Source organism: Cupressus sempervirens, chromosome 5 (assembly GCF_028749045.1).
Source record: "Cupressus sempervirens isolate cs-2001-9-10 chromosome 5, ASM2874904v1, whole genome shotgun sequence".
In the NCBI taxonomy this organism is placed as follows: Eukaryota; Viridiplantae; Streptophyta; class Pinopsida; order Cupressales; family Cupressaceae; genus Cupressus; species Cupressus sempervirens.
Window position 1 is genome coordinate 439,237,791 of NC_143122.1, and position 288,358 is coordinate 439,526,148.

Here is a 288,358-nt window from a genome sequence, read left to right on the forward strand (position 1 = left end):
CTTGATAGCTTCATTAGGTTTGTTGAAGCTCTCTGAAATTTTCTTCTCTCTTCTCAAGTCATTTTGCATGTTCAGTGTAGAGATCTCAATGTCCTTGACATTCAACTCATGATGGGAATTCATCATCTGGCTTAGGGTGTCTAACTGTGTGTTGGAAACTCTTGCAAGCTCAATTGACTTTTCCTCTAGTCTATTGGCTAGATTTCTCTTATCATCTTCTATCATAGCTTTATCTTTAGCAGCTCTCTTCTTTTGTTTAGTCACTTCACAAAGCATCATGGCTTGTGATTCTTGTTCAACCTTGAGAGTTTTGATCACTTCTACTTGAGCTCTATTCTTCTCCATCAAGTCTACATTTGCTAAATCAAACTCCTTAGAATCATCATTGGAAAACACTTTTGAGGTGTCAATCTCCTTGTACTATGTATCATTCTTAGTTATGGCAATTTCTTTTCTTCTCTTTAGGGATTTCCTCAATTTTTCCCTAGCTTCTTCTAGAGAATGTAGAATGAGATGTATCTCAATCTCCTAATTATCTATAATCTTCCAAAGCTTGTAGACCTCTATTTTTGGATCTTTTCTTCAAGTTGTAAGGCTTTTCCTTGTAAGAACTTGGCTCTAATACCAATATTTGGAATTTACAAGTGGGAAGAATACTGAGAGGGGGGTGAATCAGAAGTACCAGTACCAAACTATAAGCTATAAAACTTTCAACTTAAATCAATAGATGCATGAAACATTTCTAATTAACATGGAAATAAAGGCATGCATGAAAATAGGCAACACAATATTTGATCACCTAGAAACCCTCCAGAATGAGAAGGTAAAATTGGGGTGGGGATGACACCCACAACTTCTCACTGCAGTAATATGTAACTTGTCAATGTTACAAAGTTTGACCATCATCAATGGTTTGCCATGTGAAAGGCCTGCCCTATTAAAGGCTCCAACACTCTATTGAAAGTGACTTGTCTAAGAGATTTACAAACATTCACTTGGAATGTCACCTTGTTAAAGGATTTACAATATGGCTATTAAACCAACCTATCTTCAAAGGATTTTCATTCTCCTAATACAATAGCTAGAAAGTATAGTAGAATGTGATGACTTGATAACTTACAATCCTCAACTTCTGATTTCAGATCCTTGTTTTGTCCATTTTGATATGATCCTCTCTAATCTGGTGTTATTCTATTCGAAGTACTAATACTCTATATGATAACTGATTCTACAATGTTGTCCTTCTTCTAAGTCTTTACACCCCTTTCTCTTCCTTCAAACTTGGCTAGTATTCTCTCCTTGCATGCATTCTCTTTTCACATACTCTCTTCTACATTCTTGTACATTCCTGAATTATGGGGTTTCAACCTCCTTAAAAAGGTTTCATGACTTAGGATTAGGTATGAATCTATGATTGAGATTCATCCATCTTTCTTGCTCAAATCTTTCCATTTTTTTGATTGGTTGCATGTAGATTTCATAGGAAATTAAAAAGATTCAATTTTATCTCTTAATCCTTTGAGATTCATCATATGTCTACTCAAAAATGGTTTACATTTGAGTTTGTGAGGGCACAAACTCTTATGTTGATTTTGTGTTACTCAGTACTTATTGATTACTAATGCTTAGCACATATAGGAATTTTGTCTTGCTCGGTACCTATAGAAATTTTGTCTTGCTCAGCACCTATAGAAATTTTGTCTTGCTCGGTACCTATAGTTCACTTGGCATATATACTAGCTTAGCATCAATTAGTCACTCAGCAGTTGAAACTTTCTCGGCATCTGAATGACTCGACACTCGCTAAATTTTTGGCTTGGCACATACTGTAACTCAACATCTATAGTATACTCAGCATCAACTAAGAAAATTTCTTAAGTGTGTTGACACTCAATTGTCAAAGCCAATCTGAGACCAACAATATACTTGTTAAAGCATGCTAGAATATCAATCCACAAACCTTAAGTACGATATCAATACATAAGAAATTCAATATCCACTATCATAGTAGGATCATAACACAATGTTGAAACCAGAGCTATAATACTAGATGTAATGCCTCACCTAGAGATATTTTGAAAAGGATAAACAAAGGTCTATACATATATACATATATATGCATATATATAATACATATATATATATGTATGTATGTATGTGTATATATACATATATATACATACATATATATACACATATATATATACATATATATATACATACATACATATATATACATACATATATATACATACATATATATATATATACATACATACATATATATACATACATACATATATATACATACATACATATATATACATACATTTATATATATATACATATATATATATGTATATACATATATATGTATATACATATATATATATATGTATATACATATATATATATATACATATATACATATATATATATATATATATACATATATACATATATATATATATATATACATATATGTATATATATATATATATATATATATATATATAAAGGTAAGATACAAAAAAAACAACTTACCCAAGAATGTAATGGAAGACTAACATAAACCAACTGCCAAAGATCCCTAAGCATCACTACTTACCAATGCATTCATTAACTTGCTACATGAGTTAAGAATACAATGCTCATACCCAACTACAACTAGCATTCATTTACGATTTTCATTTTATATCCAACATCCAAAATTCCTAGGTGTTTAATTCATACAAATCAATGCACAATTATAAGACAATGGAATTAGGGTCAAGAACAACACCCCAACCCCAAAATATCTTCTAATTGAATGGTCAAGATATTGGGAGAAACAAATCCAAAAGTGTATCCAAATCACATGTTGGAGTATACTAGACAAGTCAATAAGTACTCATTATTTGGTTGAATAGGTCTTCCAAAAGCTCCAATACAATATTTCCTAATACTATTAGGTGATAGACTATACTAAGGTGGTAAAAAACTTTACCACTATCATACAATAGATTGCACGAGGGTTGTACAATACTTATCTAGTATCATATGATAAACTATATAGTAGTAGTATGATACTTTACCAGTATCATATAATACTCTCTAGCACTACTATACAATACTTGTCTAGTATTGTATAGTGTTGTTCCATTGTCATCCAAGTTTAGAACATTAGGTTGATGAATCGATTCAAAAGAAAAGTAGGTTAAAAACCTCCACACTGGGGTGTACCAAAACCACCAAAGTTGAGGAGTAATCACTCAAACACATAAAAGAAGATAATATAACCCTAACAAGCTAGAAAGTAGAAACAATAACATATATCCATCAAAACCATAACATCATAAGAAAAACATGAGCACAAGAAACATCACAATGAAAATGAGTAAGGAACCATAAAATACCATCTCAAAACATGATATAAAAAGACCATAAATTACAAAGAAACATACTCCATAAACCATGGAGGATCCCAATGAAGCATCAAGCTCTAGACCTAACTAGAAGAAGGCCAACTATGTATGCCAGTCCCCAATAGTATATAGGTAAGTATGCCTCCACACCACATAAACCCATAGCCCCACTCATGCCATGCTAATGGAGATAGTGATCTGACCACAACTACAAAGAACAATCGTCCAAGGCTAATACTCATGCCAAGAAGAACAAGGGACTAAAACTAATATCATGAGACAATGCAATATAATAGGTCTTAGTCAAACACTCTATGGGATAACTATGTAGGGACTCTAATGGAGTCTAGATTTCTTAGAATCAGGAATCCCAAGCTATATCTTGTGTAGAAAAAAGCCCTTAAGAAACTATCACATCATGCCCTCGCAACAACTTCTGTAGAAGATTAAAAAATGTATAGACACCACACACCCTTGCATTGATGCATCTGGGAATGTTTAGGTGTACTCTTATCTTAATTAATTTTTACTACCCATTTGTTAATGTGGTTATCATTTATTTGAACCTCTTCACTAAGAGAAGATACTACATTTGTCTACCCTACATACCCATGCTCATCACAAGATTAGTACCCATAGGAAATGCATTTTCCCAACTCAATCTTAATGGAAAATCTCTCAACAACCATAAATCTAGAAGTTTAAATCTTGCAAGATCTTATAATATGAGCATGCATGTTCTCATGTGTGGGAATAACCATCTACAGTAAAATAATACTAAACAAGGGTTGGATGAGAAAATAAGAAGCACCAAGTATAAAACAACACTTAACTGAGCATATTGTTGGAAGTATGGATTTGGTAGGAATCCCAATGAAGACAAGCTAAAAATATGGTTGGCTTAGAAACCTATTATACATTGTGAATCCATGGCCAAAATTAGTACCAAGAAAAACTTGTAAATCTAAGCGATGTGAAAAATGAGGCAATGCAAAAATTTCTCAAAAATGAAGTTCTCAAAATTTGACAAAATTAAAACCCGTCATCCAAATGGGGGCCAAACCCCTTTAAAAAATTGAGTTCCAAGCTCATATGAAAAAGCGGCCAACATAATGGATCAAAACTTCCAAATCCCAAATTTGATAACCCCAAATTTCTTACACACACCCAACTGGACCAAATAAACATGTAAAAATAGAGGGGAACACTAGTTCCCAACCTTTGACCCTAAAGCAATAAAAGGCAGAAGCTTAAACAGGCCAAAACTATTAAGATGGTTAAGCCCTACCTCACAAGAAAAAGGTAAGAAATGGAAATAGATGCCAAAAAATAATGGAGATGCCAATATCGACAAAAAGCTTGGCAAATGAGGAATTTTCTACTCCAAATCCATTGAGCCTCTTCTCCCAACGATCCTATAAGCACAACTTGCCCAGTGATTAAAACATTCAAAAGCTCATAAGGGTTTTTTGGAGGTTTGCCCCAAAATCCATAATTTCATAAAGTGAGAAGTGAAAATAAAGTCACTTTTAGCCAATATACACACTTTTAAAAAGTAACATATAAATTATATTATTTAGATTAAATAATCTAATTAGCTTCCTTGACCCAAATAAATATGGCAACCTCAATTGCTTGGGATTTAACTATGACAAATTAGTTAGTAATAGAAACTAATTTAAATCAAATATAAAATTCTATTTGAATAATTAAATCACAGTAATTTAATAATTTTTGTGACCACTATAGATTCCTAAATGTATAGGTACAGTCACAGGTCTAATTAAAAATACATAATGAATCTAGATTTACCGATTAACTAGAGGGTTTATTGAGATAATTAACACAGATATGTCACCCATATAGGGATGACATTGGCCTAGTATGTTTAGTCAAATCACAATCTCCACGTGCCACTGTTGGGGATTTAAGTCATACACAATTAAAAAACTTAACCAAGTGTTGATGGATGATAATAATATAGCCAAGGAAACAATGTATGAAATCACATAAATAGTCATTTAATTAATTTCATTAAAATAATATATTTAAATTATTCATTATTATGATAATAAAAGTTTACTACAAGAACAATATAGATATCCATAGTACAAAAAATAACCATAACCCGATGAAGGCCATCATATATGTTGGATACAATTGTTCAATTATGTGTTGTCTTTGATGTCACACAAATATCATATCAATCATCAGACGGAGTCTACTAAGCTCAGATGGTCAGTAAGGCAAAAGACAAAGTCTACCTAGCTCAGATGGTCAGCAAGGCAAAGGACAGAGTCTACCGAGCCCAAAAGGTTAGTAAAGAAAATTTGTAGTGTCTACCAAGTAGACAATTGTTATCGAGCTTTCAAGGTAATCAAAGAAATTTAGTTCTTACCAAGCTCACTCAGTCATCAAAGGACATGTGGCAGAAGTAGTTCTTATTGAGCTCACTTGGTCATCGAAGGAAATGTGGCAGATGCAGTTCTTACTGAGCTCACTCAGTCATCAAAGGAAAAGTGGCAGAAGCAGTTCTTACCGAGCTCTCATGAAGGAATTTAGTTCTTATTAAGTAAACTCGATAGCCAAAGGATTTTATAGATATTGTAATGTTAATCAAGTCAAGAAGGTTAACTCAAAAAATTTCTGGAATCAATATTTACCGAGCAAGGTTGGCCAGTAAAGGATTTCATTGTTTTATGAAATAACATTTATTTGCTTAAAGTAATATTTGTAGCCAACTGATTGGTAAATGTAACATGTAAATGGGCTGACTTGACATTCTGAATGGTATAATTAAGAGGTCAAGTTGCAAATTCAAAGTGTGAGTGAGATGGAAGTCTGGAATTAATGTGATATGAGGACTAATTATTGTGGAAGCGAATTTGAAGGATGATCAGAGATCATTGAGGAGTAGTAAAGCCATATTTGATCAAGAAGGATCTAATGATGCAGAACAGAGACCTCTAATCAGAAAATTTAGTTATATCTTGTTCAGGTTAATTCATTATTGCTTTCTAACAATTGTAGTAGTGATTTCAAATCTCTTAACAGAGTTGGTTTAACAAGCATTTTGTAAATCCTCTGACAAGGTGACAGTTCAATTGAATTGTTCTAAAGACCTCTAGCAAGGCCACTCCTAACAGGGTGATCAAAATCCTCTAACAGGGTCACACCTAACAGTGTGTATTGTAACCTTTAACAGGGTTGGCTCCTAACAGGGCTCACTTTAGAAGAGCAAAAAATTGGTAAGTAGTTACTTGGTGGTTTTTCCCATATTGGGTTTCCATGTTAAATTGAGTGACTCTTGTGTTCATTTTGTTTTCAATTACATGCATGAATACTTGAAGATAAGTAACATTTTAATTTACCAAGTTACAACATTTTGTTTACCGAGTTTCAATAGTAACTAGATCTTTAAGACATCTAAGGGATCTGTGGATTAATTTTTGTTAGTAACTGATTCACCTCCCCTCTTAATTACTCTATCTTTAATCCCAACAATATATCCATAAACAAATTTTATATCTGAATACAAAATGACCATATATCATCATAAAGCATCATGTCACATTACTAGCATCATCATGCATATATCATCAAATTGAACAATGTAGAAACTAACCTCTACCAACTAGGATACTAGTAATCAAATTAGTGTGAAATCATCGAAGCATCTCAAATTCACATAAACATGAATATCATAAAGTGTCACTGAACAAAATAGACCATGGTACAAGATGCAAACACAAGAGGAACTACATGTGCTTCCCCCTTGTGAATAGTAGGACATGCATGAAAAATCACATTTAGTTGGATTTACTCTTGGATAACCCACTACTCCATAGGCTAAGAATGGATTTTCTAGATGGGTGAGAATACTTTATGGTTGTTTATGATGGCTTAGTCAGTGAGACTTCATGGATATGGGTCTGGTACATGATCTGTATCCCAATTATGAGTATCTGAACCACGAGTATCAAGATCTCTTTCATAGTCATAAGAATATGGACATAAAATAAAAACCATGGGGACCACCCTAGCTCTCTATCTTTGATGCCTCAACAGAATGATGACATTGGCCTAGGAGAATAGCACACCACCTTTTTCCATTATATACAAAATATTCTCCTGTTAGTTTTTGTAATTTTCTCTTTGAAGTTACAGATTGACAACAATAATTGGTTTGTTACCTACATTTCTAAGAGTTAATTAATGTAAGAATTTTGTGGTGCAAGTGCAATAGGTTCCATATCAATGTGTTTCAAATGTTGAGATTAAAGGTTTTGTATAAAATAAAAGTTGTATGTGATTATTCTACATATAGATAATATTTTTCTCTTTTCAATATCTAAACCCACACCTTCAAAATACTTTACTTTAAATCAGAAATCATAGCTATTTTTAAAGATATTTTTGAGGAGAAAGAGGTAGTAGAAGGAAAACTATTTTACTAGCTTAAATTTTGATATGCATTCAAGAAAAAAGACATTATAAGAGGAGCGGTCTGAATTATGTAAGAGAGAAGAAAAGTATTGGAGACAAAAGTCTAGAGAACTGTGGCTTCAATAAGGGGATTAGAATACTAATTTTTTTCACTCATTTTCTAAACAAAAGAAGGCTAAGAACATGGTTTTTATAATTCATGACCATCTAGGAAATTTTTTTTTTGATGCTAAGGGTATTCAAAATGAGGGTGTAAGGTTATTTTCTAATCTACTTTCCCCCCCACCTCAGGATCCCCCACCTTCCCAACTTATGGATGAGATCTTGGATTCCATTCCCTTATTGATTACACAACAATACAATTTGGTTCTAATGGACATATTTACTCTTTTTGAGATACATCTTATGCTTTTTTCTATGCTTCCTGATAAGGCATTAGGCCTTGATGGGTTCACTACATTATGCTTTTATAAATTTTGAGATGCCATTTATTTTGAATTTCTTGAGGTGCTTGAAGAATCCAGGAAAAATGTTTCCATTTTGAAGAACTTTAATACCAGAAACATTGCTCTTATCCCAAAGGTCAATGGTCTCTATTCTTTTGTTGATTTTTGTCCTAGTTCTTTGTGCAATACCATCTATAAGATTATCACAAAGGCTATTTATTCATGACTTAAGATTATTATTCCAAAAATTATATCAATTGAAAAAGGGGGTTTTTTTCTTGGTCAAGAAACAACTGAGGGAGCCATAATAGTCCACGAGACCCTTCATACCATCAAAGAACACAATATTGTGGCCTTTGTTGCCAAACTAGATATGATGAAGGCATAAAATAAATGGAATTGGTCTTTTTTTCTCCTAATCCTTCATCAATTTAGTTTCTCATCTCAGTGGTGTAAATGGATTAAAGCTTGCATTTCAACTGCACAATTTTCTATTCTAATTAATGGGGCACCATCACATTTTTTCCCTCTTCCCACAGAGTTCATCAAGGTAATTGTTTATCATTATGGCAAAATCCTTCAACAGACTTATTAACTCTTTTAATCAAAAGGGATTGTAGAAAGATATCCACATTGTAGGTACATCATTGTCCATAAATCATTCTCTTTTTGTTGATGATACTTTACTCTTTAAATCATCTACATATCAAGAAGCACAAAGTATGAAGAATGCCATTGATCTATATATGCAAGTTTCAAGACAATGTATCAATGCAACTAAATCTAAAATTGATGTTTTTAATACATCCCACTTGGTTACTCAAAGAATAATCCATCTTCTTGTTTTTTCCCTTGAGAATTTTCCTTCTACTTATCAAGTGGTGTTCCCTTTTTTATGGGATTAAAAAAATCTTTTATTGGAAATTTGTGGTCGATCATATCAAAAATAGAATTAATCCTTGGAAGGTTCATTTGTTATCACTCTCGAGTAGAATTTTTCTTATCAAAACTATTCTCTCTACCATTCCAAATTATTATTTCTCCAATTTACAACCCCCAAAGGTATCATCTCTCAAATTGAAACTTTAATATGTACCTTTCTTTGGTCAGAAAATATGAATGGATAGAAGAAAATAGCTCTAATTTCTATTAATGCTATGTCAACCCCTTTGAGATTAGGAGGTGTCAGACTTCCCAACATTACTAATAGGAATAATAATTTTGGTGCTAAGCTAGTTTGGAAAATGTATGACAAATCCTCTACCAAATGGTGTCCCCTTTTAAAAGAGAAATATTTGGATAACTTGCTTTTTGGGAAGTTCTTATTTCATTCATATCTTTTGGGAAGTGATCAATGGAGATAGTGTCAACTTTTGGTTTGATTCAAGGAATGGGTTGCCCCTACCTTGCCACTATTGATTCCTTAAAGTATTTCTCAAACATAGTGATTCAAACTTGGGGAATATCTTTCTCTAAATATTTTTTAGTTATACATAGATTCACAAGGCTATTCATTTGGAAAGACCCCTCAATTCTTCCTATATCCCACAATCAAGCTACTTCTTTCAAATAAGTATTAGGTAAAAGGAAATTTTTTTTATGTCTAATCAACTAGATTGCCTCTTTTGGGGTCTGGCTAAGGATGGTAAATACTCTGTTAAATAAGGATACGTATCTCTCCAACACAATTGGTTTAATCATACCACATATCATGCTTTTAAATTTTGTTGGAAAAATTCAATCCTACCAAAAGTAGGATGCTTTGCATGGCTTGCATTAAAGAACCAAAATTTAACTAGTGATCAACTTCATAGATTGAACATTTATGATCCCTTTAATTGTTTGGTCTATTAGCAAGTTGTGGAAACAATAGATCACCTCCTCTTAAACTGCCCTTTTGCCCAATATTGTTAGCATTTTGTTCTTAATAAGTGTAATTTCCATAAATTCCATTACCTAACTCTCTATGGGATTTATTTTAGGCATAGCCAATCTACATACTAAATCAGTATTTTCATGTCTTTGGAAGTGTATCCCTTTATCTATAGTATGGGCCATTTGGTGGGAGAGAAACAAGAGAATTTTTAGACAAGAATCATCTCCAATCCCTCAATTTATGGAAGGATTAGAGAGATCAATTATTGAGATTGGTAATGCTACAATAAGTAAATATAAGGGTAAACATGTTTTTTATCCTTGGAATGGCTAGTATGTTATTCAACAGTAGAAGTGTTTACTTTTTTCATATCTTCCTACTCCATTGTGTCCACCCAAGATTCCTCTTATCCGATCACAAACCAAGTGGATCCCCCCAACTAAGGGCTATTAAAAACCCAATTTGGATGGGGCCTCTAGGGGAAATCTAGGTAACTTTGGCTATCGCATAGTCATTAGAGACTTTAAAGGTCATGTGATGGTAACAAAATCATCTCCTCTACCTCCAAGTACTAATAAAAAAGCTGAGGCCCTAGCCTTTCTTTTTGGTTTTGAATTTGCAAAATCACTATCTATATCTATGTTACATGTTGAAGGGGATTTAGCCATTATTATTAATGTGTGTATTAAATATCATGTGTATAATTGGTCCACACAAAATATATTACATCGAGTATAGTCTCTTCTTGATTCACTCTCTGAATGTTACATTATGCATACTTATAGAGAAGGCAACCTATTAGTTAATTAAATGGCTAATTTGGGTATTGTTGGGGTTTATATTAACTCTTTTCTTTCTCCACTTAATCTCCTTGATTTCTCCAACTTGGTTAATATTATGACAAAATAATATGCTTAGAATAATATTGAGCCCTTCTCAAATATTATTTGATATTAAATCATATCTTCTCTACAATTTCAAGTGTTCTACTTTTATGGATTTCACTTGTTCTTTTGAGATATTGTATGCATTTCAAGGTACAAGATTAACTTGCATTGGATGGATTTTTACTAATGTCATAGTCTCAATTGGAATTTTGGATGAAGATCAACAATGGAAACTTCTATATTAGTTTTTGGCTTAGCTCTTGATGTTTTCTCCAACACCAAAAATGTTTGGATTAATAATTATCTTCATATGAGTTTTGGGCTCTTTTGTAATCACAATGTTCTATATTTGGGATCAACAATGTCATGATTTATTAATGTTGATAGATAATCTCTCTGGATGTATCCTTTCTTCTCCTGCATCATTTTTGTATCAAGTAATGACCAGAGCTTTTCTTTTCTAGTTATTTTCTCTAGGAGCCATTTTTGAACCAAATATCATTAATATTAATATTAATTTTTGCTAAAGGAAAAAATAATAGACAACAATAAAGAGATTCTTAAAAAGCTCCATTTCAAAGACTAGTAGTAAGAATTTTGGATCTTACCACATCAAGCTATTATTTCCCAAGGATTTCTAAGCTTAAGATTCATTTATAAATATATCAAGTGTTTATTTGAAATTTCAAATTATTATAACACTTAAGGAAGAATGAACTTTAAAACTAGAAACACATTCACCTCACACTAAGCCTCATAGAGTTAAAAATAAATCCACACAATATGCTATATAACAAGAAATGTCTTACATGAGTGGAATATAGAAAATCATATATTTCAATTATACAAGAAATAAACAAAGCTTAGTAAACAATTGAGTGTGTAAGTTGATGTAGGAGCATCTTGGCTCAATGAATAATCTTGCATTAACCAAAAATATTTCTTGGCTTTCTATACTAGTCTCTTTTTTGTAAAGTAGTCATTATTTCTTTTTGTTTCTATTTGAGTGTGGTTAGCATCATGTTGACAACCTATTTTTTATCCTTACTCTAAGAGAACATAAGATTTTGTGCATTTTTCTTTGAGTTTTGTGTCATTTTCTCTAGTCTCTATTTCCTATGATTTTACTCGGCATAATGTGCTATTTCCTTTGACATAGTGTCCTATTATGAATTGGTGTCTTATGTAGTTGTGAGATGACTCCTTTCTCATGTTTGGACCTATCGTTAAGTGTGTGTAAATAATTGATGTCAATTTATTGGGTATGGTTTATTCTTTTGAGGCAAGATCTATATCATAATTAAATGTTTGACTAATCAACCTATGGCCTAGCTATCTATATAAGAACTTGGATTTGATGTAGGAAGGTAGAATGATAGATAGATTAAGAGGAGGAAGATTATTAGTAGAATAAAGTCTCAATATTGTGAGCTCCAAGCTTTGATATTACAAATCATTTTATGGATGCAACCTGAAAGACCTTACAACCAGGCATGTTGGATACTTGTTATGGAATATCTTATCATCAATAAATATATGAATTATATTGTCTCTTTTCTACAATTCTATGTTTTTCTTCTATGTGTAATCTTGGAAAGCTATTAGGTGATTGGATCTAATATATGATTGACTTATTATCTCTACTATCCTTGTGTCACGTCGTATTAGAAAAAAATTCTTTCCTTGTGAGTTTGGGACCATGGAGAATCTTAATTTGAATTGGTTATAGCATGAAAAAATAGGATTTGAACTATAACATGCAGAAGGTTATGATATTGAAAAACTATTGGCAAAATGGTTTGAGTTATAGGACATGAAAATAATGCTATAATGGATATATTGAGGCTAATTGCAGTAAGACATGAAGTTGCTGAGATAACCCAAAGAAGAGGTCTACATATTGAGGATGTTAGTGATGATGAAGAAGCAATACCTAATCCTAATCCTAAACCTGTGGTAGAACAAGATGAGTAATGACTTCTAAGAGTTTTGTCTAGGGCTAAACCCAGATCTATTGTTGAATTTTCTTACTATGATGGAGAATTTTATACTAATTTTCAATTGGATTGCATCTCTGAGATGGATAAGTTCTTTGAGTATGAAAGCACTCCTAAGAATAAGGAGGTTAAGATAGAAGTCACCAAGTTGAAGGGTCATGCTTCACTTTGGTGGGATCATTTTTAAAATGAAAGGTAGAAGATAGAAAAATCAAAGATCAAGACTTGGGAGAAGATGATTGGAAAGATGAAGAAGATCATCCTTCCTACATATTACCAAGTTAATATATTGAGGATAATGCAAAATTTGAGACAAATGGATATTACTTTGAAAGAATACACCGAGGAACTCTACAAATTGGATATCAAATCTAGTCATGTGGATGATGAAGTGCAGAAGGTGGATAGATACATGAATGGTTTAAGAACACCAATTCAAAATGAGATTAGCTATGCTAAGATGAATAGAATGGAAGAAGCATATCAGTATGCCTTGAAGGTTGAAGAAAGATTGGAAAATAAACATGATCAAAGACAGAGAGGAAGAAGTGATAGATTTTAAAGAAGTAGAGATAGAACCTGTTGGCTCCTGATTTAATAGAGATTTCAAATACTAGATAGCCAAGAAAAGATTGCATCTAAGGGAAGCCAACTCCTATGATGGCAAAAATTTGTTTAGAACCTGAGCCAACTATAAGGCTAAACTCCTCCATTTTAGGCTCTACAAAACTTAGGTGGGTAAACCTCATATTCATCTATATGGTACCAGTTCCTAAAACATAAATCTATATCTATATTAAGCAGATAAAAACCCCAAAACCTTCTAAGCTCAAGCAATGAAAAAGACATGAAATAACTACTAACATGATCTATGAGATTCACAAGCTAAGTGCGGGTATCCTTGTCATCTCTACAACATGAAAAGGAAAATAATTTTGATTAATTGATTGATATCAACATAATCCACATATGAAACAATAGTATACTTGCAGATCCTATGACCGATCAATGCCATATCTATTGAGTGTTCCATAAACCACAACATACATCAAGTATTAGATCTATCCCTCCACTTTTTGAATCATACATCTATGCTCAAAATTGAATCCCATACTCATACTATCCTTCTCATGAAATCTGCAACCCTACCAAGATACATCAAGCATTTCCATAATTCATTTGAATCAAAGGAAAAACACATCAAGACATACAACCCAAAGTAAGATGCAACTAAATCTATGTTCTTTTTCCACAAACCAGTAAATATTACAAACATTAGAGATAAGAGATAAGAATCAGAATCAAACTAAGTAACTTTTCACTCTTTGTATTCATTCCTTTGAAATAGGTACATGCAAGATCTATGAAAAAGACTCATAAAAAATACAATAGAACAAACTTGTACACTAAGACTCCATTAATGTTGTTCATACAAGAGAGAATGATGAGGAGAATGGTGGAATCATAACTAGAGCTCTACTCAATAGATTGGAACAAATGACATCCAACCTTGTACAATCAAATGAGAAGAGAATAAGTAGGGGGAGCAAGAAGGGTTGAATCTAATCTAATCATGCCATTTGTCTTCTTGATTCTTCATCATCTATTGAATGGAAACCTCTATCCTCTCTACTCAACTAAAACCCAAATATGATCTTCATCATTGTTGTAACAAAATAAAAAATATCTCATCAAAATGATGAAAACCCCTTTCTAATTAACTATCAGATATGGTATCAAAAATTTTCCAAAACCTTCACAAAACTAATTTAGAGGTAAAATAATACTACTAATGTAATGTCCCCACTAATAGGGTTAGTTAGGGACAAGTAATACCTACAAAACTAACTATATTACTCTACCCTTTAATTTAACCCGAATCTTAAGGACATCTCCAAGTCAGGCTTCCTAGCTCATAGCTACCTTGTCATCTTCCTAGAAGCACACCCCTTAAGATTCTTCTTGGAAAAATATCCTCTATCCAAGGCTACTTAGATATGCATATGTTGACAACTTTAGAATATTTTGGTAGGTCAATTATCAACCTGGTAGACTATGGAGATCTTAAATATCTCACATGGTCCATGCTATGATATCGACACTCAGCCATGGTAGACAATGGAGATCTTAATTATCTTGCATGCTCCATGCTACGAGTAACATTGATTCTCGACCATGGCAGACAATAGAGATCTTAAATATCTTGCATGCTCCATACTACGAGTAACATTGATTCTTGGCTATGGTGAACAATGGAGATCTTAAATATCTCACATGCTCCATGCTTTGAGTCTCATTAATATCTGTGGTGTTAACCCCATGAGCTAACACAATATTATCCACAAGTATGGTTCATAAATAAATTTGTAAGCATAATTAAACAAATATAATTCATAAATATACCTTTCTTACCTTCTTCTTTTCCAAGAGTCTCATCCTTTCATAATACAAATCCTTTGAAAAGTTACAACACTTCATTGTTATAATCCTTCCAAAAAGTCACAACCCTTCATAACTAAAATCCTTTGGAAAAATTTCTATACTTTATAATCACAATATTTTTGAAGAGTCACAACTATTCATAATTATGACCCTTTCAAAAGGTATGCATCCTTTCAATATCATTTATACCTTTTTAGAAAGTCACTTCCTTATTTTCTTCATATTCCTTCCCACTTCCATTTTCCCTTTTTGAACTCCTCTCCTCTTCTCCTCCTTTTTTCTACTCTCTAAAATAAACTCTCCTCTCTTTTATATCTTAATCTTAAGGAGTCATGTCTATTTGTTAAATATCTCTTGAATTTTCATTAGATTTAGTTAATTTATATTGTTCTATCTTATATTATTTATTTACTTACTTATATGTGTTTATTTTATTTATTATTAAATTTTATTTAGAAAGTTAACATGCTTTCTACAATATTGTCTCTTGTATTTAATTTTCTTTTTTTTCTTTACTCATTAAAATTTTATTATTTTTAACTTATTTAAAATATCATACTAAATGTTATTATAATAATAATATAGATTAAATAATTATTATTATTTTGTTTTATATTTTAGTATTAGTTTTAATATAACTTTAGTATTTATTTAATAAAATTATATTGTCTAATTATTATTATTAAAATTCTATCTTAAAATGGGGATATAACAATCTAACCTTGCTCAAATTGCTTGTCCTCAAGCAATTTGATAATTTCTTCTATTGAGTTGAAATATATATATTTCTTTTAGTCCAAATTCTTAGGTTGCTATCATGGATATGTTTAAATCATTTCTAATAGCCATTAAATTTTTACATTAGTCTTTTATATAAATTATTTTTCTAAATCCCCTTTAACCCTACAGGATGGCAAGATCATGCTCTAGTACCACTATAATGTCCCCATTAATAGGGTTAGTTAGGGACAAGTAATACCTACAAAATAAATGTTAGAACAACAATAATAACAAAACTAACTATATTATTCTACCCTCTAATTTAACCTCAATCTTAAGGACATCTCCAAGTCGGGCTTCCTAGCTCATAACTACCTTGCCATCTTCTCAGGAGTGCACCCCTTAAGATTCTTCTTGGACGGGTATCCTCTATCCAAGGCTACTCACATATGCATATGTTGACAACTTCAAAATATTCTGGTAGGTTGATCATCGGTGATGGCAGACTATGGAGATCTTAAATATCTCACATGCTCCATGCTACGATATTGACACTCGGTCATGACAGACAATGGAGATCATAAATATCTCACATGCTCCATGCTACTAGTAACATTGATTCTCAGCCATGGTGAACAATCGAGATCTTAAATATCTCGCATTCTTCATGCTATGAGTAACATTATTCTCAGCCATGGTGGACAATGGAGATCTTAAATATCTCACATGCTCCATGCTTCAAGTCTCATTAATATCCATGGTGTTAACCCTATGAGCTAACACAATATTATCCACAAGTATGGTTCATAAATAAATTCATAAACATAATTAAACAAATATAATTCATAAACATACCTTTCTTACCTTCTTTTTTTCCAAGAGTCACACCCTTTCATAATACAAATTCTTTGAAAAGTCACAACACTTCATTGTTATAATCCTTCCAAAAAGTCACAACCCTTCATAACTAAAATCCTTTGGAAAAATCTATATACTTTATAATCACAATATTTTTGAAGAGTCACAATTGTTCATAATTATGACCCTTTCAAAAGGTACACATCCTTTCAATATCATTGATACCTTTTCAAAAAGTCGCTTCCTTATTTTCTTCATATTACTTTCCTCTTCCATTTTCCATTTTTGAACTCCTCTCCTCTTCTCCTCCTTTTTTCTACTCTCTAAAATAAACTATCCTCCCTTTTATATCTTAATTTTAAGGAGTCATGTCTATTTGTTAAATATATCTTGAATTTTCATTAGATTTAGTTAATTTATATTATTCTATCTTATATTATTTATTTACTTACTTATATGTGTTTATTTTATTTATTATTAAATTCTATTTAGAAAGTTAACATAGTTTCCACAATATTGTCTCTTGTATTTAATTTTCTTTCTTTCTTTACTAATTAAAATTTTATTATTTTTTAATTATTTAAAATATCATACTAAATATTATTTTAATAATAGTATAGATTAAATAATTATTATTTCCTTGTTTTATATTTTAGTATTAGTTTTAATAGAACTTTATTATTTATTTAATAACATTGTATTATCTAGTTATTATTAAAATTCCATCTTAAAATGGGGATATGACAATGATTAAGACTCTCTCCAAATTTGGTGGATACCCATTTCATCGTTTTGCCACAAACTAAATTTGAACTACCCATACCAGAAAGTAGTTGAATATGGAGCACCTCAAACAATATTGAGAATATCTACTACACACTAGTACCTATGCAAAACCTAATGGCAAATTTGGAAAGTAGACTCCAAGATCTTTTCGATGATATTTAATAGTCCCATATTTTCTTAAAAACTAGATCCATGGCATCCTTTTGAATTCTAGGTTCAAAAGTAATTTAGAGACACTTTTACTTTTGCACATATTTCCCATTTTACAAAGTTTGAACTATATTAAATAAAACCCAGTTTTATTTTAAAAGGTCTACACTTTCAAACTAAGAAAATGAATAAAAGTTTACTTTTTTACAACTTTGCATTTTTTCTCTCCATTTTTATTTCGAGTAGAACCTAGGTTGATCATCCTTGACATGTGGCAACATCCCACTTGTCTTCTTCAATCTAGTCATCACCCAGTCAACAACTCTAGCTGACCCACCATGTTAGCATCATGTGGCACTCACTGATAGGTACTCTGATCCTCATCACCTTTCCACGTCATCCAGCTCTACCTGGGCATTCCTGCCATGTGATAGCATCTCACTACATCTCATCTTTGACAATCCTAGCTTGCAAGTCAATGATATTTTTCTATGTGTTATTTTCTAACATCGTTGTCTCTACCTCTGAATGCCATGTGTAACATTGTGATGTGTCAATGTTTACAACTTAGTGCCATGTTAGTACCTCCCTATTAGGCACCTTAGGCATGTCATGCCATGTGTCACAATCTTACTTCTTCACAACTTTGACAACACCCTTTGGAAAGAACATGAGATTGCACCATGTGGCATAAACACTCTCCCACATAGTGAATGTGGGATAAACCATTTTGAGTTTCCCTCAAAAGATTTTACTCTGCTAGTAAACAATAATGACATCTCATGACATCTACTCATTTCCATCCAAATGGATTCCTTAATGATACACATCTTTCAAGTCGATACTCTCAGCTTGCATTCAATGGCTCAATTTGGTAAGCACATGTGTACATTGTGTGCCACCATTTTGATTGGGCATCTTGGTAAGATGTTCGTGCACTCCATCGGCAATATCAAGGATCTATTGTTCAATGTTCACTAGCACCTTGTAGTTGTTAGCATCCAAACCCACCTCACCAAAGATGAAATTAATTTCTTTGTAAGTCTTACATACAATCTACTCATGACCTACATTGGCCTTAATGGTGATTTTACCAAACACCATAACCATATTAGTTTTGTTTCAAGTTTCCCATGCTACGTTATTGTTAGTATTGTGCTCCAAACATGTGTCAAGGATTACATCAAAAAATTGATCATACCATTTGTCAAGGCACCCCTTGTTCATAGACTCAAATGTAAAATTCTCCATCATAGGTAGATACAATTGCTTGAAAATAATAGAGAAGCAACTCAGATAGAAAAAAATGTAGAATCTAGAAGAGATTTAAAGCTCAAGAATTCCCTCTTCTCTCCTAGGAATCAATGTGCTCACGCATGAGCTGCATATGTCTATACATAAACTTAGAAGGAACCAATTACAATCAGCATGAGTAGATTAAGAAATTAATTCAATAACACCAAGAAATGCTACTATAAGAAGTGCACATTTAAATCTATGTGGAGTTGTCATAGAATCACCTGCAAATGTGGAGATGTGACACAATAGATGTTAACACAAGAGAAAGTTCCACACAAAATAGTATTGAAGTTGCTAAAATGGTTTTTTAAGGGTATGATCAACCAACTTCAACACAACTCTCACAAATGCTTCTTTTTCTAGTTTTCCAAGGATGACATGATTCACTCTCGATTCAACCTCTATCATTTCTTGCTCTCGTGAGAGGCATTTTGGATGTAGTAGATTAGATCTAACAAAAAGTGTTCTAAAGATTAAGTCCATCTTTACCTCGAATGACAGACCACATCTTTTAACACTAACTATGCCCATAGTAGGTATTTTGGATTATAGTGTTGAAAAATAAAATTATGGCTTGAGGAATTGATTTGAGTGCATGAAAAGGTAAAACTTCTCATACATTTGCATAATTTATTTTCAAATATCTATAATAAACATTTTAAGCAATCCATGTTTTATTATGACTTTTCTCTTTGGGGTCCCACCTAGATCCATATGTTAAAAAATCAATTATAAGCATGTCAGTAATTGGAAGCTCTTTAATTTTAATCACAATATGACATGGCCTAGGCACAGATACCTCCTACTGATGAAGAACTTACAAAATTTTGTCACGAATAAATCAATTAGATAGCAATCCAATTGGTATGATCTATTCACTCCTTTGTAGTTTGTTTTGTGTATAATCCACTCATCCTTTGGATTTGCATTGATATGTACACACAGTGAAAAATTATAATAAATAGAATTGTTACAACATCCTTTGAAGATCTTCAATCATGTAGGGTCTTACCAATCTACTGAAGTCGATCGGGCCCCAATATGGGTCTAGCTAAAAAAAGTCAAACTCAAACACTTGATCCTTAAACATGATCCAATGGGTTCATTTCATTAACTAGAATCAAATTTAATTATTGATCAAACTTTTCAAAGTTCATGTCTTTTTACCCCTTTCCAAAAGTTTCCTATTTCCTATCAGAAGCTCTCTAAGTTGACCATGAAAATTGACAAAAAATAGCCAACTAAGCCCTAAAACTCTGCAATCATGTTATTTGGTGCAGACTCTTTTAGTTTTCAAAATTTCACCTTATGATGATCATTCAGTCAAAAGACATCAACTATCAAAGTTTCATTCTTCAAATTGTCTATAATAAAACATGTTAGAAACAAGAAATTGCATTTGATTTTGATTTTGAAAACTGGTCAAATGACCACTTAAGAACTCACAACTTTGGGCATTGGTATACTGTCATATAGAGAATACAAGTTTTCAACTTGGGCACATGATGAATAATTGGAAAATTTTGACAAGTGTTCAAATTTGGCTTGTAGGATTTGCAAAACTAAACAAATTGTCAAAACAAAGTTTTTTGTATATGGAAAGGACCTGGGAAAGTGTGCAAAGGGATTCATCAAGATTTGAAAATTTGCACACTAGTAGTATTTTCTTTCTAGAACACAACACTGAAATCAATTTAGTCCCATCTATCATGGTTTCAAAATTATAACATCCCTAACATGCCTATCAATGAATATGCATTGTTAGTTACTAGTAAAGCTTCAAAATTTGTATTTAGAATCACGTTTGCAAACTAGTCAAATAGATTCTTCATAGGCTTAAATTTAGAACTATCAAGACTTTGACCACTAGAATGAAATGGAAAAAGAAATTCTTACATTAGGTCAATTGGGTCAAAGTTATATGTAGTGAAAGTAGGCTATTGGTAAACTGATAGAAAGGGTAACTTGGTAATTTTAGGTTTTCGTGAATGGAATCAGCTTGGAAAACTCATCAAATGCATTCATAAAACCTTTAAAATTTAGATATGGGATGTCATTTATGATTGAATCATAGTAGGATGACCATTTCTTCAAGATTACTAATGGATCACTAGTTATTCACTATCAAACAAGGCTTTCCAGAATTCTGAGCAATGTGCATAATCATGATAACAATGAACAACCAACTTTGAGGGATTCAAAACTTGATCAAAACATATCAAAATGACTTGAAAATTGAAATATAAGTTCTCTCATGTGTATAATAAACCCTCCCAAAATGGAGAGCCATGAAACTTTACTAGATACAAGATTCTCAATTATAAACTAGGTTTCATGTCATTGTTTGACACTTACATAAAAAGGTAAATTTAACAAATGGTCAATATGAAACTTCACTGAATAACTCGTAATGGATATTTATCATTATGAAACACATGCATGTGATAAATGAAAGGTATTGAATACTTGAAATGCATCATAGGCCTCAAAATGACGATCAGGTACACATGCATGAAAAACTTTCATAGGGGCTTAATTAGACTTGGTTTTTTTAGAATGGTATTCAAAAGTAGTGATTCAATTTTGACAATTTTGAGTCCCAACAATGGCTCTATCTAGGGATACATGTCTCTTGTGGGCATGGAAAGGATTCAAATCTCTAGAAGAAGTAGACCACTCCAAAAATTCTCTCGAACAACTTTATTGAAAGCAATAAAACTACTTCAAAGTTGTACAAATGATGGCCTCAAGCCACCGAAACTTCAACAAAACTTCTTAACTCTATCATAGACCTGATTTTCATTTACATCTTCTTGAGGTAAGATGAAAATATCATTCATATTAGTTTCACCAAAAACATTAGCATTCTCAATTAGCTCACTTGGCAAAACAAACTCTACATCTTCATCTTCACAGTTGACATGCAAACTAGGAACCACTTCAACATATTGCTCACTATGAACATACATATTAGCATGCTCAAAGATATCATAATTAAATTGAAACTCTTCTTACTAAATTATTCATGCATACTGTGAAGCTTGATTATAAAAGTTTCATATTCAACTTGGTGAAGGAGGCCAAATATACCTTTAGCTTGTGACTCCTCTTGTGTAACTGACTAGTATTCCAATGAGTGATTAGACTTATTCTCATCAATGTCATCCATGTTAATGTATTAAACTAATCTAAGGTTCTCCAATGATTCTTCACAATCAAAAAATGGATTAGAAATCATATTAGAGTATTCACCATAAAACTCATTACAAAGTGTAGGTTGATCCTCAACAATAGCTTCATCTAACACCTCATTATCAAGTTCACAAGATGCAACATTATCATCATTATCACTATATCACCTAGAAGAAAAAAATCTAATCCCCTACAATAGTATGATAATGTATCATCATCAAGATGAGGATTAGTAAAATCTGAAAATTCTATTTGCTCTTCAAAAAGAAGGTTAATAATTCCATGCAATGTTCCTTTATAAACATTCTGACAAGTAATGGGCAATCAACATCAAACTCTTCATCATATAGAAGATTAGTAAAAACCTTGAAACCATTTCCAACAACACTGTCATGAACACTTTTAGCATGTGAGGAAGAAAAATTAGAATCATCTTTACATGAAAACACAATGTTCACTTCACCAATTAAGCATGTGGAATATAGATCAATATTACTTGCATTGTCTTCTTTAAAGTGACTTATAGGTAAAGACCACCCTTCATTTTTTAACTTATCAATATTGGAAAGACTTACATACTAATAATTATAATCATGTACAGCCTCATGGTATTTCTCTACATAACTATGTAACCCATCCTTGTAAATAGTGCATTCACCAATGATCTCCTTAGCTTCATATTGTAGACAATTCTTCCTCAATCTTTTCAAGTACAAAATAAACCATACAATACAGAGAAGGAATTTCATTCTTAGATTCTGAAGGAGATCTCAAACCTTTACTTGCATAAGAATCTTCACTTTTATCACTTCTCTCTTCTTCCCATGTTGCATTAGATTCATATGAAGATGAATGTGCACTTTCGTTGTCTTCAATCTCATCTAAATAACTACTTTCATCATCTTCTTCATATGATGCTTCTTCATGGCACGTTGGATTAGAACTTTTGTACATCACTTGAGTCACAAATTTCAGCCTCTTCATCCTTATGAAATTGAGATGAATATTCTACAACTTCATGAGTAAAACCATTCTTTACACAATGAAAAAAATCAATAGGAGGAGTAACTATTGAAACTATTTCATGACTTTGGAATTCACCAAGTGAATTAGCTTTATCATCCAATATTTTAGCACACAAAACACATGCATTCCTTTCAACAAGATTAGGATAATTTCTATTTTGTAACAAGAGAACTTCATCAACACATAGCTTGAAATCTAAATTTTCAACATGGTTAGTTACAATAGTAGGAATATCTACATACTAATCTGAATTTGATTAATTATCATGATATTGATTTGTACTCTCAAATTTATCTTGTTGAAAAATCTTTCTAGAGAAGTCACTCTTGGTTAGTCCATATTTTATATTGTTTTCAATTTCTATAGAAGTCATGGATACCTAATGCAATGTCTTAGGTTCTTTATCCCGCAACAAGTTATAGGTCATCTTCCCATCAAATGCATCAAAGTAAACAACTAAGCATAATTTATCATCAAGTCTACAATTCTCAAGGATCTCATTTAAAATCTTTCCAAATGTAATGTTAAAATTAGGAACCAATTCATCACTCCTAATTTGGATTTTCAAAAACCTACCAAAGGAATCAAATATGTATACTTGTTCTCCAAATTGCTCCATGAAGGCTAAATGTAACTCAGTCCAAGATGAAATAGAACATGTTGATAAAAAGGAAAACTAGTCTCTAGCATCACCTTCCAAAGATTGAACAAATAATTTCATCTGCACATCCTAATGAGAAATTTTGAAGTCACCCATTAAGTCACAAAATAATTGAATATGATGATTGGTTGAATTAATATGGTTCCCATTAAACTTCAAAAAAATGCTTTCTAATATCATATGGAATGGTACTTGGGATACCATGAATTCCATCAAAACATGATGGTAAATATCTCTTGGTAGAAATAGATCCACGCATTACATTAACAGGCTGCAAACTAGGTGACACAAAATTTGCCATTCTTTACAAATCAACAACTCATTCACAACAAATAACTCTTTGTTGGATACAATTGTTCAATTGTGTGTTGTCTTTGATGTCACAAAAATGTCATATCAGTCATTAGGACAGTTTCTACCGAGCTCAGAAGGTCAGCAAGGCAAAAGATAGTATCTACCAAGCTTAGAAGGTCAACAAGGCAAAGGATAGTGTCTACTGAGCTCAGAAGATTAGCAAGGCAAAGGACAGTATCTACCCAGCTCAAAAGGTTAGCAAGGAAAAAGATAGTGTCTACTGAGCTCAAAAGATCAGTAAAGATAGTTTTGTAGTGTCTACCAAGTAGACAGTTGATTACCGAGCTTTCAAGGTAATCAAAGAAGTTTAGTTCTTACCGAGCTTACTCAGTAATCAAAGAAAATGTGACAAGAACTGTTCTTACCAAGTTCACTCGGTCATCAAAGGTAATTTGGAAGAATTAGTTCTTACTGAGGGATTCAGTTCTTACCAAGCAAACTTGATAGCCAAAGGATTTTAAGGATATTGCAATGTTAATCAAGTCAAGATGGTTAACTCAAGAAATTTCCAGAAGCAGTATTTACCGAGCAAGGTCGGCCAGTAAAGGATTTCATTGTCCTATGAAATAACGTTTATTTGTTTAAAGTAATATCTATAGCCAATTGATGTATGATTTATTGGTAAATGTAACATGTAAATGAGTTGACTTGACAATTTGAATGGTATAAGTAAGAAGTCAAGTTGCAAATTTTAAAAGGTATGAAGTGGAAAAGAATTTGGAATAAATGCAATATGAAGATTGATTGTTGTGCAAGAATATTTGAAGGATGATCAGAGATCATTAAGGAGTGGTAGAGCCATATTTGATCAAGGAGGATCTAATGATGCTGAATAGAGATCTGTAACCAGCAAATTTGGTTGCATCTTGTTCAGGTCAATTCATTGTTGCTTTCTAACCATTGTAGCAGTGATTTCAAATCTCTTAACAAAGTTGGTTTAACAGCCATTTTGTAAATCCTCTAACAAGGTGATAGTTCAATTGAATTGTTCTAAAGACCTCTAGCAAGGCCACTCCTAACAGGGTGATTAAATCCTCTAACAGGGTCACACCTAATAGTGTGTATTGTAACCTTTAATAGGGTTGGCTCCTAACAAGGCTTACTTCAGAAGAGTGAAAAATTGGTGACTAGTTACTTGGTGGTTTTTCTCATATTGAGTTTCCACATTAAATCTGGTGTCTCTTGTGTTCACTTTATTTTTAGTTACATGCATGAATGTTTGAAAAAGTAATAGTTTAATCTTACCGAGCTACAACATTTGTTTACTAAGTAAAAGCAGTAACTAGATCTTTAAGACATCTAAGGGAATTGTTGAAATTAATTTTTGTGAGTAATTGATTCACCGCACCCCCCCCCCCCCACCTCTCAGTTACTCTATCTTTAATTCCAACAATTGGTATCAGAGCTATTGGTGCTTACAGGAAAAGATTTCAAGGATCTAAGCTAAAGATCAAGATGTCTTACAAAAGGGAAATTCCAAGACTTAACAGGGACAACTTCTCAGCATGACAAGGATTGATGAGGCTTCATCTCGCTTCTATTGGTGATACAGGGCTAAATTACCTTGATGAAAAATATGACCTTCTGGTACATTATCTGTCAATGATATTGTTGAAAAGAAGACTCACAATAACATGATGATAGATATAGCATCTATTCTAAGTTATGAAGAATTTGATGACATCAAGGATTGCAAAACTACCTTTGAAATGTGGAACAAGCTGAAAGAAATCTATGGAGGAGATGATAATGTGACAAGAGCTAAAGCAGAAAGTTTGAGAGGACAATTTGATCAAATGAGGATGAGAGAGGATGAAAATATTGCAAAGTATATTGAAAGAGTTAAAGCATGTGTTAGTGCAATCAAAGCATCTAGGGGAGATATCAGTGAAGAGATAGTTATAAGCAACGTTCTTAGAACTCTACTTCCCATTTATGCAATTAGAGTCTCTACAATTCAAGAAAGGAGATGTGAGGCAAATCATAAAATAAATTTAGAGGCCATAGTTGGAAGATTGATTGCATTTGAGCTAGACAACTATGACAATTATGTTCCAGCTGCCAAGAATGTTGAATCAGCATTTGAAGCCAAGCTTTTACTCAAAGAAAAAGGGAAAAAGATGAAGGATCCACAATCAAGCAGTGATGAAGAATCAGAACAAAGTTTAGACAGTGATCTTGAAGTGGTTGAAGCTCTACTAGCAAGAAAATATTCAAGAGGCAAAGGGAAATACAAAAGTAAGATTCCTCTAATCTATTTCTCTTGTGAAGAAATTGGACACATTGTTGCTAGGTGCCCAAATAAACAAAACAAAGATGAGAAGAAAGGTCACAAGTACAATGGCAAGAAAGACTTTAAATCATTCAGGGATAAGGGTAAGAAAACATATTTTATAGCAAAGGATTCTAATGATTCTGATGATGAAGAAGAAGATGAAATTGTCTACATTACTGTAAAAGATGAATCTGATAATGATGAAAAAATGGCACTAATTTATCATATGAGCAAAACTGATACATGGATCATATATAGTGGTTGTTCTCATCACTTGACTAGTGATAAAAAAAAGTTTGAATATTTTGAAGACTATGATGGTGGTAGTGTAAGATTTGGTAACAATGAACCTTATTTTATAAGAGGAAAAGGAAGAATCTCACTAACCAAGGAACTTGTATGTAATAATGCATATTGGGTAGAAGGACTAAAGCACAATTTGTTGAGTGTGGCATAGCTACTCAATAATGGATTCAAAGTAGAATTTATGCATGGAAAAGCAAGATTGTTGGATGGCAAAGGAAAGCTGATTGGATCAGGCACTCAAAGAAAAGGTAACTTGTTTTATCTTGAACTTGGTGAATGTTCTTGTTTCATTGCTCAAATTGAAGAAAGTTGTTTATGGCATAGGAGGTTGTATCATGTAAACTTTGACAATTTAATATAAATTAGTAAATTCAGGAAAGTAAGAGGTATTCCTAACATAAAGAAACCTGAGGTTGGTCTATGCAAGAATTGTCAAATTGGTAAAATGGAAAAGACTGGTTTTAAAAGCAAGAACTATCAGACTGAAAAAGTTCTAGAAATTGTGCATACTGATTTGTGTGGACCTACTGGCATTGAAAGTTATACTGGTGAAAAATTCTTCATTCTGTTTGTTGATGATTATTCAAGAATGATGACTGTCATGTGCCTTAGAGAGAAATTAGGAGCATTTGAAAAACTCAAATGGTATTTGGCCAGAGTAGAAAAGGAAACAGGCAAAAAAATGAAATGCTTAAGGTTTGACAGAGGTGGTGAATTTATTTCACACGAGTTCAATAACTTTTGCATTGAAAGGGGAATCAAAAGATAGGTTTCAGCACCTAGAACTCCAGAACAAAATGGAATAGTAGAAAAAAGGAATAGATCTATAATGGATTGTGCAAGAACCTTACTTATTGAGAAAGGCATTGCTATCAAATACTGGAAGGAAGCTATCAACACTACAGTTCATACCTTGAATCAAGTACAGCTGAAAAAGGACTCATTCAAAACACCCTATGAGTTGTGGTATGGCTACAAACCTAATGTAAGTTATCTAAACGTATTTGGAAGCAAATGTTACATTTTGGAAGAATCTAGAAAAGGTAAATTTGATGTAAAAAGTGATGAAGGAATATTTTTGGAATACTCTTGCAAAAGAAAAGCATATAGATGTTTGAACTTATCCACTCACAAAGTTATAGAAAGTGCACATGTGAAAGTTGATGAGTTTGTAGAAAGAACAGAAGAAGAACGCAAAAGGGAACTTGAAGACTATAGAAGATTTATTTACATTGAACCTGATATAATGCCAAGTATACCTATTATTCAAGAATCTTCAACTCCAGAGTCTTCAGTTACCGAGTCACAGGAAGTTCAAACTAAGCTAATGCCTCTCAAGCTGCAAGAACCCAAGTTGCAAATAGAAGCTACCGAGTTAGCATCTATTGAGCCTGAGCAACCAAAATCAGAACCAAAAGTTGAGACACAAAAGGATAAAAATTCAAGTCATTAAAAGGGAAAGGAGCCTGTATTAGCCAAGTATATCAGAAAGCATCATGCGCTAGATCATATCATTAGTGATAAATCAGAAGGAACAATGACAAGAAGTAAGTTGAAAGGCACTTGTTTACTTGCTGATTTTGAACCTAGATATGTCAAAGATGCACTAGACAATGAAAGTTAGATTGAAGCTATGAATGAAGAAATAGAACAAATAGAGAAAAATAAAACATGGACTCTTGTACCTAGACCCAAAGACAAGAATGTGATTGGAACAAAGTGGGTATTCAGAAACAAACTAAATGAAGATGGTAAGGGATCAAGGAACAAAGCTAGACTAGTATGCAAGTGATACTCTCAAGAAGAAGGTGTAGACTATGGAGAAACTTTTGCACCTGTTGCAAGATTGGAAGGTGTCAGAACCTTACTTGCATATGTTGCATTCAAAGGATGCAAAGTTTATCAGATGGATGTCAAGTCAACATTTCTCAATGGCATATTGGAGGAAGAGGATTACATTAAGCAACCTGAAGGTTTTTTTGATCAAGCAAGAAAGACATGGTCTACAAATTGCATAAAGCATTATATGGTCTGAAACAAGCCCCTAGAGCATGGTATGAAAGATTGCATAACTATCTTATTCAGATTGGTTTTCAAAGAACTAATGACAATAGTAGTTTGTACATAAAGGAAGGACCAGATAATAAGATTGTTTTGGTAGAAATATTTGTAGATGATACTTTGTTCACAGGAAATGATGATCTTTGCAAAGAATTTTCAGAACAAATGAACAAGGAATTTGAAATGTCAATGCTTGATGAGATAAAATTCTTTGTTGGACTTCAAATTCAATAGAATAAGAATGGCATTTACATCACTCAATCTAAATATATCAAGGAGATACTAAAAATTTTTGATATGGAAGATTGAAAACTAGTTGGGACTCCTGTGTGTATTGGATTAAAACTCACCAAGGATAATGAATCAAAGGAAGTGGATCAGACATTGTATAGATCTATGATTGGAAAGTTGCAATATGTAGTGCACACAAGACTAGACATTGCCCTTGCAGTAGGGATTGTAGCAAGATTCTCAGCAAGACCAAAAGAAAATCACTTGATGGCAATCAAAAGGATCATGAGATACTTAAAAGGAACTGAAGATTATGGATTATGGTATAAACTTGGAGGAAAACTAGATTTAAAGGTGTTCACTAATGTAGATTGGGTAGGAAATATTGATGACAGAAAGAGCACAAGTGGAGGAGCTTTCTTTCTTGAAAAAAGGTTGGTTTCTTGGACAAGCAAAAAGCAAAATTGTACATCTCAATCCACAGCAGAAGCTGAATATGTTGCAACAGCAGTAAATTGCTCAAACATTGTGTGGTTTAAACAATTATTGAAAGGTATGAAGCAAGAAATAAAAGAACTAGTTGTTATGTTTTGTGATAACAAAAGTGTAATTAACATCTCCAAGAATTCAGTGATGCATTCAAAAACCAAGCATATTGCCATAAATTATCACTTTGTTAGAGAATTGGTGCAAGAAAAGGAAATAAGATTGGAATATGTGCATACAAAGGAACAAATAGCTAACATATTCACAAAGCCTTTACCTAAGGATGCATTATTGTATCTAAGAGGCAAGTTAGGGTTCATTCCCCTATCTGAAGCTCACTAAAATATAGTTTTAGTGATGCATCAACAGGAACAGAATTGAAAATCTATCAGTTGATGCAACAAACCAATGAAGATATTGCATATGAATTAGTACATCAGGTACAATGTTATTTAGTTGTTTTGAGTTGTCTTTGGCATATGTTTTCAAAGAGGGGGAATATATTGTCATATCTTTCTAAAATTTGCAAAATAATCAGAGTACGTGTAAGAGGGAGAGATTATTATGAAAGAGGGAGTTTTGTTTTCTATCATTAAAAGACTTGGTTTCAAATTTCATTTTGCAATGGCATGTTGTGTTGCCATCAATGCCAAAGAGGGAGATTGTTGGATAAAATTGTTCAATTGTGTGTTGTCTTTAATGTCACACAAATGTCATATCAGTCATCAGGACAGTGTCTACTAAGCTCAGAAGGTCAACAGCTCAAAAGGTCAGCAAGGCAAAGGACAGTGTCTACCAAGCTTAGAAGGTCAGCAAGGCAAAATACATTATCTACTAAGCTCAAAAGGTCAGCAAGGCAAAGGATAGTGTCTAACAAGCACAAAAGGTTAGTAAAGATAGTTTTGTAGTGTCTACCGAGTAGACAGTTGATTACTGAGCTTTCAAGGTAATCAAAGAAGTTTAGTTCTTACCAAGCTCACTCGATAATCAAAGAAAATGTGGCAGGAATAGTTCTCACCGAGTTCACTTGATCATCAAAGGTAATTTGGAGAAGCAGTTCTTACCAATGGATTCAGTTCTTACTGAGCAAACTCGGTAGCCAAAGGATTTTAAGGATATTGCAATGTTAATCGAGTCAAGATGGTTAACTCAGGAAATTTCCAGAAGTAGTATTTACCAAGCAAGGTCGACCAGTAAAGGATTTCATTATCTTATGAAATAACGTTTATTTGTTTAGAGTAATATCTGTAGCTGACTGATGTACAGTTTATTGGTAAATGTAACATGTAAATGAGCCGACTTGACAATCTGAATGGTATAAGTAAGAAGTCAAGTTGCAAATTTTAAAAGGTATGAAGTGGAAAAGAATGTGGAATTAATGCAATATGAAGACTAATTGTTGTGGAAGCAGATTTGAAGGATGATCAGAGATCATTGAGGAGTAGGAGAGCCATATTTGATCAAGGAGGATCTAATGATGCTGAATAGAGACCTGTAACCAGCAAATTTGGTTGCATCTTGTTCAGGTCAATTCATTGTTGCTTTCTAACCATTGTAGCAGTGATTTCAAATCTCTTAACAGAGTTGGTTTAACAACCATTTTGTAAATCCTCTAACAAGGTGACAATTCAGTTGAATTGTTCTAAAGACCTCTAGCAAGGCCACTCCTAACAGGGTGATTAAATCCTCTAATAGGGTCAGACATAACAGTGTGTATTGTAACCTTTAACAGGGTTGGCTCCTAACAGGGCTCACTTCAGAAGAGTGAAAAATTGGTGACTAGTTATTTGGTGGTTTTTCCCATATTGGGTTTCCACATTAAATTTGGTGTCTCTTGTATTCACTTTATTTTCAGTTACATGCATGAATGCTTGAAAAAGTAATAGTGTAATCTTACCGAGTTACAACATTCGTTTACTAAGTAAAAGTAGTAACTAGACGTTTAAGACATCTAAGGGAACTATTGAAATTAATTTTTGTGAGTAATTGATTCACCACCCCCCCCCCTCAGTTACTCTATCTTTAATTCCAACACTCTTATATTGTAACTTGCAACAGATCTACACAACTCTCTACCAGTTTAGTCTTCAAACACAATTAGAATCTAATTTGACTTGCTAAAACTTATCTCAGTGAAGTATGTGAAAATATGTCAAACAATTCTCCTACTTAGTGTTGCAATTCACTTGATGGAGAACACTTTTGTTTAACTTTATTTCATGAAAAAGAAACATCTTGAAAGTGAAGATACCTAATTGTATGGTGGATGCAACTTCAGCAATACTGAAAACAATAGTAGATTCAAATCTCTTCAAAATTTAGCAACATTTGCAAGCACATCACATAGTCATGAGTTACTGAAAGTTCTCTTCAACCTCTTGCCAAGAACATTATCAAATTCCAATATGCCTTCTACATTCTGCTAGAACCTCATAAGTTCATTCATAAAACACATTGGTTCAAAGATTTAGGACTAGAGTCACCACTTTCTTCTAGTGTGAAAGAATTGAATCAACTTGAAGCAAAGACAAGCTGGTCCAATTGTTACAATAGGGAAAGAATAATGTCTCCTTTGATTTTCATGGAATTTAACACTCTTGACATGGCTGGAATATCATGAATCTTGATTCTAGAATAAGGCATAAAGCTGAGAAGCATACTTTTGACCAAATAATGAAAACATTTTACAAGCCTCACAATAGTAAGTAGTTTCTTCAAGCTATCCCCAATAGAGTCGTCATTTTGTTGGCTCCTGATTTAACGGAGATTTCAACTACCAGGTAGCCAAGAAAAGATTGCATATAAGGGCAGCTAACTCCTATGATGGACACAATATTTTTAGAACCCATACCAACTATAATCATGAACTCCTTCTTCACTCCAGGCTTTGCAAAACCTAAGTGGGTAGACCTCAGATTCATCTATATGGCACTAGTTCATAAAACAAAAATCTGAATCTGTATTAAGCAGATGAAAACCCCAAAACCTTGTATGCTTATGCAATGAAAAAGAAATAGAATAGCTAGTAACATGGTCTATGAAATTTACAAGCTAAGTGCAGGTATCCTTTTCATCTCTACAACATGAAAGGGAAAATGATCTTTGATTAATTGATTGATATCGACATAACCCACATATAAAACAATAATATACTTGCAGATCTTATAACTAGTCAATGTCCTATCCATTGGGTATTCCACAAATCACAACATACATTAGGTATTAGATCTATCCCTTCACTTTGTGAATTAAACATCTATGCTCAAAATTAAATCCCATACCCATACTATCCTTCTCGTGAAATCTGCAACCCTACCAAGATATTTCAAGCATTTACATGATTCTTTTGAATCAAAGGCAAAATACATCAAGACATACAACCCAAAGTGAGATACAATTCAATCTAAGTTCTTTGCCCACAAACCATGAAAGATTACAAACATTAGAGATAGGAGACAAGAATCAGAATCAAAATAAGTAGCTTGTTTCTCTTTGTATTCATTTCTTTGAAATAAATACAAGCAAGATGTATGAAAAAGACCCACAAAACATACAATAGACCATAACTGTACTCTAAGACTCCATTAATGTTGTTCATGCAAGAGAAAATGATGAGGAGAATGGTGGAATCATAGCTAGAGCTCTGTTGAATAGAATGGAACCAACGACATCCAACCTTCTACAATTAGATGAGAAGAAAATAAGGGAAGCAAAAAGGGTTGAATCTGATATGATCATGCCACTTGTCTTCTTGATTCTTCATCATCTGCTGAAGGAAAACCTCTCTCCTCGATTAAAACCCAAATCTAATCTTCATCATTGTTAAAACAAACTAGAAAATATCACATCAAAATAATGAAAACCCATTTCTAATAAATTATCAGATCTGGTATCAAAAAATTGCCAAAACCTTCACTAAACTAATTTGGAGCCAAAATAATACTACTAATAAGATTCTCCAAATTTGGTTGATACCCATTTCACCATTTTTCCACAAACAAAATCTGAACTACCCATACCAAAAAGTAATTAAATATGGAGCACCTTAGACAAAATTGAGAATATTTGCTACATATTAATACATGTACAATAGCTGATGGTAAATTCAAAAAGTATACTTTGAGAGCTTTCCAATGATATACAATAGTCCTATATTTTCTTAAAAGCTAGATCCATGGTATCTATTTGAAGTCTAGTTTCAAAACTGATTCAAAGTCCCATTTATTTTTGCAAATATTTCCCATTTTACACAGTTTGAACTATATATAATAAAACCCAATTTTATTGAAAAGGGTCTGCATGTTCAAACTAAAAAAATGAATAAAAATTAATTTTTTGCAACTTTACATTTTTTCCATCCATTTTCACTTTAGGTCAAACTTAGGTTGACCATCCTTGATACATGGTGCCATCCCATTAGTGTATGTCAATCCAGTCATCACTCAGTGAGAAAACTATCAGCAACTTTGGGTGACCCACCATGTAAGCTCCATGTGGCACCCACTGATTGGCACTCAGATCCTTGTCACCTTGCCACATCATTTGACTCCACCTGGGCAACCCTATCACGTGGCAACATTTTGTTGCTTCTAATCTCTGACAATCATGGCTTACAAGTCATTAAGATTTCTCCATATGTCATTTGATGATGTGATTATCACTACCTTTGAATGCCATGTGTCACATTGTGACTCATCTTTGTTGCCAAACCATCACCAACTCAATGCCATGTTAGCACCTCCCTATTGGGCAACTTAGACCCACCACAACACATGTTGGAATCTTGGTTCTTCACAAATCTAACAACACCCTTTGGTGAAAATGCAAGATTGTTCCATCTGGCACCTCCATCTCTATCATCTGTATGGGTCATGACACCATGTGGCGCCATATCGCTTATTCGCCATACTGACACTTCCTTTGGTGAAGAAACGTGGTCATGAAACTTGTCAATGTTGCCTAGTCAACTACCTTGAACTATGTACCACATGACACTCTACCACCTTGAATTGTGTACCATATGGCACTCTACCATTTTTAAATCTTGTTTAGTCATCATGCATTGGGACATGTGCCACATGTGAGATTCTTATTGTTGAACTCATTGTCAACTCATCTCCTATAACCTATGTGTTTGGTCAAAAATTTGCACTTGTTTGATGAGCTGGTTGGTTGGGTCCCACACATGAACTGGCTCCACTTTTTTCCTAAGCTGGAGAAACTTAGACACTTACCAAGTTTTCCTTTAGAAATTAAAAAGGCTAAAATCTCTCCCACATAGTGAATGTGGGATAACCATTTTGAGTTTCCCTCAAAAGATTTCACTTTGCCAGCAAACAATATTGACATCTCATGAGATAGGCTCATTTTCATCCCAATGGTTTCCTTAATGTTCATCACTATTCCAGTTGGTACTCTTAGATTACATTTGATGACTCAATTTGGTAAGTACATGTGTACATTGAATGACCCCATTCTAATTGGGCCTCTTAGTAAGATGTTTGTGCACACCCTAGGAAAAGTTAGGGCTCTATTGTTTAATGTTGACTAGCACCTTGTAGTTGTCAACATCTAAACTCACATCACCAAGGATGAATCTAATTTCTCTATAGATCTTGCATACAATCTTCTCATGACCTACATTGACCTTGATAGTAATTTCATCAAACACCATAACCATGTTAGTTTTGGTGCAAGTTTCACATGCTACCTTGTTCTCAGGATCTTTCTCCAAACATGCATCAAGGACTACATTGGAAACCTAATCATACAATTTGTTAGGTGCATCTCATTCATAGACTTCGATGTAAATAGAAAAGTCATTATCTTATGCAGATATAGCTTCTTGAAAATAATAAAGGAGCAACTTAGATAGAGAAAATGTAGAATCTAGATGAGATTCAAAGCTCAAGAATGCCCTCTTCTCTCCCAAGAGTCAATGTGCCCATGCATGAACTCCATATGTCTATATAAAAACTCAAAAGGACTCAGTTACAATCAATATAAGTAGATTAAGAAATTAATTTAGTAACATCAACAAGTTCTATTGCATAAAGTGGAAATTTAAATCTATGTGGGGTTGTCATAGAATCATATGAAAATGTGGAGATGTGACAAAAAGACATCAGCACAAGAGAAAGGTCCACATAAAATAATTTTGAAGCTACTAAAACAATTGTTTAAGGGTCTGATCAATCAATTTCAATGCAACTCTCACAAATCCTTCTTTTTCTAGTTTTCCAAGGATGATGTGGTTCACTCTTGACTAAACCTCTTCCATTTCTTGCTCTTGTGGGATGTATTTTGGAAGTAGTAGATTAGATCTCATAGAAAATGTTCTAAAGATTAAGTCCACATCTTTACTTCAGATGGCAGACCACATATTTTAAAACAAATTATGCCCATAGTGGGTATTTTGGATCATAGTGTTGAAAAATAAAAGTATGGAATTGATTTGAGTCCATGAAAAGGTAGAATTTCTCATACATTTGCATAAATTCTTTTCAAATATCTATAATAAATAGTTAAAACAATCCATGTTTTAATATGACTTTGCTTTTTGGGGTCCCACCTAGATCCATATGTAAAAAAAATCCATTATGAGCATGTCATTAATTGGATGCTCTTTAATTTTAATCACAATATGACAAGTCCAAGGCATAGATACCTCCTACTTATGAAGAACTTACAAAATAAAATAGCAATCCAATTTAACCTTAATAAGTTTTAGGACCCCTTTGGTATGACTACTTCCATTCTTTGTAGTTTTCTTTGTGTATAACAAACTAATCCATTGCATTTGCATTGATATGTGCACATGGTGAAAAATTATAATAACTAGAATTGTTACAACATCCTTTGAAGATCTTTAATCCTACAGGGTCTTACAATTCTACTGAAGTTTGTCGAGCCCCAACATGGTTCTGACTAAAAAAACTCAAACTAGAACACCTGATCCTTAAACTTGATCCAACGGGTTCATTTCACTAACCAAAATAAAATTTAATCATTGATTAAACTTTTCAAAGTTCACATTTTTTTAACCCCTTTCCTAAATTTTCTCATTTCCTATTTGAAGCTCTCTAAGCTGGCAATGAAAATTGACTAAAATAGTTGACTAAGCCCTGAAACTTCATAATCATTTTCTCTAGTGTGAACTCTTTCAAGCTACAAAATTTCACCTTATGATGGTCATTTAGTCAAAAGATATCAACTATCAAAGTTTCCTTCTTTAAACTGTCTACAATCAAACATGTTATAAACAAGAAATTGTATGTGGTTTTGACTATGAAAACTAGTCAAACAACCACTTAGGAACTCGCAAATGTGGGCATTAGTATATTGTCATATTAAGAGTACAAGTTTCCAATTTGGGCATATGATGAATAAGTGGAAAAATTTGAGAAGTGTTCCAAGTTGGCCTTTGGGATTTGCAGAACTGAACAAGTTGAAAAACATAGTTTTTTGCAAATGGAAAGGACCTAGGAAAGTGTGCGAATGGATTCATAAAGATTTGAAAATTTGTGCACTTTTCCTATTTTCAGTCTAGAACACAATGGTGAAATCAGTTTAGTCCCATCTATCATGGTTTTAGAATTATAACATCCTTAATATGCCTAACAATCAACCTGCACTATCAGTTACCAGTAAACCTTCAAAATTTGCATTTAGAATCATGTTTACAAACTAGTCAAGCAAATTCATCATAGGCTCAAATATGGAACATAGTAAGACTCCGACCCCTAGAATGCAGTGGTAAAAGAAATTATTCAATTAGGTCAACTAGTTCGAAGTTATAATTGGTTAAAGTAGGCTATTGGTAAACTGTCAGAAAGGGTAACTGGGTAATTTTAAGGTTTTGCAAATGGAATTAGCTCGAAAAACTCATCAAATGGATTTATCAGACATTAAAAATGCAGATATAAGATGTCATGATTGCATCATAGTAGTATTACCATTTCTTCAAGATTCTTAATGGGTCACTAGTTATTCACTGTCAAATAGGGCTTCCCAAAATTCTAAGCAATGTGCATCAACATTATAACAATGAACAACCAAATTTGAGGGATTCAAAACATTATCAAAACATATCGAAACGACTTGAAATTTGAAATCTAGGTCCTCTGATGTGCATACTAGACACTCTCAAAATTATGAGGCATGAAAATTTACTAAGTACAAGATATTCAATTACAAACTAGGCTTCCTGTCATTTGACACTTAGGCAAAAATGCAAATTTAACAAATGCTCAAAATGACACTACACATAATTACTTGTAATGGAAATTTATCATTATGGAACACATACATGTACTAAATGAAAGGTATTAAATACTTGAAATGCATAATAGGTCTCAAAATGACAGCCAGGTACACATGCATGAAAAACTCTTATAGGGGCTTAATTAAATTGGGTTTTTTAGAATGGTACTGAAAATCAGTGCTTCAATTTTGACTCCAAACAAAACCTTTGGAGAAAGTAGCATATATGAAATGCAATGCAAGATAAAGGGAAGACTAAATAGAAAGAGAAGCTCCTCTTGTTTTGAAAGTTAATTACACTAGAGGTAGCTATATTGGTTATTCTACGAATAACAATGGTGGAAAGAGAGAAGAGAGGTCTTGGTTTAAGGGCACTTGTTTTAAGTGTAGATCAGGACATAAGGCCTTTGAATGTACTAATTTTGGCAAGAAGATTGGTTTTAGTAGCAGAAATACTTTGGCTTGTGAAGGAGTTTTTGAATCACCTAATGTGCCTAAGCATGGTGATAACCTAATGTTGAGACAAATATTATGGAAGGAGGAAGTTGGAAAAGAACCTATTTTAAGAAAAGAATTATTCAAGATTATTGGAAACTACAATTGGAACAATTTTTTAATTGTCATTGATGTCAAACCATATTTGTAAGATATTTTCTAACAATGTAGAGTGCTATATTAATTGATTGATGAAGAGGATTTGAAAATAGAAAGATGAACTAGTAAACCAGTTGAGTAAAGAAAAGTAAGTATGATGGAACTGCAAAAGAAACTTGATCAATTAGTATTTGATAAGATAATGTGTTGTTTGGTCATTGTATTAAGTCAAGAAGAAAGATGAGTTAAAGTGTAGAAGAGATGATTAATAGAACTCAAGAAGTTGAGAAATCATGAGCTTAACCGAGTGATAGGTTACTAGGTCAATGAAGAGGTTAAGCACTATCAAGAAAAAGATTAAGGAACTTAAGAATCAACCAAGAAAAATAGTATTAGTTGAGTGTTGGTAATGACCAAGAGAAATGAAGGAAAACTAAAGTAATGATCGAGCATAGTAGTAGCTGAGCAAGCTAGTATGAGATGAGCAAGATAGATCATTACTACTTAATCACAATTTGAGAAAGAATCGATAGTAATGATCGAGCTTAGTAGTAGTTGAGCAAGCTAGTGTTACCAAGAAGATCAGAGATCAAAGATGGAGAATGTGATGAAGTCCAGTCAATGAACCAAGAATGAGTCGAATGGAGATTCAAACATGCAAAGCGAGTTGTATTTTATCATATCAACCTACATATTAATTTCCAACCATTGTGACAATAAAATCCTTTAATCAAGGTTGAGCTAACAGTCATATTGTAAATCCTTAAATCAAGGTGACATTCTACTAGAATGTTCTAAAGACCTCTAAAAAATCCACTCATAACAGGGTGATTAAATCATTTGATAGGGTCACACCTAATAGTGTATTTTATAACATTTAATAGGGTTGGATCTTAACCAAGCTCACTACATAAGAGTGAAAAAGTGGTAGCATTCTACTTGGTGGTTTTTTCCAAATTGGGTTTCCACATTAAATCCCTATGTCATACTTGTGTGGATGTTGTTTTCATGTTTCATGTTATTTACTATTATATGTTTCTGCAATTTGGCTAACACTAAATAGAGAGCTAAGTGTTGATATGAATAAGTTGGATTACTGATGATTTTATATATTGTTTGAGAGGATTTATGAGTTTGATTAAGTTATTTGAAGTTGTAAAAAGTTGTATTGGTACATCTAGAGCTAAGGATAACTGATTCACCCCCTCCTCCCCCACCCTCTTAGTTATTTTAATCATTCTAACAAAGACTAGGTATAAGGTTGCTAAAAATATTGCAAAGTAATCATTTAGTGGAAATTATAATAACTTGGCATCAAAGGAGCTAGTTAACAAGTTGTTATTATAAATATTGAGACATCCTATGCCTTATCATGTTTCTTGGATCCAAAAGGAGCATATGTTACTAGTAAGTAAACAATGCCTTGTTAAATTCAAAATTGGAAATTATTATGATAAAGTCTTGTGTAATATTATGCCTATGGTTTGTTGTCATATTCTATTGAGTAGACCTTGGAACTATAATAAACAAGATTTGCATGATGACAGATTGAATCAATATACTATTTGGGTTGATGGGAAGAAACAAGTATTTTTTCCTTTGGTACAAAAACCTAATGAGAATTATTGTACCATAGTAAGAGTATGTTTGGTTGAAGGAAATTAGTTTGTTAAAGATGTAAGGGAGTAGAATATTTGGTTTTCCTTGATTCACTTGGGACTCAATATTGAAGCCCTGATTTTGAGCACCATTCTAAAATTTGAGTCTAATTGAGCCCCTATAAGCATTTTTGGTAAATATTTACCCAGCTTTCATTTTGAGGCCTATGAAGTGTTTCATGTTTTCTACACCTTTCATTCAACATATGCTTACATCCAATGATGATAAGTTTCTTTTGGCCATTTTCCCCCTGATCAACCCATTATTGATAACCGATCTAAGAGATATTCAATGGGTTGTATTCTTTAATGTGGGTTAATGTGCCTTTTGGGTAGCGGTTAATATGTGTGTTATGCATTTTCACTATTTCAAAAAGGCACTTTCATGCCCATTCTAGAATAGCAAAATTCATTAGTTTAGAAGGTTTCTTTTCTTGCCTTCACAAAATAATAAAATCATTTATTGAAAAATGGGTTTGTGCCATGTAGCAGTGGGACAATTTGTGTGTTATCCCAATTCACCATTTCAAAAAGGCACTTTTTTGGTGGCTCACTAAATAGTGTAATTGTATGTTGTTCTTCCACCATGTATTGAAAATTGTGTCAACCGTCAGATTTCAGTGATTCCTTCAGCAATAGTTGTGTTTTAACTCTTCATTGGGAGGTTTTTTGCAGCATATATATATTCGACGATTCATCTTTTGGGGACAAATCAAAATTTTCTTGTGTAGGTCAATTGTACAGGTGTACACGGGTGGGTTAATGTTTGTGTTATCACAGCTCGCATTTTTTGGTAGGGATATTTTTTATCCCACAAGGAGATGAGGTGGTAAATTTACACCAATCATAGTTTTCCACATGACACCCACATGGAGTCAACTAGAGGTTTGACCAAGGTAGAGTTGAAGGTAAATGCAAAGTTTAAAATATTAAAATATTAAAATATCCTCAACATGTATGTGCATTTTGAGATCTAAAATTTATAAATAAATTTGGGATATATTGTATAGTTCAAACTATGTGAAATGATCAAATATTTTCAACATTAAAATGCTATGTTCATGGCCAAGAGCTAGAATTTTCAAACACATACCAGGGGCTTCAATTTTTGCTAAAATATGAATTATGATATATTAACGGAAAGGGGAGAAGATGAACTTTCAATTTTGTAGTTAGATTGTGTGCAAGTTTAACGAGGTAGAAGATATAAGCAAATTTGTAAAAATAGGGGCATTCTTAGTAGAACAATGTTTTTCATTATGGAGCTTCAGATTCAGTTGGAAAGCAAAAAAAGAAGTTTGTTGGCTCCGAACTTGGGGGAAATTGTTCCTGGGTGTATTAATATGCCTCTAAAACTATTTGACATGTGTTTTGACATGAATTTTAATAACATATTTGTCTTCCTACAATCAGTTGTGTTTTCCATTAATTTGAAGATATTTTGATTAGTTGGTAGAGGCAAAATGATGATATTTGATTTTTAGTTGAAGGAAGAGAGAAGAGAGACATTCTACAACAACAGGTGGAAGTTTTTCAAGTAGACAACTGGCATCATCATAGTAGATCTAAGATTTCTTCCATTCTATTTATTCTCTTCTCTTCTATTTCTTTGGTTGTCGATGGTTGGTTGTTTTCTAGACTATTGAGCAGAGCTCTAGCTATGATCCCACTATTCATGCCCAACATTTCTCTCTATATAGAAACAACATTAATGAAGTTTTGTAGATAGTTTTGGTCTATTTAGTTGTTTCATGAGTCATTTTGATGCATACTTTATGTATTTGTTTCAAGGAAATGAATAAAATGCAATAAGGAGTTTATCTTTAGTCTAATTTGTGTCTCATGTTTATGGTGTTTGCAATGTTTTGTGGTTTGTGAACAAAGAGCACAAACCCAATTGTAACCTATTTTAGGTTGTATGTTTTGGTATAGTTTTCTTGTGATTCAAGGAGTCATATAAATTCTTGATTTATCATAATGGGGTTGTAGATTTCATGAAGGGATAGGTCAAGTATGACATTTAGTCTTGATGCAAATGTTTGATTCACAAAGTGATAGGATAGATCTAGAGTCTTGATATATGAGATGTATCATTGATATCAAAGGTTTTATGTTTGTGGTTTGTGCAATTTCCCAATAGATAAGGCACTAATCAGCTATAGGATCTATATGGTTTGTTTTTCATGTCTTCAATATGTTGAAATTAAAATATTAATCAAAGTATTTTCCCTTTTATGTTGAAGAGCTCAAAGGATTTTCCCTCACTTAGCTTATAAAGTTCATAGGTCATGTTATTGGCTATTTCATGTCTTTGTTATTTGCATAAGAAATATAAGAATTGGGGTTACAATCAACTTTATCTAGATTCAGATATATGTTTTGGCAACTGGCACCATATGAACAAATCTAAGGTTCACCTACATAGGTTTTGCAGGGCCTGAAGAAGAAGAAGAAGTATAGCCTTATAGTTGGCCTTGATGTCTAAATAGGTATTTTGAACATGGGAATTAGCTACCCCTAGATTTATTTTTTCCTATCATTGGGTTATTCAAAGCTATTAATTTAGGAGCTAACAAATTCCTAGGAAGCCTGACAAACAAGATAAACTTGAGCATGCATCTAAGATTGAATCTTTGTTGGCTGAATTTCAACATATTATTTATGATAATGTACCTAATCATTTACCTTCTGTGAGAAGTATTGTTCAGTTTATGGATCTAATACCTAGAGCTAGTTTCCTAATAAAGCACCACATAGTATAACACGTGTTAAGAAAGCTAATTTGAATAGGCAAGTGCAAGAATTGCTTTAAAAAGCTCTAATTGGAGAAATTTTGTGTCCTTGTGATGTACCTATTGTATTAGCACCTAAAAAGAATGGAGAATGGAGAATATGCACTTATTCTAGATCTATAAACAAGATAAAAATAAAGTATAGGTTTCCTTTACCTAGGATGGATGACATAATGGACTATCTGAGTGAAGGAAATAATTTTATTGAGATTGATTCAAAAAAGTGTCTATCATCAGATCAAAATTAAAGAGGGAGATGAATAGAAAGCTACTTTTAAGACTACCGAGGTTTGTATGAGTGTTTGGTTATGCCTTTTGGTTTAACTAATGCACCTAGTACTTTCATGAGGCTGATGAATGATTTTTTGGAGATGTTCTTGGGTATGTTTGTGATTGTGTATCTTGATGACATCCTAATATTCAATAAGAACAAGGAAGAACACCTCGACCATATTAGTTAGTATTGCAGAGATTGAAAGAAGAAAAGTTGTTGATTAATTTGAAGAAGTGTTCATTCAGGAAAAAGGAAATTGCGTACCTTGGTTTTGTGATTTCAACTATTAGTTTGAAGATGAATTCTAAAATGTTAAAAGTTATTCTTGACTAGCCTAGATGCATAATAATGTTGGAAAAGTTAAACCATTTTATGGATTGACAAGTTTCTATATGAAGTTCATCAAAAGTTTTAGTTTAGTATGTAATTCATTGACTGATACTATGAGAGGAGATAAAAAGGATTTTAAGTGGACACATGAGCACATAAGAGTTTTGAAACATTGAAGCAAAGGATTACAGAATTATAAGTGCTTTCTTTTCTTGATTTTAATAAGGTTTTTCAAGTTGATTGTGATGCTAGTGGAAGTGCCATAGAAGTTATTTTGAGTCAATAAGGAAGACCTGTAACCTACTTTAGTGAGACATTGAGTGATGCTAAGAAAAAGTATTCAGTCTATGATCAATAATTCTATATTATTGTTCAAGCCTTGAAGAAATAGAGATATTACTTGATGTCTAAATATTTTGTGTTATACATTAGCCATAAATATTTTTAGTATTTTGGAAGTCAAAATAAGGTGAATCAGAGACACATGAAAGGGGTGGAGTATTTGCAGAATTTTACCTTTGTAATGAAAAATAAGAGTGGACTATCAAATAAAGTTGTTGATGCTTTGAGCAAGAGTAGGAATTTTCTAATAGAAATGAGAGTTGAGGTACTTGGTTTTAACAATTTGAAAATTTGTATAAAACTAATCCTAATTTTGCAAAACCATGGAAGGCTTGTAAGAATCAGATGATAAAAGAGAAAGATAGTGGACTAATTTTTTCATTCAAGAAGACATGTTGTTCAAGGGAATTCAATTATGCATACCTAGAGGATCTATGAGAGACAACATCATGAAGGAGAAACATAGTGGAGGTCTTGTTGGACACTTTGGCATTGACAAAATAGTGAAGTTGATTTTTGATAGGTATTATTATTCGAATTTATAAAGGTGTGCAAAAGATGGATAGAAGTTATTGTTATAAATGTTTATAATAACTCAGAGGGGGAGTGAATTAGTTACTCAATGTCTATATGTACCACTTGAACTATTAAACATTAAACACATCAATGTTATGTTGATCCTACTTAACTTGTTGTTACTCAGTTTATACTATAACACTATCATAAAATTAGCTTGTATTGCATAATGAAAAATATTATCACATGTAAAACATTCATAAGAAATTCATCATAGTTTGACACAAGGATTTTATGTGGAAAACCCATTTTGGGAAAACTACTAGCAACATGTCACTCTTTTTTACTTTGTCGAAGTGAGCTCTGTTAGGAGCTAATCCTATTAAAGGTTTACAATACACATTATTAAATGTAACCTTGTTAGAGGATTTAATCACCCTGTTACGAGTGACTTTGTAAGAGGACTTTGATTATTTCATTTAGAATGTCACCTAGTTAAAGGACTTACATAGACTATTAAGTCTTCCAATGACTGTTAGGTCAACCTCTGTTAAAAGTATTTCAATAAAAACTATTTACAATGAGAAGAAAGAAAATAGTAGGTTTCGATTTGTGTGATTAGAACTCACTTTTTCTAGTTTAGATCTATATTTAGTCCTTACGCTAGTTCACTAATAATCATTTCATTGTCATCTCTGATCTTGATCTTCTTGGACACCCTTCAAGAAATTAGTCTACACTTCTCATCAACACTCAAGCCTTTTTCTCAAAATTACTTATCAATAACAACATCACACCTTCAAGCTTACTTTAACTTCACATTCAAACTCTTATGTGCTTCTGATCCACCTTGCTTTGTATATGAACACACTAGCTAGGCTCGACTAGGATTGATTGGACACAGCACCAAAAATTTGATTTAGTCTCCCTTGAATTTAATGATCCAACTCATCAATCTAATCTTCAACATGTCTTATATCTCCCAATAAATCAACTAATTCAGCTTGATTTTACAATTCCTTTGAATTTGATCTTTTACTCACTTGGCAATCACTGAATTCTAACACTCAGTCAACACTGAAATATTTGGTTACTATTTATTGCTTTCTATCTTGACATCAACTAACTTGTTTGGTCGATGCTAATACTCAGTCAACACTAGATTTTCTTGACACTAATTGTGGCTTGATTGACACTAGAATTACTTGGTACTCTTTAGTGATTTACTCTTTTGCTCGGTTTGGCTTAGCTTCCTTGACATAAACAATTACTTTTCTTAATCAAATTCTATCTAATCAAATATCTATTGTAATTTCCTTTTCATAACTTCAACCTTTCCTCTAGGTGTTATAGTTATGAGTAACTCTTAAATCCTCTTCATCAATCAAATACATATGAAATTTAGATTAGGTAGCAATATGTCTCATCCATAGATTTGACATCAATGAAAAAACAACAATTGTTCCAATTGTAAGTTTCTAACAATCTCCCTCTTTGGCATTGATAGCAACATCTTACATATCCAAAATACGAATAACTTAGTTACCATACAATCTAAAAGTTTTCACTTCCATGAGTTACCACTATCCTTAGTTTGATTTGCATTCTCATCCTTTCAAATTGTCAAACTCCCTCTATCGGTTTGCTCTCTTTCATGATTCAATCTCTCCCTCTATCATCTTAAATACTTCCATCTTATTTCTTAGTAATATCTCCCTCTTTGACGATAATTCCAAACATGTGTAGCCATCTTAGCTTCAAATTCTTCATACATTTGAATTATGTATATTTTGCTTGTCTGGTTGATACTTGTCATGTGACTATGACTAATCTTTGTATGTTGTGCTAAAGTACTCTACCTTAGGCATGTCCCAAAGTAGAGTTTTATTGCATCACTCTATAAAATATTTTGTGTAGCACATGTGGTGTAGTGCACCTTGGCTTCTTAAGTAGCCTTAGTTAGGGGAATGACCCCTAATTTACCTCTAAGTTATTCATGAGCATCTTTAGGTAATGGTTTTGTGAATATGTTAATAATTTTTTCTTTTGCATACATATATTCTAGCTTCACTTCTTTTTCTTGAACTAGTTCTCTCAAGTAGTGATACTTGATAACAATATGCTTTGTCTTAGTATGAATCATTGGATTCTTTGAAATATTAATAGCACCTGTGTTATCACAATAGATAACTATTGGATCTATTATTTCTTTTTTCATGTCTTTTAACAGTTTCTTAATCCATATTATATTTGAATAGTTCATTGCAACTACCACATAATCAACTTTAGCAATTTATTAGGAAATACAATTATGTCCCTTGCTTGTCCATGACACCAATATCTTTCCTAGAAAGAATGCACCTCCACTAGTGCTTTTCTTGTCATCAATATTTCCTACCCAAATTGAGTTAGTGAAAATCTTCAACTCAAATTTATCACTTCTCTTGTAGTATAATCCATAATCTTTTGTACCTTTCAGATATATCATTATTCTTTTTACAGCCATCATGTGATTCTCTTTAGGATTTTATGAAAATCCTACAATAATCCCAACTACTAATGCAATATCTAGTCTATTGTGAACAACTATAGAGTCTAGTTCACGAAAGTAGAATTATTGGTCTTAGATAGCTTATGTCCTATAGACATAGGCATACTCACTAGTCTTGAATCTTACATACCAAAAGCCTCTAATATGTCCTTGATGTATTGGTTTGTGAAATGAAAATACCAAACTTCATTTGGAACACTTGTAAACCAACAAAGAATTTGATCTCACCAAACATAGACATTTCAAATTCCTTTTTCATTTCATCAACAAATGATTTACATAACACTTCAAAATCTTCCCTGTTTCTTTTTCAACTCTCACTAAATACCACTTGAATGACTAAAAAGCATCAGGTTTAACTTTAAGAAACATTGCAGTCATCATTCTATAGTAGTCATCAACAAATATAATGAAATATTGATCTTCAGAGTAATTTTTAACACCAATGGGTCCACATAGGTCAACCAATTCTAAAATATAACTGGCAGTATATGCTTTAATTTTAAAACTAGTCTTGGTCACCTTTCCTTATTGACATTGTATCTTGGCCTTCATGTTGTGAACTTCAACTCTACAACTTGATTTGTTTAATTGTTAAATGCTCAACAAATTATAGTTAAATCCTTCAATCGGTAAACATTTTTCCATGTTATTTTGTCAGTTAGTTGAATAGTGCCTTTACCTTTTATAGCACATGGAATATCATTACCAAATTTAACACATCCACCATTGTATGGACCAATATCTTAAAATTTGTCTTTATCACTAGTCATATGATTGGAACATCCACTATCAATTATCCATCTATCACTTTTGTTCACATAAGAAATTAATGTAATTTTCTCATCTTCATTAGACTCTTTTTTCATAGCAACATAGATATCATCATCATTACTCTTTGATTCATTATTAGTCTTTTCTTCAACAATATAACAAGATTTCTTACCTTTCATCCTTTCTTCTTGTGTAGTCTTTGTCATCTCTTCTTCCTTTGTATTGGCTTTCCTTCTGTTTATCTATATCTTCTCTGTTAGGACATCTAGCAGCAATATGACCAACTTTGTTGCATGAAAAAAAATGATAGGTAATTTACCTTTGTATTTACCTCTTCCTCTCCCAAAGCTTTTTGCAATGAGGGCTTCAAGTTTGTCAATCCCATCATCAAAATATTGTCACTTTCACTCTTCACATGTTTTCCTTTCTTCTTAGTAAGAGTCAATTGTGACTTAAAATCAGATTCAATGTTAGCAAGTGTGTAGTTATCAAAATTAGACATCTCAAAAGCAGTAAGTCTTCCAACTACACCTTCTAAGGTGAAGTTGTTACCTACTGTACACCTTAGTTTTTAAATTGTAGAGACTCTAATAGCATAGATAGGGAGTAGAGTCCTCAATACCTTGCTTATCACTATTTCATCTTTAATTGTTCTATTTTCTCCTCGAATTGCATTAACTACCTCTTTCAACCTTGTGTAGTATTGTACTATATTCTTACCTTCCATCATTCTCATATCATAAAATTTACCTCTCAAGCTTTCTACTTTGGCTCTTAGTACATTATCATCACCTCCATATATGGTTTCTAGTCTGTCCCACATCTTCTTTGCAGTATTGCAATATTTTAGGTCATCAAACTTGGCATAACTTAGGGTTGAGGCAATCTCCAACATTGCCTGGTTGTGATCTAACTTATGTATCAATTCTTTTGCAGTCAGAGGAGTAATCATTACCGCTATGTATTCATTACTCATAAAATTTATAGTAGCATCACTAATACTGGATATGTCCAGCTTCATCAGGGTTTGCCCTGTGGGAAAGTTCTCCTTATTCATAAGTACCTCCAAAATTTTCTTTGTAAGCACTTAGCTTTGATACCAATTATTATAAATGTTTTGAATAAATGAGAGGGGGTGAATCAGTTACTCAAGGTCTATATGTACCACTTGATTATTAAACATTAAATACATCAATATTTTGTTAATCTTGATTAACTTGTTGTTGCTCAATCTATACTATAAAATTGAAATAAACTTAACTTGTATTGCATATTGAAAAACATTATCACATGTAAAACATTCATAAGACATTCTTCATAGTTTGACACAAAGATTTTACGTGGAAACCCAATTTGGAAAAAACCACCAGCAACATGTCACTCTTTTTCACTCTTTCGAAATGAGCTCTATTAGGAGCCAACCCTATTAAAAGTTTACAATACACACTATTAAACGTGACCTAGTTAGAGGATTTAATCACTTTATTAGGAGTCCCTTGTAAGAGGACTTTGATCATTCCATTTAGATTGTCACTTAGTCAAAGGATTTACATAGACTATTAAGTCTTCCAATGACTATTAGGTCAACCTCTGTTAAAAAGATTTTGATACAAACTGTTTACAATGATAAGAAATAAAATAATATGTTTTGATCTATGTAATTATAACTCACTTTTTCTGGTTCAAATCTCTCTTTAGTCCTTATGCTGGTTCATTGATAAGCCTTTCATTGTCATCTCTGATCTTGATATGCTTGGACACCCTTCAAGCAATTAGTCTACACTTCTCATTAAAACTTAAGCCTTTTTCTCAAAATCACTTATTAATAACAACATCACATCTGTAAGCTTTCTCCATTAGCTTCACATTCACACTCTTTTATGCTTCTAATCAACCTTTCTTTGTATATGAACTCATAAGCACTAGTTGGGCTTGGTTGGGCTTGACTGGACATGGCACCAAAAATTTGATTCAGTGTCCCTTTAAATAGGAAATTTGTGCTTTACCATTTTCTACATCCACTGTAGATCTTAGGGTTTACAATCAGCTTCAACTTGATTCAATGTATCTGTACAATTTTTTTATCATCCTCTAGAAACTTCTCTAGAATCCTTCTGTTAGGTCTTTTCCTAATCATCACCTTGAATTTAACAATCCAATTCATCAATCTAATCTTTAACATGTTTTACATCTCCCAATAAATCAACTAGGTTGGCTTGATCTTACAATTCTTTTGAATTTGATCTTTTACTATCACTCAGTCAAAATTGAAATACTCAGTTTTTGTTTATTACTTTCTAGCTTGGCATCAACTAACTTGCTTGGTTGATGCTAATGCTCGGTCAACACTAGATTTTCTCAACATAAGCTATGGCTCAGTTGACACTAGCAATACTCGGCAATTTACTCATTTTCTCAACTTGTCTTAGCTTCCTTGACATCCAAGACCCCATAGGGGTGCTGCCTCTTGACCTCATAGAAATAATATGGATAGAAAACTACACTGAATAAACCTTCGAGTTTTTTTAGGCTCCACATCACAACATTACTTTTCTTAATCAAAGTCTATCTAATCAAATTTCCATTCTAACTTCCTTTTCATAACTTCAATCTTTCCTCTAGGTGTTATAGTTATGAGTAACTCTCAAATCCTCTTCATCAATCAAATAGATATGCAATTTAGGTTAGGTAGAAATATGTCTCATGCATAGATTCAACATCAATGACAAAACAAAAATTGTTCCAACTGTAAGCTTCCAATAGTTGTAGAATTCATCAAATAGAAAAAGGAAGTAGTTAGAATTTGGGATTGTAATCACCATTTCCTTTATGAAATAAGCCTAGGGAAGATATTACTATCAAATTTATTCTTGGTTTTCCTAGAAGTCAAAGATGTAATGATTCTATTCTAGTGGCGGTTGACAAATTTTTTTAAATGACTCATTTCATACCTTGTAAAAAGACATATGATGTAGTTCATGTGGCTTAATTATTCTTTAAGAAGGTGGTAAGATTGCATGGTTTGCCTACAACTATTATTTCAAATAGAGATACTAAGTTCACTTGTTATTTTTGGAGAATAGTCTGAAAGAAATTGGATATAGAGTTGAACTTTAGTTTTACATTTCATGTGTAGACAAATGGACAAACTAAAGTTGTGAATAGAGATTTAGGTAACTTGAAAAGATGTTTGAATGGAGATAAGCCCACTAATTGAAACTTGATTTTAGGACAATAAGAGTTAACATATAAAAAAAATTATGAATAGAAGTACTAAGAAAACACCTTTTGATATTTTTAATGGATTGAATCCTAAAAGGACTACCGAGCTGATAAATTTGAATGCTAAAATGAAGAGAAGTGTCGAAGCAGAGGAATTTGTGGATTTTATGAAAACTTTGCATGAGGAAGTAAATGATAATCTAGATAATAGTAACCTTGAGTAAAAGCATAAAAAAGACAAAGGAAGAAGGCATAAATCATTTGAGGTTGGAGATGAGGTTATGGTTCATTTGAAAAATTTCCAGTTGGTACCTACAATAAGCTGAAGACGAAGTTTGGTCCATGTAGTATCCTGAGGAAGTTTGACAATGAAAATTATTTTTTGATTGAATTGTCAGAAGATATGGATATTTCACCAATATTCAATATTATAGACATCTTTCAATATTTTGAATCAAATGAGGAATTAAAAGATAACCTACGTTATCCCAAGAGGAAGAAAGACAACATTGAGAATGTTTTGGATAGAAGAGTAAGTAAGAGCACTAGAGGAAAAGACTACACATAGTATCTAGTTTAGTGGAAGGATGAACATGTTGAGGATAGTTTATGGATAGCAAAAGATGAGTTGGATCTTTATGATTTGGGTCAAAATATTAGAGTTTCTTGATGTGGACATTATTCTTTACTTACCTTAGGTATTTGATGCAACAACATCTTGGGCCAATGAGCAATCTTGCATAAACCAAAAATATTTCTTGGTTTTTTGTACTAGTTCGATGTTCGTAAAGTAGCCCTTGTTGCTTTTGGTTTCTAGTTGAACATGGTTGGCATCGTGTTGAGAAACTATTTTGGATCCTCACTCTAAGAGCACATAATATGTCATGCACTATGATTTGAGTTTAGTGTTGTTCTCTCTAGTCTTTGTTTCCTATGATTTCATCTTGTGTCGGCCATTATTTCTTTTGGCATGGTATCCTATGATGAGTTGGTATCTTTTGTGGCTGGGAGTTGAATCTATTCTTTTGGTTGGACCTATCCTTAAGTGCGCATGAACAATTGATGCCCATTTTTCGAATATGATTTACTCTTCTAAGGTAGGACCTATATTATAATTAAAAGTCTGACTAGTCAACTTGTGGTCTAGCTAGCTATATGAGAACTTGAATTTAATGTAGGAAGGTAGCATGATAGATAGATTAGGAGGAGGAAGATGATCAATAGAAGAAAGCCTCAAGATTGTGAGCTCCAATCTCTGAGGTTGTAATTCATTTTATAGCCACAACCCAGAAGGCCTTACAGTCAGGTATGTTGGTTACTTATCATGACAATTTTTACCATCACTAAATCCATGAATTCTATTGTCTCCTTGTTGCAATTATGTGTTTTTATTTCATGTATACTCTTCTCAAGCTGTTAGGTGATTGGATATTATCTATGATTGACTTCCTATCCCTACCATCCTTGAGTCATAAGTGGTTATTAGAGTTACAAATAAAATGCAATTTTCTTTAGATATCAATTATTGAATTTTTAGCCTGCTATAACTAGTTTCTAGTTTTTGGGTGGAAATAGAGGGCTTGGTTGTTAGTGTGCTTTTTTTGACATGAAAAATCTTTGATCAGTAGGTGACCCTCATTTTGATGTACCTTTTCATGATATTAATACAAATACATTTTTAACCGATAATTTTTTTTATTAAATATTTTGATTAAGTAGTTGACATTTGCATGGACACCAAAAATGGCTTTAGAATATCATTGGCCTAGGAATACATAAAACACCACCTTTCCCCCTAGTATACAACAACATTCTCTTGTTAGTTTCTCTAATTTTCTCTTTCAAGTTACAAATTAGAAAAAATAATTGACTTGCTACCTACATTTCCTAGAGTTAAGGATTTTGATGATATGAATGCAACGAGTTCCATTTCAATGACAAGAATTTTCTAAAATTCATTTTTTTGTATAAGCAAAAGCTGTATATGATTAATTTGCATACACATAATATTTTTCTGTTTTCTATAACTAAAACCTACCCTTAAAAATATTTTCTTTAACATTAAAAATTGTAGAAACCTTTCTATATTTTCATTTATTATAAATTTGGTACTACTTAGTGTTTAAATTCTTGGACCCCCTTTAAAATTTGTTTAAAAAATATATTTTTAGAAGCCTTGACCATTAAGAGAGCTCCCTAAGTTCACAATACATATCATGGTTGCATCTAGAGTATCTGCAGACATCTCAAAAAAAATTTGAAATATTATGTTTTCCTAAAAATAACTTTCCTCCTTCAATTGATAAACCCCAAATTAGTAGCTTCTGAAATATCAACAATAGATCTTTTCCCACACCTATGTGCATTGTCTCAAACCTGCCAAGGGTTCTTCACATGTTCTAAGTGAATTTTGGATTCTATGTTGTAGCTTGAGATAAATAGAATTAAACTAAAGCTGAAACAAAAATAGCTTGCTATGTATTGTCTATATTAAATTTAATTTCAATCTTGAGATTAAAAATGTAACAATTTTTTCGCTTTCTTTGATATTATTTCCATTACATGAAAACATAACTTATTTTGAAATTAGGAGGAGGATAGTTTCATAATTGTGACTTTAGATCTAGTTGTGAATCAATTAGTTACTACTACCAAATGCATTAACAAAACCCTAACTCTACAATTAGGGCTTATACACATTTAATTATACCATGATGTATGTGAACTGAAATTGTGGCCACCTATTAGAATGGTAGATATCCAAATAAAATAAAACCCATGAAGATTTTAATTAAAGAGGTGTTGTATTGTAACACTGCATAGCCAATTAAATTGTGTGATTAACAAATAAAAAAGGAGGATTATGAGAAGCCGTGCTAAATAAACCTCATTTGAACCCTCTTCCAAGCCATGATGGTTAAAAAAGAGTGCTTCCTCTTGTTATCATTTAGCACTAACAAGAGGATATTGCTTGGTTGCACTAGTCAAATATGATTTGTCATTGATGGCAACTAAGTGATAGGAATGACCAGTGATACAAGGCATATGATTGCTGACACTTACTCATGACTAGTGTGTTAAGGAGAATTAATGAGGAAGTAAAAATCAAGAGAAGTGATCATAGGAGGATATTCTACAATATATATATATATATATATATAGACCAAGTTTGTGATAAAAATTTATAATGATGAGAGGTAAACAATAATCTATGTTAGAACATGAATGAGTATATGTTCATAGGTTACCTTTGATAGAAGGTTGATCAGTATGATCGATGCAATCAAAGAAAAAAATGTTATAATGAATTTTATTAGATGGAGTACTACTAACTTGAAAGTTAGTAGATAGAATCAAAACATGTGAAAAGATTTGAGATGAAATTTGTATAGGTCAAACATGTTTTTATTACTATAGAGAATTGCACAAGAAGACCTAATGACAACCAAGGTGGTGATGAAAAAAATTGTTAAGGACATATGGATATGTGAAGTGAATAATGCAAGAGAGTGGAAATTTCTAATTTGAATGAAGGGTAAAGATTAAGTGGAAAGAGAGTGAGTACATGTTAAGAAAGAAGAAGATGATTTAGGTGAATATGTAAGCTACAAAGAAACACAGACATCAAGAGGTCAATATAGAGAGTGGATTTGATTACAACAAGTGAAGGAAAAAAGATTGAGAAAAGAGAAGCTATAGTGTGAGCAAAGTAAAAAGGACCTATTAGGCAAGTAGTGTGATAGATAAATCAATTGACTTGGTATTGCCCAATAGTTACAATGATGGAAATCCCCTTAATAGGCAGATATTAATTGATCTTTCTTTTGTAAATCCTTCAATAGGGTGGACTCTTAGTAGAATTTATAAATCCTCTATCTGAGATAGATCGTAATAGATCTTCTTGTACCCCTAACTGTGTACAAAATCCTCATAGCATGATGAAATTCCAAAAAAGATATTTGTAAGCTCCTAATAGGGAAACCCTTTAACTTCATTGGAAGGATTTTGCCTATCATCCCTATTGTGGTTTTTACCTTCTAACAAGGGTTTTTCTAATACTAAAATTAATGTGTTATGTGTTGTGCTTATTTAAGTGATTGGTGAATTAATTTTGTTTGTGACATCAATCAATTGATTAATTTTTTTGGAAGTCAAATTAGATTGGTATTTCCTCCTACCCCTCTTAGTACCATTTCTTACCAACAATTAGTATTAGAGACTAGGCCCTCAAGGAGATAAGCCTACAAGCTAGAGGAAAATATTCTTGAAGATTGTCAAGTATATTTATCAAAAAGAGCTTGAGGAGAAAAGTAACATGATTCATGAACTATACCTGAGAAGATGAGGAAATCACTTGCAGTTAGAAGAGAGTTGATTAAAAGGTTGAATGCAATCCAAGACTACATAGAATAGTTATTTGAAGGATCCATGTTCAAAGAATCTGAGAAAGCTCCATTGAAGAACTAATGGAGAAAAATGAAAAGCTAAAAGAAAAGTCAAAATTTTGAAAATGGAACTTGAAGACAAGTTGTCAATGTGTGTGAAGGTGTTGAAGAAAAAAGAAGCAAGAAAACATGTTGAGGATGCAAAGAAAGTGGATAAAGATGTATTAAAGGAAAATGAGGAAGAATTCAACCATATCAAACAAGAATTAGCATTGTTATAGAGGCAAAAGTAAGACACTATTGATGAAAATAAAGAAGTTGTGAATGAAATGAAAATTTGAGGCAAAAAGTTGACAAGTTGAAAAAGGAAATAAAAATCAAAAAACAATAATAATGAAAGATTGAAGATGTAAAATAAAAGTTCAAATAAGCTTGATCAATAGATGAACAATCAAAGGAAACACATGGACACAACAAGTTTGGGTTACATAACTTGAGGACCATTTGAAGTTGGAGAATCATCAAAGCCAGAGAAGACTCAACATGATTGAAAGGTACAATAAAGCATGAATGGTAAGAGATGAGATAAGCCTACTTATTTCAATTGTGGAAAAGTTGTTCATACTGCTAATGTTTATAAAAGAAGACCGGTAATTATTAAGCCTCAAATATTTAATGGTCATTACTAGTACTAAGAAAAAATTGGCCAAATGACATATTAATGTAGTGTTGGAAATATAATGATCACCGCGTGACTAAGAGGGGGGAGTGAATCGAGAACCACTTAAAACATCTTTCTCTTAATCCCACGTTATTAGATTATATAATCTACTTGCATGCATGGAGCATACAGCAATAAAAGAAATAACACCATAACAATTTGACACAATATTTGGTAACCTAGAAGCCCTCCAAGGAGAAGGTAAAGGGGTGGGAATGACACCTATAATACTTCACTATTGTAGTAATAAAGTTGGCATGTTAAGGCTTACAATTGATCACTTGTGGTGATCTACTTGGTTAAGAGTAAGTGGGACTACTAGGTCCACCTTGTGAAAGGATTTTTACAGTACAATGAAGTATGTACTCGATTAAGAGATTCTAAAAGGATTGTTAGGTCCACTAAGTCAGAGAATTTGAGACTGATACACCTATTAGGATGAATTAGCAGGTTGCTCTCTTCTTTACAACTTTGTTTGTTGATAAAGATACTTTGAATTATATAATGATCACTTGACTGTGATACATGAGTCTCTCCTTTGCCTTTGTACTCCTTGGTAGCCTCCTAATCAATCTTCTCTTCTATTATCCATATTCACTTATGATAATGAATAATACATTTCCATGATTATTTGGATGCAACAAGATTTCTTCCATATATACTAATCCAAATAGTAACTTGCATTAGGTCGGCTACAATAGTTTCACAAATAATTACCAAGTTAGCTCAATGATGATACTTGGGTCCAATAGCTTAATCAAGTGATATGATGATACTTGAGCAACTCTATCTACTTGGTTGACACTAGATGCTCGCTTCACATTGATCACTCGACAAACATTGATGGCTCAATTCACACTACTTTTGACTACTCAATTCTCATTCTAAAATTGGGGGTTCTTGGCAACTCGGTTTACACTAGAGCTCAGTTGACACTAGAGCTCATTTAACATTCTTCTGCTTGGTAGTTTGAGCTATATGGGTGCTTGTTGCTTGAGGGAAAGCTTGATTGCAATACTAATTGACTTCCCATCATGACTAAGTGTTTTGGCACTAATTGACAATATGTCTTTCCGTAAGGTCAATAATATCCCCCTTTGGCATTAGTGACAAAAACACTTGTCATACATACAATATTCAATCAAAATATTTTAGTCAAACACCCCCTTTCCATATTTCCCCCTTATTTGTCCCCCTTGTTTTTGTTGCAAATGCCAAAATTTACAAGGTAATGCCAAAATGAGTGAGGAAATCATTATGTACCTTCAAAATTAAAGACATAGTCTTATCCCAATTAACTTGCAATACCTTTAAGATGAGTAGTTCTATCTAAAGCTTGACAGATAACTCCATCATATGCTCTGCTAATAAAAGGTTTGTGTCTTTGACTAGTGCCTTTGCATGTTCAATTCTCTTTTGCATAATATCCATGTGGGGAAGCATCATAATCTAAATATTTGTCAAGGTTGCCCTTATTTTGGCCTCTTCCCTTAATAGTTCTACATGTAGATCTATCAAAAATATGACTTTTTCAAAATGAGTTGAAATGGAACTCGATTTAAGTGCCAACTGACTAGCACTATATTTTAAGTCCATATCAATCTTAGCCAGTTTATAATTGATTTCCTTGGTAAAATTTGCCGTCTCACTCAATTTTACAATTAAGGATACAATATTATTTACAATAGTCTCCAATGTAGTTATAACAGTGGATAACCCTACCTGGTCAATGGCAATTTTTTGTGCTACATTTTCTAGAACTTTACTTTCAAAATTCATTTCTACCTTTACAAGAAATTTGTCCTCACCATAAATGTCTTCATTTAACTTATGTACAATTTCAACTAATTGTTCAATGATGTGGACTTTTTCATTTGCCTTGATAGATAATGCATCCAAAAAATATGTCTTTAATGTCTGCAAGGACTTTGCTTCTGTCCCTTTTTGCTCTTAGCTTCTGTTTCTTGTCTCTTTTCTTCCAAATTTCACCCATTATACCCATTTATTCAGCAGAAAGATTAGATTGGTCCCAATTTGGAATCACAATCTCTTCATCTAGGTCAATATCATCAATATTTATTTCTTTTTCTTTGACCTTGACAACTGATGAAGGTATGATTTCTTTCCCTTTGCCTTCAATACTCTTTTTTCATCATTTGGTTGAAGCTTGTCTTCTTTTTCAACTGTGTCCTCATCCTTGATAGGTAGTTTCTCGACTAGGTTTTCCCTGAGAGTAGTTAGAGCCTATTGCTTGGTGGATAAAGGATTTCATTTCTCCTCTTTTGCCTTATCTACACTCAGTGAAGGTTTAATTTCTTTTTCTTTTTGTTCCTTATCTTCACTACTCGGTTGAACTATGTTCACCTTAGTAGACTACAACTCAGGTGTTACCTTGATTAACTTGGAGCTTGATGAGACAAGTGCTTTGCTCGGAGAGATTGGAAGAGATGACCTGACTTCTGCTGCAATTGTCTTTGGATTAGACTCTTCAATGATCTAAACCTTCTGTAAAACTTCCTCTTCCTTATTATCATTCAAATAAAAAATGTTTGTCTACATCCTAGATGTGGACTATACAACATCCTCAACTTTATTTGACATAATCTAAAATGTTTTGAATCTAGGAGTCTTTTTTTCTTCATATTTTGACATTGCCTCCTTTATTTCCTTCGTAGAGAGGTTTTGCATTCGCTTCCTTAGAGTATGCTCTCTAATATCCTCTCTTTTTACTGCATTAGTCCAGTGTTGAGAAACAACCTTTAGTAGGGCTTCAGGAGCATGCCCTTTGAGTTCATTGGGGTCATATTTCCACTTTTCCATTTTCTCCACCAATGCATCTTCAATCTATTTCTGCTCCTTATTCCTAGATTCATATTTGAAATATTTGAAATCGCCCATGCCACTTCCTTCCCTTATTGATTTCAATTTATGTTCAAAAGATGGTAGGGGCTTCTTCAGTGATATGATTGGAGTGTTTTCTTCATTATCTTCAGCATCACTATCTTGAAGCTTCAATCTCATTCTAGACTTCTTTGGATTGGTGGAAATGATCACAGGTGTAGATGACTTGGTAGATTCTTGATGGTGTCTTTGCTTTCTTCTTTGGAGTTTCCTCTACCTCTTCTTCTTCATGTTCACTTTCATCTTCTTCTTCTTCTATATCATCACCTTTACCCTCGGTAAGCATGAGAGGGGCATCTATCTTCCCAAATTTATTCTCCAGGTTTCTATCATTTTCTTTCCTCTCTTCAAAATTTGAGGAATTTGTATCTGAAGTGATATTTTGGTTTTGGCTTCATCATAGATTCCAAAATAGGTAGCCTTAGGATCCATTGGTTCATCAATAAGAGCTTCAATGATATCTCTTGTGTCATCAATATTAACTTCATATTCTAATGGTTTTACACATGCAATCCTAGGCTCAACTACTTGAATGTGAATTTTGTCACAATAAACTAGGAAACATATGTATTGCTCATAATCATCAACCAAATTCTTGGGGATCCTAAACCTATTTTGCATCTTCTTCTTGAAGTTCTCAAAATGTGCATCCATGATGCCATCAAAATTCTCACCCATTTCACTAATGAAATCATTGATCTAGTATAACACAGGTTTTTCCTTGCTCCATACAATATTTCCCTTGGATGGAAAGAATTTATGCACATAGAAAAATAAACATATCAGGAGTGAGCCAAAAATACATGTATTGTTCTTGGATGCTCAGATGCTCTCCATGTTCTTAACTAAATATGTTGCAACTCAACAAGATCAAAGGATAACTTGTTCTTTACAACTTTGTATGCTAGGTCAACCACTTCACAAGGAACATTGTTAGGCTTATTGGAACTATAGATCTTGCGGGCTATGGCATGAATTCAAAATTTGATTTCCATACCAGTAACATTATTTAGCTTCATTCCTCTTTCATCCCATTCAGCTAGGGTTTTCTTGGCCAATTCTCCTCGAGCTAAGTTTTTGTCGTCTTAGACTTTTCCAACATTGGATAACTAGTAACTCAGTGGATCATCTTCTTGGTGATCTTGACTGGTTTCTCGAGCCAGAAGATCATGTCGTGGACTCCACTTAATATATACTTGATCCATTTTATTTGAAAGTTCCTTGGCATATGAAGGATGTGGATCAAACCCTTGACTTCCAAATTCTTGTGTTTAGGTTTCAAAGCTTTATTCTCACACAACACATTATATGCCTGATCTAGCTCAAAACTACCTAATCCTTGGATTGAACAATGATAAAAACTCCTTACATCATGAATTAGAAGTACCTTCAGAGGGATGACTGAGTGTGCTCCTTTAGGATCATTTTCTTCAACAATTGTAGGGAACAATTTGAATTCAGGTGCTTCGCAAATTGCATTCTTAACCAACATTTCAAAACCCTTCCTTATCTTTGTACTTGATGAAGCTTCCATAATTCTCGGTTAATGAAGAACTCTTGATAATCAATAGACTTTCCTACAACTTAACTTGACAACAAATTCGCTCTTAGATCGCTCGGGGGTTAGAAATTGTTCTCCATAGTTTTTGATTAAGTAAAACAGGTTTTGAAGGGGCCTGAAACCTTGTACAAGACTAAAGATTTTCAATGAGCACATTTACCAAAGGTGCAGACAAGCATAGAACTAGTAACCCCACAAACAAAGGGTAACCATGGTGAGAAAAAAGCCTATCACCGGCCAAAATAAAAGATCCAGCAAGGAGGTAGGGCCAGATACATCACAATTTGCCCTTTCATTTAGAGCCTTCCCTGCATGATCGGAAATTCATTTCTAAAGGGGGAGTAGATGGCCTAGTTTTCTTTCCTTTAACATTATCCAACCATCCTCCACCTTAGTTGTCTCAATAGACCAATCCCCTGAGGAAATAGAATGACCAAGGGAAGCTGAAAAAACTACAAGCTCCATAGTTTTCCATAGTATTCTCCAGTAAATTGTTCTCCATAGTTCTCTTTGAATTTGTGGTGAAAAAAATAAACCCTTGATTTTACCTTTTATAAAAATTTAACTTTTAGGGCCTCATAAATCCTTTCTACTATGGTAGGTGAAATAACTCGGTTAGATCTTCAACTCAAACTTGGCATGAACTATACATCGTGAAGCTTGGATAGAACTAGCTACCAACTTGACTTCACTTGGTTAAGTCATATGACTTGGTTGAGTCATAAAGCCCAACCTTACATGGTTATGCCTGACGAGTAACTTAGTAATATTTGACAGCTCAGTTAAAACATGATTCTTCCATTTGTCCTAGCATCTAATATGTTGATTTGGATTTGCTTGTTTACTTCTCTGAAACTGATGTATTATCTTATATTTTATTCACAACTCCAGTGGTCTCCTTGTATGCTTATTCAAATGTGGTTGTATCACCCAACTCATTGGCTTGGATGTCAACAATTTTAAAGTTTTGACTTGAGCTTTCTGGAGATTTCCTTACCCATTGTTGATTCCTTCGAGTCTTGATTTCATCAATCTTAGTCTTTCCTTTATTTTCTTCACTACCTTTTGTAGTAGCTTAATTCATGTAGTTTCTTTCCAAATGACTGAGTTATTTGTACACTTAGCATCTCTTGCTAGGATTCATTTTCCTAAAGTGAGTCCTCACACAGTTTTCTACAATGTGTCAATATTGTCCACATCGATAACATCTATACCATGTGTTGTAATCCCAACTGATAAATGCTCATGTTCTTGGTTCAATGTTCCATTACTTTGTTCTACACTCAAAGGATTTATGACCTTGCTTGTTGCATGTAAAGAACTTTCCTTCAAACTTTGGTTTATCTTTACATTCACTTGCTTCAAACTTTGGTTTATCTTTACATTCACTTGCTTTGTGTCTAGGCTTATTACAACTATAGCAATTTCCATTGAACTTTGAATTTCCATTACTCTGGTATTTGTTTGACGAGTGTCCTATCTTTCCATAGTGGTTGAATGTAGGCCTTTTGTGTTAGAATCTGAAAAGATTAATAACCCAGAAAACTAGTGCAAAGAGTAAATATCTAAACTATGAATGCAAATGATACAAAATCAAAATAGCATCATAGAGTTAGTCTCCAAGAGAGTAATGCAAATGCTGGAAGCAGAATAGCATTAAGAGGATGCAAAAACAAGTGATGCAAATACAAGCCAGGTAGCATGCTTATATAGGCTAGGAAGAGGGAGGAGGTGTCAACACCAACCAATGAGGAGCAACCATCTATCAGACTAAAGATAGCAAAGTATCTTCCCAAGATAGCTAATGGATGCTCACATGTAGGAAGGTGACACCTCACAACCATTCACCTAATAAGACATGCTTTATTAACCTAAGCGAGATTATTAAAAAATGTAGGAAAAACCTAGCAAAATAGGAAAAATAAAAAACTACACTAACACCCCCCCATAAGCGAAGCTTAGGTGGATGTAGAAATGGGTCCCAGCAAGTCAAGCCTGATGAGGTACCCATGTACATAAGATTTCTCAAAAGAGAGAGAAAAGAGACCCCCCCACAAAAAAGTCAGGACTCCGAGTGAGAGGAAGAGGCCCCCCCACAAGATGAAGCATCCCGCACCCCCAACAAAGCTCGCAAATGAAGGAACTTGCTCTCAGTGAAGGGTTTGGTGAAGATATCAGCAACTTGCTCGGAAGTTGGACAATAGCGAAGGTCAATGACATGACCATGGATGAGCTCCCGGATGTAGTGCATGTGGACCTCTATGTGTTTGGTCTGTTGATGATGAACTGGATTTCGTGAGATCTAAATGGCACTCTGGTTGTCACAAAATATGACTGAAGGCCGTCTGATCTGGATACCAAACTCAGTGAGAAGATGTTGAATCCAAATGGCCTCAGTGGCGGCATTTACAACCCCCCGATACTCAGCCTCAGTAGAAGACAAAGCAATAGCAGACTGCTTTTTTCTCGACCAACAAACAGGACCTAACCCAAGTGAGAAGCTATACCCTGAAGTAGACTTGCGATCCTCAGAATCACCTGCCCAATCTGAATCTATGTAGCCCACCAAATCAAGCTCAATACCTGCTGCGTAGTGAATCCCACAACTATGAGAACCCTGAATGTAGTGAAGGATCCGCTTGGCTGCTTTCTAGTGTAACTCATGGGGCTCCTGCATGAATCGAGAGACCATGCCTACAGCATAGGAGATGTCAGGTCTCGTATGAGTCAGATAAATGAGACTCCCAACAAGTTGGCGATATAAAGTGCCATCAACAAGTGGAGAAGAACATTGAGCCTCAAGTTTGACTCCAGAAAGGAAGGGAGTCGGAGCAGGCTTACAGTCAGCCATATGAAACCTCGAGAGTAAATCTAGAGCATACTTGGATTGTGTGATGGTGATCCCAGAAGGAGACTAAAGGATCTCAATCCCGAGAAAGTAATGTAACAAGCCCAAGTCAGTCATCAAAAAACTATCTTGAAGGGCCACTTTGACAGCCTTAATGGTTGGTGAAGAACTTCCTGTGATCAGCAAGTCATCAACATACAAAACCAAAAATAGAAGTGAGTCACCCTGTTGCAAAATGTACACATTAGGATCAGAATGGCACCGAGTGAACCCAACTGATAGAAGGAAGGAGTCCATCTTGGCATACCAGGCTCGAGGAGCCTGTTTGAGGCCATAGAGAGACTTTCGAAGACGACACACAAGTGAAGAATCCTGAAGGAAGCCCTGTGGCTGCTCCATGTAGATCTCCTCATGAAGGTCACCATGAAGAAAAGCACTCTTCACATCCATCTGATGTACTTCCCAACGATTAGCTGCAGCAATGGCTAGAACAATTCGAATGGAATTCATTCGAGCAACTGGCGCAAAAGTCTCAGAGTAGTCAATCCTAGGAACCTGGGAGAATCCTTTGGCGACCAAGCGAGCCTTGTGTTTGTCAACTGACCCATCTGCTGCAAATTTTGTCCGATAGATCCACTTACATCGAACAAGTTTTCTTCCTTTAGGAAGAGGGACAAGATCCCAAGTGTGGTTCCTCATCAAGGAACTATACTCTTCCTGCATAGCTATATCCCACTCAGAAATACCAGAAGCCTCATGAAAGGACTGTGGATCTGAGGCAGTAGCAATGAAGACATGTGGAGCATCCTGGAATTGTGAACAAGTTCGCCTGGTGTCTGATGGATCCCCAACCCAATCACCTGCAGACTGCAAGGTCTGTCTAGCCCAAAGTGGGCAAGAAGATGGAGAATCTGGAGGGGAATCATTAACCTCTGAATGATGACTAGGAGAGGAAGGAGGTGAGTTCTTTGAATCACTTTCTGCATCAGAAGTAGAGGTAGAAGACTGTTCAGGTGAATCTGACTCATCAAAAGATCTGTCATGTATTCCAAGTGACTCTAATGTCAAGGTAGAAGGAGTTGGAGAAGTGATAGAAAGTGAGCTTGAAGATCCCTCCTCAAACTGAACACTCCTCTCAATGAATAACTCATGTGTAGTAGGGTGGAGCAACCGATAACCCTTCACACCATCAGGATAACCTACAAATATGCAAGGTCTGCTTTGCGGATCCAAGGCCTTACGTTTCTCTGTAGGAATGTGGGCCCATGCAGGGGAGCCAAAAACTCGAAAGTGCTTAACTGATGGTTTTCGACCGCACCAAGCTTCAAAAGGAGTAACTCCCTTCAAGGCTCGGTGAGGAACACGGTTCTGGATATAACAAGCATAGTTAATGGCTTCTGCCCAATACTGTGGTGCAAGAGATCTAGAGTGAATCATACAATTTGCCATTTCCTTCAAGGATCTATTCTTCCATTCTGCAACACCATTTTGTTGAGGATTGTATGGAACTGAATGCTGTAAATCAATCCCCTCTGAAGTGCAAAATCTTTCAAACCGATGGTTGACATACTCACCACCATTGTCTGTGCGCAAAACCTTGATGGCTTTCCCAGATTGCTTTTCTACAAAATTTTTGAAGTCTTGAAAATGATCAAATACCTCTGACTTCTGTTTGAGAAAGTACACCCATGTATATCGAGAAAGGTCATCAATGAATGTGAGGACATATCGGGCCCTGCTGAAAGAAGGATGTTGAAATGGACCAGCCAAATCACTATGAACTAACTCTAGTATCTGTGAAGCTCTCCATGCCTTACTTTTGTCAAACTTTTCCTTAGGATGCTTACCAAGAATACAACCTTGGCAAACACCTCCTGAGAATTGAACTGAAGGCAACCCTGTGACCATGCTCTGCTGGTTGAGCTAATGCAAATAGCGGAAGTTAAGATGACCAAACTGCTCATGCCATTATTTACTCACATCATTAGAGTGAGTGAGCAAAACAGATGAAGGAGGATTAGGAACAAAGTGAGAAAACAGATAGAGCCGTGACTGATGATCTGCTCTCCCAACTGCAACTACAGAATCACTATGCAACTCACGTATCTCCACTGAATCAGGAATGAACTCAACCCGCTTGCCTGAACCTGTATGAGTGATTTGGTATATTGATAGGAGATTAGTTGATAATGACGGTACACAAAGAACATCATGGAATGTGCCATCGCCCACATCAATAGACCCTCTCCCACACACCTCAATAGGAGTTTCATCACCCATCAAAATAGAAGGCATAGTACATGGCTCCAAGGATGCAAGTTCTTCCTTAGATGAAGCCATGTGGTGCGAAGCACCCGAATCAAGAACTCAAGTGGATGGTGAGGAAGCAACTGCAACAAGAGCTTTGCCCTTTCCTTTCCCCTTGTTGTTTTCTTTTGCCTTGTTAGACTTTTCATTAGAACTTTGTTTGATAGACTCAGGAACACTAATATTATTCTTCTCAAGAATGTATGTCAAGTGATCAATTTGTTTCTTCAAACATTTATGTTCATCATGACCAGGTCTTTTACAATAGGCGCATTTAACCTTTTCTTTCTTAGGCTTATCGCCCTTAGAGGATGAGGTATCAATAGTTTCTTTTGAAGCAATTGGTATCTGATCCTTCTTTTCCTCACTATTATTTTGTTTCTCATCCTTACTAGTGTTGTTACTACTTTGTCCTTTTTGTTCTTTTGTGCCTTGGTTGGTTGCTAAGGCATGTGACTTAGAGGACTTAAGAGTGCCCATCTGGATTAGCTTGTCCTATTCTCGAGTAAGATTGACAGCAAAATCATCTAGAGATGGCATGGTGAATTGAGTACCAAGTGCACCCTTAGTAGCATAGAAGGTAGAGACAAACACAGAATATTCTGAACTTAACTTAGAGAGAATACTGAGAATCAGTTGTTCATCTTTCTTTTCAATTCCACATTGTTTTAACTACAGCCTTAGTGATTTCAATTTGGTGAAGAAATCTTGGATTGTGTTGAAATTTTCTGGACTCAAACTAATTAATTCATTTTCCAACATATGACCCCTCATTGAATCTTGTGTGCCAAATAATGTTTCTAGCTTTGTCCATACTTCATTTGGTGTATCCAAAGACTCAATGTGAAATAGCAAGTCAGGAGAAACAGACAAACACAATATTCCATATGCCTCATCACATTTGTTAAACCACTTAGGCTTGTCTTCATCTTTAGCAGGTTCAGTTTCAAGTCCCATAGTTATCCTATTTAATCCAGCTTTCCTTAAGTGAATTATCATGCGTGATTTCCACTCAAAGTAATTGTATGGAGTTAGGATGGGCATATTTGTTTGATCCATGATGAAGGAATGCAAAGAAATGCTAAAAAAAAAAGAACTCAGCCACGACAATGCCCCCCCTTTTTACTCAATCAAAGAACCCCCCCCAGAGAAATATGATTTGGCACTTTATTTTAGTGCATTTACAACTACCACTAGAAAGAGATACTTAGTGGTCTTGATTTCAATGCATTACAAACCCTCATGAAGAACATATGCTAAAAGTGAAACTTGGGCACAATAATCAAGGAAACAAATAGCACCACTGCGATCTACTCGAAAAATCATGCACTTTCAAAAAAAGAATCGCCTCGATACGAGGTCATATGAGAAAGTTATGATCCTCCGAAGTTTCCAAAATGAGAACTGTGCACAGTCACGACTGAGAATCTGCAATTTCTGAAGAATTCATGCATGAAAATCAAAAAATAACTCCACTAGTGGATAGAGCACAAAAAAATAGCCAAGTTCATAACAAGAATCATCAAAATCGGAGTCCGTATGAGCAAGAACGAGACATTTGAAAACTGCATTTAAATCTGCGGCTGCCAACGGAGAGGGGTATGGCTGTAGCTTTGCATGCTCGATTTTGAAAAATATACAGCTTGCATGCAAAATCTAAAAGATACCCAGATGGTTTTTCGGGGCTGCGAACAAAACCCAGAAAGCGTTTTTCTTGCTGATGAACAGAAGAAGATGATGTAGTGTAAATCAGACGCCTTTAACAGTAAAAAACGGCTCCAAAAATCAGAAAACGACCCCAACAACCAAAATTTGACATGCAAATGTTGGATTAGCTTCTTAAGTCCATCAATGGCATGCTGGAACCTACAAAACTGATTGAAAACTCCAAATATGCAAGTTGGTTGTCAGATTTGAGATTGAAACCCCAGAGAAAAACTGTTTTTGTCAAAACTTTTCTGATTCTCAGGATCATCCAAAGATGCAAGAGAAGAGCATACTTCGTTTTTCAAAAAACTACAATAAAGTTTATTTGCCCCCCCCCCCCCCCCCCCCGAATCTCTCAAATAAGGAAACTAAAATCTACTCTTGCACATAGAAAAGCTCTGATACCATGTTAGAATCTGAAAAGATTAATAACCCAGAAAACTAGTGCAAAGAGTAAATATCTAAACTATGAATGCAAATGATACAAAATCAAAATAGCATCATAGAGTTAGTCTCCAAGAGAGTAATGCAAATGCTGGAAGCAGAATAGCATTAAGAGGATGCAAAAACAAGCGATGCAAATACAAGCCAGGTAGCATGCTTATATAGGCTAGGAAGAGGGAGGAGGTGTCAACACTAACCAATGAGGAGCAACCATCTATCAGACTAAAGATAGCAAAGTATCTTCCCAAGATAGCTAATGGATGCTCACATGTAGGAAGGTGACACCTCACAACCATTCACCTAATAAGACATGCTTTATTAACCTAAGCGAGATTATTAAAAAATGTAGGAAAAACCTAGCAAAATAGGAAAAATAAAAAACTACACTAACATTTTGTTCTTTTGAGCTCCTTGTTGTGATGATTCTCCTTGTTTAGTAGTTTGTGTCTTTTCCGAGATAGTTCAGTCAACTGATTCATGCTTTCTTGTTATCTCATCATTCTTTCATGGGTTTCCTTTTCTGCTCTAAGATCATTCTTGAGGCTATCATTTTCTATCCTCATATTTATGACTTCTTGATTTGCACCATGGTAATCTTTGATCTTCATTTACCATGTGTTTATCATTTTTAGCTTTGTTATTTTGTTCCATGACTTCTCATATCCAGACTGAATGAATCTCCCATTCTCTTTTCAATTTCCTGACTTCTTGCAAATGAGGTTCCTTCCAAGTAGATCTTCTATAGTTGTGTTTTTCTTCTTCTGAACTTCTTTCTCTACAAATGTCTTATATTCTTTCTTTTGTGTATAGATTGTCATTCATCTATACTGCTAACTCTTTTCATCTTTTTAGGGATGAGAGAGTTGATCCTTCATTTTCTTGATTTGTTCCATGGCCACATGTACATCCAATTTTTCATTCTCAATGGCTTGCTTCTTGTGGTAGAAGCAAGGAGTAACGAGAAATGGGCAGTAATAAGGAATCTAAAGGCAGTTATTCGTGACTCACCTCCCAAGGGTTGGGATGAGAGACATACCCAAGCCAAATGACACTCTGAGCACCAACAATTTGGCAAGTCTAAGCCCTCCATTGGCTCTTTGCTTGTCAACTGTTGGAATGGCAATGGTTCCCTGTGGTCTTTGCCAAGCTTACTTCATGATGCAGTTGGGGATGCTGATTTGTTAGCTGTTACCGAGACTCATGAGAGTCCTGCTCGGCCCCTTCCAAGTTACACAGGGTATCAGTGGCTTTCAGTTTGCAGAGAGGAGGTTCGAGCTTCGGGTGGTGTGTATGGTTCTAGTGGAGTTGCTTGTTTGGTTAGAGATTATTTGTTCAGTACTACCAAATTGGTTCTTTCTGACACTTATGCCAGATTTATGTGGATCCGAGTTGGAGGTACTAGTCATCGTCAAAAAGATATCTTCATTGCTATTTGTTACTTCCCACCAACTACCTTACCTTACGCCATTCATAGTGTTGAGGATGGAAACCCTTTTTCAGACCTATTTGAGAGCATCTCCAAGTTTGGGGCTATGGGCGACATCATCATCTTAGGAGATTTTAATGCATGGACTAAAGATCTCCAGACCCTCCAATATGACCGTGGGTCTGATTTCATTTGTACTACTAAGAGGGATCTTACTAGTATGGGGCTTCAGCATTTATCCGAGGATCACAGTAGACCTCTAACTTGTTATGATCGCCACCTTCTCCAGCTCTGTGAGTCCTCCAACTTGGTGATTCTGAATGGCCTCTCTTGTTTTCCAAGTTATGAGCTTTTTATGTGTTGACCTCATAGTGGGGGTGTGAGCGTGGTGGATTACATCCTCGTTGTTACTTCCTTCCTCCCCTCCATCAAAAATTTTACTATCTCTCGTCTTCCCTTGGTTGATCATGCCCTTCTTAGCCTTTCGGTCTATGTTTCTTCCCACCCTTTACCACCCATCTCTACTCACCCTGCTCGGTTCCGCCTCCACACTTGTTTCTGTTTCGAGGATAGTGATCAAGACCTCTTCATTTTCCATTTGAGAAGATTTCTCTGCCAAGCTAGCTTCATAGATCACAGTCAGGTGTCCACCATGTTTCACTCACTTGCTACCGCGATTTGGGAGTCGGCTCTCCTCTCTATCCCTCACCGCTCCATTTCCAGCACTCACAAATCGGCTCGACAAAATACTTGTCCCATGAATCAGTGGTTTGATGATGACTGTAAAACTTTCCACCGCTCCTTGCGCTTGGCTTTTGATACTCATTCCCCCGCTTTCACCAATTTACGGCTCTCTTACAAACGCTTTCTTCGCCATAAGAAGCAATTATTTATTGCTTCACAGGGTAGATCCCTCCGAGACACGCTTATTCAATATCCCAAGTTGTTTTGGTGCATCATGTTCCCCAGGCGTAACCAACCCCAATCCACCCCCGACCTTCATCTCCTTGCTTCCCATATCTCCACGTTGTATGACATCCCGGGTCAGCTCACCCCCCTTCCCAGCCCGCTCCCCCATTGTCACTTATTCTCCACCTCCAACATTTACGAGGCCATCAGACTTATGAGATGTAGCAGGGCAGCTGATGAGGAGGGTTTTCAGGCAGAACTCTTCAAACTCGGTACCATGATCTTGGGCCCTTATCTCTCTATGCTCTTTAATAGAGTGGTTTGTTTTGGTTTTTCGGACTCTTGGTCGAGACACATTATTCACCCGATCCATAAGTCTGGGCTAACCTCTGATCCTGGAAACTACAGGACCATCATGATTGGACATACATTTGCAAAACTTTATGCTACAGCTTTGAATAATATTTTATCCAGTGAGCTTGATAGGAGGAATTGCAGGGCTAAGGGTCAAGTAGGATTCAGGACAGACTACCAGACCATAGATCATATCTTTACACTATGAGCTATTATAGAGGAGGCTCGATATCACTCGAAGAAAGTCTACTATTGTTTTGTGGATTTTCGTAAGGCTTTTGATTCCATCCCTAGAGCAGCCCTTTTTCAGAGACTGAGAGATATTGGTATTTCTGAGATCTTATTGACGACTATTATGACGTTATATGAGTCCGTGATTGGTAGACTCAAGACCACAAAGGGCCTCTATGATCCTATCCAGAGCACCATTGGGGTGAAGCAGGGCTACCCTCTCTCGCCCACCTTGTTTGGGATCTACATTGATGAACTTGAAGCTTTTCTTAGTGACTCCTCGCTTCCAAGTGATGGTTGTCATCTACACCAGGTATTGATCTCCATCCTTCTCTTTGTTGATGATGTGGTTCTTCTTGCTTCCTCTCCTGAGGGTCTTTAGAGGCTTTTAGATAGACTTTCGTCTTTTTGTGATATGAGACAGCTGGTTGTGAACCTTGAGAAGACTCGAGTTATGCTCTTCAACGGTCTGAAGACTTCACATCTCCATTTTCACTTCCAGGGTTGGGAAGTTGAGATTACATCATCTTACACATACCTTGGGGTTAAGTTTTCTGGATCTCGTTTCAGCTTGAGATCAGCTATTCAGCCTTAGATCAGTAAAGGGTTGGGTTCCCTTGCCATGCTTGAGAGGCAATGCTTCAGACACCACTTTCAGGATACATAGTCTAAGCTATCCCTCCTAGATTCCTTAGTAAGACCCACAGTGCTCTATGGTTCGATGGTTTGGGGTCCTCTTTTAGACTCGGATTGGGCCAAAATCGAGAGTACCCAGATTATGCTCCTCCGTTGGATTATCAGATGTCACGGTTCTACCCCTCACAACATTATTTTGGTCGAGTTCGGTGCTCACCCATTCAAACTTGCAGCCATTTTTGACTTGATCTGGTTTCTCCACCGTCTTTGTGGCTTTGATAACTCAAAGGAAGGCCAACACAGATACCCTCATTTAGCATATTGCTCTTCAGTTGCTACTGCTAACTTCGATCCTGCCACTAGAGCCTGCGATTGGTATGCTCAGGCTACTATCCTACTGAGTTTAGTGGGGATCGACATTGATCATCTTCCTCCCTACCAGTTCTTATTGGATGCCCCTGCTCATCTACTCCCTTCTCGGCAGGAGTTGAACGGGCATGTCAGACTTGACATTTATAGGAAGTATATCACACGGACCTGGGTGGATCCTCCAGGGGGACTACGTCCAAGGATGGCTTTCTACGCTAAGCACTTCTTAGTTAACCAAGATGGGATTATTGTACACCCTGAGTACTTACATAGATACTGGACTCATGCCATGCGTATCTCCCTTGGCTCCTTTAGGGTGGGCTCGCACAAACTCTGGATTCAAGTCGATCACCACATTGCTAGAGAGGATCGAGTGTGTACACTTTGTACCTTAGCAGAGGCAGAATTTGAGATTCATTTTCTTTTCAGATGCCTCATATACTACGAGATTAGAGGGAGATTTTACTGTCTGTTTAGAGATTGCAAATCCCTCTCGAATTTTTTCAGGCAGATAGATCAGCGTTGCATTGCACTCTATCTCCACGAGTCCTTACAGCTTCGTGACCATACTTTACAGCTTTCACTGCCTAGGAGTCAGACCTAGGCACAACTTATTACGACCTTCTTCTCGCCCTTAACTCCAGCTCAGGGTGTGAAGTGACCATACAGTTTCCCTAGCACAGGCGGTTCCAGATCAGTGAGACCCCGCAAGGGACCTTTTTGCTAGCAACACTCCTCTCGTAGCACTCAACTTCATCACAGGGCTTCTGGTAGCCACATAGATCAGTCACTATTGGACTTTTTCCCTATGAAGACGGATACCTAATCTTTTCCGTGATGTTTCCTGCTTTCTTCTTCTTTTGTTGTGCTTGTTCTTTCTTTTTTTGGACACCGTTTGGTGTTCCATTTGTCTGCTTTTTCCTTGTTGTAAGCTTCCAATCCCATAGACCCACGTTGTGGTCTTTTGTTGGACATTAATAAATTTATCTTATCTTGTCTTGTCTAATTTGTACACTTCTATAGCCTCAGATCTTTACTCTCAAGTTGCTAAACTTTAGACAAGAGAACCTTGCTCTGATACCAATTGTTGGAAATGTAATGATGGCTGAGTGACTAAGAGTGGGTGGGGGTGAATACAGAACCACTTAAAACTTCTTTCTTTTAATCCCACTTTATTAGATTATCGAATCTACTTGCATGCATGGAACATAAAGAAATAAAAGAAACAACACCATAACACTTTGACCAAATATTTGGTAACCCAAAAACCCTCCAAGGAGAAGGTAAAACTAGGGTAGGAATGACACCCACAATGCTTCACTACTACAGTAATAAAGTTGGCCTGTTAGGGCTTACAATTGATTACTTCTGGTGATCTACTCGATTAAGAGTAAGTAGGACTACTAGGGCCACCTTGTGAAAGGATTTATACAATACAATGAAGTATGTACTTGATTAAGAGATTCTACAAGGACTGTTAAGTCCACGTGGTCAAAGGATTTGAGACTGATACACCTGTTAGGATGAATCAGTGGGTCGATCTTTGCTTTGTAACTTTGTTTGCTAATGAAGATCCTTTGAATAATATAATGATCACCTGACTATGATAGATAAGTCTCTACTTTTCCTTTATACTACTCGGTAGCCTCCTAATCAATATGCTCTTCCATTATCCATATTTACTTATGACAATGAATAATATATTTTCATAATTATTTAGATGAAACAAGATATCTTCCATATATACCAATCCAAATAATAACTTGCATTGGGTTGGCTACAACAGTTTCACAAATAATTACCAAGTCAGCTCAATGTTGATACTCAGGTCCAATAGCTTACTTGGGTGATATATTGATACTCGGGTAACTTTGTCTACTCAATTGATAATGGATGCTCAGTTCACATTGATCACTCAACAAACATTGATGGCTTGGTTCACACTGCTTTTTCCTACTTGGTTCTCATTCTGAAATTGGGAGTTCTTGGCTACTTGGTTTACACTAGAGCTTGGTTGACACTAGAGCTCAATTAACATTCTTCTGCTTGGTAGCTTGGGCTATACTAGTGGTTGTTGCTTGAGGGAAAGCTTGGTTGTAGTACTAACTAACTTCTCATGATGACTAAGTGTTTTGGTACTATTTGACAATATGTTGTGCCATAAGGTCAACATATAGATCAAATATAAGTAGTAAATCTAGTGGTCGTAGAAATGATGATCATTTTCATGCATGCAAGAAGTATGGTCATAAAGATGAAGATTTAGATCAAGAGTACAGGTTCAACAATCTATTTAGGTCAAGAGTACAGGTTCAGCAGTCTTCACTCTAATCGATTATTACATTAGCAAGACAATGACAATTTGATGTCACTTGTTTAGTATGTGGACATTATGAACATATGAAAATAATTTCATAATGATAACAATGAGAGGTAATCCTAGACCTTGGAGATCAACTTGTATTATACAAGCGGTTCAACCTAGGACATTTTGGTTACCTTCAATTGGTTATGAAGCAAATCACGAGACACTAAGGACTCATTCTAATGAATTACTATCTAGACCTATAAATGTTATAAGTAAAAGATTTGGAACTTATGAGGAAGCATTTTCCACAGTTAAAATGGAGGTCAAGAAACTGGCGATTCAAAGAAAGTTACTGAGAATGATGAGTATGATAGCACAAAGGTTTGGGAGTGTAAAGCTAGCTACACCAACAATTTGAATTGAAGAGTCTAAACAAACAAACCCAATTAAGTTGATAGGTGAAGGAGAACAAAAAACACTTGGAAGCACCTATTAGAGAAAGGGTAAAAGAAAGACACATGGTCTCAAACCCAAGAACAGGGAAAGCCATAGAGGTGAAAGAGATAGAGGTCAATACAAAGGAGAATGAATAAGACAAATAGGGAGAGATATGTATAAAAGTTGTTGAAGAAATTTACCTAGAAAAAGCCAAGCAAGGTGGTAAGAAAACATATCCTGATGTAGATTTCATTGTCAATGACATAATGAAGATTGAAAGATTGAATGATATAGAAGGAAATTATCAAAATTTTGAGGGAAAAGAAGAGAGGAAGATATAGGAAACATTGTCAAGTATAAGCATAAGTTTCATAAGATACCATGTAAACTTTATGGGACAATACCCAAAGATCTTTACAAGATAGTTGGTGGAAGATGGAGAGCAACATGAAATCTAAACAAGGAGGTCATGGAATTAACTTTATAATTAAGTCATGAAGAAATTGAGATAATTATTGAAGCCACTAGACAAGACTTCATATCAAGAACATGGTTGCAAGGATTATGATTGGAGACACTCAAAGTGTACACAATAAAATTGTTGAAATATGGAAGAAAGTAATGACTACATGAGAAGAAATTGAAAGAGAAATAAAAGAGAAGGATATAACTCATGAAAGTAAGATGGACAGACCAACCTTAGAACAAGATTACATTCCATTTGAAATGGTTGGACAAGTCAAAGATAGACCAGAACATGTCAAGCATGGAGAAGAACAGAGAAGTGGTGATATAATAATTATGGAAGATATGCCCTCTGAAGAAATTGATCATACACCCAAAGTTCAACCTATTCAATTAGTGACATATCTGAAAGATGGAAGTGTTAAAGGATTGGTAATAATGAAAAAAATTGTGCTTTTGTAGTACTAGTGAAAGGAAAAGTAGAAGACCTAACACAAAGATCATCATAGATGAAAAAGAGGAAAATGAAGAAGATCAAGTACTTAAGAATGTTGACATTACAAAGATAAAACCCAAGGAGTCACTTGAGTATCTTGAGAAGACAAAGAGAAACAAAACAAGGGATAGTTTGGAGGCCAAGAAGAAGAAAACCAAAGTAATGGAAGCAACCTAAGACATTCTAGGATAATTAGATCTCGACATTGAATTTGATCCAAGTGAAATCTTGATTGCTTAGATGGATATCTTGATCTCGACAATGCAAAGAAAGTTCCAGAGTTGGAGACAACAACACTCAAGATCGTAGAGGATAACTATGAAATGAAGAAAATAGATCAACTTATGGAAACAATATACAAAGACATTATAATGTTGTCTAAACATGTCAATGAAGCAACTCGGACAATTTATCCTCAAAGTATTGAAATTGTCTAAATTTACATATGATTTAGAGAAGTGCAAGAGTATAGCACAAAAGTAAATAGATTCATTGATTGAACAATTTGATCCAATTTCAAGCTTAGTATAGAATAAAACTCTAGGTAAATATGATCACTCAAAAGATAAAGAAAATGAAATTTGAAGAAGGAAAGAGGATGACTACATTATTGAAGCTAGAATCCTATCTATCCCCTACAATGGAGAAAATGCAACAAAGTGTAAGGAATGTAGAAAGACTACCCAATCTACCTGATATGAGTACCTTAGACTCAATGGAAGGGTTGGCAAAAGATTTAAACATGAACAATTAGTCACATTGTCATACGTGAAGAAGTCATTGGAGGAATAAATGGAGAGAACCAAGAAAGATTTCAAGGAAGTATTTGACAATTTGTGAATTACCTTTGTCATTATTGACAAAAGGAGGAGAGATAATAAAATGAAAATGGTTAATAGATCAAACAAAAAAAAGTAAGTGTTGAAAATGAATCTATAGAGTCGGCAATGTTGAAAATGAAAGGTGAGCAACTAGAGAACCCACACAAGGAGAAAGTAGAAAATGATGTATCAGGTGAGAAAGAGAAAGATGCAAAGAGAAAGGGGGAGCAACTACAAGGTGAGCATTTTGACAAGCATCACATAAGGTTTTGAAATAAGCTTTTTCCATGAATGCCAAAAAGAGAGATTGTTGACATTTGCATTAACAAGAGAAGATTGATTGGCTACACCAACCAAATATGATCGATGAAAGGTTGTCATTGATGGAAACTAAGTGATAGGAATAATATATGAGACAAGGCATATGATCAGTGACAGTCATGACCAATGTGTTAAGGAGAAGTAATGAGGAAGTATGAATAAAGAGAAGTGGCCATAAAAGGATATTCTACAATGTCTATAAAGATCAAGTTGTGATAGAAACTCATAATGAAGAGAGGTAAACAATAATCTACTTGGTAGAACATGATTAGGTAATATGTTCATAAGTTACATGTGACAAAAAAAATGATCGATATTATTGATGCAATTGAAGACATTTACAATGAATTATAAATTTTCTTAGATGGAGTAATACTGACTTGACATTTAGTAGATGGAAGCAAGACAAGTGAGAAGATTTGAGATGAAGCTTGGAGATGTCAAATATGTTTTGACTATTATAGGAAATTGCACAGGAAGACTTAATGATGATCAAGACGATGATTAAAAACATGTTAAGAACATATGGATATGTGAAGAGAATGAGGTATGAGCATGGAAAGTTTGAAATTTGAATAAAAGGTGAAGATCAAGTGGAAAAAGAGTGATAACATGTTAAGAAAGAACAAGAAAGGTGAGTATTTAAAGTATAGAGACAAAGACATTGAGAGGTGAATACAAAGAATTTATATGATTATAACAAGTGAAAGAGAAAAGAGAAGTTATAGTGTGAGCATAGTAGAAAGGATCTAGCTGGCAAGCAATGTTAGAAACAAATCATTCAACTTGTTGTTATCTAACAATTATAGTGAGGGCAATCCCTTAAATAGGTGGACCTTAATCGATCTTTCTATTGTAAATGCTTTAACATGGTGGATTCTTAGAAGGAGTTCTAAATCCTCTAAGATAGATCCTAACATATCATCTTGTACTCCAAACATTGTACATAACGCTCCTAACAAGGTAAACCTTGAGAAAGCGTATTTGTAAGCTCCTAAATCATAACCTTTTAACTACAATGAAAGGCTTGTGGGTATCATCCCCACCACAACTTTTACCTTTTAAGAAGGGTTTCCATAACACCCAAATAATTGTGTTATGTATTGTGCTTTTGTGATTGATTGAATGATTAAGTTTTCTTGTTACAACAATCATTTAAGTAAATTAGATCATTAGTTTGAATTAGTTAGTTCCCCTCCCCTCTCAATACCATTTTATACCAACACCTTCTGCACCTGCCAATGCAAACACAAATGAACATTCCATGTTAGAAGATTAGATTTGTCATTTAATAGGGGTTGTAAACATTTCTTAGCATATTTGGGAGCGAAGTTTTTCAAAAGCATTAGAAATCTAACAATTATTTTTCTTGTATTTACTTTTCATTAGCTACAAAACATCTTTTTGAATATTTTAATAGAAAAAAATATTCATGAGCAAAAATAGCAAGAACCAATACAAAAAAGACATTTTTAAAAAATAATTAAAAATTAGAAATCAAAAAGGTTGTCAAACATTATAAATATTGTTTAATATTTTGAAATGCACCATTTTCAAGGCAAATAAATAGGAAAAGTCTCGTGCCAAAATATAAAAATGGACCTCACTAATAATGAAAGGAAATAATAATAAAATTATTTTACAATTAATTTAAATCTAAGTATCTTACGACATGACTAACAAGTCTCATATAATGGCTTGTATTTGTCATTTTTAATAGAAGAATAAAAAATTCGCTAGCAAAAATACCAAGAACCAATAGAGAAAAGACATATTTTAAAAATAATTAAAAATTAAAAATTAAAAAGGTTGTCAAACATTATAAATATTGTTTAATATTTTGAAATGCACCATTTTGGAGGCAAATAAACAAGAAAAGTCTCATGCCAAAATATAAAAATGGACCTCACTAATAATGAATGGAAATTATAATATAATTATTTTTACAATTAAATTAAATCGAAGTATCTTACGACATGACTAACAAGTGTACATAATGGCTTGTATTTGTCGCAAATTAGTTTAACTAAGTTAATTAGTACCTACCTACTATAGATAAAACAAAATTAATAATAAAGATTAAAAAATTATAGTTGTATTTTAAAAAACTATTTCATATTTAAATAGAGTAGTTTTTAAAATTAAATTTATCAGTAAAAATAATTTTATGGTATTTTGTTTGAAAATATATTTTATGAATAGTTTTTTAATATACAATATTTATCACTAAAATCATTATTAATTTATTAAATATGCTTTAGTCTGCATCCATTAAATTTTATAGGGAAGTTTTAAGGTGAACGGTCCTATGAATCTTGTAATGTGTTTCAATTTAAGACTTTCAGTTTCTATTATGCAAATTCTTTTAAAAAAATTGATAAAAGATTTTTTTTCAGTTTTAAAGTGTCAATTTTTGACAAATGGTTGAATTTTTTCTTTAGTTGGTGGGGCTATTTCCAACTCCACCCCATTTTCACTAGGCCTATAGCCTCCCCTCGTGAACAATGAGCTTAATAAAACAATACAATAAATATAAATAAATAATAATAAAGTTTGTAATTAATTTTGAACTAAGTTCCTTGCCTAACAATTTAATAAAATAAAACAATCAATATAAATAATAATAATAATGTTTTGTAATCAAGTTTAAACTAAGTCTCTTACAAATACTATATAACTAGAACCAAAGTCTATTGCAAATGCGATATAAATAGAATATTACAAATCCTATATAACTAGGACCAGTTAATTACTAATACAATTTTTTTTATTTTAATCACGAAGAGAGAATTAGGTTTCCATAGTTTCATCATGATTAGTGTTGTTGCCGCTGCTTTGTTTATGATTTCCACTTTATGTGTTTATTATTTTAAAATATAGAATGGGTAATTGAGATCACAGCCTTACATCAGCGGAATAAAATTACGATATAAGAATCGGGAAACAAAGCAAGAGTTTGACCATCTCCGTACATCAACTTACCAAAGTTAGACAATTCAACTCTGCAATTGAAAGCCCACACTTTCATGGAAACTTTCCTGCCCATTATTCTTCCCACTTGATTTTTTACGCACGAGGAGGGCCGTCCATGCGCGTCTTACAAAGCATCTTCTTTTCGTGAGACTACTATTATTGCCCACTCATTAATACGACTGGCCACATATAACACAGTTCATAATATTTACAGGACTTACATTTTGCTGGGGATAGTTGCAGGAAGCTCCATTCATGGCTTCATACATTCTGTTGATTATACCGTGCACCATACTAATGTGTTTTTCCTTTTTCAGTACTGAACACGCTGACGCTGCACTTTCACAGGATGAATGTACACAATTTCCATGCTTCTACAAGTAATTCGTTAAAATTTCTGGACTTGAAGTTTTTCAATCTATCTAATTCTTCCTTCGTTTTTCTGGGGTCTCCAATTGACAGCTGTAGCATTAAAGGCAGTTGCAAGCAAGCTGGGTATAGTAGATTGGGATTTTAGTGGTGATCCATGCACAAGTACTGGCTTTAAGGGACTCACCTGTGATTCCGTCAGCGGTTCTCATGTTACCAACATGTATGTTTTTATTCCTGCATAGGCCATGATCTCCTCCTTTTCCTTTTAATAGATGTAATATAAGGGCTTATTTAGTTTTTTGGTTGCAGAACACTTCCAAAACTCAACCTTGGGGGAGAGCTTTCACCGGAGTTAACCAAATTGACATACCTTATAGGACTGTGAGTAGAAGATGGACTCAAATAACGACTTTCTGACTTTGTTTCATTCCTTCGACTGATCTTTAAAAGGCTAATGCGATGAGAGAGAAAAGTGCTAATGTGATTAGTGAAAATGTGAACATACAGGGAATGTCTACGCATGAAAAATGGGTCTTTGAAGAAATGATTCCACTACCCTGTTAATCCATAATAATGATATTAAAATGAAATACTGCTTCTTATATCTATTAAAATCCTTAATTTGATTTAGCTTGTGACAACAGCAGCTTTAATATTTAATCTTCGGCCTTCATGGCTATACTTTTCCCCTATACTTATGTACAAATCTACTGTGGTTTTCCTGCCAGAGATCTGTCTGAGAACGGTGTAAGTGGTCCAATACCTCCACAATTGGGATCCATGCCTTCCTTGAGAAATTTGTATGCTCTCTTTCTCAGAGCTTCTTTGTTAACTGTTTCATTGCTTTTCATATTCCTGAAATCACGTTGCACAACGTGAGCTTTTGAATTCAGAAGTATTGAGGGAAGCATATATCATTGTAGCAGGGCTGTGAGAGCAACGGCCTTTTAGGGATACTTGTTTATCATATTTTTGATTGAATTTCTGGACTGCCTCAGGACGCTATCACTAAATCTTTTATCTGGTCCTATTCCTAAGGAGATGGGATATCTCACAAGCTTGGTTGTATTGTAATTCTTCTCTCTCTCCCACACACACACAGTGCACACTCATTTGTCTGCATATGAAACTTTTTAAAATAAGCAGATAATACTTATGCTTACTCCATCTCATTGAGGTGAAATTTTTTGATGATGACATTGTGTATGTTATTTAGGAACATTAACTCCAACCATCTTTCGGGTACACTCCCACAGGAGATTGGAAACTTGAAAAACCTGCAGCAGCTGTATGTATTTATCAACTTTTGGAAGGGTTCTTGCAATTTTCACAAATAGTCTATCCAGAGTCGAGACACACTCATTTGGTTGCACATGAAACTTTTTAAAATTAGCAGATAATAGTTCTGCTTTCTCCGTTTCTATTGGAGTTTGAAATTTTTTATGATCACATTTGTGTATGCTATTCAGGATCATTCACTCCAACCATCTTTCCGGTACACTCCCACCGAAGATTGGAGAACTGAGAAAATTAAATAGGCTGTATGTATTTATCAACATCTGCAAGGAGCCTTGCTATTCCCATAAATAGTCTGTCCAGACACACTAATTTTGTTGCATATGAAAATTCTTTAAATAAGCAGATAGTAGTAATGCTTACTCCATCTCCATTGAAGTGTGAATTGTTTATGATATTGTGTATGTTATTCAGGAGTATTTACTCTAATCATTTTTCTGGTACACTACCACCGGAGATTGGAGACTTGGAAAATCTGGAGAATCTGTATGTATTTATCAACTTTTGGAAGGATTCTAGCAATTCCCACGACTAGTCTATCCGCTTATGTTATTTGAGAATATCACTTTTGAGAGTTTGTTTGTTCTCTGTCAAGTTTGGAAGTACTGGCATAAGGAGTTGACAGAAACCCGTTTCAGACAACTATTGTTATCCTTTCTTACACAGGTATATATCTTCTAATCAGTTCATTGGAGAAATACCTCAAGCTTTCTCCAAATTAGCGAGACTGAAAGAATTGTAAGTAGATATTCTCTTCAAAATATATTTCTATATTGCAAGGGTATTATAAAATTAAAATATCATCAAACACGGAAATAGCTTAATTATATTAATAATTATATGCTTTTCATGGTCGATACAGTTTGGCGTCTGGCAACAATTTTACTGGTAAAATACCAGAATTTCTTGGAAACTTTGTCTTACTAGAAACACTGTGAGATAATCTATCTCCTCTATGAATTTTAAGCTAATGTCAGATATTAGATCCTATTCTCTTCCTTAATGTGAAGATAAATTCAATTACACAGCATAGTAAGATGAGTGTAATGTTCCTCCCATTTGTGCAAAATTTACAATTGTGGATAAGTCTGAGAAGGTTGGGGTGAAATGGTTTTGTTACAGGATGCTTCAAGGAACTTCCATGAATGGACCAATTCCTTCAAATATTTCAAACTTAGCACGATTAAAATACTTGTAAGAACGTGTGTTCTTTTTATGGTTTTGTTTCAAACAAAAGGACTACAAAACTGCCAGCATGGTCCCTAACTCTGTTAAGTTCTTTTATATTTAGAATTCATTAAAACTCTGGTTGCAACTATGAATTTAATCTTTTGTTTTCTTGTTCTTGAATGTCTGCACATATAGTGACTACTGATGCAATTTCAATCATATTTAATCTTATCTATTTTGAATTCATTAACTCTCTTTTTGAAGTTGAACTACAAATTTTAATTTTTAATTTTCTTGTTCTTGAATGTCCCTGCATATATGTTTATTAGCGAGGCACTTTCAATCATATTTACACTTCATACATTCACAGGAGGATAAGTGACATAACTCAAGGTGGTTCTTCATTGGACTTCATATCGCCTCTGCAGAATCTGAAAGAATTGTAAGGGGAAGAGCATTCTTTGAATCCTTATCTGTTTAGGAGTATATATGACATTTATATTTCAGATCTTTATGCAAGTATGTAGCTTATCATAAATGGGCTGGTTGCAGGGTTCTGAGAAACAACAACATCACTGCGGAAATTCCAGAAGACATTTTAAATGTGTTAAAAAAATTGGAATCTTTGTGAGTAGATCCTATAGATTTGAGTTAATTAGTATTAAAATTCTTCACCACATTAAAATGTCTCATTAGATCTATTGTATTGATTAATAATAAATATGTGAAAGATCAACTTACTGCAGAGGACTTTTTTGCTTAATTATTGTTAGTGTTAATTTTTATTCTTTTGATACATTTTATATCCAAACAGTACGTGAGGTAGAACCTTCCTCAATTCATAATTGGAAGCTCTATGAGATCTAAAACTACCAGACAGTGAGATATAGATAAAATTTACATTTCTGAGATTTCACACTATTCTCTTTATGGGTTTTAGCATAAAAGAAATAACTACCTGCCTATATTTTGGCCTCGAATATGAGCATAAGCTTGCTAGTAGTTGTTGCCTTCATAAGATTTTACAGATTCAATCAATGAAAGCACCTAACTCTATAAACATGGTCACTTGTAACCACTCCTCTGTATTGACTAAACCAGAGAACAACAATGGGGGATGCATACACAATTTGAAAGGAAAGACAACTATTGGATTGTTAACTAAATACAATCTTAGAAATCCGAAAGTTGCATTACATGCAAATCTACAATTTAGATAGAAAAGTATCACCAATACAAGATCTGACGCTATAATCTACTTTCAATTCAATTCATGAAATTCTAAACACAGTAAAATAGACACAAAGATAATGCATGGAATGATGTTTGCGGAGCATAAGCATGTGTTAACAATAATTACGAGATTTATGTGCTCAAAGCACTTATTTAAAAGGTTACAAGGTATTCACTTTTCAGGATTCAGGACAATCATTATTTAATCTATAAAATCACAATTTGAAGCACAAACACTCAAAACTCCGGAAAAATCAGGTAACAAAAAAATTGTAAAGAAAAACTCATCCTAAATAAATAAAAATGAAAACTAACAAAAGAGACCTAAAAATAGCTCTTTACAGTTTACCTTTATCCAATAAGACGATGACCTACAGTACCATTACTACAATCTACAATGACGGGATGGCTAGAGCTGGCCCATAACCCTGGGATTTCTCCTTCAATCTTACATCAGCAAATATGAACCTTGGCAAAAATAAAAATATGTTCAATCCTCTATTATTTTCTGAAAGACTTGGGATTTTACCTTAAATCAAACGATACATATGAAACACTAGTGGATACATAAATTGATGGGAAATCTGCTGATTGGACTGCCCACATAACTTGTTAACTAATTTATGGTTGAAATCAGGGATGCAAACTGCTGTAACGTATAGATACAGGATAAGCCACAACATTCGTCAAAATTCATTGATGAAATTCAACTTGCATAGTGAAATTCTGATTGTATAACTAAGAAAAAATTCATTGCTGAAATTCAGATTTTCTGATGCAGGTGGACTTTCATAAGAAGTGTCTTCAGGATGTTCTGACTGAGGTTCAGGAGTAGAACATATATTTTGGGTTATGGTAGGATTGTGATTTTCTAGCTCATCATAATTCTTTGCTCTTTTAAAAGCAATATCTTCCTCAAATATAATATCTCTACTAAGTTCTATTTGCCTTCGTCCAGGAATCAATATTCTATATGCTTCTGATGTTTTACTATATCCCACAAAGATTCATTTTCTTCTAGAGGGTTCTAGTTTAATTCTTTTCTCATTGGGTACATGAATGTACAATGGGCAGCCAAATATTCTTAAATGACTTATGTCAGGTTTCTGTCTTGTAAAAGTCTCTTCAGGAGTGTTATTGTCAAGATGGGAATGTGGACATCTATTTTGAATATAAACAGCTGCCCTAGATGCTTCTACCCAGAAAGAGGAATCTAGATTTTGATCAAGCATCATGGATTTTGTTGCCTCTACAATAGTTATGTTTTTCTTTTCAGCTACTCCATTTGGTTGTGGATTGTAGGGTACAGTGAACTCCCTCTTAATCCCTGAAGTAATACAATATTTTTTAAACAATTCTAAAGTGTACTTTGTTCCATTGTCAGTTCTCAAGGTCTTGATTTTCTTTTTGGAGTAATTTTCAGAATAATTTCCAATAAGTGCTTTGAACTCTTTGAATCTATTTAGGACTTTCTCAAATCTTTTGTATTTTAAGAAGTATATCTTTTTTTTTTCCTTGAGAAATCATCTATGAAGATTATATAGTATAGTGCTCCTCCTTTAGAAGGTGTTGACAAAGGTCCACAAAGATCTCAGTGGATTAGTTCCAATATATTCTTGGTTTTACAAGTGCTAGAGTGGAATGATCTTATGGGGTTTTCCTTGCAGCACATCCTTTGCATGTTCCACCATGTGAGGAGTTTAGTTTGGGTAGTCCAGTCACCAATTTATCCAAGGAATTTAAGGCTCGAAAGTGTAAGTGCCCTAGTCTTTTGTGCCAAATTTCATTTATGTCAGATGATTCAAGTATGAGAGCTTATGTAGGTTCAATACACAATTTATATAAATAACCTTGCCTTATACCTATAAGTTTGGATTTCTTAAATGTGGCAGATTTATGCCAAGCCAAAACTTTCCCATTCATGAATGTGATTTTGTATCCATTATCTTCAAGAGCTGAAATTGATATTGAATTTCTTTCGATTTCAGAGACAAAGAACATCCTTTAGTTGAATTTTCATGCCTGATTCTAATTTGATGGTACATGTCCTTACACCTTTTACAGGGTGTGCAGAATCATCTCCGATGGATACTTCTTCATCAATTTCATCTACCATAGTTTCCATATTTTCTCGAAATCCTGTTATGTGTCTTGATGATCCACTATTAATTGCCCAGGTGCAAGATTTGTTTGATACTTAATTTGATAGTGCGGAATAAAATAGAAACTTTTCAAATTCTTCTTGTGAGTTTACTTTTCCAACGTGCGCATAAGATGCTTGTTTCTTTGTCCTGTCAAGACAGTTTACAGCATAGTGTCCATATTGGTCACATCCAAAACATTGAACTTGAGAAGTATCGTTTCTATATTTTCCTTTTCCATGAAAATTCGTCTTTCTTTTGAAGTTCTTCTTTCCTTTCTTCTTCGTATTCGTATTAAGAACTTGAATGTCTTCATCTAAAGATTTTTGTTTGATTCCTTTAGGTGATAGTTAACTTCTTCTTGTAGACAATTAAATCTCAATCGATCTAGCTTAGGAAGTTTTGATCTTGCACTAATGCCTTGTTTGAATGGTTCTCATGAACTTGGAAGACCCCCTAGTGCTGTTAGAGATAATTCCTTACTATCTATTTCACATCCAACATTTGACAATTGATCTCTTAATTCTATAATTCTCATAAAATTAGCATTTACGGATTCACCTTTGTTCATGCTTATGTGATTTAGTTGTGTTTTCAGTGCAAGATTCCTTCCAGTGTTATTTATCTCAAATGTATTTCCTAAGGATTTGATCATGAGATATGTCATAGTTTGTTTTGCTAAAATAGGCACAATGTGACTCCTTACAGAATCCACTATTAATTTCATAGCCTTTTTCTTTTCTTCAATCCATTGTGATTTTTTAGGCTCATTTACACGTTCAGTACTTTTAACTTTAACCAATGAGTCTACTTTGTTTTCATCTAACACCATCATAATTTGTAGCTTCCATGCTGCGAAGTTATTTGCTCCCTCAAGGCAATCCTCGAGTCTTATTGCACTTGTCATTTTGAAATATGAATTTTATATGTTGAAAGTATCCAGTCTGAATACTCAAGTTTAATTTTGGTTTGTTATACCCGTGTGCTCCAATACCATGTAAATGAATTAAGCTTCTATCAGACTATAAGTTTCTTTTAATTTTAATCACAATTTATCAACCAGTTTGTACATTTACTTGCAAGTAAGAGAGAGCAGATGTACCTTTCTTAATGCTGAGTGATATGTTCAATATATAATACCTTTAGATTGATGATTTTCTTTGTATGTGAAAGCTCAGTCTGCAATACCGAGGATCTCTATGTATCGATCTACAATCTTGTAACTCGATCTGCAATATAATTATCCTTGTGACTCGATCTGCAATATGTTAGTTACTGTGTATTGCAAATGCAATATAGATATGATAATGTCAGATTGAATACAAACGATAATGAGCAATATGATGTAAGTTGATCTGCCGCTAAAGGTATTGAGCATTTATTTATTTTGATGTCAATATTTCAAGCATCAATGTACATATATATTGATTCCAATGGACGCTGTCCAAGAAAGGTCACGGTACTTCAATATCAAAGGTCACGGGATTTCAAATTGACTAGTTATTACTACCTAATTTGTGACTATTTATGTTAAACAAAAGAGATATATATTGGATCGATCATAAGAGCATTATGTAAGGAATAAAATGCAAATATACATGATAGATTTATCTTAGTTTGATATGAAGTGCTCGATCAGATTTCAAATGCATTATCAGATTGGGATTATATATGTATGTGAAAGTATGTAAGACATACACACACATACATGTATAATCTGCAGTCTTTGACTGATGCTATTTCAATAACAACTTTGTTAGCCCTATTTTTAAATAGACTAAAAAAAATTTGCTATATCCCTGGAAATAGTCATCCTTTTATCTTACGAAGGGTTTGTACTAGTTTTACAATTATTATCCCTTGCCCTAAGTTTTTTAACACTAGGTCGTTTGAATCTTTGGTTTTGTCCTTAAATGTTTTGGTTATCCCAGTTCATGCCTAAAACTTTTCTCTCTAGGGTTCACGACTTCACAAAAGATATAGGATTTTGATGTATTAAGTTGTGAAGTGGCGATGTCTATTAGGTCGTAGCATCTCTGGTCTTTTTTGAAGGCTTAAGGTTCTAGTTGTGATCTAGCGATGTAAAGAATAGCGTGACTTTGCATGATGTCTTGGTTTTATGAGATTTGAAGTCGCAAAATAGCAATTGACTAATTAGTCGTGACATCTATAGTCCTTGTGATGGTTACACATTCAGTTGCGAAGGTGCGACTAACAGAGTTTTAACTGCAAGCATTGTATCGTTGCAATCTTCATAACGATCATTTTCTAAGTGGCGAAGTTGTGATGTATAGAATTGTCATGACATCATGACTTCTCTACAGTTAGGCCAAACAGACATAAAATAGCTACAAGGTGGCGATGCAATTTAACAACAATTAAGCACAACATCTCATTTACTATTCCCTTAATGCAGTTTGAAACATTTAAGTTGCGATGGCTTTATACAATGCAATAAACGCTACATCTCAGCAGTTTGCCCGATGGTTATGATCAAGGTTCCGATGTTGCGATCCACTATGTTATTCTACTATCATGACCTCTCCACGGTCAAGCCTAACATTTGTAAGATAGCTGCGAAGTGGTGATGGTCTAAAAAAAATGTCAAGCTCAACATCTCTGCTGATTACTCCATGTTTTGTTTTTAAGTTGCAATGTGATGGTTATGAAATAGTTTGAGCGCTACATCTCTATAGTTTCTTCAAGTTAAAGAATTTAAGTCATGAGGTAGCAACAAGATAGTTATGCGTAGCTTCACTAGGATAGTGATGAACATATGTTTTTCCTCATGGATAAATTTGGTAAGCAAAAAATGAAGGATCAATGATCAAAATTGGTTTTTGCTGAATCATGTGGGTTAGTTTCCTCTACAACTGCGTATGTTCGCAACATTATATGCACAATTGAAGTTTGAAGTGGTGAAGTGGTGAGGAAGTTATCAAGTGTACTAAGGTGTAACATCGCCGGTTATGTATCATAGCCTAAAGAAAGGGTTACAATGTCATGATGAATAAGGTAAAGTGGTAAACACAACATCTTCTCTCTTAAGCAACTTAACTTCTTAACCTCTGCAATGTTACGATCAAAGTGTGGAGTCTGATTAAGCATGTCTTTGCAGATATAAAGTAGTAGTGAGATAGGGTCAGGACTTGGCAAAAAGAAGCTAAACGTGACTTCACAAGTTGATTTGCTCAGTCAAGGTAAAGGGTTGCTATGTTACGCAATAAGGAGAAATGGTTAAGTGCAGCATCTCAGCTTCATCTTGCGGTTTGCAGCTAACAGTGGCGAAGTAGAGATCAACTGCATGTCGTGACTTCACGAGGGTTTGAGAAACATTAACGTTTAAGAGTTTCGAGCAATTAAGGCTATTAAGGCAGGCAGTCTGGCATGACGTCACAACAATTTGAAGTCATAGTCAAAACCTAGTTGCGAAGTGGAGATGAACATGGAATGAAGCAAAGCTCAACTTTGCAAAGATTAAAGGGATGTTGAGATTAACAGTTATTCAGTAGTTGTAGGAACAAGTGGTCAGAATGTGGACAAGAAGAATACTATAGTTGTTGATAGAGATGAATTCATGACAGAGCAGTACAAATGCCGCAAAGGATAAGTTGAAGTGTTTTCTGACAATTTGAAAGATTTCATGCATGCGAAGTTTTAATGTAGTTAATTTCATTTCTAACTCATGGGAGCTTTTAAAACTGTTATAACAAAAAGCCATTGCCATAGTTCTTGAGTCACGAAATTGCAGAGAGGAGAGTTATAGGGATTTGCAAAGTTGATTGTCAATTCAGAAATGATAGAAGAAGACCGTGCATTGATTTCATAGGCAAAAAATGAATAGGCTTTGCCTAGCTCATCATAGGCCAAAGCTAAAAGTCAAAGCCCTTATGTAAATGAATGGGTGTATTTTCACCCTGACTCCTCAAATGCACAAGGCGCTAACTCACATGAGTTAAAGGACCCATACAACATTTGTAGAGATGCAACTATACCAGACACAAATGGAACTAAAATTTTCTGGTTCTTCTACGATAATAAGCTAAAGAACCCTCCAACTTCACATCCATGGTATAGAAACTTGGGTAAGCTAATTGTGCCTGAAGTATTCGTTGATGTAGATTTGATGAAGGCTTTGATTAAAGCTTACAACCCAACCACTCACTCATTTCACAAAAGAGATAGGAGTGTGCTTTGTTCATTAGAAAGAGAATCATTCATAGAAGCATTTGGTTTGGAGGGACCAATGGGTTTAGAAATTGAGTTGGAAAAGCTTGAAAATACCTTCCAATCACAAAAGAATTTCTTTACTGGACAAGTCATGAGGCAACATATTCCTTTGGGGTCCATTTGGTTCGTGGAATTAGACCGCAAGTGGTTTTTGCAAAAACCGGTTTTGAAAAATGGGGGCGTTTGTGTCAAAATAGAAAAATGGAATTAGAAAATTTGAATTCTAATTTTGCCTCAAAACTAGGTTTCTATACTTGCTCAAAATACCTGGAATTAATCAAAACCTAGTTACATGTCTCTGGCTGTTAAGCTTGCATTGTGGCAGATGAGGAGTGTGCACATCTTGTGGTCGCCATTGAAAGCAACATAATGTAGTGGAGTCTAGTTCGGTGCTTGACACCCCTTACCCCCCAGTCTATAGAATCATTCTCATCATTACTTGCTACAAAGGGCTGTTCGCCACTCTGCAGGAGCCATTTTACCACTTTTAAATCTTCGTTCTTTGTCGCCCAAAGAAGATGGATGCTTAAAACATCAAGCTTGTCTTTACAACTTAACACTGGGAATCAATGCTCATGTAAAATTTCATCAAACCGCTTGAAATCGCGATTTGCCTATTTTGTCGCTGCTCTAAGGCCCTCCAAAAATTCTTTTTGGGTTTCCCGTAAAACAAGGTAGGCATTGTGAAGCAGGAATGTCAAAGATGGATTGGAATGCATCACCACTTTATGATATAATTTGGAGCACAAAATGTAGAATGTTTGTCAAGCCATGTTTTCAACCACAACATACTAGACTGTTTCGGCAACGACTTCCTCTCCAAATTAGCGAAAAATCTCTAAATACTCTTTCACATCACTCTCGTGGGGGAGTTTTTTAACAATCTTAAGTATAATCTTTTCTTGATGTGAGTTTTCACCCTTGGTCTAATTTTTGGAGTCTCTCTGCAAATCTAAGCTTATGTATAAAAATGTGTCTTCACACTCATCTTCCAAGTGAAACAAATGGTTCAAGTAAAATCCCAAAAATAGGAATGAAGATTTGCAAAACCAGGATTTGTAGAAATCCTGATTTCTACAATTCCACGAAGCAAACAGACCCTTGGAGAATAAGAAATTGGTATAAATTCCAAAGAAAGTTGATGAATTCATGTCTCGTGAATTTTCAAGAGATTTTCCAAAACATCATCTTTGGTTTGGACTTAGTGTTAGGAGTTGATGGGACTATGAATGCTACTGGTGCAACATATGTAATGGTCATCAACATTTGGGATCAATACACAAATGTTGGATACGATCATGTCAAACACATAATCACAATCATACATAATGAGATTGTGGTCATGCAACAAGGAAAATTGAGAAATTTCAAGTTCCACCATTATTCATTGCTAATGCACTTGATTTTGTACAAAAATATTGGACATGTTTTCAGAGAAGGGGTTCGAATTTTTTAGAGAATGAATAATATTTTCATGTTTGAAGTTGGTCCAATACTATGTTGTAAAATTTTCTGATCTTGTTTATCTAATGGAAATATAGAGTTGCAATGTACTCAATTTGTCTTGAGTCAGCTTATTTGATATAATTTGATACTTTGGTTATATTACTTAAGTTAATTAATACAAATGGAGAAATACTTGGTTGCTCAATTCAAATCTTATCTCTTCATGTGTCGCCTTTTAACTTTCAGAGATTCAATGACAAATATATTGAGTTTTAGTTGTAATTCATTTCGAATAAATATCTTGTTTCATATTTTGTTGTTAATCAAATTGATTATGTAAATTCTTGATATGACTTGAGAGAATTGAGGGTATCATAGGGAGATTTTGATTAGTATAAGATTTGAAATTGAGTATTGATTTTCTTTTCACAAAGTGAGAGAATAGATATGGTTTGATGTGTCATATTCTATGAGTAAATAACCCAAATGGATAAAGCATTGATCATAAGTTGATGTTGGACAAGTTTTGTGAGGCTACATAGTGTCAAAATTCATAAACGAAATCTTTAATATGTTATGTCTTATTTGTAGATCTAGAAAGTTAGCCTGTGCTTGATTTAGAGAATTGTAGGGTATGGAGAACTAGTTGTTTTACATCCCTCTTATAGCCTCTAAATTAGAACAATCAAAGGCAAATGTCTGCTATAATAGAGTTTATGATAGTTATAGTTGTCAAGGAAAGTGATGATAAATTCCAAAGTATACCCGCCTGAATCTTGCAGAATTCAAAGGGAAGAAGACTATATAGTCTTATCAATTGGTCCTATTGGCTTGCGTGGGAATACCTGTCATGGTCTTTAGCTAATTTCTAGGTGTTTTCTACATTTTCAAAAATTATTGAGAATCCTATTAAATTGGGAGCCAACACACTCAAACCTTACCAAATTGGACGAACCTGCATTCTATTCCAGTCTGTATCATTTATAACTTCAACTCGGTAATCATGACTTTTCAATATGTGAATCACTGCCTTTATTCTCTAAATCTTGTAGCTATTTTTTTTAATGAAGCGTTATAGGTCTGATAAGGAACCTGGCTTTAATACCATGTTATTGTGATTATATTTCTTATTGGACTGCTACAGGTATAACAATTTGCAGATTTGAAAGTACTCATTTCTCTGTTGTTGCAGGTTATGATCAGACTTTATTCTTGAAGGAATTGGTTTAGTGGAATATATGAAATACTAATGAAAATCTGAGAATACAATTTATCTTCAGGTCTGCAAGTGCTGAACTTACCAATGAGAGAGTAATTATTGATTTCAATACCTCTCTTGGTTGTTCAGTTGGGTATAATTATTGTTTGAAAAGACACAAAGCCAAAAGGCGTGTCATGAGAGGACATGTCTCATGTCCGCTTATGACATGACTGTTGATATAAACAATTATTAATCTTATACTAATCAGCTTAGTTAATGCTTAACCAAACATGATTTATATTAAGTAGCTGATCTGTATAAACATAAATTAATTATCTGCTCAATCCTATTATGACTTAATGTGAATGCATCTGATCATTACCTGATCGATATTATGCAAGACATCTTTACTCAATCACCAAGAAACAATATAATCTGTAAGTACAGAGTTCTGCATACTTAGTTTGGTATGAATAATTTTGATTGAATGCAAGGATAATCAGTTGCGCGAATTCAAGACATGAATGATAATCCTAATTTAGAACAAGTACTATGTAAGTGTGTATGTATGCATGTATATCAGCTCACACAGTGAACTGATATACATATATACATGCACAGATGCATACAGTCACCATAATCAGTTATCCTTGTATCTGACTGAAGCTGTTATATATCAACACGGGTGGATTCTATAGCTTACCATAGTTCTACCCCAAGGAAATGCCAACATTTCTGAAAGAAAGATGCTTGGAAATCGTTCGGGCCAAAAGCTTTATTTGGTGTAACTGAAATAAAGCTTCCCTTGTCTCTATTAAGGAGAATTTACAATTGATCCATCGGTTATCATGATCATCTAAAAATCTGGGAATAGAAGAAAGGAGAATTTGCTGAGCCTTAAAATTGGATGAGTCAAAATTCTTTAAAGCATTTAAAAAAAAATTACAAATTCTTTTGCCAACTCTTTGGGGTCTTCAATAATATTTCCCATAGAATCCTTAATTTTAATAATTCTATTGATAGCTCTTTTATTTTTGGTGTTGTGAAATTATTTTGTGTTTCTATCACCCTCAGAAAGCTAATATTTCTTGAATTTTTGATTCCAAAAGGTTTCTTCTTTGTAAAAACCCTCAACAGGTTATATCCTTAACAAACATCAATTTGCTTTTGCTAATCAACAATTTGATATTTTGTCAAACATTTGGCGGGAAAATTATTATCACTCAATAAATAATGCTTTAGATTCATAGCCAGCTGCTCACAATTTTAATTGATTAAGTCTTTATCAATTTGGACAAATGAACACCACTAAACAATTCAGAAGTAATTATATAATTGATGGCAATGCTACTAATATCCAATTTAAAAATTGACTTCTGGAAATTTACAAGAATGCAATAATGAACCTGGAAATTGACTTCTAATAGATGAAATATGGATTGCATTTCTCAAAAAATAATCCAATTTACTCGCAGGTTCAGAAATACATGCTCCTCGCTTATAATCGCAGGTGCTTTAAAACCTAATTGCTACCCTCCAATAATTGATTGCAGCCTTTCACAAATTCTGAAATCGTTGCCAAATACAGGGACGACAGCTATAGTACATTCCTCTTTAACCACGCCAAACAATAGACAATAATGGCGTTCCAAATCACAAATTCTCTAGCCACAATGAAATTCCCAAGTACAATACATAATAGTCGGGAAATACTATAATTTAATTAAGACAATTCTCAGAATTAATTCACAATACCTCAGCTGTGAATTACTAGGCACTTCTTAATTCCAAACCCTTATACTTCAACAAGGGCAAAGAAATCGACAAACTCAGAAACTCTTCGCAAGCAACAAAAGAAAATAATCAATCTGATGCTTTGCTCATCAAATGGGCTCATATATATAATCTCCAAATGGCACAAAGTTTCCCAAATGAACTTCACTTAAGAAGCTTCCCACACACAATATTAGAACATAATAAAGTGTCATTATAAACTAATTTATTAATTGCTTTTGGCTCGGAAAATGACCTTTTCCACCATAATGACAAATTCTGACATGTAAGGCCACTGTTTCTTGTTCCCATTATTTAAAACTTTTCATCCCGGTTCCAACGAGCTATAATACTGAGGTGGCCAACCAACAACAATAACAAAATAGCAACCTTAGCGTATTTAGATGAATAATAATAATAATTCACCCATTTTCAAAAACAATTGAAGAAGCATTAGAATTGAAATCTGACAACACCAAAGTGATTCCGATGATGAAAGACAGTGAATGAACCTAACGGTGTGACTTACTATAAATAGACGCTCCCTCCAAGATTCTTGGAACCCAAACTGGAAGCCAGTAATAAAAACTGAGAGCATCCTCCAACTCCTTTGACTCAACTAAGCTCATTGAAACCAATAGATTGACTTACTAAATAATAAGTCCCTCAAATGGAGCCAAAACACACCATAGGTTGCTGGAAAGCCTATAACCACACAACTAAGACCCTCAAATCCTATTGTCAGCTCGCGAGGGTCACGATGGTGAATTGACCTGGTCAACTGCAGGAACCTGCTAAAAAATGGGGATATTACAGTTCTCCCTTCCTAAGATTGCTTGTCCCCAAGCAATCCTGGAGCAAAATGGACATCATAATCCACTTGGATCCCAAAGGTAGAATTGCGTACTATACCTGTTGTGTACAAACAACTCTAGTAGCACCAACCCCCAAATAACGAACATCAACATCAAAATTATCTGAAAATTGACCCAAGGCGCTGATGTAGGCAACAACTCATCGACACTCAACCCAATTGAAATACCAACTCTGTCCACACCTCAGTCCTACTCACACCCAACTGCACTATGGAGATATGGTAACAACCATAGATACCTGAAACACTACCACCAACTCAAACCTCTGCCAAACTGTCCTGGGTGTGTAGATAGTGCAAGGGGTCTAATTTGCAGTTATCAATCCCATCTGCAAAAGATGGTGCTAACCCATCCCATAATGGATGGCATGAAACTGGAGCCAACTCACATCGACATGAAACCAAATCCTCTACTTGTGGATCAAAAGAAAAATGATGAGTACTCATCACAATGTAATGCCAATAAAAACTCACAATCTCTGTCGAGGGCTTATCGGCATCAAATTGGGAATAAGAAGATGGCTCCAATCTTTGACTCCAAACTATTGGTCAAGCAGGATCTTGGGCAACCCTCTTAGCAAACCCAACCTCAAAATCCCTATGGGGAAGCATAGTAGACAGTCTCTACAATCTTTCCCACCAACCTCTGAATAGCACAAGAGCCCCGGATGAGAGTACCCTCAAACACTCTATGAATTCTCCCTCACATCTGAACTCTTCAATAGATACTCCATGAAGGACTCTTTGCAGTAGAAATTATATGTGGAAGAATCAACCTACTCCCCTGCGACCCACAACTGATCCCTCTGAAAATGTGGCCCATCTGTCTAATGGTACCAACTTTATGAAATGAAGAAGTGGATCCACTTCCAGTAGAAGGAAGCAAATCACCATGAGAGGTCGTCTCCCCTGATGCTCTCACCTCCTCTATACCTATTACACCCATATATTGGACGAATGTTTTGGCCACATCATCGCGTCCCTCATCCCCAACCATGGAAGCAAACTCACCACCAACCACAATATGTAACTGAATACGGTCTAGGGCTGATGTCGATTATACCCGCTTTAACTCCACGGTAACCTCATCTGACTATAACCGTGACTCTTGAAGAGCTAACTAAGTATATTGAAGAGAGTCCGCAATCACCTCAAGCTCTTGGGTCAGCTCAGCTACCTCCTCTTTCCCTAACAACGTCTCATAATAGGTGCTACCCCAGTCCAGAAGGTAATCCCTGTCAATAACTGACTGAGAGTACTATGCTTCAAGATCCTGATAGCCTTTCGAAGCATATGAACCTCTGCTAGGGAAAGACTTCTATCACCGTGCTCATCTAACATAGGAGCACCCCAACCAAATGTAGCTAGCATCTGACGAATAGCATCATAATGCTCAAGAGCTGAAGAAATGTCACTATCACTCACCTTCAGCTGACAAGTCACATGATGCCTCTGTAACCCCTGCCTCTTATGCAAGCTCTTTGTCTGACTAACTGCACTGTGATAGGAAACCGAATCAAAACTGCCCACCACAAGATCACTCATTACATGTGTGCTATCGACCTTGCACAACTCCGCATCCGAGATATAACTACTATGTACCTCAATCAACTCCTCATTTGAAGAAATGGAAGCCCTCACAATATCAATATCCCCACGTCTCAGCTTCCACCTCAAAGGATAGATCTTGTAAATACTGATCTTGGGACCCATCCAAAACCTCCTCGGAGTCATCAGCTGATACCTGGCAAGGGATATTACTCGGTGCAACTCATAGCATCATAAAATGGATCATCAAATGTGTCCATACTATCTGCATCTACATCTCCCAATAAAGCCTCAATTGCTAACACTTGACCTACACACATGACTCAACATCAAGCTATGAATCAATAATACTAGCACATGAACCCACATCTAATAACTCCGTTATAACACCCAAATCACCAACATCATAGCTGGGTGACTCCATACATGCCTCGATCCCACCTAAGGAAGCAACTGCCTCCTGTACTGGAGCAACACTACGATAGCTAACATATAAGTCTCCAATAACAACTCCCTCCTTGGGAGAGTCTGAACAGTCAATGACAATTACATCATCAACTACCTCTGAACTAACCGTTGTGACTACTCTGGGAGCCTCAACCTGCTAAAGTTTAGTGCTGCTATCCACTACGGGCACTGACACATCCACATGTCCTTGTGAAATATGTCCATCAACATCATTGCGGATAGGACTAGCAAGTGCCGTACTAAATATAGGTACATCTGCATCATGGACACCTCTCAGGGAAAACTCAAGCTTCCTTCCTTGCAACCTCGATGTCGGCCTTCTAAAGGTGGAAACCATATACCTTACTGCCCTCTCAACTGTCGCTAGAGCCGACAAGCTCTCCGCCAGCCTCTGTTGATGAAACTTAAGTCTCTCCATACTCTCCTGCAAAGCATTCATTTTTATGCTAACTTCCTTGTTACTCCATCGGTCTCTAGAACTGCCAGTCCTATGTCTGTCCATAGCTGGAGAAATCAAAGGGCTGGTCACTCTAGTATTCAAATCTGAAAATCTTCAAAGTTAGCACTGAACAAAATAAAAATTGAGTCCAATTCCTATAGGTTGGCAAGAAACCACTTTAATACCATCGTAAAAACCCTCAACAAGCTATATCCTTAACAAACATCAATTTTCTTTTGCTAATCAACAGTTTGATATTTTGTCAAACATTTGGTAAGCAAATTATTATCACTCAATAAATAATGCTTTAGATTCACAACCAACTACTCACAATTTTAATTAATTAAGTCTTTATCAATTTGGACAAATGAACACCACTAAACAATTCAGAAGTAATTATATAATTGATAGCAATGTTACTAATATCCAATTTAAAAATTGACTTCTAAAAATTTACAAGAATGCAATAATGAACTTGGAAATTGACTTCTAATAGATGAAATATGGATTACAGCTCTCAAGAAATAATCCAATTTACTCACAGGTTCAAAAATACATGCTCCTCGCTTATAATCACAAGTGTTCTAAAACCTGATTGCTGCCCTCCAATAATTGATTGCATCTTTCCACAAAGTTTGAAATCACTACCAAATACAGGGATGACAACCATAGTACATTCCTCTTTAACTACGCCAAACAATAGATAATAATGGCATTCCAAATCACAAATTCTCCAGCCACAATGAAATTCTCAGGTATATATAGTACATAACAGTCAGGAAACACTATAATTTAATTAAGACAATTCTCAGAATTAATTCACAATACCTCAGCTGTGAATTACCAAGCACTTCTTAATTCCAAACCCTTATACTTCAACAAGGGCAAAGAAATCGGAAAACTCAGAAACTCTTCACAGGCAACAAAAGAAAATAATCAATCGGATGCTTTACTCATCAAATGGGCTCATATTTATAATCTCCAAATGGCACAAAGTTTCCCAGATGAACTTCACTTAAGAAGCTTCCCACACACAACAGTTAAATATAATAAAATGTCATTATAAACTAATTTATTAATTGCTTTTGGCTCGAAAAATGACCTTTTCCACCATAACTTCAAATTCTAACATGTAAGGCCACTGTTTCTTGTTCCCATTATTTAAAACTTTTCATCTCGATTCCAAGGAGCTATGATACTGAGGTGACCAACCAACAACAGTAACAAAAATAGCAACCTCGACATATTTAGATGACTAATAATAATAATTCATCCATCTTGCGAAAACAACTGAAGAAGCATTAGAATCGAAATCTGACAACACCAAAGTGATCCTAATGATGAAAGACAATGAATGAACCTAATGGGGTGACTTACTATAAATAGACGCTCCCTCCAAGATTCTTGGAGCCTAAATTGGAAACCTGAAATAAAAACTGAGAGCACGCTCCAACTCCTCTAACTCAATTGAGCTCATTGGAACCAACAGATCGACTTACTATAAATAGTAAGTCCCTCAAATGAGCCAAAACACACCATAGGTTGCTGGAAAGCCTATAACCACACAACTAAGACCCTCAAATCCTGTTGTTAGCTCATGAGGGTCGCGACGGTGAACTGACCTGGTTAATTGCATGAACTTGCTAAAAAATGGGGACATTACATTCTTTTGCTAGAAGATATTCATGCTTGGCTAGTAGTTCTTTTTCTTTCTAGTATTTGTCCTCATTCATACCGAGGTTGATAACTTGTTCATTTAAGTTATTAATTTCTAGTTCTACGTGGAGATTTTCATCAAAAATATTTTCGAAGTGTTTTTTATTACATTTAATTTTTTTGCTTTTAAGGATTTTGAGTTTGGATATGAATTAGAACATTTGAGAGCCTTCAAAGGTTTCCTCCATCCACCATTCCTCCAATAAATTCATAAAATCTTTATGTTGAAACCACATGTTTTCAAACTTGAAAATGTTTCTAGATGGTTTAGTAGTTTCAACTTTCTATACTTTATAACCTGAATTTGTGTTGCTATTGTAAAATCAGAAGAGCCAAAGTCACCTTTAAACACAAATCTATCCAATCTTTCAGCAATATGACTAAAACCTTCTCTTCTATTATTTTATGCATATTCTCCATTTCTTGTTTTTATGTCCATTAAGTTATGAGTGTTAACCTAGAGATTAAAGTCTTGCTATGTTTTGGTTACAATATTAGAACTACCAAATTTCTCCATGTCGTCTAAAATAGCATTAAAATCACCTCCTAAAATGTAGGTTTCATATATATATATATATATATATATATATATATATATATATATATATATATATATATATATATATATATATATATTGTCGATCAGTAATGGGCCAAAGTCGAGATTAATTGTTATTATTATTATATATATATATATATTGTCGATCAGTAATGGGCCAAAGCCGAGATTAATTGTTATTATTATTATTTATTGAGATTGCTTTTTATTTGTTGAGACTAATTACTCAGATGAGAGGCTCACAACTTACTGTTGTATTGTAGGTTGTTGCCTTAACTGTTGATTCATATATTTTTCAATATCTAACCAAAGCTCCTTTTTATTTGTGTACTAGTAGGTCCATATATATTGATGATACAAAATTTTAATTTCCTATTCAAACTACTAATACTTCCCGCCATCCAATTCGGGTCAAAGATTATATGAGTATATTCTACTTTCCTAGGGTTCCATAAAATGGCCAAACCTCACGAACCTCCTATTGATTGTATCCATTCTTTTTTCCATATACCCTACTTAAAATTGAATTTCCTCCCTTCCTCGCTAGTTTGGCTTCCTATAATAGTATCAATTCCGAGTTAAATAATTTTAGATTGTGTTTAATCAATCTTTGTTTGTTATGGGTGTTAAGTCCTCTAACATTCCAAGTAGTGAGCTGTATTGGCCCTAGGGAAAGTTCTTCCCCTTTCTTGCATAAAAGAAATCAGTTTACTTAGTTTGGTTTTCAGCTTCTTGATCTTTGTTCCTTAATTCTACTAAAGATTTCCTCCCTTTTTCCTTCAAAGATTCAGCATTGATTGGATTTTCTAGGCCAGCAATATTGGCTACAATACCTAGTTTCCTTTCTGAATTCTTTATTCCGTTTAAACATTCAATTGATTCTCGGATTTCCTTCTCATTTTCCATTTATATTTCCTTTCTGATATTAAGCTTGGCAGAAAAATATTTGTGTTTTCTTCAATATTATTATTGTCTAACTCAGATTTACAGTCTTCATTTTCGTCTGATTCTTGTGCACAAATGTTCTCTTCTAGGTGGTTAAAGAATGCTTCTCCATAATTTTCAATTATTTGTTCCTTATTTGGGATTATGGGGCATCCAAATATGCTATAGAGGGATTCCATTTCCATGGAAACCTTAGCATATTTTTTTATATTGAAGGATAAATCATTACTAGTTTGTTGTGCCTCTATAACATTTATTGTCTTCATAGTACTAATGTCCTCCAAGGTTTCGGTTGATTTATCTAATTCTTGCCATTGTAATACTTGCTACCTTAACTTCATTGTGAACAAAATTTCCATATTTATTTGACTTTATTGATGATCTCTGCTTGGATCTGTATAGGAACGTTTCTTATGGGGGATTCTAAAGATGGGCAAGAATTTTCTATGGCTTCTTGTTCGTCATCAATTTCTTCTGCTATCTGTCTTGTTAACCTAACCACAATTTCAATATACAATTTCTCCACCCCTTCTTGGATATTCCATGGACAAAAACCAGCTTCTCGCATTAATGCTTCCTTGTCAAATTTACTCAAATATGTGGTATGATTGTATTTATTTCCAATTGATTCATCAGTCCAATCAGTAAGGGATCACTTTGTAGGTTTTGCTGGCATTGACAAGTTTCCTTCATTTGTAACTTACTCTTCTTGTCCCAAATTGATCACAGGCATTGGATTCATTCGAGACGATTTTATTACGAATTTTATTTGTTAAGTCCTGAGTCAGGTTGGTTATATTAGTGTTGTCATTATTATTTCTCTCAATTATTTCTACCTCTTCTATCTCATCTACTGAGGACATCACATTGCCTTAGTTAGTCCTTTTCTCTATGAGAATTATAATTTCATCAAAATACCTATACATGCCGTAGTTTTTAGTATCTTTTCCCTCTTGGATAATATAACCTCCACCATTTTTAAACTTAATCGAGACCTCACAAGGAAATCTCAGCTTTAAAGTGGATGTTCTAGTTGCCGAATTACACAATTTGTCTTGTATAGTTCCCTTTGTTTCATCTCTTAATTTGCTATATCATTCACATATCCTTTAAATAGGAATGGAGATAGATTGTATAGTGATCAATTTGTGATTATCTTAAGCGGTTTTATATTTTGTTCATCTAATCTTAAATTAATTACAACAAATTAACTTCATCAGATTTTAGCTAATTACTTTCTATACCTATACATTTTCCCATCAAATTTCCTATGTGTTTTGTAATTTTACTACATAATAACTCACATGAAATTTTTTACTTGCCACCCATGTAGGTACGAATTTAGAAGCAAAATCAGATGAATTAAAATTAGATCTCCAATTGAAAAATTTAATGCAATAACTCTCACAAAAAGCATTCAATAATGAACTCTTGAATGATCTATCCCTACAATCTAAATATATGAAATTATTAAGGAGTATAGTGGTACTTACTTGGCTGACGAATGCCTTAATCATCCATCAGCGATACTAGCAATGGAGGAAGGGGGGCCACACCAATATGCAAATATGCCATTTTTTTGCAGTGGTGCCAATATCCTTTTGTATATTTGTCGCTTAAGACTGCCATGTTGATATCGTTTTCTATTCATCCCCCATGACCATTATTGATGCTTGGAAAACTGGGGAATCGTGAAACTGAGTTTTTTATTGGGGTGTTTTACAGACTTCGGCCCCAGTATTTCTATTCCTTGATTAAAAGAAACGCGTCTTTTGAGATTTCTTATTGTATCCAAACTTTTGTGAGAAGGGGTAACTTAGATAGAATTGTTACGAACAACGCTCACCATATTCCCTTTAGGGATTTATGTTTTTTTCCTCATGTCGCATATCATGGAATGGATTTTGCGATTCAACTGCCTTCCTCGGCCTGCTCCTAGGGCTGCCCAAAGGGGTTTTGTTAGCCCCCAATGCTACTGCAAGATTGATTGTAGCTTTTGTAAGGCAACAAATCGATGGCAATGAAGGAGATGTTGGGTCCTTGTGTATAGAAATGAAGGATGGGATGGAGTTTCCTCCCCTAATGAGTGAAATCAAGGCTAGCCCAGTGAAGGATCAAGAAACGATGTCTAACTCTGATCGAAGGATATTTAAGAATCTTGTCGAATCCCTCTATTAATATAATGATCGGGGCTCTAGTCGTTGGAAACTATCTCACCTCCCTCCAGGAATATGGGTGTTACCCATAATCTTTTTCCTTCTCTTTTCTTTGGTGTGGCCTTAATTGATTTGGGTCTATGGTTTTGAACCATACCCCAAAATTCTTCATTCAATTTTTGTAACACATTCCGAGGTAAATTTGGTGATGATACTAAGTCAGATCTTCCATTTTGATTGATATTCTGATTCTTCAAAGTATTTGCATATTGCAGATCCAGTAGATTTATTGAAAGAGATTTGGGCTCAAATGCTCTTTTCCTCCGGCAATTGAGCAAATATGTTAAACCTGTTAAAGCGGGTAAGATGGTTGCTAGCTGTCCGCCTGCCATCCCTTTGAAATGTCAGTTTAGGGTTCTTTTTGAAATTCGGCAGCAGGGTTAGGTTTTTTTATCACAATTTTATTACTATTTGCCTGCCTGAAATATTTCGCATTTTTGTTCACCATCATAATACTAATTTGAGCTTTTGAATTGAGTGAATATACTTTTTTAATTGTTGTTTTATTAGCTGTAGGAATTTAATTGAAAAGCATTACTTTCGAAATGAATGATTTTTGGCATTCCTAAGGAATGTGTTTAATGATTTTGAACAATATGAAAAATATTCATTATCTCAAGTTTCAACTGCCTATTCTGGCGGTGATTTTAAGTTTGTCATCTTAATTAAGGTTTAAGTTGGTGCAAAGCATACATTTGATGCAGTTCTCAATGTTACAGAGATTTGAGTTTTAACAATTTAGTTGGAGAGATTCCAGGCTCCTTCAACTTACCACAACTACAGAACCTGTAAGGAATAGTCTAAGTTTCAATAAAATTGTAAATAATAATTTATCTTTTCTTCTAATTTTTAATGATAAGATGTAAAATTATAAAATGCATTCTGCGATTTTTTAAACCCAGGAAATTGTGTTTATGTTTCAGGTTCCTTGGGAATAATAGTTTGACAGGAACAATCCCTTACTGGTTGACTCAGTTTCGAGGAACAATGTGAGAACATTAATGTTCAGTTTCTTTTAATTTAGTTTCAATCTATAAATGTTCCTGTATAAAAATCTGTATGCACATTAACATATCTCAACTATTCCCACTAGTAGTGTTAATTGTATAAAGAATCTGTCGAGGCAATGTTCTGTATATATAAATAAATGAGAACCTGTATAATACTAGATCAATGGTACCTTTGTATATCAAAACATAATCTAGATCAATGGTTTTGTAAACAAAATTATATTTATTTCCTACTATGCTCTTAAACATGCACTTTTTCTTGAGGAAACATCCTAGTAGAATATGTTTTCAGCACTTCTTCTTCAGAAGATATCCCAGTAGAATATGTTTTTATGGTTTTGTTTTCAATGATGCTCCTGCAGAGATTTGTCTTACAACAATTTGACAGGGGATATACAAGAGATACTGAACGGTGAAAATTTAAATGTGTAAGTATGCAGACAAATCAAGTTATGCTTTTAAATTAATTGAAATTTAATTAATAAATTGAGTTAGAGTTCAATTTGTAAATGAATTTTCATTCTTAGGTAATTAAGAAGTTTATGCAATTGTTTTATGATATATATATAAAATAGCATATTCATTATTTTGATTTTGAATCAACATAGGTTGTCTCTTCTATTCAAGAAATTAAACTTCATTTCTTTATTATTATCTAGTTTTTGCTTAAATGTGTAGGAATCTTATTGGGAACTTTTTAACAGACAACAGGTGTGTTTCTACTGCATTTTTAAAATTTTACCATTTGCTAATTTTACATGCTTAATGAGTTTTAGAAATTTCTCAAATAAAAAACTCACAATAGTTTTTCGTTGATTCTTAAGTTCGATGTCTTGTCTCCAAAGAAATGTCTCATGCAATGAACGGGTATCACGTAAGACTACTTGATCATGCACCTTGTTGGTCTTTAAGTTTTGGTGATTTTGAATTTATCTCAATTTTTTTTGTAAGTTAATTTTGAGAGCAAAGTCATACACTGAAAAGAACATGCATTTGGATGGACATGAAACAAAGTTTTATGGATTTACCTTTGATATTCAATGCTTAAATTGCATAAGTAGAGTAGAAATTTGTAATACCCCCTGTTAGGATTGTTTAATAATCTGGGACTATTTTCTTTGACTTCTCTACTCTTGTTAAGAATCATTCCTTATAAACTTATGTAACCCATAAGATATAAGCAATGATAGTATCTTTTCAAAAGCGCTATGTATATTTTAGGTTCCTTGTAGGACAGTTGCTTCTTGTTATATATAATTAATATTAACATCATTGATATGTCTGGTGGAACAATTTTCTATAAATGGATTGAATTGATCTTGCAGCCATATTTAGTGCACTAAGGTCTCTACTATACTTGATAAGACTGATTTGAGATGATCCTGTTACTCCAATAGTTTCTCTGATTTGAGTAGATCCAAGAATGGACAAAGATAAAGTCTTAAACTGATAAGTTTACAGGTGATCTATTATACAGATATAAGACTGATAAGTAAAGAAATAGTTTTCCCCTTGTTTGATTTGGAAGCTATTATTTTGATGGATATTTATGCTTTCTATTTACTGCTTATTGTGCTTTGAGAGATTTGAAAGAATGGAATTTTTTCTCTTAGCAGATTGATGCTTATCAATCTGTGAACACTGAAAACTATGATGAAATTCTTTGCTTGCTTGTTTGATGTGATGACTTTGCAACTGCAACAAGTATCACTGTCTAAGACATATCGCTTGTTCTTTGTGTGTTTGGGGTTTTCTAACAATGAGTTGATTTCTTCTACTTGGGCTTGCAAGATGTACCAAGCAATCTCCTCCCTTGGGTAAGTTGAGATTCTTGGAGTGCTGCTGCTATGGAGTGTGTTTATATATATATATATATGAACAAATCTGAAATGTATTTGCAGCCCTCAGGAAACATAAAACAATCTGTCATTACATTTGTCAAACTCAAAATTGATCTTAAACAAGCTGAGAATATGATAATACTTTGCTCAACAATTAAATACATACAGAGTCAGCTTCAATAGACCCACACAGGTCTGAGTGCTCTTTTCCAGCAAGAGTTAATGATGAATATATACACAGAAATTTTTGGGAATAATCAAAGTAACGAGAATCAGAATCGGATTGGAATTGTCAAGGCCAAATCGAATCGCAAATCGGCCATGAATTAGAATTGAATTGGTCATGAATTGGCAAATTTAAAAAACCCTTGAAATTTAGTAACTTATTTCATAAACCCTTTATCACTGATTCAATTCACCGATTCACAAAAACTCATTTGGCTTGAATCAAATCTTCAAATCCCCGCAGTTCACGTTACTATGGGAATAATGCTAATTAATTTCAGAAAACACAGTTCATCATTCCAATGTGTAGGAGAAGTTTCTTAAAGTTTTCTCTTACTGTCCTATTCAGTGCATCTCTACTTCCTTACATTCTCTCCTCTCAGATTAATAAAGAATGGAAAATAAATTTGTTCTGAGTCCAGAAATGCTCCCTTGTTTGATTCTTCCCTGGGGGCTATCCATGTGTTCCTTTCTGTGGACTATCATTGTATATATTATTTCAACTTCAGTTAATAAGATGGCTTTTGGTTTGCATACAACTCTTTGGAGTTTTGCAAGATTTTCGAGAACTTGAACATTGGTATCACAGGTATTTTGATTCACCAGATATCGTGTTGCAGCCCCCACTTCTTAAATTCAGATCATGGAGACTGTTTGATTGCTGCTGATCAGGGTTGGAGTGGCCATTAGTGACATCATTGCTGTTAAAGACCTGTCATCAGAATCTAAGGTGAAGCTGTAACCTGTCTACTGTATTGGAGGCTTGAGACTGCTGAATAGAGGTCTGTGGTTGCTATTGCGAACCTGCAATTCATTAGGTGTTGGGGTTTGCTGCTGTGCATCAATTTACATCAGGTGTTTGCTGCTGTGCATTGATTTACACTCAATTGGGGATTTGATCTTTGCTGGTGGCTTAATAATATCAGACACAGGTTAGAAGCTAAGGTGGCTTGTGACTGTTTGAGGGAAGCAACCTTTCTTGGTCAACTGAATTCTGGGCAGATTATTGATTTGCATTAATTGGTATTGGAGCAGCTGCTACAAAATCAGGTTCTTGGGTTATTTGGTTATTCAGTTGTATTCAGTATATGTTTTACAAGCAAGCAAAAAATAATTAAATAAATTAGTGATTGCTCATTCCTTTTTTCCCTCCAATATTCTAGTATTGCATGAGCTGAAGCATATAATTCGAGTAAGAAATAATTTTAGTAGAATACTTTGTTGCTAGTTGTTATTGAAAATTAAAATGCAATATATCATGTATGCTATCTCCTTAGCAAAATGAATTTGGGAAGAAAATTTAGATATGTTGGTGGGCATAATTAGTTGCAAGCAGTCTACTTGCTTATTTCAATGTTGTCTTCAATTTTTTGGAGTAATCTTATATTCAACAATGTGAGACAATCGGGCTCTTTACAGTGGTATCAGAGCGGTTCCCTGCCAGCCTACAAGAATTGGGCTCGTTTATTATTTTGGTCGGTGCTTACTTCTGAGATTGTCAAAATAATTTTGTGATTGGTACAGTGACATAGATGGTGATAGGAGATTCATTCCAGGTAGATATTATACTCGCAGATGACATACTTCTCTGTTTAGGGATGGAGAATCTGAGATACAAGGTATTGTAAAATAGTTGGATGTGCTAGTAAATGAACTGAATCAAAATCACAAACAGATGACCCAACTGATTTCAAATTCGAGATTTGAGCAGAGTGTGTGGTGGTTAACAGTTTGTTCTCGTGTTAGGATTTATAACCTGACTCTTTTAATACCCAATGTTTTGGAGAAACAAAAGGATGTCACCAACAAATGGGTCAGTGTATGTGTTCTATCACTGTCCTCTGAATTACAAGGTACAACTCCTTTAGGACTTGCAATGATATGCAATGAATATGTCTTTCTTAGATCAGGAGTTTATGACAGAATAAGCTCTTAACCTGAGAGCAGTAAAGGCTAACCAAATTGCCTGTAGACACAAACAATACAGACAAAATGGATGGGGACAACATATCACACCCAATGGAATGACTATAATAGATTGTCTTGAAATTTTCTAACCCTTACTCCTATTCTAAATGCAAATTAATCATCTAAATGCAAAAGAGGAAAGGAAGAAGAGATCCACATGAGGGAAAATGGAATTGCTTTAACTATTAGACTTAGGTGAAATGGAATCCAACAAGTTGCTAATAGATTCATCCACATTTATTCTTCAATTCCCAATGAAACTACTTTTAACATGCCATGGAACAAACAAGGGGAGAAGTAGAATCACATGTGAAAAAGTAAATGAAATTACCTATATTGTAATTACCGTGGTGAAATGGAACCCACAGGGTAATCATAGAAATACAGGTAATTGTCCTTTAACTCTAAATGCAGAACTAATCTATGAATTGAACAGACAACAAAACATGAAAAGAAAATCAGGTAAATGGAATTATAGAGCCAATTCACTATCAAGTTCGCCAACCTTTTCGTTATCGTCAGAAATTACATTTATAGTTTCCTATCATTCCTCAGTTTTGGTAGCACAAAAATCACATAATAGAAAGAAAATATGAATAAAAAATGAAAATATCTAATCTATAACACAGTATAGACGTGTGGTGGCTTTTCCAGCGATGATCTTGATCCCACAACACTTCTAAAAACACTTGGCAAACGTTTATCTCCATGCGGCTTCAAAAACCTTGTGAAAATCTTCATTTCCTTCATATCCTGTTGTTGGTGCCAAAACCATATAATTCGTATCTCAACAGTCACAACAATATAAATCTTGACCATCAATCTTGAATCAATGACTACGATTAAAACATAATAATCCCCTTAAATTTTCCCTTGTTGCTTCTTCACAATTGTCATTCATACGATACTTTTACCTGATGCGATGATGCGATTCACTAATTGTTATTTCATTTCCTAGCTTGACATCTTCGCTCTTGGCTTACCCATGCAATGATGCGAAAATTGCTTTCTTTAACTATCAATTGCTCTTCGCCTTTTCGTAGCTTGGGATGTCTTGAATGCTTTCTAACTTGCGACCTTATGATTCCTCCTATTCGCCACTTCACAACTGCTCAATACCTCCTTTTACTAACCACAGCAAAGTAGTGATGACTTCCTTCGTGTGTCCCTCTGTGCACACATGTTCAGTGCTCGCTTTCTTGCTTTGGTTATTTCTCGTGCAACTTTATAAAGCGGGAAAGTGACAAGCGTTGATCTGATTTTGTTGGATGACCAAGTTGTGTTGATGATTTGGGTTACTGTTCATAGCTTTGCCACTTAATGTCCTTTAACTGCATTACTGCACACAATGTTGCGATCACCTTACACTTAACCGCCTAGATCACCTTTTGTAGCTTCGCAAGTCAAATTCGGAAGTTAGCTTAAACATCTGCAATGATTGTTTTAATGTTTAACTGTTACCACTTTCGTGCGACTTAAAAGGTCTTGAATGCCTTTTAGCTTGTGACCATGTGATCACTTCTTTCGCTCTATCACAACACTAACTTTAGGTCAATTTTGACCGCTCGCGACGATGCGATCCTTATCTTTTGTTGCTTCGTCGTGTTAACCTTTGAATTGATCTTCATTTGACAGACAAGGATCCATCTCCAAGGGCAATTGACTTTTCAACCAACCAATGGCATGCATTCCTTTTATTGATTGACTTTTCCACCCGTCTACATAGTTGTTGATACAAATTGGTTTCTCTACATTCTGAGCTCGATCACCTGTAATATCTTTCATTGAAATGTAACCACAGTAGATATTTGTCCTCGAAATCCTTTTGGATCCTTAGACAATGAATCATTGGAGTTTGTGGACCTTCTCATCAAGGAGACACTTATAACTCACCCACCAAACCCTAAATCACCTACCTTTTGACTAGTGCAATGCTTAAATAATTTCCCACATAGGTTAGCTTGAAAGAGGATGATGAGAAGAGAAGTCATCCAAGAGGCATTCTAGACATAGACTCAACATTGACATGTTCACATGACTTCAACCTAAAGCAAAAATGGGCTGAACTGAAAATTAGGCAACAATGTGATATCACTTTTTTGAAGAGCAAAATGTAATGATACAGTTGCAACTACAAATATGCGGTAAACTTCTTATGAGATATCACAAGAGTTGGGCACAATTGAGGTGGAATATGACGAGAATTCATATCTAGTTGCGTTAGATGATGCAGTTGTTGGCATGAGTTCCCAGGATCATGCATTTGATGGTGATGCAATGATAATGGGAGTAGAAGCATGCGATGATACAGTCATATCGGCGTTGGCGACTACTTTTGCGCTAGTTGAGCCATCTATGGAGGAGTTTAGCGATATGCATATAGTTGTTGACGTGTGTTCTGATGATGGCATACATGTTGATGATTATGAGTTTTCATCAACAGTTGATTCAGTTCAGTTTTCTCTTGCGACAGTTAGTGTTGTTCCTGTGTCCACATATTTTGATGTGGCTACACCTATTGTTGATACAGTTGGCATGAGTGCATATGGTTTGCCTGTAGCTACAACTTTTCTAGCAATTATTGGTGATGATCAAGATTCCCATCCAATATATATTATGTGGGTGGATATAAGGAAGAAGAGGATGATGCATAGATCATCTATGGAGTTTCCTTCTGGTGACATTCTGACTTCTACATCATTTGTACAAGTTTTGGGTGTTAGGCTGCAGGACATGTGGTTGGTCCTGATGATGTTGGTTTGCAGTTGGTTTAGTGTCGACAAGGATGTCACACACTTCTTCATTTGGGATTCAGGTGGCTGTTGCCAAATTGCTTGAGGACAAGAAATCTCAGGGAGGGCAAACTATAATGTCCCCATTTTTCCCAGCATTGGAATTTTAGGGATTAGCCTATTATTGTGATCCTTGTAGGCTAATTATCGTGGATAGAGGGTCTTTTGAGGAAATAGCTTGGCTTGAAAGGGTCTTGTCTTCTCCACATTTCATTAAGCTACGGGTTGGTCTTCGTTTGGCTCAGATTAGACTTCATTTGGGCTTAATCTTGGTGTACTTACTGTTTGTGGTAAGTCGAATGTTGATTGCGATGGACCCTTTCTATTTTTGGAAAGTGCATTTGGTCACATTGAGAACTAATAGGTATGACTCCTATTTCAAACGACATTTTTAAATAATGAATATTTTGGGAGTTATTATATTTTTAGTGGCCAAATTATTATTAATTTATTAAATGGCTTATTATAAAGTTATAATTTAACTTTATAATTTCACTTAAGTTGAAGGTTGAGTTATCATTGGAAAGAGTCATTTATTAATCAATTAAGCCAAGTCAAGTGAAAGAATCTAATGGAAGCTTCTAATTAATGTTCTGTGGTGAAACTTCTTGAGTGAAGTTACATTTTAGCAACAGAAGGGCATATGGAGGTTATAAATACAAGCTCATTTGTTGAGAAAAGCATGCTTGGATATATTTATTTTTTGTTGCCTTTGTGGCTTTTCCTGAGGTTCTAGTATTTATGCCCTTGCTGAAGTATAAGGGTTTGAGGTTGAGTGGTATTTGAATCACTGTTGAGGTATAGTAATTTCATTTACTCTGAATATTTGTTGAGTCTCCTGTACTGTGATTATTTGTGGCTGGGAGGTATTGTTTGGAGTTTTGGTTGCATTACCATTTGCAATTAGAGAAGATTGATCTGCATACCTAAGAATTGTGAGAGTGCCCTTCTTTTCTGTATTTATTGTTGCTGGGAGGTACTGACAGTGTGGAGGATTAATTGCAATTTGTGAAGAATCAAGTCTGGATTTTGGAGATCAAAGTTTGTGGCATGTGCATAGCAAAATAGGCATATTATTGTCTGATTATTGTGGGATGTTTTCATGCTCCTGGGAGCATTCTTTCCCAGATTTATTTGTGCCAATACCTTGCTCTAGGCACTGCCATATTTCAGTGTCTGGTGGCGACTGTTTGATTGCTGATGATCAGGGTTGGAGTGGCCATTAGTGGCATCATTGCTGTTAAAGACCTGTCATCAGAATCAAAGGTGGAGTTGTAACCTGTATACCATGATTTTGGAGGCTTGAGACTGTTGAATAGAGGTCTGTGGTTGCTATTGGGAACCTGTAATTCATTAGGTGTTGGGGTTTGCCAATGTGCATCGATTTACATCAGGTGTTTGCTGCTGTGCATTTATTTACAGTCAATTGGGGATTTGGTCTTTGCAGGTGGCTTAATAATCAGACACAGGTTAGAATCTAAGGTGGCTTGTGACTGTTTGAGGGAAGCAACCTTTCTTGGTCAAGTTAACTGAATTCTAGGCAAATTATTGATTTGCATTAACCGGTATTGGAGCAGCTGCTACAAAATCAGGTTCTTGGGTTATTTGGTTATTCAGTTGTATTCAGTATATGTTTTACAAGCAAGCAAAAAATAATTAAATAAATTAGTGATTGCTCATTCCTTGTTTTTCTACAATATTCTGGTATTGCATGAGCTGAAGCATATAATTGGAGTAAGAAATAACTTTAGAAGGACAGTTTGTTGCTAGTTGTTATTGAAAATTAAAATGCAACATATCATGTATGCTATCTCCTTAGCAGAATGAATTTGGGAAGAAAGTTTCAATATGTTGGTGGGCATAATTAGTCATGAGCAGTCTACTTGCTTATTTCAGTGTTGTCTTCAATTTTTTGGAGTAATCTTATATTCAGCAATGTGAGACAGTCAGACTCTTTACAAATTCTATTCTTGACACCCATATACCCTTTCTGTCAGATGGTAAGGTTTTGTCTCTTGCAAACCATATGCTTTCAACTAATGCATCTTTTCATTTATCTCCATCATTGATTTAGTCATAATATACATTTATACTAGCACTTGCACCAAAAAAGAGGTGCAATAGTTACACCAATAGTAAGATATAGTTACATAAATAATATCTTGTAGAGGACTAATTGAAGGAACAGCTATAGTAATTTACAAATTGAATTAGGTTGTAGGGTTGTAAATGGGACCAGGATGGAGATACAAAATATAAGTATAAATTTTCTAAAATCAAAGAAAACCACTACTTTTCAATACATATGTACTACAAAACAACCAATCACGACAGCCTTTGAAAGTAATTAACATTACTCCTCATCTCAGTCCACAATACGTATATATTGCAGGTATGATTTTAAATCATCTGTAACTTTACAATTGAGTTTAATATAAGGTATAATTCAAATTAGTAAAGTGATATGTGATATTAAATAGATGAATATATATCATTCATTCATAATTAATAAATGGTTCATGAGACACAACACTTGCTAAAGGTTTTGCAAATGATGTTGCAAGAAAAGTAGGTTTAACCTTGGAGGAACCTCTGTGGTTAAGTGTGCTTGAGCTGGAACAGTATTGGGATTGGTGATTTCCCAAGAAATCCCAGTACTTCACCTCTATGAGCATCAGCTAGATGCAATGAGTGGTAAGTTTTCTTTTCATTCTTATAAGAGATGGGCTCTTATGAATCACTACTCATGAAACATGGGTCAAACGATTTGACTCAAAAAACTATATAGTTGAATCCTGATAGCAATATCAGAGTTGTTAGTGGAATGTCTAATCACCTGACATAAGCAATAATGGAGTAAATAGTTTCACTTCTTTGATGGTGTAACTCAATTTCAAATGTTTGGTAGTTTTGTTTGTGTTCAAGTTAAAATTCAAGGATAGTTTAAGCCAACTCTTCAAATATTAGATTTATTATTGTTGCTATCAACTTTTTCACAATGAATCTTCTTTTCACATCATACACACTTTGGAAGGTTCTTAATGACTGTAATAGTTGTTCAATTGGGCAGCTTGTCCACCCAAATGCAACAACCAACTTCCAATGAAACTCAAGTGGGCTAGGAGCATGTATATCATCTGAAACTATTTTTTGTAATTTTATTCTTACAACTATAGATTTTATCAAAGGGGACTGTTGATTCCATGGACAATCCCAACGTATCTAAAAACAAGTGAGACAATTTCAATTACAAACATAAGTTTTCTTCCTCTCTTGGCGAGTTCAGTATCGCTTACAGCTACAGGAAGCACATAAAAAGGAACAATTTTTGTATCATAATGTCTATTTGTTGTTCTTCAGGCCATCGCACTATCTTTTGTGCACTGGAAATCTGTTGCTTTCGGCAGCTATAAGTGTGAAGTATACTTAGCTAGAAATTCAGTTGGATAGCAACGATATATTCACTATGCTTTGTTGTTACCTTATTTGTATTTTTCTGAAACTTCTCATATTCCAATTTTAAACAAAATACTATGGTGAATAATTTATATCCTTATTCTCCCCGCGACGAGTCTCCCCATGATTGTGATTGTGCTTACATGTGTAAACTATTTGCAGGTTCTTAGGCAAGGAGGAAGCTCTTTCCTCTTCCCACTAAGATCTACCTAGATGAGGATCTCACTAGATCCCAGGTTGCAGTGCTGAGGCATTCTAGGGGACTTGTGGTAGAGGCGAGATGCAATGGGTGAGTTGTTATCAGGAATCTCAGAGTTGTTATTTAAGACTCCCCTTCTCTTAGGTGGGACTCTATTACATCACAAAACTTTGACCTAATTTTGAACTTGTTTATAACCGTTGGATTTAACGAATTATTCTTTCATGATCATGTGAAATAGGTAGTTATTTATATACGTTGTATTAACTGTTAGTGAAGATGGTTGTTAACCATTAACTATTATTAGATGATTAGCAGTTGCTTGATTTAAAATTATGATTAATAATTTAAGGTCTTTTAAAATGTTTATATGAAATTATTATAGAATTGTTATTATGGCAAAAGTGTTTTCATGGGTAATTGCAGGAGAAGATGAAGAGGGGGGAGGCATTGCTAAACAAGATCATCGGAATGGGATGCTCGCTTAGTCTAGTCATCAAGATCGACAAATATGACCTTAAACTTCTTTGAAAAGGACACAACGACTTGAACACAGGGTACATTTGTGGGACCCGCATGAGCTATTAAGAAAATAATCTAAAAAAACATAAAATAATCTAATTAAAATATAAAACATACCTCAAGGGATTTTAATTGATTTTTCATCATATTATTATAATATATATTTATATACGTACATATAAATATAAAAATGAAATGGCACCATTATATTATAATAACTTAATAAAATGATGTCACCCCATTGATATACTTACATGAACATATGTAAATATAAATTATAATAATAGTTGAAATTATAATCTTTCCAACCTTTTTATTCTTTAGTTTTTTCTTTCTCCTTTCTTTTCCACTCGATTTAATACTTGGAAATTCGAAATGGCATATAATCTTTTGAAAACGTTGGAAGCCAAGAAGTCACGGCTCGTTCCTTTATATGGAAGCCTTGAGAGGAGTCCGATGCATTACTATTCCATATGTTTTCCATATTTCCAAATTCCTTCTGCAATTTTGTTTCCAAATTTCCTTAACACCCGACTTCATCTCGGTATTCAGTAATTTACTCCTGTCAATACCCTCCAAATATCAAACAAAACGATATCTATCCCTTTGTCGTGCAAGTAATTCTGACTAAGAATCAGAGGATATATGCACTGAAGGTGATGTCTCAAGTAGCTGAAGAGAACCAATCAAATTTCAAGATCATCAAAGCATTTCCGAATCCTTAACAGGTCATGAGTTACCACTCCAATATGTTTATTTTCTATAGCAGTCGAACCTCTTTTCTTTTGTCTATGATCACATTATTTTTTTCAACTTGTTGAATAATCACTACAATTTATAATGAACTTTCTGCTTACTTTCATTGTATCCAGAATCATCATAAAAGAAATTGAATAGTATCTCTTAAAGAAGAGTTTCTAAATGTAATAAGAACCTGTATGATTGTTGCTGATCTCAAGAACAAGTTTTATGTTGTCATAATTAATGATAAAAGATATCAAGAGCAGAATGCTCATAACTTTTTAATACACCTAAGATTCACCGGCAATGTAGCCATGAAATGGTGAAGAGGTGTAAAATTATAGAGTGCTCATAATCTTTTAATACTCCTGGAATCATCAGCTGTGTAGCCATGTATGGTGAAGAGGTGGAATAAATCTGCAAGAAAGCAAAAGAGAAATCAAACATGAATAACTTAAATGAAATAAACTTAATAGCTCATGCTCATCCCTGTAATGAAACCTGTTGTCAAGTCGAGCAGTGGTGATCGAGTCATTGAACCCATTGGAAATCCTTGGCCAAGGTAGTTTATAAGCACGTTTGCCATCTAATGATCACTTAATGTCAGTAGTGCCAGTTATGTAGGCATGTTTGTTTCATAACTGAGCGGACATTCAAAACAGCAGGATGCTCAGATGGTTGGACTAAAGAACATCCCAAGCTCGATCCCAAGGTAGGGAGGGCCTTTATAGTTTAATAGAATGTGTGGGGATAAGTATGGTCCGAGGTTGGGAGGTTAAGCCTATGTCAATGCTTCTCCTCTCACCAAAGCCAAAGCTTGCACAACCAGCTAAAGATCCTACAGATGATACTTGTATGTTCCATTCCTTCTTTTCTTGATAAGCATTTACTTTACTTGTATGAAGAAGGATAGTTAATCATTAATCTAGTGAATTCAATTGATCATGAATACAGTTATGATTAATTAGTCATTAATCTAGTTATTTCAATTGATCATGAATACAGTTATGATTAGTTAAACGTTAATCAAGTTATTTCAGTTAAACATGAATACAATTATGATTAGCTAGTCATTAATCTAGTTATTTCACATAAACGTGAATACAATTATCTTCAGTTAATTGTTAAAATAGTTATTATCAAATGAACATTGATAAGGTTATCACAGTTAATTGTTAAAAGCAATTAATGTCATGTGAAAAGGATTCAGTTTTATATTTATGAATGTTGGAAATTCTTTGTTTAAACCGTCTTTGTTTTCGTTATGAAAAACCGTTTGTTACAGACTCGAGGGTGGCCACTAAGGCCAAATGATGCTTTCGGCAACAGTTGAGCATGGTGGAACCCCACTGCAATTCCCTCCATGTCAACTATTGGAATGGCAGCAACTCTTTATGGTCCTTGCCAAGTCTTTTTTAGGATGCCCTTAGTTCAATCGACATTCTCCCTGTCACAAAGACTCATGAGAGTCCTACTCATCCTCTTCTAGACATCTCAGGTTACCAGTGGTTGTCAACTTTTAGGAACAAGCCCAGGTGTTCCAATGGGGTCAGGGGTTCGAGGGTGTTACTTCTTTAGTCAGCGATCACCTATTCAGTTTGACTTGGTGGCCCATTACAACAGTTCAATCAGATTCATGTGGATATGAATTAGCTAGGAGATGTCATGCCTTAGGGACTTCTACATTTTTGTTTGTTACTTTCCACCTACCTCCCCATACTACAAAGTTCATAACACAGACAATGGGGACCCTTTCGAGGACCTACCAGAGTACATCACCAAATTTTCTGCCATAGGAGACATCATTGTCCTTGGGGACTTTAATGCATGAACCAAAGATTTTCAGACACCTCTCCACGATTGTGAGTGAAATTTGGTTTGCACTGTTGAGTCTGATCCAGACACTCTAGGCTTACAACATACTTCAGAGGACAACCAAAGACCTCTTACTAGATACGGGCATCATTTGCTGCAGCTCTGTTGTCCTTAATTTTATCATCACAAAATAGAGGCAACACTACAAAACTTTTCCAATTAAGTTTCATGTTTCTTTACGGTAACTTTCTATTCGATTGATGAATATTGATCAAACAATTATCTCCAATCCATATAATGAGTTTTTTTACTGAAGGTTCTCATTGAGTTCTTTTTGTTTTTATAGTTTGTTAGCCTATACTTGATTTTTGAGGCCTTCAAAGTCCTTTATGCATTTTTGAGTGCTTATTTGTATTGCTTTTACCTTTTTGTTCCCTTCAATCTATTGTTTTCAGTCACGCCCTCATTTTGAGCTAACTTGGGACTTGATCGAAGTTGTCAGTCAAAAGTTATTAAGGTTTGAGTGCACATGTAAGGGGGGTTTATAACTCCCGCTGCATATTTTAAATATTGGACCTCATAGTTTAATTTTATGTTCCATTTTTTGAAATAAATGACTTAAAATATGTTATGTTTATAAGTTATGTACTTTCACTTTTTGATATTTTAAGCCATAACTTAAGTGATTTAAGTTATATAGTGCACTTTTTAATCTAATTTGATGTTGAGTTGAACTTTAATGTCTTAAATCATTTAAGTGAAAATCTCACTTTTTGAACCTATTTACACATAACACATAGAAATGTTAGCATAAATATGTAATGGACTCTCTAAAGTGAATTCACTTAAGTGAATCAATTATGCATGTGCTAAATAGAAACTTTAAGTGATGCAAGTCTATTACATGTTTTTGAATGTGCAATATGTAATTGCTCTTCCAAACCACGATTTGGCTTGCAAAACCACTAGTTTGTCACCAAAACAACTAGCTGGGTGGTTTTACTTGCATTTTAGAAAATGCATTTCAACTTCCAAACCCTGGCTCTTTGCATGCAATATGCAAACATGTAAATGCATTGGAGATAAACGATTTGCATATGAAGGCAAACATAAAACATGTAAATGGTTTTCCAAACCATGCTTTTCCAAAAACATTGTTTTTGAAACATGTAAAAGCTCCAAGAACCACGATTTCCCTTTGTTCTTGTTTTTAAAACATGTAAATGCATGTCTAAACTGCGACTTGCATCGAAAGGTCAATGTGCAAACATGCAACGTGCGTTATAAAACCCAATTTTGCCTTGGGAGAGTTCAGATTCAATATGCAATGAGTTTTCCAAAACCCCATTTGCAAGGAAAGAGGTTATTTTAAATATGTAAATGGTTTTCCAAACCCCACTTTTCACCATAAAGTATATATTTAAACATAAATTTTCCTCTCTTTTTGGGCATCTAAGTAAGGAGTGCATGGTTTTTTGCAAAGACATCGTATTTTAAACATGCAATCACATTTCCAAACCTTGATTTGTGCTTGGACGTTTCCAAACATGCAAGATTGAAGTATTGAAACTTATCAAATCAAGTCAAAGCAAAGAGGTACATTCTTCCTTTTTCATTTTAGGTTTTTATATGTTCCGGTTGCTTCTTCTTATTTGTTTTAGTCTTGTTTGTGAAGCAGAGTTGGAATTTTCACCAAAGATTGCAAGTATCCTTCATGCTTTCATCTTCCATCCATTTCCAAATTATGTCCAAACTCCATATTCCCAAATATGTAATTGCACTTTCAAAACCCGATTACATATTTACACCAACTAAAAATGATGAGTTTTCACCACATGTAAAACCAGATTTTGGTAAAAAGTCACATTTTTTTAACATAAAACTCTCATCCTACATACATCCACATGCTTCCAACTTGTATTCTTAGCCACTCAAGCCCAAAAGCCCTATTTTGCCCATATGCAATCCACCTTGTGAAACCCAATTTTGGTCATTATTGCCCAAAATACAAGCTGCTCCAACCATTTCCGGTCTTCCGAAGTGTTTGATAACTATCTAAATCATACTCCGAACACTTATCCTACATAGATCTACCATTATTGTCCAAATCTTGAAGCCCTCATGGATTCAATCCCATTGGAAGATGTTTTCATAATTTTGAATCTTCATGTTGCAATGAACTCTTTAAAATATGTCAGAATTCTTGTTAAGAAGACATGCTTCATATCAATAGAAGCAATATTCATTCAGTCTCTACTTTCTCAATGGTCGCCCTAGAACCTAAGTTCATGTGGGAACACACCAAGCACTTTTATTGAAAGAAAAAAAATAAAATCAGTTGAAGATGTTGATGGGAAAGATGTTCCAGATTTATATCCGAACATCATTGAGAAGGTTTTCATAGTGTCGAAAACTCTAGAATGTACAAATCTAACAAAGAAGAATTCACAGTTGTGGAATAAGAAAAAGCTTGATTACATCAAGTTGTGATATTGCTATTAGGATTTAACTGTGTGATTTTGAGTCAAACTCATTGACCAATGTTTCATTAGTAGTGATTCAACATGAATCCATCTCTCATGAGAATAAATGGAATACTTAAGCACTCATTGGATCTAGGTGATGCTCACAGGGGTGAAGATCGGGACTTCCCGGGAGGTCACCCATCCCAATACTACATCAATTTTTCAAATTACAACTGGCAAATCATCAAAGAGAATCGGGAGGCTATCAAAAGATTCAACACAAAGGTTATCAAAGTGAATGTGGTGGCTTAAAATAAATGAACTCCAACATTTTCATCATTTTTCTGAGCAGACTTGTGTATAATCTACTTGCATATAACCCGATTACACATACCTTTAGTCACATAATCCAATAAGTCTTTTTTCTTGTTTGACTTAGTCAAGGTGGTTGAGTTTTTCCCACCTTTTTCTCCTCTTTTCTCACTCCTTTGCCTATATAAAGGAGTTCCCTTTATTGTAAATAATCAAAAGAGCTTTGCTAAATTTGTGCAAGCATAACTTTGATTGTGTAGTACAAGTTTGAAAGAAAAGTGAATATAAAGAGAACATTTTGTTTCAAAGCTGTGTTTGGAAATGATTGCGGTAGATAAAATTGGAAGCTGTGACTGCAATTCGCATTTACTATCTTCAATTCATGTTATTCTTGTGTGTGTATTAGAGCAAAGTGAGTACGAGAAGCAATTGAATTCAAAGTTGTGAATGAAAGAAATTGTGGTGGTATAGACCATAGATTAAAATCTCTCCAAGAAGTGGCAAATATCTCTACTTCTCATGAGAACTTTTGCAAAACGATAAAACTTAAGGTTTTCTAGCGAGAAATTCAAACCAAGAAGACCTTAAATTCTCGCCAATAAGTTGGCCACTTCTTTGTGATAAATCATGAACTTCTCGCAATAACTTAACTACTTCTCTTGGGTGGCACTATTAAAATTGGGACATCCAGCAACTTGCACATTCATTGTTTAATTTGCAATTTTTAGAGTTTGGAGAGAAGGGTTTTGGTGGAGAGAAATAATTTTTAGCAGCCTTCTAGATCGATCACAAGTGGATTTGAAGTGGATTCAAAGCTGATTCAAATAGATTTTTCAAGCAAATCTAGATTCACAAGTAAATTTTCTAAATTCTTTTTCTTTTTAGTGGGACAGGGAAGAGGAAGATTTACATTACTTACATATTTTAATTGACATTTGTATTTGCTTATCTTTTTACAAAGACAATTTTCTATTTCTAGATTGCTTTAGAGTTCAAAGTCTTTGAATATAGCTGCCAGGCACCAACATTCCACATGAGGATGCAATTTTGTTACATATTGCATTTATATATATCTAGATCAAATTGTTTGGTTTGTTTGGTCACAACTGACTCGTTAGATGCACACTGATTGAATTTTGCAAACAAATGCATTTCTAATTAAATTTAAGTCATTTTTAAAAATTCCTAATATTTTCCTGAGAAGTTGTCAATTTATCTTCGATATTTGTTGAGAACTTTATTTTTTTCCTTGCCAATAAATGGTAGAGAAAGAGGTTTTGAACTATGGTACAAACTAGAAGCTATGACTGGTTTATATTACTATCTTATATGCATGCAATTTGTTAGAGTTAAGTTACTTTCATGTCTGTAAATTGAATAATTTATAGGATTATAGTGTAGAAATCATCTACCTCTAGAAGACTATGTGCCCCAATAGTAGAGATTTACTTTTGAAGAATTGCATAGGAGTCTATGAGCTTTATAGTTATTCTTAAAGTATATAAAAATAGACAGAGTTCGAGGTTGATACGCTTTCAATCAGCCTCTAAGTTGGTGTGAGTTTATCGGTATCACTATTTCCAAATTCTAGATAGAAGTGTAGTTAAGAGATCCATATTAGCAGCTTCACTCTCCTATCTCCCCCTGGCTGATCATGCTCTCCTTAGCCTCACCTGCCACACCACTCCCTCCTCCCTTCGCCTCCATCTCCCCTGCATTCAATGTTACTCCCCAAACCACTTCCCCTACCCGTACCTCCTTTCTCTTTGTTGCGAGCGACTGCAACCCCTTCTTCCTTCGCCATAGGTGTCTCTTGCCCCAAGATTCCTTCACCGACTTAGCGATGCTCCCTATATGTTTGATTTTCTTGCTACTACCTTATAAGAGTCAGCCCGACTTTCCATCCCCCACTATACCTTTCTCCCTCTTTTGTAACCCTTCATGTAGGCTCTCATGTCCCATGAACTAGTGGTTTGACGAGGACTACAGGTCCTTCCACTACTTGGTTCACTATGCCTTCTTCGCTCGCTCCCCCTCTTTTGCTCGGTTGAGACTTTATTATTGCCGCTTTCTTCACCAAAAGTGGATGTTCACCCTATTATAATGTAGATCCCTCTGTGCCTCTCCTCGACAACCCTCAAATCTCTTTTGGTGTTCCATGTTCCCTCGTCATACCTCTCCGCCCTCCACCCTCAACCATAGCTCCCTTGTCTCCCACACTTCCACTCTTTTGAGATCCCTAGCTAGCCCCCCCTCCATCTCATTCCCCTTGCCTCGTCATTTCTTCACGTTCACCAACATTTGTGAGGCAATTAGATATATGAATAGTAACAAGACTGCAAGCAAGGAAGGATTCGAGGTGCAGCTCTTCAAGCTTGGCATTATTGTTTTGGGGTCCTATCTCACAGTGCTCTTTAACATAGTGGTTTGTTTTTTGTTTTCTGATTCTTGGTCGCGGCACATCATTTACCTAATACATAAGATCATGTCAACCTCTGACCCTGACAACTACATGACCATCATGATTGGGCATACTTTTTCCAAGTTGTATGCCACAATGCTAAACATTATCTTATTTAGAGAGCTCGACTATCAACATTGTTGGGCTAGGGGGCTGGCTGGTTTTTGGACAAAGTACTAGACCATGGTTCATATACTCGCTTTGTGGGCTATCAAGGAGGCCTGACACTGCTCGATGAAAGTACACTACTGCTTCATAGGCTTTTGCAAAGTGCTTGATTTTGTCCCTATGATGGGCCTCTTCTAGAGGCTTAGGTAAATTGGGATTTCAGAGGTCCTTGTGATGGTCATCATGAGGTTATGAGAGTTTGGTGGGCAGAGTCAGAACCCCTCAGGGGTTTCCAGACAATATCCAAAGCACCATTAGGGTGAAGCGGGGTTGTCTTCTCTCTTTCTTCCTCCTACTCTCTTTGGCATCTACATTGATGAGTACTTTCCTTCGTGACTTCTTGCTTCCTGGTGATGGCTGCCTTTTACACCACGTTCTGATCTCCATATTGCTCTTTTTGGATGATGTTGTTCTGTTGGCTTCCTCCCTTGACAGTCTCTAGAAGCTTTTTGATGGGTTGACCTCCTTCTGTGCTTCGAAGTAGTTAGTTGTGAACTTGGGCAAGACTTGGGTAATGGTCTTCAATTACCTGAAGACCTCACATCTTCACTTTTACTTTCATGGTGTGGAGATTGAGATTACTTCCTCCTACACATACTTGGGGGTTATGTTCTCTGGGCCCCATTTCAGTCTGAGACTTGCTATGCAGCCCCATGTGAACAAGGGGCTCGACTCCCTGCTTATACTTGAGACAGAATACTGCAAGCATCACCTTTAAGATACCATGACCAAGATGTCCCTCTTGGACTATCTGGTTAAACCGACTGTCCTTTATGCATCCATAGTGTGGGGCCCTCCTCTCCTTGAGTTGGATTAGGCCTCAGTGGAGCAAGTTCAGACCCTCCTCCGACATATTATCACATGCCATCAGTCCACCCCTCTTTGTATCATCTTGGCATAGTTTGGCGCCCATCCTTTCACACTAGGGACCATCTTTCATTTGATTTGGTTCCTCCACTAGTTACCGAGTTTTATGGACTCCTTCAAGGGTCATCAAAGAAATCTTGCTTGGCCTATTGCTCTATGAAGTGACCGCAAGGTTCGACCCTACAGGTAGGGCTCTTTGCTGGTTTGCCCAAGCTTCTACTCTTCTTGGATCTATTGGGATTGCAATAGACCATCTTCCCCACTTTCAGTATTCTCTAGACGGCCCCGCACACCTCGTTCCCTCCTAGAAAGAGTTGAATGAGCATGTTAGTACTGACATTTATAGACTATCATCACAAATTGGAACAACCTTCCGAGGGGGTATTTTGTCAAGGACTTTCTACGCAGAGCACTTCATGGACATCCAGGATGGGATTATTGTGCATCCTTGGTATGTCACTCACCATTGGACACATGCCCTCCACATCTCCTTAGTCTCTTTCAGAGTGGGTTCGATCGACTACAGTTCCAGACTAACCATCAGATCGATAGAGAGGAGAGGATCTGTTGCCTTTGCCAGCTTGGGGAGGCAAAAACTGAGACCCACTTTATTTTCTACCGCCCTATCTTCTATGAGATCAAAGGGAGATTACATTTCCTATTCAAAGAGTGCACATCCCTCTCATCATTTTTCAGGTACATGGATCAGTAATGTTTTGGCATTTTATCTTCGAGAGGCCTTGCAACATCACCACATCTTGTAGCCTCAGTTATCTTCAGTGTCGTTTAACCACTAGCTCATCGCCTCATTCTTCGTTCCTAGTCCCCTGGTCCAAGGTACGAAGTGGTCCCCTTGTCACACTTCTTTAAATCAGATCATGTCTGTGAAACCTCATATAGGCTACACTTAACGGCACGACATGACTCACAGTAGCTCTTTGAGATGGTCTGAAGCTCACCCTCGCCTAAGGCAGTACCCATTAGTTCTTGACTACTTTTCACCTATGAGGAGTAGTTGGTTGCCTCTCTTTGGTTCTTGTTCTTTTTCTTTCTTGTCTCGTTCTTCTTGTAGACACCATTTGGTGCTCTTGCTGCTAGTGGTTTCCTCGTTGTATCCTTTTCACTCCCTTAGACCCTTGTGGTCTCTTGTTGGACATTAATACATTTATCTTTATCTTTATCTGTATCTTCCCACATCATTAAACGAGTGTCTTTAAATCTGGAAAATACCTCGTTGATTTCATCTCCCAAGCCATTTTCTAGAACTTTGCATAAATTTCATGTAAATGTAGATTTGATTTGTCTCCTCAACAAATAATCATGTACAATTTTATAGGCCTGGGATCTTTTAAACTCCTCTATTGTTCATCAAATTCCTTATCATTTAAACGTCGCCCTTCCAACCCACTTCTGCATAGATATTAGGGAGAACAACGTAAGTTACATATTGTGAAGGATTTAGATCGAAAAGAAACATCAATAAGCCTAGACTCATTTTTTATGTACATGCACTAAGAAAACACTTCCATACAACCCCCACATGTTTAACTGGTTACTTGATAATATAAGTTAGAACTTTAGAGTATCCTTTAGATAGCCAACATAGGCAAGAACGTTGACCATGTATAGATAATGGTCAACTACTAGTATAATAAAAAAAAATTATTCATGTGGTTGAGATATGTAAGCCCCCCTCTTGCTACATCTACATGGTTGTCCCCAAATAAAATAGAAGCAAAGGCCACAATGTCAAGAATATTTAAGTGTTCTAGAGTACTTAATTGATTCAAAGATTTTAAGTGTATCCTGCAATCATTGCATTCCATGAGAATGCACTTCTTTGAGGTATATTGTCAAATAGTTCCTGTGCCTTGTCTATGTTTCCACATTTTGCATACATGTCTACTAGAGCACTTACAACCACAAATCTAACAAAAACCAACCTTCCATTATTCTTTGATGGATATCCACACCCTGCTTCAAATCTCCCATTTTGGGGCTGGATGGATGGATGCTAGCAAAGGTTGTGGAGCTGGATCTACACTTGCACATCGCATTTTCTTGAAAGTTTCTAAGGCCTTTCATTTGGTAATATTTAACATAATGTAATGATGATCCCTTTTTAGGACCATTCTTGATTTGTTCTTGAACTCCTAATTAGGGTTTGAATTTTTACTTGGGGATGGCAACTTGTAATATTTCACACTAAAAGCATACCAATCCCCAATAATCATTATACATCATTATGTACTTGGATCGTATTCAAGAACAACACATACTTAAAACTCAATTCCTTAATCCTTTCCTAATCACTAACCCTAATACAGATGGTAGAATTACTGTTCTTAGGTAGAAACAATCTCCAAGAAGTTACATCATGAACAAAGCCTGTTTTGGGAATCCTCTCCTCACTGTGACTGGATTACTCTTGCCTTCACAAACTCCCTATCCACTTAGTTGGATTAGTGAGTGATTAAAGAATTAGCCTACTATTTATTATTACCTTAACGGCATAATGTATATATTATTATGATTATTCCATTATTACTAATAACATTCTAAAATATTAAATAATTCTTATATTCAAACATATGATATAAATTTCACATGTATTCCTTATATATATATATATTGCGAACTAATTGAAATCCTTAATAAACCTTGTGTAGTAACCAGCATGCCCTATGAAACTTTTGTCATCCTTTTGCTTTTCTGGGTTAGGTAGAGTGCTGAATACTTCTATCTTTGTTGGGTCTACTTGAATTTCAAGTGAAGAAAGATAGTGTCCCAATGCAACTCTTTCCTTCATCATCATGAAACATTTCTCATTATTCAAAGTTATGTTCTTGACACCTCTTAAGGACCACCTCCAAATTAGCCCGGGCTTCTTCAAAAGTAGATCCAGAAGCAGTGAAGTCATCCATATCTATCTCCATACAGTACAGTCAGCAGAGATATTAGAAAATGTATTGATTACATCTTTTTGGAGAGTAGTGTAGGACTAGAAAATAGGTTAAGACCTAGCATACTATGAGCAACCACAAATTCAATCAACATATGCTAAAAACCAATCTAATCTACCATGAAAACAAATGGAAATAAAGGAACTAAAACAAGTAAAAAAACCCTTTTCAATTGTAGTTCTCGTGTTATTTATTCTCCATTTTTGATGTAGCTCCAATTGTCTAACGTGCACACACAATGGAAAGCAAACGACAAAGTGATATGATGGATGCTATTGAAAATACTAGAAGTGTGGTTTGGGCGCAATTCGAGAGAATATGGATGTTAAAGTCCAAAATGACTGCAAGATGGCTCAATTTATAGCCAAAATGCAAGAGGTGAGACATGAATGAGATGGACATTTGTCAATTCAAGTGTGCAACTTGGCATGATATTCGTTAGGATATCTATGACAAATAGGATGCAATATGTCACATATAGGATTCTTTGACACATACAAGTCAATACGGCTAAAAGTGGAAGAGAATCTATGACAAATGTAGCTTATTATAGTCATGTGTAATGAATAATATATGCTAAATATGACACATATTAGCCAAGTGTAGAGAGGATCTATGACGCATTATGTCCATGTGTCAAGATTAGGTGGAATATTTGAATTAAAAATTCATAATTCCACACAAATGGAAATTAGTAAATTAGAAATTAGAAATGGGAAAAATAAGACTTTGAAAATTGAGAATTGCCATAGTTCGCAAAGATGGACCAATTAATTAATAAATATCAATTAATTGAGAACATTGGTTAATAAGAATAATTAGTAAGGCAGGATGAAAATGATTGAAATGACATAGGAATAGATTATTGATTAACAAATCCTATAAGACAAATTAGTAAATGATTGGCCAATTTGATGAAATAAATGTGGGATTAACCTTTTGATGAAATGCAATGATTATGCAGATCAACTAGGATGATGGTGGGTAGATCAAAGCCATGATCAAATAGATCGAGTGATTAGGATTGATAACATGCCAAGGACATATGCATGGATTGAGGGCATGTGACATTTAACGGACATTGTAAATGCCACAGGATCGAAGTTGATTGATAATATTGATTATAATATCATCAACAGACATCGTCAATGTTTTTAAATTGATTGGATAATGCCACGATCTAACACTGAGGGACTCGAGAGTGTCGATCGAGTGATGAAAACGATAGTTTGACGTAGCGCTGAGGGACATGGTAGTGCTAAGGTCAGATTTGATAGGTTTGATAGATTGCCAAGGCACTGAGGGACACAACAATGCCTTGGGTTGGATAAGTGATAATTGGTTTGAGATATTTGACATGTCTCGGATTAATTAGGGTTGATTTGGGATGGTTTTGGGTTGATTAGGGATGATTTTGGGTTGATTAGAAAGGATTTTGATGATATTGAAATGGTTTAGAGTTGATTGGTTGATATTCTAATGATGTTGAAATGATTTTGAGTTCTGAAAATTTTAGATAAAATAGGAACCGACTCTGAAATGATCTGTAGTTGATTTGAAAGGAAGTGCGAATGATGAAGAATATTGTTGCAATATGCTCGAATGATAATCAAATTGACCAAAAGATCACAATTAGTGAAATGAGAAAATGGGACCTGTTAGTATGAAAGTGTGATGAAATAGTAGATGCAAACTATTTTTGAGCCTCTACAAGTACCAAGGGAATTTCACAAGCCAAATGACACAACCGAATATACAAATGTACCACAAGGGCAAGTGAAAATGGTTTTATCCTAGTCTTCTAGTGCTATCTTAATCTAATTGTACCCACTGAACCCATCCAAAAAGGAGAAATCTTTTTTTCCATCTCAGTTATCAAGCACTTGAACTATGAAAGGCAGTGGGAAGTGATCCTTCTTAGTAGCTGCATTGAGCTCTCTATAATCCACACACAACCTCCATTTTCCCCCCTTCTTAGGTACTATACCTAAAGGTGAGACCCATTGGCTATCAGAGATAGGATAGATGAACCCAGCATCAGTTAACTTTTACAACAAGGTTTTCATTATCTCCCTTAGAACTGGGCTTATCCTCCTTTGTGGATGCCTAACAAGTTTACATTTTGGGCTTATGCAGATTCTATAGGTGCAGAGGGTAGGATCCAATCCCTTCATGTCTGTGTGATCCCATGCAAAAACTTATTGGTTTTCCTGTAATAACTTGAGCAGGCTATCTAGGTGGGCTGGAGAAAGACTTTTATCGACATTCAATTCCTTGCCTGCCCTAAATTCTACCTTTGACACCTTATCTAATGTTACTACTTCTGAAGAATTAGATGATTCTAATTCATGAGGTAGCAATGTGTGAAGGTATTCAAATGTTGCAAGAAAGTTAGGTTTACTCTTAGAAAGAAGTATTGTTTGTAGTGAACAATTATGGTCATCACATAGTTGAGGATCGACACCAACTAGGATGATAGGATACCTTCCCAAGGTGGCTTTTGGGGACAAAATGACAAAATCTGCCAGATATTCCCATGAGTCCAATGTTACAATTACATTCTTGACCATGACATTAGGTTTAACAGTGGAGCTAACAAGAAGTTAAATGATGGTAGGGGTTTCTCTTAGACCAATAATGTTTAGTTGCAACAAAACCTCTTTTATCATGACATTGATAGTTGCTTCTAAATCAACTAAGGCATTCTGGACCTGAATTCCATTGATGTAAACTGTAACAATAGGACTTCTAGGATCATAGTAGTTAGGTACTACCAACTTATCTAACATAAAATCAGATAGTTGACCAAGGACATGAACAGTTTGTGGATCTTTTTTTTTACTAGGGTGCTTGACACAAGCTTCCTTAATGGCCTTGGTATAAAATAGTACTTCTTTTGTAGCATCTAGCAATGGTATTTTTATAGTCATTTTCTTTAATTAGTCTAGTAATTCAATAGTTATATTCTCAATTGGGATAGCAGGTTGAGCAAGCCTCTGAGGAAATGGCGAAGTCTTAGCTGTAGGAGTAGATGAAGGGATAGGTGCAATTTCTTCTTGAATAGGTGCATCTTTAGCAATAACCTTTGTTATGATAGGTCCTTTAGGTACAAGAAGAGTAGTTCCTAACCTCATGTGTATGTCATTAAGATTGATGGAATAGGTTTGTTTATGATTATTGTTGGGATTGGGTGCAGGCTGTGCTGGCAACTGAGTTGCTTAGGCGGGTTTGTATTGGCTACAGGAGGAGGCATTATAGCTTGCTGCTTAGGTGGTGGCATTATGGCTTGCTGATTGCGTTGGTTTGGCTCCCATTGAGGTGATTGTTACCAGTTACCCTCTGGAGGTTGTCGTCGATTGGGTTGCTACTGATTCTGCTGACATTGTTGCCATTGATTAGAAGGGGGTTGCTGCCAATTTTGGTTGTTCCATGGAGGCTGAGGTTGGTTAGACCAATTGTTATTCCAAATAGAACATTGGGAACCAAAATTTTGGGAGTAATGATTTTTTGATTGATTATTATTATTAACTGGAATTTTGAAAGGGATCTTGAGGCATAGCTTTTGTTTGGACCCATGGCCTATGTTGAGCAACATAGAGAACTTACCCATTCTCATCAATAGCTTTAAACTTGGTAGACATTGGCTGGGTCTCCAGATTAGCAACTGTCTTGCATTTGCAATTTCTTTTCTTCTCCCTGCAATGTGAGTAGAATTCAGCTAGCGTAGCTTTAGCTTCCTTGTGCTTCCTTTTAGCTTGCATGGTATTTGGTTGGTTAGAAACATTGTTGATGATGATCTGTTTGAAGTTAGATAAGAGATTAGAAATCTTTATGTTGGATACTCCCAAACCATTGGGTTTACTAGGTGTAGATCCAATCCCCCTTCCTTTCTTCACAGTTGTGCTTGAGTAATTGAGGCAAAAAAAAATTATATCATCTTTGCTGCTTTTTGTAATATTACCTCCCGCCATAAGGTCCAAAACTTCAATACATGCATCATTGACACCTATTAATAAAAGATGTTTTTGAGAATCTTCATTCAACTGATATTGAGTATTTTTTTGCAGATTAAACATGAACCTTGAGACAATCCTCTAAGGTCTCATCATCCTTTTGTGACATTTTAAAAATATCGTCCCCTTTTAGATCATTTCCCCTATGATATTCTTTATACTTTGTCAAGAACAAATTATTTATTAAATCCCAATCAGCTATGGCACTAGCAACAATCCCTTGAACCACCTTAAGGTTGCCTCTTTTAGAGTGGATGGAAACAACTTCAACCTATGAGCATCAGTTGTATAATCATAACTCCTACAAAGGATATCAAATTCAAAAAGAAAGGTTTTAGTATCTGTTGTGATTAGGCATCTGTTGTGATTAGGCCATAGAACTTTGGAAGTGCAAAGACGAGAATGTTCTTCAAATTGTTGTTGTCATGTAGGTCAAGAATAGGAAAGGGAAAAGTAGGCTGTGCCATCCTTGGTGGTGGTGGGGGTGGTCCTTGTCCTGGTTGATAGATGATAAGAGCTAAAGAATTATCTTGGTATTTTGGTTCAATGAAGAGGTTATTCAAGTGCAATGATCCTTTTGATGATGGGGGTGAACGTAATTCTTGTTGGGCATCAGCAAATGGATTTTCAGATTGTTGGTCCTCTTCTTGGTTTCTTTTGGTCTTCTTCTTAGGGAATTTCCAGCTCAAGGTAAATGATTTTCTCCATTTGAAAGGGATCATTCTAAGGATGGAATCTCTCAAGGTAGTCTCTTCTCGCATGCATGCAAAATGGATGAAAACAAAACTTTCTAATCTATTAAAACTAGGAAAATGACCCTTATGAATTGATTAGATTGACATCATCCCCAAAAATGATGCCAAAATGCTTGGCGAATTAATCAATTTGGAAACTAGAGTGTTTTCCCGTGACTTATTGATTCGACATCTTAAAGAAGCAGCCAAATGACTTATTAGACTCATTTAAAGTATCAACCAAGGACGTCAACTTGAAATGGTGTCTACAAAGTATATGCTCTAAACCAAATTAATTGTGATTACTAAGCTATGGAAACGAAATGCTCTGAATTTAAATGTTGAATTCGGAAAGAAAACAAGTTACTCTACTAAAAGCAATTTAATTACGAATGGGAGTCTACTCTGTCTGCCTATGTTGTAGGAACAACCATCAGTTCTGCTACTACGTGATTGTAGGAACAACAAAGTACTAAGCTACTTCTAGAAAAGCAAGAAACTAATTCTAACTAGTAATAAAATTCACTCATCAAGTGCCCCCGCTGAATGAGTGAATGAAACAAATGTTCAAGATAAAAGAGTGAAGATCAACACTTCCATTTTATTTATTCTCAAAATTATTGTATTACTATTTTTATTCGCATTACAATCAACTTCTTGACTATATAAAAGAAGTGCAAACAAAAATTTATTTATAGCAGACTCAACAAAAAAAACTTCCTAAATCTAAGATCCCTTCAACAACAAAGATTTAGCAAAAGACTTTAATGAGTTACAACAACATGAGATATTTCCTCATCCATCGAACAAGTCTTCCAGAAATATAGCACCTCATGACACTGGATTCACGAACAGCTAGTTGGTTACTATTTTGACTAGATTACAAGATAGTGTTTGTCAATTAATCATTCTCCTTTATGCAGTTATTATTTGAATCTATCAACTCCATGCTTGTTGGTGCTTCATTACTCCGCTTGACTTGTCCATGCAAAAGGTTAGTAGCATATGTCAAATGTCAAAATATATATCCATACCATTAACCCATAGAAATCATTTACCATACCAACTCTTTCACACGTAGGACAATTGGCTTCAAGAAAACCTACCCAATAAAACTTATGACAAAAGATAGGAAATTCATTCATACATATATCACTGATTTATATTTCATTGTAATCATAAGTTCTATCCACAACATTATGGTCACATAGTCCTAAAGCATCAAACCAAACTAAGTACAGGAACATGATAGTTCATACAGGAGATTTTTCACAAAGTCTTTACGAAATAAACATAAAAACCCTTGAACTACCATAAAAACTAAGGAACTATATAAGCCATTAATTGACCTCATCAATTGGCACATTCCCACACAAACTCACATTCTACGGAAGCCATTGCTCAAATTCTAGGGAAGCCATTGCAAAATTGGACACCAAATGGATAGTGCTTCTTTTATTTTAAACCATGTCTTCTTGACACGATGCCTCTATTCTTTGAAGAAATTCTAACATATCTTAACTTAAAGAGTCTTCTGCAACATGAAAATTTCAAAGAGCGAAAACATTTTTCAATGGGATTGAATCCATGAGGGTTTCAAGATTGGGATAATAATAGCAAAATCGTGGAGGATACATGTTTTGGGCATGATTTAGATACTTTTTGAACACTTTGATAGGCTGGAAAAGATATAGAAAGCTTTTTTTTTTGCGCAAAAAAGGGTCAAAATTGCATTTTTCCAGGTGCATTGCATATGGGCAAAATATGGCCTCTTGGTTTGAAAGACTAAGAATGCAAGTAGTGTTAGGATTAACCTTAGACAGAAATAACAATTACATGCAAATATAACCAATATCAGAAAATAATAGATCGCACAGAAGAGAACACAAGACACCAAAATTTAACATGGTTCACTCGATCCCTGGGCTATGTCCACCAACAACAAGTCCAATATTATTATTACCCAGTGATTACAATCCACAATCCCTTATAGCTCAATACCACCACAAGAAGCTACAATATCACCATTACCTTATGAAATCCCTACCCTAAGCCTTTTTATACAAGCTTTTGTCGCTTAAAAAATTAGGGCTAGAATAAGTCGTCCAATGGGAAAAATAGCAGTCGACGCCTTTTACAATATAAGGTCATTTTTGACTTCCCCACGAGGGCGTTGCCCCTCGACCCTACCCTGTACTGCGACAGGGAGGGCACCTGGGGCATTGCCCCTTGATCTCATCTTGGGGGCGCTGCCCCCAAACCCCTGCAGAAATAATTTGGGGAGAAAATAGCACTGAATAAACCTCTAAGTCTGATTAGGCTCCACATCACAACAATCTCCCACTTGGAGACTGATTAGTAGACTCCACAATAATAACCTCCCACTTGGAGATTGATCATAACGCTACTAAACCTGTAGCTCCCACAGGAATATCAAACCACCCTGGACTCTGTTGTTCTTTTATTTTGTTTACTCTAAAAAAGACCAACCGAAGCTGAAGAGGAATTTAGCTTCTCCCTTGTTACTACCTTGGTAAAAATATCTGTTGGATTATCATCTGTATGTATCTTGTCCAACTTTAATTGTCCATCATCCAAAACTGACCAAATGAAATGGTACCATAACTGTATGTGTTTTGTATTTGAATGCAGAGCTTCTTCGCAAAATGAATGGCACTCTATCTGTAAACAAATAATTATCTTTCTGAGGGTGTCCCAACTCTTCCGTGAAGAATTGAAGCCATATAATCTCCTTCGCTGCCTCTGTAGCAACAACATACTCTACCTCTGTACTGGATAAAGCATTAACCTTTTATGACTTAGAAACCCAGCTCACTGCTGCCCCACCGACAGTAAATACATAACCTATAGTACTCCACCTGGTATCAATATCTCTTGCCAAATCTAAGTCAACATAGCCCTGTAAGTCAATAATAGAGCCCCCAAAGTGTAAACACTTACTGGATGTTCCTCTCAAATATCTGAAAATTCATTTGACTGCATTTCAATGCTCAATTCCTAGATGACTCATATCCTTGCTAATGACTCCCACTGCATGTGCAATATCTGGCCTTGTACATACCATAGCATACATCAAGCTTTCTACAGCTGAAACATAGGGTGCCTTGGAGATCTTATCCTCCTCTTGTGTCTTTGGACACATCTCCTTAGTCAACTTCAAATGACTAGGTAAAAGTGTGCTGACAACTTTAACATTCTCCATAGAGAAACGTTGTAACACCTCAATATAATTAGCTTGAGATAAAGTTGATTTCTTGTTCTTCCTATCTCTGCAAATCTTCATACCATGGATTTGTTTTGCTTTCCCCAAATCCTTCATAGCAAATGCATGTGCTACCTAGCATTTCAGCCCCTTAATGTGATCCACGTTAGACCCAACTACAAGCATATTATTAACATATAAACATAAAATAATGTAGCTATTATCATCCAACCTCTTAAAGTAAACACAATGATTTGAATGACATGCATGTGCTAACTGGCATTTCAGCCCCTTAATGTGATCCATGTTAAACTCAGCTACAAGCATATCATCAACATATAAACATAAAATAATGTAGCTGTCATCATCCAACCTCTTAAAGTAAACACAATGATCTGAATACACCTACTATATCCATGCTCATGCATAAACCTGTCAAATTTCAGATACCATTGCCGAGGTGCTTGCTTCAAGCCATATAAACTTTTCTTCACTCGGCGCACCAAGTTTTCCTTACCTTTGACCTCAAATCCCTATGGTTGTGTCATATATATCTTTTCATCCAAATCACCATAAAGAAAATTTGTTTTAACATCAAGCTGCCCCAAATGCAAATTTTCAATAGCCACAATACTTAAAACGACGTGAATAGAAGTCATTTTAATAATAGGAGAAAACATCTCATCAAAATCAATGCCCTTTTTCTGTGCAAATCTTTTTACAACTAACCTAATTTTAAATCTTTTCTTACCTCCATCCTCTTCTTTTAACCTGTAAACCCATTTATTTTGTAAAACCCTTTTACCTGCAGGCAACTTGCATAAATCTCATGTCTTATTTTTTAGCAAAGAGTCAATTTCGTCTTTCATTGCAGACTCCCATTGAATCTTTGTATCCACCTGCACAACTTCATTATAATATTCAAGTTCACCAACATCAATAAGTAAAATAGAATACAAAGAAGGAGAAAATATTTTTGGAGGTCTACTTAGCCTTTTTGACTGTCTAACATTCACTAGGGTGTGTGGTATTTGTTGTTGCGGTTGTTGCACATCATGAAGAATCACTAGGACATCATCTTTTGGAGTATCATCCAACACTATAGAATATTTATTCTTCTCATATTGCTGCAACAGATCTTTGTACAACACTTTCTCATTGAATATGACATCCTTGCTTTTTAAAATTTTATAATTTTCAAAATCCCAAAGTCTATAACCAAATCCATTAATGCCATATCCAACAAATACACATTTCTTTGACTTAGCTTCCAGCTTGGTTCTATTTTCAGAATCTATATGAGTAAATACTTCACAACCAAAGGTTTTGCAAAAAGAATAACTCACCTTCTTATCAGTTCACGCTTCCTCTGGAATACCACAGCCCAAAGGAGTAGAGGGACCTCTATTAATCAAATATACAACAATATTGATAGCCTCCGCCCACATGTTAAAGGGAAACCCTGCATGCAACCTCATGCTTCTTACACGCTCCATTATAGTCTTGTTCATGCGTTCAACCACTCCATTTTCTTACGGAGTCCTTGGAACAGTTTTTTGTCTACAAATACCATTAATGAAGCAATAATCTTCAAATTCATGACTACAATACTCACCACCATTATCAAATCTGAGACATTTTAATTTCTTAGCAGTCTCATTTTCAACGAAGCATTTTTATTTCTTAAAAATTTGAAATACATTAGATTTATGTCTAAGGAAATAAATTCATACTTTTCTAGTTGCATCATTAATAAATGTAACATAATAATGAGAGCCACCAAGGGAAGATATCTGAGCTGGTCTCCATACATCTGTATGCACAAGCTCTAATCTCTCACTTTCTTTTCCTTCCCAATCTTCACAAAACTTGTTCTCTTTTGTTTTCCATACACAATTTTCACAAAAATCCATATTAACACATTTCATACCTAGTAAAATTTTCTTTGAATGAAGTACTTTCATACCTTTCTCACTCATGTGTCCAAGTGTGTTGTGTCATAGCGTTGTATCATAATCTATAGCAACCATTTCTTCTCCTTGCTCAACAGCAACAACTATTCTTGGATATTCATTTTTCTCTAAAACAATAAAAGTAGAAAGAACAATACGACCTGTACAAGGATATAAGGTGCCTACTTTCACACCTTTTGCTACTACAAGAGAACCTTTTGAAACCTTCCAATTTTTATCATTAAGAGTAACTACACAATCCTCATCACTGAGTTGCCCTATTGAAATTAAATTCCTACTCAGCCTTGGAACATGTCTTACCTCATGTAATAGCCAATGATTCTTATTCTACAACTTAATCTTAACTTTTTCCTTTTTAACAATTTGACAGGGTTCATTATCCCCCAAATAAACAAGCCCAGAATCCCCTTGGACATAATCAATGAAATAATCTCTATGAGGTGTAGCATGAAATGAAGCACCAGAATCTAAAACCCATGAATCATCAACACTTTCTAAAGACAGAAGCAAAACATCCTCTTCAGATTTGTTACTTACCACATTTTCTCCTTGTTCCCTTCTAGTTTATCTCCTTCATTGTTCTTTCGAGTCCAACAATCTTTCTTCTTATGCCCTGGTTTACTACAGTACTAGCAATCTCTTGGTCTTTTCGATTGAGACCTCTTCCCCTTTGACTTTCCTCTTAATTTCCCACGATTTTTGGAATGATTTCCTCTCAGTCGTTTTGCCTCTACTTTGTACATTCAAAGCACTTCCTGATGTAGATACACCTGAGGTTTTCTTACGAGTTTCCTCACTCAAAATAACACCAATCACATCATGAAATTTTAGGGTATTAAATCCAGAAATAGAATTACTTACAACCATTACCAAGTCATTCCAACTTTCAAGCAAAGAACACAAAATCAAGAGTCTTAATTTCTTCATCAAAATTAATACCCACGGAAGATAACTGACTAGTAACAGTATTAAACTCATTTAAATGATCTGCAACAAATCCACCTTCTGTCATTCTCATATTTAAAGAAACACTTCATAAGAAATACCTTGTTTGAAGCGGAGGGTTTTTATACAATTTCATTAGAGTTTGCATGAACTCTTCCATCGTCTTTGTTTTTGTAATATTAAATGTCACTGATGATGCCAAGCATAATCAAATGCTTCCAAGTGCTTTTCTATCTAAAATCTCTCAGTCCTCATCTGACATAGCTCTTTGTTTCTTGAATTTTCCTTCCAACGGCTTCCATAAATCCTTCTGATAAAGATAGTCTTCCATTTACATCTTCCATAACTGAAAGTTTTGCCCATTAAACTTCTCCACCTTTAGCTTACCCTCGTCTACTATTGCTCCCACTCAATCACAAGACTCCCACTCAACAATGAGACCTTCCTACACAGGATCGCTAAAAAAAATTGATGGTTTGGCTTTAAAAAAATGACCACTTGTTAGGATTAACCTCAAACAGAAATAACAATTACATGCAAATATAACCAATATCAGAAAATAATAGATTGCACAAAAGAGAAGACAACACCAAGAGTTAACATGGTTCACCCAATCCTTGGACTACGTCCACCAACAGCAAATCCAATATTATTATTATCCAGTGATTACAATCCACAATCCCTTACAGCTCAATACCGTCACAAAAAGCTACAATATCACCATTACCTTATGAAATTCCTAACCCTAAGCCTTTTTATACAAGCTTTTGCAGCTTACGAAATTAGGGCTAGAATAAGTTGTCCAATGGGAAAAATAGCAGCCGACGCCTTTTACAATATAAGATCATTTTTGGCTTCGGGGATGCTACCCACGAAAACCCTCGCGAGGGCATTACCCCTTGATCCCACCCTATACTGCGATGCCCCTTGACCCCCTATTAGGGGCGTTGCCCCCAAACCACTGTAGAAATAATATGGGGAAAAAACCTCGCCGAATAAACCTTTGAGTCTGATTAGGCTCCACATCACAAGAAGTAGATGTAGCATGGGAGCATGTGGATAGAAGACATTGTGTTTGAAAATTAGAGTTTTCCCCAAAATAAAGATTGAGAAATGCATTTACATATGGTAAAAACTCATTATTTTTAAATTATGTAAATGCGTAATTGAGTTTTAAAAGCTCGATTACATATTTGGGAAATAAGGAGCTGGGCAAATTTGGAGGTGGAATGGGGATGAAGGCTGGAAATGTGAAGGAAACTTGCATCCTTTGAGACAACTTTCATCATTTTCTTCACAAACTTGCTTTCTAAAAGCACAAAAACAAGAAAAGTATTTACAAAACAAAGAAAAGAAAAGAACATACCTCTTGCTTTGACACAAAAGGAAACTTTCAAACATTTCAATCTTTTCAAGGAATGTCATTTTTGAGAGGAAGATATTTTTTGCATTATAAAGGAGAGTTTGAATTTATTTGTGTTTAAGAGCAAAAATCTAGGGCTGCAAATGAACAAATAGAAAGTAAAGAGCATAAGGGTGCATCAAATGTGGAACAAGAATGAGAAATGCAAACAAAACTGAAGATTTAGACTTACTTGGAGAGAAAAGAGCAAATCTTGGCGCAAAAAAGAAGTTGGAATGAAACTCTCTTCTCCAAATTGGTTTTTTCAAATGCATCTGTACATAGCATTCAGAAACTCTCAAATGTCTTTCACTTGGCCCTAAAATTACACTTTTCCAGCTCTATTACATAGTTAAATGATATGGAAATGAGTCCTTCAAGTGCAGATCACACTTTTCCAAGCTCAGCATTTGAGTCCTTGATGCAAATCAGGGTTTTCAAACTCCTTCACACGTTAAGGAAAAATGTCCAAGTGCAAATCGAACTTCTTGGGCGTATTTGCATGTTGGAAATGAGAAGCTAAGTGCTGGTCGGACTTTTCCAGCATATTTGCATATTTTAAAATGCATAAATGACAAGCTCTAAGGCGAATCAAACTTTTTGAGTTGTATGACATGTTGCATTTGGGCATCTAAGAGGAAAATCATGGTTTTACCATGCATTTACAAATTGGTATCTTACAACCAATTGCAAATCTCACTTTTATGAGGCATTACATATTACATAAATGCCCTAAATGCCCAATCGCGATTTTGATGTGCATTTGCATGTTGCTTTTTGGATGAAAAATGCAAGTGTGAAGCCAATCACACTTGTTGAGTGTGATTGCACATTGCATTTACATGCAAATAGGCAAATCATGGTTTTCAAAATGAAATGCATATTTAAAATATCATGCAAAAACCACCCAGCCAATTTGTTTATGGGGAAAACAAGTTGTTTTATCAAGCCAATTGTAGTTTTGAAGATGAAAAACATATTGCATATTCAAGAAATGTTAGATGTAATAAGCAGTTGGCCTCCAATACTGTGATTTGCCTCTTGAAATGGAGCAAAACAAGCAAAATCAGACTTTCCAAGTGTAAATGCATTTTTAAAATAAGGCAAATTGCACTTTTTGAGTGCATTTACATATTTCATCAAATGCATATGCAAATGACATAAAAACTTGTTCTCTTCACTTGACTTCTATTTTGTACATGTCTACTTGATTCACTTAGTGAAATTGCACTTTTTGGGGTCCATTAAATATTACACATGAAAGTTTGTGTAATATGTAAATGGGTTGAAGAAGTGCACTTTTCACTTAAGTGATGTAAGGTATAACTTAAAAGTGCACGTGTAATGTGTAAATAAGTTGAAAAACTGCACTTTATAACATAAGTGACTTAAGTTATAACTTAAAAGATCAAAAAATGCAACTTTATAACTTATTAACACATTTAAAAGTAATTTTAAGTTATAAACATCAAAAAGTGCAACTTTATAACTTATTAACACATTTAAAGTGATTTTAAGTTATAACCATCAAAAAGTGCAATATAACAAAAAAAGATAAGGCTTAAAATTTTAAAAATGCAATCCGGGTTTTAAAGTTCGATTACACATGCACTTAAACCTTAATATCTTGGGATAGACAACCCTGATTAAGTCCTAGGATAGCTCAAAACAAGTGTGTGACCAAAAGCAAGAGATTGAAAAAAACAAAAAGACCAAAAAGCAAAAAAGGACTATGAAGGCCTCAAAAATCAAGTATATACTACTAGATTTAATAATTCTAATCAAGCTTTCAAAAACAAAGGTAACTTGATGAGAACCTTCAATAAAGGACTCAAAATATGAATTGGGAAGAATTGATTGATCAATTTTTGCAAATCATATAGTGAATCAACTTAGAGAAATTAGAAACTTTAATGTAAGTTCCATAGTGTTGCCTTCATTTCTTGATTACAAAGTGAAGGATGACAGTTGTCATTAGAAACATTCTAATAATGAAAGATTTATAACACTATTAGAAACACTCTAATATTGACAAGATTTACACTATTGACTAATAAAAGAATAATAAAGAAGATATTATTCTAATACATTCCCTTAATGGTTTGATCTCTCAACTACACCAAGGATCCCCATGAACTTAACAAACTTATTTGGATGGACATGGTGAGAATACATGCAGTCTAGTCCGCTATAGGGAGAATGCAAATCCATGGATTTGTTTTCAACCAGCCGATGGATGAAGTGACAATGAATGTCAATATACTTGGTCCGCTCATGGAATACTGAATTTTTGGCAAGTTTGAGCATTCCTTGATCGTCGCAAAAGAGGGGTAAAGGGTCAACTTAAGACATGGATATTGGAAAGCTTCCTTTCAAGCCAAGTTGCCTCACAACCTGCTTTGGTTGTTCCCCAATATTCAACTTTTGTTGAGGAAAGGGATGCAACCGATTGCTTCTTACTGCTCCAAGTGATAGCACCTATGCAAAAACTGAAGAAAAACCCAAAAGTGGACTTTTTGTCATCAACTAAGCCTCCCCAATTTGGATATGTGTAACTGATGAGTGTGGGATCTTTTTCTCATCCATAGAAAACACCAAAGTCTGAAATGCCCTCGGCATAGCACAAGATGCGCTTCGCTGGAACCCGATTCTTTGAAGTAGGATTTGTCATGAAAAGGGATATGTAACTTACTACAAAGATGAGATTGGGTGAATGGTGGGGAGATAAATCAAACTACCTACTAGTTGTCTAAATGTGGATTCGTTCTCAATACGAGAAGCCTTTGGCAAAGCAACGAACTTTGAACTTATCTAATGTGCCATCAAACGTGCATTTGACTTTATGGACCAATTGCATTGGATGGGTTTCTTCCCTGAAGATCTAGCTGAATCCAATAGACTATGATGCTTAGTCTTCATAGATTCTTCCTCCTCAAGTACCCCTTTTGCCTCTGTGTATTTTCGAGGCTCATACACAAAGTGAATGTTGGCTATAAAAGAAAAATTGATAGAATCAGAAGGGTTTCTCTTCTTTCGATAAGTTTTATGTGCCAACATTAGTAGCAGGAGGTGGAATAGGATCAAGTGCATTAAACAGAAGATCAAATGAATCTCGAGGAAAATTAGGCTATGTAGATGTATCTCTGGGTGATCCTACAACAAAAGGAATTGGTGGAGGTGTAGGAACAAGAACCGTTGGAGCCCTCCCATCAAGTGGACCTAATGTAAGATGTACACCCAATTATTGAGCCTTGAGAGGATGATCTTCATATCCATGATTGGAGGAGAAAGCTGAAATTTCCCTTGTTCCTCATCAAATACCACATTATGACTTGAGATGATTTGTGTTGACGTCAACTTGTCGGTAGGCTTTGTAATTATCATTGTAGCCAATTACCATAAGTTTTTGGCTCTTGGCATCCAACTTGGTGCGCTCAACATTAGGGATCTAGACAAAAGAAGTGGAGCCAAAAAAAACTAAGATGGCTGATTTTGGATTTACACCCTGACCAAGTCTCTTCTAGAGTCTCTTTCTCGCCAGCTACAATAGGAATGTGGTTGAGAAGATAGATAGTAGTAATGACTACTTCAGAAAATACTTTCTTTGGATCACTTTGGGATTGAAGCATAGACCGAGACATTTTGGTGATTGTGCAATTTTTGTGCTCAACCACACGATTTTGCTGAGGTGTGTACGATGTTGTTAATTGGTTCTTTATGCCATGTGGGTCACAAAAATGGCTAAAGGTAGAGAAACATAATTCTCCCACTTTGTCAATTCTAAAAGTAACAATATGTTAACCTAACTCTTTTTACAAATACTTTGAACTTTTGAAACAAAACAAACATTACTAATTTCTAATGAAGGAAATAAACCCATATTTTATGATTGAAATCATCAACAAAAAATAAAAAATTCCTGAACTCAATAATAGAAAGAGTAGCCATAGGTCCGTAGATATCAATATGGACCAGTTGTAATACCTTAGACACTCTTCTAGAGTCGTCATCTAAAAATAGAGTGCTCTACAAACTCCAAAGTTTTCATTTGAATTTTTGGTAGTCCAATGCCAAGATCTTCCCAAAAAAGAAAAGAAAGAAAGTGCACATTTAAGTGCCCATATTTGTGATGCTAGAGTGTACTAATGGAGGAGTGTTGGGTTGTCATAGCAATCTTTTGAGACTCAAAAGAGTCAACAAGTTTAAATATACCATGATCTTCAAGACCCACAACAACAGTAGACTAGTCTCCTTTTCAATGATATTGCATTGATGTGAAATGAAGGTCACATCTACCACATCTACCCAATGAGGATTTCTTAGAATTTGACCAACTGAGAGAAGGTAGTACACATGGAACATAGTACACAAAAGAAAATTAGTTTCCTTCCTCTAGACTAAATCTGTATATTGCCCTTTTCGACAATGGGGTACTCTTCCCCTCCAAAAAATTAAATTTGACAATGAATGAAAACCTGTGAACCAAACCTGACAATGAGTGAAGTGGCGGGAGGCACCTAAGTCACTATATCAAGCAAAATATTTTAGATGATCTACATGTGTTTTAGCCATGAAGGCATATAAGGAAGACACATTTTTCTCAGTGTGCTCCTTTACATTTTCTTTAGACAGTAAACCAAATTGCTTGGCTTGCGTGGCTAAACGTTTACAACACTCCAACTTCATATGACCAAACTTAAGGTAGCATTTGCACTGAATATATTTCTTCTTTGGATCTTTTGTTGACTGAAGAGGGATTTTGTTGAGAAGACTAATAAAATCGAGAGTTAGTTGAGAAAGCTTGTTAGTGGTGTTAGCTAAAATAATTGTATGTCACTAACCACAACTTACAAAATTGTGACTTTAGGCAACATTTCATGAGATTTCTCTCTCCTCTTAGCAACAGGGGAAGCTACCTTCTTACCGCAAGTGTCTCCAATAGATCTTAACTGGAAATTACAAAGAGAGTGGTTCTTTAAATCAATTCCTCTTTTTTTAGGAATGATTTGCAAGCAACTACGACTTTCAGACAACAAAAAGGTCCTATTGATACAATAATACTAGTGGCTTAGGAGTTGACATAAGAACACCAAAGACAGTGGTTTACTTATATATTTTTGTGAAATAAATACAAGAACCCAAAGTCTCTTGCACTTGTCTTAGGAGGAATCAAGCAAAATAGCCAATTAAGCACAAAGTCTCTTATTGAATAATCTAAATTTTAATAAAAAATTCTTACAACTTAAGTCCAAAATCTTCAACTCTTAAGTAATTGCAGCTACTACTATCTATCATAATTTTTCCTTCTATAGCAAAATGTATTCAAAATCTCAAATTAGGTCAAAGTCTGCACAATTATATCCAAATCCCTCTTGAATCAAAGCATTAAAACTCACAATCAACTCAAAAAAATGCGGTCACATTACAGTTTGAATTGGCAGAAAGTCTCAAAACAATTTGTCTCTTTTATTGAAAGCAATCTGATTTACATCCAAGCACAAAGTCTTAGAGTGCATAATACAAATACGCAGAATTTTCTTGCCTTGCCAATGAATGATTGTTTACAATGAACTCCCTGCTTTATATAGGAAAAGAAGAGAGAGAAAGGTGGAGAGAAAAGGGGAAACCCTCAACCTGATAGAACTATTGTCATTGATGTCAAAGGCATTTAGGAGATCACTGAAATATTGTCATTGATGTCGAAGGCACTTGGGAGATTGTTGAGATGTTGGCATTGATGTCAAAATGAAGGTGTGAGATTGTTGTTGTCTATACCTTGATTTTGATCAGTGCAAGATTAGTCTATGGAAGTCACTATAATGCAAATGTACCAAAGAAAAGGTTATATTATGAGTTTACATATATAAAGAAAAGAAGATACATTAAAGTTAAATAAGAAAAGAATCTAAGAAGAAACTTTAGAATTAATAAAGAAGAAAGAGAACTCATTTGGAGCTACGTGCTTGCTTGCTAGGCCAATCCTTTTATGTAGAAAGAACTCTATAATGACAGTGATGTTGACCATTTTAAAAGACGTGAAATCATTTGAAAGCCATCTGACACAGGATACATTATTATATGCAGCAACATATATTATAGTGAGCTTCTCCATCATTGATTAATAGCAAACAAGATTTGTGAAAGATGATATCATATAGTATCCACATCATCATATATGCAGGAACTGGTGAGACTTATTAAAGAGGAGCTGTTGGGGACTTTGGAAGATAAAACAATGAATATGGAAAAGCAGTGAGTGTGTAGACAGCAAGTTATACATGCAAATGATGACCATGCTAGACACATCCATGTCAGAATATTCAATCAGCTCTATAAGCACCATTGGAAGTAGATGCAGCAATGATAATTTAGGATAACCAAAAAGAAGCAGCGACAATTTATGATCAAGATTGCATATTACACAAATGACATCGCTATAAACAACTGTGGAAAAATGAAATCAAAATAAGTTTGATAGGATAAAGTTAGACTTCATTCCAAGTCAGCGTATGAGTATAGAAACGATATTGTTTTGACAGTCAAATACTTGCAGCGACTTCAATACATTAGAGCAGCGATCATTAAAATAACAAGGAAAAGACAGAAGTTCAAGGATATATTTTTGTATGCAGAGATACCTCCACGATAGCAATTAATGTAAGCCGTCAAACTAAGTCACAAGGTTCGAATTCGAGTTCGAGTTCAACAGCTATGAAGTTTGGATAAAATTCAAAGACAAAAAAATTGAAAAAAATTCGACATGAAATTCGCTTTATATAATTTTCAAAAAATTATATATATATATGTATATATACATACATATTATTTATTTTTAATTATTTATATAAAATAAAAATGTAAAAATTATACAATAAAAATAATTAAAAATATTAATAATCATAAATAAACATTAACAACATTAATATATTACTAATAAAGATAATAATAATATACATAAAATATAAATGTTTCCTGAAAACAATATATAAAATGTTTTACTTTCATAAAAATTAATAAAAGTAATCATATAAACGTAGAATAAGATATAATAAAAACTAGTAAACTGAAAAACTAAAAAATAAAACAAAAACTTTATAACTATACTGCCAGCGAGAGCTACTGTAGAAGATCGTTGGGCAAGACTGAAGCTTCAGATCGGTGGGCAAAGATGAAATTTTAGAGGCAAAAGATGAAGGGCAATTTCAAACGCCAAAGACGATCAACGGTTGCCACTGGGCTAGGTTGAACAGCAACCGCCAGAGATGAACAGCAACTTCAACACTTAGATGCATTGATCATTAGACACAAACCAGATGCTTCAACCCTTATGCAAAATGACAGGAGAAATATTGTTGTACGAATTTTTTGACGAATTTAATGATTTTTTAATTTTTTTTTTGGAGGTTCACCGAATTTCGAATCTGAAGCCAAAAATTCGGCGAACCCTGTGACTTAGCTGTCAAACATAAAAGTTTGAATTCAAAAATATAGGCAGGAGTATACATGACGTGGTACCAAGAGAAAACACAAAGATGTACACATACACAGTCATATGCAAATTAAATACATGGACCATCGAATATCTATCAAAATGGAGAGTATGCATTCAGCTACAGTGTTGTCGGGTCTCTATACATGTCGCCAACAATGAATATTGAAGTCTACGGTAAGAACAGTTTAAACTGGTGTTGTCAAAGCGTTGTGGACATTTCACTATCACAAGAAGTTTTAGGGCAATAATGGTGCAGTCCATCAACAATCACAAAAATAATAAAAGCATGATATGCAAAGAATGTAGTATACATACAAAAGCTACTGAGTTTGAGTATAACATATATTTGAGCAAGGTTAAATTTAAAAAGAAGATAAAAGACCAAGCCACCACCATAGAAGGTTATTAGTATTTGCCAATCGGTATATGCTATTATAATCAGTGTGGTTTAACTAGTTATTAGCCAAACTCATTTGAACCAATTAGAATGAACTCTTCTTTTTTAAGTTCTTAAATCATTTTCTAATGGAATGTGTACAATATTTAAATAACAAAATGAAAACCATGTTTTTTCTTCACTCTCATTGGTTAATAATTTGACATCTTATGGACGGATTTTACGGAAAGCTAATGATCTCCAATTTGTTCGCATCCACTACCTCGTTCAAATTTCCATAATGTTATGAAAAAATATTGAAATTATTTTATTTTCCAATATTACATAAATATATTTTTATAAATATTATTTTGATGTATTATTACTTCTAAATTCAAATTATTAACACAAAGTTAATTTTTACTTTTTACTTTTTACTATTTATGCATAGATTTAGATATTAAGTAAATGTTATTTCATATATTTGTATTATATTTTGAAATTGTCAATGCTTTTAGCAAATACTAGCCGCTATGTGGCACTTGTTATAATGCATACTAAACTAAGAGAAACCAATTAATGAAAGGATGTGAAGTAAATAAGAGGTGTTTCTGGCTAAAAGTCACATCTTTTGATTTCATTGAAATAATATAAATAGAAGATATAGTATTGGGAAAAAAAAAAAGTGTGGAAATAGACTAATAAGAAGAATATGTAAGTCAGCAGATATTGAAAATATTACAAGGGAGTAGAGTAATTTAAAGAAATATATAATCAGATTTTAATCTGATATATAAATTTATTAAAAAGAGAGAGAAAATGAAAGATAAAGAGTATATGAAGGAAATAAAAGCATAAGAAGAGATTGGAAGAGTAGTAAAGAAGTATGGAATAAAAAGAGAATTATATAAAAAAGTATACGAGTGGGTTGTAAAAAAAATGTGCAGAATATATTTATTTCTTAATCTAATATATATGACTAAATTCAAAGTTTGAGATAGATGAATAAAAAAAGGTTATTTCAGAATATTAACAATGAGATAATAAAGAGCGGAGGTGAATAAAAGTTATACAGATAAGTGTTCTTCAAGAACGGATTTTTAATCTCGATTGCACATGCAACTTGTAGAATTTAAACGAAAAATAGCGGCACAACATGCAAATCTGAAAAATGAAATAAGAAGACTTGCATAGACAAGACAACAAGTATATACAACAATGCCCTATGAAAAATGAATAAAACAATCATCCCTTTTTCCTCAAGGAGCAAGAGAAGTCTTTTAAACACTTGGAAAAAATCTGAAAATGAAATCAAAGAGATTTCTTGGATTTAGAATGATTGCAAGATGAAGTGTTAAAGAGACCTAGAATTTTGACTGAATCCTTGAAAAATATGAGTCAAAATTGATAGCTTGCTAAGTTTAGGAAGTTAGAGATTAAAATTGCACCATTTTACTAATTGTTTTGTCCAAGCAATGTGCAAAATGCAAAGCATATTGTAATGACGTGCTTTTCAATTGCAAAAGCATGTACTTTTGACACAAAATTGCCACCCTTATGCATTTTAACACTAACATGAATAATGTGTAAGAACTCTCAATGGGTGATAGCTTAGTCAAATATCAATTTTCTTCCACAAGGCAATGGTTTCACATTTTCACAAACATTTGGTAAACAAACTCTCCAACAATGTAATTGGCATTGCAAATATTTTAAATGTTCTTTGATGTAGCCAAAGTATGCACCTCCTTTATTGTTTATACTTACCTTTTTTGAATATTTTTTCCCAATGCATATAAATGAAATGAAACGTTGACAAATGAATGGATAATTCACAACCATAAGCTAATTCCTAAAAGAGAGTTAAATTGCAAAATTGGAGTTTTATTAATCTTTGAATTGTTCCCAGTATGCAATACAACTCAAATATAATTGCAAGTAATTTGAAATAGTCCGTTCGAACCTGGAATTGTGTAGTTGACAAGATGATCTTAATCTTTAGGAATTGGAATAGGAATCGCAGCTCTCTAGAATTGCCCAATTTCAAACACAAGCTTGTAGAATTGAACTGGTAGGCCTCTTTCTTGCAAATACAAACCACTATGATTGCTCATGATCAACAAAGGGAAAATGCAAGCTCAAAATTATAATGCAGGTCCAGAAGGGCAAATTGCAAACCTTGTGAAATGAGCATTGGGCCCTAAAATGTATCACAGCACCCCCAATTATTGTCCCAGGTCTTTGATAATGAAACAACAAGCCTGGAAATTTAATCAAAGCCTTTGACTATGAATAGCCATAATGTTAAACAACCCCTATTGGCATAAACACAGACCTGAAGTAGTGCTCGCAAGTCACTCAAATGACATCGCAGGGTTTTAAGAATGTATGCAGATCTCAGAACAAGTTCGCCAAGCCTCTTAGAATGTCCACACTTGTGATGGAAGACCAAGTGCTGCCTCAGGTATCAACAACAACCCTCTATACGCACAGTAGATTCTTCCAGACCAAAATGCTGATCTTCAAATATCAACAACCATCTATATGCACAGTAGATTCTTCCAGACCAAAATGCTGTTCTTCAAATATCATGAGAAAATAATAAATTCTCTTCGTACTCGGTCAAAATCTGTTAACATTTATCACTTCTCCAACATGGTAAACTCATATGAGAAGCAATGGCAATTTTCCTATGCTTCAACAGTCAACTTGCAAAGACACTATTCACAAATCAGACCCCTATACCTCAACAAGGGCACAAGAACCAAAAACTCAGTAAAGTCACAATGACCACAAGAGAAAATCAGTATTCAAACTAATGTTTGTCCATCAAAATGAGCACATATTTATAACCCCCGTTGGCACAAAGTTTCTCAAATGCGACTTCACTTAAGAAGCTTCACCAACGCAACATCATTTTATAACATTGTTATAATAAAGGGCTGTTATAATAATGAAACCTTTTAATAAATTATTTAATAAACACAAGCTTATACAATTAATAGCCCAAACTGTTGCAAGTGATGACCAATTGCCAGTGCTACCATCTACATTGTCAAATATAGCAATCGCCTGAATTAAACTTGCTAAAAATAGTAAGTCCGCCATTGAGATCTCACCGTGTCAACTCACGAGGGTCGCTATAATGAAATGACTCAATTATCCACAGAAGCTTGCTAAAAATGAGGACATTACATAATGGTGTGCTTTTTGGCTAAGTCACAGGATATGCCAAATTTCATCCATAAGTTCAAAGTTACAACAAATTTTTACCCTTTCCGAACTTCATACAAATTTTATGATATTTAATATAATGTTGCTATTTATATTGAGCTTTTTAGTTTAATTATTTAGCAATGTTAAACTATTTTGACAATTTTGTGGATATATTACTTATATTAAAAAAATTAATATAAGTAACCAATATCAGTTCTTTTTATTAATATAAGTTCATGCTTGGGCTATGTCTTTTTTTGATATCTATGGTAACCAATGGCTTGAAATGGCCGCAAAGAGGATTTGCATCATGAAATAGGATGTTGTATGCAACAAAATTAACTAAGTTGTTAAAGTCAAGATATCGTTTTCCAGAAGTTGAAGACCAAATAGAAATGTGAATGTTTAGCCACTTAAAGAGCCAGTGAATGCAGAATATATCACCCCATAAACCTTGATCTTCTTCATTCAGTCTTTTGTTAGTAATATACCTTGAATATATTACTTATATTAAAAAAAAATGGAGTTTATTGTAGGGCTAGAGGGCTGGCTGGCTTTCGGGCGAACTATCAGACTATGGATCACATTTTCACGCTACGGGCTATCTAGACACAAATCGGAAAAGGTATATTGTTACTTTGTTGGTTTTCGCAAAGCTTTTGATTATGTTCCTAGGGTGGCTCTGTTTGAGAGACTTAGGGAGATTGGTATTTCTGAGATGCTACGTATTGCTATTATGAGATTATACGAGACTGTGGTCGGCAGGTTTCGAACTCCTGAGGGCTTCTCAAATCCGATTCATAGTACTATTGGGGTTAAGCAGGGTTGTCTTCTCTCTCCTACCTTATTTGGGTTATATATTGATGAGCTGGAGGACTTCCTTTTGAAATCTTCGCTCCCGAGAGATGGTTGTTATCTTCATTAGGTTCTGATCTCTATCCTTCTTTTTGCGGATGATATTGTTCTCCTTGCTTCCTCTCCTGACAGGTTACAGAGACTTCTTGATAGGTTGGCTTTATTTTACGATCAGAGACAGCTGGTGGTTAACTTGGGTAAGACTCGGGTCACAGTCTTTAATTGTTTAAAGACCTCTCATCTTCACTTCACATTTCGGGGCCAGGAGATTGTGATTACTTCATCCTATTTGTATCTAGGGGTTACGTTTTTTGGTCCACGGTTTAGTATGAGACCTGTTGTTCAGCCCAGAGTTAATAAGGGTATGGGTTCTCTTGCTTTGCTTGAGAAACAATGCTTCAAACATCACTTTCAAGATACCTCGTCTAAGCTATCTCTCTTAGATGCTCTTGTTCAACCGACTGTTCTTTATGGTTCTATGGTTTGGAGCCCTTCTCTTCTTAGCTCCAATTGGGCCTCGATTGGGCGGGTTCAAGACTTTGTTCTTGCAATGCATTATCAGATGTCATAGGTCTACTCCTCACAGTATCATTCTTGCTGAGTTCGGTGCTCATCCTTTCAGACTTGCAGCCATTTTTGACTTGGTTTGGTTTCTTCATCGCCTTTGTGGGTTTGTGAATGTGGCTGGGGACCCTGATCGCTACTCCTATTTAGCTTATTGCTCATTGGTTTCCACTGCGGCTGCTGAATCTGGTGCTCGTGCGCGGTGTTGGTATGCACAGGTTTCTTCTTTGTTGAGTTCGATTGGGATTGATATTGATTGTCTCCCCCTTTTCAGTTTTCTTTGGATGCCCCTACTCATCTTCTCCCTTCTCGGCAAGAGTTAAATGAGCATGTTCATCTTGATATTTATAGACATTACATTACTACTACCTGGGTTAACCCTCCTGGTGGGTTATGTCCACGGATGTCTTTTTATGCAACACACTTTTTGGAGATTTCAGATGGGATTATTGCTTGGCCTAGCTATCTCTCACGACGTTGGTCTCATGCCCTGTGGATCTCTTTAGGTTCTTTCAGAGTTGGTTCTCACCGTCTTCGAGCTTAGTCTGATCATCATATTGACAGGGACGAGCAGACCTGTATGTTTTGTACTTTAGTGGAGGTGGAGAATGAGGCTCACTTTCTTTTTCAATGTCCTATTTATTATGAGATCAAAGGGAGGTTCTTTTGTTTGTTCAAGGAGTGCTTCTCTCTCTTTGATTTCTTCAGCTACTATGATCAGAGATGCCTTGCACTGTATCTTCGTGAAGCCACTATGCTCCGTGATAGCATGACCCAGGCTCTGCTTCTACACCGACACTCATCTACTCAGCTCATTACTGCCTTTTTAACACCATTATCCCCTTTGCGTGGTGTGAAAAGGCCCTCTAGCTCTATTCAGCCTAGTGAGCTTTCCAGATGCGTCAGATCCCGTTCTACTTATTTGCACCAGCGATACTCCTCTGGGATGGGACAGAGACAGTGCAGTACCTCTACGCATCGGCACGTGTATCATTCTGTGACAGATTTCTTTTCGACCATGAAAGCCTCCTAGTGCTTTCCCAGTTTCTGCTTTTTGTTGTTATTTCTTTATTTGTTGTTGCTTTTGGTCAGACACCTTTGTGTGCTCCTGCTGGTTTCAACCCCACTATTGTAATCTTTCAGTCCCATAGACCTCTTCTTGGTCTTTTGTTGGACATTAATATCATTATCTTATCTTATCTTATCTAAGTTAAACATAATATCATATTTTTTTCCCGAATTTTTACCCTTGCCAAATTTCATCCGAATTTTATGATTGACAAACTTGAATTCAAATTCGAACTTTGTGAATTAGCTTTTGACGATGAAAAACGTGGGTTTTGGAACCCAAAAGCCCACCATATGCTTTAACATATCAAAAACCTCTTGTAGAAGAAGTAATGACGTGTTTTGGGGGGGGGAATAACACATGCTTTTAATAATGCATGTGCTTTTGGGTTCAAATTTCCCCCTATATGCATTTTAACACTATTGAAGTTAATAAACACATTGATAAACTTTTAAAGTGTAATAACATGTGCTTTTGGTTCAAATTCCCCACCTATAAGCATTTAAATTCCCCACCTATAACATGTTATTGCCTTTAAAAAGTCTACTTATATGCATTTAAGACTTAAATATATTGAAAGTGGGTTTTGTAATTGGTGTTTAGCATGTTGACATATGCTTAGAGTGATAAAAATCCCCACCTTTATGCATATTTAATGTGTCATGTAATTAAATTTAATAAAAAGTTATAGTTTTCAATAAAGTAACATGAAAATAGACTTGAAAAGGTTAATTTTCATAAAATATTAAAAACTATTTTCAAATCATCAAAATGAGCTAAAAAATTTAAATGGATGTCAAAAACCACTATAAATATTTAATATTATTTTATTTTGTGCAATTGCCAATAAAAAGCCCACTTTTGGAGGTGCTTTTTAATCACAACGTACTCTCGGCCTGAAAAACCCCACCTCTTCCTTCATAACTTAAGCTAGAAGCTCCGTTTGAGGCCTAAGTTAGCTCAAAACAAGCGGGATTGCAAGGGATATTATGATAAGGCAAAAACAAGACTCAATTATTTACAACAAAAAGAAAAACAAAACAAAAGGCATGAAAATTTGCCAAAAATTAAGTGTCTGCAATCAGAGAAGGAAAACTCTTTCTTGCAAACATTGGAAATCAAACTTGAAGGCAACCTTCAAAGAAATATACTAATAAAGTTACATAGAGTATAATTTGTGGATAATGAATTGCTTCAATCACACCTTGTCAATATGTCAAAATGAGAGGCTATATCTATAGATTCATGAGAAAATTGTAAAGAGTTGCCTCGATTTTGACATCAACAAGTGGGAAGATGAACCAAAACCACTATCAAATTTTGGTTTTCAATGATCTTTTTGTAAAAGCATTATGCAGATCATATTGCTAAATGTCACATCAACATGAGTGGAAGCAATGTTGAGTCTCCACGAAGTACTCATAGGAAAACAAAAGACTTTTTAGAGTGATCACCATCATATCTTCTTCCATTTTTGCTTCTAATTAATTTCAGATGTCATTGATTTTATTGAGATGGCCCTGTAAAGGCACTCATCTATCATGATCATGAAGAGCATGTTCTTTTATTAGAGGTTTCATGGAAACTTTTAGATGGCTCCCAGTTTCTACAATAGTTTTGCTAAAAGGAACCCGTGGAAATTGATCATTAATGATGAAAAGTTTGATGAGCATAATAGTGTCTTGATTTCGCTCATCAAGTTTATCTTGCTCCTTGTCTACATTTGTAGGATGAACAATCTTGCCCATAACAATTTTATCAAGTCATTTGTATTCAAATATTGTCATCATAAGTTGTTTCTAGGTATTTTAGTTTTTGTTGTTGAATGTTTTTCTCCCCTCAAGTAGAATATTCATCAAAGATGTCATTGTAAAGAATTAAGGTCAATGGTGGTTGATCGAGTGACCACATGAATATCGAGGTAAAATATGATTAACCTGTAAGATCAAGGATGAAATAAGATTGAGATAGAAAAGTAATACTGATTGCAATATGTAACATCAATTTTTTGGGCATGGATCCCAATATAGGAATTTCGATGGACCCAAAAGTTTTTGAGAGAAACCTAGAAAAGCTCATAAAAAACTCAACAAGAATTTGTAATCAAAATCCAAAATCGATCAACAAGTTTGAGTGGCTTAGGAAAACACTAGCCAACTAAGAGGTTTGCAAATACTAAGAAAATGGGGGAGATCAAAGAAGATAGGATTGCATGGTGGAATAAAAACCCTGGCCAAGCAAAAGACCTTGCAAAATATCTCTGCAACTCCCAGAATGTTGTGAGTCATTGTAGATATGAACAAGAAAACACGTGGAAGAAACATGAGCAATACAAATGTAAAAAATGGCTCAAAATTTTTGCTTTGCTCAAACACAAACTTAGAGAAGTTGAAGCACTCCTAAGGGCATGCGATAATTTCCAGTATCGTACGATATAACTCCTTAGGGCATGCGATACTTTCCAGTATCGTACGATAGAACTCCTTAGGGCATGTGATACTAGTCAAGTATCACATGGCTATATGGAAATATCGCATGGGTTTGTGACAAAACCTGTGCAGGCGACCAGCAGGCACTTTTTGAGTTAATCAGAACTTTTTGTGAGGTGATTTGGCTACCATTTATGGAATTCTCAAACTCTAGTGTCTGACTTTTCAAATTCGGAATCTTTCGGATTCGAATGTGTTTGAGTCCTTAGTAGCATTGTCATTTTTGGTTTTAGTGTCACCTGGAGATTCATTGGAAACCTAGATTGGTTGTTAAGTCTTCCATTGCGATATTATGATCTGATGTTGTTTTATTCCATGTTTTAAAAAAAATGTTTTGGCTTTTATTTATCCTTGTTCTAAGATCTCTGGGTGGGGCATTACAGAAGCAAGACTATAAAACCTGTTAAACGAGCAAAAAAATGTGTTGAGGTGTGTCATGGAAGTAGGAGACTGCTATTCAAAAACAAATTCCATAGAGAAATCATGAATGCTATAACTATCCCAAAAAATGGAGAATTGCGAATTGAGGTTCAAAAAACTTTTGTGAGGGCCATCACACAAAGTCTCAACCAAGAAACTAATAAAACATGAAATTGTGTTCTTACTTAGGTTGCTATAGACGCTAGGCAAATAATTTCAATTTAAAAAAAAATAATAATGGTTTCGAAAGAAATTATAATATTTTTCAAAAAAAAAATCTATTGAAAAAGTTTCTAATACTTCTTTGACTTTGATATCATGTTACAAAAGTAGTTAGTAAAATATTGAATAATTAATGAATGAGCAAGACACTCATTTATGGTTTACAAAGATGATGGTTCTATTATGAAACAATTGTTGTTATTAGAAACATTCTAATAATGACAGGATAATAACAATATTAGAAACATTCTAATATTTACAATATTGACCATTAAAAGAATAATAAAGAAGATATTACAAAGATAATATTCTAATAATTCCATCCCTATCACATGTTCCATACCAATAATGCACTTATGTGCTTCATTTCCATTTCACAATTATACTTCAAATTGCATTAATTATTCTTGATTGATTACCAAGAAATTGTATGTAATATCCCTTTCCAGATATTTTTACCAAAAACCTGTGATAAAAAGTGCAGATTTAAATCCGAACAGAAAACCAATATTCAATATAAATTCCAAAACTTTAATCGATTTCTAACCAGCACATTTGCATACAAGAAACTGAGAAAAGATTATTTTATTTGTCCAATATTCAAAAGTTTATACATAAACCAGCAGATTAATACAAATAACTATCCACTAACGTTATTGTATTATACAACAGCAATACAATAACATGCAACAATCCCAATAATCCAATCTTATAAACAAAAATGATAGTCAGAGTGGCAATGTAGATTAAACCTGTAAGAAGGCTAGGTTTGCGTCCAACCTTCAAATGCTTCTTCAAGGGTTTGCGTCCTCGAAGAAATAACCAACTGTTTTCAGCTCTAGATTAATATTTGTTTTAAATAATATAATCTTCATATATCCCATGTGAACTTTAATGTACCTTTATCACTTTTCCCAATGTGATGCACGCTCTTTTAAGCAATGTGGGATAAAGCACATTTTTGTCCTTTAGTCACTTAAGTGAACATAGTACCTTTTTAAAATAAAGTGACAAGTTAAATGAACTTTTAAAGTCGCTTAGCCAGTAAACCATATAATCGTCAGGCATTAAAATAACTGACCAAACGAACTCAGACAAGCATGTGCAATAGCTCGTTGGAAAGCTCTCGGCGAGACGCTTCCAAACCAACACTGAGATATCAAGAATACTGAGCTCTGTTTACTTACTAAAAATAGTAAGCATCTGGAAAACCTACCAAAACAGCCATGATGGGTCTGAAACTGGAAATGTCTAGGTCAAATCTCGAACGTAACCTCGTAAAGAATCTTTTCGCCCTTAAAACCTAGGCAAAGTGAGCCGGCAACATAGAATTATAATGTCCTAGAAAAAGGGGGACATCACAAAGCCTCCCTTCTCAAAGATTGCTTTCCCTCAAGCAATCCACTCATACCTGTTGAAATCAAATGCCAAGATCCCAAGGCTCACCATTAAGGGACACCAACTGCCATATGTTGTTGCTCTATGTACCAATACCCTCAAGTCAAAATGAATGTCTCACTCCATGAGTGACCCTGTGAGTCTCTACTATCAAGCGAAGATGAAGCTCAACAATATACCAATATCCACCAGAAGATGATAACACCCAAACTCTCCTCCCAGCTCCTCGATAAAAGGCAATACATAAGGATGCTCCCCCTGGATCCCAAGTGAGAACTCGTGCACTGTCTGAGATACCACTGACCAACTCCTGTAATATCTGCACCAATGACAATGGCAAATCCGGCCAATCTGACTCGACCATTATGTCACCCTAGTGGCAACGGAGTAATCCTAATCTTTGGAACTCTAATGTGTCAGAAGGTTGAAACACACAAATCATAGTCCTGTGACTGTGTAACAACACAGCATAATCCACCAGATGTAAGATACTATTAACACCTAGATCCCCGATCACCCAATACATCATGTCAAACTTGTCGCCACCTGGATCCCAAAATAGTCAAACCCCACATCCATTTGCCATATAGAGATAAAAAATACTTGGTAGCATCTATAACACAACATCTCTCTACAGCTCCTACTTATCTCCCATGGATGTGATAACAACCAAACCATCATGCCAACTAACACCATAGTCGTCCTATAACCATGTACCCATAAGAGAACCTTGTGACAGAAGTAGCAAACCATGTTCGATAAATATCAACATGATGTATAACTGACAGCTTTCCCTGCAAGTAATCCACCACAAACAACTAAGTTGGATGCTTGCAGCTACTAATCCCATCTTCTGAAGATGGTGAATACCCATCCCACAAAGGATGGTATAATTCTAGAACCAATCCACACCGATGCATCATCAAGTCCCCCATGCGTGGGTCAAAAGAAAAATGATGAGCACTCCCCACTGTGTATTCGCGGTAAAATGCTCCAACCTCTGTCAATGGCTCGTCACTAAAACACTTGAATCAAGCAGTTGATCCCTTTGACTCTGAAAATCAACAAGCCGGCATCCAAAATCAGCTGCATGGAATGAAGTGACAGATTTGCTTCCAGGAGATGGAAACAAATCAACATGAGAGCTATACTCCCAACCGGATGACACTCTCAGAATGCCCTATGTAGATGATGAAGTAGCGTCGTGTAGTACCACACAACTCTCAGGAGAATCCACCATAGTGACACAAGAGCTACCAATAAATTGTCCTGTATCAACTGTCACGGCACTAACCTCAGGAGAACTTGATACAACTAGTGGTTCTCTATTGTTCTCCACCAAGGTACTCATCCCAGTTGAAACCTTTGTAACTATATCTGTGATAGATGTAACCACATCCCTACTAAAACCCATGGATATAAAATCCTTATCAACTACCTTTGTATGTAACTGTACTATATCTGCAGTTGGTGGAGACTGTGCCAAACTCAACTCCTTTGTAAGCTTCTCAATCTGTAACTATAACTCTTGAAGGGTCAACTAGGAACTCTGCAAAGAGTCCATAGTCACCTCAAGCTCATGAGTGAGCTTATCAACCGTCTCCTCATTTCCCTGCAATGCAACATAACAAATGCGATCCCACTCGAGAAGATAATCTCTATCTGCAAGTAGTTGTAGGTAATTTTGTTTCATCATTCCAATCGCTTCTCGGAGTGCATGTATCTCTGCAAGGGAAAAAACACTATCACCATGCTCATCTATCAAAGGAGTACCCCAACCATAGGTGGCCAATAGTTGACAAGCAACATCAAAATGCTTAACGGTTGTGGCAACCATCCTGTCATTAACTTTCAATTGGCTTGCCAAATGATGATTCCCTTGTGACAAAACAATTCCACACCAATCTTCCAATTTGTCATCCGCACTATGATATGAGGCTAAATCAATGTCACTCACCATATGATAAGCAGCATCGTGTATGCTATCATCTAAGTACTCCTCAATATCTAGGGTTCTTTTGCTATGCACCTCATAGGATAGCTCAACTGGCGAGGTAGAAGTTGCTGATATAACAGTATCTTCACGCACTTTCACTCCCAAGGTGACTGTGTGTCCATCCACATCATGATCTTGGGATTCATTGTCATGAAATGAATTTTTTGATTCGTTTTCTAAGGTTTGATTTTTTCTCTCCATAAGGTCAGTTGTATGATGGTCATTAACTGTTGGGAATTCATCATAGAGGATTCTAGATACTATAGAGGCCTCTTGTTCCTCTTTCTCTTCATTCTGTGATGTAGTCCTCTTAACAATCGTGCCACTTTGTCTAGTTTTGCAGGGTCTGAAATCAATTCATTCATCCTTTTCTAATTTTCATCCAACCTTTTCAAACTTTGTTTAAGCTTCTCTATATTCTTGTCCCACTGCTTCTGGGTACTTGAGGTAAACATGATTAACTAACTGATTCAATGTCCAGATCATTGTAATAAACTTCCCAATTTTGTCCAACCTAGACAGGAAGCTTAAATGTTTGCCATAGGAATTTGGTCAAACACTTGGTGTACGTCCCTACTGTGTATACTATATTTTATGGAATGTTCGATGTTTTGATTGATATTTCAATATTCACTGCTGGAACAAAAACAATAATAGAACACCAAAAAAGACCCGTATTGCTGGTGTACCTTCAAGAACAGTCATGAACAATTGCCCAAGGTCTGAAAAATAAGAATCTCTGCAAGTTCTGCCCAATGTGTGCTGTCCAACCACAGCATGCGAATCCTAAGCAATTTGTGGCACTTTTATAAACTCACTAAATTTCCAACTGCTGCCTTCAGAGCTATAACTGGAGTATTTCGTCAAATAGTTGTCCTGACTTCACAGTCCTTTAGCATTATTCACCTTGTACTTATCAACTTACTATATTACTGAGACAATGGCTATGAAATGATAATAGAACCACAACCAATCGGAATTACACTGAGATTAAAACTTAATGAACATACATTCGTAACAGTTCAGTTTTGAGACTCAAGACTATGAACAAAACCTAATGATAGAACCTTTTACTACAACCACTTCTAATTTAAAGCCTTTGATCTCCAGGGAGTTGATTACCATAACCCAACGGATGGATAACATGGTATCTACAAAAATAACTCTCTCGCTTTCCTTCAACTATATTATAAGAATGAACCTCTATCATTGGGCGGTCTCTTTCACTCCATCCATTGCTGGTATCAACTGAACTAATACAGCCATAATGAACAGAATATGTTACAAAATCGGTAGGTCTGCCCCTTCCACAAGTGAAATTCTCATCATTCAAATATTTTATTTCCTTTGTCAGTTTCCCTGGAATTTGAGATGACAGGGAAATATACGACTCTAGCTGAGAGTGGCTTTCACCTTTTCTCGGGGTTTCCACCACAATGAACAACACTCAAAGCCCTCCCAACATCCTTGTAAACGTAGGGAAGATTTCCAACACTACTCCAAAAAAAAAGTCAATAGAAAAAGAATAGACGTCCCCACGATAATCCATTTTAATCCACCTGTATTGTGGGAAGTCGCTGGCCCAACCCGTGGAGGGAGTGAAAGCCAAAGCTGTGGCCAACTGTAACTCCCGTGAAAACACCTAGGTTCCCTTCCAAGTTCACCGTCTGCTATTGTTCATGTATTCCTTGTGCCAACTCTGAACGATAACCATCCAGCTACAAAAACAAATCGAATCAACTCCTAATGCCTCTAGAGATGTGTACAGACCACGAGCTGGAAGAGCTATCTGACTGGATTCTGTTCACGCACCCGTCCTGAATGTTCCCTTATTACTTTTCCACTACTCGAACTGGCGTGGTGATGACTCAAACTACCCACGCATTAATGCTAGCGACAACTCCCTGTTAGTATTAGTCGGCCGCACGTATGAGTCTCTTCCCGTGAGGGGTCTTGAATGTAAATATCTTGCCACCGATAATGGTCCCTGCAAATGTTTGCTTCAGCATTAGACACATCAATTGCCCACCGTTTTCCCTTAACACGTGACCCGCCAGAAGTAGTTCACGGCTTTCAGCAATCCCGTAATACTGAACTTGACCTCCTACTATTTCAACATCCACTACTATGAAGAAAAAAAACAGTCTCTTACCACTTCAAAATGGTACCATTTGCTTCCCTTTCCAACGTCTGTTGCACACTATTATTTATACGGCTTCCAGAGTCTAGGGATTCCACCTGTAATGTGAACCTTCCTTATGCAAAGAAAATCAGATATGTTCCCTTAGTAAAATCAAAGAAGAGTTGGGTGTGACGTCCAACTCTTGGAAAAGTAACTGGAGGGGTTTCATCCTCACAGTTCAGTCTAGTCACAATAAGCAACCAGAAAACTAAGTATTTTGATCTCATAAACTTCTAGTGTGTTGCATGATTCCACAGAATGGCAGGATTCTTGGCTTTGATACCACTGCAATATCCCTTTTCAGATATTTTTACCAAAAACCCATGATAAAAAGTGCAGACTTAAATCCGAACAAAAAACCAATATTCAATATAAATTCCAAAACTTTAATCGATTTCTAACCAGCACATTTGCATACAAGAAACTCAGAAAAGATTATTTTATTTCCCCAATATTCAGAAGTTTATACATAAACTAGCAAATTAATACAAATAACTATCCAGTAACGTTACTATATTATACAACAGCAATACAATAACATGCAACAATCCCAATAATCCAATCTTATAAACAAAAATGACAGTCAAATTGGCAATATAGATTAAACCTGTAAGAAGGCTAGGTTTGCGTCCAACCTTCAAATGCTTCTTCAAGGGTTTGCTTCCTCGAAGAAATAACCAGCAACTGTTTCCAGCTCCAGATTAATATTTGTTTTAAATAATATAATCTTCATATATCCCATGTGAAGTCTGATGTACCTTTATCACTTTTCCCAATGTGATGCACGCTCTTTTAAGCAACGTGGGATAAAGCACCTTTTTGTCCTTTAGTCACTTAAGTGAACATAGTACCTTTTTAAAATAAAGTGGCAAGTTAAATGAACTTTAAAAGTCGCTTAGCTAGTAAACCATGTAATCGTCAAGCATTGAAATAACTGACCAAACGAACTCGGACAAGCATGTGCAATAGCTCGTTAGAAAGCTCTCAGCGAGATGCTTCCAAACCAACACTGAGATATCAAGAATACTAAGCTCTATTTACTTACTAAAAATAGTAAGCATCCAAACAACCTGCCCAAATGGCCTTGATGGGTCTGAAACTAGAAATGTCTAGGTCAAATCTCGAATGTAACCTCGTAAAGAATCTTTTCGCCCTTGAAACCTAGCAAAGTGAGCCGACAACACAGAATTATAATGTCCCAGAAAAAGGGGGACATTACATTGTAATTGAACAAAGATAATTAGAGATATTTTAGTTTGATATCGTTTCTAATACTTTATAAAGCACATATTTGAGTCATGTTTCATACTCATATTTGCAAACACATCCTTAGCCGACCAACTATAGTAATTATTGATATGATCAGATCAATATCGATGGCATGTCTTAGTAAGTTGACAAATTATTATCAAAGAGGCTCATTAAAAGATTATGACCAAAAGATAAGATGTGTCTCCTCCCATCCTTTTATTTATCAAGTGCAAGCATGTAGAGACCATTGAATTATCTTTTGAAGGTATCACTTATCTTATTCATTTATATTCCAAGATCTGCTCTATTTAGAGTAATCAACCTTTAAGGCATGTCTAGTGCAAGCACAAAAGTAACTAATAGGAGATGGCATCCATTACCATTGCATATATCTATTGAAAGATCAAACAACAATTAACCTTGTTGTTGGCACACACACACACACACACACGTATCAGAGAATCTGTAACGCTGCATATGGTATATTGACATGGCCAGATATCACAACATCCACTACATATTCTAAAATGAGAAGCTGAAACAACATCATAGATCTATTACTATTGGTCATAAAATACATTTTTATATTGCATAGATTCCTTACCATTATCATATTGTATACTGTGAAGTCCTAGTTGCAGGATTCATGCTGGGAGGCTGGATTCTATAAGAACTGAAATTCTCAAAATTGCCACATACGCAAAACAACCATAAAATGCAGAATCTAAAAGTTGAAAAGTCAAATACCGACTAAATAAGCATAAGAACTTGTTCCCATTACATCATTGTTGAAATTTTTAATTACAGAGGCATTCAACAAGTTACAAAGACATATCATGTCATCATTAAATCTCAAAATTTGATCATAATTAATGTTGTTTGTAACTAATACAAATTCAACCACATGTCGGTACAACAAATGCCTAATATGCTGAAATATACATATAAACACATCGATCTTATGTCACAAACTATGTCAAGCTACATGTCGAACATAAGCATAGCATCAGTACATCATATGATATAAATGTATGGTAAGATAAAACACATAAAATAACATGCCATCGGACTTGTGAGTCCATCTGCATGTAGTACTATCTCCAAGCCAGTGGAAGGTGTCCATCTACTATCATGAGACAGAAGAGTGGTTAAGGCACTTTTACCGCCCAACTACAGAGTGGTTAGCTCCCCGAGGTTCTCCGGTTAAGAAGAACTACCTGACCTTGGCACGAGAAGGCTAGCAACTCGGCACAATTGGATCGGAAGGATTTGATGCAGCCATTTGTCTAATTCTACTTTACACATATGCCTAGAAGAAAACATACACAAGGATGTGGAAGAGGGAAAAACAAATAAATAACCATGCATCTCAATCATTTGCATAATTGTTTTACCAAGCTTGGCCAAGCTTCATGAACCAGTTTAGTGTGAAAGTTTGGTACGTGGATAACAGGGAAAAACATCCCAAGTTTCCCTATAGGTATACCTTCCCCTTTAGGCCCACATGCACCACCCTTCCCAAATATGGTACTACTACTTAACATATTGACTCATCACATGAGTATTTTATTCAGCCAAATTGATTGTAAGAACAGAGTTTCCAATTCATTGACTGCTATACCATCTATCCTATTGTTTTGTAAAATAGAAAAAATAAGGAGAGAGTGATGTTTTGTCATTGAGATCTAAAGAAAAAGATTAAACTTCTAGGTACAAAAGTTTCCATTCTACCTACTGTTTAATGAATTGATAAGTCCACTAGGTTAGATACATGATCAAACAGAGTTTTCATTACTCACAGCCATTTAGTTTTTAATGTCTTTTTCTTTAGAACTCCTCTTACTTGTATCAGTCAACTGTACCTTTCTAATTTCAATTTATTTTCAGTATGCTGTTTGAACTTAACTGCTGTAAAGATTTATCAAAACAAATATTAAATCTCTTTCATAAGTAAGCAGCATCAATTTCTACACCTTCAAAGCCTATGGTGTAACTCAACAACTTGTAGTTTTCGGTTAAACATTTCACATCATTGTCTAAATTAATCACAGCAGATGTCTCAAATCTTTTACACGACACATCAGAAAAGTGACATAATCTGAAATAAAAGATTTATTTAATTTATTCCAAGAGTTCCTTAACACAACATGCTACCAGCAAAACAACCAAACTCTCTTTGAAAGCCACAAAAATTTTAAAGTATAATGCGTCTAATAATCAAGAACGATGGTCTAGCTCCATTCTTCTTTTGGACCATGCTAGATGAAACAGGAAAGATTTCCAGTAAATTTACTAATCTAACTAATGGCATTCAACTGCCATATACACACGAATTCGAAACATGATTTTAAATCAACCATTTTACATAATCCAATCAAAAGATAGCAACTTGTAAATATAACCACACAATATCCATCATGTCGCTAACCCATAAAGTCGAACATAAAACAATATCATGATAACGACTAGCAAGTTTCAATTTATCCATCTAATATCATTGACTAATTAAGGTCTAAACAAAATATAAAGGCATTCGACTCGAGTCGAGTCATACATAGTCAATCATAGTCTTAGTCAAAAAGTCAAACAAATAAAAAGTCCTAATAAAAAGCATGTCGAAACTTGAGTCGTGACAGATTCAAGGTCGGGATTGGATTCCTGTCGATACTGGCAGGATCCTTGTTTTACTCAGTGGATTCCTGGGACAAATCTTTGAAGATTCAGCCCCAGACAAGCAAGGTTTTAAGTGTGTCCAACTTATTTAATATGACTTTTTTTTAAAATTTGCCTTCTAATCCTAAATATCCCTTTTATTCAACATCATTTCACCTCAAATTTGCTCTCTATTTTGCTCTCTCATTGTATGTCTCTTACTTTTTTGAATATATATTACATATACATATATCTACACACACAAACACACACACAAACCCTTACAAATCCTAATAGGATTTATTTTCTCACAAATCTACGGATCTGATTCATGTGCCTGAATCGGATTCAGATCCCAAATCGGCAACTAAGTGTCAAGTTTATAATGTATCATTTGTGTAAGTTTTGGATCACAGCTATTGTATAATTTTATCAGAGAAATATATGTGTTTACATTATCTTTCATTACTTGCTTCATAAATTATCAATTGGCATAGTATGTTAGGACAATTGGAGTAGCAGTCCCAACATTCCCTTTTATAGCAAAAAAGGGGACATTATTAATGGTGCAAAGCCATTGTTCCTATCACCTTGTAAATTGAATGAGCGAAAAGGAACTCAAGACTTACTGTAGAAGGAAAACAGTACAAAATTCAGGAGATAAACAAATGGGCAAGGAAGAAGAAATAAGCAAAAAGATGGATAAATAATTAGCTAAGCACAGGTAAACTCAAAAAAAGCTAGCCCAATTAATTGATGTCTTGAAACATATAGTGTTGAACAGGGACCTTGAAAACAACGGATAAAACATGCATTCACAAAATGAGAGCCCATAAAGAAAATCTATGTGTCTTAAGTCAAGACCAGGAATGCCCAAATTTTCCCAATCTGAGCTTTCTGAAAGGATTGAACCTTCGTTCATACAATTAGATAGATGGTGATTTACAAATTGAAATGTCATTAAGAGAATATCTAGAATTAAGAAAGAAATATTTACCACAATAGCAAAATAAAGAAGGATATTCAGAATTGAAAAGAAGGTTGAAAGTTTGTGCTTTGATGGGTCAACAAAAACAATGGTGAGAGCATGGTTACAAAAACTTGACACCTACTTCCAATTGAATCCCATGACGAAAGAAGAGGCTATTAAGTATGGAACACTTCACTGGGATGAGATAGTCCATGCATGGTGTGGGACATTCAATTATTGAATGTTACATGAAATTTGCTGAGAGACTAATAGAGATCTTATACAGCAAATTAGGAGTTTTCTTTTTTTATGTTTTCGAGTTTTGCTGTGTTTTTTTGGTATTTTTCCAATACTAAAGCAGTTGAATGCTCAAACAACAATGCAAACTAAGAGTGCTGCAAATACTTTAATCACCCAAGAAGTGTTTATCAAAAAAATAATGCTAGAATGGAAATGGCAACAGATTTAACTCTTTTGTCAGATCTGAAATGAATGGCCTGTATAATAAAGTTCGTACCAGGACAGGAATAATCAGTTGACAAAATCTGAAGTAATTACAAGCAGAAAATTTATTCCAGACATCACAGATAGGTTCCTCTAAGGTTGACATTAACTTCTGGATAGACCTAGCTGCCTCTAGGAAGCCATACGATATCTATATCCCACCAATCTGCTTCTATTTGGCTGAGAACTGTGCGGCAGGTCCGAAAGTGAAGCCTTTTTCATCAATTTTCTGCTGTTGAACCACACAGGGAAATCTGTGAGCTCACAAGCAGCAACCTTCTCAGCTTAGTTTTCCAAATCTAAATTTCTCAATCACAATTTTCTATACCAGCCGGCCGCTTAAACAAGAATGCACTGCCACTGCTATTGTCCAGAATCCTTCACCTATGATGAATTGAACCACTGCTGGGTGAGTTGGGGGCTACACCCCACTCACAAGACCCAACAATTAGCACTCTTGGAACTCTATGCTGCTGCAAACACCGTCCACAGAGGTCCGAATCATTTCCACTATAAAAAATCAATCCTCCATATGAAGTCTGATGCAAAGCAAGGCTTAAATAATTTTATATCACCTATTGTTTCAAAACACCCTACAACTAATGCCTAGGTAAGAAGGGGAGGCGTTACTTTATTTTTATGACTTCTTACTTTGTAACTTGATTTTAATACACTTATTACTATTTTTATTAAAACAATAACATAGAAAATATTATATAATTTCCTTATTTGTAAATAAAATAAGATTCAAAGCTCGAAATGGATCCCCAAAACCTCTACAATACTCCGTGAACCTCCTAGTGAGTCCCTTAACCATCATGTTGGCCTATCGGAACTCGGGTGATAGGCCAACCTCCTGATATCTGGTAAATGGTCTATTAGGGGGACATCACATTACCCCTAAGCAAAAAATATTATAAAATGTTTTGACCAAAATATTATTATCAAAATAAGGGTCTAAAACCCTATATCCAAGCTTAAACCAGTAACACAACCTGTATGATAGTGGCAGAAATCAAATGTGTAAACATTATTATGAAATTATGAACAAATAGACAAACATGTGATACTAAATACCCATGTAGATACTCAGATTGTACATAACTGGATTCCGACTCCTATCTCTTACTAAGGTTTCCTAAGTTAGGGAATTTGTGACAAGGAAAGGCAAAGTAGTTTCGATCACTTGACGGGTATTTCCAACACTAGGGTTAAGCCATGAGGGAAGCCTCTTGTAGATTGTTTAACATGCCCTTGGCACAATAAGCCTTCCATCTTATAATATTGTTTGTAAGAAAGAGAAAGGATTGATGCAATCTATGAGAAGAGATCATTCAAATATCAAATGTAGGTTATATTTATGTTCAATAAATTGTTAATTGTAGAGGGATTAAAAGACTCACTAAAGGAACTAGTAAGCACCCTTAAATCATCCTCTTTGGAGGATGCTTTTGAAATAGAATTGAAGATTGGAAGTCGGATAGTAATCAACGTTGTAGATAAGCTACAATGATAGTAAGAGATTTCTTACATCTGATCACTAAGGTATGTGAAATCTCATTCAATATTTCTATGATCACCTTGGATTAAGGTGTATATTTACAAGCAAATAATGAATGACCAATGAATATTTATATATGTATCTATGCATGTGTGTGTCTATTTCTAGTGATAGAAATCAAATGTATAAACATTGTGATGAAATTATGAAAAATAGACATATACATAATACTAGATACCCAAGCATATACTTAGGTTATAGATAGCAAGAATCCGACTCCTACTCTTACTAAGGTTTTCTAAGTTAGGGAGTTTGTCGAAGAGAAAGGCAACGTAATTGTGGTCAATTGATAGGTAGTCCCAACACTAGGGTTAACCCTTAAGGGAACCCGCTTGTAGACTAATTCATATACCCTTAGTATAGTAAGTCTTCCACCTTATGGTGTTGTTAGAAAGAAAGAGAAGGAATTTGTACAAGTTATAAGAAGAGATCATTTAGCTATCAAATCTAAATTATATCTATGTTCAATAAATTCTTAGTTGTTGGTTTGCACTTCTTTACATCTACGAATAAGTGATGGCTAACATGGAACAATATGCAAATATACTTGGTTAAATAGAAAGATCTCGACCTCAATATTCCTTAACATGTACTAATTTAAAGATTCTAGGTGAAGTGATAGGAAGGGGTGATTGTAATTGCTATCAGAGTATAATTCTACCATTTTGTGAAAATATAGTTCATACAAAACTATTAATGAACAAGGGGAAGTGCTACCATGGAAAAGCAATTAACTAATTAACTTAGAAATATCATTGAACAAACACATGAAGCGTTAGAAAGACAAATAGAAGAGTCCAATCATGCACTTCTCCAGGCATTGCAAAACATGAGGAACTAAATAAACAATCTCAAGAACAATACTTTCAATAGGAGAGACATAAGCTCGAACCATTCATAAAATAATGGGGATTCAACATATAGTGTATCCAAACTTCCTTTTTGACCTAGAGAGGATACCCCAATGGAGGGAGGAGTGGATCAAACAAGTAATGATGCTATTGAGAATGTTGGAGCTTATGCAACCCTTGAACCAGGAATTAGAAAATTAGTAACATTTATAGGATTTTGTGAAGCGAATAGACATGAGACTCCTAGAAGGGATAGACGACCTTAAAATCAAAGTAAATAAAGTAATACTCCCAAACTTTGACGGATCAAGAAAAACAAAAGCTTATTTTGGCTGCAAAAATTGAATACTTATTTCACTCTTAGCCCTATGACTAAAGGAGACACCATTTAATTTGCAATTCTTCATTTAGAGGGAGTGGCACCTGAATGGTCGCACCATGGCCTTCACACTCAAGGACATTAGAGTGTCACCTCTTACGAAGGCTTCTCATAAAGACTTATTATAGGTTTGGTAAAGACGCCCCAAAGAGAATTTTAAGAAATTGACTCAAATAAAACTAGTAGAAGATTATGTAGTGAAATTTTGAAAAAAATTCAGCTCAATTTACTTGAGTGGATAATGATGATAATGATAGCCTCATTTATCTATTTGTAAAGGACTCACTAAAGGGACCAATAAGCACCCTTAAACTATACTCTTTGGAGGATGCTTTTGAAATAGCATTGAAGTTCAGAAGTCAAATAGTAATCAACATTGTAGATAAGACGACGACAGTAAAACATTTCTTGAATTCAATGCAATAACCCTATATTTACATATAATGACACCTTTTTAATAAATGATATTTATCAAATATTACAAATAAGTATATAGACATTGTTGATAATAATATCAATAAATATGTTTTACAAATAATCATAACGATATGGAATGTAAGACGAATGTCATAAAAGATATTGATTACTAGCATTGAATATCAAAATAGTCTTAATCCACAATATTCATGAAGATATTAACTAATAAGAGATGATATCCAATGTTGACTTAGTACTAAATGATGTAACCAATATAAATAATAATAATCAACATATTTACATCTTACTTATAAGCATACTTAAACAATATATAACACTACAAAGTACTAAATGACTTTAATAATAAGTAAATTATAATTCAAGAAATAATGAACCAATTAGAAGGATATTAGATTATTAATAAGTTAATAAAGAGAAAATATAATCAGATCATATCATTATTATGGATAAGGAGATGCAACTGTTCAATAGAACAAGTCTGCAAAGTATAAATTCTAACATCGATACACATTGGAGGGAGGGAGCAAAAGGGAAAATAAGAAGAAAATCGAACAAGGATATAGAACAATATAAGTAGAATCGATCCCATTCGAAGGTGACAGTACCAATATCGCTAAAGGATAATGAGAGCAGTCAATTGAAAAAAAAGAGGGCATTGAAGACAACAAAGATAGTCAAACATAGACATGACAATAAGGAAACACAGTGAAAAAAATAACTTAATGCAGAACTATGAAACCCAAAGACCACAAGTTGTAAGAACCATGTCCTAATCAAAGATGCCACATCACATAAGAACGAAAAATGCGGAAAATAAAACCAATCACAACCAACGTTGAAAAGTCAAATTTCATTCGTTGTCCATTAACTAAATAAATGATACAATTAGTTTATCAACAAATTCAGCATAACACTAGGTTGCTGATTATATCACAAGAACATTACATCATATGAACTATGGTGCTGAAATACAATGTATATACATCACATGCCCATCATATTCATGAACAATAGTACATTCCCAACTGATAAGTTCACATTATCCGATAATCAAGATTACATCAATTAAATGTTACCAAACTCATCATCAAGATGAGGGATCAAGACCATGGAAAAAGGTTATGAAACTTGATAGGTGTCCTCTTGTGTATCCGGTCTCCAAAGCCATTGGACGTCATCCATCTACTATCTGAGATAGGAGTGTGGCCCAAACACTTTTACCTCGCCAACCATGGAGTGTTTACTCCACCGAGATTCTTCTCGACATGAAAAATTCCCCAACCCTGGCACAAGAAGCTTAGCTTCTCGGAACAAGATGGATCAGATGGATCCAACATACTACATGCATCCATGTACCCAACAGCCTAATCACGGAATGTGGCAGGGAAAAAAAAAGAACACTACACATTCTACTCATATGTAGTGAAAGAAAAACTATAACATATCTACCCACATGTACATTTCTTTTAAGTAAAGCATATCTACACATATGCAAGATAAATTGAGCATAGTCACACACATATGCTACATGTCAGAAAACAGCATACCTAAATGCAATATAAAAATGGCTTAGCCAAGCACAACATTCATCAGCATCACTGAAAAGGAGAGACAAAACGTAATGAATCCTACTTTTCATAATCTAACATGTTGAGAGAAGCACAACATAATGCATCCATCCCCACCCTCCCTATTGCCACATTTCACCCTTCCATAAGGAATTTAAAACACCTATACACGGACTTACAGCGAGAATATAGATTTAACTTAGACCGTAATGATTCCTTTTCATTATTTTACTCATAGCCCCACTTATCAGTTTCATCCCTTACTGAGAGAAGTTATGATAGAGTTCTAGCCTAGTACTCTTAATACTTTATACTTTTACATCAACAGCCGAAGTAGCCATTCCTTTCCTCTATGGTAAAGTCAAACGCCATGATCACGGGATTGAAATTAATATTGCTACAACCATATTGCAGTAATTCATTATTTACTCAAATTGCTGGAAATGAACAGAGCAGCACATTTAACATTATGAATGCTTGAACAAGAAAGCAATAGATCAACGGAACAACCTACAGCAAGTATGTTGATACACCATGAATGCTGTAATGATAGCAGCAGTACAGTAAACATCATGATTGCTAGATATGAAAATAATATCTAAAACAATCTTCAACAGTATACTTAAAAAATGAATGCTGGTTATGAAAGTATCATCAAACAATCTACAACAGTAAACTTAATCACCATGTATGCTGGTGTATCAAACCATCTACGGCGGTGTCTTAAACAATGAATGCTAGATTATCAAACAATCTACAGCAGTAACTTAAACAATGAATGCTGGATTATCAAACAATCTACAGCAGTAACTTAAACAATGAATGCTAGATATGAAAGTATCATCAAACAATCTACAGCAGTAAACTCAATCACCATGTATGCTGGGGTATCATACTGCTGTACAGCAGTATCTTAAACAATGAATGCTAGATATGAAAGTATCATCAAACAATCTACAGCAGTAAACTTAATCACCATGTATGCTTGGGTATCAAACCATCTACTGGGGCAACTTAAACAATGTTTCTAACTTAGTGTTCCAAGCTTGTGTAATACCTAGTATCTAAGTCTTTTTCAAATTATCTTTCTTAGTCTAGTGTTTCAGCTGAAAGGAATTCGCACTGCCGGCTATCTCAGAGATGATAGAAATTGTGGTCCTTACTCAGTCATCGTTACCGAAAGAAAGTAGCACAAGTTCACAGAAAGAAACAAAAAAAAAGATAAATGTTAAAAGTTGAGACCAAAGGAAGGTAGCCTAAGTTGTCTGGTCCAAAGCTGTTGCAGTGACCCGGTGGAATTTCTTTAATAATAGTTTAATCATAGTTAAGAAGAGATGTCATTACTCAAGCATGGTAAGTGATTTGGATTCCTACAATAACACAGCAATGCAACCAAACCCCTCCCTCAGGAAAAGATCTTGCTGTGTTAACTGTTTAGGTGTATCGCCGCATCAGATGTCTTGGTGTGGTGATTTTCATTGCCTATTTGTTTGAAATGGCACCTTCCATGTGCACCCAATCTAGTTAGGTTTAGAACAATGGCTAGGTTCTTAAAACAAAACAAAGACCTCTCACCCATCAAGAATTTTAATCATTCATGTGGACTTCTTAAAAAAGAAAATACTTGTCCTACTACCATTTTTCATGGAAGAACATCAATTTTAGAAAGATATGATTTATCCTACTAATGTGAACAGCAAAGAATACTATAATGAAAGCTATAACAGACCGTTCAATGCACCAAGCCATGAATGGAAAAGAACCTGAAAGTTTCTTGCTGCCAAATCTGGACCTCTGGTTTTCCCCTTTCTTTCCAATTCTGAATTCCCAACAGGAAGCCGTTAACTTTCAAGTGCCCTCTTTTTCCCCAAGCTCAGAGACACCATGTGTTTTTGTTTCCTAGTTCAACTATTAGCTCTTAACATTATTCAAGCCTTGGCAAAATTTGACGTTAAACCAATTCTCCTCCAGCTCCTTCCCAAGCCGTCGTCCAAAATGAAATTCACGAGCCCTTCTTTGCCTCCTTAATTTCCAAAATTCACAACTGACGTAAGATGCACAGTTTCACTTCCCCCAATCTCTCTAACTAAGGAAAAACTGTGAAATAAAACATAACAAAAGCCTAATTAATGATAAATGTTTTCCAAACACGATGGTGACTTCTAATAAATAAATTGATCAACATCTACATATTACTCTTATCACATTTCCTATCCAAGAAGAAAAGAATTTAAAAGTGATTTCTAATTATGTACATAACCCAACATGAATATCACAATTAGTGAATTAACACATATTTAATAAGTGATGTGTAAGAGGGCTACACAACATGATCCGTCCATCCCCTTCCGCAAGGCTAACCCCCTCTACCTCAACCACACACTCGTTCTGTCAATCCTGCAACCACCCAGACACTCGCAACGAGCAATGAGTCAGTGATCGAAACAATATGTTCAGACATAAGACATTAAATAAACTTATGAATGACATATAATGAAATCATATAAGGAATGTAATGCATCTCATAACATATATTCATCTATGCACCAATTTAATCATTAATCCCATTTGCATAAATGAAATTAAGTTCAAAACTTTGGAAATTAGCTTAAATATTCTTTAATTGTTGTCAAACAAAAAGATTGACTGGTCTAACTCTGACTCGATCGCCACATAAGCATCTAAATAAGCATGTCGACAAACAAGACGTGACACGAGCCCTTAGACATATGTAGTCATATGAGGATCGTACCAATAAATTACAAAGGAAGTGCCAAGACAAATGTAATTGAGAATAATTCAAATTTATAAATAACAGTGATCAAAGGTTCAATATTGCAGACCAATAACAAGTAAACCAAGATAAGAATACAATAGCAATAAATAAATGATATTACCAGGGCATGAAGAAGATGGTTGACGATAAAAAAAAATATCTACTTCCATTAAATGATAAGGAGACGTCCATGATAGAGCAGAAGCCAATAAAAGTAAAATAATAAACAAGCGTTGAGATAACATATAGCAAGGGATAACGAAGGCAGTGGAAGGACAAATAACAAAGCAAGTAAGACTTTTAAACAAGAAGGACAAAGATAGTTGCCACGTCAGCAACATCAGATCCATAGGCAGACCAAAAGAGGCAAAAAACAATATTAAAGAGATCATTGAGAAAACATAGAAGAAGAATATAATAAAGAGGCCACACAAAATATAGAACAATGCCGTGTCAGTGACAATTCAGAAATGAACTACACTTATTTATAAACAACAATCAGAGCTTTTTTAATAAGAGTCAAATGAACAAGAGAGCCAAGTTGCAGATCAATAATTAATAGGCAAGAATCATCATATATAATAAATAGACAAGGACCATCATAGATGAGATTTAAGAACAAACGGTGAAAGGAAGAATAAAACAGAAATAGTAACATATAAGAAATAAATATAGCAGAGCTATATTATAGAGATTTTTATTGCATAACCATTTTTTTTTTTGATCGGTAAGAGGCTGAAGCCAAGATTAATTATTATTATGTGTTGTTATTAATTATGATTATTTATTAAGTGGAAGTAGATTTGAACCCAAGACCTCCCATATGAGAGGCTCACAATTTTACCATTGTGTTGTAGGCTCTTGCCTATTGCATAACCATTTTCATAAAAGGAAGTAGAGGATAAAATAATACTTTGAGAAGAGTATACAATGCAGGGGAAAGATAGCTGGACATATACTTCATTCAACTTTTATGCATCAGAAATAAATGTGAATCAGAGATTAGAGGGCATCCTTGATTGGATGTCGGGGTTCCAAATTGGAACCTAGAGAGAGATTAGTAGAGAATCTCTGAGAGACAATATATATATTGTAGTGGTCAACCATATGCATATGTTAGAGACAAGAGACTTAGTTAGAGGTCTACCAAGTAGTGTTGAGAGCACAATCAAAGATCACAAGAGGCCTAAGGAAGGGCACTTTTCAAATGGTGATTGCCTAATCGAGAAGTGATTCTCATTAGAGGGTTAGGTGATTTGAGAAGAGTCCCTTTCGAAGGTTTAGGAAGGGTTAGTAAGGGTTAGTATTTAGATAGTTATTTAATGAATTCAATGTTTCAAACATGTTTGGATTTTAAATATATATTTGCTATATTGTACTAACGATTTATTGCAGGTTCCAACATTCCTTGCTTAACCTAGAAGTGGGGACATAATATTGGATCACTAAGGTATGTGGAATCTCATTTGTTATTAATTTTTTAGTGAGCACCTTGGATTAAGGTGTATATTTACAAGCAAATAGTGAATGACCGATGATTATATATGTATATGTATGTGTGTGTGCATGTGTGTGTGTGTTGATAGTGATAGAGTTTGTGGAGGAGAAAGGCGGAGTAATTGAAATCACTTGACATGTAGTTCCCAATATTGGGGTTAAGCCTTGAGTGCTTATAGATTCTTTCACGTGCCCTTGGCACAATAAGTCTTCCACCTTATGGTTCCATTAGCAAGAAAGAGAAGGGTTCGTGCAATTTGTAAGAAGAAATCATTCGAGTATCAAATCTAGGTTATATCTATGTTCAATAAATTGTTTGTTGGTAGTTTGGATTTCCTTACATCTATGAATAAATGATGGTTAACACGGAACAATAGGTGAATGTACTTGGTTAATAAGAAAGATCCCAACCTCAATATTTCCAACTTTACTAATTTACAGATTCTAGGTCAAGTGATAGGAAGGGCTCATTGTAATTGGTATCAAAATATAATCCTTCCATCCTATGAAAAATATAGGTCATGCAAACCTATCAACAAACAATGGGAAGTGCTGCCATGGCAAAACAATTGACTAATGAAAGTCATGCACTTCTCCAAGCAATGCAAAACACAAGGAACTCCATAAATAAGCTCAAGAACCATACTTTTAGTGTAACAGACATAAGCTCGAACCACTCAGAAAATAATGGGGAGTACCGAAACCTCCTTTTTCACCTAAAGAGGATACCCCAATGGAGGATACCAAAACATAATTGCCATTCCTTGTCACTTCATGATAGTAATGAAATGTTTCTTTTCATTGAAAAGCAAGTGTATATTGTGAAGTCATTGTTAAAGAAAATTAGTGAATTTGATAATAAAGATAGAGATAATCTGTTGCAATTGATCATTCAGGTTTATGACTTACTTCCCCAAATTGCTTGTTTCTTAAGCTTATGAAAAAATAAAAATTGTAGTGATGTTGTTGCATATCATATTGTAGCACTACATAGAAAAAAATGATAAAGTAATGAATAAATAATAATCTTGCATTCATAAGAACATCGTAGTTGTGAACATGCATGAGGTCATTGATGGTATACTATCTAATGTGAGTTAGTGTGTTCTCTAACGCTGCTAGGGTGAGGTATCCCTTAGCATTGTGTTGTGATGAATCCCTCTTGTGTGGCTGTTCTCAGTCATCGCATAATGTGTTTTTGTTGATGCCTTATTTTATTTGGTTGGTGGATCTTTCCACATGTGGTTTGGGCTAGCAACATTTTGGGTGTTTTCCTTGCTTGGACTAGTCATCAAAATTCTCTATCAATCTCTTTGTGGCAGTTGTCACATTTAACTTATTGTTGAAATGTACACTGTTGAGATTTACTATTGAATTTGACAATTCCCCCACTTGGGCTTTTCGTTTATTGCTGGTGACTATTCTGAATGTTTTTCTACTGTTGTCCAGTCTTGTGTTGTGAGACTATCATGTTCAATCCAAACCTTCGATAATATGTACAATGGAGAACATTGTGGAGAACATACTAGTGTGTTTGTTAAAAGATATAAAATTGTAATGAAAATGCATTATGGTTAAATGTTGATAAATGTTATGTCGTTTATGAAATAAAAAGGAAAGTGGATAAAAGTGTGTACTTGTTAAATGGTAAGTTATTCTTGATGCTTTGCTATGAAAATATTTTAGTCCAATTGCTCTTTGCTTCTTATATGATGGTTGAGTAATGTTTTTCTACTGCTGCCCAGTCTTGTGTTGTGAGACTATCATGTTCAATCCGAACCTTTGGTAGTATGTACAATGGAGAACATTGTGGAGAACATACTAGTGTGTTTGTTAAAAGAGATAAAATTGTAATGAAAATGCATTATGGTTAAATGTTGATAAATGTTATGTCGCTTATGAAAGAAAGAGGAAAGTGGATAAAAGTGTGTACTTGTTAAATGGTAAGTTATTCTTGATGCTTTGCTATGAAAATATTTTAGTCCAATTGCTCTTTACTTCTTATATGATGGTTGAGTAATGTTGGTTTTGATAAATGAGATTATATTGGTTCAGAATGTTTGAATTCCCTTTCATGTCATGTTATATGTTTTGTCAACATGCCTACTCTTTTGTTGTTTAGGACAATTCATCCATTGCATGCTTTGGCAATTAGGTATGTTGGCTTTCAGCCTTGTTGGATTCTTGTGTCTTAGATGGCCTTCAGTTCTTTGTGACATAGAACTTGCGTAGACCCTTTTGACACCTTGAGCAGAGTCATGCAGAGCTTGGATGGGTGTTGATTCTTATGGATCACTGCAAATGTATGGGCACTGCCTTTTTACAGCATGTGTTTTCCAAATGGCAGCGACCTCTTGTATTTGTATAAGGAATAAATGTGAGGAGACATGCCCCTTTGTGGGACATGTCTATATATAATTAATAGGTTTATCCTACTAAATCTACCAAATATCAACACTACATCTTAGCTAGGTAGGATAAACACAAAACAGATATTACACCACTGGTAATAGTAGGAATGACAAATATTAAGGATATCTTTGATCAGAACATATCCACCATTTTGATAGCACATTTGATATCAAGAGTATTGGTGTTCTAGAATATCAACACATGATATTTACCAATCACTCAAATGAGGTTTGATATCACATCTGTTATCATGAGTATTGCTCTCGGAGAATATAGACACATGATATTTACCAAGTACTCAAATAAGTTTTGATATCACATCTGATATCATGAGTATTGGTCTCTCAGAATATCGATATTCAATATTCACTAAGTACTCAAAAAGTTTTGATATAACATCTGATATCATGAGTATTGGTCTCCCAGAATATCAACATTCGATATTCACTAAGTACTCAAAAAGTTCTGATATCACAACTAATATCATGAGTATTGGTCTCCCAGAATATCAACAAATGATATTCACCAAATACTCTTTGAGTAATGGCCTTCCAGAATGTTGAGATGCAAGATGTTCACCAAGTACTACGAGTAATGGTCTTCTAAAGCATCAAGTCGCATGAAGTTCACCTAGTACTATGTGTAATGGCCCTCCAAAACATCAATTTGCATAACATTCACCATGAACTCAAAAAATGTTAATAAGGTATGTGCACATGCATTCTCATAATGCTTACCATATAAACATCTACCATGTGAAGTATAATCTATCATGATCTGCATAGACATCATAAGATATCCATCATAATAGAAAATTAAGTTAGTGTATGATCGTTACCTTTCAATAACTTCTACAAATACAAGAGACATCAATTGGAAGCCATCACTTCCTTATGTTGTACACAAGAGGTAGGCCCATTAAAATTATAGTCACTAGGCATATTCACGAATCACAGTCCTCTTGACTGCTACAATTTATTGATCACTGGAGAATCCATCTCAACAAGGTTTGCTCTCTCTGAATCAATATGACAGAGATCACCGAAGGTTGATTAAATCATATCCTCTACTACTCCTTTAGCAAAATGTTTCAAGACTCCCTTTGAACATCAATATTGTGAACTCCTATACCTTTGAAGAAGTGTCAAACTCCCTCTCATCCTCCTTTTCCTACAAGAACATCCTTGCAAGAAAGGATCAAGGCAAATAGCTCTTATAGTACATTTTGAAATACAAAAATAAGAGAAAGACTGATATATTACTCAAGAATAATAAACAATTCTGCATAAAAGATCATACCAATATAGTATAGATAGATGTTTAATTTAAATATATACTTTAAACACATATCCATTTATTTCGCCTTATATATATTTAAATTTACATCTTGTCATATATATAATGACACTTTATATTTATATAAGAAAATCTCCAACCATATATATATATATATATATATATATATATATATAATGTAATAAAAGAATTATCAAACAAAGCAATAATAAATCTGATATATAGAAATTATAACATACCAACCTTGATTTTTACCTTGCTATATCTCTACATATTTCGATGGGATTCTTGAATTAAATCATCCCCCTTTAATTCACTGCCCCTTCTAATTCTTGTATTGCCAAAGGGATGGATTTATATTGAAAAAAAATCTTATACTTTTTGACTGGCAACGTTTCATAATCATCAGTTTCCACATAAGACTTTGCAGTTTATTGAATTATCTTATCATATGTTTCTCATATTATAATCCTTTTCCCGTGTGGGCCCGTGTACTACATTTATCAATCTGCTTTGTTATGGAATGGGTCCTTTGTCTTATTGTACTTGCCCGATGACTTGTGCCCGTCATGTGTTATTTGAATGCTTGCCTTATTATGGCAGTCCAAAATGAAAGTAATATAAAGAAAATATCAACTTTTTCCTTAAATAGCCCAAGTCTTCTACATATCTCAAGAGGAGACAACATCTAATGCTTTGGTGATGATTTAGTCAAGCATCGAAAAATCACATGACATGAGAGCATATCGTCATGTTTTAAAAAATTGATCAAATCCTCTAAATCCCGATGAATCAAAGATTGTGACGTGGAAGCCAAAATTAACGAAGCAAGTAGTAAATCCTAGTCACCACCTTGGCGGCTTGAAAGGTGGCCAAATTCAATCCTAGGCTGGCAGTTGATTGAACATCATATCGATAAGGTAAAGTAACTATGCCAAAGTGCATCGACATGCTTGAAAAACCACACATCTCCCTTACAAACCCAACAAACCCCCAAAAAAAGGGAGACATGGAGACCAATCAGCAGTATGAGCATGCTTAAATACCAAAAGGTGGTGATCTATCCGATGATCCTAGAATAATGAAGTATTTGCAAGCTCATCACACAAAAACGACATTTAATTATTGGGTTATTTCAAAGTCTTAAATAGCACCCCATAAGCTTGCATGGTGACCAAGCATCTCCAAACAACTAATGTTAGTCAATTCCTCAATGTCACCAAGGCAACATTTCATGCTTAGGTGCCACCGATCAGTTGAGAGAAATATAGAAAAACTCAGCACTTTCCTAATGTTTAACAAAGTCCTCAGCACCCCTACAATATATAATGTGATGATGTGGCTCGTCTACTCTACAAAAAAGACATTGCTCATCCAAATATCATTCATCAGCTCCTCTTTTCATATCTATTCTTACATTTGCAGTTGGCTCTGATATCATGTTGATTTTATGGATCATTGCAAATGTATTGGCACTGTCCTTTTACAGTATGTGTTTTCCAAATGGCAACGACCTTTTATATGAGGAATAACCCATGAGGAGACATGTCCCTTCACGGGACATGTCTATCCAAATTAATATAATAATAATCTTAATTTTATATATATATATGAATCATTATTATATTAATTAATGTCACAGATTTATCCTACTAAATCTACCAAACATCAACAATGGGAAAGTAAGAGAAGAGTTCCTTATAGCTCCTAATGGATTCCGATGGCTCTTGGTGGCTCCCAAAGTGAAGGTCATCATTGCTTAGTGCATTATCACATGACCTAATGATTAAAATGCTTTGATCTTTGATCATGGGTCTTATGACCATATGTTTTTCTGAAGCTTTTTCTTCTTTAGGGTAGATGTTGTCCTTGGATAGTTGGGTGTGACTTAGTTTACCTTTGAGTTTGATCCTAGTTGCAGGCCTTGATATTTGTGCATTGCCCTTGTGCTTGCCTCTCTTTAAGTGAGTAGGTTGGTGTGGATACACCAATAGTGTAGTAGTGTTGGGTGAGTGTTCAAAATGGTTGGTGGTATCATGAGTTTCCCCGACTCATCTTGAGCTGACTAAGTGCGAAAGATGAGAGAGGCTCCCTTCCAATCCCAACACTCTAAGTATAAGTTGTTCTTTCTTGGTTGACTTGAGGTTGGAGATCAAGTTTTAGTTGTAGGGTGAGAGTAGTATCCCTAGCGTGCAGCTAGAGGGGCAGGGTATCTCTGGACACATATTACCATCATGTGACTTTGAATGAAGTTAAATATTAGATTTTTTCCACTAATAGAATTCATTGCAACCTTGTTGAAAGTTGATGACTTGCCTAGTTGGGTTAAGTGACCCTAGTTTCCAATGATAGTTAAGCCTTTTGTACCGTAGAGACTAAGTTGCTCCTATTCTTGGTGGTAAGTTTTGTGTGTGTATCCCTTCATAATGAAGGATTGCATTGTGGAGCCTCGTTATGAGTGCTCTTGGATAAGATTACGCAACTTGTTATGGTGTACCTCTTCTTTTTCCCTAAGTTGGATGTAGTATCCCTCATAAGAGTGCAACTTGGGTAAGAGAATCTCCATCTTTCGAGATGTAAGGGTAAGTTAGTGAGATTTTGCTTCAATTTAAGAATGCTCATGTGTAGTATGGTAGTGTTCTTTCATAATTTTGGGATGTTTTTTCCCATCGATTCCAACTTGGTCGGAAGTGTGTGGTTTTTGGACCTTGTTTAGTGGTCCCATGGTAGGTGCATGCTGTAGCTTGGCACCTTATGATGACGTTGAGTGGTAAGTTCCTTGCCTTGTAGTGTAGAGTTCGTGGCTAGATGAGTCTTCATAGTGCACTAGAAGTCAATGTGATGCATCTTGCTCTTGTGGTTGACCATTTTCTATGGTTAACGATATTGTTTTTGATTTTTGGGGTGATTTGGTTCGACTTGTGGATAAGTCAATGAGGTTTTCTTGTGTTGACTAGACCTTGATTTTGCACTTGGTGTGCTTGGTTTCTATTCTTGGATCGCCAGCTTCTAGGAGTAGACCTAGTCTTTAGGGGGGGTGATGTAGTGTCTTTCTCATTTGAATTCTGTAAGTCATCCTAATGGATGCAGTATTGATGATCTCCCTTTTTGAGTGATCATGTAAGGACCCATGAGTGGTTTACACGCTTGGGGTGATTGGATTTATGTTATGGTATCATTAGGTTGTTTATGATTTCTGCCTGATTTATGAGATTATTATTTATTTGATGGTTTCACGAAGGTTGTGCCAGTGGTTACCTAGATTTATATGGTATCACGATGTGTTCAGTGAGTACCCTTGAGATGTGAACAACAGTTTCACTATGTATTATTTGGTCTTCTGCACTTGACTTAGCTCCTGCAACAATGTTGACTCATGATATTTTGACCATATTTGTATGATAGTTATCTACGATGTTATTTGGTATATTTCACATTAGAGGTTTATGATGTTGCTTCAGGATGACTGTTTGAGATTCATGTGATATTGTGCCTTTATGTTGTCTAGTAATTTGGTTATTATTTCAATTATTAAATGCTTAGAATTACTGAGATATGAGTTATCCATATCTGGATTCATGGACTATTGTGCTACGAATATTATCTTGTTCTTATAGTAGACTTATGCAATGATGAATGATTTTTATTTAGATGAAAGTAATCAGATACTTTATTATGTGATTGCATGTACTTGTTGCTTCGGCTATTATGGATTGTGCACCTACTCTTGATCTTGTTTTTTTACTCTATAGGATTTATATCCCAGATAGTGACACATGGAGTTAGTGACTGGCCTTTCATGTTGAGCCAATGTCGTCCCTGTACGGGCGATGTATCCTTATATTTGTTATTATTAACCCTCTGGTAATTGGTAAATCCGGATTCATAATGCATTATGTGATTAGACCTGTGAACGTGTTTGTGCATTTAGGGTTATGCAGTTGTCATGGAAATAATTAAGTTAGATGTTGATTTAATTGGTTTGGAAGTTTTTATTTATTTTATTTTTTTGCTAGCTAATTTGCTGCAATTGAATTCTGGATAGTTGGAATTGATTTACTTAATCTGGGAAAGGGGTCCATTAGTCTATTAAGTAATTTAATATTCTAATTTATAAGCCACTTAAATAAAAGTGCTTATATTGGGCAAAAGGTGAGTTTTATTCTCACTTCTCACTTTGTTATTAGATGGTTTTGGAGAAATTACTCCAAACCTTCTTTGGGTTGAATCAATGTTTTTTTCATTGTAGGAGTTCGGCTTGGCAAATTCTCGCGAGATCAGTCTTGTTGGATTCATATTAGGATTCTTCCGCTTTTCTGAAGAATTCAACCGATCCATTTATTTCTTCCCATTCTTGGTTTTTACTAAATGTGTGATGTATTGCTTTCTTGTTTGATTTTTTTCCTTTGTTTTAGTCCTCGTTTTAGATTGCTAAATGTTAGGGAGTAGACAACTAGTGTTCCTTTCCGTTTTTACACAATTCCATCACCCAGTTGGACAAGGGTGAGCATTTCTAATTTGTAAGAATTTAGCTATGTTCCCCAGGGACGCATCCCCACCAAAAAACCCAGCATTTCAGGGACGAGGACGTCCCCATCTCGAGGACTTCATTGGGGACTTGCATCCATCCCCAATTTTTTAACACACAAAAAAAAAAAAATGTCACTTTTGCCATCCCCGTTTTGTCGTTCTCCCCTATCCCCAAAATTGGCAAAAAAATTTGCTGTCCCACTGTCCCCTGTCGTCCCTGTCTCAGAAACTCAGGGGGAACATAGGAATTTAGAAATGCAACTTTTGGTGTTATGCTACCAGTTTTTGCATGTGTGCCTAGAAGTTGAATTTTATTTGATTTTCCATAGTTTGGGCATGTTTGTGAAATGGGTTTTCGATTACATAGAATTCTAAGATGTTGGATTTTTGAGTAATTTTGGCATTGCCTCATTTTTTGTGCCATCTAGTTTTCTTCTGTTGCTTGGTTTGGCTTGATTAGAGCTTGGATTCCATAGCCCTTGCTACGAGTCTAATCATGGAATTAGAATGGTTATAGGACATTCCGGTGTATTTTATTTCCTGATCCGAAGTTGTGTTTTCAAATTGTTTTTGTGGACTTGTGACTTTTGCCAAATTTCTCGGATTGTAAATCTGAGGTTGATTTGTGAATTTTATTGGACCCTTGGTCTTGTGAACATATTCTAGAGATTGGTTTTCAGTTTTATTGATTTTTTAGTACTTTAAATTTTGGGCATTTTACCCTTGCCTTGTTTTGCATGCCACCCATATTTTCTTGGTATTTTGGCAACATTTGTTTAGATTCTAGAAATGGATCATATTCCATGTTTCCTTTCATGATATGCTCTTATTTCATGGACATTGAGATTTGTGATTGGGATTCATGCCAAATCCATAATCCTAGATTTAGGCCGGTTGAGTGAGTTTCTAATGCTTGGTGATTTATTACATTATTGGGATTTGCACTGAATCCATTCTCCCAAATTTAGGTCGGTTAAGAAAGTTATCTTGTACTTGTATCATTTGTTGCATCGCTCATATCCAACCCTTGCATTGGTATTACTTGATTATATTCATGAAGATGGTTGTGCCCACACATGAGCAATTTAAGGGTATTCACGGAACGCATCGTGATACCATATAAATCTTGATAATCACTGGCACAACCTCAATGAAACGATCAAATACATCATAATCTCATAAATTAAGCAGAAGGCATAAATAGCCTACTGATACCATAACATAATTCCAATCACCCCAAGGTTGTAGACCACTCATGGGTCCCAGCATGATCACTCAGAAAGCAAGATCATCAGTGTTGCATCCATCGGAATGACTTGCAAAAATCGGATGGGAGAGGCACTACAATGTATGTGGGAGAACAGGTACTATGAACTTGCAATTTCCTGTGAGGATCGGACAGAATTCCAGAAGAAGCTACTGTCACAAATATCTAATTAATGAGGGACAGAAATTCTTAACAAAATATTTGGGGAATACTGTGTACAATAATTTAACAACATTTTGTTGCATAGTGAGTGGCAGAAAAAAATATCAGGATGGCAGTTAATTACATTTTATTTATGAGATAATGTCTCAGATGTTTTTTCCTTCTATCCTGAAACAAACTTTTACCTAAAGAAGTTAACTGCCATCCATAATTTGATAAACTTGACCAGAAACTGGTTTCAGTATGCCACTTTGCTATTCAAGTTGGGAAGCTTGATGTGAAATATGGACGGATGACCATAGTTTTCAAGATACTTGGAAGATGAGTGAGGAAAATCTGAGACTCAAGGCAAATGCCATATTAAGAAGTAAAAATTTCAAAATATAACTTTCAAATAATGCAACATAGGAGTTGTATTTTATAAGTTTGTCAGAGGATCAATAAGTGAAGTAAAACCTAACCAGAACTTGATGGTGGTAAAGAAAACTTCATATCTATTTAAAAATACATAAAGGTTGGACAGGGACAAATTATTTGCCTGTGTCAATAATGATGCATTTCTTTTGAAGCATATATTAATTTATAATTGAGCATTAGTACAATTCTGATGTAATCTTAACTGTCTAAACAATCAAAATTCTTAGCTTTTAGACATATTTTTTTATATTATTCTATTATGTATTAGATCTTCGACGTAATAGTGAATTCCTTTCTGAGCAGGTTATCCTTTGGCTATTAATTGTGGTGGACCAAAACTAAAAAATCGGGCCCAAAACCTTGTTTTTGAGGAGGATAATGATCAACAGTCTGCCTCACCATTTCATCTGAGCCCCAGTAAAAATTGGGAAGTCAGAAATATAGGATATTATCTTGAATATTTTACAGCTCAGCAGCAGATGAATACTCAATACATGGTCAAAAATAACATTACATTTAACTCTACAATTGATCCACATAATAACACCACAATCACCTCTGTCATTGATCCACAGCTGTATATGACAGCACACACTGCTCCCATATCTCTGAGGTATTATTGCCTGGGCCTTCAAAATGGACCATACAGTGTACAGCTCCACTTTGCAGAAATACAATTTGAAGATACCAAAAGCTCAAAAGGAGTAAGGATATTTGACATTTATATTCAGGTATACCAATTAGTCCTTAACAGTTTTTTTCAGTTTTACTTATCTGAATCAAGACTGCAACCAAAAATTTCTCTGAACCGAAATGACTAAATAAAGCATATGAGACTTGGGATATATCAAAACAGTCATCTTTTTTTTTTTGTCACTAACCAGTATGTTTTGTCAAATTGATTAAAACTTATACAGGGAATTGAAGCAACGAAAGATTTCAATATAAAGGAGGCTGCTGGAGGGAAAAATTTGGTGGTTGTTATGAACTACACTATAAATGTTACCAAAAACATCTTAGAGATTCATTTATTTTGGGCTGGTAAAGGGACGTGTTGTGAGCCAATAGAAGGAACCTATGGACCTTTGGTTTCAGCTATCATAGTTGCTCCTGGTGAGTTCATGTGACTATCATTTGTTGCCTTCAATTGTTTGGAGCAAGGAATGACTTGAATTTTAGTTATTTTGTAACCATGTACCATTATGCATAAATTATGGGAATATAAATGATCGATTCCTTGTGCCTACTTCAACTATCTTATTCCATTGAATTCTCTTTTGGACAGAATTCACACCACGTATTCCCCAGAATAAAAAATCGATTAAGCTAATAATAATCATTCTGGCAGTAACTGTGACTTTGGGCCTTTTGCTGGTATTGTCTATTATCTTTATAAAGAAGACAAAAAGTTGGGACAGCATATTTCACATTGTCATTAGAGACAAAGGTATGGGTGATTTTAAACTGATACTGTCATATTCTAATTTTGTTTCAAATGTATCGAATCACTCTCTGAAAACTTCCTCTTATGGTGGGAGAATTGCTAGAATTGAAGAAAATGAAGGGAAATTCTTTCAGCTTAAGGGTGATTAAAAGTGCAACAGAAAATTTTGATCCCAAAAATAAGATTGGAGAGGGTGGTTTTGGCGCAGTTTACAAGGTACATTCATGTACACCCTAACAGTTACCTGAGCTTATCATGTACAAACAATTACTATAGCAGGGATAAAAACATGCAAAATGGAGTTAACGCATTTCATACCAGGCAGTGAGGAAATACTTATTGCACAAGTGCTGTAACAGAAGACTTTTATTGGACAGGGTGCACTACCAGGTGGAACGAAAGTGGCAATAAAGCAGTTGTCATCCATGTCCAGACAAGGGAATCGCGAGTTTCTAAACGAAGTAACCACAATCTCTGCAGTGAAACATCCAAATCTTGTAACGCTTTATGGTTGTTGTGTAGAAGGGGATGAGCTGCTCCTGGTATACGAATACATTGAAAATGGCGATCTTGCTCAAGCTTTATTTGGTAAAGCCGTCCATTATCTTTAATGGGTTGCACTGTTAAGAAAAATAATTTCTTATTCGCTTTCGGAGCTGTGGCATAACAAATGACAGAGTTTGCTTCATGATTCTGATTCTAATACTCAGGTACTGATGAGGCTAGAGTTGAGCTAGATTGGGCTACTCGGTATAGAATTTGCCTAGGAATTTCCCGTGGGCTTGCATATCTTCACCAGGAGTCAGTCATCAAAATTGTGCATAGGGACATTAAACCTACAAACATTCTTCTTGATAAAAGCCTAAACCCCAAAATAGCAGATTTTGGGCTGGCCAGATTATTTGACGAGGAAGATACTCATGTCAACACAAGGATTGCTGGAACCATGTAAGTTGAGAAATAATTTAATTATTTTCATAATTCTTTCTACTGTAGAATATATTTTCTTGGTGCTAAAGTACATTTATTACCTCAAATCTCCAGTGGGTATCTGGCTCCTGAGTATGCTTTAAAAGGGCATCTCTCAGACAAGTCGGATGTTTATAGCTTTGGAGTAGTCGTGCTTGAAGTCATCAGTGGTAGAAAACACACGGACATCACCTTGGAAGAAGAAAGGGCTTATCTTCTTGAATGGGTAACCCTCGGTATTCAAATCATGTTTTTTCACAATACAATGCAGTATATTGTAATCTAATTAAAATAATAATCTGGCTTGGTGCAGTCTTGGCATTTATATGAGGAAAATAGGGTACTCGAATTGGTAGATGTGAACTTGATGCAATTGGGATTCAATGAAGAAGACGTGATAAAAATGATTCACATTGGCCTCTTGTGTACTCATGTTAATCCCAATTCAAGGCCTACTATGTCAGCAGTTGTTGAAATGATGGAAGGAAGTATGGCAACACCTGTTCCGCAGTCTGGGCCGGGATATCGTACTCAGTTACAAGCTTGGGGGCTGGATGCTGGCATTTTCCATGTTCAGGAACAATCCTCAACAACCGTCATAAGCCAAAGTAGCTCACTCACGGCACAATGGGAAGACATGTCTTAAGGGTTTAGGAGAAAAGCTTCGAAATTGCATGAGATATACCGTTTCTCCCAGTTCCAGACACAGTGCTCCCGTAAAATATAATATGTCAACTTAGAATGATCCCTACCCATGGTTGACAGGATTTTATGGTTGCTTAATATTCGGGGCTGTCACGTGCTTATACCATATATTGTGAATTAGCACTAGCTATATTTTCGTATTTTTATGTAAAATGGATGGCGAGATGCTAAATTTTAAAATATTCAACGTTCATAAATAATTTTAAAAATCAAAACAATTAATAATATAAGCAAACAAGAAATAAATTTATCAAAAATGTTTGTTATAAAATCAACTTTTGGTCATCAATATATTGTTGGGGTATGAAGTCTCACAATCACATTGATTGCTCAACTTCTCATGGCTCTTTCGTTGAAGGTTATATGTGAATGTATTAATTGACATGTGATCATGTACTGTAATGAGTTGTGTATGAGATATTCAATTAATAATAATTCACTATTGTTGGAGTGTGGACATAGGAGTTTTGTTGAACCACAATAAATATTGGGTTCACCTTTTTGGTTTACTATTTTGTTTTATTTATATACTTATTTAAAATTTACAATTGGTATTAGACCCAAGTTTGGCTTTAGCAGCGATGGAGGAAGAAGATGATAACATTAATTTTGTAATTAAAGAATTTCTTGAAAATTTAGATTCAGTTAAAGAGGAGGATGCTAAAGCAAGTGAGGATGAAGTTGTTGAGGCTAAGACCGAGGAGGAATATCAGGGAGAAAAAATTGTGAGGTTGAAGGAAGAGAATTTCCTACTCACACACCAACTCATTTGCATGAACCAAAAGTTGGAGGTTTTGTGACGCATAGTGAGTATTGAAAAGCTGACTCTGAGAAAAGAGTGGGAGTCTTGTGAACAAACTATGTTTCAAGAAGAGGTAAATGATGGGAAGGGCCATCTGAGTGAGAGTCTTTTGAACAAACTCTATTTCAGGAAGAGGAAAATGATGGGAAGGGTCAATAGATTTTGCTTGAGGACTCTTTCGTTGCAAAACAAAAATAGTTGTTAGAAAAGTTTCCCCTTGGTGAAAGGAAACCACGATGCCAAACAACTGAAGAAAACTAGAGTGTGTGGATTACAAAGCTCAAGGAGGCAAGAGAGAGCTCCAAGCTCAAGGTTGCACATGATCTAGAAGCCTTTGGCATGTTTGAGGATAAGGACTTTGATGATTTATTGTTGCAGATTGCAACAATGGAAGCAGAGTGAAATGCATTAATTGCAATCTTCTTTGTGCAAGAATGTGAAGGGGCAAATGAAGAAGAGAGAAAGCAAGTGGATAGAAATGCAAACGTCCCTATAGCAGTGACAGTTTGGCATAAGGATGAGACGGTTGGGCTTCCAATTAGTTTTGTTCTTGACAGAGAAAGGAACAATGCCTCTACTATGTAGGGGGATGAGGAAAACAACTCATCTGCAATGGAACTTAATTGAATTATAAAATACCAATAAAATGTATAGATTGTTATTATTACATTGACAATATTTTATGTTATCATTATATTACCTTCTTTCTCTAAGGTGTCACAAAATATATATTTCCATGATAAATATATTTGATTGAGAATATAGTTATTAATAATGATTTGAGAATTTAATAAATATATTACTTATAATGTTGAACCACATTTATTAGATTAAACAAAAATAATCTAATGTCACGCATGCCAAGTGATGTGGTCATGGATCATGTCGATAGAGGAGGTATATTAAGGGTTATCATACAAATTGAAAAGGTATGGAAGACTAGGTATGTATACTCAGAACATTGGGAGTTGAATGTTGGGTACTAAAATCATGACGTGGAAGCAAGTTAATCACACCATCGAGAGGCAAAACGTGCATCATTGAGAGCCATAGTGTCCATATCACTAGGAGAATAACATACACCATTTTCAAAGGCAACATGGGCAGCGACGAGTCTGTGATGTGGGAAGAGGGACAAAACACTAGACTATGATGTGAAGAACCCCAAACATCTCAGGGCCCACCCTCGCCCAACTCCTTATAGCCTAGACTTTTAGGGTCTGTTTGGCAGCGAGAATATGAGTGGAATAGGCTTATGTAAATTCTTAAAATTTCAAATTCTTCGTTTGGGTGCACCAAATTGGAATTCTGAATAGGAATATGTATTCCAATTCCAGCACACAAATGAGCATTTGAAATTTCACCTAAATAGGTGGAATTGGAATACGTATTCCTATTTTAGTTATATTTATTTTAGAAAACATAAATTTTTGGGTCCGTGAATTCCCCATCAAATTCTGACTCAACCAAACAAGAATAGGAATATGTATTCTTATTTTCTATTCCAAAATAACAATTCCATAATATGTATTCCTATTCCCGTATTCTTATTCTCGCAACCAAACAGACCCTTAGAGATCAAAGTTATTATAACAATAAGTGTACAATGCCCACTTAGGATTTAAGGGTATTGATTTCCAAGGAATATTTAATGATGTTATTACTATTTTCTTTTCTTTGGCATTCCATATAAAGCAAATAAGAATGTAATTAAGAAAATGATGCTTATTGAATTAAGAAGGGATAAATAGATTCATTATTAAGGGAAGGTTATTGAAGAAATGATGTTAATTGAATTAAGAATCATTAATAAATTCATTATAAAGGGAAGGATACAACTTCTTGTATCAGTATCAGAGATAGATGTACTCTTATTTGGCTAACACAATGAAGTAAATTACAACTCTTAATGTCAATATCAAAGACGTGATTAACTACTCATTTGGTTGACTTAATAAGGAAGGATATGTAAGTGTTGGTATCAGAGATGGGTATCATACCTATTTGGCCCAACACAAACTAAGGATATAACCTCTAATGTTGGTATGTGAGATCTTCTCCATCTGAATCAACATGCTTGAGGAAGTCTAGTAGTAAGAATATTCTAATGGTGTCAGCATATACATACGTGAGCCTTAAAGGTTGCATTCTAGAAAAGACAGATCGCTAACTAAGGTTTAGGCAACCTGATGTAGAGATGTCTTTAAGGTTTTGGGTATAGGATAGATGGTAAGAAAATATAACAAGATTGGTTAATTGAAAAGGATTCTAACTATTATTTTTGTAGGGAACATTACAATGGTATCAGAGCATAATCCTGTCATCTTGTGGAAGCTTGGTTATTTTACAAAAAATGACCAAACAAGTAGCCCAAGAATTAAGGAACTTTATGGAACAAAGTAATGAAATAATTGAAAACCCCAATAAACTATTACTAGAAGCCATACAAAAATTAACCAACAATAACAACCAAAGTGAAATATTTAACCCACAAAGGGATTACCACTCTAATCATGAGGAAAATGAACCATCATCTCAAAGTTCAGCCCCATGACATACATTTCCCTCATTCATCCCAAGAGGAGAGACTATTATAGAAGAAGAGACAACTACAAATAATGTGGAAGAAATTGTACAATTATATGTAAATTTTGAATCAAACATTCGACAACATGTTTCCTTTGAAGAATACTACAAAATCAAAATCATAAAAAATAATAGGAAAGAATATGTAGATGAAGAACTTTAGGAGAAATTAAATAAAATTAAACTCTCATATTTTAATGGTTCAGAAGAAGAAATTGTTCAATTGTGGATCCAAAAATTAGATACATACTTATCATATAGTCCTATGACTGAAGAAGGTGCTATGAAGTTCGCCATACTTCATTTAAGAGGGTCATCGCACAAATTTTGACACTATTGGAAAACTTCCTTAAGACAGAAGAAAATTACCACATATGGCGAATTCACTCAAAGGTTGATGAATATATTTGATCAAAGAGATCCTAAATGGTGCTTCCAAGAGCTGACTTACCTCAAATAATCAGGGTTACTAGAAGAATTCACAATCAACTTCAAGATCTATCAATCATGGTTCCAAATTTATCCCAGAGCCAATTCACCCATCTATTTAGAGAAGGACTCAAAGATTCTGTTAAGGCACATGTAAAACCCCTTGAATTGCAAAACCTAGAAGAAGCCATCAAAAAGGCAAAAAAGATTCTATCTAATGACCCTAGGGGAAAACATATGAATTTTGGGTCCAGGTTTTCCTATAGGAATGAAGGATCCAAGAGAGATCACCGAGAAAGGCCCTACTATATCTATAAAGAACCATGGAGTAAGGAACATCCATGTCAAAATAAAGAAGAATTATTTTAGACAACCTATACTTTAAATGCAAAGAACCATGGAAACCTAGTCATCAATGTAAGAGAGGACAAATGAACAGAATAGAAGAAATAGGTGAAGATGATACCCCACGAAAAAAAGCAAAAACTGAAGATCAAGAACATGGGATGGTAGCTACCATCACCCAAGAAAATAAAAATAGGACCTTTCTGCTCAAGGGAACAGTTAAAGGACAAAGAATAATTGCTTTGGTGGATTCAGGAGCTACTCATGATTTCATTGGTAGACACTTGGTAGCAAGGAGGAAACTTAAAACACAAGAATTCAAAGGCTTCAAGGTGGCTTTTGGAAATGGATCCCTTGATAAGTGTACCAAGCTAGTGCCTCAACTAGAAGTCACCCTAGGGGGACACAACATTAAGAGAAACTTAAATGTGACATACATTCAAAATGATATCATCCTAGGAATGCCTTGGGTAAATTCCCTTGGACAATTCATAATGGATGGTCCCAACTCAAAAATTTGTTTCCAACATGAAGGGAAAGAAATCGCATTAAAAGGATTACTAGATGGTTCCCCCAATATGGTCTCTTGTAAACAAAGGACAAAAATACTCAATCATAACCAAGGGAGATGGGTTGCACAATGCATGATATTAGATAAATCAAATTCAAAAGGAGAAACCATCCATGTAGATATTCAACCTATATTGAAAAGGTACAAAAGAGTTTTTGAAGAAATTCCCCCAAGATTTCGCCCAAATAGAGGATTTGAACATTCTATAGAATTAGAAGCAGGAACGAAACCAATAATTACCACACCTTATAGACATCCCAGAAAATTCAAAGAAGAGATAAGAAGAACAATCAAGGAGTTATTAGAGATGGGTCATATCCAACCCAATAGTAGTTTGTTTGCATCATCAGTAGTCTTGGTCAAGAAGAAATATGGTACTATGAGAATGTGCATTAACTACCGAGCATTAAATAAGAAAACTATAAAAAACAAATATCCAATTTCTAGAATTGATAAACTAATGGATGAATTATGTGGAGCATGCTATTTTTCAAAAATTGATCTATGATTTGGATATTATCAAATAAGAATGTGGAAAGAAGATGTACCCAAAACTACTTTTAGGTATCACTATGGACATTTTGAATTTTTGGTTCTTCCACTTGGTCTCACCAATGCACCAACAACTTTTCAATCACGTATGAATCATATATTCTGACAATAATTAAGAAAATTTCTACTCATATTCTTCGATGACATACTTATCTACAACAAATCATGGGAAGAACACCTACAACATATCAAAGAAATTCTAAAGATCTTACAAACATAATCACTATATGAAAAACTTTTAAAATGTGATTTTGACTTAGAAGAAATCATATACCTAGGACATAAAATCAATACAAAGGGGTTAAGTGTGTCAAATGAGAAGAAAATCAAAGCCATTAAAGAATGGCCAAAACCAAAAACACTTACCCAACTCAAGGGATTTGTGGGCCTATGTAGCTATCACAAGCGCTTCATAAGAGGGCTCTCCAAAATTGGTTCCCTGAACAAAGAAAGGTGCTTTTACATGGAATGAATTAGCATAACAAGCTTCCGAGAAACTTAAAGAAACCATGTGCTCTTGTCGACTTTTAGCTATTTCATATTTTACCAAGCCATTTGAATTACAGTGTGATGTGTCAAGTGAAGGAATTGGAGCAGTACTTATTCAAGGGAAGCATCCAATACCCTTTGAAAGTTGCAAGCTAACAGATGCAAAGAAAATATACTCGATATATGATAAGGAAATGTTGGCCATAATGCTTTCCTTAGTGAAATTTTGACAGTACTTGGTTTGCAGGAAATTTATTGTAAAGACAGATCATAATAGCTTACGATTCTTCCTAAACTGAAAGGATCTTAATGATCAACAACAAAAATGGGTTAATCGAATCCAAGTGTATGACTTTGATATAGAATATGTAAAAGGAATTAATAACGAAGTCATTGATGCTCTCTCAAGAAGGCCCCACATTAATGCTATCACAAACATCTTGAAGGATTGGAAAGAGCAAATCACAACATAATACATCCAAGATCCCCAAACAAAGGAAATATTGGGAGGAAATCTACCTAATGAAAAATTTAGAGTCCAAGAAAATATTATCCTTTACAAAAGGAGAGTGTACTTAATACCTCAATCAAGGATTAAAGAAAAAATTCTTAAGGAGTATCATGATAACTGACTAGCAGGACGTCAAGGATACTAAAAGACATATAAGAACATTAGAGAGAAATATTCTTGGAAGGGCTTAAAAAAAGATGTATTAAAGTGTGTTAGTGAATGCATGACTTGTCTACAAAATAAACCTGAGCTAACACACCCAACAAGATTACTATAACCCTTACCCATCCCAAACCAAAAATGGGAAAGTATATAAATGGATTTCGTAACAGGATTTCCAAAGGTTCAAGGGAAGGACAATATATTTGTGGTAGTAGATAGAGTTACAAAATATGTTCATTTCTTCACCATCTCCGTAACGTATACATCACATCAAGTAGTAGAGTTATTTTTTAGGAAAATTTTTTGACTCCATGGACTTCCTCAAAAAATTATAAGTGATCGAGACAATAATTTCCTCAACAAGTTTCGACAACAACTCTTTCTGCTGGCCGAAACAACCTTGCTCCTAAAACAAGTTACCAACCTCAAACAGATGTGCAAACAAAAGTGGTTAATAAGTCATTAGAAGGATACCTAAGGAACTCTATTACAAGACAACAAAAGGCTTGGATTAAATGGTTACACTTAGGAGAATATTGCTACAACACTACTCATCACATGTTAATAAGAATGAGCCCCTTTATGACACTCTATGGATATGAAGCTACTTCCTTTGAGAGTCTAATCCCTCAAGACAATAGAATACCAAGTGGACAAGATTTTATAAAGTAAAGCAATGATATTATTAAAACATTAAAAGAGAATATATGCCAAGCACAAAATCAACAAAAAATTTATACAGAAAAGAAGCACATAGAAAGGTCATTTACAATTGGAGATTTAGTATTTTTGCAACTTCAAACCATATAAACAATCCTCTCTTACGAGGAATGGTAAAAAAAACTCAAGCCTCGGTTCTACAAACTATATAAGGTATTGAAGAAGATCAAGGAAGTTGTTTATGATCTCAAACTTCCCAAAGATAGTAGGATTCATAATGTATTCCATGTCTCTAGAATCAAGAAGGTTCTAGGACAACAAGTAACTCCTATAGACTTACCTCCCTTTGAAGATGAATGGCAACTCATTCTAATAACAGAAGTTATTTTGGACATTCGAGAAAGAAAATTAAGGAATGAGACTATTACGAAATTCTTAGTCAAATGGAAGAATCTACCATGAGCAAATGTTGTCTAGGAAAAGGAAGAAACCCTTAAGTTGCTTGAGGACAAGCAAATTCAGGATGGAAGGACTGCAATGAAACTTAATTGAATTATAAAATACCAATGAAATGTATAGATTATTATTATTACATTGACAATGTTATATGTTGACAATATTATTTGTTATCATTATATTGCCTTCTTTCTTTAAGGTGACACAAAAATACATTTCCATGATAAATATATTAGATTCAGAATATAGTTATTAATAATGATTTAAGAATTTAATAAATATATTACTTATAATGTCGAACTACATTTACTAGATTAAACAAAAATAATCTAACGTCACCCATGCCAAGTGACATGGCCATGGATCACATCAATAGAGAAGGTATATTAAGGGTTATCATATGAATTGAGAAGGTATCAAAGACTAGGTCTTTATACTCATAACACTGGGAGCCGAGTGATGGGTACTGAAATCATGATGTGGAAGCAAGTTAATCACACCATCGAGAGGCACAATGTAGGCAATGACTAAAACATAAACTATTTTGAGTCAGATGCATACATGCCTAATGCCACCTATGATGTATCATGCCCATGTACACTCAACTTACCCAACTTTGAAGCCAACTTTAACAGTGTTGCCCTATCAGTCCTTTTAGTCAATTTCGTGGGATCCAAAACCTATTGAGCTAGTGAGATTGGACCTTATGCCCTATAAATATTTAATACCTTAAAATTAGAGTAGAGCGCCAACGACTTTAATTTTGGAGGGAAAGAGATAAATAAAATAAAACAAATTTAGCTCATCTTTTATTCATCGATCAACTTGAACAAACAATCCATTAATCAAAGTTATTTCTTACTTGTTTCTTCTTTTTTATAGCCTTTTGTATCAGTTTAATTTAATGATGTATGTTTATTATGTGTTGCACTTCTAACCTAGGTGAGATTGTCTTTTCTAGTACAGGTTTGATCTAGTGATCAACGCCATTGCTGAATTTTTTCATTGAGTTCAAAGGTATGTTGAATAACTTTTTTTTGTAATACTTTCTTTTGTAATAGTTTCCAATGCCATTGCTGAAGTTTTTCATTAAGTTTAAAGGTATTGAATAACTTCTTTTGGTAATACTTTCTTTTGTAATATGTTTCCCCACTTTTCATCCTTTGATTGATTAGTAAAAGTGATTACTTGTGTTTAGTGAGTTCCTAGTTGTGTTTGAGTCTAGGTCTAAGCCCCCTTAGGTGAAAGGAGTCTCCATCAAATTTCTCATTTTCCCCTCCTCCACATTTCATAGCCAGGTGGTTCTCCATTTTGTCAAAGTAATCTTACAGGTAGGTTAGTGCCTAGTCCAATGGAGATTCATATTGCTCATACAATTATCATTTACAAGTTATATCCACTTTCGGTCTATCACTTTATCAACAGAAATGGAAGCTTGTGAAAATCTAAAATTCATCTTCTCCTCGGCAGGTTTCTAACCCATGAAGATTATTTCCCACAGAGGGCACCAAATGATACATGTGGATCAAAAACAAGAAAATAGCAAGGTATCCTATGGCGAATCCATGTTTCCTTTACAATTATCACCTCAGAAAATGTTTAAGATTCATCACAACTCTCATAAATTCTTAGAGGAAAACTTAGAACGAACTTCTCCTCGACGGGTTTTCAACCCATGAAGTTGGTTTTTTGCAAAAGGTAGTTTAAAGTGAAAAGAAACAATAAGTGGGCCCATAGAAAAATTTTGCACCTCACTTAGACATTTCCAAACCCAAAAAAGGATGATGGTTTGAAGGTCAATTAAAAAGCGTGGGTGGAAAAACACAAATTATCTTCTCCTTGGCGGGTTTCAACCTATGAAGACAATTTCCCAAATTTTAAAGAAAATCAAGCAGGTAATCATATTGGACCCACAAATTGTACACAAACATCTCAAAATGATAATGGAAAGTGTAACACCCTGCCAAGGGATCCAAAAGAATTAACCTAAAGTTTTACTAAGTTTACCAAGCAATTTTTTTTTTTTTTTTTAAAGAATAACATACACATCAATCATAAAGTAGCGGAAGCAATAACATCCAATCATAAATAAGCAAACATAAAAGATTACATTCCTTAAGAATCCCAAGACGTTGAATCACATTTAATTTTAATTAATACTAAGTCAACTAAATAACACATCCATATGAAAGAATAATTATAAGTCCAAGTCCATTTAAATAATATACATTTGTTCTGAGTGCCACTTGGCAATAAAATTCAGAATGAACAATCATCCATTGTACATGTCATAGGATATGATAGGCTAAAAGAATATACATTTATAAAAATAGATTACATCATCCATTTCAGATCCATGATACAAAGTACAATACAATAAGTAAAATTGTCCATCATAAAGATATAATCATCCATCATAATATACAAAGATAGAATGAAAGGAAATGCAAACAAGAAACTCTAGCCATGTTATCAATGGATGGATCTTAAAGGTAAGAGTAAAAAGCAGTACCACCTGACTATGTGGTAACCCAAAAAGGTCCACTTCCACTGCACTAAGAAGATAGTCTCAAGTCCCAAATAGGATATCAATCCAAAATCAGAAGTAATATCTAAGTCTAGGAAACCTTAAAAGTATTTTAACTCAGAGGTTCCAAGATAAATTGACATCTAGACCTAGAGGCAAACACAGACATGTAGAAATCTACTATGTAAGTGGGTAAGTGTCATCACACAAATCAATGCTAGAGTTACCCTGGCAATCTAACTTGACCTAGACCCCCTAGCGACTCTATGCGGCACTAGTATCCTCTCGTATTGAAAAGGCATACTAACGATGCATGGTCACAACCAAGCATTCTCTTTACTCCCATCCTAGCATGTACTAGCACTCGAGGCATGGGCGAGAACATACAAAGATTCTTATTAGGTTCATTTTACTCTCATTTAGTGTACTATTTTCACTTATTAAACAACTTACAATAGGTTGCCCTAGTAGCCACTTTGGGCCCCAGCCTCCATTGAAATCCACTTCCTAACATTACATATAGATAACTTACCCTAAGGTCATAAAATCACAAATCAAATCATCATAGTATTTCCCTGAGTCCTATACAAGTGACTAGAAAGCATAAAAAGATAATTCACAATAACCTATCAGTTCTCTACAAGTAACTAGCAAGTATCTGAAAAATACTGAACAAAGACTCAAAATGGTTAAGTCAAGTATGTCATAACATCCATCTCATTATCCCACAAGGACACTAAAAAAAATAACCAACAATATAATCAAACTCATCAAATAGCATACCAATCACATTGCCATGGTTGAGTTTAAAAGATCAAGATCAAATCATCATAACATCACAAATGTAGAACTCCCAAGCCTCTGGTAGACATCCTAAGACTGGCCAACACTCTAGTCAACCCAAACCCAAAACATAGATGACATACAAATAACAAAGTAGTTTTGTAGTTGGTTTGATTTTGAAAACACATAGTTGAGTTAACAGTAAGGTAAAGTTTCCATTTCAATGTATGTTTCAAGTAGATGAGATTTACAGTTTACCCTTACAAATTAGTCCATTCTCTTTTTAGAACAATTTACCCAAATCACAATAAAAAATCATTTTCATATAAAATTCATGTAAGAAAATCCCAAGTTCACCCATTAATCATTCACAACTTACAATTCTAATTTATTTTAACAATAATTTAATTAAGTACTCTAATTAAATATTATTAAAATTTGATAATCATTTCTACTCCCCAATTACATTTTAATAATAATTAATTAAAAATTTTAATTAAATATCATTAACTTCTTTAATAACTTATTTTTAAATTATTAATAAAATAACCATTATTTTATTAATAAAATTATAATAACATTAATAACAATTAAATTGAATAATTTAATTAAATGAATTTACGACTAATAAGCTGAAACCTTTTTTAATTATTAAAATTTAATAATTTTTAAATATATAAAAAATTAAATATATATTAAAAAATATTATTAAAAAATTTAATAAGAGCTTTTTATTTTTTAAATTAATTACAATCGCTTAAGGCCCTCATGGCCATATCAAATACGATTGTTGTCTATGGCAGCCTCGTTGTCGTGATAGTAGGTAACCCTGCTATTCATGGCAGGGGCCTATTGTGACAATAGGTACTGTTGTTCACGATATGGGCCTGTCATGACAGCATGTACCCTACTGTACACGACAGCCCACTGCCATGTTGGGAGGTGGGGGTTTAATGGCCCTGCCTCCCCACCATTATTTCATTATTAAATTTTGTTATTTTTATTTTTATTTTGTTTTAAATCAATTTTGTTTAAAACAAATCATTGTGTGTGTGTGTGTGTGTGTGTGTGTGTGTGTGTGTGTGTGTGTGTATATATCTTATAAAAGTCCTAGCCATTCTCTGATAGGAAAAATATGGCCAACCATGCAAATTTTTAATATAAAAATTTCTATTCCATTCAAAACCCTTCTCAGTTTAATTTTCAATTTTAAATCTAATGAAAGAGGGGTCTAACAGTATTTTAAATCTCCACATATATAGAAGAAACCTAAGAAACTTACATGCATTCCAGTAAATCCAAAACATAATATTGAAAGATTCATCACAAGGAAATTTAGACAAACAATTCACAAACACGAAGAAGATATGATATTTAAATAACGTAATTAAGTGGGTGATCAAAACACGAGAATCTACCTAGTTCTAATGCTAAAATTGCAAACACCCAAAAGATTGTGAGAGAAATCTTTTCTCTCAAAACCTTCTCTGAAAAATTCCTTCTCCAAAATTCCCCAATCCCTCGAAAATGAACCCTCAATTGTTGATAAGGAGTTCTCTACTAAATTTAGGGCACTAATTGTGTGATCACCCGAGAGGACTCCTTGCTCACAACTTTTTAACTCCTTATTAACTTTTTAAAAATTTCATGCACTCTTTATGCAATTTTAAATATCTTTATTTAAATTCACTTGCCTTCTCTTTTAAAATTAATTTATTATATTTTAATCTCATGCATAGTTTATGCAATTTTAAAACTCTTTACTAAATTAATATCTTTTCCATTCTTTAATTTCTTTTCGAAGTGTTAATTGATAAACTATTTATTAACTTAAGTAATAATAATATTTAGCATTTATTTAAAAATGATCTCCTAAATATATTATTATTAAATTAAATAATTATTATTTCGCTCTAAAATTAAACTATAATTTTATCTTTGAATTTAATTCTTTTTATTTAATTAATTTTCCAATTAATTAAATATAATTAAATATTGAAAATATCATAATAATTTCCATTAAATTAAATCATTAATTTGAGTTAATTAATAGAAAAATCACCAAGGACTTATAAGACGAAATACAAAAACCCATCATAAAATACCACATACAAGACCAAACTCAAGGGTTATAATCACAAATTTATGTCATATAATGCATTCAAAAGGGTAATCATCACATATACTTGTCCTAATTTTCTAGGATAAATGGTTCAAAGGTTAGGATTTGGACTCAAGAATTTATCTCCCCTCTCTTACCATTGAGATATTGCAATAGGTTACGCTCATCTTGGCAATTTAGGGAAGTTGATACCCAGTACCTACAATCTGTATAAAATCCACACATGTAAAAACACAATATTCTAAACTAAACAGGAAATTACAGGAAGTGGTGCATCGTGTAGATCCCGACTAGTAGGTGATTATGACTAAATGTCATACATAAAGAAAATATATATGCACACCATACACATGCAGTATGAGGTAAGTATCCATAAGAAAACACGTATGATAATCCATCTAACTAATCATCATCAAATAACTGAAATCTTTGTGCTAATCATCATCATGCATACATGAAGTAAATAGTACCAAGTAGTCTCATCATAAAATCAACTGAATATGGAACAATATCTAATAATCTGAAAGATAATGCTACTAGTCATCAAGCATAAAATTGACCTAAAAGATTTCGGCAATAATAACAAAATATAAATTAGGGTGCAGAAAGAGTTAATGAGCAGAATTCAACCCAACAGATATTTTTCCATAGAGTACTCAATTGTTAACTTCTCGAAAGTTAAAGGAAAATGGGAAAGTAAGTACGGGGAGATAGAAAGTTACTGTTGGGCCAACGAAAAACTGAAAAGACTCTGAGATATCCATTAAAACCACACACTTACTATTTTAATGGATCTCTCCTTTAATTCACTCATGTGGCACCAATTCTGAAGATCAATGGATGAATTGAGGTTCCCATATATATGGAAACATGAACAATTGAACACACTACTGCTCTTTTTCTTGGACTGTTATTCTGTTATTGTGCATAACTTTTTCAAAAAGCTAGTATCTGTTGCCTTAGCTTTTCTTCACATTTTCATGATTCAAAACTTGATCTCAAAACAATGGCAACTAGATTTGTGGGTTTCGATGGGTTGAATAGAATCAAGTCCCAATTGCAGAACTTCATAGATACATCCCTTCATTTTTATGACATGGAGGATTTCCAAAAGAGAGTGAAGTCAGAGTGGATTCATCCCATCACTAAGAAGCTCCAAGGATATAGGTTGGTTGAGGCAGTTGGTTTTCTGGTTGCAGTTCAAGCCCCATAGTTGATCTATGAATGTATAAATTATTACAACCTAGATACGAGGCAAATTGTGTTACCATATGACATAGTGTTGATTTTAATCAACAGGCAAACTGTAGTGAATTGCCTATGAGTTCCTAAACAAGAGGAATTCTCAGATTTGACATTCGGAGGAGCCATTTCCAAGTTCTCCACAAAGAAGATGATTTAGAGAAAGGAGATCATGCAGACATGGTTCCAAAAACCATGGAGTGCCAAGAGTAAGGTTCCTAAGACCTTGTTTGGGACTAATTTCAAAACAGAGATCATTGATATCTTGGTCCTTCTACATAGACTGAAAGTTGAGGTAGAAGCTTTGAATTTCATTAAGCAATATTTCTTTCTAGTGCAAGTCATCTGCTCTAACACCCAATATATTGATTGGGCTCACAAGATAAGAAAATTTTTGTCCAATGCTCTATGTGTCACAAAGTTTTACAATACATTATATATGTCCTCTTTCCTCATCTATATGTTGGCCTCATTACAATTATGGTTAGGCTTCCCAAGGGTTGAAATTTTTCCTGATGATATGAAATCTTATGAGTTTTACCCATACTTACAATTAGAAAATAACTATGTATAGTATGTGAAAGTTAATGATGCATTCACCATGAGAATTTGTAGGGAGCTTTAGGGATGTCTAGAAAGGAGATTTAGTCTTGAAGCCATGGCAGCCGTCAGCCAATTTGGGAGTTATTTCATCCAATTCTCATCCTTACCATATTTGCATCTTGTAGCTTTTGATGGTTTTCGCTTGAAGTTGTTGAGATATCCTAGTGATATGATTGTGTTGATCGAGATCGTGCAACAAGCTACTCAAGTGAACATGTTGAGTGGGAGTCTAAAGAAGAAAGGGTACAAGTTTCCCATGAAGGTGGGAGCTTTTAGCTGTGAAACTCATTATGATGCCAAGAACATGTTGAAGATGTTTGAGATGAAGTGTAAGTTAGAAATGTATGAAGTCTTGAGGCCCATGTTTGATCCTAATGGGTATGCAAGAGAGGTTTTGTAGATTGGAAATGTCATCAAGTACATCACCACCATTGAAGACTACTAGGCCAATTGCAAGGATGAGTTCAAGAGCCATGATCGTGCTTTCACTAGACTAATAATTGATCAAGTTAAAATGTATAAAGTCAATATTGATGTAGAAGGAGTAGAAGATGATGGTCAAAACATGTATAGTAACACTTACTTGACCAACCTAAGAGGCACTTCAATAAACTCGGAACCTTATGAGGATTTAGTGGAAGACCTAGATATGATGATGGCTCAGATTATCAAAAGGATTGGAAAATGGGTTGAATGGACCACAACTAGAAGGAGTTGAAGCAATAACACAATCACTCAAGCTTCCCCAATAGTTGTAGTGGCTTCCTCCTCTCAAGGTGGCACATCAGGTGCAACCTTGACCATTACTCAAGGACTAACATACCCATCAGGGGGAGGTGATCAACCTCCTAACAAAAGTATGTCTATAGCTAAGACTTGTCAGGATGGCTCCCTCCCAGTGATCAGAACTCCATCAGAAGCTGAAAAGAAGAAGGTCAAGGAATCAAGAGCTGTTGTAGTCACTCTTGCCCTCTTGCCTCATAGTAGCCCAATCCCATCTATAAGCATTGCACTCCTCCTACTGAGTAGTCCTCAAGTGCAAGTAGTGGATCTGGGAGATGGCTGGAGTAGTGAGAGTGAGTCAACTAATTCTGAGGAGGCAACTAAGAAGACCTCAGAGGTGAAGAAAGGCTAGGAATCTTCAAAGCTTGTTTCATAGGCCCCTAAGAATCCTTTCTCTTCGACTACAAAAGAAATCACTTCGGTCAAGAGAAAGATGTTTAGCATAGACTCTCTTGAGACTACCTCTAAGGTGATCAACACAGATTCATGGCTAGAGGACAACCTAGACAAAAAAATAAAGAGGAGAGATGAAGGAGCTCCCAACAAAGATACTTTATCTCTTGTTATCTGCTCTGGATCAACACTAAGCAAGGTCAAAAAGTAGAAGACCTTGTCCATCCTCAAAAAAAATCTTGAAATAGGGCATCTAACAATGGAAATTGCAAAACCTACCAAAGAAGGAAGAATTGAAGAAATGTCTACAGATGATTTTGCCTTACATTCTATGGATCTTGGGGAGGCTAGACATGACACTAAGGTTGGCTTATGGAAGTCAACAAATGAGGTGATAAAGGGATAAATTCAAAGTCTTAAATTATCAAAGGTCAGAATGAAGGCAGAAATCCATGAACTGAACAACTTCATCATGCAATTGGTCACCCCATTGGCAAGCATCTCCAGAAGGCCTATCACTACTGATCCTACTAATGCCGATATCCAAGCACTCATCTCTCAGCCCGAAGAAGATAAATACTCCAGGAAAATTAGTAGAGAGTGAAGCGAGAAACTCAAGTTGGAGGGAATTGCCATTATAGAACAGATTGGAAATGCCATAGTGAGGTTGGAAATAGAGAAGGACAACATCTCAGCAAATAGAGCCACCCTGGCAGTGGAGAAAGTTACAAGTGAAGATTGTGTCTCTTTACTAAAGATGATTATCAACATGAAGGCTAAGGAGGTTGTCGAAGCAAAGGTCTTGCCTAAAGGAGATGAGCCCTTGTTTGAGTGGCTCTAGAGCATGCAATTCAAGTCTAAGATGATCATGGCTACAGAGGAAGGGCTTAAGGAAACATAAGCTAAAGTGAAGAAAGATTAGGAGAGAGGCTTTGAGCTCCTAAGGGGTCTACATACATACTCACAAACTAGTGGAAAAGGGAAGGGAATAATTGGAGTAGCTATCATGCAAATGACCTTCTCCAATTACACAGATAGTTTGACGAGGATATCGTTTAGTCACTAGAACAGAGTACTTGAGCTCTAGAAACTTGCAGGTGTGTACATGTGGCCATGGAAGAGATACAAGATTGGTTAAATGATGTTAAAGATTTAGCTAGAGAGCATTCTAAATGGCTCTTAAGATACACTAATCTACATGTACACAGGCATGAAGAATTGATTCCAATCATTGTCGCTGCTAAGGCCTATAGGACAAAATCAAACAAGGGAAAGAAGGCGAAGTGATTCATATTCTGCCCGTTTCATATTTTGATGTAATGATTGTAATGGACAAACTAGCTCCTTGTCATTTGTCATTTTTGAAGAGATGAACCAATTTAAATTCCTTTGTAACAGTCATCTCGGAATCCAATATGTACTAGATTGAAAGATTGATAAAAGGTCAGCTAATTTTTGGTGTGAAATACTTGATGTAGTAGAGACAACTGAATGGTATTTTGTGTCAATTATTGTCTGTTCCATTATGTTTTGTGTTAATTTTACGTTTTCTCTTTTATCTAAATTAAATCAAGAAATGAATAGAGCTTCACTCCCCTGTTTTGAGATAGTAAACAGAGGATGATAGGATTATTACCATAGGTTTAGGGGAAATCCCTTGGTGTTTCCTTTAGGTTAATCTTTCTTTCTCTGTAGTTAGTTTCTTGTTGAATCGGTTTAGTATTAGTTAGTATGCATCATTGAATCATTAAGCCTTGCGAGTTCATAAGATGTGTGAATTCGTAGACTTAATCACTCTTTAAAAAAAAACCATTTCTTGCCTAAGTTAGTCCCTATTTAGGCCTAGCTTGGTTTAACTCTCCTGTTCTCGGGTTAAGAACACACCTCATTTTAGATCTAGAAATAAACATAATTCATTGCAAAATCAAACTGCAATAGATAGCTGTACCTAAGAATGCAGAGGAAGGTTAGTCTTTTCAGAAGCAACTTTCCAACTGTTGTAACCATATATTGTTCACAAATTTGGGCATCTAAGAGTTAAATTAAAAAGAACAATCTATTTACCAACATAATAGTTTCCTCTAGATTTTGTATTTCACATTGTTTTCAATTGGTTTTGTAACAGATCAAAGTAACTCAATTTTTTGGGCACTATTTAGATCTTTGATCATGGATTAAACTATTGTTTGTGATTATAGAGTAGACTATTATTAAGTATTTTCTATTTAACCACTATCCATTTGGCATCCTCCCCATTTTTCTCAATCTCATGCTAGTTAGTGGATTGATCAAATTTCCTTATCATTCTAAACTTGTGAATACCATACTCCCTCTAAAATTTGCATGCTTGCCCTTATTCAAAACAATAAATCAAGTGCCACATAGTGGCGAGTAATAGCAATAATATTAATTAAATTAATAGATTCCTATCAATGCGATAGATTAATATAACAAAATTAGAAAAAAAAAAATTGCTATAACTGTATTTTATTTTTTATGAAAAATATTGACATTGTTCACTACATTGCACATCTCTAACTTTAACATAAATTTTTAGTTTAATATTTTCTCAATAACATGTTTTAATATGTTAAGTTTTTTAAAATATATTTTTATTATACTAAAGATTTATTTATTTATCATCATATAATCAGTTATTTATTTGATATTATTTATAAACTATTATTATAAAGGTGGGTAGCTTAATATATATGGGAAAGTTTCTATAGTAAAAGTTTAATTAAAATTAATAAAATATTAAATTAATAATCAATTATATGCTATTGACATAATTTACTAATTGTATAAAGTGAAATTTTTTTATTACAAATATTTTATAAAGAAATTAGAAATGATTAAACATTGTTAATCTTTATTGAGAAAGAGATCACAAAATTTGTTCTCATTTATAATTCTAAATAGATTTCATAATTTTGTTGAATAAAATTATATTAAGGCTCTTCTAATACATTATGTATATAATATCATATTATATTACTATTACTAAAATTTCGTCGAAAAAAGTAATATGGAGGAGCCTCCCAAAAAGGGCTTCTATAACACAAAACCAATTCAACCAATAGTATTTGAGTTAAATAACTTTTATAATATAATTTTTTTATAAATAACTATCCAAACTTTAGAAAATATTTAATTTATAGAAAAATGGTTACACTTGATTAGTGGAAAAATATAATAATTGCATTATTGTGAACAAGTGAATGCAATAGTATCTTACCTACAAAAAGTACAATAAATAAGAAAATCAAAAGTCCTTAAAATGTAAGACAAAATGTTCCATGAATTTTTTTGGTTGTTATAAATAGTTTTTTTTAAAAAAATTCAAATCTCAATGAAATAAATAGAAAAATCAAAAGTAGTGAAAATCCAAAATTTCCATGATCTTTTTTGGTTTTTATATTTGACTTTAAAAAAATAAATAAACTACTTAGCAATACCATATTGTGAAAATAAATCAAACTACCAAGATACTATAAAGGAAGGACAACAATGTAAAGAATCTAGAATACAAAGGTAATCACCTATCTAATTAAATTTAATAATTTGTAATTTTTATTTTTATTTTTATTTTTAAATGCATACATATTTAACATATTTTTTAATTAAGACTAACTGAAAAATTAAAAACTAAAATTGAAATGTATATAAATTATAAGTGTTAATAAAAATAATAAATTTGTTACAATGATAACTAATTTAAATTTATTGAAAACTTAATATATAAATAATAAATTTATTACAAGTTAGATTTATATAAGATAATTATAATAAAAAGGGTTTAGGATTTTCAATTTATTATAAAAAATATTTATTTTATGATAATATGATATTTAGTCTCCACTATATGTAATGCCTTGCCCGGAGATCCTTGGAACAAGGATGAAATACAAGCCAATATATATATTTTTAACAAGTGTAAGTGCACATGACAACAACATACATGGATCACATAGATCACAATGGAAGACTTAACCACCATTCTGGCATCCAAAAAACCTCATGACGCCATTACTCGAACTGACACAACAACACAAGAACAAAACTCCAAAAATGACAATAGAACAAAGAATCTTAGAACTGCCCAACCAAGGTAATTTAAGGCAACCCAAAGTACTAGAAACTCTGAAAATTGAACTCCACAAATCGAGGGAGACACCTCTTGTTTTCCACACGAGAACTTTCCTTAGAAAGAATTTCGCACAAAGAAGCGCCACAAGCCACGCAAAGGGATACCTTTCCATGTGAAGATGTGCATAATGGCAAGAGGAAGTACTTGGTTGTATAGCTAATACACCTAAGACTAGTGTAGGGTTTCGTGTGATAAAGTGCCAAGCCCTGTGAAGAAACCCAATACATTACACGAAGACTTGCAATCTCACGTGAGATCTCAAGTTAGCACACTAGATCACGAAAGTAGAAAACAGAGAAGGAAGATAAGAAAACTAAGTAACGAAGTTCCTCCACACTAGGGAGTATCGAATCCACATTTCAAGGAAAGAACACTCGAACAATATCTAAAAGATGGAAAGCTGGTAACCATCTAATCATATAATGAAGGAAAAGAAAAGAAGGGAAACATTGTAGAGTATTGAAAGCAACATTGCAGTAAATGAAAATAACATCGCAATGAGCAGTACAAAAAAACTAATTACGTGGTTCCTCCCAATTGTCAATAGCATCATAAGACCATCGTGGGCCCTAGCCATCCTCCACATGTAACATCCCAAGCACCGATCAGACTGTCGATACTATTGTAATAGGGACGTCACAACTAAAACATGTTATAACATAAGCATAAGGAAATCTAACATGATAGAAGTAAAACATAAGATAATCCTACAAGTAGATAACATCACCTATCACATGCTAATCATCATAATAAAGAAATACAATAGTAACTAAGATCATCTAAACATGATATACAAGCATTCCAATGAAAGCATAAATCACAAGAAAACATACTCTGGAACCTGAAGTACCAAGTGAAAACATCCAACAACGGTCGCACTAGGACAAAAGACCGTCTTTGTACACTGGTCCCTAGCAGTGGTATAGGTAGCTATGCCTCCCAACCACATGGAACCCATACACCCACTCTCGTCGTGCTAATGGAGATAATGATCCAACCACAAACACACAAAAAGCACAACATCCATGGCTAACACTCATGCTAGATAGTATGATGATTGAATCCAAGACCATGCAACAATGCAAGTACAATAGGTCCTAGTTTGACAATCTATGGTTAACTATGTAGACTCTAGTGGAGAGTTGGTAACTCAGAATCACCTAAGCTATGTACGTAAGAACAACCATTCCCCTCCATACACCCTCTGGAGGCTATGTGCTGAAGAAAACTAACCATACCCCTTGGTACCACCCTCAGGAGGTTAACCATAATTTCTTATCTTTCTTTAATTATCTATCAATTAATTAAGTTATCACTTATTAGAAGCTTCTACATGTACACCACGTTGAGGACACTGCACGAGTTACGAGAGAAGCCCCTCCATCGCCTTACCCTACATACCCATGCTCATCACAAGATGAGTGCCTGTAGGCATGCATATTCCCAACCCAACCCCACATGAACATAACTCCACCAAAATACAAATGGGAGGTCGGGCCTTGCAAGTCACCCGACAAATGCACGTGCATGTACTCATGTGTGGTGCACCACCATCATGAAGATCAAACACAAGGGTTGGATGAGAACATAAGCAAAAATAACACTCGATCGAATAACAACTCAAAAGGGTGGATGTGGCATGCATTCCAATGCAACATGAAAGTGCAATAATGGTCTAACTGATATCTAAGCAGATCATCCAAGTCCACGACCAACATCATGCCAAGAAAACCTGAGAAAATAGGGCGACATGCAAAATGAGATAAAAACCCCAAAACTAGATTTTTTTTGAAATTTAAACCAATTTGGCCTTTGGGTACAAAAACCCCAAAAATTAAAAAATAATTGAGTTCGGACATTGTATGCAAAAACAACTAGCATAACGGCTCAAAACCCCAAACCCTCATCTTGAAAATAGGGAAAACATTCATAACCGGCCAACTGGGTAGAACCAACAAACAGAAATGGAGGGTAACACTAATTCTTAGACTCCTAACATATTGCTACAAGAAATAGAAGCTAAAATAGATCAAAAATGATAAAATAGAAAGGCCTTACTTGACAATAAAAGGGGTTGAAACTAAAAACAACACAATAAAATAAAATGCTCGCTAAATCTATCAAAAATTGCAACAAAGCAAGGTCTTCCTGAGTTGGATCCAATGAGACTGATCTTGTAAAAAACCCATGCTCACAGCTCCCAGAACGAATAGAAATCGAATCCTTCAGAAGAAGATTCTCAAAAGAGCTCTCAAATTTCTATTTAAAAAAAATGAGAAGTGAATAATAAAAACTCTTTTTCAATACTTATTCACTTTTCAAGTGAATAGTCGATTAGGGCACATAGCCAATTAGACTAGCTAGACTCTGAATTGACCTAAATGAAAACATGTTATTCTCTGTAAAGGGAATTCACCTAAGGAAAAGCTGCCAAAAATTAAATCTAAAAAGATTTAAAGCTTGAAAACCCAAAATCACATAAAATCAATTAAAATTGCGAACTTTTAAATGCATAGGCACGCTCAGTGGTCTAATCACATAATGCAAATGAGTTCAGATTTATTAATCACCAAAAGGTTTTAATTTAAACAACTAAAATAAGGATACGTCGACCATACAGGGATGACATTGGTAAAATATGAACAACTGAATCACTAACTCCATGTGCCACTACCAGGGATATAATCCCTGCACACTAAAATACATAATCGAGTGCAATTGCATATAATATAATAGCCGAAGCAATTAATGCATTTAAATAACTAATTAATCCATTTACATCACTCATGTTCACATAAAGCATAAAGAGACAAGAATGAAGTAAATAACCACAGCATAAAATCCATCTCATAACATAATCAACAAATATGTCTAGATACCAGATAATCAGATATCATCATAGATCTACTATCATCTCAAAATGGCATCAACATGCAAATATGATAAACTAAACATCATAGTAGTAAAGCATCTATGATATTGAATCAAGGTATAACACCCAACCCTTAGGTCAACTCAAAGTACATATAAAAGAGTATCAAGTATCTCTCGAATCAAAATAACAACAATGTACATATTGCAAATACGAGAGGTACTACACTATAACCATAATTTACATCTATTTATAACTTTACTTAAACATTTCCATAAGTGGTAGTAAGCTATAACAAAATGACCATAATCCTAGTTAATCCATAACCCTAATTGAACCTCAATCATTACTCTAACCCATAAATTAATGTTCACAATTTTAACCATTAATGAAGTTTATCCCTAATTGAGTCATAACTCTATTTAAATCCAAAATCTAATTTAATATAATCTTATAGATTAGAATTATGAATCAATTTTGTTTAGGTCTATGATTCAATTTGGTTTAGTATTAGGCTAATGGCTCAAATGAGTCAAAGTATGAGAACGTTTCTTTTTATCATATTTATATTGATTTTAGCTGACTAATTTTATAGAATAATATAATGAAGAAACAATAAGATAAAATCTACAACAATGCAATTTATACTTAATCTTAATAATTTATTTATTAAATATTGAGCGCATGATATTTAATTACAAATTTAATATTAAATAATTTATCAATTCACAAGTAAGATTGCATACGTTTGATAAATTATTATTATGTTGGTTAGTCCATCTTTGAGTCTTCCTTAGTATCTCTTTATTTATTTTCTATTACATTTGTAGTGTAATTATGTTAATTTTTATGGCATGGTAGAGCATATAATTTAAAATTACACATGAAGACATTAGTTACAAATCAGGTATTCAATTTAATAAAATTCTTATTCTATGCTAGTTATAGAAAGTGGAGCAAGTTTTTTTTCTAATATTGGACACTAGATATCAAATATTGAACTTATTTGATGTTTCTTTTCCAATATTTTGCTTCTAGAAATCTCCTCTAGGTTTACACCACCATCGTATTATCTATAGTCACACAACATCTTCGTATACCTCCATTATCCATTAATTTGTAGTTATTCCTCATCTCCAATATAGGTTTTACTTTTCTATAGAATCATCCCCTAAATCTATCACCTCTTGATAGAAAAAATAATATATTATGATATAATAGAATAAATATATTTTTCATGCACGTTTTAACAAGATAAAGGGCTACTAATTAACCAAATATTGTACAAAATGAGTAGAGGATTGAAATGGAATCACTCATTTGATTAGATGTCCAAGACATTCCAAAAAAAAGAAATATTTTTTCAATGAATGATCTGGAATGGACACCTATCAGAAATGAAAATATTGAAGAGCTTGACTTATGTGTTGTTATCCCTCTTGGGAGACTTGCTTACTTCATCAAAGTAGAAGGTCTATTGCAGGATGGCATAGAGACAACATTTCTACGTAAAGGTCATAGAGAGCCCAAATTGGAAAACACTACTGACCATAGTACCATAATGTATTCAAGGTATGCTTGAAATTTTCATAAAATTAAGCATGTTATATTTTTATTATTTAGTCATAATGTTGATTAATATACCTTTTTCTACATGTACTTAAATAGATATCATTGTGCTTTTGGGTATGAGGATAATAGAAAAAAACCTAAAGACATTAAAAAGGTGAAAAGGATACAAAAGTTTATACAAAAAAGGGGTTGCTAAACCCACTTTCATGTTAGAGTTATGTATGGTAGACCACATGTTGCTATAATCACATATAATGAATTTACCCATCAAGATGTTAATAATGAGTTTTGTCATGGAAAGAATGACCCTTCTCGAGATCCAAGGACTAGCTTTGCGCCGAGACTATTAAATGGATGTAAATCATACATTGAGTCCTTATTAATGAAGGGTGTCAGAATTGACACAATTTGTGAGCAACATTACTTAGACCATGGTCTAACGGAGTTAATGAATAAGAAAGATGCTTGTTTACTAAGGAAAGATGTATTAAATGCATGGAAAAGAGTACACTCATTTTGATCACAAAAAATGAGGATGATGCAAAAAGCGTTAGTTTGTGGCATTTAGAGGAGAAAGATAACTTCTTCTTTTACAAAACACCAAACACCATGGGAGACGTTCCATTCATTGTAGGCATCCAAACACCTTGGATGAGAGAAATGATGGTCAAACATTCACATAACCCTATTATTCAAATAACTCAACATTTTCAACAAATAAATATGGTGTAAGTATACAAATGTTAATTATATTTATTGATTTTATTTTACTCATTCATTTAATATATTTTAATAAATTAATTTGTCAATGTTAAATTCATGTGTAGTATGAGTTATATACATTGCTTATTTTTGATGAGCAAGACGTTGGTGTACCTATTGCATGGACAATATTCTTGAGAAGTAGAGTTGAGGATATAAATGAATGGTTATCAGTGATCTATAGATAGGGGGGAAAATTGAGAGATGATTGGCATGTGAATGCATTCATGATAGATGATGCCAGTGCAAAAATTGAAGCCATCAGATTTTTTTTGGCCTTTATTTCTACATTTAAACTAAAATTAACTCAATTTCAGTCATGATTTATGCTATAAACTACAAGTTTGTATTTATTTTATTAGAATGGTATTGATTAAGTATTGCAATGTGTAACTTGTAGGTCATCTTTTAATTTCCAAGTTCTTTAATGTATTTGGCATGTGCATAGAGCATGGTTAAAAAATGTCTACAAGTGAGTCAATATTTAATCAAAATATGTCAATCATAACTTATTTGAGCATGGAACTTGATATTCTCTTTTCTAATATAGGTTCGAAAGCAATAGGGATGTTGGAAAAAACATGTTTGATAGATTGGGTGACATAATGCATGCAATGGATGATAATGAAAACACCACCACTCACTTAATCAAACAATTCATTAATTATTTTCTAAAAACTTGGTGCTATGATGAAACCCATATTGGTAAGTTTGCTAGCACTTTTTTTTTTTTTTGAATATTTATATTTAAATGATTTAATTTATTGTTTTTAGTTGATAATACATTTTTGTGATTGCTTGTGTAGCAATGCGGGTAAATTTTTTTTGAAATTTCCTGCATGCCAATCAAGAAACTAATGCATCTATAGAGTCTTATCATTTCCATATCAAGAGTCATTATTTAAGTGATTGTGACAAAAAAATGTACAAGGAGAATGGACTGACTTATCCATACACTTCTTCATAGGATAGAGTCATTTTATAAAAATGAAAGATATTTGCAGTTATCTGGGTTTCTCACTAACTTTAAAAAAGAAAGATATTATAGAACTGCACTAGAGAGATAAAAAACAATACCAGATTTAGATTGTTATCCTTATGATCTCCCCAATACATACAAAATAAGAAGCCAATCCGATCCTATGAAGTGGTCCATTGTTAGGTAATTTGGACCAAATTTGCACGTATTTGATTGTCAATGGGCACAAAGAGGAAACACATGTAAGCACGTGTTGAAGATTTTAGATCTTATAAATAGAAACCAAGAAAATGGGAAAGATCAAGTTGTTGGTAAGTTTCTTCTAACATTTTAGCATTATATAGATTTATTTTCAAAGTTTACTTTTTGTCTGAACTAACGAAAAATGACTTGAACTACAAAAGGCACTACTCCATCGTTGATCACGGTAATAATTGTGGAGAGAGTTCTTTTCATGAGAATAATATCATTGGTAATGTTTATTTATCTTTCATAGTAAAAATAATTATTGATTTTTATGGTTCTTTAACTTAATAATTTATTATTCAAAGTGTAGATGCATATAATCCATTAGAAGATCAAGAAGTGATTGGAATTGGAAGTGCTCAAGACCAAAGAATTGGTAATTCTCAATGCCATAAATTTTCAATTAAAATACTAATTTTTTCATTTTTGTAAAACTTAATTTTTTTTTATAGATGGTTGGAATTCATTAGGTGCTTCCAATGATGTGTATCAAAGTGCTTTGGATTATATGAATTTATCTAGCACCTGGAGAAGATGTAAAACTCGTATTTACTAAATGTTTTGAGAGATTTAAAAAAGATTTTCATGCATCTATGTCTTCCCTTTCAAAGTTTACATCAATCCCTAGTACCGAGAACATGCCCATGAGATGAATATCACCATGGTTTAGTCCAACCAAACTACATAAAAAATATATTGTTCTCTAAAGATGTAGTGGCATTCATCAAGAATCAAATGGAAGGGCAGTAGAACAAGAAGAGTTTTAGTTCCCTTCCATATCTCATAGAAAGAAAAAGAAAAAGAAGGTCTCACATCATTCGAGCATAGCCATACAAGAAGAAACAACTACTATCATGGAACATGGTTAGTACATTTATTCTAATTTATTTTAGTAATTTTCAAAACAATAATTCTTCCTCTGATTTTATATGTAAAAATATTTGATTGTAGCTTTGGACAACGGAGAGAATACATTGCAGCGTCAATTGCCCTTCTCTATTGATTTGCACCAATCAACAATAGGTGGAATGCAAACTATAGATGGTAATGTTTAATGATTAAATTTGTTAATTCATTAATTATAGTATTGTCATTCTTTGTTGCTTCTAACCTCTTTTCTATACTTAATCAAACAATTAGCATGTACAATTTGTGAAACTAAACCATCATCAACTGCTGGTGTTATCCCCACTCAAGCGTTTCAACAAAGGATTTCAGGTAATTAAGAATTTCACTATTACTTATATATTAACTAGATATTATACTTATAAAACGAGTGACTAATTTGTGTTAACTAATTAATTATACATGTCATTGCAAGTTTAGATGATGAAAAGAACAGTGGGCAACATAGGCATCATTAACCAACCACTAGGAAGAATGCAAACAGTACAGACTAGTGAAGGTAAAAAGATTATTAAATTATTTTTCTTATGATTTTAAAACTTAAGTTTATAGATTTTTTTTTAAACCAAAGTATGTTATATGCAGGTTTTAATGACATCAGCATGGGGAGTTGTGATCAACACTATTACAAATAATCAATATAGTTTACTATATTTCCAATGTTTTGATAGTTTATAATATATCTAATGCTACAATGATGAGTCGGGAGGAAAGAGATTTTTTCAATGTGTAAGTTTAATTACCTCTCATTTTGACAATGAAATTTTGGATGGAGTATCTTGATAATTCACAATAGATTCATCATTTATATATAGGTACTTTATGTATAACATGTACCAATGATTTTTATTACAATAATGGATGTTCTAAACTTTAGCTTATTTGAAAAGAGAATATAGTTTATTGTATTTTGAATGGTTATTTTACTTACGAATTCTCTATTAGAGGTAATGAACTTGTTTTTTTTGTTACCAACCCAAGATTACATGGAGACAAGAAACAAGTGATGCCATGGAATAATGTTTAGTGATGTTGAAGTGGTTTGATTACTAAGTTTTCAAATGCATTTACTTGATATCTTCATTTAAAAAAATTAAATGTCTTGTAAATGTTTTTCTAGTTAACTACGACTGTCTATAAATACATAGTTGTAATTTCTCAAGTCAAGGTATTTATCACACAGGTTAGTGGGATAACAATCAATTGATGGAAAGAATGCTTCAATATTAAGTAAATATAGTTTTTTTACTAGATGGACTATTCTAGGTCAGTAACATATTTCAAGGTTCAATCTTAGTAATTCAAAAATTTACTCTTTCTATTTAATAAAGTTGTGTAGTTTGAATCATAGTATACTTAGCTATTAATGTTTTATTTGCAACAAAAGTTTAAATAGAGACATGATAACTTCAAATCAACTATACATTCACTTATAGGGGTTGAAGACTACATCAAAGAAGTGTCAAATGTTAACTAGTAATTAAAAAAATTGGTTGTGTTATGTATAGTTGTAATCAGAGTCTATTTAGCAAGTATTATTTTCTTTGCAACAAAAGTCTAAACAGGGAAGTGATAACTTCAAATCAAATAAACATTCTTGTATAGTAGTATGTATAGTAGTAGAGACAAAACTTTATTACCTATAATTTTATGTTATGTTAGCAATAGTAAGGAGTAGATAAAATATATTTTACATTTAAATATAATATAAAACATGAACTTTAATCTAATTCTTAAATATAGTATCGTTTAAACTTATAATTTTTATTATTATTTTAATCAAAACCATTAAAAGATTAAGATTAGTCACACCTTATTTTATTTAAAATTTCTTATGAATATTAGATTACTTTTAATTCTAATTGAATATAATTAAATACAAAATTAAATAACATCTAAATTCTAATATAATACATAAAATAATGAACTAAGTTTTTTTAACATCCTCCTCTATAAAATAACTTTGAATATTCAATTATTATTATTAATTTACTAAATTATGCTTTCATAAATATTATGATATACAATTTTATATTTTATATCATATACATATTTAGTGCCTCTTTATTTCAAAAATAAATAATTTATAATAATAAAAAATATATTATATTAGTTCCATAAGTATACCTTGAAATAATAAAATCTTCTTCAAAACTAATTTCAAGGCATTAAATATTAGCCGCTAGAATGTCCAATCTCACTCACTAGCTCGACAAGTTTTGGATCCCATGACACTAACTGAAAGGATTGACAAGGCAATGCCATTGAAGTTGGCTTCAAAGTTGGGCAAGTTGAGCATACATGGGCATGCTACATCGTAGGTGGCATTGGGCATGTATGCATCTAATTCAAAATAGTTTACATTTTAGCCATTGCCCACAATGTACACCATCGGGAGACATAGTGTCCATATCACCGGGAGAATAACATACACCATATTCAAAGGCAACATAGGCAACAATGAGTTTGTGACATGGGAAGAGGGACAAAACACCAAACTCTAATGTGAAGAACCCCAACCATCTTAGGGCCCACCCTCACCCAGTTCCTTACAGTATGGACTCTTAGAAATCAAAGTTATTATAACAGTCGGTCTACAATGCCCACTTAGGATTTAAGGGTATCGATTTCCAAGGAATTTTTAAAGATGTTATTACTATTTTCTTTTCTTTGGCATTGTATATAAAGCAAATAAGAATGCAATTAAGAAAATGATGCTTATTGAATTAAGAAGGGATAAATAGATTCATTATTAAGGGAAGGTTATTGAAGAAATGATGTTAATTGAATTAAGAATCATTAATAAATTCATTATAAAGGGAAGGATACAACTTCTTGTATCAGAATCAAAGATAGGTGTATTCCTATTTGGTTGACATAATGAAGTAAATTACAACTCTTAATGTCAGTATTAGAGATGAGATTAACTACTCATTTCACTGACTTAATAAGGAAGGATATATAAGTGTTGGTATCAGAGATGGGTATCATACCTATTTGGCCAAACAAAAATTAAGGAGACAAAATCTATAATGTTGGTATGGGAGATCTTCTCCATCTGAATCATCATGCTTGAGGAAGTCTAATAGTAAGAATATTATAATGGTATCAACATATGCATATGTGAACCTTAAAGTCTGCATTTTAGAAAAGAAGGTTCAATAACTAAGGGTTAAGAAACCCGATCTAGAGATGCCTTTAAGGTTTTAGGTATAAGATAGAAGGTAAGAAAATATAATAAGATTAGTTAATTGAAAAGGATTCTAACTATTATTTTGTTGGGAACATTACATAGAGGGCACGAATGTCTCTTATATTAAAGATTTGTTTACTGGTCAAGACCAAACCCATAATAGTCAAGTCATTGCATGCATTCAATGCACAGTGCTTGGAGACAAATTACCTACGTGATATACGAAGGATAATTAGTAGAGATCACCACCGAGTTTGTTGGCAAATTCCAACCACATAAAAAATCCAATAGTTGTAGCCAAGGGAATGTTGTCATTCTTGTGTATTGTCGATGAGAATTCCAGTGGAGATCCAAAGATTGAGCCTTCTATTGGTGTGAAAGGAGTTTAAAATGCTTTGGTAGAGGGAAAGACCAATAAGGTCAAAAATAATATTACTACCGCCAACGATATGTGTTATTTGAGCATGAAGGAGATCGAACCCACAACTTGGTTAAATTGGCATTTGAATTGGCCTCATCAGAAGAAATAAATTGCTAAAATTCATTCCAATTGTAGATTTCATTCTCACACTGTGAAAGCTTCTATTTTTTATTAATTTCTAATTGGATACATTTTGATTGGAAATTACATGGTTAGCGTGTGGGGGAAATGGCTTATTTGTTGAGGAGTATGGTCATAGTAAAATAACCATAGCACAAGTAGAAATTTCATCCAAAAATAGAAATAGATAACCATGAATTTTGATGCGAAGATATAAAAATTGGAGAGCACCTAGGGCAAGATTCCTGTTGGATTTTTTGCCACGATTTTTAGAATGGTTTGAAGATGGTAGTAAAAAACCCTTATGGAAAATAAATGTTTTTGACACCTACAGGAGAAGATATATATATTTTGATTAAATGTGGGAAAGACTTATCCAAAGTGTGTTGGAACAAAATCTAGTGACCCTAGGATCATCTGAAGGCCCCATTATTCTCTAAAATTCAAAAAATATTGTAGTATATGGTTGAGCTAGTTGGTCTTCTCTAGGGAGATTGTTAGGGTATGAAATATAATAATTTGACTTGTGGAAAATATTTCCTACTTATCAGTTGATGGGATTAAGGGGCTTTCTAATAAATGGTTCATAAGGCACAACACTTGGTGAAGGTTTTACAACTGGGATTTCAAGAAGAGTGGGCACTAGGATAGGTGACCTCCTGGGAAGTCTTGGTACTTCACCTCTATGAGCATCACCTAGATCTAGTGAGTTCTAAGTGCTCCATTTATTCTCGTGATAAATGGGTTCGTGTGAACAACTACTCATGAAACATGGGTTAATGAGTTTGACTCAAAAAATACATAGTGGAATCCTTATAGCAATATCACAATTTTAATTTTTATGGAAAAAATGTCCTCGTTATAAATTAATGAGCTAAAGGGGATTTCTAACGAATGTTTCATAAGGCGCAATACTTGGTGAAGGTTTTTAAGTTTGGGTTGCAAGTAGAATGGGTTTAACCATGGAGGAAGCACACTTGAGTTGGAGTAGTATTGGGAAGGGTGACCACTCGGGAAGTCTCAATGCTTCACCTAGAACTATGTGGGACATATATGAGACTATACATGGTGGTTGAATAGACCATACATAGCTAGAATGTATGCGAGCAGTGTTTTTCACATGTAAGAGTGGAGATGTATTTTATGCATGGAAGTGTAGAGGTGTATATGGTGGAAATTTGTATATAATATGATACAATACATTATAGTGGTATCAAAGTTGGTGATCTTTCCAACCTATTGGGTAACATTGAATGTAGAAAAGATTCCAATCCATAAACAAGATAGTGCAATCAAGCATTAAAATGATGACATTTCTAAAGGAGATAAATGAGGACAACAACTTATAGAGACCTTGGTGCAAGGGCAACAATATTTCAGCAAGATTTTGATAAAAGGACAATGAAAGATTAGTGAAACACTTTGCCTATTGGTGGAAGGAAGGACAAATGAAAATCATAATGGGCATGATGATTCTATAAATGAGATATATAAAACTCAATATTTTCATACATGACTAATGATGTTAATATTTTCTCAAAGGTCTAAACAACTTGGAGAACAAGAGCCTACCTTCTTGGGATGCAAGATTAGTTTAGGCAAGACTAGTTTTATGTAGTATTTAGAGAAGACCTGCCCTTTAACAATTACATAGATTTGTGAGTGAGATATTCTATCATACATATCCATTACAACAATGACATCAAATGAAAGGTTGGAAAGTTAAATTTTTCATCCTTTGATGGGTCCTAGAAATTATTAGCATGATCAAGGGCACAAAAGTTGATACCTACTTCCAACTGGAAATCAAGTTTGTGGAACTTCACCTCAAAGGAGTTTCTCACAAGTGATGGAGCAATGGGATGGTCATCCTTGCTCATGATTAAGTCATTTCATATGCTAAATTCACAAATAGACTTATCGAGCACTTTGACAAAAAGGGATCTTGAGATCAACTTCAAGGAGTTGGCTCAACTGAAGAAGAATGAGTCAATGATAATCACATTAGATAATTTTATAGATTTACCATAATAGTTTTTCATTTTAGGGGTAAAGTGATGCACAAGTGTTCAACTAGTCGATGATGGAAGGATCCAAACATCATACGAGTGAAACAATAAACATATGAGTAGGGTGTCTGATCATATTACATGAGGATAGATCATATGGGAAGTTTTGTATGGGAAATAAGTGGGACCTACCATGTGGGGTGGCTAATTAGACTAGGGAGAGTTAGAACATACATGAGTAGTATTTGCCACATGAAAGAGTGGAGATGTGTGTGATGGAAATTGTATGTTGTATGATATGGTACATTATATAAGAGATGCTATCTCTTTCTTTAATTCATAGAGTATGATGTTTCTAGATAATAAATTTTCCTTTTTAACAAAGGTTAGAAAACTAAAAATTTAAGTTCCTTCAAAAAAATTATGACAATTTTAAAATTGTTATATAAATTCTAGATTATTCTTGATGTTTTCTTTAAGAACATTCCTTTAATTGAATGCTTCTTGGGTAAATATATCCTTCATTTGATTATATTTGGATTGCAATTATTGCCACTAAGAATATTTAGTTATTACAGTTGGAGGATGGGTTCACATTTATGTTGATCTCTAAGCCCAAGTTGCCTATTAGTGTCTAACACATAGTCATTTTCAAGGAAATGTTGGATGGTCATCACTACGTCTGAGCCATCCAGAGTAAGCCAAACAAGTCAAAGGCTACCAAGCACCATAGTAGAGACTGAGTCAACAAACATATCGAGTAACATAGAAGAGACCGATAATTTGGAAAGTCAGTTAATGCCGAGTGAGTTAGTTAATGTTGAGTGTATAAATCTGAGTGATACCATGAATGTTAGTTATGACTAAGCATCATAACATTCAAGTGCTAAGTAAACTAATTTTGACATATGAGTTTGTAATTTTACAAACACTAATGTAAATCTTTTTAACCAAATTCTAGACAACATTTAAAGATTGTAGAGACATTTAAGGAGGAGATTACACATTTTTTTCACAAGACATTAATCCCAAGAAAAGAAGATTAACCAATCAAAAAATTGAAAGGGAAAATTGAAAAAGGATGAAATGTGGATTGCTGATCCTAATCTAGAACTTTCTATGATTATCTATTTAAGAAGGGTTCCAACCCTAGGAAAAAAATAAAAAGGGATCATAACAATGAAGTGTAAAGTGTGAAGGAGCGAACAAGCTAAGTATAGAATGAAGGAAAGCCAAGTCTGGAAGGAGGCCAGACAGAGAAACCTAGCAGTGAAGGACATAATAAATATATCAAATAAGAAAATAAGATTGAGAGTTTGAAGAGAGGAGATCAGTAATAGGATTTTAGAGAAAACTAAAGGATCAGGCACTGAATTAGATTTAACAGATTGAGTCAGGGAAAATATCTTAACATAGTGGTTCTAATAGACCTATTCAAATCTCCTAAAATAGTCCTTACTTTATTGTAAGTGTGAAATCCTTTGATAGGGTAAGACTTGATAGTCTTAGATGCTTTTAACAAACCAGACCCCTCATAGAATAAATCATAAGATATGATCAAATTGTAGCCCTAAGAAGTGAAATTTGTTTTTGTAGCAATAAAGATTTATGGGTTTCATCCCCACCCCAATTTTACCTTCAACTTGAAATGTTTCTGTGTAACCAAAACCATTGAGTTATGAGTTGATATTTTCATGGATATTATGCTTAGATAGATTTTATTTCAACATTACAACTTTGTGTTTATATGATATGAGATATGAGGTGGATTAGGTGTGAATTTAGTTAATTATTCTATTAGTGAAAATTTTTATAGGCCCCGATTCATCCCTCTCCCCTCTCTTAGTATCTTGTTTCCCATCAATATTTCCAACAATTGGTATCAGAGTTAAGTTCTCTTGAATGAAGTCTAACAACTTGAGAGTGCAAGATCTTGAAATGGAGGACTACAAAATGGGAAAAATCATTGAGAATCAAATGATTGAAATCCAAATCATACTGCATCAACTTGAAGAAGCAAAAGATGAGTTAAGGAAATCCTTAAAGAAAAGGAAATATTTTTCCATTCATCATAATGATACACTATATAAGGAAATTGATGTCAGAGAATTGCTTAATAGTGGAAATACTAATGACAGTGATGTAGCACTAGTAGACCTATTGGAGAAGAATAACATTATGAACAAAGAAGTCAAAGAACTCAAAAGAGAACAAAAAATTTAATTAGTAAGATTATGTGAAGTGACTGAACAAAATAAGAAAGCTAAAGAGGACAAAATCATGGCTGAAGAAGATAAAAGACAAGTTGCAACAAGACTTGTTAAAAGATCATTTGATGTGCAGAAGCTTACAAACAATTAGTTGGAAATGATGAACTAGTTGTTCATAGTAAATTAGGAGTTGAACAAACAGGATATGGAGATCAAAAATCTGAGATTACAAAGTGGCCAACTAAAGGATGAATTGAGATCAAAGAAAGAACTTCTAGAAAGAATGAAAAAACCAAGTAAAGATATCAGATACTTTGAAGAACTAATGAGATCACCAAGATCATCTAGTAATACTTCTCATCTAGGACATGTCAAGCACTCTTCATCTAATGCGGAAAGAGAATCATCAAAGAGTGGTGAGCAAAGAAATGAAAAATCCAAAGACAAACCTACTTGTCATCATTATGGTAAACTTGGACACACTACTAACATATGCAAAAGAAAAAATGGTATGCAAAACCCTAAACCTAAGTTTAATAGTAAATATTTTAATTGCAAGAAATAAGGACACCAAGCACATGAATGCAAGTTAAAGAGAATTGATGCACTTACTACACCTATATTTGAATGAAATTGTTATAATTGTTAGAAATATGGATATAGAGCTCATGAATGTATATCCAAGGCAAAATCTAATTGGACATCTGAAAAGAAAACACATGCACCTAAGCAAGGTAACTCTTACAATTGGAATTAAAACACATGGTATAATTGTCATTATTATGGAGAGTATGGGAACATTCTAGAGAATTTCTTTAAGACACATTTCAGAGGTAAATATAAGAAATGGTTAAATGGAAACCTAGTTTGTTTCAATTGTCTTAAGGTTGGACATGTTAGTAAGAACTTCAGGACCCGAGCACCAGCCCTAAACAGTGAAAGTAATAAAGGAAAAGTAAAATTTGAGATGAACAAAATATGGAAAGAGATAGTAGAAGTTGGAAGTAGTGGAGAATTTTTTTTTTGAGATCACCCAATCTAATTGTTTAGGTGATCACACTACATCCAACTAAGCAAAGAAGGTATTTGAGGGACTGCATACTTCAATGTAATATCATACATGTGTTCCAAACAAGGAAAATGGTTAAAAGTCCATATCAACATGAATCAAGATGCATTAGGAAAAATTTGAGAGAAGTATTGGGTAATAGAATATGTTTCACTATCAAGTGTCGAGCATCATAAATATAATCTATATTGATCGAGCATTGCAATATAGACTGAGAGGTTACATAGATTGAGTTGATGTATTGGTTGAATGAATTGGTTTTGACCGAGAAAGGTGATAATGACCAAGTATTTGAATGAAAAGAGGTGTGAAAATTTGAGACAATTGTTGTGCACTTACCAAAGTACAAACACATTTATTGAAGAATTAAATAGAAAATTGAAGGTATATATCATATTTTGACATTCATTTTCATCTTACCAAGCAATTTCCAGAACTCAAGTGATTCAAAGGTGATTTCAACAATATAGCAAGCAAGTCATGGTGTGTCATTGGTGAATTGAAGGATCACAAAAAAATGAGTTTTCAGTGCCGAGTAAGTTGTATTCAAAGTTATTGAAGTAAATTTGTTTGAAACCCAGTTTAGAGATGGCATCATATATGTCTATATCTGTGAAAGAAATGTTGAAAGAGAGTAGTGCACAAATTGTGAGGAATGATTAGTGTCCACCAAATTTCAAAGAATATCTAAATATTGCATTGAATAGTGATGAGTTTTTCACCCTATCGTCGATTCCACCAAGGGTATTAATGGTTCATGATATGCAATCATGTTATATGTGTAAAGTGGGATAAATTAGTGACTATGAACTTCATGCAGTATAAGAGAAATTGTGTGCTAATGGAATGTTGAAGTTCAAACACATAATTATTACTGAGAAAGGGTTGACTCGATTCCTATCCCTTCTGAAGGTTTTCAATGTCTAATGGATAAAGATCATGTTGAGTCATATGCATGATATGAAGATATGGTTAGAGGGTGGAGCAACTAAGATAAAAAGACTATCATGTGCTAAGTTACTGGTTATCCTACTTTGGATAGACCTAAGTCAATGAGAAGTGTTTCGAAAGATGTTGTTGAGAAACAAATAAAAGCAAAGTGGAATGGTCGTGGCATGTTAATTGATGGGATTGATGACCCTGTCATTGAATTTGCAGTATGTGTAATTGTAGAAAAGTTCTATCAATCGAGTTGAGTGAATAGCATGCCTTGCATTGTATGGACATCGAATACAAAATTAGGAAGAAAGATCATAGTTATGATCTTGCAGAGTTGAAACTGAAATAATTGTCATAAAACCTTGGAGCGATAAGGAAAGCCAAGAATAAGTCATGCAAGTTTCGTTCCCTACTTGTCTACATATTTTTTTATGTATAAAATTCATTTCCCACCATTGGCACCATAGCATGGGATATGAGCAGACCAACAATAGAATATATAAGTGACTTGATAAGTCAATTAGGAGAAAATTTTAAGGAAATGATGGATAACTATTTTGAAGAATTCAAGAACAAGACAAATGATGCAAGAGCATCCAGAGGTATAAAGGCAATCCTATGTCACCCAAAAAAAATGTACTTAGACTTAGTTTCTGTTTCATGTCTTTACATTTTTGGATACCCATTTGGGTCAAATAAAGGTTCCAACTCTCACAGTTCAACTATCAATGTGCTAGAAAATCCCAAAAAAATAGGAGCATGCAATTTGGCCATCATTTTGGTGACCTAGAAGGTGTGAATTGGCTAGATGAATTTAATTGTGATTTAGAGCATTCCAGAAAAAGAATTAGGTCAAAAGGCCCCACGGTTTGAAAGTTATTGCAGTTTTTTGGGTTTTGAAGACCTCCTAAGAATGCTTCAAAGTCAGATTAGGGGCATTAAATGACCTTGAAAAGGGCCAAAAAATGGGGGATGAGCAAAGCTTTTCCATAGGGCTATAGAGCGCTTCGAGAGCTTTCCGAAAATGTAAACGGTTTGTCAATCGGAGCTACGGTTCAAAAGTTATGCCTCCCGGAAGTTCAGTTACCATTTCTGGATTCTTCTAGATTTGCACCGACTTCTAACGCAGCTTCTGGAACCTTCTATTTGGTCAGTGGATGCCTACTAGCACTTTCTAGAATGTACTCCTGGTCCTTAACCCTCCGGGGTCTATTTAAGGAGATTTTTGGCATTGTAAAAGGCAGTTCGGAGTGGAGTTTGAGAGGAGGTGCTGAAAGGAGAAATTATCTCCAGATCTATACTATTGTAAGCCCTTAGGGCATGTTCTAAAGTTTATTTTCTCTGTACTATTTGTACTAGCTTATTTCTCAGTTAATATAATTTCCCTTTTTTGTTGTGTCCATTCTGTTCTTGGGTTGTGTCCCCATCAACAAAGAACCAAATGAGGATACCTAAGTTGGTAGTAGATAACTATTTTGATGATATATGCTTTATGGTAGACATAGATTTTATATATGAATAGGCAATAATACCAAGCATTGCATGGCTAAGGCTGATGCAATATGAAGTTAATGCTGATGAAGTGACAATAGCAGTGACTACAATGCTATCTAAAGAGATTGATGTAAATGTCGAGTCATTTAGTACATATGACACAACCAAGAGCAGAATGATAATAGAGACAAAAATACCCAATTTTTTTTGTAAATTAAGGACCTTGAGGGAAGACTTGGCGAAGGTCAACTTCATATCACTAAAGGAAAAGGAGAGGATGAGAAATATGAAGATGAAGTTGAAGCTAAGTTGTCTAAGGGAAAAGAACTAGTTGTTATTGAGCCCAAGGCAACAAACTAGAAGAAAATAGTGAATATTGATCCAAAAGTTAAAGAATATCTAAAGAACAGTGTAAAGAAGGTTATTACACCACCTGAGCTAGAGCTGAAATGGAGAGTAATTACAGGGTCAAAGGAATCACAATCCCTAATTGAAAAAGGGAAATTTAGTTCAACAAAGATGAAGCCAACCAAAACACCAAAGCAAAATCTACTTAAGAGGCCAAGGAGAAAACTAGTTGAGACATATGAGGAGTAGGAAGATGATGAAGAAACAAAGTCTAATGCTCTGAGAAAACTTTTGATTGTACCCAGACCACCTCCAACAACTATTGACAAGGTATGGGAGAGAATGACAGAGTCAACCAGTATAGAAGCATCAAAGATAATCAATTTTAATTATTTAAATAAAGAAGACCAAGAGAGTCTTGAAAAAGCTATGATTGATATGATGATACAATTCAGATCAATACCTACAGTTTGGTCAAGGCATTCCCGAAAAATATATAATAAAGTTGATGCTAAGTGAAAGTGGGTACTATCCACTAAATAACAGATCAAGGAGACCTCATTAGCATAGACAATGCCAGATTTGGGAATGACACATATGTCTATAGCCCTAAAATATTTTGTGAATAAATTCATGCCTAAGGAGAGGGCTTATAAAATTTTGATGAATAAAGCTCATGAAGTTGAGAAAGAGAGCACTCTTATATGGAAGGAAGCATTTGGGTTGCTTGTTCCATCGATTGACAAAGATGAGGAAGAGGAAGAGAGAGGTGAAGAAGCACATGAAGAGGAGGATTATAGAGAAGAGGTTGCAAAACTTGTAGAAGAAATTAGACAATTGGTAAAAGGGTTTGAACAACAAGATGTTGTCACAATTTAGGACATTTCTAATTTATGGACAAATTGAAGGTATATATATCAAATTTTGACATTCATTTCATCTTACCAAGCAATTTCTAGAGTTTAAGTGATTCAAAGGAAATTTCAACAATATAGAAAGTGAATCATAGCATATCATTGGCAAATTGAAGGATCATAGAAAGATAAGTTTTTAGTATCGAGTAAGTCTTTTTCAAAGTTATTGAAGTAAATTTGTTTGAACCCTAGTTTGGAGGTGAAATCATCTGTGTTTGTATCTATGAAAGAAATGTTGAAAGAGAGCAATGGAAATATTGTGAGGAATGACTAGTCTCCACCAAATTTCAAAGAATATCTAAACATTGCATTGAATGGTGATGAATTTGGTTCCTTGTCATCAATTCCACCAAGGGTATTGATGGTTCATGATGTGTGATCATGTTATATGTGTAAACTAGGATAAATTAGTGACTATGAACTTCGTGTAACATATGAGAAATTATGTGATAATGGAGTATTGAAGCTCAAACACAAAATTGTTGACAAGAAAGGGCTGACTCATTCCCTATCCTTTTCAAAGATTTTCAAAGTCAAATGGATAAAGATCGTGTTGAGTCTTGTACATGATATAAAGAGATGGTTAGAGGATGGACCAATTAAGATCAACAAGGCTATCATATGTCAAGTTACTAGTTATCCTACTTTGGATAGATCTAAGTCAATGAAAAGTGTTGTAAAGGATGTTGTTGAGAAATAAACAAAAGAAAAGTGGAATGGTCGTAGCATGTCAATCGATGGGATCAATGACCGTGTCATTGAATTTGACGCATGTGTGATTGCACACAAGTTCTATCAGTCAAGTTGATTGATTAGCATACCTTGCATTGTAGTATATGTCAAATACAAAATTATGAAGAAATATCATAGTTATGATCTTGTCAAGCTGTAACTGAAATAATCGTCAAAAAATCTTGGAGTGATAAGGAAATTCAAGAATATATCACGTAAGTTTGGTTCCCTATGTGTCTATATATTTTTTTGTGTACAAAATTCATTTCCCATTATCAACACCATAGCATGGGATATGATCATACGACAATAGAATAGATACGTGACTTGATAAGTCAATTAAGAGAAACATTTGAGACATTAATGGATAACTATTTTGAATAATTCAAGAACAAGATGAAGGACCAAATGAGGATACCTAAGGTGGTTGTAGATAACTATTTTGATTATATATGTTTTATGGTAGGCACATATTTTATATATGCATAGGCAGTAATACCAAGAGTTGCATGGTTGAGGTTGATGCAATATGAAGTAAATGTTGATGAAGTGACAATGGTAGTGACTACACTACTATCTAAAGAGATTGATGCAAATGACAAGCCATTTGATACACATGACACAACCAAGAGAAGAATGACAATAGAGACAAAATTGTGCAAAATAGATAGTAAATAAAGAAGGACCTTGAGGGAAAACTTGATGAAGGTCAACTTCATATCACTAAAGGAAAAGGAGAGGATGAGAATTTTAAAGATGAAGTTGAAGCCAAGTCATCTAAGGGAAAAGAGCTAGTTGTTCCCAAGCTCAAGGCAACAAAGTAGAAAGAAATAGTGATTGTCAATCCAAAAGTTAAAAAGGATCTAAAGCAAGGTGTAAAGAATGTTGTTACACCAGCTAAGCTAGAGCTGATATGGAGAGTAATTACAAGGTCAAAGGAATCTCATTCCTTAATCGAAAAAGGGAAAGGTAGTCCAATAAAGAGGAAGTTAACTAGAATAACAAAGAAAAATCTACTTAAGAGGTCGAGGAGAAAACTAGTTGAGACATATGAGGAGGAGGAAGGTGATGAAGAAATTGAATCTAATGATTTGAGAAAACTTTTGATTGTATCCAGACCACCTCCAATAACTGTTGACAAGGTATGTGAGAAAATGAAAGAGTCAACCAGTATAGAAGCATTGAAGATAATCAATTTTGATTCTTTAAATAAAGAAGAACAAGAGAAGCTTGAAAAAGCTATGATTGATATGACGATACAGTTCAAATCAATACCTATAGAGTTAGGTCAAGAAATTCCTAAAAAATTATATAATAAAGTTGATGCTAAGTGGAAGTGGGCACTATCCACTGAATGATAGATTAAGGAGACCACATTAGCACAAACAATGCTAGATTTGAGAAAGACACATATGTTTTTAGCCCTAAAATATTTTGTGAATAAATTCATCCCTAAGGAGAGGGCTTATAAAATTTTGATGAATAAATCTCATGAAGTTGAGAAAGAGAGCATTCTTATATGGAGGGAAGCATTTGGGTTGCATGTTTCATCAACTGACAAAGATGAGGAAGAAGAAGAGTGAGGTGAAGAAGCACATGAATAGGATGATGATATAAAAGAGGTTGAAAAACTTGTAGAATAAATTAGATGTACAATTGGTAGAAGGGTGTGAACAACAAGATCTTGTCACAATTGAGGACATTCCTCACTCATCCCCACAGAATCAAAATGAATTGACTGAGGAAGATCTGAAGAATGCTACACCAGATGTCTTAGATCCCTCCCTACCATGCACCAATTCAATATTACTATAAGTACAATACTATTCAAGGATTGAGAGTGCAAGTACTAAAGGTTTTAATGTTATATTAGTTAAAGTGGTTTCTGACACGAGTAGCTAGCAACAGGGCAAGACAATAATTGTGTTTCCATAGTTCACCGATGTCACAAATGTCAAATCAGATGAAAGTATAGTAGAAGAAAAGAAAGAGATGGCAAAGAAAGAAAAACCCAAAGAAAAAGAGGCTATCCAAGCTCTTATTTGACTATCGAGTGCCATACCTACAAAGACCTTAATGGTTACACCTATACAATAGGTTAAATCTACTCAAAAGGATAAGTCACCTAGATCTAATGCAAAGGGGAAACAACAACAGATATCACTACCTAGTGATAGGACCCCTCAATCTTAGATGATGGCACATTTAGATGATACAATAGAGGAAACATTGAGTTTAGATGAAGTCATCACATTACCTATGTATGACTTGAATAATATGACATTGGAACATATGGAAGAACTACAAACCTTGCTACATTGCAAGACACAACAAGAACAACTAAGGAGAGAACAAAAAAAGAAATAGGTATTGCATAATATAAAGGATATTTTTGTTAATGCATTTTAGATTTTTGATGTTAATGTGCAACATCAAATTTTTGATCAATTAGTGTATATAGTTGATAAGGTTCAAATTGAGGATATAAAGAGAAATGATAAATTGATGAGATGGTTTGAGAAGAAGTTTGAGCACAAAGTTTTGTAGAAAGTTTCAATAGAACTTGCAATTAGGCAGGTTGAACTTTCTAACCTTACCCCTCAGTTGGAAGGAGTTTTAAAAATCATTCATTTTTTGTAGATGAAACTTTGTGGTGTTGAGTTCTTCACATTGGAGAATCAATGATCTATTATGATTCAGGTAGATATGAAGGCGTGCACACATTCTTTGGGAAAGAGTGCAAGCTCAAGCTCACCTTCATATAATAAGTTGACATTTGATCAGTAGAGATTAGCCAAGTTAATGGCTAGAGATAGTGGCACAAGGAACAAGTTAATTTCAATTCAATTCGTGCTACTACCTTGCTACTACCACATCTAGAGATAATTTAGAGGGGATTATTTATAGCTCAAAACTTAACAAACACAAATACACATGTTTCAACTGCATAGTGCTTGATTGATCTAACTACTTAGCTAGAGATTCATATTAAAGTCATGGAATCCACAAGACATAGATGGACTAAAGGAATTGAAGAAATTTTGGCAAGTCATCAAACATTTTTGGATAAATACAAGCTAACCCCTGCAAAATGCAAGCCATAAGTGACAAAAATAAGGGGGGAAGTTTTCATGACTTACATTATAAGGCATAAATATTTTAGTAAAGGGGAAGATGATAGAAATCAGAGAAACAACATTGTCAAATGAGTCAGAAGCATCAGAGTTTACAAACATGTATATACTATATATAGAGATTAATTTTTTGAAGAACGAGTTACAGTCTCAGGGGAACATTATTTTTGGATGGAAAGCTAAGTCATGTCAAAGTGTTTTTGCCACTAATTTTAAAGGGGGAGATCTTTGATCTGTAAGCCCAAGTTACCTAATTAGTGTATAACACTTAGTCATTTCCAAGGCAATGTTGGATGGTCATCATTGCAACCAGGCTATCCAAAGTCAACATACATGTTGAGTAACATAGAAGAGACTGAGAATTTGAAAAGTCAATTAATGCCAAGTGAGTTAGTTAATTTTGAGTGTATAAAAGCCAAGTAACAGTATGAATGTTAGTTATGATCAAGCACCAAAACATTCAAGTATTGAGTAAACTAGTTTTTACATGTGAGTTTGTAATTGCACAAACAGTTATGTAGATATTTTGAGCTGACTTCTACAAGACATTTAAATATTATAGAGACATTTTAGGAGGAGATTACATGTTTTTTTAGAAGACATTAATCCCAAGAAAAGTAGATTAACCAATCAGAAAATCAAAAGGGAAAATGACAAAAGGATGAACTATGGATCATTGATCCTAATTGAGAACTTACGATTATTATTTACTTAAGAATGGTTCTAACCCTAGGAAGAAAAAGAAAAGAAGGAATCATAACGATGAAGTGTGAAGTGTGAAGGAGAGAACAAGCTAAGTACATAGAGAAGGAAGGCTAATTCTGAAAGGAGGTTAGACAAAGAAACCTAGCAGTGAAGGACAAATTAGAGATATCAGATTGAGACTTTGAAGAGAGGAGATCCATAATAAGCTTTTAGTGCAAACTGAAGGATCAGGTACTGAATTAGTTTTAAAAAATTGAGTTAGGGAAAATCTCTTAATAGAGTGGTTCTAATAGGCCTATTCAAATCTCCTAATAGAGTCCTTACTTTATTGTAAGTGTAAAATCCTTTAATAGGGTAAGACCTAACAATCTTAAACACTTTTAACAGAGTAGACCCCTCATAGGGTAGATCATTAGATATGATCAAATTGTAGCCTTAACAGGTTGACTTTGTTGTTGCAGCAGTAAAGATTTATGGGTTTCATCTCCACCTAGTTTTACCTTCAACTTGAAGTGTTTCTGGGTAACCAAAATCATTGTGTTATGAGTTTATTTTTCATGGATGTTATGCTTAGATAGATTTTATTTCAACACTACAAGTTTGTGTTTACATAATATGAGAGCTTAGATATAAGATAGATTAGGTGTGAATTCAATTAATTATTCTATCAGTGAAAAGTTTTATAGATCTTGATTCACCCCCTTACCCACCCCCCGCCAATATCTTGTTTCCCATTAAGATTTTCAATAATTTATTGATTTTTTAGTTGTATGTTGTCATACATGACTAATTCATAATGACTAAAAATGCTTCATTTAATACATAAATAATTTTTATATACTCCTATAGTAAATTTATTAACCTTTTTGGTCATAATGACTATCTAAATGAAACCTTGGACTTCATAAACAAATACACATTTCAACATTAAGTGATGATGTAGAATTTTCTGTTGAGCGACTAAGTCTAGGTGAGGTGAGATTCAAATGGAGATAGGTTGTTCCAAGACTGTAGACATATACATGAAGCTTTAGAACTTATTTGAGATATGAGACTCAACTTTACAAGGTTTCTCAATGAAATTTTATCAAATTTGAATATAATTATGGATTTCAACTTCTTAACTAAAACATGTAGGTTAAGGAAGATTTGATCAGAGAGTATTTGACTTTGAATATCTCATTCATTCCTTACTATGTATCATATCATATTTTCATGTTTGGGAATATGCATTTGTTTATATATGTAATAAATCTTAGAAAATTTTAAAATATGCTTAGTGCTAAGGATTATGTGTGTGTTTTCTTTCATGATAAAAAACTACATAAATTATGTGTTATGGTCATGGAAGATGTGAGTATCCTAAAGAAAGAACTTTTTTTCATATTAGAGAGGTTGGCATCCTTTAATCCAATTAAAGAAAAGAAAAATTATTAGTACATGAACTAAATAAGCTAAAATGTGTTATTAGTAATGAGTCAAAAGGTGTCATAAAATTGCATAGTCAAAATGTGTCATATAATTGCATAACATAATTAAAATTTTAGACTAGTTGGGAATAATAAGGTCATGTATAAGGAAAGTTGATGCTTAGAAAATGTAGATGGAATGATTATCTTCAAAGGTAAAATCATTATTTAAAAGGTGGCTCATAAATTGGAAGGAGGTAGGAACCTTGATAAATTTGATGAATTACTCTTTGTGTATAAGGGTTCTTGAGATTGTATAATTTTATAGAAACTACAAAGAATGCATTGATCATGTAGTTCTAGATGTAATTCTTAGTTATTTTTAAACAATCCATTGCATGCTAAATTGATGATTCATTTTATATGTGGAAACCATTTTTAATTTATGAAATTAATGTAATGAATCACAATCAAGCTTTGGTATCTTGGTTTGAATGTGCTAGTGTTATCTATCTCTTTGTATCTTGAGATCTAACACCTTTTTCATTATCATTACATAACAAAACACATTTCATCATGAATTTTTTTTTCAATCGATATCATCCATAAATTTTTATTTGATATTCATATGTTTTCCAATTGGTTTTAGTTCATTTCCCATTAGTTTTATCTTCTCGCCTTTTCTGTAGTTTAAAGTTACAAGTGCACAAAAATATCAAAAAGCCCCATCACATAAGGGAGTTGTCCCTCTCAAATGAAAAAGAATTTTTTTTAATAAGGTAAAAATGGGCTTTGAAGGGGCCTTAAAACCTTTTCATCCAATATCTAGAGATGGGAAATATTAAGCACAACTAGACAAAATTTGTTGAAAAACTAAGAAAGACATTAACTACAAAAGTTATAAAAGCTAGTACACAACCAACAGAGACTAAAAAAATATAATAAAAATATAGAAAATACAAGAACATGAACTAGTATCCCTAGGACAAGTTTTTCAAGGTATTATCCACCTCTTAATACATTTGTGTCATCTAGTTAGCCACCTTATTCAAGTCTTCAAGACATAGTAGTTTGCCATTGAGACACATATGAGTTTGTACCTTAATTAACTACATGGTGTAGGAGAATTCTACTCTAGGTGGTGGTGGTTGTTATCTCAATCTACATTTATTTCTCGTATCACATTATCATCCTCATCATTACACATACTTCATTTTATAATGAATGATTATTTAACTCTGGTGGACATGTGATTCCACCTTGTGTAGGTGATAGGTTATCTTACCCTTATCACTATGTTTTATCACATTTCCTATATAAGGAGGCATATTATGTATATTTAAATCAATCCAATGCAATGCATTGATGTTCATTATCAATAATACTATTATTGCATCTTAATGAAATTATATTACTAATATCTTTTGAACATCATCACGATCTTTCATTTAATCTTGGGGTTATTGTAGAGTCACCTAAAGCTGTAAAAATGTGATGTAGTTAGCCACCTTCTTCAAGTCTTCAATATTTTGAAAAAAAGTAGTTACCTTCTTCCTTTTGTTTTCTCTAGTTCTCTTCTTGGGTCTGACCAACTCCATAAAAATCACCTTTGTTCACTATCCACATTGATAGTATTATTTTCAATATATATTCTCTCTAGTTTGGCAACCAAAGATCTCATGTCATTTTTAGTAGACATGAATATATTTTGGTTGTGCTCCATAATCTCTTTAAGATTTTTTTTAAAAAAATTCTTTACCCTGACTTTGAGCCCATTTAGCTTATCTTACAAAATGCTAATGTCATCCCCTTTAGCTTTCACTACGTCCACCACCAACTTCTTATCCTTAGTAGACCATACAAGAAAAGACCCTAATTTGAATGCTATTTTGATTCTCCAAGGTCTATTTCATAACCTAAAATTTAGTTAAAAGGGATCTATAGTTAAGATTAAGTCTTTTTTTTTTCATTCAAGGCCCATCATTTATCATAAAAGAATACATAGAATATGACTTAGACATCAAAAGATCACCAAAAGGGGGATCATTTCGGTCATGGATTTCCTTAAATCATAAATAATTAGTAGACACCTCCTTGGGAATACTCTTCCAGCCCTCGTCATCATCTGAGATTGGAGGAGAAATTAGGACATCATGAGTCACTACATTGGTAAAATATTTTACGAGAAGATTCCTAGGGCTTCCCTCCTTCATCTTCTTCAAGCTAGATATTAAATTCCCTACAAAAATACTAGAAGAGGGATTGGGAGCATTTGCATATATCACCTACCACAACCATACTTTTCTTATTCTTTTTTTATCCACCAAGAGTAGTCCTCACTGTTTCATTACCAAAAATCCTACCCCTATCATACAACATGGTAATAGAATGGCCAACAAAGAGGGTCCCCTCAACCTTACTTTTAGAAGGAGTAGAGATCTCTTCATCACTATCATCTATATGATTCCCATCATCACCTTGATAGAAACCATTTTTTTTGGTTTTTGACTTCTCCTTTGGGGTTTATTTCACCTTATAGAGGAAATAATCCTCATCACTATCCTCTATGTGTTTAGCTTATATCCTTGAAATCACATCTTTTAAAGAATATTTTTCTTTTTGCTAAATTTTTTGGTTTCTTCGTCTTTGGGTTTCATACTTAGAGTCAAACCCAACATTCTTACTAGACCCATCATCATCAAAATTTTCCTCCTCCATAGTACTTGCAATGCAAGGACAAGGATTTCCATTATTCTTTTCCCTAAGATAGTCATACAAAACCGAGATTAAAACTTGATTAATTGCATGTTTCAAAGGGGTTTTCCTATAATTATAGATGATGGCATTAAGAGAGGAATAATGATTGAAAGGAAACAAAATCAAAGCTTTGTGTCTAAAGTGGTTCAAAATAACAAAGTGGTAATTATGAATCCTAGTAAACCTACCATCCACCATGATAAACTCCATAATCAATTTCATCATCCTAACCCAAAATGACTTTAACTACTCAATGTCATACATGAATTTTTATCTTTCACAAGGGCCTTCCTCTCGACATCCATATTAAGGAAATCCAACATGGCATTGTTAGATATCTTCGTCACATTGAAAAATTCCATTCCTTTAGTAGACATGGCCATAGCTTCAACCACCACCTTCTCATTAATAACATACTTATTTCCTTGTGAAGTGATAGCATTGTTGTCCTAGTTCTTGAAAAAGACCTGGGTCAAAATTTTGTCATAGTCATGTGACCTTTCCAAAAAATAGGTAACACCACCCTGACCTTTCCAAAAAATAGGTAACACCACCCTTCGCGAGATTATTCCAATATTTTGAATCTTTCCTCCAATACTCATTAGCTTGATATAGTTCAACTCACCATCCATGGTTAGATTCTCATAGCTACCCAATTGAAGCAATAAATAAACCATAAAAATGAGAAGGAAAAATAGAAGATTCTATTTTTCAATGCTCACAAAATGTTCAAACTTAAATGATTCATTATGATAGGATAAGAAAAATGTCTATTAATATTATGAGGGACTAAGTTGCATAACCATAATTACTATATGTCCCTTTTAAAACCAGGTTCCATTTATTAAAGAAGAAGGCCAAAACCTCTTGGGAAAAGGAACAATGAAACAAAAAATAAGTAGTAGGTTTATCCTTATCCAAAAAAAAATATCATCTATTAGGAATCATAAAACCTCTTCAATGAGGTTGTCTATGGTAAGGACATTGTTTTGAATAAAAATATGATAGAACACATTAGTTTTATGGATAAGGATTTTACTTCATATCCTATCCCAATAAGGGGGCACATCATTTTCACTTTTAAGAAAAGAGAAAGAAGAGACTACTAACTAATTTCCTAAAGGTGAGGCCTCCCAAATAATTTAATCCTAGAAATCAACCTAAGATAGATACCATTAAGGTAAAGTTGAAGATTAGACAACCCCCTATCTAGTAGTCATAGATTGACTCATTGCTAATTATTTTAGTAATCTGCCATAATAATTACCTCTCTCCTTACACAAGTCAATATTATTAAATAAATCATGAAATAAGTTAAGAGGCCTATTGGTTATCCATTTTTATTTTTAGAATTCATTACTCTACCATCATCAACTTTCCATTTCATCCCTTTGGATAAGACCTTCTTAACCTTTTGAACATTATTCCGAATGAAAGAATCATTGATGAACAAGTTAAAATCGATAAAATTGGCCAAATTTGAAAAGTGTGAGGGACACTTATCTTTCCAAATACTATTTCATTCCTTAGGGGGGTAAGTGAAATCTCTCCAAGCCTGCTTCTCAAGAAGGACCTTGTTGAATATTTTTATATTTATTATCCCCAACCCACCACTTTTATTTTATTTACAAACATTTTCCTAGGAAATGAGTGAGGGACTCTTTTCATCCTCTATACCTGACCAAAGAATGTGTTTATAAATTCTTTCTATAATTCCTACATATTTTGATGGGATCTTGAACAGACTAAGAGCATAAATTAGGGGTTTTTGGAGGAAAGATTTTAAGATATGTATCTTTCCAGCTTGACTTAGAAGAGCCTCCTTCTAGCCAACCAACTTCTTATTAAACATACCAACAACCAAAAATCATCATCTAGATTTTGACCTAATGGTAGACCAAGATAAGTTGAAGGAAGCGGGATATAGAGAAACCAATAGTTATTTATATTCTTATATACCTCTCCTCATTGGTGTTAAATAGGAATATTAAGCTTTTATTCTAGTTGATGATCTAACTAACATTCTTATAATAAATATCCAACACTATTTTTTGGTGATGATCCAAGCATTATTGTATCATCCAAAAACTATTCATAAGAGAAGATTAGTACAAATGAGGAAGGTTTAAAGCCTTGGATATCCCCTTGATGAAAAAATTGTATCAAAATCCTACTTAGACACTCAACCATGATAGAAAACAATAATAGGGGAGAGAGGATCTCCTTGTATAAGCCCTCTTGAAGGATAAGAAAAATGAGATGGGGATCTATTTATAAACACCATTGCAAAAGAAATAGAGATCACCTAAGAAATAAGGTTCCTCACCTGATCACCAAAGCTAAACACCTTAAGAACTTTGTAAAGGAATCTCTAGACCACCCTATCATAGGCTTTTGACATATCTAGTTTTGACTATAAAGCCTTGTTTCTTTACACTGAAAAGCAAGTGTATATTTTCATGGATCATAATTATAGAGAAAAGAGTCTTCCTTCCTAACATATACCCATTTTTATAAGGAGACATCAGAGAGGTAAAGCATAACATTCTTTTAGTTATCACTTTTAAGATGATCTTATAAAAGGAACCACATAGGTTAATCAACCTAAAAAAGTCTATGAATTTTTCCCTAAGAACTTTATGAATTGTCACTTTAAAATTAGCATTGATTTCTTTTAACTAAATTCTAGCCCCAAAAAATTATTTAATAATATTAGAAATATCCTTCTAGATGATATGCCAAAAGATTTGTAAGAAAAACATGGGGAAATCATCAGGTTTGGGATACTTTTCTCCTTCAAAGAAAATGACAACATCTTTAATCTCTTTGTTTGAAGGGATAAAATTCAAAAAATTATTATGATCCTCATTTAATATCGAAGGAATTGAATCAAGAAATAATTCTTGATCAATTAGATTGATTTATTGATCCTTGGAGAGGAGAGAAGAGAAGTAAAAATTTGTCTCCTACCTAATATCATCATCCTTATCAATTCTATCTCTCTCAGTTTGGAGATGGGATACTCTATTAACATCCTTGTGTTTCATAGTAGTCATTTGAATTTTTTTAGTATTTAATGCCTTTAGTTAAGCCAAAATGCTCATGATCTTTACCTTTACTAGGACTCCTCCTTTGCAATGATATCATGTTATTTAACAAGGATCTTCTTTTCATTATTTAAACTTTCTTGAGAATATCCCTTATTATGGATTACATCATAAATTCCTAAAGTTTGAGTTTAGTCTCTTTCTTTTCCTAAAAAATGTCCCCAACAATATCCTTGTTCTATTTTGTAAGTTCCTTTACATGTCTAAGGTTTCTAACCAGCTTACACATAATAGTTCCCTAAATGTGAATGTCCCACCATATTTGAATACATTCTTTTAGTTTGGGAATTATAAACCACATTTTCTTAAATCAAAAGGGGAAGGTTCTCCTACTTTTGATAGTGTCCACCACAAAGGATATAGGGGAGTGATTTGAGCCAATCCTAGATATAAATCCTAAAGAACAAAGATGGTTGGAAAATTAATGACCAAAACAAGAGTCATGTCAAGCCTCGCCTAAATGAGATCTTCCCCCATCTTTTTGTTGCAAAGAAGGAGATTGTTGATAAAGGATATTTTCAATCATTGTTTTGTCACTGATGTCAAACCTGCTATTTGTTGGAATGCCAATTGCTTATAAGGTCCAAGCACTATCACTTAGTTGATTGATGAAGAGGATTTAATCAGCAAGATGTAACATAAGCACCTAAGGGAAAGGTTGAGTTATGGTTTTGTAATGAAGTGCAAGGATCAGTTAGGAAAATGGTGAAATGATTTATTGATAATATACTTGAAGATACATATGTTGGCCACACTTAGAAATGCTGGAAGAATAAGTTGTCATAAGGTTGTCTACAAAGCTTAACTAAGTTCATTAGTGAGTGCCGAGCAAGCTAGTTTGAGTCGAGAAAATTTTTAGTTAGTGCTGAGCAAATGTAAAATCTAGTATGTTGCCGAGTGATACAGAAGGAGTCAAGAAAAGTAACAGGTATCAAAAATCATAAACAAACTTAGTGGATGGTGAGTGAATCCACAATAGGTGCTGAGCATCAGTAAAAAGTAGTTGGTGCTAGTGACTTAGTATGTTGCAAGCATCAAAATTTCAATAGTGTTGAGCTACTGCATCATGTGAAAAGTCAAAGATTTACTAGATCTAAGCTGACAAGGTTGTTACCTTGAATTTTGTGAACTAGATGGAGGATAAGGATGATAAGTTGGAGGCACAAAATTTTAGATAAACCATTTTTGAGAAAATTTAGGAGGATTCTTCATGATGTTTCTAGAAGAAACATGATATAGATCCTACCTAATCCATTCGAACCAAAATTGAAGGAGGGAAGAATTGAGCAAGAAAGACAATTCCAAACTTCTATTTAAGAAGTCACAAGCCAAGAAGCTAGAGTTGCTAGTGTGCCAAATTGCAAAGTGATTGAAGGGTTTCAAGGAGAAGGCATCGAGGTGAAGAAAGAATAGAGCATAGAGACTTTGCTTTGATAAGTGGCCAGAAAGAGAGGATTGCATTGGTATATTGAGCATGGAGACTCAAGGAGACAAAGATTGAGAGGAGGACAAGCTTTCAGAGTTGAAGAGATTGAAAGCTAGGCAAAAGTTGTGAGTTGAACAGAGATCTAAAATCTACAAGATAAGTTGTAAATTATAATCAGGTCAAAAGCCCTTGTTGTTACTCTCTAACAATTGTGCAAGCTAGGGTAAAATCCTATGGACTTAGGTTGGCTTAATAGCCATTTGTAAATCCTTTAATAGGGTGGCATTCCAAGTGAATGTTCTAAAGTCCTCTAACCAGGCTCACTTCTAACAGGGTGGTTAAATCCTTTAAGTAGGTCACATTTAGCAGTGTGTTGCAACCTTTAATAGGGTAGGCCTTTCATAGGGCATCACTTCAGAAGAGTGAGAATTGAGTAACATGTTACTAGTATTTTTTCCCAAATTGGGTTCTATGTAAATCACTATTTTATGTGTTGATTTTTCATGTTTTATGCTTGCATGTTGATTTACTATAACTTGCTAAGTAGGAAAAGTTTAAGCTTGGATAAATGAACAATTTGATGGGATCACTTTACTTGATGAAAAAGATTTATTGGGACATTTGGACCTTGGATAATTGATTCACCACCCCCTTCCCCCCCCCCCCCCCCCCCCCCCCCCCCCCAAGTATTTCTAACAATTGGTATCAGAGCCATCTATTGATTTAGTTTAAAGGTACTAGAAGTAGGAAGATCAAGATGTCCAAGAGAGAAGTTCCCAAGCTTAATAGGGACAACTTCACTACATGGAAAAGCCTAATGAAAATGCACCTTAGATCAATAGGTGACTATGAAAAAACTTCAATTAGAGTGGAACATGTAGATCCATCTGAAGCCCTTACTACAAATGATTTGAACAAAAGGAAGGAGCACAATTAGGCAATGTTGGAGATTGCCTTTGCCCTCAACTATGCTGAATTTGATGACATCAACAGATGTGACTCTGCATTCAAGATGTGGAAAGCCTTGTTAGATATCTATGGAGGAGACTTGAATGTTCAAAGAGCAAAAAGAGAAAGCCTTAGAGGAAATTTTGATGACATGAAAATGGTGGTAGGTGAGAATGTTGCTTAATATGCCTCTAGAATAAAAGAAGTAGTAAGTGCAATAAGAAGTTTGGGTGGTCATTTAGAAGATGATACTATAAATATAAAATACTTAAGAACCCTACTCCCTATCTATGCTATCAGAGTTTTAGTGATTCAGGAGTTAAGATGTGTACCAGGAAATGCACTAACCTTTGAAAGGATAGTAGGAAGACTCACTGCATTTGAGTTGTCCAACTTTGATAACTATAGACTTGAGAATCTTGAATCTACTTTCAAGGCCAAGCTATCATTGAAAGACACTGAGGAGGTTAAATCAAAGAAGAATAGTAGAAAAATAAAACATGCATCTAGTGATAGCAACATAGATGAAGAGAATGTGGAACAATTGGAAGCATTATTGGCTAGAAGATTCTGTAGAGGAAAAGGTAAATTCAAAGGTAAGCTTCCTATCATTTGTTTTAATTGCAATGAAGTAGGTCATATTGTTGCAAGGTGTACATAGAAGAAGAATTTAAAAGAAGGAAATAAGTACAAAAATAAAAGAGAAGATGATAACAAAGATTACAAGGACAAAGGCAAAAGATGCTATATTGTTGAAGAAGATTCTAATGAGAATGATGATGAGGTAGTCTATGTAACCATGAAGGATGAGTCAGATGAAGATTAAACGATAACATTGGTAACTTATGTGAACAAAAATGACAAATGGATCATAGACAGTGGATGCTCACACCACATGACAGGAGACAAAAGTAAGTTTATTACCTTTACTCAGTACGATGGAAATAGTGTTAGATTTGTAATGATGCTCCATGTCAAATCAAAGGAAAAGGTTCCATTAAACTTATAGAGAAAATTTCATGTGACAATGCATACTATGTTGAAGTATTGAACTACAATTTGCTAAGTGTGTCACAATTAGGAAATGTAGGTTGCAAAGTAGAATTTGATAACAAAACTACCAAAATCTATGATACTGATGGAAATCTAATAGGAAAAGGTGAACACACTAGGAGTAATCTATTTTACCTAGATATGGAAGATGCAACCTGTCTCATTGTAAAACTTGATGATGTGTGGCTATGGCACAAAATTCTATGTCATGTTAAGTTTGACAGTCTAATCAAAATTAGTAAAAAGAAGAAAGTCAGATGTTTGCCTAAGCTAAAAAAGTCTAAAAATACCATGTGCAAACAATGTCAACTAGGGAAGATGACTAGGTCAAGTTTCAAAAGCAAAACTTACACTTCCAAAGAAGTATTAGAGCTAGTCCATACTAACTTATGTGGTCCAATAGAAGTACAAAGCTGCCAAGGAGACATATATATAATGTTTTTTGTGGATGACTACTCCAGGATGATAACTGTCATGTTCTTGAAGAAAAAATTTGATGCATTTCAAATGTTTAAGTGGTATTTGGCTAGGGTTGAGAAGGAAATAGGGGAGAGTTTGAAGTGCTTAAGATTAGACAGAGGAGGAGAGTTTACATCAAAAGAATTTGAGATATTTTGCAAAGATAAAGGAATTAAGAGACAAACATCAACACCAAGAACTCCACCTCAAAATGGCATTGCTAAAAGAAGGAATAGAACAGTGATAGACTATGCCAGAACATTAATGATGGAGAAAAATGTTGCTTTGAAGTACTGGAGAGAAGCAGTTAGTACTACAATCTACACCTTGAATTGAGTCCAAGTCAAGAAAGGTACAAATGCAACACCTTTTGAGCTATGGTATGGTCACTCATCTAATGTAAAATATTTCAAAGTATTTGGTTATAAATGCTATATTCTTAAAGATACTAGAAATGGCAAGTTTGATGCAAAGAGTGATTAAGGCATATTCCTTGGATACTCCATTAGAAGCAAAGCATATAAGTGTTTGAATACTAACACTAACAAGATTGTGGAGAGTGCAAATGTAAATTTTGATGAGCATGTAGAAGTCCAAGTTGATGAATCCAAGAAACTAGAAGATTATAGATCTTTTGTATACTTCTATGAAGGAATGCCTATTGAAGATGAAGTTATCAATCATGCTAGAAATCAACAAAAGTTTCAATATTAGCTGAGTCACAGCTAATGAATGTTGAGTTGCATTCAGAAGCTAAGTTGTAGAATGAAGATAATGCACCTTCTGACTTTGAATTTAGTACACATGAGAGAGATGATGAAATGCTAGAAAGAGATGTGCACAATAACTCTAAAGCTAAAAGATCAAACATGGAATGAAGGACAAAACCAAGATTATCCAAGTATGTAAGAAGCCATCACCCTGCAAAAAAAATAATTGGAGACAAGGATGCCAAACCAATGACAAGGAATAGACTAAGAAATGAATCATGTCTGATGAGCAAGATTGAACCTAAAATAGTGAAAGATGCACTGCAAGCTAATGACTAGTATAAAGCTATGGAAGAAGAAATAGATCAGATAAGGAAGAACAGAACTTGGACTTTAGTTCCAAGACCAGCTGATAAGAATGTGATTAGTACAAAATGGGTATTTAGGAACAAGCTTGATGAGAATGGTAAGATCACAAGAAATAAGGCTAGACTAATCTGCAAAGGTTATACACAAGAAGAAGGACTGGACTATGGGGAAACATTTGCCCCTATTGTAAGAATGGAAGAAGTAAGAACACTACTTGTATATGTTGCCTACAAAGGTTTCAAAGTCTATAAAATAGATGTAAAGTCTATTTTTCTGAATGGTATATTGGAAGAGAAAGTCTACATAGAACAACTAGAAGGATTTGTTGATAACAACAAGGATATGGTTTGAAAATTGCATAAAGCACTCTATGGTTTGAAGAAAATGCTTAGAACATGTATGAGAGACTTCACAAATATCTTGTGAAGATAGGATTTGAGAGAAAAGATGACAACAACAACCTGTATATCAAGGTAAAAAAAGGTAAAGATATTATGATATCTAAAATCTTTGTTTTAGATTAATGTAAAAATAGGTTTTGAAGGGACCCAAAACCCATAACAATAGTAAAAAAGATGTTCAAACATAGCATAACTAGGATATTTGAAATCTTCGTTGATGACATAATATTTGGAGGAAAAGATGCCTTATGCAAATATTTTGCTGATCAAATGAAACATGAGTTTGAGATGTCAATATTTGGAGAAATTAAATTCTTTTTTGGATTACAACTACATCAACTAAAGCATGGTATATTTGTGACTCAATCAAAATATATCAAGGAGATACTTAAGACATTTGGTCTAGAAGATTCAAAACTAGTTAGTACACCAATGGTAACAACACATAAGTTATCCAAGAATGATGAGTCAGCTGAAGTAAATTAGATAATGTATAGATTAATGATTGGAAAGTTGTAGTATGTTGTGCATAGTAGACTAGACATTGCATTAACTATTGGAATAATGGCAAGATTGTTTGCAAATCCAAGAGAAAATCATCTATTGGCAATAAAAAGAATACTGAGGTACCTAAAAGGAACTGACGACTTTTCTTATATTATAAGAGGAGTGAATAGTTTGAGTTGAGAGCCTACACTGATGCAGACTAGAGAGGTAATGTTGATGATAGAAAAAACACCAATGGAGGAGTACTTTTCTTAGGTAAAAGATTGATTACTTGGACCAACAAAAAGCAAAGTTGTACCTCATAGTCCATAGCAGAAGCTGAGTATGTTGCAGCTGCTATCAACTGCACTAATATTGTATGGATTAAACATATGTTGCAAGGTATAAAGGAAGAGGTAATTGAACCTATGATACTCTATTGTGATAACACAAGTGCCATCAATATATCAAAGAATCCTATGATGCATGCCAAAACAAAGCATATTGCAATTAAGTATCACAATGTAAGATAATTGGTGGAAGACAAGCAAGTGAGAATGGAATATGTTAGCTCAAATCAATAGATTGCTAACATCTTTACAAAAGCACTACCTAAAGATGCTTTTGAGTATCTTAGAGCTAGGTTAGGGGTGATACCCCTAGCCAAGGCTACTTAAGTAACAACAAAGATTGCCCTACATCAAATGAGTTGATTGTTGAAATGTTGAGAATTGATGCAAAGGATACTTACTTTAGGATTTTTCCTAAAGTAATCAAAGTGGTGAAGTTCCAAATCAATCACAAAGCAAGGTGACAGAGGGAGAAATTGGAGTACCTGCAAATACTACACTTGCATGTTAATATGCTAGAATAATACATCTTTGACATTGTTGTCAAAGAGGGAGAAATAGAAGAAACTAATCAAATCTACAGGATCAAAGAAAAGAGGGAGATGTGAAATGGTAAGTAGAAATTGATAAATGGAGAAATAGTAGAAACTGATCAATAGCATTCAATTGGATAAAGGGAGAAGTAGCAAGAAATTGATCAAATCTAGAGGATCAAAAGAAAAGAGGGAGATGTGAAATGGTAACACAATTTCTTTTTGGCATTTGATTTACTATTTTAACCTATTTAGCATTTTGATAACTTGGTTGATCAGTTTGGTTTTACATCAAAGCCAAATATAGAGATTGTTGGTAATTTGATTGAAAAAGAATACTATCAAAAAGAGGGAGATTGATGCAAAGAAGAAGATTGTTGATAAAGAATTTTTTCAATCATTGTTTTGTCACTGATGTCAAACCTACTATTTGTTGGAATGATAATTTCTTATGAGATCTAAGTACTATCACTTAGTTGATTGATGAAGAGGATTTAATCAACAAGATGTAACAAAAGCACCTAAAGGAAAGGTTGAGTTACAATTTTGTAATGAAGTGCAAGGATCAATTAAGACAATGGTGAAATGATGTATTGATAGTATACTTGAATATATAGATGTTGGCCACACTTTGAAATACTGGAAGAATAAGTTGTAATAAGGTTCTTTGCAAAGGTTAACTAAGTTCATTAGTGAGTGTTGAGCAAGCTAGTTTGAGTTGAGCAGATTTTTAGTTAGTGTTGAGCAAATGTAAAATATATTATGTGCTGAGTGATATAGAAGGAGCCGAACGAAGTAATAGGTGCCAAGCATCAGAAAAAATAAATTAGTGGATGCCAAGTGAATCCATAGTAGGTACCAAGCATCAGTAAAAAGTAGTTGGTGCCGAGTGGCTCAGTATGTGCTGAGCACCAGAATTTCAATAGTGCTGAGCCACTGCATCATTTGAAAAGTCAAAGATTCACTAGATCTGAGTTGACAAGGTTGTTACCTTAAATTTTGTGAATTAGATGGAGGATAAGGATGATGAGTTGGAGGCACAAAATTTTAGGTAAACTATTTTTGAGTGAATTCAAGAAGATTCTTCATGATGTTTCTAGAAAGAACATGATATGGGTTAGATTCATTGAACACTATCTAATCCATTCAAACCAAAATTAAAGGAGGGAAGAATTGAGTGGGAAAGTCAATTCTAGACTTCTATTTAAGAAGTCACATGCCAAGAAGCTAGAATTACTGGTGTGCCAAATTGTGAAGTGATTGAAGGGTGTCAAGGAGAAGGCATCAAGGTGAAGAAATAATAGAGCATAGAGACTCTGCTTCAAAAAGTGGCCAGAAAGAGAGGATTGCATTGGTATATCGAGCATGGAGACTCAAGGAGACAAATCTTGAGAGGAGGACAAGCTGTTAGAGTTGAAGAGATTGAAAGCCAGGAAAAATTTGTGAGCTAAACAAACATCTAAAATCTACAAGATAAGTTGTGAATTATAATCAGGTCAAACACCCTTGTTGTTACTCTCTAGCAATTGTGCAAGCTAGGGTAAAATCCTATGGACTTAGGTTGCTTTGATAGCCATTTGTAAATCCTTTAATAGGGTGACATTCCAAGTGAATGTTCTAAAGTCCTTTAACTAGGCCCACTTCTAATAGGGTGGTTAAATATTTTAACCAGGTCACATGTAATAGTGTGTTATAGCTTTTAACAGGGCAGGCCTTTCATAGGGCATCACTTTAAAAGAGTGAGAATTGATTAGCATGTTACTGGTGGTTTTTCCCAAATTGGGTTTCCACGTAAATCACTATGTTATGTGTTGATCTTTCATGTTTTATGCTTGCATGTTGATTTATAGTAACTTGCTAAGTAGGAAAAGTTTATGCTTGGATAAATGAACAGTTTGATGGGATCACTTTACTTGATGAAAAAGCTTTATTGGGACATTTGGACCTTGGATAATTGATTCACCCCCCCTCGCTCAGTTATTCTAAAGCATTTCTAACACCTTCTATTGTTCGAAGTGAAATTGACTCCTTATAATCCACACCTAAAAGGCTCTGTTGATTAATAAAGTTCATAAGATCCATTAAACTATCTATTTTTAGTTTTGATCCATTGCCTTTTTTGGTATTATTCAATAAGGTATTGAAATACCCATTACCATCTAACAATCATATGGATGCCTTGATCTAAAATTAGTAAACTTATTTAATAATTAGCTCTATCATTATTGGAGTTTAGAGAATAAATATCCATTCAAAGCCATTCGTATTGTGTTTAAATGTAATACAAATAATGTTTTCTCCAAATACAAAGTACCATCTTTTAGATATTTGGGATTCTAGAGAATAGATGTACCTCTTGAGGCCCCTTCTATTTTACTCACCATAATAGTATTGCATTTGAATATTGTTAAACTTTACACTTTATCTTTGCTCGTTTTAGTCTCTCAAGTTAGAAAAAATATCTATTTTATGATCATGAATAATATTTATAAGGACATCATATTTATGGGGTCCATTGAGACCATGAATGTCCATGAGATGACTTCATTTTTTGATTGGAGTACAAACCTTTGTAATGGTAAGTTTCTTACCTTTTAAAATATTTTGTTTTCTTCCTTTCTTCCTTGTGAATTTATTTGAGGATCTCCCAAAAAAACCTTAGGGAAGACAAAATCTACCTTAGGACAAGTTTTGGTTACCATGTCTTTCTTATTTGAGGCATTTGACATCTATTTATCAATTCCTTGATTTCCAGGCTAAGTTGAAGAGACTTTTTTATATCTTTTTTTCTTGAGGGAAAAGTATTGTAATTCTCTCCTCCCCTCCAATTCATTCCTCTATAAATTACTAATAAACCCGCTTCTACTTTCTCTTTATTTATTTTCTTTTTTGTCCTAGAAATTCAATTTGCAGTCTCCTCATTCTTGTTTCTACTAGACAACCTAATGAAGAATAAGGGAACAAAATTTTTCTTCAATAGCAAAGGAGTATAGAAATATATCACTCCTAAGAATATTAAAATGTTGAGAAACATAAAGAATATCCTCACTCTTCAAAGAGTTTGAGACTCTTGATGGAGCAAGACTACTATTTTGAAAAGGAGTGAATGGGCCTCCTTCACTCTCAATCTCCCCATCTTCCAAGACATCATCTATCCTATTCTTCCCAATAGGAGTAAAGAGATACCAAAAGGTGGTTTATATTTGGAATCCATACCTTCAAGCAAGGGATCCTTTCTCACCCATTTCCACCCTTATCATAGTGGTGTTTACTCTCTACTTCCTTTTTAGTTTTCCCAATAGGGATATTCCCTACTTTCATTACATATTTCTCCTCTTCTTTACCATTGAATGGAATTTTCTTCTTTCATATGCTCTTCTTACCTTTTTTTTTTTTGTATTTCACTCTCCATTTATGGACATTTTTCAGCCCAGTGCCCATCTATTTTACATATGAAGCAAGAAAAAAGAAGAGTTTCGAACCCCATTAGTTGGATCCATTTCCCAAGTTTTGATACTACTTGCATAGGGGTGGGAAAATATGTATACTATCCTACACAAACATAAATGATCACATAGACAAATCTAGCTCCTGACTTTGTCACATGATCTATTGGTAAAAGGTCACCAAAAGAGCTAGCCAACCCCTTAATGACATCCTCATTCCAAAACCCCAATGGGAGCCTTGGAAGGAAAACCCATATTAGAGCTAAGACAAAGATGGAATCATTAGTTTCTATTTTAATGACTATTTTGTAGGGCTAGGAAAGGTTTTACCACCACCCATAGACCCCCGCACAAAATGTTGGACAAATCTTCCTTATTAGTGAAGGAAAAAGAAAAGTATCCCTTTGTAATTATAACAATTGTAATAAGGGCCCTTTATTAACTTCCATTTCTTCTTAGAAAAAGATCTACCCACCTCAATATTACTTCTAGGACCCATAATCTTTCCTACTAGCAACAAAATCATTAAGGATATTGAGTGGTCCAATACTTGATCTAGAACCAAGATAGCATACTTACCATGTTAGCGAAGTTAGAAATGTTCTTAACTAGGGGAAGTGATTATTTTCCAGTCCATTTGACCCTTAAAAGTGAAGAGTGTAAGAAGTCTATTTATTTCCTTTAAAAGTTTCATCAATTGATCCATTAAATGAATTCACGATACAACCAAATAGTGGACAACTTCCTCCCTCTTCCTAACCCATGAGCTTTTCTCCCAATACCTCAAAAACCTCTTTTTCTCAAAGAAGATGGTACCCCACCATCATATGGGTTCCGTTCACTAGATCCCTTAGCCTCATCCTTATAAGATGTTGACCTTTTACCTAACTATCCCATCCCTCCCAGAGATATCTACAAGAATCCAATGCTCATAGTAGGGAGACTGCCATGACTATTTCTCTCTTTCTCCTTCTCTATTCAAAATTTTTGAAAAATATTCTTGTAGTTTTTGCAATAGAATATTGTTACTCAATAATGATTTATTTAATTTTGGTAACCTTTTCCATTGCATGTTTTAATGTAAGTGTAAAATCTATAGTGAAACCATTGTTTATCGATAACATAATAAAGTGTGCACATCCAACTTAGGCAAGGTGCCAATATTGACACCCTTAGAAAGCACCGTTTCTCCTCTATTCATCTTACATACACCTTTTGAAAGAATAACCTTCATACTTTTATTACTAAATTTACTAATAATAAGTAGGCTCTCTGCTAAAATTATGATATGCAAAACACCATCAATCCCCTTCACTCTAGAAACAATTTTTTTTCTAAAACCTTGTTATTTTTAATATATATCTAGTTGTGCATGCCATGCTATAGAGGACTGCTTGAGTCCTTAAAGTTCCCATTTCTATTTGTAAAATATATCTAGATCTACCAAAAAGATGAACCCCTCTATCTACTCAATGTACATTTTTTCTCCTAGTTCTCCATTCAAAAATGTTTATTTAACATGCATCTAGAATAACTTAAAGTCTTTGCAGGTAGAGAAGGTAAGAAACATTCTTATAGGTTCTCACCTTTCAACTAGAGAAAATATTTTCCTCAAAATCAATGCCTTCAACTTGAGAATATCATTTTCATACCAATGTAGCCCCATTTCTTCACTTGTCCTCCCTCATTCTACTTATTCCTAAATACCTACTTAGTTTCTAATTGGATTTTTATCCTTAGGTCTGGGTATTAGTTCCTATATTTAAATTTTTTGTATCTAATTCAAATTTTCTTTCATTGCATTTACCCAATTTTCTTGTTTGTTGGTTTTGTCAATTGTTTTAGGTTCATTTTGTGATAGAAAACATAGGTTAACTTGTTCTCTAACCTCATAAGATTTTCTCCTAGTCTTCATAAAAAAATTCTATTCTTTAGATTTGACAAATTTCCTTCTTGTCTACACACATTTGTTTGTCTCTAGTGATTTAGTTTTTAGAATGATTTTTGAACATAATTAGCTAGTTTAGCTAACAATTCAACTTCTTCATTTTTGGTTCAAATGATAAGAGAAGGATAACACATCTTTCCAAGGATGTAGGGGCCATACTAGAGTAGGAAAGAAATGGTCAAATGCAAAGACCGCATAGAACACCAAAGGAAAATAACTACCATCTTCAATTATGTGGATGTTACCCTCAAGGGGAAACTTAAATCACTTAGCAAAACCAAGGGATGAATCCCACATATGATATCCAAGGGATACCCAACTTTACCCTAAAGAGGCCCAATTCAAGAAATCACAACAAAAGTTAAGAGGATTGCCTCAAGTCCTAGCTAGACCATCTAGGTGGTAGATTGCAAAGAGGAAAGTAATAACACATCACATGTCTTGATGGTGGCATAACTTTCTTTTATCTCATAGATTTAATTCATTGATGAGGACACCGAGCACACCTAACAAAGATGTCATTGATCAAAACCAAGACATAAAGGGGAGAGGGATTTTTTTATAAGGCTTGTTTAGAGGAGTAAAGGTGTTATTTTTATTTGTCCCTTCAAGTAGGCAATGAGATATGAGTGATTATCACCATCTTTATGAATTAATTACCACTTAGAATAGGAGAGGTTTCATGTAGAAGACTCTAGCTCACATTGGGTTCATCAAAACACAGAGAAATAAAAGTTTTTGATTAAGTAAAATAGGTTTTACAGGGATCCTGAAACCTGAAAATTTTACAACATATCAAAAATAGAAATATTTAGTAATTTCCAACATAAACAAAACAACTTACCAAAAGCCAACCATAAAACCAGCCTATAGCCGGTAACAAAAAACTAGAAAAAGAAAGGACCAACTACACTAGGAAAGAAATAGGACAACGAACTAACTATCAATTCTCTTTATCAAGAACCTATAGGGATTCTTTAGCTTCTATGGTCTTCCTATTGTCCGCGCCCTCCTAGTCCTGGTTCTAAACATCTAGCTAGTCCCTAGTTTCTTTCGGATAATCCTTAGCCTGCCCATTTTCCATGTTGGATTTCTAGAGATTCTCCCTGCCAAATCCAACACTAATCAATGATTCACCTAAGCTGTTAATATTTTTGTTCAGGGTATTCAAGGTGTCAATCACCTAATTTTCTAGGTTCTGGTGGAAGATCTCCATCCTTTGGAATCTTTGTTCAAATTTGGTGATTCTATCCTCCTAGATGGCCCTATGATCTTGGATGTTGGAAAGCTATTGGTCCTAGCTTTTGTCCTCTTCATTTTGCCCCTATTCACTACCTCTTTTTTGGTCACCATCCTGGCTTCTTCTTCCTTTAAGTTCTTCAATTTCATGGAACAACCACTTGATAGACAAGAAAATTTCTATCATGCTGTTCCTAGCATTGTTCAAAAGGTTAAGCCTAGTTTCCCTTACATAATTTGAGATCACAACCAGACTAGGATCAATGAGATCATCATAATGAGTTCTGCCATCAATGTCCTCCATCACTTGAATATTCAAAGGCTCTGTGACAATCCCAAATTTGGCTTTATTCAAATTAAAATTCCTCCAAGACTTCCTCATATTTTTTGTTGTCACCTCCTCACTCTCTTTTCCTAGAATTTCTATAGTCAGGGGGGAAGTGGGGTTAGGGCCACGAATCTTAGGAATTTGGTCTTTGGTGTCAAAAGCCTCATCTACTTTCCTTTTCTTAGGATTCTCTAACACGTCAATAGAATCCTCCTCCTCTTTTTCACTATCCCTCTCCTTCTCCTCCTTCTCATCATCCTCCTCTTCCTTTGAATCTGTGTCTTCATCATCCTCATTATCCTCCTCCTCCTCTTGAGGCTCAGGCTTAAGGGGAATGAGGGGTAAACCTCTTGGGCTCTTTCTACAGGGAATGCAAGTAGAGGGTTTCCTTTCTTCTTTGGATTTGGACTCCTCTTCCTCCAATTTTATGCTCTACACATCCTTAGAATCCAAGCTCCCAATTTCCTCTGAAGGACACTTGGCATCACCAAGGGATTTTTCCCTAGTTTGAGCCTTCAAATACTCATAAACCAGAAGGAGTAATCCCTCATGAAGAGTAGGATTAGTAGTGGGTTTCCTCTTGAAACCCTCAATACCCTTGCTCATGGAGGTAAAGAGGTAAAAAGGAAAAGAGATTTTGATTTTATTCCTAAATTTATTAAACAAGATGAAATGATGTGTTCTTATCCTATGAAATCTGGGGTCCAAGGAAATATACTCGATCATGAGAACATACCTCCATAGATTTTTGATTGACTCCATCTCGTAGTACATCTCCACCTTGACAAGCTTGTTCAACTCCTTTTCATCCTTCACAAACACTTTGAAAACATTTTTTGACATTTTCTTTTCTTTGAAAAAATTGTCCCTTCCAGAGGGATTTCAACAACCCAAGCTATCAATTCCACATTGACATGGTGGGAGACCCCATCAATTTTGACTCTCCCATTTTTCTAGGAATCCACCATAACCTTGGTTATCCTTGCATTGAAACCATGGAGCTTCTCTAGGAATTGAGAAATTTTTCCCTTTTCCAGTTTGCGCCAAACCTTTAATTTCTCCTTCCAATTCTTCGTCTCTCCCGACGGCTCCCTCCTATTTCTCTCTTCTACCATGGTTTCCTTTGACACTAAAAGCCCTCACCTACTCATAGATTTCCTACAGACCTTGGCCTTCTTCAAACTGCAAAACTCTAAAATGTTTTTGTAAATACCAGTATTAATGGTAGTATTCAAAACAACCCTTAAAATGTGTCTTACGTACATGCTATTATGTTTTGAAAAGAGTTTCACATGATTTTTAATAACTCTCCCTCCTATGTGCAATCTTGCAAATCTTTCCATCATTTATTTTGGATTTATAAAGTACTTCCCTGGATGCGATCTTGCAATAAGACATTATATATTACCACCAAAAAAAGTCACCAACATGCCACGTTATCTCTGTGTTATTGGCGACCACTTCATTAGCAAACCAATCAGCAATTGAATTGGCCTTCCTATACACGTGGCTGATGTAGGTCCTACTAAACTTGCTCAAGTTAGACTTTAATTCCTCTATTATATTCACAATGGTCCACGAGGGCTTAGTGTGACCATTGAGACAATTAATGATGTCTAATGAGTCCCCCTGTAGCCATAAGTTCTTAATCCCAGAAGCTAGGGCCAATTTAACAATGTGATTAGCTGCACTGGCTTCAACAAAAATGGTTTGTTTGATGTTCAAGTGAGCAGTAAAAAGCTGCAATTCCTCCCCCGTAGCTATTTTTGATGATGCCTCCACTACTCGTAGGTCCTGGGTTCCCTTTAATGGCCCCATCAAAGTTGGCCTTGAACCAATTTTCATGGGGAAAAGACCACCTGGCCTCCTGTCTTTTCCTATACCTTTCCATTTTCCTCTATCTGTTGTTCCCTCCTTCTTCAATATTTCCTTCCTTAGTGGTCACAAAGTTAGCCTTCATTAGTCCTTCAATTTTCTTGGCAATGAAAAACTTAGGGGATTCCTTGTCTCTAAAGATGTGATTATTTCGCTCTTTCCAAATATCCCAACAAAAATGTGGTAGGGACCAGGATCTAATTAATTGGGAGATTAAGCCATTATGTGAACTCCTCCATTGGCTGAAGAAATCTTGAATGTTGGCCGAGGGGCACCAGCTGATCCCAAAGTCCTTGGTAAGGAAATTCTAAACATTAAAGGAATAGGGATAGTGAATAAATAAATGATTGATCATTTCCAAGGCATGCTTGCATAAACTGCATCTGTTGAGGATAGGTTGACCTCGCTTAGCTAGATTATCAAGAGTAAGAATTTTTTCTTGGAGTAAATGCTAGAAAAATATATTAATTTTTGGGGTAAGACCAAGGATCCATGCCTTAGCCCAGATGGGTTTCTCCATTCTATCGCACAGAGAAAAACATCTAGAGGTGATAGAGTAATGGCCATTCAAGTTACCTCCCCAAATGACTTCATCCTCCTTATAATTAATTGGAATAGCATTCAGGTTAATCATCAAAGAATTAAGAACCAAGGATATCAAAGACAAGTCCTACCATCCATTACCTATTCTATAATCATTGAATTTCAAGCTACATCTTCTTATGCATGGCTCAAATCATCTACCATAATTAGGGTGGTCAATAAGAGGTCCTTGGCTAGTCCAGTCATCCTATGAAAATAAAATATTCTTGCCTTTTTCGACTTTCCATTTCACCTTGGATTTTTCCAAAGACATAGCCTTTAGTATCCCATTCCAAATGTAGGATCCTTAAGGAATATCAGCTTCATGAAGCAAAAGGCTAAGTGACTACCTTCTCAAATACTTTTCAATCACAATTTCTTTCCATTCTCTTATACTCTGAAAGATGCACCAGATCTATTTGGCTAGGAAGGCATTGCTTAGATGTCTAATTTTTCTAATACCAAGGCCTCCATAACATTGGGAAAGGTAGATGTGGTCCCAGGTGAAAAAATGATATATTTTATACTCTTCAACCCCAGTCCAGAGAAAGTTCCTTTGAATCTTCTACATTCTTTCAGCCTGCTTAATTGGGATCCCAAAGAGGCTTAAGGCATAAGTGGGGAGATTTTGGAATATAGATGTTGTGGTATCCACAACACATGTCCCATTCCTCACTAGGAATGGGGACCCCCTACTTTCTTCTGACTCCTGAGCTCATAGTTTGGAAATCGAAAGAAGGAGAAAGTCTCGTTTAAATCAGTTAGAGTTAAAAAAAATTGAAAAAAATAAAATAATCATAAGTAAAATAAAATTGGTTTTTGAATATAATTTTTTTTTTGTGTTTTATGTATCTAGTAATTAATCATTTTTTTTTATTTTTCTTTTTTGACGTGCAGGTAATACAATCAAATGGCGTCCATATCTAGATCAATAGCAAAGCCAGTCGTATACAAGTTCCAAGGCATAACCTCGAAGTCACGATTGCACAATGAACACTCTAAGATTAAAGACACAGAACTTGGACACACGGACTTGAGAGAATTTTTGAGGGTTTGTAACAACCCAACTAAAAGATCTTCTTTGAGATCCACCTTAATATGGTCTGGATTGGTAAATGCAACATCACATCCTAGGACTGTTCAGTCACCTGAATTGATTATGACCTTATCCTGACATTTTGTTCCCGAGGAAAGGGTGGTAAAGAGTGTCACTGGGGAAGTAGTCTTGGATCTATGAACTAATAATATCGAGAGAGTCTTTCACTTACCTAGAGCTGATCAATTTATCAAGCTTTCATATGAAGTAGTTGAGAGGTGGCATAAGGATCATCACCAGGAGACCATGGACATCATATATTTCTCATACTTCATTGAGAAGCCATCTCAAGGAAAGAGAATAAAAAAAGTAGATATGGCTCGAGGATACATGAGGGATGACATTGGATATTCAATCATTCTCCTGAGCAGAGTTATGGGATTGCTTGCAGCAGGTCATCTCGCTCCATTCATGGTTAACTTCATTGAAACCATTAGACATGCAAAGATGCCACTGGATTGGGCTACCACACTTAGTGAGAACTTGTGTGATCAGTTACGAATAGTAAAGGACAAGAAGAAGTTCTATATGACTTCTTATGTGATATATCTACTTGCAGCAAGAGCCACCGACTATCTCAGGTTGTACAAAAAGGGTAGTATGCAGGATCCTAATGCATTTCCATATATAGTTTATCCTCAGCTAGTTAAGAAAAGGCTCTCACTACAAAGAAAAGAGTACAGGATTGTGAATGATGCCTTTATCTTTGCCATCATTTGATTCATCGAAGGCGAATATGGAAAGAGATTGTCTGATGAGGCCAAGGCACAGATCACAGATCTCGATGCATATTTTATCCAATTTCAGACATTCACATACATTTGGGTTGGTGGTGCATCTATCCATCCAAAGAAGCTCCCAAGGTACCCAAGTGACAAGTTGGTTCTGATGGAAATTTCTCGACAAATTGAGTCAGCTTATGAGAGGATCAATAAACAACGAAGGCCTTGTTGGGATTGGCCTTTTGTAATAGGGGCATACCAAGTAAAGAGAAAGTAGGCTATCCTGACTTTTGAGTGGGAGTGGGAGAACTATCCTCTTACAGAATATAACTCTCCCCGACTACTCTTTGACAGTGTTGGTAAAGTGGAAAATTTGGCAGGAAAAAAGTTCTACCACGAGGATGCCATTGAAGATCATTGGATGAATGCCACAAATGAATATGATGTTTGTATTAGGGACTATTGTAGAATGAATTTGTATTTAGTAGAGAAGGCTCTCCATTTGACCATCTTGGATGAGATAAGGCTACAAGATTCGCAGGAGCTACAAGATCCCTTATTCAATACAGATAAAGTTGGCGAGAGGCCCATTCTGAATGCAGAAATTGATAGAGAGGAAGGAGATGATATTAATCATCGAGCAAGACATGTCATCAAAATGACAAAGAGTTGGATCAAGAAACCCTTTCCACTTGATCCAATTCTGGATACAATGATATTCCATATACATGCTTGCCCAGAAAAGGTAAAGGGGAGGAAAGACACAGTTCCTATCTTTGCGCTCTAGTCTCCTATCAGGCCAGAAACGGTCTACCAGCTTGATCATCCAGTGGGATATTACCATCCACTAGAGAAGAAGAAAGAAAAGAGGAAGAGATCCTCTCATCAGAGGATCCAGACAGAGCATGTTGAAGAATAGGCCCCTTTGTAGCAACATGAATCTACTCCCCAGAACCCCCACGACTCTGAGATTTCTCATATCCAGGTTGATTTTCCATTACCTTCTATTTTTTCAAGCCAGTAAGATGAGGGATAGATTCCAAAGACATCCATTCCTCCGATGCATCAAGAGCTCGCTTCTCCTATGGTTCCACAGAAGCAAAGGAGGGTCAAGGTTAGAATGAACAAGAGGCAGAGAGTTCATAAAAGATTAGTGCCTAATCCATCTGTTCCTGAAAGCATTCTCGAGGAAGAATCAAATGAGGATGAAATAGAGTCAGATGGGGAGGAAGAGCAAGTGCCTCTACAAGGGAGAACCCAACTTGCCAAAGCTACAAAATTGGAAAGAAAGAAGAATGTCACAAATATCCCACCACCCACCCAAGCTGAAATAGTAGAGCTCTCTTCGTCAGAAGACAAAGTACAACGATGGGTGAATGAGCAAAGAGAGCTAGGTGATGATATTCTCTCCATTCCTAATTTTGATTTCCTGCTAGTAGGTATAAAATTGGTTGGAGATAAGATTAGAGATACTCCTATAGGTGAATTTCAACAACAAGATTTGATGCAGATGCCACCTGAGACACAAGGTCCTCATCCAACACCCCCATCTTCACCTCAGTCTATGATGGTAGATAATGTTTCAGTGACACCTCCACCTTCAAGTTTAGAGGAACATGTTTAGAAAGAACCATCATTACAAGGAGAACCAGAACCAAGGACTAATGAGCCACCAAAAGAGGCACAGGTAATGGAATGTATACAACAGCCTTACCAGGAAGTTGAGGATCAAACTACGGGATCTAAAGAAACTGAGACTATAGAAGAAGAACCCTCACAATAGGAAACTCCAAGAAAAAATGACAAAGGGAAGGAGGTAGTTGAACACATCCCTTCATCATCTAGAGCTAATGTTGAAGAAAGACACATCCCGAGATGGTTCCAAAAGGAAATAATGAGAAGTGCTAAGCATCAATTCCTTGCTTCAGAGGATGATATCTGTGACATTGCAGAGATTTTGAGCAAGCCTGACTCTCCATTATAAGATGAAACACCATTTGCATTCATTACCACTACTCGAAATTAGGACCTATTTGCACAAGTGGCTCATCCCCCAAAAGGTACAGATGAAGAAGCTGTCAACCTTTAGGACTATGAAGTAAAGGATATCACGTTAGGGAAACCTACACAGGATACTTCTCGACAAATGATGACTATGGGAGTCAAAGAGGTTCTTAACCACATGGAACATGATGAGATTTAAATCAGAGCACTTCAAAGGCAAGTTGAGATCTTGAAAGGATATTTAGCTGAAGTTATTGGTCCTCTTGATTCTGAATGCCCCGAGGAGACTTTGACTACCATTCTTAAAGAAGGGGAAGATGTAAGGCTCAATCCATTTTTGAGAGCTTGTCAAGATTGGCGAGACAACCTTGAGGATAGGGGTATCACTATAATTATAGAAAGTCTAAAATTATTGCATGCTACACAAGAAAATGTTGATAAGATCATGGAAATTTTGAGGCAGGACTTTAGCATTATGGATGAGGTACAGGTTTGGAGCAAGGATTTGCAAATTCTACAAGCCATATAAGGACAAAAGTACCGCATTCTGATTGATGTATATACTGGTGAAGAGCTAGACATGATAGATGATTGGATAGAAAAGATTGTAGAAAGAAATAAAGTGATGGAAACATTGCATGATGAGATACATAGGCTCAAGGACCAAGCTCGAGAGAGAATTTTTGAAGTAGAAAAGTTATATAGTAATGCACGCTTGGATATTTTTGAAGAGGAAGAATGAGAGAAGCTTTTGCTAGTTGAGGTAGTTGTAGAAAACTTCAGAAAGACATTAGAGGAAGCATCCAGTGATGAAGACATCAGACAAGCCTTCAGAATAGAAGAAGCATTGTTAGAGTTGGATACCAAACTTGGGGATTTTGTAGAAACTCGAATTGAGGTGGACAACTACAGATATAAGGTTAAAGATAAGTATGAGGCTTTGGATCTTCCTGATGCTGCTAAGATTACTAAGATTATAGAGAAATTCAAGGGCAAATATCCAAACATATCTTTAGGATGAAGATGAACAAAACCTAGATGCCAAAATTTCAATTTTCACACTTAGAGAAAATTTTTGAGGTTTTTGACTCAGTTGAGGTCCACATGTCTGCAGCTTCACAGCTTTGTAGGTCCACAACTCCACATTTTCATGAAGCTCCGCAATTCAGAGGTGCGCCGACAGTTGACTGCTAGTTTCAAAAATAGCACTTTCAATGCATTTTGATGGCAAGTTAACTTCAACACACATCAAGTGAAGGGCCAACTTCTATTTTGGGTGTCTCCATGCACTTCTACTTCAACTGATGGCTTCCTCCTACTTTCTCTCTCATGCTTTCATTGTTTTTGACATGTAAAGGGCTCATGCATCCAATTAATGAATAAAATATGGATGGAGTCCCTCTAAGCACCAGTTAGATTACCAGTTTGTATATATTTAGTTTGTTTTAATGTTTTAAAAAGCATTTTATTGCATTAAGATATCTCTCACTCTCAACACAAATTGAGGAGACGATTTCTTATAAATACTCCATTGTAAAATGTAAGAAAGGCCGCCGTTATTATGCAATAAAGTTATGCTTTTGGTGCTAGCATTCGGAGTGTAGTTATTCTTGCCTAGATGTGTCATTGTTTTATGGATTTTATTCATGAGATTGTGATTGAAGCAAAGGTCTATTGCATTGTTTCTAGTTGTGCGATCTTTTAGTTCTGGTGCTTGCTACAGATATATGAATTTTGTTGACGTAACGAGCTTGAGAAGAGATCACCCAATTATGTCTACATAGCTTTTTGTCTTGCATGAGCGCACTTTCCGTGGCCTTGCAATTTGATGAAGAGTGAAACATCATTTGATTTGTTACAGATTCTCACTGACGATTGCATCAGTGGATTCTAGGAAGCACTGCTCCTGTGTTCATTGGTTTCCTACCGATTTCTTCAAAGGTTTAACTCGTAACATGTTGTGTTCTGTAGCTTATGTCCGTTTAGGAATTTCAATTTCAAGTTATTTGATTTCATGTTATTTGCTTTCAGTTTCATTATTTTCTTTTCTAACCCCTTGTTAGAATAGGACGTCATAGTAGTTGCATTGTTAGAGTTGCATCATTGAAAAATAGAAAATAAAAAAACATTGTTCTTTTGGTGTGATATTTTGAGACAGTGAATAGATTTTACTTAATTTCAAGGTAAAAGAGTTTTTGGAACCAGTAAAGGCCTCCTTGTGAACATTCACATTTATCTTTTACTGAGCGGATTTTGGTACGTCGCAAGAGAAACACTGAACCTTGGAGCGGATCCTTAAAAAGATTTGTTGTTCAAGAGAGGAATTACACTATGGATTCCTACCGTTGACCTCGTGCAAAATGAATGCCCAATAGAAGTGGCACTAGAAGGAGGGCCCCTACAAAGAACATACTATTGAAAACAAGAAAGATTTGATCAAGTTTCAAAAATTTTGCACCCTTGCAATAATCCTACACTACATAAAAAGTTCAGAAATTTTCAAAAATTTAGCTCCGCAGGTCCGCAAAACTCCGTGGTCCGCAAAATTCAGAAGAAGTGAGGAAGTGTGCTTCTGTAGAGGTGCGCTTTTCCCAGAATTGATACAAGCTGGAAGATATTGATCCTAGATCCCCATTCCAGTGAGCATTAAGATCTTCACCAAGTGCCCAAGAATTTCTAGAGCTTACTCATTTTCGTAAGCCACATAGTGACAGAGGAATACCTCAAATTCAACCACTTCCATTTGACATTTCATCATCTTCTTCTACTCCACCACCCATTCAACCACCAGGTGGACCTCCACATATTCCAACACTCCCATCACCTTTCCACCTGCCTTTAGGTCCACAAAATCCTCCAATGGCCTTTTTTGCAAATGCAGTTGATTCACCCCTTAGCTTGAGAGGTGCCCTCCATGACCTCCCTAAGAATCTTGAGACATTCTGTCTAAGGTTTATTTATGGAGAAACAAGAACGACCGAAGATCATGTCAAGATTTTTAAGGAAATTTGCAACTGGAAGCAAATTGCTAATGAAGATGTGGTTCTTCATTTATTTCCCTACTCTCTGGGGGAAATTTCCTTCAATTGGTACGTGAACCTACCATTAGGATGTATTGGAGACTGGGACACTTTTGAAAAATCATTTTTGGAACAATTCAAAACAATCATCAATCCAGTAGTGATACATCAACAATTCATATCAATAAAAAGGGACCCATCTGAAACGGTTTCATGCTTCAATCATCATTTTCATATGGCCTATCGCAAGTTGGAGACATCGTACACAATTCTGGTTGAAGCTGCCATCCAAGTTTATTTCAATGCTATGGATCCTCTTACTACAATTTTTCTAAGGAGACTCCCTATAGAAAATATTGACACATTGGACAAAGTCTTTGTAGAAGAAATTACGTTCACAAAGCAAGCTAATCCTAATGGAGGAGGAATGATGCTTTCTACGCAGGCAGTCCCTACAATGCCAATGGTTCCTGTGGGAGCACCCACCATACCTAGTCAGTTCATACCTATGAACCCAATTCCATTACAACAGGTACCAGCTCCACAAACTCAAGCGATAACATATCCAGGGTATGAGCCCTCGAAAATAGCCTTCTTTGAACAAAAGGTGACAGTTCCTGTGGAAGCAGATAACAATCTCCTGTCAAAAGTTGGTCAGATGAAGAAAACCATGTCGCAAATGAACAACGAATTGACATGTCTTAGATTATCTCAAGGAAAAAGTAACAACTTCCAGAGAAACAATGCTAGCCCCTACAACAACAATTTTGGTCAAAATTACAACAGGAACTTCAACAATAATGGCAACAACAATGTAGGAAACAACAAGGGAGGAAACAATTTCAATCCTCCTGATCGTAACAATGGCTTCCAAAGACAAAATTGACAATGGAACACTAGACCAAATAATGGAAGCATTCCTGTCGATAACAACAACATTTAGTATGCCGACATTAATCAGTATGATGATAGCCAAAATATGCCTAGCAACGATGGTGCATACTACAATAGTAATCAGGATGTGAATCAAAACCCACCAATGAATGATAATCTACCTCATGTTCAATTCAGCGCAATGCTATTAGAATCTTACGATTCTACCTAGAATGTACAAGTGGAACAACAAGCAAATGAAGAATTCTCGTTCCCTTTTAGTCAAGAACTCGATCTTAAACATGATGAGATGTTTGCCTTTCGAAATGATAATCAAAACACATATAATCTCAGAAATAAAAAGGATCCCTTGACTGATGGAATTCCTCTTGGTTTGCAACCAACCCCACCTAATCCTAGAGCAAGCAACAATCCACCACCGGTAAGGCCAGCCCAAGGAGGACCACAGTATCAGAATCAAGTAAACATACTGACAATACTGAGGAACCCTGCTTGGTCTACTGAAAAATATAATGCTATTGAAGACCTGAAGAAAACAAAAGCCAATATGTCCATGTTCAACATGTTGCAGAATTGTCCACAACAAAGAGAAGCACTCATGAAGACATTGGATAATACAAGGGTTTCCCATAATATGAATAATGTCCCCCAAAAGACAACACCACAACAATTAAATACATCAGAAGCAATGCCTACTATGTTCAAGGACAAAGTCAAGGTACCCCCATTTTTGTTGAGCATAAGGATATATGGAAAGAATTTACACAATCGTCTTATTGATTTGGGAGCTTCTTGTAATGTGATGCCATTATCAATAGCTCAAAGGCTAGGAGTTAATCCTCAACCCTCTAATCGAGTGGTAATACAATTGGATAAAATAGAGGTAAAAGTCATTGGAGTATTGAAAGATGTGCGGATACAACTAACAGTTGATCCTCGAATCCAAGATATTGTTGACATACATGTGGTTGACATCCCAGAGACATACGGATTACTCCTTAGCAAAGAATGGAAAAAATGTCTCAGAGGATGGTTCTCTACAAATTTCACTCAATTATGGTTGCCATGGAAAGGTTTGAACAATCAAATCAAGATAGATGTTGAGCCCAAACTGAAAACAATGATCACGGATTACAACGCCCTGAATGAGGTAGCATTCTTACAATCTAAGTTGGGGTCATACAAAGTGATGCTATTGAATATAGTCCCAAACAAGACATCTCAAGATCAAAATGAAGAACCTAAGGTGTCAGTACCCAAAAGTGAGACCGTGACACAATTCATAGAAAGTTTGGTGACTAATATACAATGTTTAGGAGAGTAAGCTGACCCTAGTATCCTCCTCCTTCTAGGATTTTTCTGATTGCATAAAGTTAGTCATTCAGAGTTCAAATGTTTAGCATGCCAAGAAGCAGTAGAAAAGGTTTTGACACAAATAATGGAAAACAAGAATACAAAGACCTCAAGTGATGAAATTATTGAAAATTGAGATTTAGCAAATTCATCCAACCTTATTGAAAAAACTAAGAAGGAAAGTGAAGACCTAAATGTATCATACAACAATACCTCTTCAAATGGTGGAGGTTTATCTTCTCCTCCTCTCGGGATAATTAAAGTTTAGAGAAGAAGATGGTATGTCAAAGGTAAAGGATGGACTTCAGTAGTCATTCATCCTGAACCTAAAGTTGAACAAATCAATGAGCTAATAGGGAAAATTTAGGAGAAGCAAGAAAAACACACTCTTCCTCTATCCATGGGATATGAAGGAGATTCATCAAGCCCTACATGAGAAAAGTTACAATGGGTTCCTAAGAAACAGTCGTTCAAGACTCAAGTAAAAGAAATGTTAAGGACAAATAAGCACAAAGTTAGAAAACCCAAGGAAAATACAGTTTGGACACTCCACTTCGATGGGTCTAGATGCAAAGTAGGAGTCAGTGCAGGTATTGAACTAATCAACCCAAAAGGTAGGTCTTTCTATGCCACATATCGAATGCAGTTTAGATGTACTAATAATGGCACAGAATATGAAGCCTTGATTCGAGGACTTCTCTTTGCATTGGAAAAAGGAGTTTCTACTCTTATAATCGAAGGGGATTCTCAACTAGTGATAAGGCAAGTAAAATCCATATACTCATGCAACGACAAAAGATTAATCGCTTACAGGAAAAGGGTATGGGATATAATGGATGACTTTGAAGCTCTAAACATCAAATCCATTCCAAGAAGAAAGAATGTGGTAGCAGACACCCTTGCAATTTCAGCCAATGCTTTACAACTAGTAGAAAGAACAAAGTTGAAAAGATTCTCAGTTGAATTAGTTGTCGTTCCTGCCATTCCCAACAATATCACGAACTTTCAAGTCTTTCAAGATGATCAACATATACTTGAGTTTATTATGTGCAATCGCCATTTCCAAGGACAAGAGATTGATGATACACTTGAAGATAAGCTCGAAGATGATGAGCTTGAGGATGATGATGGAATCCTTAATTTGAAAACCAACAAAATTTTTAAAGGGATGGTTGAACTTGAATGCATCTTTGACTGTGACGAATCAACACTCCATAGAAGGGAAACTCAAGAGAAAGGAATCAAAGAATGTGACTCGTACAATTTAGGCACTGATGAAGAACCAAAAATGGTGCAAATAGGAAAAGCATGCAACCAAAAGGAATGGGAATACATGCTCAAGTTGCTCATTGAGTACAAATATGTCATTGCTTGGAGCTATGAAGAATTAAAAACTATGATCTTGAGATTATCACACATGACATCCCGTTGAAACTAGATGCTAAACCTTTCTGGCAAAGACAATGACCGGTAAATTTTATAATCAAACCACTGATTATGAAAGAAGTCAAAAAACTACTGGATGCTAAGATCATATTCCCTATTTTTCATTCCACCTGGGTAGCAAATTTGGTCCTTGTATGAAAAAAGGCTAGAGAGATTCGCCTTTGTGTTGACTTTCGTAACTTGAACTTGGCATCTCAGAAGGATAACTACCCTCTACCCTCATTAGATGAAGTGTTGCAAATTGTTAATGATTCAAAGATGATGTCATTTTTGGATGGTTACTAAGGATATAACCAAGTGATGGTCGATGAAGAAGATAGGCTAAAGACTACTTTCACGACCAAGTGGGGAATGTTTGCCTACAAAAGGATGCCTTTCAGGTTGATTAATGTGGGAGCTACATTTCAATGAGCAATGGATGAAGCCTTCAAAGGATTGATAAATAGGTGTATAGTCATCTACATGGATGACTTGACTATCTTTTCAAAGGATCGAAGTACTGATATTTCTGATCTAAGGTAGGTATTCAATAGATGCCGCAGGTATGACATATCACTCAATCCCAAGAAATGTTCTTTCGATGTTACTAAAGGAAAGCTCCTGGGACATGTCATTTTTGAAGTTGGAATTTCCATTGATCTAGATAGAGTTGAGTCTATTTTGAAGTTAGCACCTCCTCATAGTTAGAAGGAATTAAAATCTTTCTTTGGAAAGATAAACTTTGTATGCAAATTCATAAGTGGTTTCGTAGAGATAGTGCACCCCCTCAATGATTTACTCAAAAAAGGGGCTAAAACAGAATGGGTACCAGAGATAAAGAAATCCTTCCAAGATATTAAGGTTTCCATCTCCATAGCCTCGATTTTGGTAAGTCCAGATTACGGGTTACCCTTCAAGATCTATTCCTTTGCTTCCAAACATTCTTGCACAAAGATCTTGACACAAAAAAGAGAAGAGGATGAATGAGCCATTGCTTTCATGAGTTCTACGATAAAGAACGCTGAGTTAAAATATTCAAATCTTGATAAACAGTCCTTTGTGTTAATCAAGGTAGTAAAGAAGTTCCGTCACTACATACTCAGAAGTAAGGTGTATGCAATTGTACCTGACCCAAGAGTAAAAACACTTTTGATGTAGAATGAACTTGGCAAAAGAAGAGGAAAGTGGATGGCAATACTTCAAGAATTTGATCTAGAGATTCAACCTATGTGATTAGTCAGAGGCCAAGGATTATCCAAAATGATCGTTGACAACCAAGAAGGAAGTCAAAAGGAATTCAAATTTGATTATGAAACTAATGAAGATGATCAAAAGAAGATGGTTGTATCACAAGTTGATATCATTCAAGGTGTGGTGACAGATGTGTGGTACTAGGATATTATCTATTATCTCCTACAAGACCAATGCCCCAAGTGGATGAATAGTTCACAATGTAGGGGACTTAAGATGAAATGTGAGTCTTACAAGTTACTTGGTAACAAGTTGTATAAAAGGAACTACGAGGGGATTTATTTGAAATGCTTAGGACGTGAAGAAGCTAAGGATGTCCTGGAACAGTTTCATGATAAGTATGGTATGAGACATGGTTCAGCAGAAGCCACAACAGACATGATTTTAAGATCGGGTTATTTTTGGCCCTCAATATTCAAGGATACATTCGAACATGTGCGTTCTTGTCATACATGCCAGACTAGTGCTCACAAAGAGGGGCACCCAACAATGCCACTCCAATCGGTATATGAGGTGCGCCCTTTTGCAAAGTGGGGACTGGATTTCATTGGTCCAGTAAACCCACCGTTATCAACTGGACACACATTTATCCTTACAGCTACCGATTACTGCACATGATGGACAGAGGCTGAGACTTTCAAAAATTGCACTGCTAAGGTGGTGATAGACTTTTTGGAAGAACATATTGTTACCAGATTTGGAATGCCGTTTGCTCTTGTATGCGACAATGGATCTGCATTTGCATCTGCATTTTTGACACAATGGGCATTTGAAAACAAAGTCATCATCAGATTCTCTTCAAATTACTACCCGCAAGGAAATGGGGTAGCGGAGTCTACAAACAAAAATTTGATCACTGTGATAAAATGATTGTTGAAGGAGAACCCTAGGGATTGGCATACACAATTGAAATACACCTTGTGGACAGATCGAGTTAAAGTAAAAAAGGCCTTGGGTACTTCTCCTTATCTACTTTTTTATGGGCAAGAACCGATATTCTCGCTCAATCTTAAGATTCCTATTTTAAAATTCATGAGTGGGTATGCAGATGACACTGACAGAGTACAAATCCGATTGATGAATCTTATGGAAATGGATGAGAAATAAACAACTACATTAGAACACATGGCTAAAAATCAAGCCATAGTCAAGAGATGGTTTGACAAGAGGGCCACCATAAAATCTTTCAGGATTTCTGACCTAGTCCTACTTTGGGATAAGGTGAAAGAAAAGCCGGGAAGCCATACCAAGTTTCAACGCTTGTGGACAGGCCCATATCAGATTGCAAAAATTCTCGGAGAAAACACATTTAGGCTAAGTTCCTTACATGGGGAGTTTCTACCTTTGCCCATAAATGGGGAATTTTTGAAACATTATTTTGAGGCCTAAAAAAAAAAAATGAAAAAAAGAGAGTTAGGTTTCATTTCTGCACGTAGATTAAATTTTCATTTCTGCAATGGTGTTTACTTCTGCAAGTGTGTTTCCTTTTTCTAAGTTGTGTGTTTTCTTTCAGTCGTGTGTTTTCTTTTAAAGTCAGGTCAGTCCTAGGGGGTAAGGTGTACTTGGGAATTTTCTCAAGATTTTACTAACCACTCTTTGGTCCCGATTTCAGGAGGAGGTATTTATTTGTCAAAACATTTAGACGATTGTGTGTTTTATACCAACCAAGCAACATACATCTCTCATGGAATTAAAGGGACTTTCAGTCTGGAAATTAGAAGCCTAGACTAAAAAACTCTCAACACTTTGAAAATTTAAAGATTTGATGGTGTCAGGTGTTGTTCAATTTCAAGTCAAAGATGACGAGAAATGATCCAAATTCTGAGCAGTTCAAACAGGAGGGGTCTCCTCGAAGGTTTACTAAGATCGTTGTTTGGTGTAAGAGTTTCTTAAAAGGTTCTAAAAGAGGAACACATGGGATGTTCATAAGAGATCAAATTTGGGAAATGACACCGATGTTCTAGCTACACAATCTAAGCGTAGTCAGGATACAAAAAGAAAAGAAAAAGAAAAGAGAGACAGTGTTAAGTCAGAAGGATTCTACCAATCTAAAATGGCTAAAGGTGCATTACAAAGCAAAGTGCCTTGCAGTCAAAAGTATTGTTTCATCAAAAGTAACGTTTTAAATGAAATGGAGCAATTATGAAAAAGGCTTGAAATTATAGAATGTGACATCCTACCAAGAGCCTTCAAACTGATTCTCTTATCTGGTCAAGCAATTGATTGACAAAGAGCCTTCATGAAAATTTTGAATGAATGAACTGAGAGGGCTGGAAGATTGTTTTAAGTTGACAAAAAACTTTGATTGATGAAATCTTGATACGTCAAAGAGAATGAATACACAATGTACACATTCAGTTTGAAGGTTTAGACTTCAAAAATTTGGATTGCAAGGTCATCTAAGATACGCTCGAGGTGTTTGAGGTTCGGTTGGTGTTTGACGCACAGTGGAAGAATGTTTGCTGATGAAGAAATGCCTTGGTCATTTCTTCCTTTTTCTGGGGCTATTTTTTGTGGTATCCACAACACACACCCCATTCCTCACTAGGAATGGGGACCCCCTACTTTCTTCTGACTCCTGGGCTCATAGTTTGGAAATCGAAAGAAGGAGAAAGTCTCATTTAAATCAGTTAGAGTTTAAAAATTTTGAAAAAAAAAATCATAAGTAAAATAAAATTGCTTTTTGAATATCATTTTTTTTTTGTGTTTTATGTATCCAGTAATTAAACATTTTTTTTTTGTGACATGCAGGTAATACAATCAAATGGCATCCACATCCAGATCAATAACAAAGCCAGTCGTATACAAGTTCCAAGGTGTAACCTCGAAGTCACGATTGCACAATGAACACTCTGAGATCAAAGACATAGAACTTGGACACACGGACTTGGGAGAATTTTTGAGGGTTTGTAACAACCCAACTGAAGGATCTTCTTTGAGATCCGCCTTAATACAGTCTAGATTGGTAAATGCAGCATCACATCTTGGGATTGTTCAGTCAGCTGAATTGATTATGACCTTATCCTGACATTTTGTTCCTGAGGAAAGGGTGGTAAAGAGTGTCACTAGGGAAGTAGTCTTGGATCTAAAACCTGATAATATTGAGAGAGTCTTTCACTTACCTAGAGCTGATTAGTTTATCAAGCTTTCATATGAAGCAGCTGAGAGGTGGCATAAGGATCATCACCAAGAGACCATGGACATCATATATTCCTCATACTTCATTGAGAAGCCATCCTGAGGAAAGACAATCAACAAAGTAGATATGGCTCAAGGATACATGAGGGATGACATTGGATATTCAATCATTCTCCTGAGCAGAGTTATGGGATTGCCTGCAGCAGGTCATCTCGCTCCATTCATGGTTAACTTCAGTGAAACCATCAGACATGCAAAGATGCCACTGGATTGGGCTACCAAACTTAGTGAGAACTTGTGTGATCAGTTGCAGATAGTAAAGGAGAAGAAGAAGTTCTATATGACTTCTTATGTGATATATCTACTTGTAGCAAGAGCCACCGACTATCTCGAGTTGTACAAAAAGGGTAGTATGCAGGATCCTAATGCATGGCCGTATATAGTTTATCCTTAGCTAGTTAAGAAAAAGCTCTCACTGCAAAGCAAAGAGTACAGGATTGTGAATGATGCCTTTATCTTTGCCATCATTCGATTCATTGAAGGCGACTATGGAAAGAGATTGTCTGATGAGGCCAAGGCACAGATCATAGCTCTTGGTGCATATTTTATCCACTTCCAAACATTCACATACATTCAGGTTGGTGGTGCATCTATCCATCCAAAGAAGCTCCCAAGGTACCCAAGTGACAATTTGGTTTTGATGGAAATTTCTCGACAGATTGAGTCAACCTATGAGAGGATCAAGAACCAATGAAGGCCTTGTTGGGATTGGCCTTTTGTAATAGGGGCATAACAAGTAAAGAGAAAGTAGGATATCGTGACTTTCAAGTGGGAGTGGGAGAACTATCCTCTTCAGGAATATAACTCTCCCCGACCGTTCTTTGACAGTTTTGGTAAAGTGGAAAATGTGGTAGGAAAAGAGTTCTACCATGAGGATGCCTTTGAAGATCATTGGATGAATGCCACAAATGACTATGATGTCCATATCAGGGACTATTGTAGAATGACTTTGTATTTAGTAGAGAATGCTCTCCATTTGACCATCCCAAATGAGATAAGGCTACAAGATTTGCAGGAGCTACTAGATTCCTTATTGAATACAGATAAAGTTGGTGAGAGGCCCATTCTGAATGCAAAAATTGATAGAGAGGAAGGAGATGATATTAATCATTGAGCAAGATATGTCATCAGAATGAAAAAGAGTTGGATCAAGAAACCCTTTCCACTTGATCCAATTTCGGATACAGTGATATTCTATATACATGCTCGCCCATAAAAGGTAAAGGGGAGGAAAGTCACAGTTTCGATCTTTGCTCTCCAGTCTCCTATCAGGCTAGAAATGGTCTACCAGCTTGATCGTCCAGTGGGATATTACCATCCACTAGAGAAGAAGAAAGAAAAGAGGAAGAGAGCCTCTCTTCAGAGGATCTAGACAGAGCATGTTGAAGAACAGGCCCCTTTGTAGCAACATGAATCTACTGCCCAGGACCCCCATGACTCTGGGATTTCTCATATCCAAGTTGATTTTCCATTACCTCCTATTTTTTCAAGCCAACAAGAGGAGGGAGAGATTCCAGAGACATCCATTCCTCCGATGCATCAAGAGCTCGCTTCTCCTATGGTTCCACAGAAGCAAAGGAGGGTCAAGGTTAGAATGAACAAGAGGCAGAGAGTTCATAAAAGATTAGTGCCTAATCCATCTGTTCTTGAAACCATTCCTGAGGAAGAATCATATGAGGATGAAACAGAGTCAAATGGGGAGGAAGAGCAAGTTCCTTTACAAGGGAGAACTCGACTTGCCAAAGCTACAGAATTGGAAAGAAAGAAGAATGTCACAAATACCCCACCACCCACCCAAGCTGAAATAGTAGAGCTCTCTTTCTTGGAAGATGAAGTACACTGATGGGTGAATGAGCAAAGAGAGCTAGGTGATGATATTCTCTCCATTCTAGATTTTGATTTCATGCCAGTAGGTACAAAATTGGTTGGAGATAAGATTAGAGATACTCCTACATGTGAATTTCAACAGCAAGTTTGGAAGCAGATGCCACTTGAGACACAAGGTCCTCATCCAATGCCCCCATCTTCACCTTAGTCTATGATGGTAGATAAGGTTTTAGTGAAACCTCCACCTCCAAGTTCAGAGGAACATGTTCAGAAAGAATCATCATTACAAGGAGAACCAGAACCAAGGACTAATGAGCCACCAAAAGAGGCACAGGTAATGGAATGTATACAACAGCCTTCCCAAGAAGTTGAGGATCAAACTATGGGATCTATAGAAACTGAGACTACAGAAGAAGAACCCTCAAAATAGGAAACTCCAAGAAAAAATGACAAAGGGAAGGAGGTAGCTGAACACATCCCTTCATCATCTAGAGCTAAGGTTGAAGAAAGATACATCTCGAGATGGTTCTAGAAGGAAATAATGAGAAGTGCTAAGCATCAATTCCTTGCTTCAAAGGATGATATCTGTGACATTGCGGAGATTTTGAGCAAGCCTAACTCTCCATTACACGATGCAACACCATTTGCATTCATTACCACTACTCAAAATTAGGACCTATTTGCACAAGTGGCTCATCCCCCAAAAGGTACAGATGAAGAAACTATCAGCCTTCAGGACTATGAAGTAAAGGATATCACGTTAGGGAAACCTACACAGGATACTTCTCAAAAAATGATGGCTATGGGAGTCAAAGAGGTTCTTAACCACATGAAATGTGATGAGATTGAAATCAGAGCACTTCGAAGGCAAGTTGAGATCTTGAAAGGATATCTAGCTGAAGTTATTGGTCCTCTTGATTCTGAACGCCTCGAGGAGACTTTGACTACCATTCTTAAAGAAGGGGAAGGTGTACAACTCAATCCATTTTTGAGAGCTTCTCAGAATTGGCGAGACAACCTTGAGGATAGGGGTATCAGTATAATTATAGGAAGTCTAAAATTATTGCATGCTACACAAGATAATGTTGATAAGATCGTGGCAATTTTGAGGCAGGACTTCAGTATTATGGATGAGGCACGAGTTTGGAGCAAGGATTTGCAAATTCTACAAGCCATAAAAGGACAAAGGCACCACATTCTGATGTATATACTGGTGAAGAGCTAGACATGATAGATGATTGATAGAAAAGATTGCAGAAGGAAATAAAGTGATGGAAACATTGCATGATGAGATACATAGGCTCAAGGACCAAGCCCAAGAGCAAATTTTGGAAGCAAAAATGTTATATAGTGATGCATGCTTGGATATTTTTGAAGATGAAGAACAAGAGAAGCTTTTAGTAGTTGAGGTAGTTTTAGAAAACTTCAGAAAGACATTAGAGGAAGCATCCAGTGATGAAGACATTAGACAAGCCTTCAGGACAGAAGAAGCATTGTTAGAGTTGGATACCAAACTTGGGGATTTTGCAGAAACTCGAATTGAGGTGGACAACTACACACAGAAGGTTAAAGATAAGTATGAGGCTTTGGATCTTCCCGATGCTGCTAAGATTACTAAGATTATAGAGAAATTCAAGGGAAAATATCCAAACATATCTTTAGGATGAAGATGAACAAAACCCAGATGCCAGAATTTCAATTTTCACACTTAGAGAAAATTTTTGAGGTTTTTGACTCAGTCAAGGTCCACAGGTCCGCAGCTTTGCAGCTCTATAGGTCCACAGCTCCACATTTTCATGAAGCTCTACAATTTAGAGGTGTGCCAATAGTTGACCGCTAGTTTCAAAAATAGCACTTTCCATGCATTGGAAATGCATTTTGATGGCAAGTTAACTTTGACACACATCAAGTGAAGGGCCAACTTCTATTTTGGGTGTCTCCATGCACTTCTACTTCAACTGATGGCTTCCTCCCACTTTCTCTCCCATGCTTTCATTGTTTTTGACATGTAAAGGGCTCATGCATCCAATTAATGAATAAAATATGGATGGAGTCCCTCTAAGCACCAGTTAGATTACCAGTTTGTATATATTTAGTTTGTTTTAATGTTTTAAAAAGCATTTTATTGCATTAAGATATCTCTCACTCTCAACACAAATTGAGGAGACGATTTCTTATAAATACTCCATTGTAAAATGTAAAAAAGGCCACTATTATTATGCAATAAAGTTATGCTTTTGGTGCTAGCATACAGAGTGTAGTTATTCTTGCCTGGATGTGTCATTGTTTTATGGATTTTATTCATGAGATTGTGATTGAAGCAAAGGTTTATTGCATTGTTTCTAGTTGTGTGATCTTTTAGTTTTGGTGTTTGCTACAGATATATGAATTTTGTTGACGTAACGCGCTTGAGAAGAGATCGCCCAATTGTGTCTACATAGCTTTTTGTCTCGCATGAGTGCACTTTTTGTGGCCTTGCAATTTGATGAAGAGTGAAACATCATTCGATTTGTTACAAATTCTCATCGACGATTGCATCAATGGATTCTAGGAAGCACTACTCTCGTTTTCATTGGTTTCCTATCGATTTCTTCAAAGGTTTAACTCGTAGCGTGTTGTGTTTTGTAGCTTATGTCCGTTTAGGAATTTCAATTTTAAGTTATTTGATTTCATGTTAGTTGCTTTCAGTTTCGTTATTTTCTTTGCTAACCCCCTGTTAGAATAGGATGTCATTGTAGCTGCATTGTTAGAGTTGCATTCATTGAAAAATAGAAAATACAAAAACATTGTTCTTTTGGTGTGGTATTTTGAGACAGTGAATAGATTTTACTTAATTTCAAGGTAAAACAAATTTTAGAACCAGGAAAGGCCTCCTTTTGAACATTCACATTTATCTTCTATTGAGCAAATTTTTGGTACTTCACAAGACAAACACTGAACCTTGGAGCGGATCCTTAAAAAGATTTGCTGTTCAAGAGAGGAATTACACTATGGATTCCTGCCGTTGACCTTGTGCAAAATGAACGCCCAACAATAGATTTCACCAAAGTGCATTTACCTACTTGGCTAAGATACATACCTTTCCAACCTGCAAGTTTATTGTTGAATCTATCTATGATACTATTCCAAAAAGATTCCAGGGGTTCAAAACCCAAAGGCATACCAAGATAACTTGCTAGAAGAGTGCCAATACCATGTCCCAATATGCAAGAAATTTTCCTTTATCTTTCCAATGGCGTATTGATGAAGTAAACTGAGCTTTTTTCCTAGTTGATAACCTAGCCAGAACCCCTAGTATAAGTTTTAAGAAATGCCTTGAATTCTCTGGCCTCTTAGACCGTTGCATCGCCTCGTAGGATAGTGTCTTCCACAAATTGCTGGTGGGTGAAAGAAATATGACTAGACAAAGGCTTAAGTCCTTGCAAAATCTGATCCTATCTTTTTCTTGAAATAAGTCTTCCCAAACAATCAACCAAAATGATGAAGAGAACAAGGGATAGGGGATCACCTTGTCTCAACCCTCTTGAAGGGAAAAATAAATTTGAGGGGGAGCCATTAAGTAGAATAGATAAAGAAGGGGAAGAAATACGCTGAAAGATGAGTTTACAAACCTGGGAGTTAAAGCCAAATGCTTGGAGGACCGCCATTAGGAAGTTTCAATCCAACCTATCATAAGCTTTGGACATATCAAGCTTGAGCAGGAAAACTTCCCTCTTCCCAACTTCAAGAGAGTGAATCACCTCGTGCACTATGATAATAGAGTCTAAAATTTGTCTCCCTAGAACAAAGCTAATTTGCTAAGGGGAGATAATCAGATAAACTCTAAGAAGCCTAGTAGTAAGGGCCTTTGAGATGATTTTATAGAAAGAATTACAAATGCTAATGGGTCTAAACTTATCCATCGAATCTGCCCTTGGGGTTTTCGGAATGAGGACCAGAACAGAGGCATTGAGTTCTTTCAAAAGGTTTTTGGCTCCAAAGAATTCCTACACTGCCTTCACAATGTCCCCTTTGACCACTTCCCAATAGACTTGGAAGAAGAATTTCAGGAAGCCATTTAGGATAGGGGCCTTATCATTGAGAAGATAAGAGAGAGCTAGGAAAATTTCCTCTAGGGTAGGAATAGCTTTCAACATTGAGTTATGGTGGGCTTGCAGGATAGTGGGAATAGCGGACATAATATCCTCTTGATTAGGCCTTGAGAGAGTATGATCCTTAGAGAGGAGAGAAGAGAAAAATTGCACTGCTTCATCCACTATCTCATTGTCCTTAGATAACAAAGCCTATCATTTCTTGATGTTGGAAATCCTGTTAGCAGCCCTATGTTTTAAGTTGGTTAAGTGGAAGAACCTGGTGTTCCTATCTCCTCCTTTAAGCCAATTTACTCTTGATCTCTACTTCCAAAAGTTGTTCTTCCCTAATCATGATGTTATGAAGGTTAGAGAGAATCGAGATTTCCTCCAACCAGTTTTGATCATTGTAACCATCTTGCTGTATCTCTTCCTAGATAATGCAAAGTTGATCAATCCTCTCATCCTTTTCCTAGAAAATGTGGCTGAAGTCAATTTTGTTCCAAATTTTAATATTTTTTTCACATTCTTCAATTTTTGGCCCACCCTAAACATAACAGTACCCTCCACCTTGATGTTCCACCATGAAGAAATCTTGGCTTCCAAAGTTGGATGAGAAATCCACATTTTCTCAAAAAGCAAAGGGAAGGACCTTTTGAAAGTAAGAAGACAAACAAAGAGAGAAATTGGGGAGTGGTCTGATCCCATTCTAGGGAGAAGAGAAAGCCTACAAGTGTGAGTTTGTAACCAAACAAGGTAAATTAGGGTTCTATCAAGATAAACTTGGATACAATCCCTCCCAACTCTCCTATTGGACCAAGTGAATCTGCTCCCCGTGAGATCAACATCCATTAAAGCCAAATCATTAATGAAATTTGAAAGGTCTAAGTTACTCTCTTGATTTGAGGCAATCCCTCCACTTTTTTCATCATCCAATAGGGGGGAATTGAAATCCCCCATGATAATCCCTTTGTTTAAATTGTTGGAATTTATAATCTTGGTAAACCTACCCTAGAAAATCTTTCTCTCGCTTTTGGAATTGGGAGCATAAAGGTTTAAAATAAACTAGGATTCATTACTATGTATGTGGGACACCCTGCATAGGAGGGCATTGCTAGCATTATAGATAGTAAAAAATTGATAAGCCTTGCTATTATAGAGGATCAACACCCCTCCTGTAGCTCCCTCTGATTCTATGGCCTTGCACCTCATGTTTTTGTCGAAGGAGATCTTGCCTACCACTTCTTTTCTCATTTTGGTTTCTTGGATCAATAAAAAGTATGGTCTTTGGTCTCTAATCATACTCCTAAATAACTCCTATATGTGAGCACCATTAAGGCCCCTTATATTTCAAGAGATGATCTTTATTTCTTTCCAAAGTATTCCTTGATGGTTCTTTGGCTCCCATCTGCCAAGTTATTTCTGGCCTCTTTCTGAAGGAGCTGGCTTGTGTTTTTCCTTCCTAGAGACTTGATTTTACCCCCAACATTGACCTTGACTATCCTTCTAGTTGTGGTAGGTGACAGAGGAGGGTGGTCATGGTGGTCATGGTTTTTATTTATTTATAAAAGCATACTCTAGCCATTGTTACTGTCTTGAGACCAATTGTCAATCCAATCTTACCATTGTGAGATCTTTTTTAGGGAGGAGTTGTTTATAAACTCTATGATCTTAGTCCCCAGATCTTTGGATACAACCCTATTTGTTGGAGGCCTGAGGCTTCCCACCTAACCAGGCCCATTATTGATAGCTTCTTTTGGGGGGTCTAAGTTAGAGATCCTTGGGATCTCCATCTGAGGGGTCTCCTACCTTCCTTCCTTCTGCTCTTTCTAAGGAATCACATTATCCTCTGCTACAAATATGGCCACAACAATTGGGCCATCCTTCAAAGGCTCCTTTGGAGCACTACCATGGAGGTTGACCTGAGTATCAAAGATAAAGTGGGATGGGTACCTGGCAGAGTTACCCTAAGCCTCCTTGCCATTTTGGTTCTTAGGCTGCTTAGCAAGTTTGTGTCTCTAGATTAGTTTCTTCCTTCCCTTGATAGAGGTTCCAGAGGGTTTGAATTTCTTCTTTTTTTTGGCTAGGTTAGCAGGAACCTGACTTTTCTGACTATTCTACTTCACAACATTAGGGTACTGATTTTCTTTATGACCAACCTTGAAACAAAGAAAGTAGGCAAAAGGCACAGTTTTGTAGATCAATTTTTGGACATGCATCTCGAGTTTTGAGTGGAAAGTCACAGTTTTTGACATGTCCATTCCTTCTCTAACCCTATGCAAATGAGTGCATAGTTGAGGCATCTTTTGGAAGTAGTGATTGGATCAATAGATAGAAGTTATCCAAAAGATTTTGCTAGCCCAACAAAAACATCTTCATTCCAGTATTCTAAAGGCAGTTCAGGCAATCTAACCCAAACAAGTGTTTGAACAAAAAAAGAGTCATTCAGATTCAGCTTGGAAGACCACTTCTGGAGGACCAAAGTGGAATGACCAATAGCCCATTGACCTTGACTGAGAGTGGAAGAAAGATCTTCCATGCAAGTGAACTCAAAAGAAAAAAAAATTCTTAGCCATGGCTATGACTAAAACTTAACCTTTAAGAGCCTATTTCTTTTTAATAAAATTCCTCACATCATCAATATTTGGTCTAGGCCATAGAAATTTTCCTATCAAGGTAGAAGCCATGGATCAAATGCTGTGATCCACAATTTCATCTGGGATGGCAATGGCACAAGAACCTTTCTCTGACTCTAGAAGAATATTAATAGGCAGGAAAGAGGACTTATCTAAGGGCTTGATTCCAAAAAGCGATGACCATTTGGTTGGCTGACCTCCTTTGGGGACCAAAGGAATCTTGTCCACTTCCTTATGGGGAGCATCTGGGTCCCCATCAACATTTTTTGACTAATCTCTTGTACACAACCCTTGACCATCCTCCTTTTGCAGCCTGTGCTCCAATCTAGGGTTCTGATTCTGATGAGCTAGAGGAATCCCACTCTTTTTAGAATTCAAAGTTTGAAAGCCTCTCCGACCACCACTTGCCCTTGCCATCCAGTCTTATTATCTCACTTTTTTATGGAGAAATAAAGTTAGCTAACCTCATAAAAACTAAATTCCTAAAGAATGAAATTTTTTTTTTGTCATCTCACTTAATTGGTACACTAGTGAGATAGGGGATCAAGACAAACAAATTGAAAAAGGACTTAAAAAAAACTAAAATATAAAACACAAATAATTGGCATAACTACACTATAACAAAATATAACAATATTAACTATTACAAGCAATTGTGTAACTTCACACGCTTATTATCCAAGACACATACATATGACAACACAAGAATACAATGCCAACACAATAAGTATTAATCTCATATAGAAAAATCATAGAGGATGCCATAGAAATCTAAGAAATAAATTAGAATAACTACAAAACATAATAAGAAGTAAAATACTAATTATATAAGAATAATATGACTAAGATATGAATATAGAAAAAATACAACGATAAATACACAAGAAAACACATTATAACTAAGTTTAGATGTATAAGAATCCCATGGAATGACTTCAATTTATTGTTTCAACAAGCTTGTACAAATGAAGATAAAGTAAAATATTGGGTAGATTTTTAAAGACCTTCCTTAGTCAAATCCACGATTTGGTGTTTTCACCTCTACAATGTGTTAGAAAGAGGGAATATTGGGGGGGTGGGGGGTGAATTAGTGTTCCACAAACTTCTTCCCAACTATGGATATTATTAACAATCTTTAAATTCACATAGATGATCAAACTGAAAATTAAACATAAGCATAACACAATGCAACTAATAACACCATTTTACGTTAAATATGGAAAGTGACCAAGGGAAAACTATGGTGGGGATAGTAGCCACAAAATGACCCACTAATCAAAAGTATGTTGTGATAGATATTGACCCTGTCAGGAGTTTATTACATATGTATAGTGTATATGTCCTTGTTAGAGGACTAGGCCTTGGTAGAAGCCTCAACCCTATTAGGAGTTGTTATTACAATAAAAAGTACAAGATAAGCCCACTTCTCAAACATGCATATACAAATTTAAAATGCTATCAATAGAGATAGATACATGAAAAACCTTTTATAGTGCTGATATCTTCAATATATGATCTACCTTTTTAGTTCCTTCTTCAAAATTGATCATTCCATTAAACTACTCTATACTAGCATCATATTGGAATCTATACTAATCACATAAAGTGTGCACACAAATATTATATCATTACAACATAATGCCACACTTTGCTAAATGAAATGTCCTACCCTTATACCAAAACTTTTTGTCATGTCGGCCTTGTTGCTTGATACTTTGCTAAATCTTAGAATATTATTTTTTCATGTGTGGGTTAACATCGTGGATTTTGTCCCAACATTTTCAAGTAATAATTTTGGCAAACCAAAATAATTCCTTAACAAAAATGCCATTGCATTTGCATGTTACTCTTATATGTCCTATCAAACTATACTTAGTAAATCCACCATAATTTCTTCCATACATAAAAAAATTAAGCTCTTTTACCCATGTGTCATATAGATTTTGTACCACCTTCTAGTAAGAGCACACATTCCCAAGTTTTAGATTACGATAAAAATAGGTTTTGAAGGGGCCCTAAAACCCTTTAACAAAAACAAAAATGATATAACATGAAGCATAACCAAATTTTACAAGGATTTGAAATCTACTATTTAAATAGTATCAAAATCAGGTTCAGGTTTTATAGGGACCTGAAACCACAAAAAATATCCAAAAATTGAACCTAGGTTTTAGAAGGACCTAGAACCTAGTTTAAACAATAGATAAAAAACTAGATACTACAACCATAAACAGTAACCATATACCAGGACCAATAACTAAGACCAGGACTAGAACAAAAACTAGAGACCAAAGACCAGGAAAAGTTGCTATTGTAGCTCTTTGATCATTTTGACCACTTCCTTACCAATCTTCGTAGTGTCTTGAATGGGATCAGCAGCCGAACCACCAACAGACTCCACAACTCTCTTCCTTGAACTTTGCCTGGTTCTCTTACTCAGACCCTCTGGCGACATAATTTCTTCATTGGTCCACTTTCCAAGACTTGCAACAACTGCATAGATACTATATGTAACCTATTCCATTTTGTTACCACTTTCCTTGATAATTAGCTGCAGGTTTTGTTCATAGTCTTTAAGTTTGACTAGTATTTCCCCACCTAGATTTGCACCTGATTGAGCTTACTTCGGTCCATATCTTGATTTTTCTACAAATTTTCAACTTTCTTTTTGAGACTCATTAACTGTAATGTCCCCATTTTAGCAGTTGACCAAGTGTGTGTGCATTAGCCTTGTTCTACATGGTCCCGAGGGCTAACGAAGGGTTTAATGGGATCCTGGAGTGTTTTGGCCTAGTCATTTCCAGTTTGGGCCAAAACGAAGTTGATTTACTCAGTTTCAGGCATACTTACTATTTTTAGTAAGTCGACAGGACACAGTGCAGGTCAATTTTGGTGATTGGATTTGATACTCCTCGGTGAGAGCTTTCCGATGAGCTATCACTCACATTATTCAAAGTTTGATTGCTAATACATTTTAATGCCTAAAGTTTTATTAAAGTAACGTCTAATTTAATTATAAAATATTAAAGTGTTACTTTAATATTTATTTTATGGTGATGTGTACCCAAGGGAGACATAAGGGGTATTTTAATATATGTTTTATATATTACACATCTTTTATCCCACATTGCCCATATGAGTTGAGTGGACCCTTGGAAATAGAATAAAAGGAAGCATCTGTGGCTTCATTAGGCAGGTTGAATATGAGAAGAAATTGGTGTGTGAGTTGCAGCTCCATTCTTGGCATTTGAGGACGTCTATCCTCTCTTGTAACATTCTAGAAGTCATTCCCTTGGGGTTTGGCCTTTGGAATTCTTTGTTATTGGCTTCATTATCAGGCAGTTTTGTTGCATTTCCGGCTATAGGCAGATTTGGTATTTTTCTCATATCTTCTTCGCTACTTGTCCGACGCCGCTTTGAGGGAATGGTATTACGAAGGTAGTGGACTGATTGAAGGACAAAGTATTGTAGCAACAAGTTCGAAAGCATGGGCTGGAGTATTATGTCAATACTGCTGAAGTAATTAGTGAGTTGATAAATTTGCCATGTATTTGGTTTTATGAATTCTGAAAATAACATTTTATTAGCAGCAGTTCATTTCCACTTTGCATATTATTGTAGTTTCTTTCTTGTTTATGTTGTATGATACCAATTCCATGCACAAAACAAAACAAACAAATAAATGTTTGATTTTCAGAGTTATAAGGGGTTTAAAATGTTAAACGAAGAAATAAGAGGTTGCATGCAAACTGTTTGACAAAATTCCTTTCAGCAAATTGGTTTAGTTTTATTGGACATCTAGGGGTGCCCATTACATTAACTCATTATATAGCCATGAGTTAGCTTGCAGAATGATGAGCCTGGAATCTATATGTGGTGAGCCATTTATATCCTTCTCGATATTAGCTCTAGGCAGAGACATCTCCTTATCAGTCTAATCTTCCTCTCTCAAGTTGTCCTCCTTAGCCTGCTCTGTCTCCTCTTTTCCATCCCTTAGTTCTTTTGAGTGGTCACTCTAGTTTTCCCCTTCTCCATCATCACCCATTTCAATATTTTCCTCACTATTCTCCTCCTCATCCTCTTTCCCATTTTTTCCCTTACTATCTGGGTAGCCTTCCAAATTGGAGCTAAAATCACCCTCATTTGTATTTTCTTCTTCCTCCTAGTTTTTGTCCTCCTTATTTTTTGAGTTCTCCAATTCAGTGGCCTCTTCCACATTGTACTGAGGGGTATCCTAGGTTTCATGTTTCAGACTCCTCTTCTTACCCTTAACACTTTCAATCCCCTTACTCTTCCTAGAGTAGGTTTTAGTGGTAGAACCCTTCTTTTTATCTATCGAAGGAGAAGATGCAATGTCAAAAATTTTACAGTGACCTTCTATGGGAAGAATCAACCCTTCATGCAAAATGGGATGCCACTCTTTTTTTCTATGGGCTTGTAGACTTTGAAGAAGAGAGAATCTCAAATAAAATGAAAAAGAGAGTCTATCTTTGTACCTAAAATGATTGAGGAAGACAAAATGAAACTTATGCACTCTTTTATTTCTACCATCCATGATAAAATACTCACGAGTATATGACAACACATCTTTCCATATGGTCTTTATCTAGTCCAGTTCATAGAAATCTCCATTTTTCTCCAGGTTTTTCTCCTCATCTTCCATTTTGGGAAATTTCTTGAATGCGACATTAGAGATGCTCATTTTTTTGCTAAACTTAATGCCTTTCATGGGTAGACCTGTAATCTCTGCTATGAAATTCTCGATCAATTGCATAGTAACACCATGTAGGGTGGCCCTATCCTCTGTCCAATTTTTGAAGAAAGCCATGATAATATGGGGTTTAAACCCATGAAGATGCTCCAAGAAATTAGTTACCTTCCCCTTTTGTAGAATCTTCCAAACATCCTCTCTATCCTTCCAACCTTTGCAATTTTGGGGTTCTTGTTTTCGTGGCTCTCCACCCATTTTTATAGAATTCAAAATGCTAAACCAAACCAAATTTAGTAGAAGGTAGAAAGCAAATGAATTAAGCATGCAAAGATTGTTCATTGAAACAAATAAAACCCTCTTTACTCTAGATACGTGTAGTGCAAGGATTGCAATCACATAAATGTACTTCCTCAGGGAAGGAATTCTGACACCTGCATGCCCATTTCCAAAAATCATGAATTTTCTAATCTTGGCATATCTTTTCCACCATCACATGAGTAGCATCATAATTAATGAGGGCTTTGAGATCCATGTTTTTGCTAAGATCACCATTCCATGTCATCTTGTGACCCATTTGAACTGCATAGTTGGCAACCCAGTCTGCTACCCCCTTGCCTTCATAGTAAGTGTGGGATATAATCACTTTTTCAAATTTATTTAATAAATTTTTATTTTCCATCACACCTGCCTCAATCGACAAAGTGATTGAGTTTTTATTATTGAGCATGTTTATAAGGTTTAAAGAATCACCTTCTTACCAGAGGTGAAGATAACCAATTTCAACAATTAAACTTATATTATATAGAGCAACAGTAGCTTTTGCTATGTGACTATTAGAATTACCTATAGGGATAGAAATAATATCAATAATATTACCTATATGATCCCTTCAGACTCCTCCTCACCCTGCTCTTCCTGGATTACCCTTAGTAGCACCATCAAAGTTTTCGTTGATCCATCCAATAGGAGGGGCCATCCATCTAGTATTCAATCTTGAGTTATCTTTTTTCAAATGAGATCATTGTGATTGCATTAGATTATCAATATTGAAAGTAAGGTTGCTTTGCCTTTGAGACTTGAAATTTTCCTTAATGGCTCTAACAATATTCTATCCAAGCATCCATCCTGGCAAATCTTTATTTCTAAAACTTCTGTTGTTTCTTTCTTTCCAGATGCCCCACTAGAGATGGGGAAGAGTTATTTTCCAAAGAAAATCCACATCAAAATCCTTTGAAGAGCACCTCCAACTTTTAAAACAAAGTCCAACATTAATTTGATGGACCCATGTTATGTTCTAGTAGGTGAGAATAATATTCCACACTTGTTGACTACAAGAGCAATTCAAGAACAAGTGGTTTCTATCTTCAAATCCATCTTTACAAAGAATACATCTGTTCACTACATTAATACCTCTTTTTTGCAAATTATCCTGAGTGAGGATTTTGTTTTAAAGAAAAATCCAATAGAAAATATTTATTTTAGGAAAAGACCCTTTATCCAAGCTTGAGACCATAGAGGTTGGATACCTTTCTCTTTTGAAGTAAACAAAGAAGAGACTTTAAACTGACCACTAGGATCAATATTCCATATCAATGCATCCTCATGGTTTGGATATAGAGAAAAGGCATTTAGACTTAATTGTATATTAATAAAACTTTGGTCAACATCAATCAAGTTCACCCAAGTATTCTCATGCCAATAATGTCCCACTAAAATACCAAACATTTGCTTACATCTATCTACTTGAATGGTGTCTTGAAAGTCATCAATCAGAGGATGATCCAACAACCAAAAATCTTCCCAAAATCTCACTTTTTTTTGATTTCCAATTTTCTAGGAACAACCCTTAACAAGAATGTTCTTTGTTCCCTGAATAGCTCCCCATATTGTAGATGGAGAAAGAACATCAGGAGTTGAAAGGAAATCAGCTATAGAATTAGCATTAAAAAGGTATTTATGCTTCCATATAGTACTCCATTCCTTATCATCATGATAAGTTCTCCAACCTTGTTTTGCCAGAAGATCCTTATTCATACTTCTCATAGACTTGATCCCCAATCCTCCCTCTCTAATAGGTTTACAAATATGATCGCAAGGAATAAGAGCCATTTTCTTCTTTTCCTCAATACCAGTCCATAAGAAATTCCTCTAAATTTTATCAATAGTAGCTGCAAATTTGACTGGGATTCTAGAAAGACTCAAAGCATAAGTAGGAATACTATGAAGGCATGCTTTAAGAAGAGTAATTTTACCTACTTGACTCAAAATATTTCCTTTCCAGCCTGCCAACTTTTTATTAAACTTCATAATAAGAACTTCCCAAAAGGAATCAGGAACCTTTGGACCAAGAGTGAGCCCCAGGTAAATAGATTGAAAAGATCCAATAGAGCACCCAAGAATTGTGGTAATTTTATTTTGTCTAAGGATTGGAATATTAATAAAAAA

The 288,358-nt window shown here is 34.7% G+C and overlaps 1 protein-coding gene and 1 long non-coding RNA gene across 6 annotated transcripts; one reads left to right on the forward strand and one right to left on the reverse strand.

The window, feature by feature from the left end:
* The first annotated feature begins 79,819 nt into the window (after positions 1–79,819).
* On the forward strand, positions 79,820–189,774 carry LOC149556667 (putative LRR receptor-like serine/threonine-protein kinase At1g53440). 4 transcript variants are annotated; one of them, XM_089831086.1, is made up of 27 exons: positions 79,820–79,983; positions 80,157–80,194; positions 80,302–80,431; positions 80,521–80,592; positions 80,940–81,011; positions 81,210–81,281; positions 81,428–81,499; positions 81,681–81,752; positions 81,922–81,993; positions 82,174–82,245; positions 82,370–82,441; positions 82,630–82,701; positions 83,048–83,119; positions 83,230–83,304; positions 104,186–104,254; positions 104,390–104,455; positions 104,839–104,904; positions 105,155–105,187; positions 105,301–105,350; positions 186,675–187,102; positions 187,289–187,484; positions 187,657–187,818; positions 187,919–188,031; positions 188,193–188,403; positions 188,526–188,763; positions 188,860–189,010; positions 189,098–189,774. In XM_089831086.1, exons 1-27 carry the CDS (start codon positions 79,955–79,957, stop codon positions 189,428–189,430), a joined length of 3,108 nt encoding a protein of 1,035 aa, XP_089687212.1. In that variant the 5' UTR covers positions 79,820–79,954; the 3' UTR covers positions 189,431–189,774. The 4 variants fall into 4 exon arrangements, with proteins under 4 accessions (XP_089687212.1, XP_089687214.1, XP_089687211.1 ...); XM_089831088.1 differs by lacking the exon at positions 80,157–80,194 and having other exon boundaries at positions 79,825–79,983; XM_089831085.1 differs by lacking the exon at positions 79,820–79,983 and having other exon boundaries at positions 80,003–80,194.
* On the reverse strand, positions 171,286–188,981 carry LOC149556668 (uncharacterized). 2 transcript variants are annotated; one of them, XR_016364742.1, is made up of 4 exons: positions 188,847–188,981; positions 174,344–174,411; positions 173,778–174,111; positions 171,286–171,784 (listed from the first exon to the last, which is right to left on the reverse strand). It is a non-coding gene; the product is annotated as an uncharacterized LOC149556668 (long non-coding RNA). The 2 variants fall into 2 exon arrangements; XR_016364741.1 differs by having other exon boundaries at positions 174,339–174,411.
* Positions 189,775–288,358: the final 98,584 nt, after the last annotated feature.

Coding starts and splice junctions, on each gene's coding strand:
- LOC149556667 (XM_089831085.1), top strand. CDS start 80,095: ATGGCTTCATACATTCTGTTGATTATACCGTGCACCATACTAATGTGT. Junction 105,188..105,300: donor AACTTTTTAACAGACAACAG/GTGTGTTTCTAC, acceptor TTGATTCTTAAG/TTCGATGTCTTGTCTCCAAA. Junction 189,011..189,097: donor GGGCTTATCTTCTTGAATGG/GTAACCCTCGGT, acceptor GGCTTGGTGCAG/TCTTGGCATTTATATGAGGA.